The sequence below is a fragment of the Biomphalaria glabrata genome, chromosome 2 (genome assembly GCF_947242115.1).
Source record: "Biomphalaria glabrata chromosome 2, xgBioGlab47.1, whole genome shotgun sequence".
NCBI classification, from domain to species: Eukaryota; Metazoa; Mollusca; class Gastropoda; family Planorbidae; genus Biomphalaria; species Biomphalaria glabrata.
In genome coordinates this window covers 42,023,341-42,293,940 of record NC_074712.1, presented here as the reverse complement: position 1 = coordinate 42,293,940, position 270,600 = coordinate 42,023,341, and the positions used below count along the sequence as shown (strand labels likewise).

The 270,600-nt window shown below is 36.1% G+C and overlaps 10 protein-coding genes and 1 long non-coding RNA gene across 31 annotated transcripts; 6 read left to right on the top strand and 5 right to left on the bottom strand.

Moving 5' to 3' along the window:
* The first annotated feature begins 13,104 nt into the window (after nt 1-13,104).
* LOC129924611 (uncharacterized) lies at nt 13,105-16,913 on the top strand. 4 transcript variants are annotated; one of them, XR_008776614.1, is made up of 5 exons: nt 13,105-13,236; nt 13,594-13,838; nt 15,055-15,161; nt 15,510-15,574; nt 15,937-16,913. It is a non-coding gene; the product is annotated as an uncharacterized LOC129924611 (long non-coding RNA). The 4 variants fall into 4 exon arrangements; XR_008776615.1 differs by lacking the exon at nt 13,594-13,838 and having other exon boundaries at nt 13,123-13,236; XR_008776613.1 differs by lacking the exon at nt 13,105-13,236 and having other exon boundaries at nt 13,411-13,838.
* A 40,852-nt stretch (nt 16,914-57,765) lies between these two features.
* Nucleotides 57,766-96,751, top strand: LOC129924610 (uncharacterized). Its single transcript, XM_056020658.1, has 2 exons — nt 57,766-60,077; nt 96,621-96,751. The coding sequence occupies exon 1, from the start codon at nt 57,886-57,888 to the stop codon at nt 58,681-58,683; it is 798 nt and encodes a 265-aa protein (XP_055876633.1). The 5' UTR covers nt 57,766-57,885; the 3' UTR covers nt 58,684-60,077; nt 96,621-96,751.
* LOC106050862 (equilibrative nucleobase transporter 1-like) lies at nt 76,371-108,851 on the bottom strand. 5 transcript variants are annotated; one of them, XM_013205910.2, is made up of 10 exons: nt 108,451-108,851; nt 97,627-97,770; nt 97,434-97,480; nt 96,665-96,834; nt 95,269-95,440; nt 91,242-91,289; nt 86,764-86,865; nt 85,552-85,741; nt 83,468-83,582; nt 76,371-76,510 (listed from the first exon to the last, which is right to left on the bottom strand). In XM_013205910.2, exons 1-10 carry the CDS (start codon nt 108,624-108,626, stop codon nt 76,406-76,408), a joined length of 1,269 nt encoding a protein of 422 aa, XP_013061364.2. In that variant the 5' UTR covers nt 108,627-108,851; the 3' UTR covers nt 76,371-76,405. The 5 variants fall into 5 exon arrangements, with proteins under 5 accessions (XP_013061364.2, XP_013061363.2, XP_055876627.1 ...); XM_013205909.2 differs by having other exon boundaries at nt 91,242-91,448; nt 108,451-108,848; XM_056020652.1 differs by lacking the exon at nt 108,451-108,851 and adding an exon at nt 102,827-102,961 and having other exon boundaries at nt 91,242-91,448.
* Nucleotides 108,852-116,901: 8,050 nt separating this feature from the next.
* On the top strand, nt 116,902-119,525 carry LOC106078707 (serine/threonine-protein phosphatase alpha-3 isoform-like). Of its 2 annotated transcripts, none has more exons than XM_013239702.2 (2): nt 116,902-117,049; nt 117,498-119,525. In XM_013239702.2, exons 1-2 carry the CDS (start codon nt 116,995-116,997, stop codon nt 118,529-118,531), a joined length of 1,089 nt encoding a protein of 362 aa, XP_013095156.2. In that variant the 5' UTR covers nt 116,902-116,994; the 3' UTR covers nt 118,532-119,525. The 2 variants fall into 2 exon arrangements, with proteins under 2 accessions (XP_013095156.2, XP_013095158.2); XM_013239704.2 differs by lacking the exon at nt 116,902-117,049 and adding an exon at nt 117,112-117,391.
* Nucleotides 119,526-120,413: 888 nt separating this feature from the next.
* LOC106078706 (uncharacterized) lies at nt 120,414-141,290 on the top strand. 3 transcript variants are annotated; one of them, XM_056020656.1, is made up of 3 exons: nt 120,414-120,647; nt 134,797-135,005; nt 137,997-141,290. In XM_056020656.1, exons 2-3 carry the CDS (start codon nt 134,808-134,810, stop codon nt 138,690-138,692), a joined length of 894 nt encoding a protein of 297 aa, XP_055876631.1. In that variant the 5' UTR covers nt 120,414-120,647; nt 134,797-134,807; the 3' UTR covers nt 138,693-141,290. The 3 variants fall into 3 exon arrangements, with proteins under 3 accessions (XP_055876631.1, XP_055876629.1, XP_055876630.1); XM_056020654.1 differs by lacking the exon at nt 120,414-120,647 and adding an exon at nt 131,638-132,085 and having other exon boundaries at nt 137,997-141,289; XM_056020655.1 differs by lacking the exon at nt 120,414-120,647 and adding an exon at nt 133,686-133,989 and having other exon boundaries at nt 137,997-141,289.
* A 1,308-nt stretch (nt 141,291-142,598) lies between these two features.
* Nucleotides 142,599-149,194, bottom strand: LOC106076766 (3-mercaptopyruvate sulfurtransferase-like). The gene is made up of 4 exons (XM_056020649.1): nt 149,041-149,194; nt 145,687-146,303; nt 143,431-143,589; nt 142,599-142,818 (listed from the first exon to the last, which is right to left on the bottom strand). The coding sequence occupies exons 2-4, from the start codon at nt 146,276-146,278 to the stop codon at nt 142,688-142,690; spliced, it is 882 nt and encodes a 293-aa protein (XP_055876624.1). The 5' UTR covers nt 146,279-146,303; nt 149,041-149,194; the 3' UTR covers nt 142,599-142,687.
* Nucleotides 149,195-157,034: 7,840 nt separating this feature from the next.
* On the bottom strand, nt 157,035-169,151 carry LOC106058733 (serine/threonine-protein phosphatase 2A catalytic subunit beta isoform). Of its 2 annotated transcripts, none has more exons than XM_056020644.1 (8): nt 169,004-169,151; nt 164,201-164,312; nt 163,586-163,795; nt 162,587-162,760; nt 162,379-162,468; nt 162,056-162,217; nt 159,292-159,410; nt 157,035-158,391 (listed from the first exon to the last, which is right to left on the bottom strand). In XM_056020644.1, the coding sequence occupies exons 2-8, from the start codon at nt 164,309-164,311 to the stop codon at nt 158,319-158,321; spliced, it is 939 nt and encodes a 312-aa protein (XP_055876619.1). In that variant the 5' UTR covers nt 164,312; nt 169,004-169,151; the 3' UTR covers nt 157,035-158,318. The 2 variants fall into 2 exon arrangements, with proteins under 2 accessions (XP_055876619.1, XP_055876621.1); XM_056020646.1 differs by lacking the exon at nt 169,004-169,151 and adding an exon at nt 168,824-168,847.
* A 4,045-nt stretch (nt 169,152-173,196) lies between these two features.
* On the top strand, nt 173,197-179,302 carry LOC106058723 (receptor of activated protein C kinase 1-like). The gene is made up of 7 exons (XM_013216217.2): nt 173,197-173,409; nt 173,926-174,097; nt 174,282-174,429; nt 174,851-174,946; nt 177,516-177,626; nt 177,928-178,068; nt 179,052-179,302. Exons 1-7 carry the CDS (start codon nt 173,298-173,300, stop codon nt 179,226-179,228), a joined length of 957 nt encoding a protein of 318 aa, XP_013071671.1. The 5' UTR covers nt 173,197-173,297; the 3' UTR covers nt 179,229-179,302.
* Nucleotides 179,303-181,841: 2,539 nt separating this feature from the next.
* LOC106058698 (WW domain binding protein 1-like) lies at nt 181,842-194,864 on the bottom strand. Of its 5 annotated transcripts, none has more exons than XM_056020647.1 (7): nt 194,690-194,864; nt 193,741-193,900; nt 192,927-193,081; nt 189,339-189,399; nt 186,964-187,038; nt 185,056-185,297; nt 181,842-184,830 (listed from the first exon to the last, which is right to left on the bottom strand). In XM_056020647.1, exons 3-7 carry the CDS (start codon nt 193,026-193,028, stop codon nt 184,804-184,806), a joined length of 507 nt encoding a protein of 168 aa, XP_055876622.1. In that variant the 5' UTR covers nt 193,029-193,081; nt 193,741-193,900; nt 194,690-194,864; the 3' UTR covers nt 181,842-184,803. The 5 variants fall into 5 exon arrangements, with proteins under 5 accessions (XP_055876622.1, XP_013071644.1, XP_055876623.1 ...); XM_013216190.2 differs by having other exon boundaries at nt 193,741-193,860; XM_056020648.1 differs by having other exon boundaries at nt 193,741-193,860; nt 194,695-194,864.
* Nucleotides 194,865-208,529: 13,665 nt separating this feature from the next.
* Nucleotides 208,530-243,294, top strand: LOC106056045 (calcyphosin-like protein). 6 transcript variants are annotated; one of them, XM_056020639.1, is made up of 5 exons: nt 208,530-208,968; nt 213,456-213,642; nt 214,864-215,021; nt 239,533-239,663; nt 243,081-243,294. In XM_056020639.1, exons 1-5 carry the CDS (start codon nt 208,758-208,760, stop codon nt 243,213-243,215), a joined length of 822 nt encoding a protein of 273 aa, XP_055876614.1. In that variant the 5' UTR covers nt 208,530-208,757; the 3' UTR covers nt 243,216-243,294. The 6 variants fall into 6 exon arrangements, with proteins under 6 accessions (XP_055876614.1, XP_055876613.1, XP_055876618.1 ...); XM_056020638.1 differs by having other exon boundaries at nt 208,532-208,968; nt 213,453-213,642; XM_056020642.1 differs by lacking the exons at nt 208,530-208,968; nt 213,456-213,642; nt 214,864-215,021 and adding exons at nt 225,525-225,701; nt 228,760-228,809; nt 230,135-230,685.
* A 6,625-nt stretch (nt 243,295-249,919) lies between these two features.
* Nucleotides 249,920-270,249, bottom strand: LOC106079023 (uncharacterized). The gene is made up of 13 exons (XM_056020637.1): nt 270,119-270,249; nt 267,541-268,216; nt 266,407-266,539; nt 261,864-262,139; nt 261,261-261,476; nt 259,948-260,136; nt 256,801-256,895; nt 256,095-256,228; nt 255,506-255,611; nt 254,820-254,930; nt 254,331-254,400; nt 253,251-253,381; nt 249,920-252,314 (listed from the first exon to the last, which is right to left on the bottom strand). Exons 2-13 carry the CDS (start codon nt 268,201-268,203, stop codon nt 252,159-252,161), a joined length of 2,280 nt encoding a protein of 759 aa, XP_055876612.1. The 5' UTR covers nt 268,204-268,216; nt 270,119-270,249; the 3' UTR covers nt 249,920-252,158.
* Between the last annotated feature and the right edge of the window lie 351 nt (nt 270,250-270,600).

Genomic DNA, 270,600 nt, shown 5'->3' with positions numbered 1-270,600 from the left:
AAATAATTATGGTTTCTAAATTGAGCTGCAACACTAACGGATTCGTTAAAGTTGACACATTTTTACAAAGCTTATATTAACACACTCCGTCTGTCTGTCTGGGTTGATTCTTTTACCCTTTTTTCCCCACTTGCCATTCTATGATCAAGCTTCAATTGTACACAATTATTTACTGACAATAGCAACACATGAATCAATAAAAAAAACTTGAAGTAAATCAATTAGTGGTAATTAATTTTGTAATATATTTAAAAGGGGAGATAAAACTTGCACTTAGATAAATATGGTAGAAATTAAACAGTGCGCTCCCTTTTATCAATATCAAATATCAATATCAGTTTTTTTCTAATTTGATTGTTTTTCTTTTTTTTTCGGCCTACTTGTTAAATCCCACACTCTTGACAAAATGCGTAGTCGATCGAAACACTATCCAGTTAAAAAAGAAACCAGCTCGAGAATGACGATTGTTTAAATAATGAGGTGCGATGTGTTTCGCTCCTCACATTGATAACAAATAACAAAAGACAGCGATCTGATTGGCTTTCCATGGCATCATATCCAGGCTCTATCACGTCCGCACCAGTTCAGCAAAGCTCTTCTGATGGTTTTACCTCTCACAGATCTGAAAAGTGTCAATCTTTGTACAAGATCATGAAATATAGACCTTCACTATCTATCAGATCATGAAATATAGACCTTCACTATCTATCAGATCATGAAATATAGACCTTCACTATCTATCAGATCATGAAATATAGACCTTCACTATCTATCAGATCATGAAATATAGACCTTCACTATCTATCAGATCATGAAATATAGACCTTCACTATCTATCAGATCATGAAATATAGACCTTCACTATCTATCAGATCATGAAATATAGACCTTCACTATCTATCAGATCATGAAATATAGACCTTCACTATCTATCAGATCATGAAATATAGACCTTCACTATCTATCAGATCATGAAATATAGACCTTCACTATCTATCAGTTAATGTTTTACGACATTTATGTAACAACAACGATTATTTTTTTTTACCAAGCTTATATCAACTCTGTCTGGTCAAAAGTTTGTACAGGTTACTTCCCACACACCCATTTTCGAATCAGGTTGAAATTTTACACAAGTATTTATTGTACCTGACAAAACATGAATCAATTTTTAAAAAAAAGAAAAATCAGTCAATTAATTAGTGGTAATTTTTTTTTTTTTTTTTTGTATTTGATATCGTAAAAGGGAAATAATTCATATATTAATGGGAGATATGATTATAAAGTTATTCCACTTACATAAGCTTAGACATATTTTTCAATGGTGAAATTTGTATAATAATAATAATAATAATAATAATAATCTTTATTATCCGTAAGGAAACTTGTCTTACTATTTGTGCATTACACCAAACAAAAAACATTATAACTATAAGAAACCAAAGTGTATATTCACACCAGACTCACTCATAATTTACATGTGACAAAGTTTATACCAGATTGCTCACATGTAATGATTTGATTGCCAGAGGAACAAAAGAGTGTTTGTGTCTGTTTGTCTTTGCTATCGGTGTCTTGTATCTCTTTGGTGATTGTATTTCAGACAAAAAAAATGAATTACATTCAAGCATTGTTCAACTTGATAAATTAACTAATGTTTTCCATGATCATCACAGCGAAACGTTAATCATTTTTTTAAAATTAACTAATTAATTAATTTATTAGCGACAATTTATTAATTCCAATTAGTATTTATTAAGGGAAATAAATCTTACAGAATTAAAAGATATGGCTATAAATGTACAGTTATCTCTCTTGATAAATAGTTAAATCCTTTCTTTAGGGGAGAGAGAGAAAGAGAAAAAGAGAGAGCAATGTGCAATAAGAGCAGGATCTCCCGACGAGGTTCCTGACGTCCTATTGGCCAAGACTAAACTCGGACTTGAGAGTGGCTTGCCAGCGATCCAACCCCTAGACCGGCACTACCACCCAAGGCAATCGCTATATAGTGGCTGTTTGTGGCGATGGTCTCCCTTAACTCAAAATAAGCTTTTTTTTTTTTAAAGGTATATTTTAAAATATTTTGCTTGTTCTGTAAATTGCTTTTATATAGAGCATCTTTCATGTTTGTGGCATGCTCAGGGCGCTATGGTACATTCTCTTTTAGGGACCAGTGGGGAAGGGGGTATCAGGGAGAAGGTTTCTGCGCTCAGCAAACACAACTCGACTCGAGTCATGATTCGAACTCAAGCCCCCTTGTTAGGTGGCCAAGCCGCAGCCAAGACTATTTCGCCTCTCAGCTACACATACATAAATCGATCGATAATTGGCCAGTATCGTTGTTGTTTCAATTAATAAAACTACTATTTTAATTTATTTGTTTTTATTAAATAGGGCTACATGTTTTACTTCTGGAAATGTGTTCTCTCCCTTTCTCCCTGTTGAACGAATTCAAATCAAGTCGACATCTTGCCGTGCTCAAATTAATGTCTCAGTGCAATCTAAAACTTGAGTTGTAAGATAATAATCACCTCCGAGACACTGGCAGTAATAGAGCAGTCAGCTTTGGTTCACCCACTCAATTCACCAGACCATGACTAAGATTTTTTTTTGTTCCTTCAACGAAACTGGGTTGTTGTTTTTCATGACCAGGTGCTCCCAATGCACCTGCATTCCTAGGGCGGTAGGTTGATGTTTTCTTTATTATTGCTAGTATTGGTAGGTTGAACCAGTTATCAAATTATTTAAAGTTATGTTAGTGCTATGATGGATAAGATAATTGAGTCTTTAAAAAAATGTGCACATTTCCATTAGTAGCAATAATATTAAAAATAAAAAAGACATTCTTAATAGAATTAAAGATTACAAATTAAAGATTAAAATATTAAAGTGCGATCATCGTTGTCCTAATAACTAATAAATGCTAGATTTAAAAAAAAAACTGAACATTTTTACCCCATCCTACACCCCTCCCCCCTTTCCTCCCGAGAAAGAATCCTGGTTAAGCGATTATACTAACTAGACTTTATAATATTCAGATAATATGCCTATAGATCTAGCGTAGCGGTTCTCAATCTTTTTAGCTCGGCGACCACCTATGGCACCTAATACTATTCACCAAGAGGCAGCGACCCTCCTATCGTAAAATTTATTTCGTTAATAGGCCTAGTAAGGTGTAGACCTTAGATGTGATTTTGCTAATGTAATAAAACCATAATCAAACTTTACATGTATGATGTATTCACAGAGCTGTCTAGAATGGTCTGCAACGTTTAGTTTCAAATGACAATTATATTTTTAAAGAAAAAAAAAAAACAAGAAGTAAGTAACAATGGACAAACAAATGTCAACCTGCAAGCAATGATGTTCTAGTCACCAAAAGATCGTTCTCTATCTTCTGGTACTAGCTTCGTGTTCTTAAATATCTCTTCCATCCCTTCCCCCCCCCCCCTTTTTATTTCATTTTATTGACTATACACAATCATTTTAGGATTTATTTTGTAACGTTTTAATCTGAGTAACATTCTTTGACTCCCTACATTCGAGTGTCATTGTCTTCCATCATTCTGCTAAACCATGGACTTGTTACAACACGTAAGAAATAACCAAAATATAATTTACAACGAAGAGTATGAGACACAGGGTAGTCTCCAATAAACTTAGGCGACCCCCTGGTTTAGCGTATAAGACGATGAGCAAATTCTCCAATAGCGGAAATACGATTGGTGTATCCGGTCAGCGGAATCAAGATAGTGTGGATAACCATTGTTGTTTTTTTAGTATATAATTATTTTGTACTTGTTTAGTCGGCAAGTTCGATTGAAAGGTTAGTTTAAGGTAAAAATCCTCAATACAGGTAAAGTTCGTGGTTGTACTTTTTAAAAAAAAAATGAGGATCAATGAAATGAAATCAATGTAACAGAACAGATAAAATAGAACGAAATTGCCCGTTCAATACGCCCTTAGACCTTGCATTTCATTTCAAAAGATGCAGTCTTGTGTTTCATCCAATAAACTTAAAAATACATTTTCTTGTTGAACATTTGTTTATTTCTTTCATTGTATTCTCCCTTGCCATTGTTTGTTGTTTTTTTTTAACCATCCTGAATGCTCCACTGCAGTTGAACGTAAAATGGGGAAAGAACTCGTGTAATTAGTTGTAAACCTCTCGTTCCTTGTCTGTGCTTGTTTGTCCAAGGCTATTGAAAACATGTTAAAGGGACTGAAGTATACAATAATTTGATTCCGTAAAAAATGATGGACAATTAAATGCCTTTTACGAGTGAGTGCCCCTGGTTATGAAGAAGTAACCTCATAACAGGAGCAAATGCAATGTAAAAAACAACTTAAAGCAAAAAAAAAATTGAATGAAGTAGAAATCGATTAGAAATTTGTGGTTTTTGAAAAGAAAAGCATGACGTCGCCTCTTATTAGCTTGCAATTTCTAGGGTGTAGCCTGTGTGCCAGTGTGTGGAAACCAGACACTGATCATAATAACGCGTCCTACGATTTTCCATTTGATAGTTTATGTATATCTTTGTGAAAACATTTACTAGCTAATTTGCCACACAGTGAGAACTCTAGTTTGAAAGTTATAATTTTTCAAAATATAATCATCTTTAAATTTAATCTGGTCTACCTTGAACACTCGTCAGTGGGAATTCTCCCATGTATTCAGTCAAGAATTAATAAACAAATAGAAGTCAAGAATTAATAAACAAATAGAAGTCAAGAATTAATAAACAAATAGAAGTCAAGAATTAATAAACAAATAGAGAAGTCAAGAATTAATAAACAAATAGAGAAGTCAAGAATTAATAAACAAATAGAAGTCAAGAATTAATAAACAAATAGAGAAGTCAAGAATTAATAAACAAATAGAGAAGTCAAGAATTAATAAACAAATAGAGAAGTCAAGAATTAATAAACAAATAGAAGTCAAGAATTAATAAACAAATAGAGAAGTCAAGAATTAATAAACAAATAGAAGTCAAGAATTAATAAACAAATAGAAGTTCAGGAACAATTTGCGCACCGTCTTATGTAGAAATCATGAGCTGGTCAGCTAGAATTAATCATGATCATGCTATTAAACCACACATACATCCCCCCCCCCCCCCACCTAATGGTATTGCTGTCATATGACGTCGTTTTAGTTTTTTTGTTTTTTTGTGGCAGTCGGAACAATCGGGGGAAAAAACAACGAGATAACCAAAAAAAAAAGTGATAATTTATGACTTGTCGACAGTAGTCGACACCCTTCGGAAAAGAAATATATGAAAGATTTAGTACCCAGCACGCGTGGTACTTTTGAGTGTCACTACGCCGGGTTAGCAAGAAAGAGGTGTGGGGGGGGGGAGTATGGTCGACGAACGGTAAGAGATGCGATAGTGCCAGCTCAAACTACTTCCATTCAGTTTTTAATCAAATCTCTCCCAGTGGTTGGCAGTGTAATGAAATAAGTATCATGTTTTCTTCCCTCTCTTATCTTTTGATCGAGGCGTTGTAGACGCTAAGTCAAATCTTTTGTTTTGTTTAGAAATTGTTGGACAGCATTTATTTTTCTTTATCCGTATTGAAATATATATATATAGATTTGATGATTATCATTCACGGAGGCATTTCCAGACACAGCAACCTTTTTGTGTATCGGGTGGACCGAAGTAGTAATGATCGTAGTATTAACAAAAACCAACATGCTAGAATTTATGTTTGCACTTTTCGGCACTATAACATCATATTTCTAAGCTCTTTCGCTTTAGGTATCATTATATCGACACCACATTTCTTCAGATCACTTTCATTTCCCGTATTGTTGAATCCTAATAACTGGATATTAAAACTCAGGATTAATGTTATGGATTGTTAGTGTAACAATCCCTCTCAGGATGACATTTTACTTTGTTAATTTGCCCTATTTGACCCTAAATGGTATAAATGTAGATATGAGATATATCTTTCAACTGTGGAATGAGACATTGAGATTGAGTAAAATTAGAAATGTCATGTATCTTGCTGTCCTACACTCACTAGCGGTATGAGCGTAAATCATGTGTGCTCCAGGAGATGACAGATCATATCGCTATGATGAACTTTACAAACGCCAACAACATAAAAACTGTTACCCTTAACATATGTAGATAGTTACCAATTGTTGTTAACAGTTGTTAACTTTTAGCACCAAACTGCTGGTACACAGCTAAACAATCGTAGGCGTATTATATCTTAAGTAATAGAACTTGAAATAGCTTTAACAAATTCTTTGAGAAGAAAACTAAATATCACTTTTATTACAAAATAGACGAAGTCAACTCGAGTTAAAATTAATTAAATGTAATAGACTGTATTAATAATATAAAATTCTTTTTCTAACAAAATCTAACTCACTACAAAACACGTCTTTTAACTCTGGCATCCTGGACTCGTCTGGTATACATAAGACACTGTCAATAGCGCAATAAGGTTTCACTGTACCCGGGTTCAAGAATTTGATGATGGGCCCTCTCCCAAAGCAACAACAAAGTTGAGGGTGACAAAATACAGTCTTCATGTATATGGATCTGGACTTTCCATATTATTTTTCAGTAACTGCTATTTTCTCTTCCCTTGTTATACCTATATTGTTATACCTATATTGTTATACCTATATTGTTATACCTATATTGTTAGACCTATATTGTTATACCTATATTGTTAGACCTATATTGTTAGACCTATATTGTTAATCCTATATTGTTATACCTATATTGTTATACCTATATTGTTATACCTATATTGCTACACCTATATTGTTATACCTATATTGTTATACCTATATTGTTATACATATATTGTTATACCTATATTGTTATACCTATATTGTTATACCTATATTGTTATACCTAAATTGTTATACCTATATTGTTATACCTATATTGTTATACCTATATTGCTACACCTATATTGTTATACCTATATTGCTACACCTATATTGTTATACCTATATTGTTATACCTATATTGTTATACATATATTGTTATACATATATTGTTATACCTATATTGTTATACATATATTGTTATACCTATATTGTTATACCTATATTGTTATACCTATATTGTTATACTTATATTGTTAGACCTATATTGTTAGACCTATACTGATTTTGAACAGAGACAATCGAAAGTGAAGAAACTTAAAACGTTGTTTCTCGATATATTTAGGTGCTGAAGAATTTCCCGAATATGTCTCTAGCATGGAGGCCGTTTGCGGCGTCGTTGCCGATTGGTGAGCGTCTGGCTTCCGAACCGGGTGGGCCCGGGTTTGAATCCAGGTGAAGACTGGAATTTTTTATTTCGGGATCTTAAGGGCGCCTCTGAGTCCACCAAAGTATAATGGATACCTGACATTGGGGTTGGCCGTTGTACTGTCCACATGACATCCTCGTTAACGTTAGTCATAGAAACAAATGGCCAATACATAATCTGCCCCATAGATGGCAAGGTCTTAAAGGGGAACTTTACTTTTTTATTGGGGCCTGTTTTGGGAATTTCCAATATAAATAGAATATCTTTTTTTTTTGTGACAATATCAAATCCAACAACATAGATCTGGTAAGAGAATAAATATAGCTTCTTTTGACTATCTAACATTTGATATTCACCGAGCCCCTGTGTCTCATTACTTCAACAAACTGGCAGCATTCAATGCTCTCCCTTAAACCAATGCACTCTTTTTGTCAAATGTTTGACAGGTTTCGGATGTTCCTTCAGAGTTATAGATAATGTAGTTCCTAATCCAAACCTCCCGCAGGACGACTTGGGATGGCAGCGGGCAGGGTATGAACCCGGGACCATTGACAAGTCCGAACTAAAGTCCTGCACGCATACCGCACGAGAAGGCAGCCAACTCTTGTCTCACTTTTAAGTTAAATCTCTGTGTGTTTCCATTATTGCAACTATTGCCAAAGCTAAGAAACTATGTTACATCAGTTTGCTACTAAAACGCTATTGAAAGCTGTGACCTAGAAGGTAGTAGCCTCAACTTGTACGTTGTAAACAATTACAATAGAATACATTACTAAAGAATAAGACAAAATTATTTTGTTTGTCTCCCTTTGATGTATTTTCTCCATGGTAAAACCAGCTTCAGAAGTTAAAGGGTTCTTTCCACGATAACATGAGAAGTTGAATACAGTTTAACAAAGGTGTGCTCACAAAGGTTGAACCCACATAGGGGAGTGAAGCAAGGGTGCATCTGGTATCCGAAATTGCCACTTGCTTATCGTTCATAAGTTTAAAATATATTTTAATATTATTATATCTTAGTATTGATGGTGTGTTGCTCAACACCTCGCGTTTAGAGATGAAATCGAAAAGGAAACCAATAACGAATCTCCTTGATACTTGCCTACTATAGATGAAAACTCGCGGTCACACACACACCCAAGTAGGTACCCAGTCGCTAATACCCCCATACTTTACAAACAAGGATTATAGGCTATTATCCAACCTGATTAGAGTAACGCCATTAGTAAAATCACTTAGAGACACTATAGGACAGAGGAACAACGTTTAAAAAGTAAAGTAGCATACATAAAACACTAAACCATAATTTACAAATTAAAAAAAAACCTAATGAAATACTTTGAAAGATTCAAAGATAGGGGCACATTTCTCATTCAATACGCTAGAACAAATTTGTACAAGTGCTCCTTCTTCCCTTGTGCCATTAGCATGGAATGGATTGCCTGAATCAGCCAGGAAAACCAACGATTTAGCAAAGTTTAAGTGATTGATTAAAATGCATGACTAGATTGACACATAAAATGCGTAGGACTTAATTATCTTTTTTTTTAAAGTAACGTCTGTAATATATAAAATTAGATAAGATATTTGCTTAATTCGTCAACATCTCCACCGCTGGATTTTAGGCCTATATATGCATGAATGTTTTGAAATTCCTTGTTTTTATGTTTTACATCTCTATAATTGATCGGGGTAAAAATCGTGCTATAAATCGGGGTATAAATCATTATTGCTATGTTGCCATGTATAATATAAACCACATATCACATATGCTAAAACTAGCTATATTCCGCTTTTTAATTGTTATTTCTTATTTATTGTCTTTTGAGATTACGAGTTGCTGTTTTTTTTTTAAATATTTCGTTTCAGTAAGGCCTCTCTTCATATCCGTGCAAGTTGTCAGAGATCAGCTAAACAGTTGTCAGAGATCAGCTAAACAGTTGTCGGACCTGACACAAATCTGTTAACACAAAGACATCCTTTGTTTGGGCTGTCAATCAACGGATTTGCTGTGACATTGGTGCACTCAGGAGTGAGTCGATACATGCATGCAAGTTTTTTATTTCTATGCGAGCACCGCCCACTGCACTCTAGGAACCGCCTCGATTTGTTTTCTAATCAGAGCATGAAAGGAAGGTTCCAGGGAGCCAACCAATGGTTTGGGTTTTTTTTTATTTTTCATTTGGTCAACAATTCCCCCCTCCCCAACAGATCAAATCTTGACAGAAAGACACGTTAATACCAGTGGCTCATTAGTTTTTATAGATGAAACATCTGAGTCCATAAAATAGCAAGATGTTGATACACACGTACTAACTTTGTAAGGTTTTCTATTAATAACGTGTCTTTGATTTTTGCTGCATTTTTTAAACTGTGTGTGTGTGTATAAAGGGGGGGGGGACTCAGGGCAACTGGGGTGTGAAGGCGCTCTTTTTTTTAAGGGAAAAAAATCTGTTGTATTTCTATTGTATTTCTCTATATTCTATTCGTATAATACCAGGGTTGGGGGTATTGGCTGAATATCTTTAAGCGAGACCAATCGATCTGTGAAGAAATAAACATAAATGACAAAATTGAACGAAATAAAGTTACGCACCAAAAAAAAAGTGTGAATAAGTGCTTAATTGTAAGTAATTATTGTTTTGTACTTTAGACATAAAAATGTCGGCTGTCAAATACATAGTAGGTAGAAATCGGGAATAAAAAATAATTTTCTTAAATTTAAGCACTGCTGTTTCTATCTTGAAAATGGCTTAGTTGTCCTAGGCTTTAGTTCAGGAAGAAGAGGTTAAATTTTCGTATTTTGTCATCCACAGTAATTGGGAGAATTAGTGGTTATTTGAAGTGAGTAGCCAGGAAAAAATAATTTTATATAGTAGATATTTGTCAATGTCAATGCACAAAAGAACTATAGGCCAGTAGAAAGCAAAGAATTTTATATAGTAGATATTTGTCAATGTCAATGCACAAAAGAACTATAGGCCAGTACAAAGCAAAGAATTTTATATAGTAGATATTTGTCAATGTTAATTCACAAAAGAACTATAGGCCAGTACAAAGCAAAGAATTTTATTTAATGGATATTTGTCAATGTTAATTCACAAAAGAACTTTAGGCCAGTACAAAGCAAAGAATTTTATATAGTAGATATTTGTCAATGTTAATTCACAAAAGAACTTTAGGCCAGTACAAAGCAAAGAATTTTATTTAATGGATATTTGTCAATGTTAATTCACAAAAGAACTTTAGGCCAGTACAAAGCAAAGAATTTTATATAGTAGATATTTGTCAATGTCAATGCACAAAAGAACTATAGGCCAGTACAAAGCAAAGAATTTTATATAGTAGATACTTGTCAATGTTAATGCACAAAAGAACTATAGGCCAGTACAAAACGATCAAGCCATATTTCGCGAGGTATTAGTGTAAAGTATTGAGCTACTCTAATCATGGAACTATACTAATGGAACACCAGCTTCGAGATTTTATGATCAGAGTGCCGTCGCGCATCTTTTTTCGCGCACCATACCAATTTGAAAAATCGATGAGGATGCCAAAGAAGAAATTTACTCCGAGAGCCACTTGGATTGACCTTCATTGAGAGTAAAACTTCCCCACACTATATTTTATTAGATCTGTAAAAACTTTATCCATTTTCTGACTATCTGATAAAATAGATACAATTTCCCTGAATAATGGATCGTCACAAAAGATTTTTTTTTAAGGCCACTTCGTTAAAATAGGTGTTTCCAGTACTTCCTCATTTGGGTATTTTACACAAAATCTGGACTTTTTTTTTATGTACATGTCATTATTATCATCTGTCCCGCGCAACCAAACCATCCACTTTTCCCGGTCACCAATGTTCTTAACAAGATATCAAGAGAGAGAGGCTGGTCCATTATTTGCGTAGTCCAGCCAGCTTTTTTTTTTTTTTTTTGACAACCTTTTTTCTTTCTCTCTCATGAAGGATATGTTTTGAAAATTAGTCTTACAAAATACAATTCCAAACCAACTCATGCAGTTATCGTCTTTTCACAGTATTGAGGAGTCATCCTTTTTGCTAGCCAGAGTGTTAATTGGCAAAAGTGAAAAATTCATTTGTTTAATTTTTTAAATTAAATATTCATAACTATATCTTTTATATAATAATATATTTTTAAAATAATAATCTTTTATATAGACATGCTTTAATAGATCTAATAAATGATTAACTCGGACCTACCAATATGGGTATATAAATACTTAAATCTGGGTATTTAAAATTTCGAATGCGAATTTTTAAAAAACCGAACTTATATATAGATCTAGATCTCTTGTATAATATCTAGAATAATATAGATCTACAACACCTAGACTAAAGTTAAAGACTAAGGTCTAGATTTATTTAACGTTTTAAAAAAATCAATAGATCTAATATAGACAGTCATGAGATCCACTCTATTTTATTTAGATCTAGACCATACATGAGATCAATATGAACATTTATAGATCTAGTCTAGATTCTAGATCTAGATCTATCGATCATCTAGTGACTAGTCTGTCTATAGCTATTAACTTATTAGACTTATACACTTTTACAGTATATGAGTATACTCATACGAGTCATACTGGCTATACTATAGTATAGACACTATAGTTAGTATAGTTAATACTTTTTAATAGTAGATCTATAATCTATCAATTCTATCTAAATCTAGACTTCACTTTCACATCACATTCACACGATTATTGATGCAGACAATGAATGAAACGAATGCAGTGGTTATACTTATTATACTTATAGTGACGATACCACTTATAGATCTACCAGTTGATAAACATCATCATCATAGATAATAATCTACATCTATAATCATAGTGCCCTTTATTTAGTCAATATAGTCAAGTCAAGATAGTGGCTAGATTTAGATCTACTGGTCTAGACATCTAGATCTAACTAGAAAACTGAATTAGAGAAGTAGCTTTCTGGATCTAGAACTTGAATCTATATATTACTAATATTAGATCTAGTTGCGTCATGGAACTATACTAATGGAACACCAGCTTCGAGATTTTATGATCAGAGTGCCGTCGCGCATCATTTTCGCGCACCATACCAATTTGAAAAATCGATGAGGATGCCAAAGAAGAAATTTACTCCGAGAGCCACTTGGATTGACCTTCATTGAGAGTAAAACTTCCCCACACTATATTTTATTAGATCTGTAAAAACTTTATCCATTTTCTGACTATCTGATAAAATAGATACAATTTCCCTGAATAATGGATCGTCACAAAAGATTTTTTTTTAAGGCCACTTCGTTAAAATAGGTGTTTCCAGTACTTCCTCATTTGGGTATTTTACACAAAATCTGGACTTTTTTTTTATGTACATGTCATTTTTATCATCTGTCCCGCGCAACAAAACCATCCACTTTTCCCGGTCACCAATGTTCTTAACAAGATATCAAGAGAGAGAGGCTGGTCCATTATTTGCGTAGTCCAGCCAGCTTTTTTTTTTTTTTGACAACCTTTTTTTCGTTCTCTCTCATGAAGGATATGTTTTGAAAATTAGTCTTACAAAATACAATTCCAAACCAACCCATGCAGTTATCGTCTTTTCACAGTTTTGAGGAGTCATCCTTTTTGCTAGCCAGAGTGTTAATTGGCAAAAGTGAAAAAATTCATTTTGTTTAATTTTTTAAAGTAAATATTCATAACTATATCTTTTATATAATAATATATTTTTAAAATAATAATCTTTTATATAGACATGCTTTAATAGATCTAATAAATGATTAACTCTGACCTACCAATATGGGTATATAAATACTTAAATCTGGGTATTTAAAATTTTGAATGCGAATTTTTAAAAAACCGAACTTATATTGATCTAGATTCTAGATCTCTTGTATAATATCTAGAATAATATAGATCTACAACACCTAGACTAAAGTTAAAGACTAAGGTCTAGATTTATTTAACGTTTAAAAAAAAATAATCAATAGATCTAATATAGACAGTCATGAGATCCACTCTATTTTATCTAGATGTAGACCATACATGAGATTAATAATTGTCAATATGAATATTTATAGATCTAGTCTAGAGTCTAGATCTATCGATCATCTAGACCTAGAATCTAGTCTGTCTATAGCTATAGTAGGCTATACTTATACTTACTATTATACACTTTTACAGTATATGAGTATACTCATACGAGTCATACTGGCTATACTATAGTATAGACACTATAGTTAGTATTAAGTATAGTTAATACTTTTTAATAGTAGATCTATAATCTATCAATTCTATCTAAATCTAGACTTCACTTTCACATCACATTCACACGATTATTGATACAGACAGTGAATGAAACGAATGCAGTGGTTATACTGATTATACTTAAAGTGACGATACTACTTACAGAATTAATAATACAGATCTACCAGTTGATAAACATCATCATCATAGATAATAATCTACATCTATAATCATAGTGCCCTTTATTTAGTCAATATAGTCAAGTCAAGATAGTGGAACGTAAACTCCAAGGTTTAATACAATAAAGTATGAGTCTATGAGTTAGTATAAGATCTAATTATTTTGTTACTTTGTATGTGACAGTAATTAAAATAATTAATATCATCAGCCATATCATTTTAAATATTTAAAAAGTAGACATAGATTTTTATTATATTATAAATAGATAGATTAGATCTACATATAATTTTACAAACTTTAGAAATGATTGATTTTATTTTTTATTGATAAGCCTTCTAGACTAGATTGTCTAGATCTAGCATCTCTAGTTAGACTCTAACATGTAGATTGTAGATCTTTGAATTGGATTGATATTCACCTTCAAGTCCTAAATTGTCTCTAAAGTCTGTAGCTGATTTGAGAGGCCCAACGAGGCAAGACGAGTCTATTAGTACTATGTCTCTTGATCTATCTAGTAGGCCTACTAAGCTAGTGCATTAGCCATAGTGTAGTCAAATCTTTACAACTAGTCTTCTATATCTAAGCTTCTCGATTAATTAGATCTAGATCCAGTTTAGATTTAGAATATATAAAAGTTTTTACTACCTAAAATACTAAATCTACTGATCTAAATTCTAGATATATAGATCCAGTTCAGATTAGGATATAAAAATATTCCACTATAGCTAAAATTCTAAATCTACTGATCTATACTTAATATGTTAGATATTATATGACATCTACAAAAATTATTATTAAGATATAATTATAGATTCTAGACTAGTTATATATGTACATAAAATATATAAATAAAAGATACAATTTATGCAGGCCTAGATCCCATAAATTTATAATTGATCCAGATCTATCAGTAAAAGTTACCTTCGATTGGCAGTTTTACCCAATCTAATCTATACAAGACAATTTATAATCCATGCCTTGCCTACACCCCATATATATTAAATAATAGTTTCCATTCCATGCCATACCCAGACCCATGAGTTCATGAAATAATAAATGATGTGGTGTCAAGTTGGATCTATCCCCTGAAATTCAGTGCTTTAATTTAAAACTCACATATCTAGTTAATTATTTGCTATGACACTCTGATAAACTTGGACTTGTGTGATACATATATGTTTCTTATCAGATTTAATTAATGAAGTTTTGGTGCATTTTAACCAGTAATAAGGCTACAAAAGTAGCATCAGGTGTATTCTAACCATTGGTATTTTTCCTGGCAACATTTCTATTCTAGTCTGTGATAAATTATAAATAAAAAAAAATGTTTGTAATGTTTCAGTTATTAACAAGTAGAACCATGGCAACCAGTTCTGATGATGTCCCAGAATGGCTCAAGGATCATACTTATACTATTTCTACTCTCTGGGCATCCATTCAATATTTAATGTAAGTACTACTATACAATTTTTATTTTAGTTATCTAATATAGATGTTTTATGAATTGTGTGATTTTCATGGTCAAGCAACATCCAATTATCTGGGATGGAATTTAACATTTTTCTCTAGTTTTTTTTTTTATTTATAACACTCTTAAGCACATTCATCTTTCATGAATGCCTAATATAACCTTGGCTGCAGGCCATTCCTTTACAATAAACTGTTAGATGAAATTAGGCAAAATTGTCTGATAATTTGTATGTTTGATACAACAATGTTTTCAATTTAATAATATTATTTTTTAATTTTAATGTTTTCAAAAGAAATTAACCAATATGCCTAATTGTATAATTACAGTTATGTTTGGAAATGCAAGAAAAAGGCATGCATTCCTGAAAAGTCAATGATTGCACCTCTTAAAGGTAAGGTACTGCAATTTTTCCCATGTACTTTTCTCATAAGCTGAAGTACTTGTATTTTTGAAAAACTAGTTTTCCATGAAAATGTAAATCATAATATATGTTATAGTTGCTTTTAGATTAGTTCAATGTGCATCAAATTAACTGAACATCTGCCTTCACCTATAGTAATAATTCATAACTATTAAGGTCAGGGCCATGTCCACACATTAACGCAGTAGCTCCTTTTAGGTACAGACTATTTTTAGAATGGCAAAATTATATAACTATAATTAATAACATATATACGTTTAGCATGGTCAACACATATGTCACACATATTTTTTAATTTTTTTAAAAATCCTTTTATTTATTTTTATAACTAGATAACTTTCTGTTATGAGAAAAGATGAGATTCTTGGACTCCTGCATAGCACCACCAGAAAGGAAAATCCCATCATGTTGCAAAATAAAAGTCTTGGACCAATTTTAATTTAAGATATATATATTATACTGTAAGCTGTATACATATTTATGTATATCCTGTCATTCAGCCAACAGGTTTGGATTTAGTATTTCTTTAAATCTGTTTGATATTGTACTTGAAAACTATTAATCTGAGCCGCATTAAAACAAGAGGGAGTGCAGTGGATGAGTGGTAAGGGAAATTTTACTTTTTTAAAATTAAAATAAGAATCTAACAAAAGTAAACATATAAAATATGGTGCATTCTCCTTAAAACTAAAACCTGGTGCAAAGGTTTAAAATGTTGGCAAAAAAAAAAGCAACATCAATTAAATATTTTTAATTCCCTTTGCAAAACTTACTGAGAAGAACATGCATGTTGTTCCCTCATAAGTTTCTTGACAGAGGAAATCTTTTTTATATTAGATTTGAATTAAGCAAATTAAGAAAAAAATTATAATCATTATTTCAAATGGTTGTATCTAAACCTTATGAATTATTTTTCAGTTATAAGTATATTGAAATGAATGGATAATCATGAAATTGTTAAATAATTGCTGCTATCATTCCATTGACTAAAGAACCATAATTTTTTTTTTAATTAATTTCAAAATTAATTAATTAATTTTCAAGCAGAGTTCACATAGATCTTGAGTGAAATTTTTCTTTTTTTGACTAATGCTTCAATTTTATTGTATCATTAGTTTTTTATTTTTATTACCCAGAATATTTTAAAAATGAGTACACTATTTTCATGTAATAATGTAACTTGGTATTCACACATCAAAATACGCTATAATCTTTAGGCCATATAGATTTGTATAAATATAAATTAACTTGCTTAAATACATTGTAAATGTATATTGTTTGGATAAGAATAAAGTTTTTCTGTAGACAATTATTGTTCAAGATTTGTTGATGCTCCTGCTTAATAAATTATATACACAGGTCATTAGTTTTAACACACTACTGACACAAGAAAAACTGGTCGCCCCCACTTCCATTACATAGATGTAATAAAACGTGACCTCAAATCAGTGAACATCAATACTGACAATTGGGAAGACATAGCTTTAGACCGCAACAGATGGAGAGACAGTGACCAAGAAAGCTATGGACAGTGAAAGTACATAGGTCTCAGCTCAGGAAGAAAAACGTACAATCCGAAAAACTGCCAGCTCCTTCCTACCACCGAAGCAAAAGCCACCTTAACCTGCGCTATCTGTGGACAGGAGTGTCTCTCCGAAATAGGGCTCCCCAACCACACGAGGAAGTGTGCTCTGAGATGAAACCTTAGTCTTTCTATTTCTACGACTGAAGGAGGCCAATGATGATGATACAGGTCATTAGTTTTAACACGTCTGATAATAAATGACAGTACAAGTTATTGAATGAAAATTTGTCATTATTTCAGGTGCTTTAGGCCTACATCAATGTGAGGTACCAGTACTTTGATTGTGTCATATAACAATTTAAAGCAACATTTTGAAATGAATAGTGTGTAGAATTGACAGTAAATACATTTAAGTGATGGGCTATGATCTGCATGAATTGAATTTGTGTTTTTGATCTTTACTTCAAGTAAATGTTAATGAACAATTAATTTTTAATGAATAAATAATTTAAAAATAAATACAAAGAAACCATAAACATCTACTTTATTTTAATAATTTTTTTTTCATCAGAACAGAATTTCCAACTTTGCATTCTTAAAATAAAATATAATTTATTTAGAGTAGAGTCAGAACACAAAATCATAGTTTTGAAATTAAGTAAATTAAGCTAAGCTGTCATCTCTTATAAACATTTGTATATAGACTACACACAATTTAATTATTATTTTTCATCAAATTGCAGGAACTAGTACATGTACTTATGCATATTTGACAATAAAAAACCTTAGTCAATGAAATAGTAATACTAGTAAATGAGATAAAAGTAAACTAAATATCATCAATGCTATTGAAGCCACACTTGTTTCTTTTTATCTTGTTTGGTGGACTGCAATTAAAGTTGCTATTAATTTTACTGATTGTCTTAGCTGAAATGCCAGTGTCGTCTCTTTGAATCCTAAGCTTATTTTCTTGGTTACTGGAAGTCCAGATGTTTGGAGTTTCATTTTAAACACCTATATATTCCGAAACCTATTTGCCTAACATGTCATATGCACATAAAGAGGTACCACAGAAATGCTTTAAAGACAAGCTTAGGCGCCAACTTGCTTTAACTGATATAGAATAAGAGAGCACTTGGTTGCATACAGCTTCAGAGCGAGACAGCTGGAGGTCACTTACAAAGGTGTGGTATACACCAATGAAAATTAATTGCCGAGGGTAGACGGCAAAAAGAAAAAAAAAAACTGATTCTACCACAGGTGGACAATGGTTATGCCTGTGCTCAGTGTGGCATAATATGTAGGTCACAGCTGGGGCTGAGTAGCCACTGGAAACATTACATAGCATTCCTCATAAGTCTTCGGAATCAAAGACAAGCCTATCATTTTTGTAGACTAGTTTGTAGCTTCTGTAAATGCATGAAATGCCGTCACAAATGACACAAGTCCTCCGTGAGTTTGATCATAGTTTGATGGATTATAAACATCTTACTTCTTTGCCTTATATTAAATGGTCCTTCTGTCTGTTCCACTAGGTTTATCTAAATATCATTGATGTATCGTAACATGTCATCAAAATAAAAACTAGAATCTCTGCAACTGGTTTACAAGTCAGAAGTCATCAATAACATTTGCCATTTAAAAAAAAAAAAACAATTTAGATTACTGATTAGTCAAATTAGTGACTGATTATTCGATTCATTTTAGGCCTATAATTTTTTTTATGTGAATATATAATGATCCTTTACACTTTGTGACTTTACTAGTAGATCTATACTTTGGAGTAGACTTTGTTGAGCTAAAGTCGGAAGTACACATTGAATTTTACTGTGATCTAGTAATCATCTAGTCAAATGTAGTGATCTACTTGTACTAGATCTAGATCTAGAGTCTAGTAGTAGAGAGAGTAGGCCTATCTGTCATATCGTGATCAGTAGGTGGCTGAAGTTTTATAAATCTATTCCATGACAAAAACCCTGGCTAGATTTAGATCTAGTGGTCTAGACATCTAGATCTAACTAGAATTAAACTAGAAAACTGAATTAGAGAAGTAGCTTTCTGGATCTAGAAGTAGAATCTATATATTACTAATATTAGATCTAGTTGCGTCAAACGCTTAATTTTTGGTTGTTGTTTTTAATAAATGCACATAAAATACATTGTATTTTGGCAATAAAAATACCCAGTTGGTAGTCAAGTAATTCTAATAATTAATTAATGAATGACTCTATCAGTATTTGTTTTAGATCTATCAGATTCATATGACTTATTATTTATACTTATTTTATATCATTCGTCCAAGAAAATCTAGCTCTAGATCTATTTCATTTTAGATTAGGCTATAGTTGTTTTGTTTTTTGTTTTTTTTTGTCATTTTATTTAGGCTACAATATTATCAAGATTAACTTTTTCTTTGTTTCCCACGAGACGTGTATGCCTATAGCCTAGTCCTTTCGATAATAAAAAAAAAAAACGATTAGAAATGCGTAGCTTGGAGTGTCAAAACTGTATTAGGCCTCCTATTTTTATTTCGTGCAATTTAGTATATCGTAACAAATACGCATTTAGCGGAACGGTAGACAGGTCTTCATCCAGATTTAGTGTAAATAAACCAAACACAAAAACACTGAAAGATTGTATTTTCGGAATTTAGATTCTAATTTTTGGAAAATAAGTGGCATTTTATAGGGTGATCGAAAAAAATAACTTTTGTGACGATCTCTTATTCAGGGAAATTGTATCTATTTTATCAGATAGTCAGAAAATGGATAAAGTTTTTACAGATCTAATAAAATATAGTGTGGGGGAAGTTTTACTCTCAATGAAGGTCAATCCAAGTGGCTCTCGGAGTAAATTTCTTCTTTGGCATTCTCATCGATTTTTCAAATTGGTATGGTGCGCGAAAAAAGATGCGCGACGGCACTTCGACTCTCTTTGTCTTTGTAAAAAACTCGAAGCTGGTGTTCCATTAGTATAGTTCCATGGTTGCGTCAAACGCTTAATTTTTTTGTTGTTGTTTTTAATAAATGCACATAAAATACATTGTATTTTGGCAATAAAAATACCCAGTTGGTAGTCAAGTAATTCTAATAATTAATTAATGAATGACTCTATCAGTATTTGTTTTAGATCTATCAGATTTATATGACTTATTATTTATACTTATTTTATATCATTCGTCCAAGAAAATCTAGCTCTAGATCTATTTCATTTTAGATTAGGCTATAGTTTGTTTTTGTTTTTTTGTCATTTTATTATATTATTATTATAATATTATTATATTGTCAATATTATCAAGATGAACTTTTTCTTTGTTTCCCACGAGACGTGTATGCCTATAGCCTAGTCCTTTCGATAATAAAAAAAAAAACGATTAGAAATGCGTAGCTTGGAGTGTCAAAACTGTATTAGGCCTCCTATTTTTATTTCGTGCAATTTAGTATATCGTAACAAATACGCATTTAGCGGAACGGTAGACATGTCTTCATCCAGATTTAGTGTAAATAAACCAAACACAGAAACACTGAAAGATTGTATTTTCGGAATTTAGATTCTATTTTTTGGAAAATAAGTGGCATTTTATAGGGTGATCGAAAAAAATAACTTTTGTGACGATCTCTTATTCAGGGAAATTGTATCTATTTTATCAGATAGTCAGAAAATGGATAAAGTTTTTACAGATCTAATAAAATATAGTGTGGGGAAATTTTACTCTCAATGAAGGTCAATCCAAGTGGCTCTCGGAGTAAATTTCTTCTTTGGCATCCTCATCGATTTTTCAAAATGGTATGGTGCGCGAAAAAAGATGCGCGACGGCACTTCGACTCTCTTTGTCTTTGTAAAAAACTCGAAGCTGGTGTTCCATTAGTATAGTTCCATGCTCTAATATTAACAATGTTATCTCTGCAAGTATCTTAGGTTACTGTAACCATTCATTCTTAGTGCTATGTAAGTCTTACAGATTAAATCTTTCTCCTAAATTTTCTGCCTTCATTCAGATAATATGACAGTTTGTGTAGCCTATGATAGCAGCGCTCAACCTATGGCCATGTCCAAGCTGCATAGCTTTTGGATTAACAGTGGTGAGTTAATAGACCTTCTCAATCTCCAACGCACTGAGGTGCATTGCACATGAGGGCATCACGGAAGCAATGTCTCGCATCTCCCGCGGGGAAGTAGAGTGCGGTTGACAGGAGTCGAACCAGGGCCTCCGTGTCACCCAATCGAAGCCACACGACCATACTGAGTTTGGCCAGCTGAAGTTGTAACATCTGGTCTACATATAGGAAGTGTATCTAAGCGTCTTTTTGCCTGCTGTTAGCTGGACGCACGCACAGAGAAGTAGATACATGCTTACCCAGAAGCAGAGATTCTTATCATTGGAATACACAGAGTTACTCAATCCCATGTCGTGATTCCCAATTAAATTTTCTAATAAGCCAATGCTGTCGGTGTGCTGTGAAACAAAAACAAATATACATTTCATAACTTGATCATGCTCTTGTTTCGGGATTAATCATATTTGATTAATCATACGTATCCCATTATTTGAAAGGGAAAAAAAAAGAGGGGAATTAAGGACAGCTAAACAAAATGATGTACAAATATTTTCAATAATATGACTGAAATAAACTTCAAGTAAAAAAAAAAAAACAAGGTTACAAAGACAGTTTGTGTGGAAACACAAACTTAAAATCGGCCCCCGAAGTGGTCCACCCAGGCAGGCTTCAATATTTTCAGAAAGAACATCCAAATCAAATTATATCAAAGACATATGAGAGATAAGAATGGAGAAAGAAGGTTGACAGATCTTGTGTGGTGCCCCAATGGTGCTGTAGATCAAAGGATAGGTGCAAGTGAATGCAAGGTTAGATGTGAGGCTGGCCTAACTAGTTCCCCTTTCAGACCTTGTGGTCTATAGTCTATAGGGCAGATGATGTAGGGTTCATCTGTTTTTGTGGCCTACGGTTAACGAGGGTGTCAAGTAGCCTGCACAACGACCAACCGCCTTTACTTTTCCCCAACTAATGTCAGGTACCCATTAGAGCTGGGTAGACTCAGAGGCGCCCAAGGATTCCGAAGTTAAATCCCAGTCTTCACCAGGATTCAAACCCGGCACCCTCGGTTCGGAAGCTAAGCGCTTTACCGAACCTCTTCTGGCCTTTATATAATGTAATTGTTTTGAAAAGGCTTCATTTGGTTATTTGGATTTTCAAAGTTAGTGCACACATAAAATGTTCACGAAAATGAAATTTATAAGATTACTATTCGTTTTAAATTAGGTCTAATTTATAATGCATACTAATTAGCTTTTTTTCTTTAAAAAAACTGTTTGCATAACTGATTTTAAAAATTAGATTTTTCGCTTTCAGGAAAAAAAAAAAAGTAGCCGTTGCATCAGAACTTTGAATGGTCTAAAATATTGTGATGTCGGATTTTCAATATCTTTTCTAGTTTACGAGATCTAAACAGGACGGACGGAGAGACGGACAGACGGACAGACATTTCGCACAAAACTAATAGCGTCTTTTCCCCTTTCGGGGGCCGCTAAAAACCAAAACGCAAGACTGATACATGGGTAAATATAGTCATTAACAAGAAAAATATTTTAAAATACTTTTTAAAAACGACAATACCTCCTTTATACAACTGATAGGCATAGAACAATTGTTTTTCTTAATAACTCATGAATGTTAGATTAAAAAACAATAGAACATTTTTACCCGTCCCCTATTATCCCCCTTGCCTCTTCCTCCCTCGAGAGAGAGAGAGAGCCCTGGTTAAGCGAATGTATAGATCTACTACACTTTATACTATTCCAATGATAGGCATTTAGATCTAGACTTAGAAGATGATGTACAGAATTCGGACATTCCCGAAAGCGATAGTCCTTGTGAAAACGCGATAGTCCTATCAAAACCAATGTTGGATTTAAATCTAGGTCTAGTTCTCCAGCCAAATTTAAATGTATTTAATTTTTACTTTAAAAAATTATAACGATCAAACTAGAGTTTTTCCATGTGGCATACGAGTTACTAGTTATTTTCTCAGCTCCATAGGCCTACATCAACTGCTACATTTCTAGGAAAATCGTTAGAGCCGTTTTTTTTTTAGATCAGCTTCCGTGTTCCACCATCCAGCTTCCAGGTTCCATGAAGTTCTAACTTGAATAGAGGTATTGTAAAAAAAGAAAAAAAAAAAAAAAAGAATTGATAGTAAAGTAGAAGTAAGTAGATAACAGATACACAAGAGTAGCGAGACTCGCGATACAAGAAGCAGAACTTTCGAGGAAAGGGGGAAGGAACTCATTTAAATCTTAAAAAAAAAAAAAAAAAAAAACTCAAAATAACAAAAAAAATTGTATGGAAGTTCAAATCATAATTAAAGTCTGTTTATGGTACTGCTATAGACCTGACACATTATCCAAACAAATTCCTGAGTGGACTGTGTTTTGTTTGGACTGCAATGGATTTCGTTTCTCTTCTTTAAATCTCAATCCCAGAAGAGAAACAGAATTATTATCATTATTTTGATATTATATATTTTTTCATGTTGTAATAATGAATCTCGGTCCGAGCAGCGACAGAAAATTTGAAACACATTTTAAACTGTAATCATTGTGTTTCATGTATATAGCACTGTTAAAAAAACAACATTATAATAATATAGAATTGAGGCGCAATGAGAACATAAATGAGAAACAAAAAAAAACAACACAGTTAAATGGCTAACTAATCTAATTACGCTTTAAACTGATATGTCGTTATCGTAGACTTATATATAATATATAAGTTCTTCTTTAACATGCGGCTTGTCTTTCCCCAGTGTGAAATTAGCGACGGAGTGATCAGTTCATTAATATTGAGAGTATTTAACTGGTACAGATGTACTAGTGACCAAGTGTGCAATCGACTCTTGCACTCACGGAAGGCAATAAAGTGTGCAGTATGCAGTGGAGAAAATTTGAGAGTCAAATTTGTACCAAATTTAAAGGAATCAACAGGAGAGGGACACCTTATTTCTTTTGTGAATTTAAATACCAACCTTTCTTTTTGTAATTAACTGTGCTTTGAAAATAACATTTAAGTTTCTTTCTCCCTCCTCCTCTAAAAATTCTTTCCTACTCTCATATTCTCTCTCTCTCCTCCTCTCATATTCTCTCTTCCTTTCATATTCTCTCTCTCCTCATCTCTTCTATAAACAAATATACTTGTACAGTACCACCCTTTTTCTCTACTTTATTTCTGGAGCAAGGTTTGAGAACCTTTACAACGTAAAGGTAACTAAGACAATCTCTATGTACCTTGCTTTGTAATGCATTCTGGTTGTAGATGATTGTAATTACTTAAACAAATTCACTAGAGTGAGTGGGGGTTAACTCTTAAGCTCTGACCACTTCCACATTTTTTTTTCCTCGGCGTTGTTTTCTTCCAGTCCTTTCTTAGCCCCACGCGCAACTTCTGATTGTATCATGGGAGGTAATCTACTTGTAGACTTAGTCAATAAAAGTGTCACTCAGGAACACTTAAAGTTTAAAACAATCGCCCAAAGGCTTTTCTTTTGGAGGGTGTGGGGGGGGGGGGGTTGAGCGTCAGCGAGTGAAGGGAGGAAGTTGCAAGCTGTGCTGGGGAGAGAAACCTCCTTAAACGCGTACATTTCATTTGTATATATGCAGGACTCACTGGACCGTAAAACCCGATCGAATCGATGTGTGTGTGTCAATTTCGTATTACCTTCTTAAGTAGCAGTTTGAATGACCTGAATAACTACAGAGTTAAAGAAGTGGTTTATTAAAGTAGACTTTAAAAGAACAAAATGTGAAAGAATACCCCCCCCCCTTTTTTTTTTCGTAATCTTTCACGTCAGAATGAAATCGTATTGTTTTTCTTTCTTTTTCAGCCGGCGTCTCGTTCTGTTTTAGTTGGTATGCATGAGTAGAGTCTAAATTACTTCGGCTGCCGCAACCACTCGCTAACATACCCGCAGTGGATGGCTTGTTCGGCTCGTCCCTGCACTAACCACGTGCAGCGATTGACCCTGCTGTTTGATTGGAGTGCATGGATCGTCATGTGGCAAGTGTGAGCCCATGACACGCGGGCCTAATCCTGCCGCCCGCTCGGCGAACAGTTCCAAGAGAAGTGAAGCACGGTGTACAATAAACGCTGCACATGGAGGACAATTATAGAACGCGAAAGGAGACATTTTTTTTTTAGTCGTTTCCTTTTTTTTTTTAGTTGTTGTATTTTTTTTTTAGTTGTTGTCGTATTTTTTTTTAGTTGTTGTATTTTTTTTTTAGTTGTTGTATTTTTTTTTTAGTTGTTGTATTTTTTTTTTAGTTGTTGTCGTATTTTTTTTTAGTTGTTGTATTTTTTTTTTAGTTGTTGTATTTTTTTTTTAGTTGTTGTATTTTTTTTTTAGTTGTTGTATTTTTTTTTTAGTTGTTGTCGTATTTTTTTTTAGTTGTTGTATTTTTTTTTAGTTGTTGTATTTTTTTTTTAGTTGTTGTATTTTTTTTTTAGTTGTTGTCGTATTTTTTTTTAGTTGTTGTATTTTTTTTTAGTTGTTGTATTTTTTTTTAGTTGTTGTATTTTTTTTTTAGTTGTTGTATTTTTTTTTAGTTGTTGTATTTTTTTTTAGTTGTTGTATTTTTTTTTAGTTGTCGTATTATTTTTTAGTTGTTGTATTTTTTTTTAGTTGTCGTATTTTTTTTTAGTTGTTGTATTTTTTTTTTAGTTGTTGTATTTTTTTTTTAGTTGTTGTCGTATTTTTTTTTAGTTGTTGTATTTTTTTTTAGTTGTCGTATTTTTTTTTAGTTGTTGTATTTTTTTTTAGTTGTTGTATTTTTTTTTAGTTGTTGTATTTTTTTTTTAGTTGTTGTATTTTTTTTTAGTTGTTGTCGTATTTTTTTTTAGTTGTTGTATTTTTTTTTAGTTGTTGTATTTTTTTTTAGTTGTTGTATTTTTTTTTTAGTTGTTGTATTTTTTTTTTAGTTGTTGTATTTTTTTTTTAGTTGTTGTATTTTTTTTTTAGTTGTTGTATTTTTTTTTTAGTTGTTGTATTTTTTTTTTAGTTGTTGTATTTTTTTTTTAGTTGTTGTCGTATTTTTTTTTTAGTTGTTGTATTTTTTTTTAGTTGTTGTATTTTTTTTTTAGTTGTTGTATTTTTTTTTTAGTTGTTGTATTTTTTTTTAGTTGTTGTATTTTTTTTTTAGTTGTTGTATTTTTTTTTAGTTGTTGTATTTTTTTTTTAGTTGTTGTATTTTTTTTTAGTTGTTGTATTTTTTTTTTAGTTGTTGTATTTTTTTTTTAGTTGTTGTATTTTTTTTTTAGTTGTTGTATTTTTTTTTAGTTGTTGTATTTTTTTTTAGTTGTTGTATTTTTTTTTTAGTTGTTGTCGTTTTTTTTTTTTTAGCTCCTCACCTTTTAATCCCCCCCACACTACTTATTAAAGTTATTATACATCTCCAACTCTCTTCCTCTTTTTCATATTTCTTATTTCCTCAATCTCTTACTCACCTTCTTCTTTCTTGATATAACCTCTCTCTCTCTCTCTCTCTCTCTCTCTCTCTCTCTCTCTCTCTCTCTCTCTCTCTCTCTTGATTATTCTGTCCGTCCCTCCTTTAGTCAAAGTTTTTCATTCCCTTCCTCTTTCAACTAACCAACTTCTCAATATGTATCACTCTCTTCCGCCCTCTCTCTCTGTTTTCCCTCCTCTCTCCTTTTACTCATTCTATCTGCCTCTTTCCCTCTCTTTTCTCTAGCTCTCTCTCTCTGCCTTTTCACCTTCTCTTCCTTCCTCTCTCCTCTTCCTCCCTCTCTCCTCTTCCTCCCTTCTCTGCTTTCTCCCTCTCACCTCTTTCTCCCTCTCTCCTCTTTCTCCCTCTCTCCTCTTCTTCCCTCTATCTGCCTCTTCCCCCTCTCTCCTCTTCCTCCCTCTCTCTGTCTCTTCCTCCTCTCTCCTCTTCCTCTTTCTCTCCTTTTCCTCTGTCCCTCTTGTTCTGTCTATCTCTTTCATCGTCTCTATTCCTCCATCTCTTCCCCTATCTCCACCATCTCTTTGCCCCTCTTCCCCCCCCCTCTCTCTCATCACTTCACGCACTTGGTTTAGTTTTCTTACTTTTTACTTTTCACACTCTCTCCTCTTCTCTCACATTGCATTTCTTCTCCGATACTTATCTCTCTCATCATCGGATATTCTCTTATTATGGTATCTCTCTCTTCCCTCCCCCCTTCCACTCTTTCTCCTTCTCTCTCTCCGTTCCTTTCTTTTTTAGCGGCCCCCAAAAGGGAAAATGACGCTATAAGTTTTGTGTGACCTGTCTGTCCATCCGTCCCGTTTAAATCTCAGAAACTGGAAGAGAATATGAAAATTGGACATCATGATATTTTACATCATTCAAAGTTCTGATGCAACGGCTACTTTTTTCTTTTCCAAAAGTGTACCATCTAATTTTAAAAATTATCTATGCAAGCAGATTTTCATTTAAAATACACCACTTTTACAACTATTCACTATTAATAGTAACAAACACGGGAGACTAGTTAGTAATGTGAACAGTTACGTATAACATTTCCACATTTATGCAAACGGTTTTAGATTTTTGTCAAATAAATAATATTTGTACATTTGTAATGCTAAGTTAAGTAGTTCTGTCGTACTAACTACTAGATTTACACAAAAAAATGTTAACTATTTTTTTAAGTTAAAAAAACTATTTAGCATGCATATAAGTTGATTTGAATTTAAAACAACATTTTCATATTATCGCGTGAACCGCAGTGTTGCACTGTAGATACGGTGAACACAACCAAGGGTGAAAAATTTCTTTTTTTTTAAGGAAATGTTTTTTTCTTGAGGATTTGAATAAAAGATTGACCCTTTACAAAACAATTAGATCAATTAGATATTCATTATAAGACATCAGCTAGGCCAGGTTCACATCTAGCTTCACATTCCCTTTCACCTATCCCTTGGTCTGCTGAACAGCTGGGGCACCACACAAGATCTGTCAACCCTTTTTCTCCATTTTTCTCTGTTATTTGTCTTTGATAGAATTTTATTCTGATGCCTGCCTTTTTACCTGCCTGGGTGGACCACTTCGGGGACAGATTTTGAGCTTGTGTTTCCACACAAACTGTCTTTGTAACCTTGTCTCTCTCTCTCTCTCTCTCTCTCTCTTTGATCATTTCTTTATGTGATTAGGACGTGGACACGTTTGCAACTTCCTGTTTCTCATTTTACAGGAAGTGAAAACAGCAGACGACGCTCCAACAACGCGACACTAAACTGTAACAATAAACTATTGCTGCGGGGGAAAAGTTCAATAATTAAAATGCCTTTTGGTTTTCTTGCCATTTTTTTAAAACTTGTTTTTCTTCTTTTTATAAAAAGCATTTTTATTTTCTACGCCGTTGCCATCTTCCTCATGCTGTGAGTGTGCCAGTGACTGTGCGTGTGTGTGTGTGTGTGTGTGCTCAAATGTTGTTGTTGTCATTCTATCGTAAGAGGATGCTGACTGCCAGTCAGTGTCAGATCATATCAAACAGGAGTTCATGTTCGCGCCAGCTTGGAGTTCACAATGTCATACACTGACGCGGTTCTGAACGCTTGCTGCGAGGCCAGAAAACATTCTTTTTACTATCTCTACAACTGGACGACGTTTCGTAAAAATAAAATATCTGCGTGTTTGTGAACATTTGGGGGGAGGGGGCTGCCGTAAGGGTGCAACAGAACTTTTTGTGTGTGTCTGGATTAATGAATGTCAAGTCGCAATGCCAAGCAGTTTTTAAAAAATCACTATTCATTGATTTGTTTAGCTTTTGTAAACTGAATTCAGTCTAAATTAAGATACTGAATGATTGCTGTAGCTTTTAGAATGTGAAGTTTAAATTTATAAAGTTGTTTTACGTTGACATGGTTTTAGCTCTACGTTAATTTGACTTTAGCTCTACGTTATTTTGACTTTAGCTCTACGTTAATTTGACTTTAGCTCTACGTTGATTTGACTTTAATCCTCGTTGGCTTTACTCTAGATCCGCGTGAGCTTGACTTTCACTCCAAGATGACTTGACTTTAATTTAACATTGAATTGACTTTATCCCCACTTTGACTTGACTTTAGTTTTCATGTTCACATGACATTAACTGAATGATAATAATAATCTTTATTATCCCTGGGGAAATTAGTTTTACAACTTCCCATTGCAAATAACAAATACACAACAAGAGCAAACAGATTGTCCTGCGAGAGGTTTGGAAAATCGAACAGTTCGTTACATATTATTTATTTGTCCCTGGAAATGACATTTGGAGAAGTCCGTAGCATATAAATGTTTAATTATATACATCAAATTTTGAATCTCCCTCTTGAAATACTTTTAAAAGCTCTGTGTATTTACATTTTTTTTCTACCAGCCATGAGAGGGAGCTGAATCTTGTTTTAATTTCACAGTTTTTGTTTAACATGACATGGGGTGCGCTTGATATGTCATTGGATGCCTTTACTTTAGTCTTTAATGCTGCTTATACTGCCCTGGTGATCCCATGCGCTGATTGCACCACATCTTGCTATTATATCTTTTATCTAAGTATCCCCCACACTAATTTAGGTGGACAGATAAGGCAACATGATCCCCATATTTCCAAATCTGATGCTAAAACTTTCAAAGTCCTTCAATGTAACGTCCGAGGACTTATTCCAAAGACACTTGAAATAACTAACCTTCTCCACAAAGAGCGTGGATGTTGCCTTACTACAAGAATGTCTGATAGGTGAAAAAAGAAGTGTCTCAATACCCGGGTACTCTGTTTTCCGCTGCTCCTGTGGGGATTGCCGAGGCCTGGTTACATTGGTGGCTAATGCTCTGGTCGCCAAGAAAGTGTCCACAGACTTGAGTCAGGGGAGGACAGACACTTTGGTATTAGAAATTTGGAAAAATAATAGACGCTTCAAGTGCATCAATGTTTATAATCCACCAAAACAAGAACTGGCTTTAGATGTCAGAGAGACAATATCTGTAGACACTATCATAGCTGGAGATCTAAATGCCCATTCACCTTCCTGGGGCTATGATGACACTGATCAGTCTGGTAAAAAAATTCATGACCTATGCAATTCTACTAACCTTTTTCTTTTGCAAAATAAACACTCTCCTCCTACTCTTCTGCATGCTAGCAATGGTTCGCTATCACGACTAGATCTTTCTTTAGTCTCTGCTAACTTGGAATCTGTCTTAACTTATCAAGTATTAGGCGATATTGGTAGTGACCACCTTCCAATATTACTGACTGCCACTCTTTCTAAAATGAACACCAAGACCACTAAAGAACCACGAAAGTGGTGCTATAGTAAGGCTAATTGGAAAGGATACGAGACAGATATCGACAATGCCCTTGAAAAAATCCATGTAGTGTCTAGCTCAGTCGACCTTGTGTACCGTCAAATAACAACAGCTATCCAGGGCATGGCTAAAAAGTTTATTCATCGAACTTACCCTTGTAAAAAATTCAAAAACTTTTGGACGGCTGAAATCAACAAACTTGTTAAGGCTCGGAGAAGGGCATACAAAAAGGTCCAAAAGAATCCAAACAATCCAACACTCATGCAGAAATACAACAGACTCAGCCTACTAGTCAAAACGTCTGTGAACTGGGAAAAACGAGAACGTTGGACCAACACCTGTGCAAAGTTAAACCTAAGGGATAGCTCTAAGGCTTGGAGTCTTCTGAGAAATCTCGAAAATGCTGGGCGTACGAAAACAGCAACCCCATTATCTTCACCCAGTGGGGTAACCATTTCATCAAAGAAGAAAATTGCCACCTTGTTGAACAAATATTTTGCTAAAATCAACAAGGCTGCCAAGAAGTCCCCAATGTCCAAAGCCATTGATAAAGCTCGCAAAGCTGATGAAAAAAAAGACCGAAAGGAACCACAGACCGAAAGTGCTGAGGGAACGATGAACTCCCCCTTCTCGATAGGCGAGCTTATTGCTGCCATAAGAAATTGCCAGCTTAAAATGGCTCCCGGGCCGGATGGTATCACCCCCGAAATGCTTAAGCATGTAGGGGGGAAAGGAAGGGCCGTGCTCTTGGCATTCGTAAATAGAACCTGGGCAGATGGTCATCTGCCCAGGGCCTGGAAACGTGCCAGTATTATTCCTATACCAAAAAAGGGAAAAGATGCTTCCACTGCTGAGGGCTACAGGCCCATCTCACTCACATCTTGTATGGGAAAGATGGCTGAAAAAATAAAATGGTAAATGAGCGTCTGGTTTGATACCTTGAGAGTGCCCGTCTTATAGCTCCAGAACAGGCTGGTTTCAGGGCTGGAATGTCCGCTATAGACCAAGTCAACATCTTTGTGCAGAGCGTAGCAGATGGATTCCAAAGGACCGAAAGCACATACGCAGTCTTCATTGACTTAAAACAGGCATATGATAAAGTATGGCGGCCTGGTTTGCTTCATAAGATAAGAGCCGTGGGGGTGCGGGAACGGATATATTACTGGATTAGAGACTTCCTACAAGAGCGTACATTAAGAACAAGGATGTACGGAGAAGTCTCAGGGGAAATGACCCTCGAGCAGGGCCTCCCCCAGGGCTCCGTCCTGTCATGCGCCCTTTTCACGGCCTTCATAAATGACCTACCGGCTCAGCTAAAATGCCAAAAGCTGCTATATGCTGATGATATTGTCCTTTGGAAATCCGGAAGGAGCGCAACCTCTATACAAAAAGTGTTACAAGAAGATCTCCATACGCTCTGCTCATACACACAAAAATGGAGGCTAGAAATAAACACCTCCAAGACGGTCTATTCTCTGTTCACGCTCGGGACTGGCATTCTCAGGCAACCTTTCCAGCTCTCCCTCAACGGAGTGGCTCTCAGCATGGAAAAGCTACCCAAGTACCTTGGTGTAACTTTAGATCGCAAACTAAAAATGTGTGAGCACATCCAGGATGTTGTAAGAAAGGCCTCAGGGAAACTTTGCATTGTGCGGAAGCTGGCATCCACGAAGTGGGGAGCCCGAGCAGACATGCTCCGATCCCTGTATTAAGAAGCAGTCCAATCACAGATAGACTACAGCCTACCTGTGCAAATTTATGGCTCTAGGACTGCTCTTGAACAACTTGATAAAATACAGTCCCAAGCACTAAGATTTGTCTGTGGAACCTTTAGGACAAGTCCAGTAAATGCGGCTGAAATAATGGCTAATATAGGTCCACTAAACCTTAGGAGGGAAAGGTCAGTACTGACCTGCTATGAGCGGTATAAAAGGCTGGATGAATATCTCCCAGCTAGAAAACTAGTGGATGGTCGGAGATGCAGAAGACGTATCCAGATGCAGTCTTTTATGCATCATGCCACTAGACTATCTGATGAAGCTGGCCTCTCCACCAACCGACAAAACAGTCAACGCTTTCATCCCCTTCCCCCTTGGTGTCGCCCAACGACCCCAGACATACGTTTGAAATTAGTAGACCCTAATGCCACTAAGCAAAGCCGTTCATCTAACGACCTTCAAATCCTAGCTCTGGAGACCATTAATACCTTCAAGCCCAGTGCTATTTTTGCATACACTGATGGGTCGGCATCAATAGATTCTGAAAGAGCAGGCTATGGAGCCTACATCGACTTTCTTGGCTCTTACACAGTCAAAATCTTTGGACCAAGTGGTAGTGTTTGCAGTTTTGATGCGGAGACCATGGCAGTCCGTGAAGCCTTAAAAGTCATTGACTCTGAACTCGGCGAGGGACATTTGAGGGCAACACAGATTGTTGTGGTCACTGACTCACTGACTCTGTACTACAGGCTTTGCAAAGCCCCGGACCATGGCCCCCCAATATCAACACTGTCATCATGGCTTCACATAACATTAAACAACGCTATGGCACCCCTGTAATTATGCAGTGGGTACCGAGTCACATAGGTGTGACTGGCAACACAATTGCAGATTCTTTGGCCCACCAGGGAGGGTAAATTCCACCCACTGATCAGGCTGTAAGCTTTCATCAAGCCCTGGCTATAATACAAAAAACAGAAATGGAAAAGTGGTTTGAGTGCTGGGACAAGTCCCAAAAAGCCCGTGGAGTCTGGGAGCGCATGAGGCGCCCTGACCGCACTTCCCCGTGGTGGAGGCTGTCCAGGCCTGAGCAAGCTATTATAGCACAGTGCAGGACAGGCCACTGTCCTGTTGGCTCATATTTCTCGCGGCTGTGGCCAAATTTTGATTCACGGTGCCCCCGATGCGGGGAAGAAGAGGAAACCGTGCCTCATATTCTGTTTGACAGCCCCAGACTTGCTGATCTCCGTCTCGACAGGTCTGGGAAACCCAAAATTCTCGACCTGTATGGCGACATTTATGCACTACGCAAGACAGCAGGGTTTCTGTCCAGGGCTTTTGCAAGAGAGGATTTGAGCCTCTCAAGCCCTCACTCTAATGGAGTTTGATGATGATGATGATGATTATATCTTTTAACTTTTTCTACACTGCAATTTTGGTGTGGTCTTTTTTGTAAATTGTTAGTCCATCGGGTGGAGTCCAGATTGTTTTGTGGATTATAAAGTATAACACCAATGACAAGGTTATTATTGGCCATAAAGTCCAAAAAGAGATCTCTAGAGATGCAAATGAGAAGAACAACAGAAATGATAGCAACACAGGCTGGAACTGGAGCCCACACAGGGAAGACAAAGGCTCGGAGACCAAAGCAAGTATGATGGAGATCAGTAGACCAAGAAGCAAAGATGGTAGGATGGACCCAGCTGATGGGAACTTCTCAGAACAGTCCAATGGCGAAGTACTGTTAGGGCTATATGCTATACCGAGAGTCCAAAAGGATTACGTTAAATCCTGAAGAAACATAACATGTAACCTAATTAGAGTCAAAGGTTTTATTGCTTGGAAAGTTCCAGCAGTGAGCCACAAGTTTTGTTTGTGACCCGCGTGCCGCATCTCTAACATGTTTTAAATTGTAATTGAGAGAGAGAAAGAGAGAGAGAGGGGGGGGAGAGAGAGAGAGAGAGACTTAAAAACAAATCTATTTCAATGCTAGTGTTGTTATGTCTGACGTTTAAATCTTTGGTAGCTATGACAAATGTATGGCTTACAGTTGGTGGTAGGGGGCGCGGTAGTCGAATGGTTAAGAGCTTGGCTTTCGAACCTGAGGTCATGGGTTTGATTCCCGGTGAAAACTGGGATTTTGAATTTCGGGATTCTTAAGGCGCCCCTGAGTCCAGCCAACTCTAATGGGTGCCTGACTTAGGTTGGGGAAAGTAAAGGCGGTTGGTCGTTGTGCTGGCCACATAACACGCTGCTCGTTAACCGTTGGCCAAAGAAACAGATGACCTTAACATCATGTGCCCCATTGATCGCAAGGTCTGAAAGGGGAAACTTTTTTTGTACAGTTGGTAGTGAAAAATCCAGTCATTAATATAATGTCCACTAAGCTTGTCTAGCGTAAATAAACCCAATCAACTTTATTTTTCTAAAGCCGTCAAGTTCATATTATTGTGCTCAGTAGGCAAAGACGTCTGGCCAGCTAGCACTAGTAGAAACATGTCAATTATAAATGAGCTCGGCTTTTCATCATTGACACTAAAAAGTCAAATTTGTCTGCCCTCAGAAAGAAAAAAAATTACAATATCCCTCTTTTTTCTAAAACGATTGTGTGTGTGTGTGTGATTAGGCGTGTGGGGAAACTGAGAACATAATTAAAAGAAAAGGGGACGGCCCTTCTTTGCAAAGAATGTGGCCGGTCAGTTAATTACTTAAGTTTCCTATTTTTACACTCAGCACCTTCTCTTCCGGTCATTACACCGCCCCATAGCCCCTGTTGTCGTGACTTCGCTTGTGCCTGATTTTGTTTTCTTTATTGCACCGTTAGTCACGCTCCGCTGACCACATACTAACTGCGTCTTTTCACATTTCATTACACCCGACCCGCCATACGCCTCTCCAGAAACTGTGCGAGCAAAGGGGGCAGAAGCATCGCCAATACCTAGAAGAAAAGCGTTTGCGTCCCCCCCCCCCTCTTTCTCTATGTGTGCCACTTCAGTTCTTGCTAGTACTTCGTTCTCTGCTGACTATTCTTCCTAACCCGCTCGACTTATTTCAACACACAATACAGATGTCTAGACTGGTATAATTCACGTCGCTTTAATAAACGAAATAGTATTAGATCTAATAAGAGAACGAAGAAGATCGAATAAGTATACACTGAACCAAGCTAGACATTTAAAAATGTTATCATGTTGAATGAAGTCAACACTATTTCTTAGCAGTTTAAAATTGAATTACTTTTAATCAACGGAATTCATTTCAAAACATTGGCACATAAAGAGCAAGATAAAATGCACAGAAAGAAAGTGTCCATGTAGCAATTTATAACAAAACATAGTAGAGTCTGAATCCAAACTCTAGGTTTCGAGTCTTCATGACGTGGAGTTTATTTGCTAGCCACTGAGTACTAGTACTTATACAAATTGAAGGTTTTATGGTTATCTTTTGTTAGTCAAACTTTTAGCCCACGAACTAATTCTACACAAGGCGTATCTCCCCTTAGCTATACCTGTCTCTATATCATACTATATGAAACAAAAGTAACTAATTACGTACATTACGACTAATTGCTAAAATAATTGGACAAAGAATAAGTGTGCAAAGTTTCACCATGATCCGAGACTGGAAATAACGTGTACAAGATTTGTGTCAGACAAAAGAGTGAGTTGATAGAAGCTTTGTACAAATGTATAAGCTCTTGACGGTCACGAAAACAAATATTTATAGCAGCATCTCTATAAAGAGTAGTTGCAGGTTTAAGTTACAGAAAAATCTATTATTGAGAAAAGATGGGTATTCAAAGGGCAAAAGCTAGACAGGAATCTATTGTTGAGAAAAGATTGCATTTGAAGTATTTTTTCATATTTTTTTTTGATGTTGTTATAAGTAGTCATTACAAACATATATTAATATATATAGAGAGAGAGTAATATAATTTTCAAAAATCTTTTCCTACTTTATATTGAAATTTATTATTTTTCTTCTTAACTCCAATGCCTTACTTATGACACAATGATGAAGTTCAATTAATACTAGATTTATAACAAATTCATATCAGATACTATCCATTTTCATGTAATTTATACTTCAGTTTCCAGATACATATTAATATTTTAAAAAGTATTGTCTTACCTTTGCATAGGGGGGTGGATAAATGCAAAAGGGTTATTACTAATACTTGTTATTAAGAAAAAATTAATATTATTGTTAGTTCCCTTGCAACCGTAGATGTAACACTGGCTTTAACGGTAACTATTTTTATCCTATTCAGTAATTACTGAAGTGATCCTTCTGAAATGTTGATACAATAAGTTGTCACGTGACACGAGTTTATGGCGAAATTTCGTCTCGAAAGGATAATGAAAAGCTTTCAAAATAAATTATTCAAATTTTATGTATAACGAAAGTTGAGTTTAAATTTAGAAAAAAAAAAAGCATCCTACAATGTTAAAGCAATCATGGCATCCTATTGTGATGTATTTCCCAATGACTTATCAAGATGAGCGTAGGAAGCAAATGACTGCGCTCGACTTCCTTAATGTGTGGGCCCATGTTACGTCGTCTTTAGTTAATGTGAACCATTTCACCGAGTGGCAGTTCACTATGAATCACTGGTGAAGCACAATGATCTAGTGAATGTTCAGGTAAGCCAAAAGAAGTGGATTAACTTGAATACGAGGTGCGTTAGGTGAGACATCTTGAAACGTGCTGTTGAGGACATACAAGACTTCCCAAGCTGCTACACTCGCTCGTGCTACATGCCTCATGTAGCCAATCGGAATGGAAAGCTAGAAGACTCCATCATGAAATTAGCATTCAATCTTTTTGTTCAGTACCGTTGAAGCATGAAGGAGAGTCGTTAATGTATATTATATTAATTATGACATATTGGCCTTTTTTTTTACTCACTAAAAATAATTTTTCGCAATTCCTTTTTTATTATTATAGTTTGTTTTTTTTTAATGTGGGTCGCGAAACTTAAACTGTCATTCAGATTTTTAGTTCTTCCCGTGGCGACGTCTGGTGAAGTTTGATTACTTATAAGTCAACATTTTTACTGGTTAGAGTTTGTGTTCTCTATTTTATTGACCAACTAGCAGAACATACCCGTCATTTCCTTTGTTGATTTTACTATTAAAACATAGCTAATAGAACTGAAGTAAAAACTTAGAAAAAAAAATGTTTTAATATTTTCTACCGCCTTCGCCGTTCAGTAACGTTTGTCAATCGGTGTTTTATTTCTATAAATAAGATGAACACATGCAGACACCTTAACGTAGGCTCATTTATTAGACACTTACTTTCTTGTAAAAGTAAATTCAGTTGGGCATCAGATGCTGGACTAATGTATTAGTATCTTTTTACCGTGTTCTTTTTTCCATGCGAACCCGCCATTAGGTAAATACTTTTTAAAAAAATATTCACAATAATACATTTTGATTTATTCAGCCGTACACCAGAGTGTGGACTAATTTATTAATAAATTAGTAAAAAGCAAAGTTAAGTTCCCCTTTTAGACCTTGTGATCTATATGGCAGATCATTTGTTTCAGTGGCCTACGGTTAACGAGACCAGCCCAACGACCAACCGCCTTTGCTTTTCCCCAACGAATGTCAGTAAACCATTAGAGCTGGGTGGACTCAGTCGCGGCCAAGGATCCCGAAATTGAAAATCCCAGTCTTCAATAGGATTCGAATCCGGAACAGCCAATACGGAAAACATGTGTTTTGCCACTCAGCCGCCATAGATTGCGTGCTACAATATATTTTTCGTACACTTTTGCCCTTTTCACATGACTGCATGCAACATGTTTAGTCTGCCAATTCAGTGCCAATACTGTTGACGTGTGTAACGTGGCGAGTCCAGGTAAAATGTTTCCTAGTACAAGGTGGGAGAGAGGGGGAGGGGGACTACGATTATATGATATTGATAAAAATCATGTGTTCAGCGAAATGGACAGCACCTCAGCGAAATGGACAGCACCTGAGCGAAATGGACAGCACCTCAGCGAAATGGACAGCACCTCAGCGAAACTTGAACCTTGAGTAGTGTTTGTAAAATTTTGTAGTTGGATATACAATAAAGGGTAATTAAAACTTACTTTTTCATATGCGAGGCAGGCTCAAATTTTGGGATTTCGGAATCTTGGGGACATGGGGCTATTCGAGACTTAGCAAAGGGTTTCCTCTATTTGAGCTGGTGGAAATATATTATAGAGGCAGAAGAACAGTGTTGAGTAAGTTTAGTAACATTACTTCAAACTGTACAAGATGGGTGTAATTATCAACATAAGGAGGGGGGTGAGATTCATGATTGGTTTTATACGTGTAGTGTGAGACGAGGTCAGCGGGGATCTGTGGGTGAAAAGATGCGTGCCACCTCTTTTCTTCTTTTCTTCAAGACGTCACGATGATAGTCCACGTTATGAAATCTCACTTATATTTATTTATGTATTGTTTTAAATTTGGTGTATTTTTAGGAAACAAAACTGCCAGCATAATTATTTAAAAAAAAAAACACAACAAAGCGGTTTCCATTCAGAAGATATAACGTAGTGATCGCATCTGACCTTTGCACAATTTTAAATATCATGATCTCAGATTTTCAAATATATTTTCTATTTTTTTTGCGATATACAAACGTGAAATAATGGACGGACAGACCACACAAATGTAATAACGTCTGGCCGTTAAAAAACCAAAAGATCGCTACCCTACAGGGATCTGATACTAAAGACTACGAGTTCGGCTTTCAACTGTTTATGTTTGGTTTCACACACTTCTTACAAGTGAACATTTGCACACAAAGCTCCCATTAATTTTACATAGCCTGTATTTTTTTTTAGAGCAAATAGTTTGACGTATGAATTATCAGCGAGGTGGGGGGATTTTTTTTTTCTGGAGGTGAAAATATAAATTGTAAAAGACAATGTCGAAGAAGAAAAACTTTTCAATAAAAAAGTATCACAAAGTTCGATACTGGTAGCCTATTAAAGGCTTCCATTAAAATAGTGACTGACTGGTTCAGAGTCCATAAGTACTGTAGGACAGATTTTTTGTCATCACTAGAAAGAAGGAGTCGCAGAATTCATTTGACAAACCCAAAGCAACTTTACCACTTTGTGTGTGGTAACAGAGTGGTGAAGAGTTTGGCTTCCTGGTCAAGACTGGGTTTTTAAACTTCCTAATGTTTACGTCCAACCCATGTTAATTAGGCAGGTGACTTCATATGGAAAATGTACGAGAAATCACTTTTTATACCCTTGTTAACCGTTGGCCATTGTACCAGATGAACTTTACATAAAGCATCCAACGGACATATAAAGTGATGCTTGGGATTCTTTTTTTTTGAAGTTGCAAATGTCTGAAAGAGAGATTTGCATATTGAATTTAATTCCTACTATTAAATTCCAATTTGTTCATATTCAAAACAACAAACCAAAAACTCAAAACTACAAGTTTAAAAAATTGTTAACATTTGATTAAATTGTTAAAACATTATCCTAATAACGTGAAAGTCGACTAATTTTTAGCGGTTCCCAAAAGGGAAATAGACGCTATTCGTTTTGTAAGGTCTGTCCGTCCGTCCGTCCCGTTTAGATCTCGTAAACTGGAAAAGATATTGAAAATACGACATCATGATATTTTAGACCATTCAAAGTTCTGATGTAACGGCTACTTTTTTTCTTTTCTGAAAGTGAAAAATGTAATTTTTAAAATAAACTATGCAAGCAGTTTTTTTTTTCTATTCACAATTAATAGTAAAAAAAACATGAGAGGCCAATTAGTAAGGTAGACGACTCTTTACCATATTTTTAACACACTTATGTAAACGATTTTAAATTTTTTGTTAAAAAAATATTTTTTTTACAAAGGTATTGCTAAGTTAAGTGAGTTCTGTCATATACCTACTATATTTACACAAAAAAAAATTCACTTTTTTTAAAGAAAAAAAAAACTATTTAATATGAATATAAGTAGAACTTAATTTAAAACAACAATTAATAAGCAATTTTCCATATTATGAAATGCATATCTAGCTATTACCACTCATAGAATACTAAACTAAATGATTATTTTTTTTTTACGAAATGATTTTTTTTCTTCTTGAGGCTTTCAATAAAAGATTTACCCTTTGCAAAACAATTAGATCAATTAAATAATCATTATATGATATCAGGATGGCTGCCTGGTCGTGCGGTTTGCGCTCTGGACTGTCGTTCAGATTTATCGATGGTCCAGGGTTCAAACCCTGCCCGCTCCCATCTCCCGCCGTCCTGCGCGAGGTTTGGACTAGGAAGTAATTATCTTCAACTCTGAAGGAACATCCGAAACATGTAAAACATTTTACAAACAAGTTAGGCCAGGTTCACATCTAACTTCAACTTCACTTTTACCTATCCCCTGTTCTGCTGGACCGTTGGGGCACCACATAAGATCGGTTGACCTTCTCTTTCCATTCTTCTCTGTCATTTGCCTTTGAATGAATTTCATTCTGATATTCTATCTGAAAATATTGAAACCAGCCTTTTTACTTGCCTGGATGGACCACTTCGTAGGCCAATTTTGATTTTTCCCAAAGACCTTTTACCTTTACCTTTACCTATCCCTTAGTCTGTTGGACCGTTGGGGCACCAAGCAAGACTTGTCAACCGTCTTTCTCCATTCCTCCCTGTCAATTGCCCTGTTCCCTAAGACATACAATTTAAAATGTTTACACTTTTATTTGAACATAAATAAAGAGGGATTTTTTTTGTAATGAAGTAATATAATATATATACATATATATATATATATATATATATATATATATATATATATATATAATACACTCAATTCAGACTGATTTTAAATATTTGGATGGACTTGACCTATTTTAAAATGTTCATACTTTAGCTTTGAAATTGTCTTGATCAAAAGACATAACCGAGGAAAGAGCTATTGCTTCTCATTTGCATTTGTATTCATTTTTAGCGGCCCCCGAAAGGGGAAAAGACGCTATTAGTTTTGTGCGAAATGTCTGTCCGTCTGTCTGTCATTCTGACCGTCTGTCCGTCTGTCCGTCCGTCCCGTTTAGATCTCGTAAACTAGAAAAGATATTGAAAATCCGACATCACAATATTTTAGACCATTCAAAGTTCTGATGCAACGGCTACTTTTTTTTTTCTGAAAGCGAAAAATCTAATTTTTAAAATCAGTTATGCAAGCAGTTTTTTAAAGAGAAAAAGCTAATTAGTATGCATTATAAGTTAGACCTTATTTAAAATAAATAGTAATCTTATAAACATCATTTTTCAAAACAATTAGATCCATAGGCGGGTATCGGCTAGGCTAGGGGAGGCGTGTGACTGAGCGGTAAAGCGCTTGGCTTCCGATCCGGGGGGCCCGGGTTCAAATCCTGGTGAAGACTGGGATTTTTAACTTTGGAATCTTGTGGCCCCTCTGAGTCCATTCAGCTCTAATGGGTACCTGACATTAGTTGGGGAAAAGTAAAGGCGGTTGGTCGTTGTGCTGGCTACATGACACCCTCGTTAACCGTAGGCCACAAAAACAGATGAACTTTACATCATCTGCCCTATAGACCACAAGGTCTGAAAGGGGAATAGTTAGGCCAGGTTCACATCTAACTTTACATTCACTTTCACCTATCCTTTGATCTGCGGGACCGTTGGGGCACTACACAAGATGTTAACCTTCTTTCTCCATTCTTATCTCTCATTTGTCTTTGATATAATTTCATTCGGATGTTCTTTCTGAAAATATTGAAGCCTGCCTGGGTGGACCACTTTGGGGGCCGATTTTGAGTTTGTGTTTCTACACAAACTGTCTTTTGTAACCTTGTTTAAATTGATTTTTGTATAGCACATATTTCATGCTATATCTCTTCTGTAGACATGTAAGAGGAATGACTGTCTAGACTCTAGGAGAAGGTTTCTGTGCCGCCTTTAGGCGCTCAGCGAACACAGCTTAGCTCGAATTGGGGTTCAAACTCGAGGCCCCTTAATGGCCAAACAGTTTAAGACACCCAGCCCTACATCTCAATAATTTGCAATGTCATTCAAAACAAAGCATTTATTTTATTTTTATTACAAAGCTTATATCAACTCATTCTGTCTGTCTGTCTGGTAAAACATTTGTACATGTTATTTCACCAACACTCAATGTCGGATCAAGCTGAAAATTTGCACAATTATTTCTTTTACCTGACAACACAAGAATCAATTTAAAAAATTAAGCAATTATTTAATTAGCTATTGGTACTTAATTATTTTGTTGTTTTTTTAATCTCAAACAAGGGAAAGAAAGTACTTTACTGAAGTAGTGATATAACTTGAATTAATTCCTTTCATAGGTCGTAGTCGGAGTCTTAGTGAACACAAACATGAAATGCGACGAGACTATACAAACAATACATAACTTTACAATCTTTAATCTTCACAAAACTGGCAGAGTGGTTACAAGGTCGGCTTGGGGAAGCTGGAGCCATGAGTTCAAATTCAGGTCTTTCCCAACTTTTTTTAAAAAATGCTTTCTTATTATTAGTCATGAGTGATCCAAACTAATTGCTCCTTATTCCCTAGTGCTATTAGACCTTGGAATTGGTTGCCTAAGCCAGCCAGGAAAACCAATGACTTGGCAGAATGTCATTGGTTAACATTCATGACTAGATGCAAGACGCGTATGACGTAATCATCTTCTTTTTTGAAGTAACGTCTGTATTTTATAAGATAATATAAGCTTTGTTGTTGTTTTTTTTAAGTATTTTTTTATTTTCTTGTTTCGCTTTCATTGTATTCTTGCGTTCTTGTATTCTTGTTTGAAACTACAAATCCCTCATTGAATCTCTAATGTAAACAGAAATGCACAAGGCAGATGGAAGATAGGAGCGGAACTGTATTCCACATGTCCTAGTCCTACGCTCTTTAGGACAGATGTCAACCACAAGTAAACAACCTACGCATGTTTCAAACTAAATCCTTGGGTGCACTGATCACCTTCTAATCGGCATCTGTATCCCAGAACTTCCATGTGGCCCAGGACAAACTTCCGTTGAATGCAGTCCACCAGCAACCGTTTTAAAATACAATTAACGAGGAAAACAAAAGAAACGCTTTTAAAGGATGCAAATTGCCAGCTTTGAAAACGTTTCGCATTTTTCAGAACGGTATAAAAATAGAAGATTTAAGGAAAATATAATTTACTTTTGTTCTGTTTTTTTAGGACCTGTGTCTTTTAGAATCAGCTGTCTAGCCCTCCAGAAATTCTTTTTTTTTTCTATGCTTGATCTGCTTCATTTATTTGAGTGTGTGTGTGTGTCAATACATTATGTTTTATTGAAGGTCAAACTCATTTTTACCCTAAACAGGGGCAATGGCGATTAAAGAAAACAATAAAAACATAAATCATATACACACAAAAAACCCAACGGGTTTCAGGTCATGATAAAGAGATTGTGGAGCTGGTAGACGTCGTCCAACCCATTCAGCACTGCGTCCAGAGCTGCAGATGCAGGCCCCTGAAACTCTTTGCCATTTAGTCGTTCCTTCGTCTTCTTCTGTTCTTCTACTCTTTTGTACAGGACGTCGCTTGTCATGAGCACTGCATTCATTTTTAGTGATAACAACCCTATCTATAACCACTTCAAATTCAGCGCTGAACCTCTGGAGCATGAGACACATGGTCAACTGTACAAAGTCTCAGAACCGAATGTGGCTGTTCATTTTAGGGGGGGAAAAAGTTAATAACGTGAATTTAAAAAGATATGTAACAATGGTAATTTTTTTTTAAAGGGAGGGGGGGGGTTTGGGAACACGTGGCAAGCAAGCTTAATTTTCAAAGATTCAGTCGAGCCCCCCAAAAAATAAATAAATAAGAACAGAAATGCATGACATTTTACCGAGATGCTGCTGACGCGTTGTCTTGGTGTGTTTTTCTTTGGCACCAGCGTTCATGGCGATGTTTCACAATATATTTAGCGCCTTTCTCCTTGTCTGTCGTGTGCCCAATATCTGAGACCTTTTAGAACTTTTGGGCAGATGTTTACTGACATGGTGTCCTTGGAAAAGTCATAAGCATCCTCACCAACCCACATGCTGATTTGGTTACACACAAACACACGCACACACAAATTGAAAAGAAAAAGATAATGATCCTCCTGGAAATGAATAAAGATTTGAATGCATTACACCAGCTTAACGAAGACACTCGGGACCCCCACAAGGTCACCAGCTTAACGAAGACACTCGGACCCCCACAAGGTCTCAGATTTGCATCGTTTATATTCAAAACTAAAGTTTCTTTTGGGCGTCCTGTGAACATCTGATGTATCAGTAACGAGACAGATTTCTTGGAGACATATTCGATTCAGTTCTATGACGTTTTCTTTTTATTGTCTACTGCAATTGTAAGATATTTGTAATAGGTTTGTAAATACAGTTGAACTGATGTACTCACAGAGCTCTCTCTACCTGTGGGGTATGTGTGCGTGAAAAAAAAAGAGAGCAGGGCTCCCAGGGGAGGCAATAGGAAATATTGAGCATGGCCCTGTGTGAGCTCACTTTGTTGGAAGTTTTGAACGGAATTTATACTAGCTTACACAAGGAATTAATGGAAAAGTCTTTTTTTTAAGGTAGAGGGTGTTGAAAGGGCAATCTTTCTACGTTTTTACCCTTTCTCCTCCCAACCCTCTCCGTCCCCTATAAACAGAGAGAGAGAGAGTTATGAAAAAATAGTAGTGGATACACATGAATAGACATTTTTAGGAACCCTTAAAATATTATTTAAATGTTATTGAATTATGGTCTAGATCTAAATTATTTATAATGTGTACAAAGCGTATATGAAGTCACTCTGTCTTGTACGAATGCTGTACACGATATTGCTCAGACTACCCGTTCTCGGATCAAGCTGAAACGTTGCACTATTGTCAAGGATAATACAAATGATAAAAAAAAAAGTCAAGTTATTAGTCAATTAATTAGTGGTACTTTATTGATTTTATTTATGTAGAACAAAGTTAGATAAATCTTGCAATATTGATACAGTGGCAATAATTGTGCAGTTCTTTCCATTGCATGAGCTTCTCCTTTTTTTAAGTACTTTTTATTTGGCTTGTTTTTATCTGATGGTAAACGTAAGGACGAGAGATAGACATGGCTTTATGAGGTTTGTTGGGAAGAAAGTCACATTTCACGTTGTTCTGTTTGGTATCTAGTTAACAATAATTAAAATGAAAGATGTTAAGTTTTCAACCTTTTTTAAAAAATTCTGCTTTCACATTGTTTATATCATCATTATCTTTCATTTGCATTTCTTGTGGAACATAGAGCCTCATGAAAACACGCCACTCTGCACGGTCTCTAGTTAGTTTTGTAATGGCCTTGAAGCTCTTTCCTGTCCTCTCAGCTTCATCTAATACACTGCGTCGCCACGTTCTTTTTGGTCTTCCTCTACGTCTTGTTCCCTGGGGGTTCCACTCTAAGACCTGTCTAGCTCTGTTGTTGGTATCTTTTCTAAGGGTGTGACCATTCCATTTCTTCTCTAAGATCTGCTTCTCTATATTTTTCTGTCCACTCATCTCCCACAGTTAAAAGGTGCATCACCCTCCCCGGGACATAAGGGTTTTCCATGGAAAAAAATGCTGTTATAGAAACTTTAGCAAAGACACATACACACATTGTTTATATAATATTGTCCAAATACAAATATTTGAATCGTGCATATCTCTACGAATGTGTAAAGGATGGAAGAGGTCATGTTTAAAGTAGGAACTCAATATTCTCAAATGAAATAAAAAGATTTGCATAAATTATTTGTTTCACATGACAGGAAACACATTTCATTACACGTCAATGTAATTACATTGCGGCAACATTTCTCTGGTATATACTTTTTATTAATTTGCTTTCGCCGTAATTTCACTAAGAATGCCTTTTTTAAATCACTCAGTGAATCAGGTAAACATCAATACTGTTTCTTAACATTAAATGGTTATTATGAGTCTTGAGTGGTGTGGTTTCTTTTTCACCGGTACTTCTGTGACGTCTTATGTCAGAATTTCAGCCTTGGGGAATCTTATTGTAAGATTGAGCTCTTGATATGCAATTGCTAAAGCATTTACCTCCCTTTGTAATCCTTGCGAGTGGGAGGGCCGCATCTTTAGCGACAACAGTTTTCGTTTTGGTTTGAAGTCAATCAGGTTAAAAAGGCTTCCATCGAATCTGCGCATCTGCTGTGGATATGTACTTCATAATCCAGGGATTTAAAGGCGCTGGCGATTTAAACCGAAAAGAAGCTGCAAATAGTGTTGTTGCCAGACCACATCCTTGTTTTATCCCTCACTGGCTTAGAGTCACACTGGTCAAACTGTACAGTGCCCCGCATGTTTTCATGAGAAGTTGAAATTAGTTTCCCTAGGTTTTTTGAACAGCCATTTTCTCCATCACAGCAAACAGACCACTTTTGTGAACTTTGTTATATGTCGAGAAAAACTTTTATAAAGGAACTTATTTTTTCTTCTCATCTCTTCTTCTGTAGCTACAGCAAGGAAAAAAATCAAATCTGTTGTAGACTACAGGCCCTCGATCTGATAAGGTCTAAAGGCCTTAACCTCATTCTGATAAGATCTACAGGCTTTAATCTCGTTCTGATAAGGTCTGCAGCCGTTTTAGTAGTACTCTTTTCTTTCCAACAACGCTCAGGACTGAGATACTTCTGTAATTTTTTTTTTTTTAGAAAGTGTAACAATGTTTGCATCTTTTAAATCCAGGTAGACCCAACATAGTTTTAGTGGCTTCGGTGAGTCACGCTTTCCAGTCTGAATGGTTTCTGCAGGAACTCCATCTCTTCCGGCTGTTTTCCAACATGTAGGCTAAGCTTGTCAATTACTTTTCTCTCATTTCCTTTTATATATGGGACGTTTAATCTAATTCATTCAAAACAGCAAGTGTTGAGAGGTTAGACAAAGAGGTTAGTGAGATAGCATTTACGATTTGGTAGACTTTGTTAAATGCTGTCCCCGTTGCTTCATTCGCAGTGCACTATAAGTGATGGTCATGCTGTCTTTTGACTTGAGTGGTACACACTTGCTAGTCTGAGGTCCAATGGCTTTTTTTTTCATTACTCTGATGTTGCTACAGTAAGGAAAAGATTTGCAAAACGCTTTATTAAACATGTCTGGGAAAAGGCTAAACTGACCATGGCAAACAAAATGCTAATCTACAACGCCTGTATAGTGAACTTTCTTCTTTATGATAGAGTGAGCTAGTCAGTATACATGCACCAAGAGCATTAATAAATCAGTTTTTACTAGTTCTGCCAGTGGCTTATGATGTGTTTCTCCTGGAGGGATCTTGATTCTAATAAGAACATTTAAAAACTAGTCATGCACACGACATCTATGATCTTTTGACACAGAGAAGACTACGTTGGCTCGGAAATGTCACCCTCATGCCAGACAAAAGAATTTCATAGGACATCCTCAGAGCTGCGGGAGTTAGACCCAAGATATTCTCAACAATACCTACTGTTGAAAGGATAATGGTAGATTTTCTCGAGAGCTATTAAGATACTGTAAGCATTGGAGGAAGAAGAATTATTGGTGTAGCAGGGACAGAAGAAGAATAAGCTGACTTGGCGCTGCGCATAGACAAGACTTCCACTGAATATGATATTCAAATAAATTAAAAAAAAACAACAAAATAAACTCAAATTATGACCAATAACAAACTAGGCTTTAAAATGGACATCAGTATTGGAGATGAAAAGCTTACAGGTGTCTGCAGTTTTAAATACCTCGGCGCTATTGTCTCAGATGAAGGAACTAAACCTGAACTACTGGCCAAAATTTGTACAGTCCACAGCAGCACTTTAATTTTTTTTAAATTGCATATTGAATAAAATAGGACAATTATATCAAACTTACAAGTATTCAATTTCTTTCTTTTTAGACTCTTGGCTTACTATTTAATATCATTATGATTATTAATAAGTGTTAAAAATTGGATTTTTTGTTCAAGCTTTCGAAAAAGTGTAGTGGCCTCCACACAAAGTCTGCCCCATGGCCTCCACACAAAGTCTGCCCCATGGCCTCCACACAAAGTCTGCCCCATGGCCTCCACACAAAGTCTGCCCCATGGCCTCCACATACTTCAATCCGGCCCTGGCTGGAAAAGGACATTGATCTTTAAATAGTTTGTTTCAAAAGGACATTGATCTTTAAATAGTTTGTTTCAAAAGGACATTGATCTTTAAATAGTTTGTTTCAAAGAGAGCTTTTGTTTTTATCATCTTGTTTGAAAGTAGACTTTCTGTCGCCTCCCCGCCTCCCTGACATGTTTGTAGTCTGAGAACCCAAGAAACAACAGCCATTAAAAATTCATGATTTGCCCAAAATATAATTCTTCTTTCAATAGAAATTAAACATCATGGTCCTTTTTGTCAACATATAAAATTGCGTTCATCTTGGTGTCACTAGAAACTGAGATTGTACTCTAAAGAGAAGATCACAATAAATTGAATTGGCTGAAACAAAGTGGTTTATCCCTAGGAGTAAGAGGCTAGCTTCAAACATTGATACAGAAGAAGTTGCTTCTCCTTTCGTTTTCGTCATTGTCCTAAGAGTTGAGTCTAAGACTCTTGGAACTCTAGGCCTATGGAAGCTTGTCTCCATCTGAATGTCTTAACAAACTTCTGTCTAGGAAAGATCCAAGCAGGTGTACATTTTTACATCCCTATTCCCCTTGGGTTGGAAGCGAAACCAAAGGCTAGAACACTGGGGAAGCTCATCCATACTCCTTCTCTATACCATATCAGGTCTCCGCCACAAAAACGACCCTTTGAATAACGGTTTGTGAGTACTGGCATGCTTTTTGGGTCTCTCTTCCACCCCTGCCAGTGCAATGGTCTCGGTCCTTAGGGAGGCTTAGGTTCCCCAGCGGGGGTTCTGATTTACTTCCCTATTGACCTAATCGTCTCCTCTAACAACCATTTCCACCCGAGCTCCAGATTGAAGGCCGCCAAGCTCGAGCTGCTCCTTTCAACGTCCTCATGAAGGTCCTAAATGCTGCATTCTTTCTATAGTCGATATAATAATTGTAAGTTTTTTTTTCTTAAATGCTTACCCTCGCTATAAACAATTGTTTACAATAGAAAATACAACAAAATGAGAAAGAAAAAGTTCTCTACATAAATAATCTTTAAAAAAGATGCTTCTGAAAATAACCTAACTACTTTATATGTACGTTAAACTTTTTTTTCTCCAGAAACCATAAAAAAAAGAGTTATAGAATCAAAAGCACTTGGCTTTTAAAACATTTTCTCTACATGTAGGTTAATTTATTTGTGTGTGACCTCCTTGCTTTTTCGCATGTGAAAGAGAAAAATATCTAAGAATTATGTAAGACATTTTGTTCTTTTTAGACCTTTGCTGTTGTCGAATGCTTGATATTATTTTCAACTTATTGTCTTAGATTTTAACATTTGTTGTTGTTGTTTTTTTACTGGCTTTTTTTTTTAATAGAAAAGAAATAGAAGTATTTCAAGTCAGAAAAATGTGCAGGACTTTTTTTTAAAATCTGTAATGTCAACAAAAAAAATGTCGATGCTTCGCATAACACGCCTCATTGGACTTTTGTTGGCCAGGCGCATTTTGGTTCCCTTAATGTCATCTAATACTCACGAGTACTTACGAGCCTTTTTAAATGTCCTTGTTATCTCCCATTTGCTATGAGTTTAACAAACAACAATTGGTAAAATATTTCTTATCGCACAGATTTATCATGTCTAGGTCAGTGGCAAGTATAATGACATGACTGATCCAAACTGATACATTCCCACTTAATATAACCTTTGTGTTTTTTTTTTATTATTATTTCTTTTTTTCTTGTTTTAATACATCGTCCTTGTCTTTTTACATTTTCACAAATCACCATGTAATTTTTTGCCTTAGTTTTCCTTCAAGTTTCTTCCTATTTCCTTCAAGTTTCTTCCTATTTCCTTCAGGTTTCTTCCTATTTCCTTCAAGTTTCTTCCTATTTCCTTCAAGTTTCTTCCTATTTCCTTCAGGTTTCTTCCTATTTCCTTCAAGTTTCTTCCTATTTCCTTCAAGTTTCTTCCTATTTCCTTCAAGTTTCTTCCTATTTCCTTCAAGTTTCTTCCTATTTCCTTCAAGTTTCTTCCTATTTCCTTCAAGTTTCTTCCTATTTCCTTCAAGTTTTTTCCTATTTCCTTCAAGTTTCTTCCTATTTCCTTCAAGTTTCTTCCTATTTCCTTCACTTTTCACTACATCGCTTTCTCTTCTTTTATTACATTTTTTTTTCGTGAAGTTGAAATTTTATTTGGTCATTTCATTGTCTCACTGTTAAAATAAGATCAAGAAAAAATCTTTTTAAAAATACTTTTTTCTCTCAATTAGACACGCTCTACTTCACGCAACGTATGCTTATAGAGCGATTGTTTGTCTCTTAATAACCAATGAATGTTAGATTAAAAAAGCAATAGAACCTGTTTGTAGAGAAGTAATAAATGTTTCCTTGTCTCCCCTGAAAGATAAATCACACTCTACCTTTGCAAGTATGACTTCCTCAATTCGTTTTATAACGTTCTTCCAGTACTGGCATTTATTATTGATCTGTTCTTCATTACTTCCAATTCTATTGCTCCAATCACTGATTGTTGTGTCTTACAAGAAACACGTTTAAAAGTACATTTTAAAAAATATCTCCATTATACAACTTACAACAAAATAAAATATTTAAAAAAAGAAACTAATAATTTTTTTTTTGCTTAAGTTGGTATCGTACCCTTACCTGATTGATGTATCAACGGAGCTAACAATTGGGCCAGAGCTACTTTGTAAAAATGTATAATTATTTATTGGTGCTTTCATTATATAGACATCTAGAACTAAATCTAGATCTAGAATTCTGATTTAGAACTCCTAAGATCTAGTCAAGATCTTGATCTACCTCTAGATCTAGAATCTAGATGTAATCATATTAGATTTTCGTAGAAAATACAAGAAAAGCTTAGATAATCTATTAATAAAATGAAAGCAACTTAAATTTAATTAACATCTCAGTTATTGGTACAATATGGCTGACTACGCCACGTTTTTTATTTTAAGCCAAAGTTAAATGTATTTCTTTTTTTTTTACTATGAAAAATGGTAACGTTAAAAATACATTTTTCCTCGTGTGGCCAACGAGCTAGTAATTCTTTTCTCAGCGATATACATCAACTGTTAAATGTCTAGGAAAATCGTTAGAGCCGTATTTGAGATCCATGTCAACGTTCCACCCTCCGTCCACCCCCCCCCCCCCCCCAGTGAAGTTGTGACTTGAATTGTCCAAAAGTATTGCAATTACATTACGTTTTGTTTGTTTAAATAGATTGAAGTTGAGGTGATATAAGAAACAGAGAAACAATGTTTCAAATTTACAAATGGTTCGATCCCATGTAGACTCTTGTAGCAGTATTTGTAGCATATACTTGTAACTTTAGTTTGTCAACATAACAAATTGTAACCTTGTTTTTTGTTAAGTTACCTCGAATCTACTTCAACGAATGAAGCAAAACAGCGCAGAAGATTCAGAATATAACAAAAATTGGGATGTTGGGCTATGGATTTAGTAAAGCTGAGATATTATACTTGGAAGAAAAAGATCCGTCTGTACCCAACTGGCTCATCTGAAAAAAAAAGACAGATACTTCTCAAAAATCTTGTTCTACCAGAAATGGTTTAATGATAAAAAAAAAATATTGCTGAGAGTGGAGAGTTTATTAGCCAGCAACTGATCGTGTTTCATTTGTTAACTCTTTTTAAATTCTATTTGAACTCACTTCTATTCAAGTCACAACTTCATGGAACCTACAAGATGGAGGGGAGGGTGGAACATTGACACGGATCTCGAAAATGGCTCTGACGATTTTCCTAGAGATCCGCTCCTACTGTATATTTCAAATGGGAACTTTACTTTTTTTTCTTTTTTTTTTACTGTATAGGTTTTTTTTTTTGCTTCAGTTTCCGAATAGCTCCATTATATCAATAAATACAAAACATGTTTTATTGAATTCATAAAGATATATCAGGTTTATTTATTGACTTTTATATGTTATCACATTTTTCTAGTAAGTTTTTTTTTTCTTATTTTCATTTTTCTTAAACCCATGCATTTCAAAAAAATTTTTTGCAGCAGAAGCGGCACCGAAGAGTGGGAACGGGCGACGGTCCGAAAGTTACGGAATTTCGTGTTGGCCCACCAAACAATGTTGTAAAAGAAGTGTCTCTATGGATGGGTGGGGGTAGACATAGCTGGGCTTGGACTAATTACACAAAAAGGAAGGAATAGGAAACTACATGATCCAAAATATTCCTCCACAACCTTTACTGGTACGGTCACTTTTGTTTGTTATCTTATTAAAGTAAAGTCTTGTCCTCACTGGAAATAGAAAGTTTTTTAAAGTATCTGTAAAAAAATAAAAAGCATAATTATCATGCTACAGTAATACCATATTTACAAATAGAATTCATTTCTACAATGCCTATATTCAGGTCGCATATTCATAGGTGGACACGGTTCTTGAAAACGGCTCTCACGATTCTCCTAGGAATCTGACAATGGATGTATGTCGTTGGGGAAAGAATGACTATTTGACCGGGGGGGGGGCGGTGTAAAAATGTTCAATATTTTTTTTTAATCAAACATTCATTAGTTATTAAAAGCAACAAAAAACAAGGTTACAAAAGACAGTTTGTGTGGAAACACAAACTCAAAATCGGCCCCCGAAGAGGTCCACCCACGCAGGCCTCAATATTTTGAGAAAGAACATCCAAATGAAATTATATCAAAGACAAATGAGAGATAAGAATGGAGAAAGAAGGTTAACAGATCTTGTGTAGTGCCCCAACGGTCACACAGATCAAAGGATAGGTGTAAGTGAATGTAAAGTTAGATGTGAACCTGGCCTAACTAGTTCCCCTTTTAGACCTTGTGGTCTATAGGGCAGATGATGTAAAGTTCATCTGTTTTGTGGCCTACCGTTAGCGAGGGTGTCATGTAGCCAGCACAACGACCAACCGCCTATACTTTTCCCAACTAATGTCAGGTACCCATTAGAGCTGAGTGGACTCAGAGGCGCCCAAAGATTCCAAAGTTGAAAATCCCAGTCTTCACCAGGATTCCAACCCAGGACACCGGTTCGAAAACCAAGCGCTTTACCGCTCAGCCACCGCGCCTCCCCTGGCCTAACTGATGTCTTATAATTGATCTAATTGTTTTTAAAAGGCTCAATCTCTTATTCGAATCCTAAAAAAAATTTCCGCAATAAAAAAATGTTCAGAAAAATGAAGTTTATAAGATTACTAGTCATTTTAAATTAGGTTTAACTTATAATGCATACTAATTAGCTTTTCTCTTTAAAAAACTGCTTGCATAACTGATTTTAAACATTAGATTTTTCGCTTTCAGAAAAAAAAGTAGCCGTTGCATCAGAACTTTGAATGGTCTAAAATATTGTGATGTCGGATTTTCAATATCTTTTCTAGTTTACGAGATCTAAACGGGACAGACGGACAGACGGACAGACATTTCGCACAAAACTAATAGCGTCTTTTCCCCTTTCGGGGACCGCTAAAAATGGCTCTATAAAGAAGATATGGTCTCTTTTTTTTACCTCAATTGAAGTCAGTACTTCATGGAGGAACCTAAGAACCTGGCTGGGTGGAGCCTGGGTGGATGAGGATATCAAAAAAGGTTATAACAATTTTCCATAGTTGGGAAAACATATTCCAGCTCTTTTGGCCATAAAGGGAAAACATTATTTTGACTTTTATAATTTTTCAAAGTTTAGGCAACACATAAATAAATTTCAATTTCGTCTTTTGAACGAGGTCTAGATCCAGATCCAACATCGGTTTTGAACGGAATTTCCAGATGTTAGTCTTATCAAGAATCAACAGTTTAATAAATTAAATAATAATATTACGTAGGCTACTTTCTACTAATGAACATCACTTTTTGATGACGCAATAAACTTCTTTTCCAAAGTAATCTACATCTATGTAAACATATCAACAGGTGTTTTTAAGATTTTTTTTTTTGAGTTACATTTATTACTACAAATAAGGTAAACTTCAAAAGTGTAAGAAATCTTGACTAATTCTTGTCTATATTAATGGATGGTGGTAGACATATTAATAGCTGGGGTTGGACTAATTAAACAAAAATAAAATTGACCTAGACATCATAGAGAATGCGGACAGGTGCTATCTGAAGGCCTATAATTGGAATATTTTATAGTGTACTTAAGTGTAGTAGATCTTTACATTCTCGGGGGGGGGGGGGAAGGAAGGGGAATACGGTGTGGGAAAGATGTTCCATTATTTTGAAATCCAACATTCATTAGTTATTAAGTGAAAAACAATCGCTTTATAAGTTGTATAAAGGAGGTATTGTCTCTTTTAATATTTTATTTACAATACATTCATGGAAGCTGGGTGGAGGGTGGAACCTTGACACGTTTCTCAAAACGGCTATAATTTTCCTAGAAATTTAAAAGTTGATTTATATAGTAGAGAAAAGAATTGCTAGCTCGTTGAACACACGGGGAAAACTCTAGTTTGACCGTTACAATTTTTCAAAGTAAAAATAGAAATAAATTTAAATTTGGCTATCAAAAATAAAACATGGCGTAATTAGCAGTCCAACTTTCTTTAGCAATACTCTAAGTTTATTTTTTTTTTTTAAATATTTGATTTGTGTAATCAAAAGTTTGTTATAATAACCAAATGTCGATTTATTTTGACAACCTACCCATAAATTAAGCAGGATGGCAATAGGATTAATTGTGCTAAAAACAAAAATATTTATGAACTTTATTTTGTGTTAAACTTGCCAGCTGTTACATACCTTGACAAAGTAAATTTTAAAACTTTGATTAAAAATTGCAAAACGCTTGCTATACTCCCTACAGACCCCCCCCCCCTGATTTGTCAAACTGACCTTGCGACGACTTACAAGACGCGTTACAGGTGACAAGCGGACCTCCCCCCCTTCCCCCTTCCCCACGACACCGGGTCTGCCTACTTGTCTTCATCTTTTGACAACTAATAGAGTTACAACTTCTCTCTATTTTTTTCCCGTTAGTTTCCCTCCAACCTGGCGTTTTAATAAAGTATCAACCCTCGCCTTCCTTTTTCCATTCCCCCCCCCCTAACGCCCTCCCGCTTACTCCCCGTCACCCGATGCCACGGCGCTTGTCGTTTCATCAGAAACCATCAACTCACCTGAAGTTCTGGGTCACGTGCCTCCACGCGGGGGGACAAAAAAAATCATTTTTTTTTAAAGTGGCCTCAATGTAAGTGGCCGGCGTCCTGTCATTCGGCAGTCGCTGTTGCCAAAAGTGGCCTGAATGCTTGATTGAACTTTCGAAACTTACTCCTGCTCATTCACCTTCTCCCCACCCCCACCCCTCCCCTCCTCGACATCTCCTTCCCCCTCACACCCAGATAGATTTCTCTTTACCTGACGTATATACAAACTCACCCAAACACACACACACACACCAACAATGACCGCCGCTATAAATTAAGAGTATTCTTCTAAAGAGGACTAGTGAGTAGACTCAACGGTGTTGGTCGTATTTCCTCTGTTCCATGGGATTGAGATCTAGTGGCATTTAGCTAGCATTCTCAGGATTCATTATATTATTTTATCGACATTGATTCGATCTTCTAAAAATATTTAATGCCTGAAATTTGATCAAGCGACTTGGTCCAAAACATTGTTTTCATATTGGACCAACAAGCGTTGTTGTTGTTTGTTGTTTTGTTCAATACAAAGGTAAATATTGTTCAACTGAAGAAATGCAAACCTTTGTTGAAGTCTAGATTAACATCAATACAAACAAATATGAACACAAGACATAGCATTAGAATATGGTTGTGTCTCATTTTGATTTTATTCTTATTTGTAATGTATTTATTTATTTTGAAAAGCACCTGGGGAGGATGACAGAGAAGCTCCGCTGAACCGTCCCATCCGACACATCGTTACTCAACGCGGACACTGTGGTGATAGCTATCTCGCGGTTGGTGGCGTTACAGAGTACAAATACGTAGGTATTACCTTTCAATGGCTATTGTTGATTTTTTAGCGGCCAACGAAAGTGGAGAAGCTGCTATTAGTTTTGTGTTGTCTGTCCGTTTGTGTATCCGTCCGTTCCATTTAGTGCGCAAAAACCGGACAAGATATTGAAAATCCGATATAATATTTTAGCTTTTTCAAAGTTCTGTCTCAGCGGCTACTATTTTGTTCTCTGAAAGTGAATCATTTAATTTTTTAAATTAACTATTCAAGACAGTTTTTTATATAAAATTACACCATTTTATAACCATTCTCTAATGATAGCAAAAAACAAAACAAAACAGGGGAGACTGTATTAATAAGTGAAGTAACTTTTCTATATATTTTTTTTTCTAAAATAATGTTATAAAAATAGTTGTATTAAATTGAATGTTTTCTGTTATGGTAGCTTCATATATTAGTAATAAAGTATTTACATTTGTTTTAAAAGAGAAAGAATACATTTAGTATTAGTATTTATATAAGTCGAATGTAATTTAAAACAACACAAGCAGCGTTTCATATTATGTAATAAAAGTAAAATATACTGCATATGTTTTGTATATACCTATATATATATATATATCAAGATATACTTCAAAACAGTGATGCTCAGAATAATTCGACCTGCGGGCCATTTTTATTTCCGACACTCGTGTCGCAGGCCACATGACCGAAAATGTACATAAAACGAAATGAAATTGACCTAAAAGAATTTTATTTGAAACTAGTGGATCTAATACTTGCATTAATTTATAGGATATTAACTGGCTTCATTTCTCTCTTAAAATGTGAGCAACATTTTAGCTAGCTTTACCAACTCTTTTTGGTAAATATTCCCATCGATCCTCCAATTTCTAGGCTTAGTTTAACAACCTTTTATTCGAGGCTCAAACCAAGAATGCCGTCATATGTTTTATAAAGCCGTATATATTTTGTTGTTTTTAAAACAGTTACAATTTACAAAACAAATAATTTATTATCATGTTCCAAAAAAATAAGTAATTAAAGATCCGTTCAATTTTCCTCGTATGATTCTATATTCAGAGACAACTTGTAGTTTCTTCGGCTCTCTCATTTCATAAACCTACACATTTTAAAATAGCATGGTACCAATTCATCAGAGAAAAAGTCAGGACCCTAAAGTGGGTAAAGATAATTTTTTCAACCTATTCTACACTTTGTGCAGACGTTTTGGCGGGCCTGATAAAACCACATCGCGGGCCGGATCTGGCCCGCGGGCCGTATTTTGGGCATCCCTGCTTTAAAGAGTTTTATTTTGTGCTTTGTGAACCATCAAGACTATTTGGATTTATTGTAACTGTAGCACTCTGTTTTAAACTTAGTCTCCAATTCTTTTAAAGCTTGTCCTGTGCTACCTGAGTTCGAATCCCCATGTAGATTATAAATTTATTTTAATTTGAGTTGGGTTGCGTTTGCAATATTCCCACACAGGTCCCACAAAAAAGAAATGACGCCAGAGCATGACACACACTTAATAGCATTCATCTTCTTAATTTGTTTCTTATTTCACCTATATACATTTTTTACAGGTATAAAGAACACCGTCATTACAGGATGAATGGTCTACCAATGTTTCCCAATGTTAAATATGACATCATTCATTCTTACCACTACAATAGCGTCCAGAGCAATGGACTATTAAGTCAGAAGTTTCCTCATTTCCTTGATGGCCAGTTTACCGATGATCTCGTCAAGTCCTGTTCACCTACTCCGAGTGTTTGTTCCCTGGGAGATGCAACACTTCACGCTCCTATTTTGTTTCGCTCATATCAAGACTGTCAGACTCACCGTCTCTGCGGTGCAGCCTCACCCAACACTGCACACTGCCTTGTCACAGCTAAAAATGCTGTCAACTCCCACAAATCCAAAGTCCAATGCTGTAAATGGATGAAAGGTATACGTCGCCGCAAACAAATACGCGCGGAAAATGGTGTAATCGTCTACCCTTCAGCTAATTCAAGGACCCTCTCTGAGCTTTGTTTGTCTTCGAGTTACCCTTCAGTTAAAAATGTTGATATTTTCAAAGCTGAAAACGAGACAGTTAAGGATTATTCCGAGAAAGGTAAAAATAAACAATGCCTGGGCAACTCCAAAACAACAAAGTTGGCGTCAGGGGAAGTATATCGGAGAAGACGATTGGCTGCTAATGCTAGGGAAAGGAATAGGATGAAAAGTCTCAACACCGCTTTCGACCGTCTGAGGCAAGTGATTCCAAACATGGGCGATGATCAGGTGTTCTCGAAATACGACACACTCAAAATGGCCAAAACATATATTCAAGAACTGAAAAAAATACTTGACAACAGGTCCGAAGATGATGACTGTTTGCCCGTGAAAATGTCCGAAGTTTAAACCATTATTTTCTAATAGCTTAGTATTCTGTAGTCAGACAGTAACAAAATTAATCTATTAAAAAAAAACAAAGAACTTTTCAGTGAATGATGTGCGAAGCTGCTGATTTCATTCGTTCTGCATGCTGTGAATCACCTTCACCTTCGATGGCCTTAGTCTGTTATGCCATTGGAGTAGCAGACATTATCGGTCACCCGCCCCTCTCATTTTCTCTCAACGAATACGGTAATTGACGTCTTTATGAATGAGTGACAGAATAAACGTGTACAGAATATCATTTATAATGATTGTCTTCAAGTACAATGGACAATAGAAAAGTGTGTCGCCCATTAAAATGGACAATAGAAAAGTGTGTCGCCCATTGAAATGGACAATAGAAAAGTGTGACGCCCATTGAAATGGACAATAGAAAAGTGTGACGCCCATTGAAATGGACAATAGAAAAGTGTGACGCCCATTTAAAATGGACAATAGAAAAGTGTGACGCCCATTGAAATGGACAATAGAAAAGTGTGACGCCTATTGAAATGGACAATAGAAAAGTGTGACGCCCATTTAAAATGGACAATAGAAAAGTGTGTCGCCCATTAAAATGGACAATAGAAAAGTGTGACGCCCATTTAAAATGGACAATAGAAAAGTGTGACGCCCATTTAAAATGGACATTAAAATATTGTAACTAGAATGTTATCATGAATTCCACGCTACTAGTCTGTATATGGATACCGAGAATATCCATGCAAACCTTGATTTAAAAAAAAAATAAATAAAGATTATTTTTGTTTACCATGTTTCAGTTTAAATATTCGTGTAATTTCTTGATCTAATAACTGTGTAAACTGTGTATGTAGAATAGTTATAACTTCTAGGATACAGATTCTATAAATTAATTTTAAATTCTGTTCAGGTGATAATATTTTGAAATGCCGGTTGATAGATAATAAATGACTGAAGTTTGTACACTTTCTTTGTTGTACATCCTTTGCAACGTGATGTACACTCGTAGATTGTCATCACACTGACTGGGATAAAAGATTGTTTTTAAAAAGGAGTTAATCCTTCAAACGACTCCCTACTGCTGGAGTTATCTCCCGTCACCCACTAAAACAAAACACAAGAAGCTATCGAGTGACGTGATTATCACGTTGTCCTATCCCAGTAGCCTGCCGACCTCTGGACGCGCTGTCTTCTCCCGTGTTGTTGTTGTTGTTTTTAAATTATTCACACCTGACATTGATCTATGTAAATATTCATACGTATTACTGACAGTGTTGCAAGTAAAGTAACCAAGCAATCAAAGATGTACGTACTAATAGTGTTATATTATACGAAGTCAATGCTAAACATCTGATGTCGAAATGTGACTCAATGGGAAAGGACTTAAGACAAATACAGTAAGGACATTTTGTTGTTGTTTTTAACGAGTCTCTCTATATTTAAACACATAGTGAAAAGAATTCCAGTAAGATGACATTTTTTGTGCTAATATTTAAAGATAAAAATATTTAAAATAAATAAATGAATAAATATAGGGACACAATACAAGGTAATTGGTCACGCTATTTAAAAACTCTGATTTGACGTTATAATTTTTCAAAATATAATCTTGAAATAAAATTTGGGTTAGATGTCTAGAAATCAATATCTTGAACACAAATACGTCACAGCGGGTATTCCCGGATGTATTCATCAAAGAGTTAATTAAATTCTTCTTCTTCTTCTTGAAACTGTCAGGTAGAGTTGAGCCTTCGGCTCTTGGAACTCTAGCCAGGAAAAGTGAACAAGAGCTCCCTCTCACTGGCCTGAAAGAGAACAGTGTACACTGCTCTGTCTGGTGGGTGGGTCAGACTCACGGCAAGAGGCCGCGTACACTAAGACCCCCGCCATTTTCCTTTTCTATACCAGGCTAACCGTGCGGGACACGCCATTTATGTAACGGCCCCTTGAGGAACAGCGCCTGGATTGTGACACGATTGTGGGAGCTTTTTTACAACTCCGCGCAGTGCAATGAGGATGCTCTCGCACTCCCTTAGGCACCCCCACGAGAGTCTTGTTTTGCTACCCTTTAGCCTAATCGTTTCCTCCTACGATCGTTTCCACCCGGGCGCCACTATGAGGCAGGGCAGCATGCCCAGGTAATTAAATAGACGTCCAGGAACATTTTGAGCCCCGTATACTGGTTCTATCGGCCTATCACCAAACTAGCATCTCCATCTATCTAGATACAGTACTCTAGTCTAGACTACTGTATACATACTGTATACTAATTCTGGTTCTATAGGCCTATCACCAAACTAGCATCTCCATCTATCTAGATAGAATACTCTAGTCTAGACTACTGTATACATACTGTATACTAATTCTGGTTCTATAGGCCTATCACCAAACTAGCATCTCCATCTATCTAGATACAGTACTCTAGTCTAGACTACTGTATACATACTGTATACTAATTCTGGTTCTATAGGCCTATCACCAAACTAGCATCTCCATCTATCTAGATAGAGTACTCTAGTCTAGACTACTGTATACATACTGTATACTAATTCTGGTTCTATAGGCCTATCACCAAACTAGCATCTCCATCTATCTAGATACAGTACTCTAGTCTAGACTACTGTATACATACTGTATACTAATTCTGGTTCTATAGGCCTATTACCAAACTAGAATTTCCATCTATCTAGATAGAGTACTGTCTTTTAATTTAGCTATGTCTGGATCGGAATGAACAAACTAGTATTTTATATACTCTGAGTAGATTTATACATGTGCTTGACCAAGATTTTTTTTCGGGGCTTGGGAGGAGGAGGAGGGGTGGGATTGAGGAGATGGTAAAAATGTTCTTTTTTTCTTTATCTACCATCCATTAGTCATAATAATAATAAAGGGACTGCGATGAATTTGGTTTCTCTGTAACAATACATAATCCTGGCTGCGCCAGAGATTGAATACTCGTTCTTTTCTAACATAATAAAAATAATGGCAATGTCAGATTCAATTTTATGTTATTTGTTTATTATTGCTTTATTATGTTGATGTTTCAAATTAATTAGAATTTTAACAAATTACATTATAGGCCTACATCTTATAGAGCGATTCTTTTCTTTTTAACAACTATTGAATGTTAGATTTAAAACAAAAAGAACATTTTTTACCCCCCCCCCCCTCGGGGGGAAAAACCTGGTAAAAAGATAATAAAAAGAATTCTTTAAAAAAAAAATCTTGTATTGAGTGAAATTGCTTCAATTATTTAAAATCAATTATGTAATTAGCTTTTTGAATTTTTGATGATCCGGAATCTAGACTATCTTCTATATTATAAAGTAGAGAGTAAGGCGTATGTATGTAAATGAATGTATGTATGTATTGTAATAACTAAAGTGAGGCAACTCAACGAGGACATTGACGTTTATTTACACGGAGACATGACAAACACAAAGGACATCTGCCTTGGCTCCTTTTTGGCTCTAGACTTGGGCGGAAATCGTTAGTCTCTTATGTCAACATCCGACTTGTCTGGTCACTGATAGTGCGCACCTTCCTTCTGCACTATCTTGGATGGCGGTGCGCATGGCAAAGTCATAACAGTATGTATGTATGTATGTATGTATGTATGTATGTATGTATGTATGTATGTATGTATGTATGTATGTATGTATGTAAGTATGTATGTATGTATGTATGTATGTATGTATGTATGTATGTATGTATGTATGTATGTATGTATGTATGTATGTAAGTATGTATGTATGTATGTATGTGCAGAATAGAAATCAATACGTATGACCAATCTTGATAAAACTTGGCATAAATGTTCCTTGGGTACTAACTTAGACCGTAGTGTATGTATTGTAGCCCTAAAACAAACTTATGACCCTAAAAAAAACGTTTTCCAACTCTATGAAAGCATTATAACTTCATCGATCTAGGCTATGTTTACAATATTTACATGAAAAGATCGAAAGGATCTAGATCTAGATCTAATTTTAGAAACTACACTTTGCGAAGATAATTTTTTTACTTTGACACATGAAAATACAAAATATAGTCTATTGATTTTATTATTTAATAAAATTAATCTTCAAATTTGTGTTTCAAATGCATTTTTACATAAATTCGTTCCTTATATCTGCGAATTTAGAATTCCTGACGAACATTCTTTCATTAGACATTACGCGAAGTGTTAGATATCTCTCTATTTCTAGGTCTAAAACTCTATTTCAAACTCTAAGAGGATAGAACTTCTCTTCGCAAAGATAGTTTTATAATTAAACACATGAACATATTAATTGTAGTCCATTTATTTCATATTTCTATCAAATTAACATTCAAATTAGTTTTTCTAAAGCATTTTTACATAGTTCTACATTCTTTCGCCAATGTTTTCATAAAAAATTGAACTCAGGTCAATTAGCTATTTTTAGCTCCATTCATAATATTTTTTATTCATGAATTCGTGCATTCGCTTTACTTATAAGATTATTATTTTCTTTAATAGTTTCTAATGTTAATGTTGATGTTCTATTGACTATATCAGTAATACGCGGGCAGCGGGTAATATCTTTCTAGTCAATAATAAATTTGTGCGGTTTGAAATATTTTTGTTTTTTTTCAATAGTTCCACTTTCATGCTGTAGCACTTTTGTGAGACAGTTGGGTGGGGAGGGGATGGAGTATCTATGAGCCAGTTGGGTGGGGAGGGGATGGAATATCTGGGAGCCAGTTGGGTGGGGAGGTGATGGAGTATCTGGGAGAAGGTTTTCGTGCTGTCTTTTCACTAGCAATGAAAACAAAAACATTTCATCGAGTCAAGCAGTGGCGTAAATAGGGCTTTGGGGGGCCCATGGGGTTGGGAGCTCTTTAGGGGTCCCGTCATTTTGACATTCGACATCATGAGATAATGTGCTTAATAAATACATGATTTTATAATATATAACAGAGATTACTCCCTGAGAGTAACCCCGCACGGAAAGAATCTGAACAAAATACATATAAGGCTAGACTTCTACTCCGAAGATTAATTAGGAATCCAGTATGCCCCTCGACTACGCAGCCCCAGCTGTGACCTACATATTTTGCCACCTCCAGCGCAGGTATAACCATTGTCCGCCGGTGGTCGATTTAGAAGAGAGCACCTTGTTGCATGCAGCTTCAGAACGAGACAGCTGGAGGTCACTTACAAAGGCCACGGGGATACACATTTGAAACCAAAAGAAAATCCGCTGCCGAGGACAGGCGTAGTCGTCGAAAAGTAATACATGAAACATTGTGTCACGAACTTATATACAAACATGAAGGCTAAGTGTCAGTGGATTCATATTTAATATTTAATGCAAAAAAAATAATAATTTCGGACACTCGTTTGTGCCCCCCTATAGTGGAGACCCGAGGGGCCTTTCGAATTTTGACACCCCCTCCCCTTTTGCTACTCTACTGATTGTATGCGGATGTGTTTGCCACTAAGCTATTCAAGTCCTTAAAAAATAGTTTTTTTTTAGTGTATTGTTAATTTAAAATTTTAGCAAACGACCTAATTCTCTACACAAGACTTATCTCCCTTTAGCTTATCATATTTTATATATAAAACAACATTAATTAATTACGACTAATTGATGAACTAATTTTTTTTATTAATTCGTGTGTTGTCGTTGACAATGAATAATTGTTCAAAGTTTCAACTTGTTCCGAGAATGGAAAGTGGGAGACATAACGTGTAACGTGCTGACTACACTCGGACAGACAGACAGACAGACAGACAGAGTGAGTTCATCACTTAATATAAGCTTTGAAAACAACACATGCTTCAGTGTCATGTTTTACCCTTTAGGGGCTACCCACTGTTGCCAAAATTAATCAACTATGACAATGAACACACACACAAAAGCGTAAAGTGGCAGTCAGTCAAAATATTTATATTTTTTTACATACTAAATGGATACGTTTCTGTTGCTTAAAGAATAAAAAACAAATAAATACCAAATAACACTAAACATTTTTTGTTTAATAAAAGAGGAAAAAAATTAACACAGACTACTTTACACCCAAAATAAAAATTTAAAAAGATTCCAGTATTCACTTTTAATATTAAATTTATATAAAAAAATATGTTCTAGAGGATAAATTCCCCGTGCTGAGCTAGGAAATGTAGCACAAACATTGAAGCATAGGTAAGGGCCCGTAAGTCTCAAGTAATTAATATATGATTTCATTTTGGGTATCCTCCTTAGCTGACAAGTCTGAAGAGCTGTTCATTTAGTAGACATTCATCTATAATCTCAGATTTAACTCTCTCTCTCTCTCTCTCTCTCTCTCTCTCTCTCTGATCTGTCCCTTGACTTTCGCCGTAGGGGGTGCTGTGACAGTACGTCACCTAAGCCCTCCACTTTTCCCGGTCAGCAGCTGTTCTTTGCAGACTGAGAAGAGAGACGCCGGTCCATTCTTTGACGTTGTCCAGCCAGCTTTTCTTTGGACGACCCTTTCTTCGTGCTTCCTTGGTGGATGGCATTGGGCCAAGTCTTATAATATGACCGAACCTGCTCAGCTTTCGTCTCTTCACAGTATTGAATGATACATACGTATTATACATGGTCAAGAAGCTTTGTAAACAGAACGAAAACCTATATAGAAAATTTAAAGAAACTAATGCAGAAAGAGTTTACAAAAAGTATATAAAAATTAAACACTTAACCCAAAAAGTAAGCAGACAGCTGCAGAGTGAATACATAAACAATGTAATATCTAAAGATAACAACAAAAACCTATGGTCATACATTAAGTCTAAGAAAATGGAAACAACAGGCATAGCGCCATTAAAAGATGAACATAACATAATACATAATGATAATGAAACTAAAGCAAACATCCTAAACAAATACTTTGCATCAGCATTCTCAGCTCCAGGAGAAAAAGACATATTACTGAATTTGAACCAAGTGGACAACATAGAAGATATAGTAGTACAAGAAAATGGAATTCAAAAACTATTAGCCAACACCAAACCAAATAAAGCGTCTGGACCTGATGGTATTCCAGCTATATTACTCAAAAAACTAAGCAATGAGCTAGCCCCAGTGTTCAAAATACTCTTTCAGGCTTCAGTTAACCAGGGCAGAGTACCAAAGGACTGGAAAGAAGCTAATGTCACCCCCTATTTAAAAAAGGAGAAAAATCTGACCCAGGAAACTACAGACCTGTATCACTTACCAGCATCACATGTAAAATCCTAGAACACATAATATGTAGCAACATCATAAACCACTTAGACAAACATAATGTCCTCACACCATACCGACATGGCTTTAGGAAATATAGATCATGTGAAACACAACTAATAGGACTAATTGATGATTTTTCAAAAGGTTTAGATAATAGTGAACAAATAGATGCTATCTTACTAGATTTTTCTAAGGCTTTTGACAAAGTTCACCACCATAGTTTGCTTAAAAAATTAAAATATTTTGGCATTAATGGTCCACTGCATCAGTGGATTAAAGATTTTCTGATAGGGAGAGAACAAACTGTAATAATAAATGGCTCTAAATCAACACCGATAACAGTAAACTCAGGTGTACCTCAAGGAACAGTCTTGGGTCCACTACTATTTTTAATTTACATAAATGATTTACCAAATTGCATTACTTCAGGAACAAAAGTCAGATTATTTGCAGACGATTGCATAATATATAGAACAATAAAAACAACACAAGAGACAGATATTTTACAAAGAGAATTAGATGAATTACAGAAATGGGAATCAAATTGGAGCATGTCTTTCCACCCAAAAAATGTCAGTTGTTAAGAGTAACAAAAAAACTAAAACAAATTAATTCCACTTATCTTATTCATGGCAAACCAGTAACACAGACTAAAAACGCAAAATACCTAGGTGTTATAATAAATGAAAAACTATCATGGAATCCACATATTGATGAAACTACAAAAAAATCAAACAAAGCATTAGGATTTATTAAAAGAAATTTCTATAAATCAAATAAGAACATAAAACTAAAATGTTATTTAACCTTGGTTAGGCCAATAATAGAATATGCATCCTCCGTTTGGGTCCCCTCAACTCAAGAAAACATTAAGAAACTCGAACAGACACAAAATAGAGCAGTGAGATTCATAACAAACGAATATTCACATTTGACTAGAGTAACACCTTTAATGAAATCACTAAATTTAGAAAGCCTTCAGGACAGAAGGCTCAAAAGTAAAGTAGCAATCATACATAAAACACTGAACCATAATCTTCAAATACAAAAACAAAATTTAATAAAATACTCTGAAAGACACAAAGATAAAGGCACATTCCTCGTCCCATATGCTAGGACAAATTTGTACAAATACTCCTTCTTCCCTAGTGCTATTAGAGCATGGAATGGGTTGCCTGAGCTAGCCAGGAAAACCAGTGACTTGGCAGAATTTAAGTCATTGGTTAATATGCATGACTAAATGCATGACGCGTAGGACGTAATCATCTTCTTTTTTGAAGTAACGTCTGTATTATATAAGATAAGATAAGATAAACATATAATGGCAACACAATGGACCTCATTTATTAATGAGAAAATAAATAGTGAATTAAATGTTACAAAAATAAGTGACTTCACCTAACGAGGCACGAACCAGAGACCAGGAAAACGGCAACTCAGCCTCGCAGCTATGCAGTACCAGTAAGAAAGAAACTATATTAAACTTTGGTTCCTTTTTATTTCACCTTCACAGATCCCTTAATCTGTTGGGCACCACACAAGGTTTGTAGACCGTCTTTCTTTTTTCCTCTATCTTTTGCCTTTATCGAACCTCTTCAGTGCCAGGCCCGTTCATTCTTTTGTGTTGTTCTCCCATCGCTTTCTCTGTCTGCCTCTTCTTCTTTTTCCTGGTACTGTTCCCTGAAGGAATATGGCCATAGAGTTTGAGTTTGCATTTTTTTTTTTACAATAGTTAGCAGATCATCGTGAGGTCCAATCGCTGTTCTAACCCTGTCTCTAATCTCTTCGTTTGTGATGCGGTCTCTAAATGTGATACCTAAGATCCTTCTGTAGCATCTCAATTCCATTGCTAGGATCCTCCTCACTAGCTCTGCAGTCACCTTCCGAGGTTCGTAAGCATATAAGAATGTAGCCACTTTTATTTAGGCCTACAATAATTTAAAGTAGTTTGAAATATCTCTACATATTGTTGTTTAATGTCAAACCATTGTCACGGGGTTACATTGAAATTTTAAAACCGTGTAAAGGCTCTAAATCCATGACAACTACAGAGCGTCTCTAAAGCAAAGACTTACACTTGTTATTTTCTCTTGATCTTTGAGCTCATGTTGTAAGCTGACTTTAGTCATACTAGTAAAGTTGTTCAGTTGTAGGCATGTGGAATGCAAGCAATTTGACGTCAAAATAAATTACTCTTACAGTTCAAGAGCTCATGGCTTTTTGTCCCTCTTTATATTAAGTACAAAACATTGGGCAATTTAAGTTTCAACCACTTTGTACTGGCTGTGCTTTGGCAGTAAAGTGGGTCATACAATTCACAGTTCATTGGTTTCAGAAAGTTCGATACGAGTACATTTCAAAAGTGTGTGTGTGTATGGGGGTGGGGCATTCTCAGTATGAAAGTTACAATCAATCAAAGATTAAAAATAATTAATTCTTACTGTATAAAGTTGATAACGAAGATCTTGTATAGGCCTAATGTTTACAAGTTAAACTTGACCATGTTTTTAATCTATAAGTAAGCATACATAGTTTTTTACAAAACTTTTATCAACTTATTTTATCTGTCTGTCTGTCTGTCTGGTACAAATTTTGTACGCGATTTTTTTTTTCACTTCCCATTCCATGATGAAGTTGAAAATTTAAAAAAAAATTTAACCGATTATTTAATCAATTAGTGGAAATTAATTATTTTTGTTTTATATAGAAAACGGGAGTTAGGTCTTCCAGTATTGAGAAATATGGCAGTGATTTTGCGGTTTTTCGCATTAAATAAGCTTAGTGTTCTTAAAAAAAGATTTTTATAGTTTGTTTTATTGCTAGGCTTCTATTGTCGTGAGTCTGACTAGAAAACCAGCTAACATTGATCAAGTCAAGTTAGTCGGAGTACAAAATTAAGTACGACCTTTTTGTTTTGAATAAATTATTTGACGTAGCATGATACAACTCGACTAACAACAGTACATGGTGTGAATCACATCATACATTTTTTATGTGTCGTTCTAATGGTCTGCACGTGCCAGTAGTGCGGTTAATTAATGTCAAGTGCCTGGCCACCGGAAGAGACTTTGGTTTCAACTGTTCAACCAAGTTAATAAATTATTTCTTCCCTGATTTTTTTTACCTGACAGATCCCCACCCCCGGTCTTTATGGGTAAACACGTGCACTCTCTCTTTCTTTCTCTCTCTCTCTCTGTCATTCTCTCTCTCTCTCTCTCTCTCTCTGTTTTTCTTCCCTCCACTCGTGTCAAAGCAATGTTCTGCCTGACTACTAAACAAGTCTCAGCCAGTGTGTCTATTCACCATGTCTACACGTTAAGCATTGCTAATCTCTCTCGCCTCCATAACTTGATGATGCAATCTAAAACCGGCATCTTAACCCTCTCATCCCCGGCCCTTCAGGCTCCATGTTTAACCCTTCTCCCCATCTTGTATAGAGCTCACCGAATCAGTTTTGTTAGTCGTGACCCAAAGTGATTAGGGTTCGTATTTCAAGGGAGAGAAAAACTGGTGTCACTCTGTTTGTTACAAAAGCCAGCAACAATCTTCCCCAATCAAAGCACGTTTTATCTGTTGCAGCAGAAGACTAAGAAAGATGGTAACTAGGTCAACGGAAGAGGAAATGTTTCTAAGCAAGAAAAACAACTCCCGAATATAGCACGTGGAACTAGCTTTAAAATATTGATTGAATAGGAGACGAAATTTTAATTATTTCAATCTGGACATTAAAAAAAAAATACACTCGTTTTTTTATCTCCCCATTCTTTAGTTTATTAATCTTATTAGAGTTCAGTAAATATATTACACTTACAAAGTGTATTAATCTTATTAGAGTTCAGTACATATATTACAATTACAAAACTGCGCGAGGGTTACGTCCCCCCCCCCCTTTTTTTGTTTTGTTTACGGAAGTAAACGATTGTATCAGTCGCTGCAGCCTAGACACGACGCACGGCTCTCGAAAACTGGAGCGCGGTGGCGTTCGGGAGTAGGGTTTTACGAGTTGATCGTCGTCGAGACGCATCGGTAGGAGGGGGGTCGGTTAGGCCTCAAGGGGTGTCAGTTTGTTCGAAGTGCTGGATGCACACACACGCTTCCCTTCATAACAGAAAAACTTGCTTTAAGACATACGCCAAGGAAATAGCGTGAAGAACGGGGGGAGGGGGTCTTTAGATCTAAATAGTACAACCAGTACAGCTGGTGCGAGAGGGGGAGGTCTTAATTCAGGATGCAGACCACGTTGCACCGGTTGAAAGCGCAACTCATTTCTCTCTCTCTCTCTCTCTCTTTCTTTACAACACTAAAAATGGTTCTTCCCCTTTTTATGACAGCGTGAAAAATGCCCCTCACTCCCTAGTCCATTTTTTTAAAGGTAGTTGACATAATGCATCGATTAATCCGATAACTAACAAGTGCCCCGTTAGTTGTAATAGATTTGGTTTTCCTATGCTTATTTGCCCGGCCCTTGTAATAGACTCTTCAGCGTCACTTGCGCAACTTCCGCTGTAAAACAAAAGTCACGTGATGTACAGTTTTCGTTTTCAAGCCTTTAATTTATGACAAATCAAGTCTTAGTGGTGGCACAGGAGTTGCGCGTGGCCAGCACCACGCTCCCCTAGTTCCCCTTCATCACTGCTGTATACTTCATTAATGCTATTATAACAATAAATGAGCACATGTTTGTTACAGTGCATAAGCAATATCAGCCAACCCAAAGGGAGTTGGCTAATCCTCTATCTAACATAATCAGTTGTAATATTGTAAATAATAGTGGACTTAGTTATTTGGCTGGCAACAGCGATGACATATTCAAATTGCCTTCAGTACCGGATTAACGAAAATTGAAACAATTATAACATATCTTCCTACGCATATCTCCGAAGAGTGATTACTTTGCTCTTGATAATAAGTGAATGATAGATAAATTTCTTCACCCTCTTCTGACTCCCATCTAAAGACAATAGTCTAAACTAAACTACTGGCTGTACATGTCTAGTTTGGTGCTAGGCCTATAAGACTCAGACTAGACGGGGCTCGAAATGTTCCTGAGCGTCTATCGATTTATTTCCCTCTTTAATGAATAGGGTCGACATGAGGGAATACCCGCTGTGACGTAGGTTTGTCCAAGAGATAGATTGTCTAGGCCTCCAGACCAAATTTAATTTGAAGATGATTATATTTTGAAAAAATTATAACGTTCAAACCAGAGTTTTCACTGTGTGGTCAGTTAGATAGTATTCTTTTCCCAAAGATATACGCAAACTGTCCGAATTTTAAGGGAAATCTTTAGAGACTTTTCAGGATCCGTGTCCAGGTTTTATTGTCATCTTTTTGTTTGTGTTTGTTGCTATCAAAATTAGCAAGCTGATAAGAGGCATTGTAAAGAAAAACTTCTTATATGCACATTTCCAGGTGTGCACTTGTGTGTGTGCGTAACTGTATGTGTAAATGTGCGTTTGTGTGTGTGTGTGTATTTCCATTTCTTTTTTTGTCATTCTGAAAGGAACTACTCTCAATGAACCAAATTTTGGTCTATCTTAAAGCATTGTCCCAATGTTTGTCCGCTTTCCAGTGCAGCGGTGCATGTCCTTATACAAATTCTTGCGCTATGTCAATACAATCATAAGCAGTGCACGGGGGTCTGTGCACACAACACTGCGCCCAACTGCGAAACGAGTGTTAACTCTCGAGCCGACTATTTATTGACACTCTGTCAACATGCTGCACCGCCCCGCTGGGGCTCAATAGTGCAACTTCGATAGGACGATAGAATACGGACAACTTCCTAAACATTTGCCGAACCTCAACTGCAGGTGTAACTAATGAATAAAGTGACAAGGGGGGTGGGATCTGAAAGTGATGACCTGACTGCACGATACGCTGATTTCGAAGATTAAAAATTATAGTGGAGGGTCAACTGAGAACCAGTTTTAACTCTTGGACGAATAGTTTAGTAACTCAAGCATTATGCTTTTAAATACATATTTACTTTTATCTATATGCTTTTTCTTATATGCTTATAACTATATGATTTTACCTTTATTCTTCTACCTGTGTGCTTCTAACTATATACTTGTACCTTTATTCTTCTACCTATGTCTTCTACCTGTGTGCTTCTAACTATATACTTGTACCTTTATTCTTCTACCTATGTGCTTCTAACTATATACTTGTACCTTTATTCTTCTACCTATGTGCTTCTAACTATATACTTGTACCTTTATTCTTCTACCTATGTGCTTCTAACTATATACTTGTACCTTTATTCTTCTACCTATGTGCTTCTAACTATATACTTGTACCTTTATTCTTCTACCTATGTGCTAACTATATACTTGTACCTTTATTCTTCTACCTATGTCTTCTACCTGTGTGCTTCTAACTATATACATATGTTTCTATACTTACTTACTAGATGTTTCTAGCTAAATGTTTCTACCTATAATGTCTCTATGAATATACTTCTACTGGCAGCTTCTCTACTGATACGTTTCTACCAATATACTTCAACTTATATGCTTCTATTTATATGTCTTAACTCCAAGATGCTGCACAATAAATTAATTTTCTCTTTAAATTGTACACGTCTATCTCTATTAATTGTTAAATTCTACTAACCATCCGACTTTATAATTGACTTCACTGATTGCTGGGACAGGTTATTTTAGCGACTTTATAATTGACTTCACTGATTGCTGGGACAGGTTATTTTAGCGACTTTATAATTGACTTCACTGATTGCTGGGACAGGTTATTTTAGCGACTTTATAATTGACTTCACTGATTGCTGGGACAGGTTATTTTAGCGACTTTATAATTGACTTCACTGATTGCTGGGACAGGTTATTTTAGCGACTTTATAATTGACTTCACTGATTGCTGGGACAGGTTATTTTAGCGACTTTATAATTGACTTCACTGATTGCTGGGACAGGTTATTTTAGCGACTTTATAATTGACTTCACTGATTGCTGGGACAGGTTATTTTAGCGACTTTATAATTGACTTCACTGATTGCTGGGACAGGTTATTTTAGCTGTTCAATACTACAAAGTGACGTCTCCCCCTGATGACCTATTCTGCGTTCTAAATTGATGAAGATGTACGTACATTACTAATCAACTCCACTTCTACTTGTAAGATGCCGGTCAATAAAACTTTTTTATAGCCAAATCTTCACACACAGACACACACATCACACACAGACACACAACGAGTTTCTAAGCATTTCATAAACATAGTTAACTTTTTCAAAGGCAGAGTGACTACATATCTATTAATAATTAATTATATTTAATTATATTCTCGAGACATTTAAAAAAAAATGAATGAACTATTTGTTGATTTCATCCACAGAAGTTTCCAGCACAGTACAGAACTGTTGTTCTAATCTTTCGTTATCTTGAACCGTTTGAAAGCTACAGTTTTGTTCTAAACTGACTGAGCTTTAAAAATTTATGTTTTCAATTATTCTCTTACATTTAACCCTTGCATTGACAAAGAGAGCTGCAAGAATAAAGAGAAAGCTAGCCTGGCTTGGAGGATTCTGATCAGTTCGGGCTTGTGGGTGGATTCATTAAGGAGCGGGCGGGGGGCCTCGTGACGAGTTGGTCTGACGATGAAAGTTAATATTTTTTTTAGCAGAAGTGTGTATATCATTCTGTATCACGTGACTTTGTTTATAAGTATTAAACGTGCAGGCAAGAAGGTAACAAAGACTCAGCGGACGCTTTTAGTGTTTGGCGTGAGGTCTAAAGTGTCGCTCGAGGAGGCAAAGGGGGGGGGGTAGACAAAACATGAGACTATAATCCCACACCTTATCCGCCTAGCTGTATCCCATTAACCTATTTCTTAAGACTTGTGATTGGTTGCGCTCTGATAAACCTCTGATATTGGAGAGAGAGAGACAGAGAGAGAGAGAGAGAGAGAGAGAGATGGGGATAAATAGAGCGCAGCGGTAAGATGTAGTGGCGGTTGGTTGAGATAGATGCGTAATGACTAGTTTAATGTATCAGGGGTGTCATATTTTCGAGCTACTAAAGAAAACAAAACAGCTGCCTTTGATGACTAATGTGTGCGCGTTGAATTCAATGTATGACTTGGGTCGATGGCATTAGTGGCATCAAAGCGAGAGAGTTGGCAGCACATGAAGTGCTAGTACTAAACGAAGAGACGGAAGCAATGTGAAGACAAGACATAGTTTTGTTAATCTAGACACACACACATACATCACAGACACACAATCACACATCACAGAAACACACTCACACATCACAGACACTCACTCACACATCACAGACACTCACTCACACATCACAGACACTCACTCACACATCACAGACACTCACTCACACATCACAGACGCACACTCACACATCACAGAAACTCACTCACACATCACAGACACTCACTCACACATCAGAGACACTCACTCACACATCACAGACACTCACTCACACATCACAGACACTCACTCACACATCACAGACACTCACTCACACATCACAGACACTCACTCACACATCACAGACGCTTGGTCTTTAATCTCTCTTTCAGTCGTGAAGAAAGAGATGAGTGACATAGGGAGAAACACAAAGAGAAGAGAGGGATGGAGAGAAGAGAAAGAGATTGAAGAGAAGAGAGAGATGAGGCAGCTAGGAGAAAAGAGAAAGGTAAGAGTGGCCATGGTGGAAGTGGGCTAGACAGAAGATTGGAAAGAGACAAAAGAGTCGTAGAAGAGAAAGAGGGAAGAGAAAACAAAAGAGATAGAAAAGAAATGGGGAGATGAAAGGGAGATGGGGTTGACATCGCTATTTTTCTTTTTAGTAATTGAGACTCTCTGTTACGGTACTTAGAGACAAACATCAAATGTTTACTTTTTAAGTCTCTCCTAAACATTGCCTCAAACCACTCAATGGGTCACCAGATTGTAAGACATTGTGTAGTTTCAAGAAGTTTGAAATGGGAGATCACCTTAATAGCTTTCTCAACCATCATTGCATCTTCCTCTCGTGTCGAATTCAAAGTTCATGATTATGAATATTGGAAGAAATATAAATAAACATTAATTTGTTTTGCTTGTAAACGTTGTGTATTAAATTCTAGACCAAACATGCGGCAGGACGGCGAGGAATGGCAGCGGACAAGGTTTGAACCCAAGACTATCACATAGTGACCATCGAACGACTATCTCGTGGAGCGCTTATCACATGACCAGGCAGTCTACAGGAGGAAATTCAAAACTCAATAATTACAAGCCATATCTATCCCACAGGAGGCGCGGTTTCTGAACCGGGGTATGGGGTTCGAACCCTGGTGAAGACTGGGATTTTTAATTCCGGGATATTCGGGAGCCTCAGAGTCTACCCAGCTCTAATGGGTACCTGACATTAGTTGGGGAAAAGTAAAAGCGGTTGGTCGTTGTGCTGGCCACATGACACCCTCGTTAACCGTAGGCCACAGAAACAGATGACCTTTAGACTATCTGCCCTGTAGACTGCAAGGTCTGAAAGGTCAACTTTACTTTTACTTTTTGTTATCTGTCCCACGGCTAGTGTATAGAATCTATCAACCGAGTGGTAGCTAGGAAAGTGGAATATTTGAGAGTCAGATGAGATCATGAATGCGTGCTCACTCTTTCTGCATGTGGACCTTGTCATTACAGAATTGACCACGTGACATAAACTTTATGGATGATTTGAAAATGTGCTTCGGAAGAGCTGAGAACGAGATCTCACAAGCTACTCTGCAAAACGTTACACGAGATTGGACTTCTAGGTTAAGACGCTGCTCTGAAGTGCACGAGAGACATTTTGAGAATCTATGAGAGTAATATAACATATGCTTTGAAAAAAACTTTGTAAAAGTTATTCTTTGTATACATAAATAGCTGTGTGACAAATTTTCCAAGCAACCATCCTGTAGATTACTTAGAGATATAAATTTGAATGTTATTATCATAAGTGTTTGAGTCAATTACCTTCAGTGTTCTCTCATAAACGTGACATGAATGCAATATGCAGAAAGTAGATGATACAATTAGATATATATAGCATTAAGAGCGCTATGGTCCAATCTCCTTTGTGATGAGACCAGTGGGGGAGGGGGTATCTGGGAGAAGGTTTTTCCGAGCTGCCTTTAGGCGCTCAGTAAACATATATAAAGTATTATATTAAAAAAAAATTAAATTAACTAGCTCTATGCTAATTTTTATAAGGACAGGAAGACAGAAAACATTACGAAAATTAAACAAATCCACCTCACATTTCCACCTCACATTTGGCGTTAATAAAGAAAAACGTTTCCCCAAAATATTTCGACCTATTGAACAGCCAATAGTATGAACAGATCGCTTGAACATTGACTCTAACAGTAGAGCGAACCAACATTTTTACTTCTGTCTTTGTTACTGTATAGTATAATGTGTTTGTGTGTATGTGTTCGTGTGTATACAAAATACTCAAACAAGAATTATTGTACTTGTTTTATTTTTCGCTGTGCCACCATTATTCTTTTGTGGACTCTCTCTGCTCCGCTCTTCTACAAGCAATCCATTGCCAGAATGGATGAATACAGGATATACCGATTAGGACAATCAAGAAGATATTCACCTGTAAGAGGCAAAAGTAAAAAAAAAATAATCTTTTCATATGAAATTCTAACAACGGATGACTTCGTGTAGTTAATCATATCTAATGTATTTATCTGCATTTTATTGAAATGTTTATGTCTTACTCTGCAGGTTTAAAAGACCAGACAAATGGGCTAACACAATTCTGATCTTGTAAATATTGTAATCATGTCAAGTTGTATAAGTTATTATAACAATTTAAAATTGTATAAAACATTTGGGAGGAAAAGTGCCGAGATTTAGAAAATAAACAAAATTATTTCATAGGTGGAAAATAAAAACAGCAAATTTCCTGAAGGCCAGTTATCTTATCTCAAGATCCATTATATTCACCTATCCCTTACGGACACCACACAAGATCTGTTGACCGTCTTTCTCCATTTCTCTCTGTCTTTTGCCATGGAGAGAATCTCTTTCAATGACAGGCCTGTCCATTCTTTTATGTTTTCTTATGTCTCTTCGTCTTTTTTCCTGGTACTGTTCCCTGAAGGAAGATCTTTTTGAACCCTGAGGAACTTATGATATGACCATAGAGTTTTTGTTGGCGTTTTTTTGACAGTAGTTAGCAGGTCGTCGTAGGATTGTACTGATCCTGTCTCTAATCTCTTGGTTTGTGATGCAGTCTTTGTATGTGATACTTAGGATATTTCTATAGCATCTCAATTCCATTGCTAGGATCCTCCTCTCTAATTCTGCAATCTGCGTTCAAGATTCGCAAACATTGAAGAATGGGGCTCACGATTATCAAATAGAAAATAAAAAAGTTGTAAAAAAAAATCGAAATACGGATTTTGAAAAAAAATATCGTCCAATGGAAACAAAATACATACTTCTTAAAACTTAATAGATCTGATAGTTAATGATTCTGCGGCATTAGTTCCGGCTTCAGAGGCTCAGCCTGGCATCCAACTGCTATCTGATTGATTACTTCTCCCTCAGAAATGAGAACAAATCGGTCATTTCACAGAATCGTTTATTAAATAGCCTTTGATGAGCATTGAAGCGGGGTACTTTTGTACTGCTGAAACATAAACACCTAGTCAGCCTGGCATTTTCAAAACTAAAAGACAAGGGAGACTACTCAGCGTGGTTACACGGGAACAATGTAGCTACAGATGATCCTAAACCTTTTTGATTGTGTTAATACATATTGTTACAAATGAACAGTGATAGGTAGAGGTCAACGTATGACCCCGGCGAGATGACACAGCAGCGAGTGTCCTCTGGAATCTACATGTACAAACAAAGACAGGATGTGACGTGCCCTCACGTGTTGTTCCAGGGGACGAACAGATCTAAGTAGGGGGACAGTTACTAATGAACAGTGACAGATAGAGGTCACTACGTGTGACCCCAACTTGATGACACTGCAGCCGATGTTTTCTGGAATCTACATGTATAAACAAAGACAGGATGTGACGTTTCCTCACGTGTTATTTCAGAGGATACTAGCCGTGTTTGTGCAACTTTGGACTAGCGATTAGGGACTCTATATAAGCCAGAGAGTTAATGTTAAAGTCAGTCGTATGGAGTCGTGAGTGAGCCGTTACAGTCGATACAGACTATGTAAGACGTGTGCGGCTCTGTGGAAGATAAATGTGTACGACTCGATGCAAGTTAACTAGTGTAGAGTTAACTGGAGTGGACTACTGTCGTTAAAGTCTATACAGCGAACTACAGTGGACTTGAGCCGTTACAGTCGATACAGTCGATGTAAGACGTGTGCGGCTCTGATTCGGTAGACTTGAGTGCGACTTGGTTCAGCTTTAGGAGACCTGGAGCGACACTGGGAAGTGTGTCGTTGGTCTGTTCTGTGGAATACGGCTCGATGCAAGTTGACAAGAGATGAATTGCAACGAAGTGAAGAGATGAATTGCAAAGAAGTATAGCTAACTGTAAACTGACAGATATTGTACAGTCTTCTACGCTACATGTTACATTGACGAATTGTTAGGGTTAATAGTCATTAAAGTTACATGAAACTGAAAGTTTAGTCGTCAAGTTCTTTGCTGTGTTTTTATTTGTGTGCCAACTAATACATCTAGCCAGAAGATTCAGAAATACGTAACAATATTTAAAGATCAGAAGTAGATCAAGGAAGACATGAAGGCGTACAAAACTAAACCGAATAGAATTAATGAGAGCAGTGCCCTTGTGCATTAATGCCCTAACCAATAGCAGGGCCTGCTTTAGATAATTCGAGGCTCAAGGCAAAGTGGATTTGGTGGCCCCTGATGAAATAGACAAAAATAAAAGCGAAAAAAAAACGCAATTTATTTAAATCCTAGTGTACTCCAACAATAGCATTGGAAACAAGTTTCACCTCTGCCTAAGGCCGGCCCTGCCAATAGGGCGCTTACTGTCCATATGGAGAAATGTACATTCATATATACTGTAATGGTGCTGTACGCTGTGCTTATTATATAAAAAGACTATCAGGCACACGAAACTTTCTCGTGATTTTATCTTTAAAAGTTGATTATTGAGATTTATAAAAGAGTATAATCAAGGTCAAGCTATGATTTTAAAACACTAACGCTGTTTTAAAACAGTCACACATTTTTAAAAAATGCATTATCAAATAAATTGCAAAAATATTTGAAAGGTTGCTTCCCTTGCATAGTCTTCGTTTTTATGTTGTTTTTTTTAATCGGAGTGAACCAAACTAAGCATTAGAAAATGAGTTTTTTTCTTGCTTTGGGTCCCGTTTTCTAAAATACAAAAAAAAAAAAAAAGAACAAACAAAATATATTTTAAAAAATATATATTTATAAAAAAATAGATTTTATTGAGTGAAGCGAGAGCACCCTTGAATCGCAGTCTTATCTCTTAATATACTAGTTTTATTTCCCCTTTTTCTCTATACAACATAATTATTAATTACCACTAATCGATTAACTAATTGCTTATTGTTTTTAATTGATTCATGTGCTGCCATCGACTTTTAATAATTGTGCAAATTTTCAACTTCATCCGAGGATGGGAAGTGCGAACAAAAGGGTAAAAGAATACACCCAGACAGACGGAATGAGTTAATATAGCATAAGCCAGCGGCGTAGCTAGAGTATATGATGCCCAGTGCGGCAGCTCCTTGTGATGCCCCCCTCCCTTCTAAATAAAATACGAAATAAAACAGCGAAATGACTTTTTTTTCGACCAGCGCTTTTAACCAAGCGCTTAAGGCGAGTTTCAGTTATTTTGTTGAGGACATCCTAGCGGTGTTCTGAAGTCAATAAAAAGGTGTGTCAATGGTCCACTGTACCGAAAAATGTTATTGAAAAAATTTCAGCTTCAGCCCAGTGTGACAGGTGGGGAAATGTGATGTGTGTTTGGCGAGTTTTATGTCTAGGGGATGATTATTTTTAAAGCTATCACACACCAACCTATCAGCATATGAATCGGGAGCAGACACGCAACGAGGCATGCAATGAAAGATAGATACAAAAGTTAAAATAAAAGAATATTTATTTACATAAATATACATATGAGAATAAAAAGGGGGAGGGTTTGCATCTATCTCTAGATAATAATGGATTTAATCATCACTCTTGCACCTAATAAGAGAGTATGTCACTTTGTCCTCTGACTTAGCTGGTATTCCTGTTGATGTCGCAGCTGGTTGTGTCCTGGCTTGAGGTTCTGCAGCTGGAGGTGGCGCTCTAGCGGATAGAGGGACGCCGGTGATATAGCTCTTGTGGAGTCTCAATCCCCAAAATCTAATATCTGTAGTGGGCACAGTAGGGCGGGTGGCCGGCTACCGTGGGCACAAGGTTACTGCGGGCAGAGCTGATCTGCCGTGGGCAGCGTAGTTGACAGGATATGTCCAGTGAGTTGCAGAGGGTTGGCGTAGCTATGACGTCTCACACAGATCTGAATCTATAGGGACGTCGCACCTAATAGCTTGACAGGTGGGCTGTCGAATAGGCGGGCAATGCCGATAGCGCCAAGTGGTAGAGTTGAGTAGATCTCAGTAGGCAAGTGCAGTGCTGAATAGCACTAAGCACAGATGCAAGTGAATAGATCATTGATCCAATAATTAAGTGATTCTCGATAGCAAGTAAATAGGCAATAGGCAGACACCTGAGGGAGGCTGCGGATAAATAAAGACAAGTTAGGACATGTCTCTCATGCATCTTATCGATGCCCTCGACTGAGGTGCATTCGTCAGATTGGTAAAATTGCTTTAGAGCACAATAGGGAGATGATGACAAATGGGATTTGGAATAATAGATGGCAGATAGTAGCAATATAAAAAGGTACATAAAAGGTAAAGTAATAATATAAAATGTACATAGAAGGGGAAATAATAATCTCAAATAAACAACACAGGTGAATAGAGAAAGAGAGGGGGGGGGGTGAATAGGGCGGTGGTCAGCGACCCAGATGGTTTGTTTACATATGACCGTGGGTCGAGAACAATGGAGCGTGCTTGAATGGAGAGGGTGTCCCTTCAAGCGGCGCAACTCTCATTAGAGTAAAATGAGTAAAGGGGAGATAATTCAATACAGGGGAGATAACTCATAACTCTTTTCTAGACGCAGTATTAGTGCGCTAGTAAAATTATCAAGGCGATCAACCGAGATAAAGGAAATAAAATAAGGTGTACAAATATATACATGGTTGCATCAATGATCAATTGAGCAACGTAGCAATAATAGATTAATGCAATACATAAAATATACATTAGCCATGTTCATGTTTTCTACTTACGACAGTGAGAAATACACAATGCACTAATTAAATATAAATGAAATAATAAACTACACATGATAAAATCCAATGGAAATATACACAGAGTAATCAAGATGGAACTTGTGATTAAGTTCGGCTTACCACCAGGTATTCCTCTAGGAAAAAGAATAAATGAAGCAGTCCAGACTCGATAGCTCAGCTCGAATGAGAATGAAAGAGAGTCTGATTTGAGTTGGTTTACTTTATATAAGCCTGGAAAGTGCGGGCGGGCACAGGAAATGTCCTAGGCTAAGATTTATCTTACACGTGGGTGGATTTGACTCGAGGTGGGAGTCGCACCTTGGAATATCACGCGGTGTGTTGACCAGGGTAATCTCTTAGATCAAAGAGAGACGTGAGAGAAGGGGGGGGGATTAGCTTGCATTCAAACCAAGGTGGTGTAAACCGCGACCGTCCTTCAGACATCCGGCGGGTAAGACAAAAGAGATTGCGTGTTTACCTTTCCCCGATCAAGGGCAGATAAATGAAAGGACGCGCCTTAGCTATCTCCAATGTGGTCAACTAAGTCTAGCCTGGAGGGGAAAAGGTGGTGCGGGTGGAGAATTCAGGGGTAGGATGGGGAAATAATTAAAATAAAATAAATAAATAAGGAAAAATAATAATTAATGCTGTGATAAATTTGAGTGACTCTGACAGCGAGTTTTTGACTTGTCACACCCAGTCAAACTCAGAGAATGGTTCGAGCAGATAATGAATTAAGATGATGTCAATGAAAGACTACAGAACTACCGTCATATTGACAACGTATCCTTAACATTTGAAGAAAACAAAAAGATCCAGTTTAGTAATGTCAGGTAAACTGTTAAAAAATCGAAAAATATTGTTTTCATTATCATCCAATATAAGTTTGTTTTGTATTTGTAGAGATATGTAAATATTTGGCCTGGAACTAGGCTTGGTTCGGAGCACATGTTCTCACGCGAGTGGATGGAACTTGGGTAGTAATTTCACAAACCAATAGAAATGACCTAGATTTAGTCTTTGTCATTGTTCTTCAACTTGTTCGCGATGCTCATTATGTGCCAGATTCTGCTTTATAAGAGTCTAAGATATTTATTTCAGCGTACTCAACTTTGGAAACAAAATGTGCCCCAAAAGAAAGTGGGCGTGTAAAAGTGCGATGCCCTGATTCCACCTGGTTAACAGTTTACGTTTAATGTGAGAAAGAACATAGGAGATTAGCAGAATTAGCAAAGTAAATTATTTTTTAGTAAACATTTCAAATTCAGTAGTTTATCTTTGTTCATATATGTACAATGCTGGCACCACTCGCACATAGCTTGCTACGCCACTGGCCTAAGCTCTGCAAAAAGAAAAGATACATATGTATAAAAGATCCTCTGTCTTCTACTCTATCATTTGTTAAAAGTCTATGAAAAAAAAACTCCATAACGTTCTTGGAATTCGCATCGATAAAATTATGAAGCAGATATCGTTTATATTTAAAAAAAAAACTTTATATAATAATTTAGTTAAATAATTTTGCTCTATGTTGCATGACTCTCAATACCATTTCTTGTATTTATATAGGATAACTTTCTGTCCAATATATAACTCGCCCATGGCTTTCCTCACTTGTTAAATGTATCCGTCACGCATAATGTGACATCACTTAACGTACTTACATGTGACCTGTAATGTGACATCACTTAACGTACTTACACGTGACCTGTAATGTGACATCACTTAACGTACTTACACGTGACCTGTAACGTGACATCACTTAACGTACTTACACGTGACCTGTAACGTGACATCACTTAACGTACTTACACGTGACCTGTAACGTGACATCACTTAACGTACTTACACGTGACCTGTAACGTGACATCACTTAACGTACTTACACGTGACCTGTAACGTGACATCACTTAACGTACTTACACGTGGCCTGTAACGTGACATCACTTAACGTACTTACACGTGACCTGTAACGTGACATCACTTAACGTACTTACACGTGACCTGTAACGTGACATCACTTAACGTACTTACACGTGACCTGTAACGTGATATCACTTAATGTACTTACACGTGACCTGTAACGTGACATCACTTAACGTACTTACACGTGACCTGTAACGTGATATCACTTAACGTACTTACACGTGACCTGTAACGTGATATCACTTAATGTACTTACACGTGACCTGTACTGTATCGTAACTTAGCTTCTTTCATTTACCTCTTTGGCGTTCCGTCTGGCCGACCATTCGAACAGAGCATGTTGCAGTAAACAAAACACGCCTGACGTTATGGTTGTAATGCCGATTAAACTTCCAATGAAGGCGCTTGGAAAACTGAAAACAATAGGTTTGTATACAAATAATTAAACATTTCTTCTAAGGTCACTGTTTTTGCTTACTCTGTAAGTCATTGTAAACTATGGGCAATAATCACACTCTATGTAACTATCATAGAGTCATTGTAAACTATGAACAATAATCACACTCTATGTAACTATCATAGAGTCATTGTAAACTATGAACAATAATCACACTCTATGTAACTATCATAGAGTCATTGTAAACTATGGGCAATAATCACATTGCATGTAACTATCACTCTGTATTCATCCTCAGGTGACTTACAAAACTTTTATTTCCATTGAGAAACATGGACATAATTTTTCTATCATACTTTCTATTAGGGTCAAATTCAGGTTTGTGCAAAGTGTGCTCAGGCCTCAAGCGAAACCAATCGTTATCGAAGACCTGAATAAAAACGTTACAATCTATGGGCAGTTTAGACCAATAGTACGTTGCCATATCACAGGTCTGTCACAGGTTGTGACGTTGCAGGCTAGTGGTGAGGCCTTCTATAAGGCATGGTCTCGCCTCAAGTCACGCGATTATGTTTCACCATCATGTTTTCATCTTCCATAATCTCAAATAGCTTGGTATACCAACTGGTTGCTGGTTGACCCCCCCCCCCACACACACACACCCACACACACGCATATAAGAGGCGGCTACGCTGTCATTGCCTTTAAATCCGGAACTGCATAGACCAGTCTTTTAAAAGATTTTGAACGTTTCTATTTCAGCTTAATCTAAGACACTAATTCTTTGTACTTTCATTTATTTTGTAAATATGGCTAGGATGAGAATCATGTAACAAGTTCCTTTTGGCAATAAATAAAAGGTTTGACCAAAGTCTTCTCACTTGCTCAGCGAAATGGAAAGGAGAATCGAGTGTTTTCTTTAAGGTCATGTAAATAAAGACTAGTGAGGGAGTCCAACAACAACTAAACGTAAAGAGCTCTAAAGGCAAATTCTGATCTCAACAGTAATCCACGGAAGGTCAAAATGAACTGGCAACCAAGTCAGTGCAATAGCTCTCACCTAGATATAAAGTACGAGACTTTTAGTGTATTTATCAAACTGTAATACATAATCTGTTCAAAGGGTTAAAGTCAGATACAGACAGCAACGTCATGGCTAGATAACAAGCGAATTAGAAACAGGTTATTAAATATGTCAAGGGTGCTGATATCTATGTCCAAGGATTTCGCTCAACTTCGCTAACAAAAAAAAATATATTTATATTATAAACATATATAGTGAACACTAGTGGGTTATAGTACAATCGTTTTATCTATAGTCTTTTCATTTGAAGACTTGTACGACTAAATGGAGAACATAGCAGATAAGTGAGACACCACACCCAGTTCACGTAGATCTTCTCCCTTTAAGTGCATTACTTATGTAGGTTAAATGTGATAGTGTCAACTAAATATATTTATTTTTCAAATCTGCAATATGTCAAACTCTGTGATGACCTTGACATCGTATTTCACAACCAGTGTGTGAACTATTCTAGTAGCTTTAACTCACTGGCTACAACTGATATTTTAATCCACTGTTTCCCACACTTTTTCTTTAACGGAACATTCCGCGCATTTTGAGTATTTAGCGGAACACATTGCTATTTTTTTTAGGAAGATTAATTCACGTGGTGGCCTACGGAACTCAATTTGCGTAACGTTGTTTTAAATTGTAGTATCAATAGTAGGATGAGATACAGAGGAATTGAAGAATTAAAATCTAAATACGTTCTGTGGTTTGGTGATTAAGTGCTGAAATAGTTAAGGGGAAATAAGAAAGACCATTGTTAATTTTTTTCTATTACTTCCCATTTTTCAAAGCCTTCTCTCCCTTGCTTCAATGTCACTAACCCTAACCCTAACCCTAACCCTAACTACCAATTTTCATACATTTTATTTGGCTATACTTTTTAGTTTCGTAAATCTAGATCTTAACAACTTACGCGAGGACAATGTAGGCGTTGACCATGGTGTAAAATATAGATCGGTATAACACCAGGAACACGAATATATAATACAGATGTGACGGGTCCTCTAGAAGCAGCAGGACCGACAGCACCACGCCCAGTGCACTTGTCAGTGTCAGTGACATGATGTTTGGTTTGACAGATCTACTGAACGATGACTTGCTGTCTGCAATGACAATGACAATGACAATACAAACAAATATCAGAGAGGTGTGTCTTTGTTAGTAAGAGTAAGCAACGTGAAATACTCCTCATTAATCTTCGGACTCGAAGATAAGCCTTATTATTAATAATATTATTAACAGAGGCGTAGTGAGGGGGCAAGGGAGGTGCGATGTCCCGGGCGTTACCATCAGGGGGGTGCCACACGAAGAAAGGCGCCTAAATTTGTTGAATGTAAATGGGGGGACTGACGACAATAAAATACTTTGCCCCGGGCGCACGTTTTGCTCACTACGCCTCTGCATGTATATGTCCTGTGTAACCCATTACCTTCTGTAATTGGTGTAGAACTACAAGCTTGTGTAGAACTACAAGCTTGTGGATAAATGTAGTGGTGTATTAGGTAATACTGGGTTTATATGTGTTTACAGTTCTAGTTGAATTCAGTATAACGATGGAAGGTGATCAAGATTAAACATTTTGTTGTAACAAGCAAAGAGTGTTGTTAAGTTTAGAATTGAACTTTGACTATTGTATGTATGAAGTGTTTTAATATATATATATATATTTAGTCTAATATACCTGCAATTGATAAATCTTTAAGTGATGTGATGACTATAAACAACATAGATGCTTGTCCCCCTTTTTTTGAAATTTATTTGAAATGATTAATGTCGATTTCAATTTTGTCAACACACTAGCTATTTGTAATAATTTGTTCCATCACCACATAGCATTGTACAAATGCTCCTTCTTCCCTAGCGCTATTAGAGCATGGAATGGGTTGCTTGAGTCAGCCAAGAAAACCATTGACATTGGCAGAATTTAGGTCATTGGTTAATGTGCATGACAAAATGCATGACGTGTAGGATGTAATCATCTTCTTTTTTTGAAGTAACGTCTGTATTATATAAGATAAGATAAGATAGAGACGTTTACCAATGAACAGACACACATTCTCCAAGTAAAACATTTTAGACATGTTTCAAGAATGCTGAGAAGTGTATGAAAACATAAAAGGCTTACTTTTAAATAAACTTATGTTCAATTCTAGAAATGCGCCAGCCAGGGGCGAAGCCACGATACCTCCCATAAGTACATAGAGCATAACATTGGTGTAATCACTAACTGAAAACAGAAAAGAACAAGCAATAGAAAAAAACAAACTTTTAAAATACAAAGTTTATCTAAGGGAAGGAACCGCTAAGTAATGCCATTGATCTGAAAATTATGGGATTTATCTCCCTTTCTGCTATCTAAAACAAAATTAATTAATTAATACTAAATGATCAACTAATTGGTTAATTTTTTTTATTGATTCATGTATGGTTATCGCCTATGAATAAGTATGCAAAATTACAACTTGATTTGACAATAGGAAGTGGGTGTAAAAAGTGTGAAGTGTTAAAAGGTTATAAGGGAACTAATATATATATATATATATATATATATATATATATATTAAGTATTAAGTAACATTTATATCCCTTATTTCGAAAATCAAACAAAATAATTTAATCCCCAACGATTAATTAACTAATTGTTTAATTTTTTTATTGTCAGGTTTAATGACTAAGTTGGCAAATCCGAGAATGGTAAATGGGAGAAAAAGCGTGTTCAAACTTTTTACCAAGCAGACAAACACACAAACAGACATACAGACAGACATACAGAGTGAACTGATATTAGCTTAATTTAAAAACGTGATTACTGACAGTCAAAATGTTAATAGACCCATGTGTAAATACAATCTGGATAAAGAGTGGGAATTATTGTCGACGGTGGGTTGAATAAGTCTACTTTGTGTTCCAGATGTATTACTATCTCTATTTGTATGTGTGCATCGAATAAACAAAGTCGAAGACCTTCTCGCACAGTAGGCAAACATTATTCCATATGCTGAGGTTACAAAAGATTAAAGAATTACTAGAAATGAATCGAATTTCCTAAGAACATGTTTCCAAAACCGCTCCGCACACAGCCTTAAATAACAAGCACTGTAACTTTCCTTAAAATCAATTCCCTTTTGATATTGAAATAATTTAGTAAAATAAACATTGCTATTGTATTTGTCATTAAAAAATAAACAGAAAAAGATTGATGATAATGGGGATCAAACACGCGTTATTGAAGCGAAGCTCTATCGACTTAGCTGAGAAATTGTAGCTGGAAATAAATGATTCATTTCCCCCCATGTTTTGGCCACTTTCTACCCATAAACAAGGTTACAAAGACAGTTTGTGTGGAAACACAAACTCAAAATCGGCCCCCGAAGTGGTCCACCCAGGCAGGTAAAAAGGCAGGTTTCAATATTTTCAGAAAGTACATCAGAATTAAATTCTATCAAAGACAAATGACAGAAAAGAATGGATAGGGAAGCTTGACAGATCTTGTGTGGTGCCCCAGCGGTCCAGCAGACTAAAGGATAGGTGAAAGTAAATGCAAAGTTAGATGTGAACCTGGCCTAACTGATGTCTTATAATGAATATCTAATTAATGTAATTTTTTTGTAGTCAATTTCTTATTTAAATCCTCAAGAAAATAACATTTCAGTAAAAAAAAAAACTGTCCATTAGTTATATGTTTTGTGGTTGTGGTGTGCCGCAATACTATGGAAAAACTTCTTATTAATTGTTGTTTTAAATTATGTCCAACTTATATGCATGGTAAATAGATTTTTTTTCTTTAAAAAAAACAAAACATTTTTTGTGAGTAAATGTTGTAGTTAGTATGACAGAACTTAATTTAGCAATACAAATTTAAAAGAATAAAAATATTTTTGATAAAAAATCTAAAACCATTTGTATTTCAGTGTTACAAATATAATGTATAGTCATCTCTAAAGAGCCTCCCGTGTTAGTTACTATTTAATGGTAAAGTAAAGTTCCCCTTTCAGACCTTGTGGTCTATGAGGTAGATGATGTAAAGGTCATCTGTTTCTGTGGCTCACGGTTAACGAGGGTGTCTTGTGGCCAGCACAACGACCAACCGCCTTTACTTTTACCCAACTAATGTTAGGTACCCATTAGAGCTGGGTGGCCGCAGAGGTGCCCTAAAGATCCCGAAATTAAAAATGCCAGTGTTCACCAGGATTCGAACCCGGGACCCCCGGTTCGGAAGACAAGCGCTTTACCGCTCAGCCACCGAGCCTCCACTATTAATAGTGAATAGGTGAAAGAATGGTGTATTTTTATGAAAAAAAAATCCTTGCATAGGTGATTTTAAAAAATTAGATTTTTCGCTTTCAGAAAAGAAAAAAGTAGCCGTTGCATCAGAACTTTGAATGGTCTAAAATATTATGATGTCGGATTTTCACTATCTTTTCTAGTTTACGAAATCTAAACGGGACGGACGGACGTGCGGATGGACGGACAGACATTCTTCACAAAACTAATAGCGTTTTTTTCCGTTTTCGGGGACCGCTAAAAAAGAGATTTGAAACGATTGCTCCAACTCACAAGAATTGTAATCCTAACCGCTCTTTTAGCAATTCGATCAATTCAATATTGGTTGAAAATACTTAGAAGTCAAGTACTTTAATGCCCCTGTCCTAAATATATGTCCCCCCTCCCCCCGAAATGAATTCCTCCCCCCTTCAGTAATTGATTTTTTGCTTTGATTTTGTTTATTTTGGGTGACATTTTAATACTATACCATCACTTGCCGCAGCGCAGCCAAGGGGTTTTGAGTTTAAAACCCCCTACCAGGGGGGTTTGAGTTTAAAATCCCTATCAGGGGGTTTTGAGTCTAAAACCCCTACATGGGGTTTTGAGTTTAAAACCCCTATCAGGGGGTTTTGAGTTTGAACCTCCCTACCAGCGGGTTTGAGTTTAAAACCCCCTACCAGGGTTTTTAGTAGTTAAATCCCTCTCTTCTAAAACAAAACAAAACAAAAAAAAGCAAACGACTTTCCCCAAATTCCAAGAGCAGGTCAAGGAAGATTTTGATTTTATAACCCCCTATTCAATATAAAAAAAAAGCAAATTACACACTCAAAATTCTATGAGGGTTTTGAAGTTTAACCCCCCCCCCTTCTTTAGTAGGGTTTGAAGCTAAAAAATACCTCTTCAATTTAAAAAAAATCAAATTACGCACTCAATATGTTATGAGCGTAGGTAAATGGGTTTCGACTCAGTTTTGAGTTTAAACCCCTATTCAGCGGGGTTTGAAGCTAAAAATGCTTCTTCAATATGAAAATAAAAAGTACATTATGCACTTAAAATGTTATGAGCGTCTAAACCCCTTTCAGCGGGGTTTGAAGGTAAAAAATACCTCTTTAATATTAAAAACAAAGCAAATTATACACTCAAAATTCTATGAGTGTAGTCAAAGGGTTTTGAGTTTAAACTTCCTCCATTGGAGTTTGAAGCTAAAAAAATAACTCTTCAATATAAAACAAAAGCAATTTAAGCACTCAAAATGCTATAAGAGTTGCCTAAAGGGGTTTTGAGTTTAAACCCTTTTTCAGCTGGGTTTGATGCTAAAAAAAATACCTCTTTAATATAAAAAAAAGCAAATTAAACACTAAAATTATGTGAGCGTAGCCAAGCGAATTGGGGGTTTTGAGTTTAAACCCCTTTCCAACAGATGGCTTTTCTTAAAAGTTTAAAACCCCTCCAGATGGTTTTTGAGTTTAAAATCCCACTACAGAGAGTTTTTAGGTGGAAAACCTCTATCTTCAATATTATTGTAAAGCAAACTACAGTTACCAAATTCTATGACCGTAGCTAAATGGGGTTTTGAATAAAAAAAAAACAACTCAAGAGATTTTTTAGTTTGACATAGAGAGGTTACACATTTCTACCAGTGGCGGGGCTCCATTAATAAAGTGCATTGAATAGTCGTCTTCCGAAATTGAAAAACACTAAATATGGCTCAACAAAGAAGGCTAAGACAGATTTTAGGAGTCAGTTATAGAGATCGGGTCTAAATCAAGGAAATCCTATGCTGAATCGGGAGTCGACCCCTTAGTAAGGTTGTGACAAAGCGTCGCATGAGGTTTGCGGAACATGTTTTCCGACAAAATGAATTACGCATACTAAGGGTTGCGATGACATCCTAGTACAACTTGGCGCCAGTAAGAATAGCATTTTAGGTTTTTGAAATAAAACTTTTTAATAGCAGGAAAATTTACTGTAGATACCTCAGAATATTCATTTTGTTGGCTTTCAATACCAGAAATAGTGCTTGGAGGCGGGGCTTCGCCCTTTCTTCACACAGTCAATGAATCCAAAGACAACATTCATTTCTTCACACAGTCAATGAATCAAAAGGATGCGGAAGAAACGTTTTTTTTTTTTTAAATATTTAATTATTGTTTTGGGGGGGGGGGGGGGGACCCAAGTTAGATCACAAAACGATATTCCAGATTTCAATTCCTAATATTGATTTTAAGGCAGTGGCTATTTTCGCTTCAATCAATTTACCGTGTGTTAGACTTTCAACTTTTACTTTTTCTTCTTGCTTACAATAAATTCATTATGCGTTAAATTCGCAACTTTTACCTTCCTTCTTGTTTTCAAGTTCTTTTTCCAAGATTCTATTGATTGATCCTAGAATGTAGAACAAACGTAACTGTAAGAGACACACCCACATCACGTGAAGTAAATATGTTGGTGTCCTAATAAGTCTCATCAGACTGGACAGATTGACCTCATTGTCACTTGTGGTCTTGGAGGTTACTTTCTTCTCTGTTTTACCACTGTCCAGCCCTAGCAAACAATTAATACAAGCTTATAGGTCTACAAATATGTGGGGAGCGTGGTCGAGAGGCCAAGTGCGCTTGAACTTAGCTTGGCTTGGCTACCTAGAAGGGGGCTCGAGGTTCGACACCCCACTCGGGCTGAGTTGTGTTTACTGAGCGCCTAAAGGCAGCACGGAAAACCAACTCCTAGATACCCCCCCCCCCCCCACTGATCCACAAATGAGATTGGACCAAAAGCGCTCTGAGCATGCTATAAGAATGAAAGTAGCGCTATATAAAAGCTATAATCATATAATAATAATAATGCTGTAATGCTATTCTAGTATGAATACATACATTGCAAATAAAACCGATTTTTTCCTTGAAAAGATAAGATAACCCACATATTTAGATTTTGGATTTGAGGATCGACGCCGAAAAAATAATTATTCGATAAATAATCTATATTATAAAGTAGAATGTGAGGGGTATGTATGTATGTATGTTACTTATAGACATCAAAACCGCTTGACCAATCTTGATAAAACTAGGCAGGAATGTTCCTTGGGTACCAACTTAGACCGTAGTGTATGTATTGTAGCCCTAAAACAAATGTAAGACCCTCAAAAAAAAATAAAGTGGTCCGACTCTATTACAGCTATAGTATTTTATGGATCTAGGCCATGTCTACAATGTTGACATAAGAAAAGATAGAAAGGATTTAGACCTAGATCTAATTTTAAGAAATACACTTTGCGCAGATAGTTTTTTACTTTGACACGTGAAAATACAAAAGAAGATCCATTGATTTCATTATATAATAAAATTAACCTTCAATTTTGTGTTTCAAAAGCATTTTTTACATTAATTAGATCCTTATATCTGTGATTACAGATTTCCTGACGAACATTCTTTCATTAGACAATACCGTAATGAATCGCGTACTAAATATTAATTCGTTTAATTGTTTACTTTATAATCCCATCCCTAGATCTAAAACTCTAATTCAACTCTAAGATGATAAAACTTCTCTTCGCACAGATAGTTTTATACTTTAACACATAAACATATTAATTAAAGTCCATTCATTTCATATTTTGATCAAATAAACATTCAAATTTGGTTTTCTAAAGCTACATTCGTTTACGAAAGCTGCGAAGCCGAGTTGAGATAGGCCTAGATCTATATTCATTCATGAATCGCGTACTAAACATTATTTCGTTTAATTGTTCACTTTATAATCCCATTCATTTAACAAAGCTATCGCTCTTTTCGTTTTTAATAGATAAGAATGTATCGACTTCGGGTAAACCATTTTCTCAAAACTAATTTTATTTTCGTAGCGAAAGAGAAATAACGTGAAAGGATCATTAGCTACGTTTAACAGACATCTAAATCCAATCCACTAGATTATCCAAAAGCATTTTTTACATAAATTAGTTACTGATATCTGTGACTACAGATTTCCTGGCGAACATTATTTCATTAGACATTACCTAATGGTTACACATTAACACATCTCTCTACCGAGTCTATTCCTAGGCCTAGGTCTAAAACTCTTATTTAATGCGCAAATAAAGACCCGCGGGTCGCGGGTAACATATGTCTAGTATTCAATAAAATTAAAGTATAAATTGTGAGTTATAGTCCCAAATTTATTTAACTAACAAAATATCAGATTGAGTAAAGGTTGGGAAAAGGGACTATAAAAAGGTTATTTGGGTTTAGAACTCATCTCAATCGTGACTCTTATACTGAAAAAATTCTTTTGAATTCTAATTTTCTTAAAATAATTATTATAAATACATGTGAAATTACATAAACTCTGTCTGGAAATGGGAGGGGCGGTAGAGTTAAAACGAATAAGCCTCAATCCTTTAATAATTTCTGCTAAAGATTGCATTTGGCATTAAAGAATAGGGGTGGGGCGACTCAACTAATTTTGTTCACAAACTATGATTCTCCATAAAAATAGGACCGCCCCCCCCCCAGAGGGCTAGAGTGGGGAGGGAAGTACATGCAACCCCAACCCCACCGAATCGGCCAACATACCAGAAAGGGATTGACATAATATAAAATGTATATATTAATTGAATTAATTTTGTTCACAAACTATGATTTCTCCATAAAAGTAGGACCGCCCCCCCCCCCACACACTCAAAGGGCTTAGGTGGGAAGGGCAGTAGAGGTATTCGCCCCCCCCCCCCCAATCGGCTAACAGGGAACGACATAATATAAAGATCGGTTAAAATATCAATAAAAAGTTTTAATCCTATAGATATTTAATTGATACTGTTAGCAAGCTGTGATTTCTAGAAATAAATTGGACCGCCCCCATACACTCGAAAGTGTATGAGGGGGGTGGGGTGGGATTGATACCATCGCCCCCTCCCGACCCCACCAAATCGGCCAACATACTAGAGGGGGGGGCGAAATAATATAAAAATAGGTTGAAATATAAATAATTAGTATATATTATTAACATAAGTAATACATTCGTATACAAATTGTGTAAATTCTATACTAAAATTCGTCCGCCCCCCTCCCCCCCCGGATCCGCCAGTGGCCGTAAGTGGTAATAAGTGTGACGATCACACTTGCCGGGGATTATATTATCAATACTTGACAATTCAATGAAATGAAGAAAGAAACATCTCTCTGTATTTTCTTCAAACTTCTTTAATAATACTTCTTCAACTTTCACATCAAATTAATTTCTTAATTCAATAACAACTTGACACTTCATAAATAAAACTTAAAGATACATAAAACTTCACTTAGTATAACTTCAACTTCAACTACTAAAACTTTACTTAATGGACCCGCTAATATCACAAAACTTGTTACTAATCGAGGACTGAGCGAGGACCATCGCTCTACAAGAACTACTACTATGCGAGGACCGAGCGAGGACCCCGTCTAACTGACTTTCCCCTTATTTATACTTTCTTTGATCGTACGTTCCAGAATCATGGAACCTTCTCAGATAATTATTTTAGCAACTTTGACCTTCTAGAAGCTGACGTGTGCTATTTTTTTCCTTAACCCCTTTCTTTGATTGGATACCTAAAATTAACTTGTTTACGCTGGACACTTGCACTGGTTTGAACTCGAGCTTCTAGAAACTGGTCGAAATAGGTCACAGACTCGACTCGTGACAGTAAGTTCAAGCACTCCACTACCTATAAAACGCATCACACGGCAAGCGCCTCTGATAAAAGTCTAACCCCTGGCGTTCACGTGAGGCGGAACTGTTCTCACTATCAGGAGATGGGGGCAAAGGTGAGTAAGTGGCGCCTAAACCAGTAAACTTCGGGCAGGAGGGCTCGTTAGAATAGGCTTGCCACCCAACAAGGAGAAAAACTCTGATCTCAAACCTCTGCTGCCTTGCAGCCATACCCAAACATTGGAAAGGCTTGGGGAGTCAACCCTGAGGAAAGATCTGCAGCTGGCGAGCTTATGGAGTTCGTAGCACACAGTGCTACACAGGCATAGCATACAGTGACGAGTCCAAACTATATAGGCACTTGCCGTTCCTATAGGAAGATTAGCTGCTTGTAAGGGGAACTGATGTGTGGGCAATATCGTTCCGACCTATATTCAATATTCAATTTAGACTAACTGTGTTAACAAACAAAAAATATTTACCTCTGGGGACGCCCTGGGGGTGGGAGGTATAAGTAAATATTGTACTGCATAGAATTTCTGGATGCATCTTTCTGTATAGATGTAACAAGTTCCCAGTGTTATGATTCATTTCCTATAACGCGTAAGTTATCACACAAAAACTGACTCGTGATACGACAGTAGAACTAAAGAATTCTTCTTACGTGACGTAGTCTACTGACCAGGTTTCTCTGGAATTTCCAGTTCTATCTCTTGGGTGACCACGTATTCTTCCTGCACAGGGTGGACATAGTCTTTAGGTAGAAACAGGAAGGTAGAGACGAAGGTCAGGACGTGAGTACTTGCTAGTATCAAGTAGGAAGTCTTCCTTGAGATACCTTGCTCATAGCCGAGCTAAATACAGAGTACGGACAGATACAATAATTTATTAATTTATAAAATGAGGAAAAAGATATGGACAGTCACTAAAACTTGATACAAAATTTTGGTGCTTTTCATAATAGAAAAATCTTTGACTTGTTCCTTTCACATTCGTACGTCTAAAGCCGCTTCATTCCTTTTGCTCTCGGCTAGATTTGTACCAGCCTCCATGCTGTTTGATCTTGTGCGATTTCCTCCAACATTATTCGATTGATGCCTGTAGTCCCCTCAGATCTCGTTTGAAGACATCTCTGTATGTCAGTCTTGGGCGTGCCTTGTCTTGGGTCTGAGGACATCTCTGTATGTCAGTCTTGGGCGTGCCTTGTCTTGGGTCTGAGGACATCTCTGTATGTCAGTCTTGGGCGTGCCTTGTCTTGGGTCTGAGGACATCTCTGTATGTCAGTCTTGGGCGTGCCTTGTCTTGGGTCTGAGGACATCTCTGTATGTCAGTCTTGGGCGTGCCTTGTCTTGGGTCTGACTCCCTCCTCAAGCTCGGCTCTGAGGATGTCATAAGGAATTCTTCCTTCTGGCATGTGGGTGAGCAAATGTAGTGTTCTCTTTGTCAAAAGAGCAAAGACCCTGTTTGTATTTTACAAATATCAGAACTTCCTTTTACGACCCACAAGGAGATGCACACTATACGTTGCAGGCAGCCCAGGGGATAATTGTTTAATTTATACTTTTCATGCATGTATATTGACCAGCTCTCACTATCTTAAAGAAAAGTAATCATAATGCTAATATTGTACACTAGCAATTTTGTTGCATCAGTTGATTTGTTTCACAGAAACGATTAGATTGCCATTGATGCAAAAGTTTGTCACAATTCTTTTTGTCACATCAATGTCTAAATTTAGATTGTACATGCATAATGGGACAAGGTAGGTAGGCACCTCCATAAAGTTGTAATTTCCGATACTTATCATTGGTATTTTTTAATTTCAGTCTCGGTAGGACGTTATGTAGTGTACTTACTGCAGTGGTATTTATTGTTAACTGGATTTGAATTGATGTTGTTTTTTTTCAGAGACAGGTGCTAGTCGGTGTGTGGTGTTATTTATATCTTTTATGCCTGACACCAATTTCCATATCACAGAAGGTAAGAAGAAATCAGAATTAATAATACGGTTCAATTTTTTTTTTTAATTTGTAGCCATTCCCAAGTGGGTGCCAGTTTCACACAGGCGCACTTCTTACCTTGACCATTAACTGAATCCCAGAAGAACTGTCGAAAGCTCCGCTGATGATGCCCACCACTGCACCGCCACCCACCGGGAACATATTTGAAAGCTGGACATTGGTCATTATCAGTGAGATGCCACCAAAAGCAACAAGAGCCATGCCAGGAAATATAAGCCAGGGTAAATCTGAGGAGTATTTGCTAGATATACAATGTACACTAAGACAGGGGACATAGGGACAATGCCCTATAATTAACTTAAGATGCTTATAATGTCTAACAGTCATACAATGTGATTGTTAATGCTCTATAATCGTAGTTCTACTGTAGGACTATGTTTTCTTATAATGTTTTTCATTTTATTTTACTGAAAAAAAAAAATTTTAGATTTGTGTCAGTTTTATTCTAAATATAGATTTTAGTGTCAATTATATCATAAAAAAAGATTTTAGTGTAATTATATTCTAAATATAGATTTTAGTGTCAATTATATTCTAAATATAGATTTTAGTGTCTATTTTATTCTAAATATAGATTTTAGTGTCAATTATATTGAAGTTGCTAGGTGAAAACAATAAGTTGAATTTAAAATCTCCCTGTTTAAGACAAAAACACTAAACGTCGAAATTACTGATAGTCTCAATCCCAAACCTTTTCCCAGAACCCTAGCCCGAGAACTACTATTCTGTAAAGAAAGCTGGTAGAATGGAATAGATCTAACGGATATTTCAGTGTTTCCAAACTATGGCCTTGCTGCTAACTAGGTTGAAAAAAAAAAAAGCTTACCGTTGGTGGTAAATGCAATTATGTATGCACCACACATAAAACATAACCTACGTGGGAAGAATAAAAGAATTCATTTTACAAAATAATAGATCAACTTACACCCTTTTTAAAATATCTAAAATATATGTTAATAACTTTTTTTGTTTTGCCTACAAATCATTTCATAGTATTTGCAAAGTGTGTGTTCACCTACGAGGCAACAATCCTTGCAACTCTCATACCAAAATAGAAACTGATTTGCCCTAGAACAAAACTCCCAATTCCAGCGCACGTTGAGCCTATGGTGAACACTAGCTCTAGTCTGGAATCTCTGTCTGGACAATCTTCGTTCAGGCTTCTGGAGAGAGATTAAGAGGTACCATAAGTACACAAGCAAAATATTTGTTAACTAAAACGTTTTGAGCACTTTGGTCACTGTGGTAGGCCTATTTGTCAGGTCACTGTGGTAGGCCTATTTGTCAGGTCACGGTGGTAGACCTATTTGTCAGGTCACTGTGGTAGGCCTATTTGTCAGGTCACGGTGGTAGGCCTATTTGTCAGGTCACTGTGGTAGGTCTATTTGTCAGGTCACGGTGGTAGGCCTATTTGTCAGGTCACTGTGGAAGGTCTATTTGTCAGGTCACTGTGGTAGGCCTATTTGTCAGGTCACTGTGGTAGGTCTATTTGTCAGGTCACTGTGGTAGGCCTATTTGTCAGGTCACTGTGGTAGGTCTATTTGTCAGGTCACTGTGGTAGGCCTATTTGTCAGGTCACTGTGGTAGGCCTATTTGTCAGGTCACTGTGGTAGGCCTATTTGTCAGGTCACGGTGGTAGGCCTATTTGTCAGGTCACTGTGGTAGGCCTATTTGTCAAGTCACTGTGGTAGGCCTATTTGTCAGGTCACTGTGGTAGGCCTATTTGTCAGGTCACTGTGGTAGGCCTATTTGTCAGGTCACTGTGGTAGGTCTATTTGTCAGGTCACTGTGGTAGGTCTATTTGTCAGGTCAGTTCTAGCGCTATCATCCAGTATTGCTTTCCCTTTTTATTCCATCACTAGCATAACCCACTGCTTCGTCCGTTGATTCGTTCCCATGCTAAATATTGTTTCGTTTGCCATGGACAATGTCCACTTCTTTCTTACTTATACTTTTGACCAGCCCGTACATTCGAGTATCCCTTTCCAACCCCTCACCCTATCAAGTAGTGCTACCCCTCACCCTATCAAGTAGTGCTACCCCTCACCCTATCAAGTAGTGCTACCCCTCATCCTATCAAGTAGTGCTACCCCTCACCCTATCAAGTAGTGCTACCCCTCACCCTATCAAGTAGTGCTACCCCTCATCCTATCAAGTAGTGCTACCCCTCACCCTATCAAGTAGTGCTACCCCTCACCCTATCAAGTAGTGCTACCCCTCACCCTATCAAGTAGTGCTACCCCTCACCCTATCAAGTAGTGCTACCCCTCACCCTATCAAGTAGTGCTACCCCTCACCCTATCAAGTAGTGCTACCCCTCACCCTATCAAGTAGTGCTACCCCTCACCCTATCAAGTAGTGCTACCCCTCACCCTATCAAGTAGTGCTACCCCTCACCCTATCAAGTAGTGCTACCCCTCACCCTATCAAGTAGTGCTACCCCTCACCCTATCAAGTAGTGCTACCCCTCATCCTATCAAGTAGTGCTACCCCTCACCCTATCAAGTAGTGCTACCCCTCACCCTATCAAGTAGTGCTACCCCTCACCCTATCAAGTAGTGCTACCCCTCACCCTATCAAGTAGTGCTACCCCTCACCCTATCAAGTAGTGCTACCCCTCACCCTATCAAGTAGTGCTACCCCTCACCCTATCAAGTAGTGCTACCCCTCACCCTATCAAGTAGTGCTACTCCTCACCCTATCAAGTAGTGCTACCCCTCACCCTATCAAGTAGTGCTACCCCTCACCCTATCAAGTAGTGCTACCCCTCACCCTATCAAGTAGTGCTACCCCTCACCCTATCAAGTAGTGCTACCCCTCACCCTATCAAGTAGTGCTACCCCTCACCCTATCAAGTAGTGCTACCCCTCATCCTATCAAGTAGTGCTACCCCTCACCCTATCAAGTAGTGCTACCCCTCATCCTATCAAGTAGTGCTACCCCTCACCCTATCAAGTAGTGCTACCCCTCACCCTATCAAGTAGTGCTACCCCTCACCCTATCAAGTAGTGCTACCCCTAACCCTATCAAGTAGTGCTACCCCTCACCCTATCAAGTAGTGCTACTCCTCACCCTATCACGAAGTGCTACTCCTCACCCTATCAAGTAGTGCTACCCCTCACCCTATCACGAAGTGCTACTCCTCACCCTATCAAGTAGTGCTACCCCTCACCCTATCACGAAGTGCTACTCCTCACCCTATCACGAAGTGCTATTTACACAATCTAGATGATTCTTGTCCTCTACTTTTCACTTCTTATTTGAAAATAGTTGATGACCTTTAACCTTTGTGCTATTTTTTTCTCCTGAGCCTTTTTTTTAATTTTTACATACATAATACTGTTTTACACTTTCAATAAAAGTGCCCGCATTTCATCAGTCCCCTGTATGGCCAGTAGGGCTTATAATCTTGCATATGATACGTTTACTTGGAACTTAAAACGTCTGCCCAAACACACCTTCTCTCGCCAGTTTGTCATCACGTTTCTCTCCCCTACTCTTTTCATTCCACCTCTGCCCTTAACTCCTTGTCTCCGTAATTATTTTCCACGTTCTGACAGGATTTTTCATTTTTCACATTGTTATCATTAAACGTCAATGACATTTTTGTTTGTAATTAGAAAATGTTACTTTTGGTACACAATTTTTGGAGAATGCATGCCCTTTTTATATAAAAGAAATTAAAGTTTATAAAAACGAAAATTTATTTAGTTTAATGGGATCAAATCAACGCTGGTATCGTTACTTAGGAGAGAAAGAGTTAAAAACTTGAGTTTTATAATCTGTTACATCTTATTGGCACGGCCCGTTTTATAACGCTACCCCTCCTAACCATATACTTTTTATCCGGTAGAATTTATCCCCCCCCCTTTGTACGACATACAATCTCTGAATATTCATCGTTTTTTTTTTCTTTATCGTTCAGCCGCCGCGCCTCCGTAATAACATCATTTGTGCACTTTATTTATACGTTGAATTACTACGGCTCGCTTATATCGACCACCCACATACCTGGACTATAAATCAAATAAGAACATAAAATTAAAATGTTATTTAACCTTGGTTAGGCCAATAATAGAATATGCTTTCTCCGTTTGGGACCCCTCAACTCAAGAAAACATTAAGAAACTGGAAACTGGAGCTTTAAAATATTATTATTCTAATTTTTTTTTGTCGGCGATCTTCAAAGCCTAAATCTAAATACGTGGGGTATCTTCAAATCGTTTTATTTGCAATGTAGTAAGGGCCTTTCTAATTCATATTAGAATATTTTTTCAAGTAAAACATTATTGAAAAAGGTAATTTTTTAATAGGATGAACTGTAGATGTCAGGAGAATGCATTTCAGCAGTGAAAAATGCAAGAAAACGCTTTTGGCGTCGGGGCCCTGCCCCGAACCCCACTGATAAATAATGAGCTGTAAATGTCAGGAGTGAAGTGAAGAATGAAAAAAAAAACGATTTTGGCGTCGGGGCTTCGGCCCAAACCCCACTAACGAACCTTACAGCGCTCCCCCAGACCCCCAAACTATCAAGAGAAAGGGCTCAACATGTCTGGGTTTTTTTCATCGCAGAAAGTTGAGAAACACTGCTTTTTTTTTCATTTCCCATAAATATATATATATATATATATGCTGTACACGCGTTTATGCATAGGGTTAGGGTTTACTGGGCGTTAGGGTTAGGGTTTGGAAAAAAATCGCCCCCCCCCTCCAAAATTCTGGATCCGCTAGTGCCTGGATGCCCCAGCTACTACACAACGAAGTCAACGACTACAACACGTGAGTGTCCGATTGTAAAAAAACAGCGCGTGAAAGAATGGAAAGTGTGTTAAAAGAGAGTGTGAAATCTCAAGAAGAATACGAGAGAAAAAAAAAATGATTTCTGTCAATGTAAAGAAAGTGTAAGAAGTATGAATGTTTCTTCATTTTGGAATGTTATTAGTCGAGAGGAGTGTATCATTTTTGTAAATTGTCAAGGTTTGGGACTCGAGTTGAGATAATATATTCTATTGTTCTTGGAATATCTCTTGATGTTAAAGTTTTCTTTAAACAAACAGAAATATTTTGTTTAGATGATAAGCAACTACCTAAAAACATCTCCTATATTTATGAAATAACAAATTTGTTAGAACTCATCGAACAATATTCTACCACAAACTACAATACTAACACTTTAACTATTATTAAAGAAACACTAAGTAAACTCATCAAAAATGACCATGAAAATAAGCTTATTTATTCTTTCATCTTGTCCCAAATGGAACTGATAGAAACTAAAAAAATAAGTATAAATATAATTGTGACATTGTTTTTATTTTCTTCATTATTGTTTTTAATATCCCCACAAGCTTATAAATATGTAAGAAACTCTGGCCAACCACCATTAAAAGAACTTTTCTTCTTTTAAGATTGGTCCTGAATTAGAGCAGATAGAGGACAATTTTTTATACTACATGAAACAACGTGTTAGTAGTTTAAAAGAGCATGAAAAAAACAGTCATTTTAATGTTAGATGAAATACATCTCAAACAATTCATGGACTATAAGGGTGGCAATATAGTGGGCACTGATCATTGTTCAATTAATTTGGCATCAACAGCTCATGTTTTTATGATACAGAGTCTTTTGTCAACTTATAAAGATGTTATTCATATTTTACCAGTAAGTTCAATATCTGCTGAAGAATTGCACAATATAACAAAAAAAAATTATTGTTGGCTTAGACAAAATAGGACTAAATGTTATGCGTGTAGTCACAGATAATAATGCCATCAATAGAAAGACCATGTCCCTTTTTATGAGCCCTTCTAAATTAAGCATTGTCTACCCACATCCTGTTGATAAGTCACGTCCTTTGTTCTTTGTTATTGACCCTGTATATATTTTTTAATGTGTAAGAAACAATTGGATAAATCAGAAAGATGAAAATATTTCCTTTGACTTTCCAGATTTTACTGATTCAGCAAAACATTGTAAAGCTTCTTTTCTCACACTTCGAAAATTGTATGAACTTGAAAGTGGTAAACTTTTAAAATATGGGCATGGTTTGTCAGTAAAGGCTTTATGGCCCAGTAGTATAGAAAAACAAAATGTTAAGCTAGTTCTGCAAGTTTTTTCAGAATACATTATAGAGGCATTAAATAGGGGTCACGGAGGTCACGACTAAACCCAACTTGCCCATAAGATCTACAAGTCAATCAAGGTATTTATAAGACATACCAATTCAAGCTGTAATAAAGTAAGCTATAAAACATCTGTCTGAAAGCCAGTTCTACGAATACAACTAGATCCATTAAAACTAAACGGCTGATTTTCTGTGTCAAGATGCATGACGCCACAGAACACACTTGTCTGCCCGCCATCGTCTAGACAAGATTCCAACACGTTGAAATTCAGGTCATCTCTAACTAGGTCATAAACCCGATCGAAAACTAGTTATATATTTACACCAGTTACGGCAGTACATGCAGACTGAGCCATTCAAGTAACGTAAATAGCTTTGCCAAAGCTATCCTACATCTGCAGGCTGAGATTCAACTACAACATCAACCATGTGTGAAACCGAAAGCAGAAGTCAACCCTGTTTCTAGAGCTACCTGTGTGAACGAAAGAGCTACACCACTCAAGACATCGTTTGATGACAGATACACCGCTTCATCATCGAGTGCTCGCCACCATTCATCATTGGCACACTCAGACTCTGACATGGTCATTACCATTCAAGTCTTGTAGAAAGATTGCTCTCAGTTGAGACATTCTTCTACTTATGGGCAATTTTTTTTTCAGCATACTGATGGGTATCCAGTTATGATGTTATTGATTGGGCTACTGAGGAATTATATAGATAGCCTAATATACAATTAACTGTACAACTATCTCTAATTTTGTTACCAAGAAGTGGATTATATCAATTTAAATTAATTGAAGCCCCTAGCATATCAATCTACGCAGACTACCTGGATTATTTTGTGGATTATCTTGGATTACCTATTTGTGAATTTCCTAACCACTGTGGATTATAAATTTGGATTACTCAGTAGAACTTTAGCTAATTGTAAATTGGAGCATTTGAGCCATCTTATGGCATATAACTGGATTATTTTGTTACTACTTGGATGCTCATATTAACGTGTATTTTCAATTGGATTACTTAAAGTTACCTAATTCATGGATTATTATTGAACTACTCAAGCTGTATTTATATTGGACAAGCTACAAGAGAGAAGAGGATTAATCTACACTAGTCTACAAGAAAAGAGTCTGTAAGTTATAATTAACAAGTTGAAAATATACATATGATTATGATTGATTATTAACTAGAGTTAGTGATTGGTAACTCTTGGCAGTCTTGGAGCCATATTTTTCATTTTTCTTAGTGTTTCCAAGGGCAGTTGGATTGGGACTATCATAACTTCATCTGATAGGAATCTGTAGGGATTTTTCTTTTGCTCTCCTAGTCATAATAAGGTCCGAGTAGACCATCCGTGTTGGTAGGGACTACTAGATCATTTAGATTTTTTTTTGTTTAACTGTAGGCCTATAGTTCTGTTTGTATAATCGTAAGTGTAATTTCTATTCGTATTCTTATTGTGTTTTGTGTAAAGTCCTGCATTCCCATATTTGTGATTCTCCTGTCCTATTTCTTCTTTTTATTGATTTATTTTAAAGCAGACTGTGTCGTTATATATATATATTAGAAAAAGATAGACTAGAAAAGGAATTAGAAAAGGCAGAAAAGAAAGAAAAAGAAATTAGAGATAGGGAAGAAAGAGCTGCTGATAGAGCTCACTTAAAATAAATCAAAGAATTAGAAACCAAACAAAGTCAGGACAAAGTAGAATTAGCCAAATTAGAGGCAGCCAAAATGAATCCCAACATTTCGACTCAGCAAACAACTGGCAAGCCATTCATGTCAACATTTCATAAGTTTAACATTAAAGATGAGACATTGGGAAACTAGCTAGTTCCATTGGAACACATAGCATCTACCTACAATTTAAATAACGAAGATATGGCCAAACACCTCTTAGCCAATCTATCTGGTGAACCACTAAACATCATTAGCACTCTGACAGTAGACCAAAAGAAAGACTATGCTTCTGTCAAAAATAGACTTTTAGAACACTTCGGGAAGAGTGAGGATCATTATAGGAAGCTTTTCAAAAGCATTAAATTAAACAAAGATGAAGACTTTAACAGAATAATCTTTGACATGAAAGCCAACATGTTAAAATGGTTAGAATTAGCCAAATGCGACCTAAAAGGTCCTATTCAAATTTTAGATATGATATTGATAGACAATGTCCTTAGTAACGCAACAGACCTAGTATTCACTTTCTTAAAAGAATAAAAATTAAGTCAGAAACTGAGCTCATCACTAACCTAAATCTTTTTAAGGATAGCCATCCAGGACATACTATTGATAAGAGAGATCAATTAATAGTCACTGCAATAACCCAAAACAATAATAGTGACAAATTCAGATTCTCAAACACCAAAACCTGCTTTAATTGTGGTAAGATAGGGCATGTCAAAAGCCAATGCAGAACACCCAGAACTAACAACAACTTCAGGTACAGAAAGTACACAAATTATCACAACACTAGTAACTACAATCATTACAGCAATAACAACAATAGCAGATATAGATCAAACCAAAGTGCAAGCCATAGAGAAAGAAGAAGCCTTAGAAACAACAACTTTCAATATAACCATAGTAACAACAGACAGTCAAGAAGAGATACATTTATCTACCATACAAATAGCAACTCAAATAGTTACAACAGAAACAGAAATAATAGGCTAAATAATGGCAACAACACCAATGCCCATAGAGAAGAAAATGTGACATACTTACAGCCCAACAAGTCAAAGTTAAACCTGTATCCCTCATATGTAAATGGAATTAGAGTAGAAGCCCTCAGAGATACAGGAAGCAGTGCCATATTAATACATTCAAAACTAGTAAAACCAAATCAAAAACTGCCAGAAAAGATCAAACTTGTATATGCTAATCAAAAGAAATTTGACATTTGTGATACAGCCAGAGTACACCTAGATACACCATGGATAACTGGTGAAGTAGATGTTATTGTTTTAGATACACCAGCCAAAGATCTAATAATTGGTAATGTTGATGGCGTAAATGATATAAGTAAAAAAGAAATTATGGAATGGGCAGCAGAAAAGGGTGAAACATGTGAACTATCTGTTGCACAAGATACAAGTCCCACTACAAACCTTTTAACTAATGCTGACAACATTATTAGAGTAGAAAATTTATCAGGATACACTAGATGGCAAACTATCATGAGAGAATTCAACAATGTAGCACATGTTAACACAGTAGAAGATTGTTATAGAATTATTAAAGCATTCAATAACAAGTTATTTAGAGGAAGATATATCACTGTAAGCTATGAAAATGTTTAATACTAATTTTATCAGTAGTAAAACTAAAGAACTTGAAAAGAAATGATTTAAAAAAAAAATAGAATTAATAGATGGTCACTTATTTTGTCAGATTATAAATTTGAATTGCAGAGCATTCCAGGACATGAAAATGTATTAGCTGATTTTCTTTCAAGATATGTAGTGCATGAAAATGAAACAAGTGAGAATAATGACATTAAACATATCAGTCAGGAAATATTAACAGAATAGACAATTTCACAAAACTCAGAAACATTTAGTTTTATTTAGCTAGGTCAATTTGACTTTTTTTTCCTATCATGTAACAAGGTCATGACATTTTTTGTCACACTTATTTTGCTAGTACCATTTAATTGGGTCACCATGACATTTCTTCTTACACTTTATATTTATGTTGTCAATAAGAGTCATATGTCACTATAATCTTCCATGATGCTGACAAAACTAAACACTATTGAGAAAATATTTGAGTAAATTCACTCAGTGAATTAAAGGATACACATTGGAAATAAGATGTTATGTTCTATATATATAATCACTTTATGCATTGTTAACTTTTTCAATTTTTTTATTTAATTAACATGAAAATTTTTTATCTCTAGTACCATTGTAAATAAAGGATTAAATCTTCAAAATGTATTGATTTTACTGGATGAAATCACACTTGTACAATGAGTGAAATCTAGATAATGTTTATTTTGCAAACATTTTGACATTTAGCACAATTTATTTGTTCTCAGCCAAACATTTTGAAACCATTGATATTTTGAATGAATGTAACTCAGATTATATTAGTACTCAGTTAGGATTGAACTATTAGTATTGGTGTGACATGATTAAGACATAAGACGATATGAGTAACTAAAATGAACTTAACACTCGTCATCATAAACAATCTAACTATTGTAGCCTATATAAAGGTACACTGATGATAGTGATGATACTGTCATATAATATGTAATTTTGTCGGGGGAAAGGGTGTGTGTCACACACTAGTTTTAGAATCACTGTGACACAAAGTGAATTAGTAGTGATTTAGTAATCATGTAACTACTTCGTGCAAATGCACGAGGAAACATTGGGTCGGAAATTGACCACGGGGTGATTTCAGTTAGTTGATCTTGGACTCTTGTAGAGAGAGGAGTAGTATGGATGTCCTCTTCCGTGTAGTGATGTATAAGTATAAGTTATTATAATTGATTTGTATTCATGATATATTTCATTGGATTATAATTTGTATTGGCTGGAGTAGCGATTATCTTTTGTGAATTATCTCATATATTTTATGTCAATAAAAACCATGTCTGATGACCTTGCGTCTATTAATGATTCTAAGTGTTGTGGTCGGAGAGTTCAGTCAGAAAGTATCTCATTAAGAAGACAAAGAGCATTATAGTAGTACCAGAAGAGGTACCTACAACACACAGAGGCAGACCAATTCAAGACCGTCCAGGCCTACACAAATATCTAAGCCGTGACACTTATGAACAAAAATATGGATCAATAATTGAATATTGTCTTGACGACAATCGTTTGTTTGTTTGTTTCTTTGTTGTGTTCTTATCTTATCATATCTTTGATAAAACAGACGCTACTTTAAAAAACAAGATGATTACCTCCTACGCGTCATGCATCTAGTCATGCATGTGACCAATGACTTAAATTCTGCCAAGTCACTGGATTTCCTGGCTGGTTCAGGGAACCCATTCCATGCTCTAACAGCACTTGAAGGAGCATTTGTATAAGTTTGTCCTAGCATATGGAACAAGGAATGTGCCTTTATCTTTGTGTCTTTCTGGGTATTTTATTAGATTTTGTTTTTGCATTTGCAGATTAGGGTTCAGTGTTTTATGTATAATTTCTTCTTTACTTTTGAGTCTTCTATGTTGAAGGCTTTCTAAATTTAGTGGGTGTGTGTGAATTTGTTTGTAATGAAATCATTCCTGGACCAAAAATCTATATTGCATGTTTTGGACTTCATCAATTACGGAGAATATCTAAAAACATTAGACTTAGAGCCTTTTTTTTCGAAAGTAATGTAGGCTACCTAAAAATCTCATAATAACTAGTGGAAATGACAAATGACACAAGTATGTGTCTATTTGGAGGCTGAGTAGCTCCAAACCGGGGTCCCGAGTTCGAATCCTGGTGAAGACTGGGATTTTTTATTTCGAGATCTTTGGGCTGTAGGCCAAAGAAACAGATGACCTTTACATCATCAGCCCTATAGACCACAAGGTCTGAAAGGGGAACATTACTTTTTTAAGTGTCTTCCTATCTGTTGGTCATTTTGACTTTTATAAACTGGCATGAAACTTTTCGCGTTTGAAAAAATAGTTTTTGATATGAAACACTGAGAATAAAATAAGTTTAACAATGAACGACCATAGCAGAAAAAACAACAACTTTACCCATTGTGAGTAGAATTCGATGTGCCATTGTTACACAATTCCGCGTAGAGTCCTTCATCTTTGAGAACGTAAACAAAAGATCCCCATCCGAAAACCAAACCTCCAAATCCAAAGCTCTCACAGAAAGCCCAAGCGACGTACAGAAATCTGAGTTTCCTTTGTTTCGAGGCTCCCATAGTGCAAAAGTCTCAATCACCTATCACTGGCACATACAACTCATTTATTGGACATCAAGAAAACTGTTTCCAAATTAACACTCTCGCGTCCAGTAACAGTCTCACTACGAACTGATAGCAGTTGGAGAAAGTGTTATACACTAAACAGGGTGCCGAGATTATAAATGTGTATGAGTTTTATCAGAGATAGTCAAGTGTTGATAACGCTTCAAGTCTATATACAGATTTGAAAAAAGAAAAGAGCTTCACCGTGACAATTGGTTTTTTTTCAATGTCTCATGATACACTACGTTTATAACGGTGTGCAATGATGTCAATATTCCTATCTCAAGTTCTTAGTCACTAATTAATTCCTTCTGCTGGAAAAGAATAAGTGGGCATCTATATGTGTAGATATGAACGTGATGTAGTGATGTGATTATGATATGTTGGTGTGAATGTGATGTAGTGATGTGATTATGATGTGTTGGTGTGAATGTGATGTGTTGGTGTGAATGTGATGTAGTGATGTGATTATGATGTGTTGTTGTGGACGTGATGTAGTGATGTGATTATGATGTGTTGGTGTGGACGTGATGTAGTGATGTGATTATGATGTGTTGGTGTGGACGTGATGTAGTGATGTGATTATGATGTGTTGGTGTGAACGTGATGTAGTGATGTGATTATGATGTGTTGGTGTGAACGTGATGTAGTGATGTGATTGTGAGGTGTTGGTGTGAACGTGATGTGTTGGTGTGGACGTGATGTTTTGGTGTACTGTTTTTGATCTAAATGTGATGAGATATTTTGATGTGAACGAGTTCTGTTGATGTAAATTGCATGTGATGTGTTGATTTACATGCAATATGTTTATGTGATGTAATTTTGTTATGATGTGAACTGAATGATGTGTTGATATGAATGTGTTGCATTGATTTAAATGGGAACCACAGTCTCTGGTGCTTTTGAATGCACATATTACGACTTAGGCGTCAACTTTCCTTGGCAGACATAGAAGAAAGCACCTGGTTGCATGCGGCCTCAGAACGAGACAGCTGGAGGCCGCTCACGAAGGCCGCGGGATACATATTTGAGATTAAAAGAAAATCAGCTGCCGATGACAAACGCAGACGGCGAAAAGAAAATCTAAATCGACCACCTGCGGACAAAGGTTATGCTTGCCCTGGATGTAGCAAAATATGTAGGTCACAGCTGGGCTGCGCAGCCACGGGAAATACTGCATTCCTCACTAATCTTCGGACTCGAAGACAAGCCTTTAATTAATTACGACTATAAATGTTTGTCTTCGTATTTGTCTTTATGAACATGAGATTTTGGAAGTGGAAACTGTTGTCTCCCCGCTCTCCCGACACATAAAAGACAAAGATGTGAATGTGTTGTTGGATATAAATATACTGATATGATTGAGCTATGAAGGACCTTCACACTCATTTTTAGACACTCAGATTTAGCTTACTGGTTACTGTGTCTCGGCCTTGATGGAAGAATCATGTTTAGGTTATCTAAACACTTTCGTAGTTTCGCAGTATTGAAGAGCTCCTCATGTTTACTTTGCACTTTCCTAAATCATTGACTTGAAGAGTGACACACAGATATGATTTTTTTACTAATCGTCTAGAGTCTAGATAACTGACTTCTCTAACATTTAGTCGCAGTTGACTGTATTTACATGCGCCTGGGTATGCCATGTGACCGCTATCAGTAAAAGTATTGTCTAATGTTGCTTTTAAAATTAATTATATATTTGTTCTTCATTAAATTAAGACTAAAGTCAGGAGAACAATTAATTAAAGCCAAGAATATAGCAACTCTATTATTACAAGTTGTGTTAATAAAGATCATAAAATCTAATTACATTTATTAGTAGATACTTCTTTAGAAATTAATAGAAATTTTACTTATATGCAATAACATGTATTTAAATAATGTCTAAAATATTTAAAATACTCTATGCAATTTCTTCTTTCAAAAGATTTTTTTTAACTTGGAATATAATGGATGATATAAGTTACGTCTATGGGTGAGTCAGTCTAAATAAAATATCAATCGTGTATAAGTATCAATAGTTTTAGTCAATTAGAGTTTTTTTTGCGATTATGTGCATTTGTATCTATATTAGTCTACAAATGCGAATTTTTAATTTCGGGATCTTTGGGACGCCTATGAGTCCACCCAGTGCTAATGGATACCTGACATTAGTTGGGTAAAAGTAAAGGCGGTTGGTCGTTGTGCTGGCTACATGACACCCTCGTTAACCGTGGGCCACAGAAACAGATGCAATTTACATCATCTGTCCTATAGACCACAAGGTCTGAAAGGGAAACTTTACTTTTTTATGCTGATGATAGATACAAAATGGCAAACAGCATTTACACAATCTACTGTTTTAAATAAAAATCATTCTCAGTTCAGGTCTAAGGTTTAATTTTAGATATTAAATAGAAAATGTTCAGTTAAAATTACAATATATCGAAAGTCAAGGGGAAATAAGGAGGATTAGCCAAAGGCATGTTATATTGCATGAGCTGTTTCCCTTGAATTTATTCAATTAGAACGCCCATGTCTGGTAGATATCATTGTTGCATATCTCCAGCTGCTTCTGTCAAGTAATACAATTACAATCAATAACATAAATCTTGTAATAATTTCAATTTAATAACGTATAATTTCATAAGTAAAGAAAACGAAATGATTACATCCAACACATTATATGTATTTCATGGGTCATGGATTGGAAGAGTCATTGTTTAGTTTTAAAGTTGCAATTTGAATTGCAGTTGAACAAAATGAATCTACTCAATAGTATACATGGGGGACAGTGCCCGCCGACCTCCTCGTGGTGTTCCCTGGTAACTGGAGTGAGTCCACCCTTTGCTCTCAGGGTGGTCTGAAAAAGGCTAGCGTTGCGGGAGCCCCAACTTTCCTAGCAGGCTCTCATGCTCTCCTGGTGCAGAGTTCTGCTGGTGAGGTCTGGGTAATGCTAAGCTCTGATCGACATAACCCCTGCACGCTCGTCTGGTGTAGGGATTTGTGTCTGTTGGGGCTTTAGCTAATGCTGAACTGATCAGCCGTCGCCCTGGAGACTAGTGGAGGGTCAAGCCATCAAAATTTGCGGGCCCTAAACTGGTGGCTTTAAAAAAAAAGGTCTCCTGCCTCACTCCACTTTCGTGGATTAAACCCTGCCCATACGAGCGAGTGGTTGAATTAACTGATCTTTCGATCGATTCATAGTTCAATGTTCATGTCTGGACTGTTTTTCACTGTTTGCTCTAAGGGACAACCCAAATCTCCTCCCCCTGGAGGAACCCATACCAATGTCGAGTAAAATTACAAAGAAAAGCGGGTCTTAGCAGACCCTAACAGGCTCCGCTGGCCAGGTAAAGGGCATTATGCCTGGCATCGAAAAATGTGCTACTAATCGCCTCGCAACGTTGGTACATAGGGAGAACGGGCCACGTTGTGAAAAAAGAGCTACCGTTCTTCCCAACACACAAACCCTGATAACATCCTTTTTCCCCCAAACAAACACTACAATTAAAAAACCAAAAGTCTCAGAAAAAATTAACCCAACACCAACACCTCATACTGGGAAGGTAAGTACCCCCCACACTAATTTAGGTGGAAAGATAAAGCAACATGATCCCCAAATTTCCAAATCTGATGCTAAAACTTTCAAAGTCCTTCAATGTAACGTCCGAGGACTTATTCCAAAGACAATTGAAATAACTAACCTGCTCCACAAAGAGTGTGTGGATGTTGCCTTACTACAAGAATGTCTGATAGGTGAAAAAAGAAGTGTCTCAATACCCGGGTACTCTGTTTTCCGCTGCTCCTGTGAGGATTGCCGAGGCCTGGTTACATTGGTGGCTAATGCTCTGGTCGCCATGAAAGTGTCCACAGACTTGAGTCAGGGGAGGACAGACACTTTGGTATTAGAAATTAGGAAATGCCAGCTTAAAAAGGCTCCCGGGCCGGATGGTATCACCCCCCGAAATGCTTAAGCATGTAGGGGGAAAGGAAGGGCCGTGCTCTTGGCATTCGTAAATAGAACCTGGGCAGATGGTCATCTGCCCAGGGCCTGGAAATGTGCCACCAAAAGATGCTTCCACTGCTGAGGGCTACAGGCCCATCTCACTCACATCTTGTGTGGGAAAGATGGCTGAAAAAATGGTAAATGAGCGTCTGGTTTGGTACCTTGAGAGTGCCCGTCTTATAGCTCCAGAACAGGCTGGTTTCAGGGCTGGAATGTCCATTATAGACCAAGTCAACATCTTTGTGCAGAGCGTAGCAGATGGATTCCAAAGGACCGAAAGCACATACGCAGTCTTCATTGACTTAAAACAGGCATATGATAAAGTATGGCGGCCTGGTTTGCTTCATAAGATAAGAGCCGTGGGGGTGTGGGGACGGATATATTACTGGATTAGAGACTTCCTACAAGAGCGTACAATAAGAACAAGGATGTACGGAGAAGTTTCAGGGGAAATGACCCTCGAGCACGGCCTCCCCAGGGCTCCGTCCTGTCATGTGCCCTTTTCACGGCCTTCATAAATGACCTACCGGCTCAGCTAAAATGCCAAAAGCTGCTATATGCTGATGATATTGTCCTTTGGAAATCCGGAAGGAGCGCAACCTCTATACAAAAAGTGTTACAAGAAGATCTCCATACGCTCTGCTCATACACACAAAAATGGAGGCTAGAAATAAACACCTCCAAAACGGTCTATTCTCTGTTCACGCTCGGGACTGGCATTCTCCAGCCTACCTGTGCAAATGTATGGCTCTAGGACTGCTCTTGAACAACTTGATAAAATACAGTCCCAAGCACTAAGTTTTGTCTATGGCACCTTTAGGACAAGTCCAGTAAATGCGGCTGAAATAATGGCTAATATAGGTCCACTAAACCTTAGGAGGGAAAGGTCAGTACTGACCTGCTATGAGCGGTATAAAAGGCTGGATGAATATCTCCCAGCTAGAAAACTAGTAGATGGTCGGAGATGCAGAAGACGTATCCAGATGCAGTCTTTTATGCATCATGCCACTAGAATATCTGATGAAGCTGGCCTGTCCACCAACCGACAAACATTCAACGCTTTCATCCCCTTCCCCCTTGGTGTCGCCCAACGACCCCAGACATACGCTTGAAATTAGTAAACCCTAATGCAACTAAGCAAAGCCGTTCATCTAACGACCTTCAAATCCTAGCTCTGGAGACCATAAATACCTTCAATCCCAGTGCTATTTTTGCATACACTGATGGGTCGGCATCAATAGATTCTGGAAGAGCAGGCTATGGAGCCTACATCGACTTTCTTGGCTCTTACACAGTCAAAATCTTTGGACCATGTGGTAGTGTTTGCAGTTTTGATGCGGAGACCATGGCAGTCTGTGAAGCCTGTAATAGATCTTTCTAGATCCAAATAGTAATCGCGCATTGGCTTGTTTGGGTGGGTATCCAACTACAGTCAATCAGATTTTTTAAAGTTGTGTCCACTTTAGCGAAAGTGCAATATTTTCTACTTGGCTACCACTTCCTTATGGGTGTCGGTCTGTGCTACCGCACCCCACACACTCTAGTGACATCATTGGTAAAAGTTGTAAGTCTGTAAACTACCTAAACTAAGCGCCACGCTAATAACACGAATGTCGTGGGTTCGATCCTCATTTTGGCCAAGGAATAATCAGCATGTCGTCGAAAGAGTCAAGACAAAGTTTTGTTTTCGCAACTTTAGAGTTGATTATTCTGATAATTCTATGCTGATTATTCTTTCTGGTGTAGCATTTCTTTTCTTGTCCATTGATTTTCACTTCCTTGCTTCTCTATCACTCTTCTATCTTAAGAGGTATACAAACACGCGAAATTTTAAAAAGCTAATCTAAGGGGGAGAACCAAAAAATAAATGTATACTGCAGGAATAAATTCCCTTTTTTCTGTGTAAAACTAAATTAATAAATTACCACTTATTGATTAACTGTTGTTTTGTTATTTTTTTAGTGATTTTTTAGTTGTCATCGGCTATGAATAATCATGCACATTTTCAGCTTAATCCGAAAATGAGAAGAGGGGAAAAACGTGTACAAAAACTTTTTAAGGGAAATAAATCCACATATACAGATACATTTCTCTCAATATTATGTTTCCGATTCCAAATAAATAATATACCAATAATAAATTAACTGAATGTTATTTTTTATTGGTTCATGTTTTGCCAGCTACAACCAACAATTGTGTCAAGTTTCAGCTTGATCTGATCATGGGTGTGGGAGAGATAACGTGCACAAAATTGTACCAGACGAACAAATTGAGTGAATATAAGCTTTGTAAAAATTGGCGTTGAGTATAAACTGTTGTTTTAATGTTTGTTACCGTTTTGTAATCACTGTCGATTAAACCTGTCACAATATGCGTAATAGTGTGTACGGTGGTAATCCTAACAGAGTAAAGATGATAAGCTTGTGTTCAGTTAAAACAAGAAAAACATTGTTTTTAAATCCATTTTTTTTTAAGATAATACCTACATTATACAACTTGAAATAAAATAAAATATTTTTTAAAAAATTAAAAAGAAAAGAACTCTTTATTTTCACACTGCCAGCTTCTAAAACGAACGATTCTACCTATTAGGCCATTATTTATTTCTACATTCATTCAGTGGCGTAGTTAGGGTGTGGGGAGAAGGGGGAGAATTTGAGAATTCCCACTAGAGGGGGTCCCCCAAATGAGTGTTTTTTTACATTAAAAATTAAATATTACGCAAAATGCGGGGATCCGAAAGAGGTCAAGCCCCCCGGGACCACCAAACGATGGAAAATTACTAGCTACGCCCCTGCATTCATTACACGTATCTGATTTAGAACTCTTAAGATCTAGCCTAGATCTACTTCTAATATATACATTTGATTGGAGCAATAAGAATTATCTTATCTTACCTAGAATCAAGACATAATCTATATTAGATTTACGTAAAAATATAAGCAAAGCCATGGCAAAGCTTACAAAATCTATCAATAAACTTTCAGCAACTTTAAATTGAATAACTCAGTTATCGGTACACTACGGCTTACTACGCCAGTTTTTCTTATTTTTTATTCCAGTTTATAGCCAAATTCATGTTTTATTTCTTGTGTACTTTCAAAAATTATAACGGTCAGGCTAGAGTTTTCCCCCCTGTGGCTAGTAATTCTTTCTCATCGATATACATCAAAAATTGCATTTCTAGGAAAATCATTAGAGCCGTTTTTGATATCAACTTCCAGGCAGGTTCCAGGTTCCATGAAGTTCTAACTTGAATAGAAGTATTGTCAAAAATGTTTCCTGTGAATTTAATATGTAGTCTAAATATAGATCTTTGATTGCTGTTTTTATTGCTATTCAATCATCTCTCACACACACACACCCGGTGCCATCATTTGTATGTATTAATTATGTAATCTTGTGTGGTGTACCAACGGGTCAACAGATACTGGTATAGTATAGGTGAAGGTCAGAAGGTGAATTATACAATTGTCTACCTCTCCCTCCATGTGTATCTCTCTCTCTCTCTCTTTCTCTCTCTCTCCCTCTCTCTCTTTCTATCTCTTAATCTTTTGTCTTTTTCAATGAGTCTCTCTTTCTGCGTTCTACTTCCACCCCCCCTTTCTCTGTGACGTAATGCATGTTTCACAGACGTTGATACAAATGTTTATGCTCTACTGATCATGAAACCATAGTGTCAACAAAAAGTCTACTCTTAAGCAGGCCTAGGTGAACAGCGTTAGGAATGGGGGGGGGGGGTCTATTTTTAGCAACACACTCATCACTGAACTGATTGATTGTGTACTCGTGATGATAAATACATGACCGACTTTCAGAGACAACATGACATCTTGCCAGTTTGCCTTTCAAAAGTTCTCCAATAAAACTTATTAAAATGTCTCTTTCATTAATGAACCAAAATGTATGTAAGCTTCAATAAACGACTCTTGTGAAAAAAAAAATTATTACTATCATTTCGTCATTGGAAGAATTTAATTGTTGTTGTTTTTTTTCATTTGTAATTGAACAATTTGATGAGATTTAATATTTTAAAAATAACAATATTTTATATATAAATAATTATTATTTATATTTGTATACTATTTAAATATAGATTTCGATTTTTATCTGGTTTTAAAACTATATTTTGTTTTATCTGGCTTACTGATAACATTTGGTCCGTTCTTCCTCTGCTTACTCATGTCTGATGAAACAGTAGGCCTGCTAATGCCTGCTATATAAATAGGTGAACTAGACCGTTGAACGCATTCGTTGGAAATAATTTTGCTAAACAGGACACTTCCCTGACTTAAATCTAAAAAGTTTGATTTTTGAAGTTTAAAAAACAAAATGTCAGACACTGCCGAGCTGGATGTGGATAAATTAATAGCACACCTTCTGTCTGGTACGATGGTCAAAACATAAGCGAGCCGCCCCAAGCCCTAGATAGTTTGTGACATTGCACTAGTATTACTAACTGAGATCACACTTGTACATCTATTCAGTTACATACACACACTATACACGTACACACACTTCTTTAAATATCAACATCTCCAATTGGCGGCTATAACCAAAAGATAATAAAAAGAAACTAGAAGGCAGAGGGTTTCATATTGACACAGGAATAACACTTACACATAGGCCTATTATTATACTATCTGTGACTTTTCTAGTTCAGTAAACAATATACAATACTCTTAAAACATACAACCAAATAGGCTAAATAGGGTTTTATTCAAATTAAGTATGTCGGGATTATATATTGCTATTCATTCATAAAATAATTTTGAATCTAATATATACAGTACAAATGTATTATGTTTAATTGTTTCCAATGTTCTATTTTGCAGTGAAGAAAGATCGACCTGGTAAAGAAGTCAAGCTCGTGCAAGCAGACGTGACGAAATTATTGGATGCTGTGCGGCCCATCCTGTTAGCTCAACCGGTCCTTCTGGATTTGCAGGCTCCAGTGACCATCTGTGGGGACATACACGGCCAGTACTACGACCTCCTGCAGCTGTTCTACATAGGCGGTTTTCCTCCAGAAACGAATTATCTTTTCCTAGGCGACTACGTTGACAGGGGGAGGAACTCTCTTGAAGTTATTTGTCTCTTGTTCGCCTATAAAGTGAAGTACGCTGAGAATTTTTTCTTGTTGCGAGGCAACCACGAGTCCGCTTCAGTCAACCAGTATTACGGATTTCTGCAGGAGTGCAAAAGACGGCTCAGTCTTTCCTTGTTCAAGAAGTTTAACGAGGTGTTTAACTGTCTTCCTCTTGCGGCCGTCGTCGAAGAAAAGATCTTCTGCTGCCATGGAGGTCTTAGTCCTGAATTAAGAACTTTGTCGCAGATCAGGAAAATCCACAGGCCATTGGATGTCCCCGACGAAGGTCTTGTGCAGGATTTACTTTGGGCGGATCCCCACCCTGATCCCGCGGCGAAAGGATGGCATTTCAACGACATGAGATGTACCTCTTTTATGTTTGGCGTGGACACTGTGGAGGAGTTTCTCAACGCCAATGATCTGCAGCTGATATGCCGGGCTCACGATGTGCGCCAGGAAGGATACGACTTTTTCGGCAGGCGTCAGTTGGTGACTATTTTCTCCGCCCCGAACTATTCCTATCAAGACAACTGCGGGGCGATCATGACAGTCAGTGAGGATCTAGAGTGCGCTTTCAAAATTCTCAAACCGATAAGTAGGAAGCCGAAGTATCGATACGAAGGTGGCTTGAGATCAAAGTCACAGACAAACGAAGTGTCTCCAGAGGAACACACTTCCACATCAGAAAGGCGCGGATCTTTAGATCTGACGGACTTATCATTTTGGGAAAAACATTTGAGACCAGTGTCACGTGAACGTTCGCATAGTACTTCGTTTTAAATGGACATACTAAGCGCGCAGGAAGTTGGATAGATCTCGATTTTAAATGGACATACTAAGCGCGCAGGAAGTTGGATAGATCTCGATTTTAAATGGACATACTAAGCGCGCATGAAGTTGGATAGATCTCGATTTTAAATGGACATACTAAGCGCGCATGAAGTTGGATAGATCTCGATTTTAAAAGGGTTAAATTCTCTCTTGGAAGACTCATTGTGAATTAACATGTGTAATATGATGTGCGTGTTTCTTGTGACTATATTTAAAATGTATTTCAGTTCCACATTAACAGTTTTTATTTGCCTCATCAGCTTTTTATAATTATAAGAATGTTTTTTTTCTAAACAGTTTATTGTGAAGCAATATTCTTTTTGTATATTTAAACTATGACTATGCTGTAGGCCTATTTTATTACCTTGCGATTTTCCTCTTTAGAAATCTATTTTATATTTCAAACTAGTTAAAATTATAATTTTTGTAATCAGTATTTCACGTTATCGTTGTTTGTTCTCAACTAGTGGAGTTGTTTTATCACAGAGACTGAAGAGCCTCAGTCAACTATTGGAGTTGTTTTATCACAGAGACTGAAGAGCCACAGTCATCTCTAAAAAAAATTCAGTGTGATTTTGAACTCCGCGAGCAACTAGAAGAGGGGTGGGGGACAGTACGGTGTATATATATTGACGATATATTTAGCCTTTGGTATTGTCCTAGCTGATATAGACAAGTATTTGTTTAACTATTATGTGATCAAATTGATTACTGTATCCTTTGAGTCATCTACGTAGATCTCTTAATTGCTATGCAGAAAATAAAGGCTGGTTGATCAACCAGTTTGTGTTTCAATTTGTGTCGACACGATGTTTCGGGATTCGAGTCCCGCTAACAGTATTCCATCCACGTAATGTTTTAAAATGTTCTTATCATATGGTGACTTTGTGTAAAAATAGCAACAAAACGTCGTTTTAAAATAAAGTTGTTTTTTTTTATATTATTTGTTGTTCCATATTATTTTTTAACCCTAAATTATTGAAAGGGGCGCTGTGGCTGAGAGGTTAGACACTTGGCTTCCGAACCTGGTGTCCTCGGTTCGAAACTTGGTGAAGACTGGGATTTTGAATTTCGGGATTTTTACGCCGCCCCAGAGTCCACCCAACTCTAATGGGTACCGGACTTTAGTTGGGAAAAGTAAAGGCGGTTGGTCGTTAGGCTGGCCACACGACACCCTGCTCGTTAACCGTTGGCCAAAGAAACAAATGACCTTAACATCATCAGTTCTATAGATCCCAAGGTCTGAAAGGAGAACTGTACTTTTTTTTACTTAAGTATTGAAACTAATATGGTGCAAATTTTGTTATTTATTATTATTGTTTAATTACATGTGTATCCAGCGCGCATTTAATACATCTAACAAAATAATTGAACAATACAACACACTCAATAACTAAATTGTACAACCCTTTCGGCGCACTATTTAAAAGGAAACATTCAAATAATCCCATCTCTGTCTCTTATTATTACGAAGCTGGTAAACAAAAATTCTAATGACAACAATAAAAATAGACTTCAAAACATAACACACATACACTGATACACGCTAAAATATTAGGGTAAAAAACTTTCTCAACTCAGATCTATAAATCTACATTTTCAGCGAACCTTAGAATCCTTTAGTTTGTCTTTTCAATAGCCACAGCGAACTCTGAGCGAACTGACTCCTGTAGGTTCATCCAATGAAATCAAAATGTAATTTGAATTTCAACACACTTTTTTTTTTTTGGGGGGGGGGGGGGGGGGAATCAGACTTTGAGGATGACTAAAAAAAATAAAGGGGGGGGGGGAGAGTTCCTTACAAAGACAGTGTGTTAGTTTTGTGAACCTGTAGAGACCGAGGGATGTTTGCACTCCAAATTTAAACCAGTGAGTTCATTGTACAGGTAAAAAAAATGTTCTCGACATTACAAATTTCATCTCTATGCATTATCTCTGAATGTTTTTGAACTTTTGACATTGGAGAGTGTATATTTGTGTGTTCTAGTTTAATTTTCATAGTGAACCTTGATTGCTTTTAAACAGCAGCTGTTTTTTAAGGTGCATATTTTGATTAATTAAATAGGTAAATATGAACCTCCTTTAAAATAAAAACTACAATTTTCTACACGACATATAAATACAACGTATAAATTCAACTAGAAATACCTGGCATAGATACAACCTACAAATGCAACGTTTATAAATACAACATGTAAATACAACCTACAAATTCAACGTTTATAAATACAACATATAAATACAACGTATAAATATCACGTATAAATACCACGTATAATTACTACCTAAAAAGGTAACTAAAAATTTACACATTCTTAATTTACAACTTAAATGTTCGTGGCCCATTGTACATTATAGAACTACAGGTATCTTATAAATCGTAGGTCCGTATAATACAGATGCATCTTCAAAGATCCAGACAAGCCACAAATTAGACAATTTGAAGTGTTAACAGTATAATAGTATAGATAAGTCCGCATGTCAAACAAGAAATACTATAGATTCCAATACTCTTTTTAAATTTACCTCCTGTGCAACTATGTGCACCTCTGTGCACTTCTGTGCATCTATTTTTATTGTTGTGCACGTGTGTGTACCTGTGTGTACATTTGTTTTAAATCTCTGCACCTATTAGTATCAATGTGCACCCATGTGTAACTGGACAACTGGTTGTACTTCTTGTGACAAGTCGGATTAAAGATTTGGCCGTTTTGGGTGTCTAGGGGATTTTATAGTTTGAGAATCCTTACTTGCACATATAAACTACAAGCACAGCGTTATAATGCAGGCAACAAATACTATATTTAGATGTAAAATTATGTACAGTTTATTATACAAAGGATAGTTAAAAGGTAAAATGCTGTACAGATGCTAGAATGGGATCTAGCGTATTTACATTAGGAGACTATCATCATCAGATATTAGAACCAAATGGTCTGAGTGTCATTAGGCTGGTTGCTTAGCTTTTGGTCCTGTGCTGCACTGGTGAGACGGGTGTGGCTGGTACTGATGCTGTCTGCTGGTGGGCTGGCGTAGTGGATCCAGGCTCCGTGTGCAGTCCAACTTGTATGGTTGCAGAGCTAAGCTGCGTCTACCAATCAGTTAAGCCAGTGACGAGTCTGTGGCTAGCGTTGTTACTTGGACTCTTGAAGGATGAGTAGGTCTGATGTCTACAGATCTGGTGCCAACAAATCTGCTATCAGCTTTAGGTTGCTAAGATTTCAGGCGGATGTAGCCTATAGATAAAAGCTGCAACGATATGATGTATGCGTCGGTTTAGCCATAATGATAACACTGGGAGGTAGATGCCTTTCCGTGAAGGACATCTTCAGACTGATGTATAGAAACCATAAGCTAGTTTCATATTTATCAAAGGGACCTAACAAATTAATATAGTGTCCCATCAAGGGAGATAACAATAATAATGGGGACTCCCATAAAGGGAAATAACAAACAGTAATAAGTGATATATGATAAGTAATACAAGTGTCGTTCACCGATCACGGTGAGTAGCAAGTACCTACATCGCTTAGATAAATGAGATGAAAGGGGAAGGGGAGATCAACGTCTGATACTCGCCCATGCTCTCACATAAGTAAACATAGAGCATAAGTAAATACATACTCAGTAATAAGACATGTTTACATAAATGTTTGGATAATTCCCTGCCAAGGAATTAATCAATGATACTACGTTGAAGGCTCGTGCTGAGCGCTAATATTTCAGAGTTAAATTAATGATAGCTAAAGAGCTAAATACATCTGGTAAGAATTGGTAATAAATTCTAGTCCAAATGGCTTGAACATTTAGCCACAAAAGTCATGATATAAAATATAAGTATACAGTAATCTACTTACATTATCAATGATAAGAATGCACAAATAGGTACACAAATAATGTAGTAATAAATGCACAAATATATATATACATTACTAAGTAAAATGGTTCTCAAGCACTTTACAAAGTTACATACCACCAATCCAAAGTGAAATAAGGGAATGAAAATAGTCTAGAGCTCAAGCAAGAGTTAGATGTGCTCCCTGTGGGCTCTCCAGCGTGAATGAGATCGGACGATGAAGTTTGTCCATATACACGTGGATAGAAAGGGGGGGGGGGGGTGAGTGGCGGGAGATAGGTGCGAAGGTGGTCTAGACTATCTGACGTCTTTGACAATGGGGGTCCACGCTTGACCGTGACGAGAGTTTCCGGGAGATAGACATGGCGCGAAGGCGCGAGTTGAAAGTCCAGGAAATCAGCCCAGGTGGCCAGGTGGATTATGAAGGGGAGATTAACAGAGCTGGGTACATCAATGGAGATTATACCTTGATAAAGGCTAGTGCCAGACGAACAGCGTTGCCCGAGGCGTTGAGTTGAATGGGCACTTTGAAGTGACCCGCCGCTCCCAACAAGGGGGGGGGGGGTCAACGGATGTTTGCCAAGATAGGAAAAGGGGAGCGTACTCTTGTCAAGAGTCTAGTGTGGCACGTGTCAAGGTGGGGATAGTAAAATGTGACATCGCTGCCAAAGGGGGTGGGGTTGGATTGGAGGGGTGGTGGCTGTGTTTTTAGCGCTTGATTGGCTAAATTAATAAAATTGATGATTAATAGCGGGTAAATAAATTAATTAAATGCTTAGACCTGAGTGATATCTTGAGTGAGCTAAAACGGTTCGTCACAACCCTCCCTGCGTAAGATAGGTCTTTGTTAAAAGATCTATGAAGTGCTAACGTTGATATCACTCAAGTTTCGTCTACTGTCGGTCTTAGCATTTAAGAAAATTCTCTTAGTAGTTAAGAGGTTGCCAAGGTCCAGAGGGGTGTCCGTCCTAAGGGTCCGCTGTCGCCTATGCTCTGTCCGCAGGCGGATTGCCACGTGGAAGGGGCAATTCTGGAAACCTGGGGAAATAGGCCGGGTGGATAGGATTGGGTACATCTCCTTCTTGGGGCAGACCAGTAAGTGGGATGGACGTCATGGCGGAGGGCCCAATGCGCGTATGTTGGACGGGGCTTATCTCTAAAGCCATAGTGAGGCGTTTCTTCGTGAGTGCGATTGATCGGCTTACCTTTAATTTTCCAGACACGGTCAATGTCAGGGAAGAGTGGCCTTAAGGTGTGGGTGGAGCCGTGATGAGGCCCACTTTCACGAGAGTGAAAGTTCACTTTCCTCTGTGACTTCCTGGCAGGATCAGTGCCAGGGATGAGTGGTTTGATAGCTGAAGAGCGGGAGTTACAAGGACTCTCACGAGTGTAGGTATTTCGCTTACCTCGTGACTTCCTAGCAGTGCCAGTGCCAGGGATGAGCGGTTTGATTGCTGAGGAGCAGGAGTTAAACGGGCCTTCACGATTGTAGTTATTACGCTTACCTCGTGATTTCCCGGCAGTGTCAGTGCCAGGGTGGCGCGGCTTGAGCTTGGCTGAGGAGCCAGTAAAGGATTTGTTAGAGTGGCGACCAGGGCTTCCAACCGGCTGGTTGCTGCCACCTTTCTGCTTTGTCGTTCTACCGACAGGTAGAGAGAAGTATGGTTTATTGACAACTCCTAGAGGTATGTATCTGGAGCCTAGAACAAAGTCGTATACTGGCGAGTCCATGACTACTGCATCAATGGTGCCATGTACATACTTGCATTCTACGTGGACCCGAGCGATAGGATACACCTTCGGAGGAATGCCACGGTCTAGAGATTGAACCGTCACTGATCCACCAGTGAGATCCGATGGGTCGACCAGTGCTTTGCTGATGACAGAGCTCACCTCACATCCGGAATCGAATAGTGCCTGGACAGGAGATCCGTTAATCAGAATAATCTCTACCCCAGGGGGTGATACGATGGGGTGGGGCGGTATCGGTTGGGTAAGGCCACAAGCAGTGGGTTCAGGGGCCACGGTCAGCGCTGATATGACGTAATAGTCCTCCTCTTCCTCATCAAGAGGCGATGGCTGATTATGCAAAGAGGGTTCAGGGAGCTCAGTCATGGCTGACACAGTACGTGGGGCCTGATGCTGTCGATTGGGCCTGTGATCACTCGTGCTGTTCCGGTCACGGTGATGGTTATTGGTCTGGCCATGTCGAGGCGGGTGGCTTCGTCTGTCGTAGCTAGTAGGCGTGGCTGGTCGTTGGATTGGTGCTTTTTGGTGCTGAGGTTTAGCAAAAGGAGAGGGTTGGCTAGAAGGAGCGTGTTTGTTGGAAGAAGTGGGCTGGTCCTCTGGTTTGTCCGAGGCTGAAGTCTTGCTTTTGATGTCCTTAACGTCTTTGCGGGCAGTCGCGTACCGGTCTGCAGCTGAAGCTATGTCGGCTGGTGTAGCGGCTTGCTGCTCCCTTACAAAGATTTTGACATCGTTAGGCATGCACTCCAGCAACTGCTCTGCGAGTATGAGGCTCACTAGGCCGTCCAAAGTCTCTGGCAGTTCGCTAAGAGTGTGCCACCTCTTCAGGTATTTGTCCAACCTGTCGCAGAGATTACCGTAGGTCTCTCGGCGCTCTAGGCGGGATGTCCTGAATTTCTTTTGGTACGACTCGGCAGTCAGCTCGAATTGGACGAGTAGCGCCTGTTTGAGGGCTGTGTAGTCTTCTCGCTGGCCGGAGGGAAGTTTAGAGTAAACTTCGTAGGCTTTGCCTCGGAGGCATTGGGATAGCCGGAAGCACCATTTCTCCTCTGGCAGACCGTAGTAGCTCGCAACTTCTTCGAAACGGACAAGATAAACTTCGATGTTCTCTGTCTTGTCGTCGAAGTGCTCCATTGGCATGTGGGGTAGGCCGTTTGAGGAACTTTGCTGGGAGGCAGGGCTAGCCGGGCGAGATCCGGAAGAAGCTTGACTGGCGGTTCCGTTCTCTTTCTCCGCGGTTATCCTTTCTCTCTCAGTTATTTGTTTTTCTTTTTCCCTTTCTCGCTCCGTGATTTCCTTTTCTTTAGCTATAGCTATTTCAGCTTCCTTTTTTTCCTTCTCTTTGGCTATGGCTACTTCAGCTTCCCTTTTCTCTCTCTCCATAGCTATTTCATGTTCCCTTTCCTTCTCCTTTCTACTTTCTTCCCTCTCCTTCTCAAATTCTGCCCTCACATATTCTTTCTGCTTTGCCTCATCGTCATACAGGACGGCCGCGAGTTCTCTGAGTTCAGCTATTTTTTGTTTCATGTCAGAGTCCGCTTTGGAGCGTGTGCCACTGGCCATGGTGGTGAGGGGTGCTAGGATGGTGAGGGTGGGTGATGAAGGGGAAAGGCGGAAGGTAGAGTAAGAGGTGGAGACGATGATGGAGCTGCTGAAAGCAATTACTTAAGAGTTACCGGAAAGGTGGTATTAACCTTTGTTTGGTGCTTAAGAACCTGTAAAAGAAGTACAATTACAGCAATACAAATTTAGAAAAATAAAATAGCTCTGAATGACACTCTATAGTCTTGTGCTCTAACGATGATGATAGTTAAAATACTGGGGAGTTGCCTGCTGTGCTTGCAGTATTAGTTGGGTAAATCCCGGACGAGGCTCGCCATTGTGACAAGTCGGATTAAAGATTTGGCCGTTTTGGGTGTCTAGGGGATTTTATAGTTTGAGAATCCTTACTTGCACATATAAGCTACAAGCACAGCGTTATAATGCAGGCAACAAATACTATATTTAGATGTAAAATTATGTACAGTTTATTATACAAAGGATAGTTAAAAGGTAAAATGCTGTACAGATGCTAGAATGGGATCTAGCGTATTTACATTAGGAGACTATCATCATCAGATATTAGAACCAAATGGTCTGAGTGTCATTAGGCTGGTTGCTTAGCTTTTGGTCCTGTGCTGCACTGGTGAGACGGGTGTGGCTGATACTGATGCTGTCTGCTGGTGGGCTGGCGTAGTGGATCCAGGCTCCGTGTGCAGTCCAACTTGTATGGTTGCAGAGCTAAGCTGCGTCTACCAATCAGTTAAGCCAGTGACGAGTCTGTGGCTAGCGTTGTTACTTGGACTCTTGAAGGATGAGTAGGTCTGATGTCTACAGATCTGGTGCCAACAAATCTGCTATCAGCTTTAGGTTGCTAAGATTTCAGGCGGATGTAGCCTATAGATAAAAGCTGCAACGATATGATGTATGCGTCGGTTTAGCCATAATGATAACACTGGGAGGTAGATGCCTTTCCGTGAAGGACATCTTCAGACTGATGTATAGAAACCATAAGCTAGTTTCATATTTATCAAAGGGACCTAACAAATTAATATAGTGTCCCATCAAGGGAGATAACAATAATAATGGGGACTCCCATAAAGGGAAATAACAAACAGTAATAAGTGATATATGATAAGTAATACAAGTGTCGTTCACCGATCACGGTGAGTAGCAAGTACCTACATCGCTTAGATAAATGAGATGAAAGGGGAAGGGGAGATCAACGTCTGATACTCGCCCATGCTCTCACATAAGTAAACATAGAGCATAAGTAAATACATACTCAGTAATAAGACATGTTTACATAAATGTTTGGATAATTCCCTGCCAAGGAATTAATCAATGATACTACGTTGAAGGCTCGTGCTGAGCGCTAATATTTCAGAGTTAAATTAATGATAGCTAAAGAGCTAAATACATCTGGTAAGAATTGGTAATAAATTCTAGTCCAAATGGCTTGAACATTTAGCCACAAAAGTCATGATATAAAATATAAGTATACAGTAATCTACTTACATTATCCATGATAAGAATGCACAAATAGGTACACAAATAATGTAGTAATAAATGCACAAATATATATATACATTACTAAGTAAAATGGTTCTCAAGCACTTTACAAAGTTACATACCACCAATCCAAAGTGAAATAAGGGAATGAAAATAGTCTAGAGCTCAAGCAAGAGTTAGATGTGCTCCCTGTGGGCTCTCCAGCGTGAATGAGATCGGACGATGAAGTTTGTCCATATACACGTGGATAGAAAGGGGGGGGGTGAGTGGCGGGAGATAGGTGCGAAGGTGGTCTAGACTATCTGACGTCTTTGACAATGGGGGTCCACGCTTGACCGTGACGAGAGTTTCCGGGAGATAGACATGGCGCGAAGGCGCGAGTTGAAAGTCCAGGAAATCAGCCCAGGTGGCCAGGTGGATTATGAAGGGGAGATTAACAGAGCTGGGTACATCAATGGAGATTATACCTTGATAAAGGCTAGTGCCAGACGAACAGCGTTGCCCGAGGCGTTGAGTTGAATGGGCACTTTGAAGTGACCCGCCGCTCCCAACAAGGGGGGGGGGGTCAACGGATGTTTGCCAAGATAGGAAAAGGGGAGCGTACTCTTGTCAAGAGTCTAGTGTGGCACGTGTCAAGGTGGGGATAGTAAAATGTGACATCGCTGCCAAAGGGGGTGGGGTTGGATTGGAGGGGTGGTGGCTGTGTTTTTAGCGCTTGATTGGCTAAATTAATAAAATTGATGATTAATAGCGGGTAAATAAATTAATTAAATGCTTAGACCTGAGTGATATCTTGAGTGAGCTAAAACGGTTCGTCACACTTCTGTCCACCTCTGTCTAATATCTGGTTCACGGCGGTGGCGGTGGGTGGTCAAGAGGGATCGATAAAACTGGTCAACTCCTCCCTTTCCGTTTTATATTTAGGGCACTACGACGACAAAAAGGGCTCTTAAAAATAGGCCCGGGTCAGCAGGGAGGAGGGGGTGGGACAATAACACGAGAAGATAAAAGATTATAGAGTGTAGCCTGCTTAGACTGGTCTTTAACCTTAATACCAAGTGTCCACATGCTCCAAGTGCCTTTTACCAGAGTTTTAATCTCCTCAATCCCGTAAGGCCCTTATGCCTGATGTTAGCGATTCTGTTTCGTCTTTGTAGCGTTTGATAATACAACATATGCACTGACCCTTATTTGTCTGGTCGTGTTGTTAGGTTTAAGAATGTGTAGGAGACGTAGCCTTCAAGCAGGCGAGGTGACAAATAATGGGACATTTTATAATTATACTTGTATATGTAGAGCAATACTTTGCATTGGCTAGGTCTCACTGTTAGATGTGTCTGGTGATGTGTCACAAATTGTGAGGCCTGATATAGCCATAGCGTTTGATATATTTACCGGATTTTTGTTTCAAGTCTTTATTTATTTATTAACAGTGTATAACTTTAATAGAAAAAAAGAGTAACAAAGGTTGAAAGAAACACACACAAATATACACACGAAAGCGTGTCAACACATTCAGTCGCAGGCACACAAGAGAGGAAGAACAACCTGATGTGGTATTTTAACTTTTAGAAACAATTATTTGTTCTCAGACTTTGTAAACACGTGAAATACCAGAGTGCCCTCCCACACAAGAGTTGGCTCCCTCAACTAGCATTGGTTCTTGTTGACATGCCAGGTTTCTCTGGGAGTTTGGGCTTCAAAAATTTTTATTTCAGACCAACAAATAAATCTTCTTTTTATAATCGTCTCTCTTATTATTATTTTTTTTAATTGTCTACTGTGGACTGTGACCCTTAGATTCAAATTAGATCAGACGAATTCGTGTCAAGAACAGACTTTTAGTCGCCCTTGGCTTAGATTAGTAACAAAAAAGACTAAAAAGTTGCAATTAAAAAGTAAACTTTTTTTTTTTAAATTGTATGTATTTCGTTTTGTTTTTTAAATTTGAATTCTAAAACGTGAACATTTAGTTACTGATTTATGGCAAGCATTTACTTTCCCTTTGAATTGAATAGAAAGTTTGAATTGTTTCTTCTTTATCCTGAACCAAACAGAAAGTTTGAATAGTTTCTTCTTTATCCTAAACCAAACAGAAAGTTTGAATTGCTTTAGGACGTGGTGGATAAATGTTAAAGGGTTTGTCTTCCAAATCGAGGGGTCTCGAGTTCCAACCGCGATGAAGGCTGGGATTTTGAACTTGAGGATTTTGAGGACCGTTGTTAACCGTCGGCCACAGAATTGGATAACCTTTACATTATCTGCCCTATAGATCGCAATACTACACTGTTTCTTTTATTGGCCTCTCTCTTCATATCCTGCTAAGAACAGCTGCTTACCGGGAAAAGAGATTTGGTTCCGCTGTCACAGGACCCACTACGACGAAAGTCAAGAGACAGATGAGATGATGATGATGATTCGGAATTAATGCTGAATTACTTGAATTGAAAGTAGAAGTAGTAATTTTTTGTAAGAAAAATGAACCATACTCTTCAAAATTATTGTTGATATTTTAGTCTTACCAATATGTGTCACAATCACAGACATATATATATTATATCTAAACTGGACATGGAGATCTTTTCACACTACAAAAAATGTCGTGAAAATTTTTTTTTAATTGAAACAAGGTGTTAATTTGTAAAGTAGTTCTAAAAAATTTTTTCAACCCTAACCTATGTAACATATAATTTAATATTTAGATATAGATCTAGTAATTAAAACATAAAAAATAGAACTCTTGTCTCATAATTATTATTTTGCAATTTTAAGAGATATAATCTAAAAAGATCTAGGTAATCAATCTATTTAAATGTACATAAGATGATTAAAATCAATACACGTGAATCATTTCGATCTAAGATTTTTGAAACATTATCTTAATGGAAACTAACAGGAATTGGCTTTATTTCCTGAATTTGCGTGAATATATGGTTCTGTGATTAATACATAACAATCTCTATATATAGGTCTGTGAGTTGATCAATCGAGGATATGAATTTGTTTCCGTTTTCCAATCTAGATATAATATATATAGGTCTGTGGTCACGATGTAAAACCAGTACGGGACATACGCAGGCCTTTTTGGAGCGAGAAGTTATGACGATGATTTATAACACATTATAAGCTCTGTATATGTATATATATATAGATAGAGATATACATGTCCCTTTCCGGTAAAAAAAAAGGTTTAATAATTTCGACTTTTGAATTTCATGAATGCATATCACGGCATATGAAAGGCTTCCTAGTCGTATGGTGTGTGATCTGCACTGTAGTATCAATGGCCGTGTTCGAACCCTGCCCGCCGCGATTTTCCGCCTTCTGTTCTGAGGTTTGGGCTAGGATGTAATAATAATTTTTAATAATTTTAAATTCTGAAGGAACATTCGAAACACGTCAAACATCGCATATCGCACAAAATAACATTCATCAATGTTCTCTTTTTACAAAGCTAATATTAACTCACTCTGGTTCTATCTGGTTCAGTTTTTGAACACGTCATTTCTCTCTCACATTCTCTCGGGACCAAATTGAAATTTTACAAATTTTTTTTTTTTGTACATAACAAAACATGAATCAATAAAAAAAATTAACAAGTTATTTAATTAATTATTGGTAATTAATTATTTTGTTTGGTATCAAAAAGGGAAATAAATGCTACTTTTTAGAGATATGGCTGTAACATCAGGAGTTATTTAACTTATTAAGTTCTGTACACGTTTTTCTCCCACTTCCTATTCTCGGATAAGTTGAAATTTTACATAATTATTCCTAGTCGAATACAATACTAACCAATAAAACATTTACCAATTAGTTCATCAATAAGTGTTTTATTCATTTATTTTAAAATATTGAAAAACGGAACTTATTCCTGCAGTATAGATATATATGGCAGTGATTCAGTGATGGCAGTCTTAGATAAACCTTGTTTTTTTAATTTATTTTTTTATTACTAATATCAGCTTACACTTTCTTCGTGGGATGAAATAGAAACAACAACAAAATCTGAATGTGGAAGGTGGAAGTAAAAAAACAATGTCAAGCTTAAATCTTCCACATAGAAGTAGTTCTCGTTAGCACAGCGTTAATGTCGTGGACTGGACTCCATCGCCATACTCATCTTTGTTTTTTGTTTGGCTTCTATATCTCAATGATAATTAAAATATGAGGGATGAGTTTACAGTTTACTATTGGAACATAGAAGTTCAATAGGTTTTTATTTATGTGTAGATCAGTATATGTTATGAGCATACATTTTTGTTCTCAATTTACTTATTTACTAAAATATCAAAAGATAGATTATGAAACACTTTCCTGTTAATATATTTTGTTTAACTTTTATTTTTTTTATTTTTTTTGACATAGTGTGTTTCAGTATAGACAACTCGTGTCATGTTATTTGTTCTCACCTGGTCGTCACTAATCACCTCCCTTTGTCAGTTATCATTTCTTGTTTGTCTTCGGTCATCGGGCGACCGACAACATTCCTCACGGTCATCAAATATACTCACCACAAGCGGCTACAGCAAAGGACAGGGCCGAATTTTTAAACCGTCCACCTCTCACACAATGCCAAGTGGTAGAAAGAGTGAGGGGAGGGAGTTGAGCAAATGTGGTCAATGGTAAGAGGAGGGGGAGGGGATTGTCAGGATTTGCATGTGCGACATCCTTCAGGCGACATCGGGGCCATTGTTGTCATGGGCGTTCTCTCGTCCCACCAGATGACCAACACAACTTTGCCTCAGACCTTGCTCTGATTGTGACTACTTTGAATATCAGCTGTCTCTGTTGAATGAATTCTATTATTCGGACTTATATGAGTTGAAGAGCTATATTTCTCTAGTCTGGTTAGTAAATGTGTAACTATTGTATACATTGTTTGTTGTTTTATACACACTTTCTTGCCAGATAAATTTATCCGTAATATCTGTATAGAAAATAATGTTACATTGTAAAATTATTAAGAATATTTTGTTTTCATTTAACGAAATCCAATGTACACAAAAGTCAAATATTTAAAGTACAAAAGATATTTATTGCTTTGAGAAATTTAAAATGTATTCTACTTGTAAGTTCGATCAATTTTTTTGTTTGTTATTTTTCTGTGTGTTTGTGTCTGTAAAATGTTGAGTAGATCTATTCGCTTTACAGAACACTGAATACATGTAAAATTATTCAAATAAAAAGTACAGGAAAAAAATGATTTTTTAAAAACTTAACACTGGTTTCTTATGCTGAAAAGAATCCTCGATAAGCGAATGTATAGATCGACTAGACTTTATAATATTTAAATAATAGACCTTTAGATCTAAACCAATACGATCCGCACAATTTTCTTGAACATTAATTTATTTATCTTAAATCAACAATGCCTTACATTCGGAAATTCCAGAACGCGATAGTCCTTTCAAGAGCTCGATGGTCCTTTGAATCCCTTGTTGGATCTAGATCTGGACCTAGTTCTCTAGCCAAATTTAAAATTTAATTTTATTTTTTTTTACTTTGAAAATATTTGGTATATTTTACCTTTTTTTAACATACACAAAATTTGAACACATTTTTTTTTAAATTTCTGTTTGTATCTTCTATAAAGTTATTTACTATTTTTAAAGTTTAAAAGATAATGCTGTGTTTGTAGTGTTCATTCATGGCTGATTGATTATGACGTCATACTTTGTTTCACTGCTCTACCTTACTGCAAGTGGTAGCTCTGATATTTTGGTTATAAATAGACATCAATAATATGTCATGAGTCATTTGTGTTGTAAACTTGAACTAGGATACAATGGGATAGTCCACTGTCCAATTGAAGTAATCCTCACCCAGCAATGTTTGGTTCTGAGGAATGTTCTATAGGAGTGTTTCCATATTTTTTTCGGTTTACTACTCACACACACTCACACACACACACAGTCACGCACACACAAAATGTTTGACAAGATTAGCAATTTTATATCAAAGGTTAACTAACGCCGTACTAAATACTATGTCTATGCCATAACACAGCCAGGCGTGCATTGGTCTAAGATTTGCATTTGTAGTGCCCTAGAATCTAGAATGCAACGACCTAAGAAGAATGTAATACAAAGCCCAGAACGTAAGGATACTTTGGTACCATCCCTAACTTGATTCCTATGCATACAATTAGAATCATCCAAGAACCAATTAAGTAAAGAGATCTTTCAGTTGCTCATTTAGTGTCTTTGTTTGTCTGGTGTTCATGAACAAAGAACGCCCCCAACAATTCAACAAACAAGAGTTCCAATCCCTACATTTTATTTTTACTTTCACTGGTCGAGACATCAATGGTCCACAGTTCAATGACAAGTTTCAGGTATGAACTGACGAATCAGTTTGGGACATTCCCCCCCCCCCCAACCTCCTGATCAAACACTTCATGAAAACAACTGGATGCTAGTGTTACGGTGACATTCTGCTCGACACAGCTAAGCATGTGTTTCTTGTGTTGGCAATTATTGGCCTGGTGCTGTGATATTTTTGTTAGCCTTAAATTTTATTTCAGTAACATCTATAGCAAATAGAGCGCGCTGGAGAGCACGGTCATTTGCATGCTCCTATGTTATATTGAATACAAAGCAAATAGATTTATTCAATGTGGCTTGAAACATATAATTTAAATATATAATTTAATGTGACATAGTGACTTTCTATAGGAGCTTGGTTTTCTTATCGTCAAGAACCTGTGGTATTCGGACACAATCTTTTAAGCTGTAATGATTGACAGATTGAGGTAAAATATTACCAGAACAAATACGCTTTCGTTCTCTGAATATGGAAATAGATTTGTTATTTTGTGTTTGAATAAACAATTACAGTAACAAGTGTATGATATTAACCGATCCTGCCTTAAGCTCTGTTGCACTGATGCTGTAATTAATTACTTTATGTTTATGCCAAATTATATAGTTACAGCTTCTGATTTGATTCTTATTATATAAAATCGACTTCATTTAGCTTTTGAAAAAACAAAATTCCAGCTCTTTTCTATTTTTATCAAGTAAACTCATGGTGTTAGAGCACTGTAGCTAACAACTGTTTATACAACATCAGTTCATGAACCTAATAATTTAAGACAACGCGCTGGGATGTCTGCCAAAATTATCATTGAAGGCTTAAAATCAACTATTGGTGGAATCACATCAAATGTTACCAACTTGATCTAGATTTTTTTTCTTCAGCTACATTTATATAGAGACAGACAAACAGACAAACAGATAGATAGATAGATAGATAGATAGATAGATAGATAGATAGATAGATAGATAGATAGATAGATAGATAGATAGATAGATAGATAGATAGATAGATAGATAGATAGATAGATAGATAGATAGATAGATAAAGATACAGAGAGGAGTGTTTCAATCAATGGCTGGGTGGGTGACGGATGATGGAATGTTGAACGGGTCAATCAATTTTCGGAGTCCTTTGTTCCGAGCTCTTGATACACAGCCTTTGTTTGCCGATTGGAACAAGAAATATAAATGATACATTTTCACTGTTGATAGGAAACTTCTTCATTTTCTTTTCTTTATAGGTGAAACAGCTATGTGCCACACTGACCACACCAAAAGCTTCAACCTGGTCACAATTGTAGTATTGGCTGCTGGCGTTTGGAGACCACACTTTGTCGTGGAAGGCCACGGGAGGCTCCTAGAGCCTCCCTCCAGGGCCACCATGTGGAGACAGGGTTACCCCACACCTGAAAACTATGACGACAACCAGTTGTTTTGTGGCGGTGTAGGGGTAAGAGAACATATTTAGGGAACTACTAGGACAATTGGTATGTGGCGGTGTAGGGGTAAGAGAACATATTTAGGGAACTACTAGGACAATTGGTTTGTGGCGGTGTAGGGGTAAGAGAACATATTTAGGGAACTACTAGGACAATTGGTTTGTGGCGGTGTAGGGGTAAGAGAACATCTTTAGGGAACTACTGGGACAATTGGTTTGTGGCGGTGTAGGGGTAAGAGAATATATTTAAGGAACTACTGGGACAATTGGTTTGTGGCGGTGTAATGGTAAGAGAACATATTTAGGGAACTACTAGAACAATTGGTTTGTGGCGGTGTAGGGGTAAGAGAACATATTTAGGGAACTACTAGAACAATTGGTATGTGGCGGTGTAGGGGTAAGAGAACATATTTAGGGAACTACTAGGACAATTGGTATGTGGCGGTGTAGGGGTAAGAGAACATATTTAGGGAACTACTGGGACAATTGGTTTGTGGCGGTGTAGGGGTAAGAGAACATATTTAGGGAACTACTGGGACAATTGGTTTGTGGCGGTGTAGGGGTAAGAGAACATATTTAGGGAACTACTAGGACAATTGGTATGTGGCGGTGTAGGGGTAAGAGAACATATTTAGGGAACTACTGGGACAATTGGTATGTGGCGGTGTAGGGGTAAGAGAACATATTTAGGAACTACTGGGACAATTGGTATGTAGCGGTGTAGGGGTAAGAGAACATATTTAGGGAACTACTGGGACAATTGGTTTGTGGCGGTGTAGGGGTAAGAGAACATATTTAGGGAACTACTAGGACAATTGGTTTGTGGCGGTGTAGGGGTAAGAGAACATATTTAGGGAACTACTGGGACAATTGGTTTGTGGCGGTGTAGGGATAAGAGAACATATTTAGGGAACTACTAGGACAATTTGTTTCCCTTTAATGAATGTTTGATCTTGGCAGTACTAGACTACTACTTGTACTTTGCTAGACTACTTATACTTTGTAGTGCTAGACAACTTCTTGTACTTTGCGTTAAATAAGAATAAAATGACTACGTTCTTTATGCCCAAGGAAATTTATTTTGTGCATTTCACATCTACTGGAAATCTCATTTTCAAGTGGATAAATTAAGACTATTTAAAAAAAAAACCACTTTTGTACAATTTAATGAACTTGGGGGGAAATGCTGGAGAAATCAGCTAGAAATCTAGGATATTAAAAAAGAGACCCATCCATGCGTTTAAATAAAAATACCAAGCATCAACTCCTTTGAGTGGCGCTTAAACTTTGTTAGTTTCATGAAGCCTTATCTAAATTACTTTAATTAAATCGGCTGCCCAAATAAGTTAAGAAAACTAGTGTCAGCTTTTCACAAAAATATGCAGGGCACTGTTCAGTTTGAAAGTTCTTCCTTCAGGCCATTCTCTATCAAGAGCGGTGTAAAACAAGGATGTGTACTGGCCCCTACACTATTTGGCATCTTCTTCTCAGTCGTACTAACCAGTGCCTTTAAATCCCTGGAAGACGGAACATATATCCATAGCAGATCCGATGGAAGGCTCTTTAACCTGGCACGTCTTAAAGCCTAAACGAAAAGGCGTCGTATCTTGATAAATGGCACTCGTATCTCACTCACAAGGAGGTCTACAGAAGCTAGTGAACGCCTTTGCAGCTTCTTGTCAAGAGTTTAACCTTACTATAAGTCTCTCCAAGACCGAAATCCTGGCACAAGACGTCGCAGAAATACCTATAATACATATTGGGACCACACCCTTTCAGTGGTGCAGGAATTTACCTACTTGGGTTCAACAATTGTCAGTAACCTAGACTTAGACATCGAGCTGACAAAAAGGATAGGAAAAGCTACCACAGCATTGGCAAAACTCTCCAAGCGCGTCTGGGAAAATGGTAAATTGACAGCAGCGACCAAAATCCTCGTCTACAACACCTGTGTTGTGAGCACTCTCCTTTACGGCAGTGAAAGCTGGTCAACATACATGTACCAAGAGCACAGATTGAATAGTTTCCACTTGCGCTGCCTGAGACGCATAATGGGCATCTCTTGGAGGGACCATGTCTCCAATCAAGAAGTTTTGAGATTGGCCAATATGAACAGCATGTATGCTCTCCTGACACAAAGAAGATTACGCTGGCTCGGACATGTCACCCGCATGCCAGATGGTAGAATCCCGAAAGATATCTTATATGCTGAGCTTGTGGAAGGAGTCAGACCCAAGGGCCGCCCAAGACTAACATATAGAGACATGAGAGCCACAGGCATCAGCGAAAGTATGTGGGAAAACATAGCCAAAGACCGGAGTGCAATGAGACAGACTGTGCGTGCTGGGACAACCCTTGCTGAGAACAAAAGAATTGAAGCGGCCTTAATCAAGAGGGAAAAAAAGAAAGCTGCCCTGTCCGCTAGCCCTGAATCAGAGGCATACACATGTACAAATTGTGGCAAAGTCTGCCGTTCTAGAATTGGCTTGATTAGCCACACCAGATTCTGCCCCGTCTCAAGATTAAGCCAAAACCAGTGACTCATTTGGGCGCATCCATTGTCTTTCAAGACAAAAGGAGCCATATATCTAAATTAATGCTGACCCTATCTCAGTTTCAAAAGAATTATAAAACATTCGCGCCCCTCCCCTTAACCATGTAAGAGAGTTTACTCACGTAATGTCGCATACAATGGTGAACAAGGGGGGGGGAACGTATTTTCAAATTAATTTTTTATGTTGAATGCCATGTCAGGTTCCTTCAAGGCTTCAACCAACCTCCAGTGTCATAGTTCTCAAGTATGGGGAAACCTTCCTACGTCGATGAAAGCTACATAGGGCTTCTTGATTCTAACCCCAGTCTTATCCAACACATGTGCTAAAATTAGTACATGTATAAGATTATCGTGAATAGAATTAGCTTTAGCTAATATTTTCTTGTACAATTTTACTATTGGTGCATCATGTTAGTAATTTTCTAACTTTTTCTTGTATTCATGTATAGGTTCAGTACGGTGAAAATAAAGGAAAATGCGGTGACCCGTGGAATGGTCCACGTGAACATGAAGCTGGCGGGAAATACGCCAACGGTATTATCGTCAGGAGCTACCAAGTCGGTCAAGTGATTGATGTCTCCGTGGAGCTGACAGCCAACCACAAAGGCTACTTCGAATTCCGGCTGTGCCCGACCGATAACCCTTTTGAGAGGGTGACGCACTCCTGTCTGGCCAAGTACCCGCTCAAAGTATTGCCCGAACGCGACGTCAGGTACTACGTCCAGGGCGGCGAGGGTTACTATGGCGCCAGTCAAAAGATCCACCTGAAAGTTCAACTCCCAAGAAACGTGAAATGCAGGGCCTGCTTGTTGCAGTGGAAGTACAACGCTGGGAACAGCTGGGGCGTAGACCCAGACGGCACGGGGTGCATCGGGTGTGGCAATCAAGAGCAATTCTACGGCTGCTCAGACATTGCCATTGGCCACAGTGACGTAGTCCTGGGCAAACCGGCCGTGAAGCACCCCTGGCTCTTCCAAGAAGAAACAGACGTGGAGTGGCATTTCGGCATTGTCAAATACAATAATAAAACTACTGAGGAGCCGCCGCCCTCTAGCTCTCCCATATTCTACACCTCCAACTGTTGTGTTGCTGTCATGGTATTTCACTTGATGGCACTTTTTCTGTCACTGCCTGCGATGTTCTAAACTACAGACTTGGTTTCTTGTGTGTGCAATGGTCACTGGTGCTTAACAGCATGTATTATAAGACTATTGTTAAATAGTATTAACAGCAATGTATGAAATGGAGTTTTTTTATTCTGTGTATGTTGCTCACCTTTCTCATCTCGCGTAGTGTAAATACAACCCAAAACTAGTAGGCAACAGATTCTCTCTTTCCCCTTTTTTCAAGTAGTCATTGAATAGACTTTGAACTTTCTCTATCCCATATTTTTACTAACCTATTTCTATTCTTCTGTAGAGGAGATCTCCGCGTTATTTTAATTTTCATCATCCCAGGATCACTCGTAGCCTAAGTTGAGAATCGCTGTAATAGTTTATATGCTTGCAAATCTTGAGCGCTAACTGCAGAACTAAAGAGAATGATCCTAACAATGGAATTGAGATGTTTAGGTAGACCACATCACAAACGAAGAGATTAGAAACATGATCACAACAGACAATAGGGCCCCGCGATGACTTGCTAACCACTGTCAAATATCGCAAACTAAAACTTTATGACCATACCTCAAGACCCTCATTGATTACAAATACCATTCCGCATTGAACCTGGAGAAAGAAGAAGATGCAGACAGAAAGCGATGGGAAACAATAGATTTAACGGGCCTGTCGTTGAAAGCGATTCTATCCAAGGCCAAAGACAGAGAGGGTGTAGAGAGACGTTCAACAGATCATGCTTGATGTTTTTTGGATTTCGTCTCCAGTTTCTAGTACTTTGTCCCTAATTCTGATTGTAACATTTCAACAGATCTTTCACTTCCTGGACAACGCCATCTTCACAGAAAACATTATTGGAAAATCAATATCCAAAGTGTAATTAGCTGTTATCAGAATCCAAAGTGCTGGAGCCACAGAAATGATGAAGCAGACTTCAATGTTGAATAAAATAGCCTAATAAAGAGACATGTGTAAACTCTATTCATCACTGGGAAACCTGTACAGATCGGTTGAATGTTGTTAAAATCTTATCAGTGAATATTTTTAGTGAATACAAATTTATTTTCAACCACATTTTGAAACATTACAATGACAAGCAATAATATTTTCAACGTTAAATTTAGAAACACCAGTGATCTATATTAGACTCTAAACAAAAAATTTAAGTTTCTAGAATAGCAGTCATAAAATTTAAGTCTTTAAAATCTTTAGGGGCCTCTGCATTTTGCGTAATATTTAATTTTTATTCTGAAAAACACTCACTTGGGGCCCCCTCAAGTGGGGGCTTGGGTGATTTTCAAATTCTCCCCCTCCCCCCCCCCCCCACCCTAGCTACGCCACTGCCCAGTACTGCATGTGGTTCTTTAGTCTAGTATCTGTTTTAGTTTACGTTTTTGTCCAACTTTTCTCAGGAATCTCGTTCAACTTTTAACCTTTACAGAATCTCGTTCAACTTTTAACCTTTGCAGAATCTCGTTCAACTTTTAACCTTTGCAGAATCTCGTTCAACTTTTAACCTTTGCAGAATCTCGTTCAACTTTTAACCTTTGCAGAATCTCGTTCAACTTTTACCCTTTGCAGAATCTCGTTCAACTTTTACCCTTTGCAGAATCTCGTTCAACTTTTAACCTTTGCAGAATCTCGTTCAACTTTTAACCTTTGCAGAATCTCGTTCAACTTTTAACCTTTGCAGAATTTCGTTCAACTTTTAACCTTTGCAGAATCTCGTTCAACTTTTAACCTTTGCAGAATCTCGTTCAACTTTTACCCTTTGCAGAATCACGTTCAACTTTTAACCTTTGCAGAATCTCGTTCAACTGTTAACCTTTGCAGAATCTCGTTCAACTTTTAACCTTTGCAGAATGTCGTTTTATTGTATATTTCTAAAAGTGTCTATTAATGATGTGACCTAAAATAGTAAGTAACAGTTTGAAACAAAGTAAAATAGAAACATATGATTTCTACTATAGGTTGAAGAAAATCAAATGCAGCTAAGTGCATGATCAAATTGTTAAATCGAAGAGCTTATAATTAATTATAGACTTCTCTTGAAAAAAAAAATCGTAGTTTCTGGCCTCCGAGACGATATACAAATTAAACTAAGCTGTCCTCACCTACCAATCAGACATGTCCGTATTAAGTAACTTGCGTTTTCATTATTGGTGTAGATAAATATTTGCCATATATGTTTTTAAAAAAAGTAAAAGAAGTGCCATAACCATCCCTGCATATTGTGTGTAAATCTGACACTTTTCACGTCATTTCCTATCATTTAGTGGCACGTCTGCAAGAAATGTTGTCATTGCATCCGCGTCCTCAGCGTTGCCACCTTATATTTTATTATAAACATCCGTTGCAGAGATTAGTTCAGAATTGTGTGTGCTTTAGCTTTCAGAAACGCAACGTTTTGAAACGTTTCAATGTTAATTTTTGTTTTGAAACTTTGGTGGACTTAATTCAATAATTAATTATGCAAAATTAAAAAAAAACAATAGTCTGTAAATATTTTATCTCTAGTATTTTTTTTCTTTTTTAGGCTTCATTACGCTTATTAAATATATATATATTTGCCTTTGTAAATATATATATATATTTGCCTTTGTAAAAAGTAAAAAGGGATTATGTCTTTAAATATTTTGATGCAAAAAAAATAAATAAAAATATTTTGTTATTAAATAGCTTTGACTTTATTTTATAAAATAAAACCCGGAGTCTAGCATGTGGCCTTTAGAATTAGATCAACTTTAATAGAACTGGAGCAGCAAACTTTGTATTCACTCCACAACAGAGGGGCCTCCACAAAATAGGTGAAATACATCTCCGAATTTGACGGGTCAGAAACATTTACATATTCTGATTCATATGTTTTTCATTTTAGTAACAATTTTTTTAATTTTATAGTTGGCAACACTGTAGTGGTTAAGAAGTGTCCGCGTGTAGTGTTCTCGTAATATATCAATGCAGCTCCGGATTTACGGCAGTTCGTCTTTCCAGGTCCTTACCCTCCACACAGTCAAAAATATACATTTTTTAAACTAAAATAGGCATATTAAATATTTTTTTATTTTTTTTTAAGATTGAAAATGTGTTTCAATATTTACAAGTACTATATCTTTCATCTAAAATATGGTAGTATTAGTATTATTAATAAGTGGATTTTTATTTAACGTTTTGAAAAAGTGTAGGGGCACCACAAAAGTTCTGCCCCGGGGCCACCGCATACTTAAATCCAGGCCTGTTGAAACTTTGCACAATTATTCATTTGCGAAGATGATACATTATTATTATAGCTTGTCTATAGCGCGACTTTCATGCTTATAGCATGCTCAGAGCGCTTTTGGTCCAATCTCTTTTGCGGACCAGTGGGGGGGGGGGTATCTAGGAGTTGGTTTTCCATGCTGCCTTTAGGCGCTCAGTAAACACAACTCTGCACGAGTCGGGTGTCGAACCTCGAGCCCCCTTCTAGGTAGCCAAGCCAAGCCAAGTTCAAGCGCACTTGGCCTCTCGACCATTAATTAATAAAAAAAAATTAACCAATTAGTCAATTAATTACTGGTAATTATTTAGTTAGATACCAACAAGGGAAATTAATCCTTCAGTATTCAGAAGATTCTTGTTGCGTGTCAGATGGTAGTACTGCTGCAGACCTGCCAGATCACCAGAAAATTTCTCAGTAGACACTGTTAGAGGGACTTCAATGAGTTTTGTTTCTCTCTGGCTAACCTTGACTCTGGTAGTGCCAAAGAATGAATATTTGTTCCTTTCTAACATAATAATAATAGAATATGATTGAGATTTGCAAGGTTTCTTATAAATATGTATTTATTTATTTATTTTAGATATAGTTTATATCTACGTGTGCAGTGACGTTTTATATATATATATATATATATATTATTTATTACGGTTCTTGCAATTTTTTTTCCCAAAAACGTCTTTTCGGTTGTGAAACTTTTTATTTACAAATATTACATTTGTTACATTTAAAACTGTTATATTTAAACAATATCTATGTGGCAGTTCTATCATTGAGGGACATTCAGCTTCAACTCTGGTGGAGCGTCACGGTACCACTCTGTCCAGGAACCATCGTAGATCGAAAAATTTTCTTTACCCAGTAGGTAGGAAGCCAAGGCAAGGACACATGCTGTGGTACCTATGAAAGGGAAGTAAAAGAAATAACTTTTTCAGCATAAAATCAAATCAAATGAAAATATCAATTTCAATAAGCATTGAGCTTTCATGGAGGCGGGGTGACTGAGTGGTACAGCGCTTTGTTCTATTTCTTGTGAAGACTGGGATTTTCAGTTTCGGGATCTTTAGGGCGCCTCTTAGTCCGCCCATCTCTAATGGGTACCTGACATTAGTTTGGAAAACGTAAAGGCGGCATGGCGGTGTGCTGGTCACGTGACACCCTCCACAACCTTCGACCACAGAAACAGATGACCTTTACGTCAACTGCCCTATAGGTTGAAAAATCTGAAAGGGGACCTTTACTCTACTTTAATGTAGAGTTGGGTTTTATAATGTAGAGTTGGGTTTTATAATGTAGACTTGGGTTTTATAACATTGACGTTAGATTTTCAATCAACCTACATTTTAAATAATTTTTTTTTCTAACATCCCAAGAATGTTTGCATGTGTACCGTAAATTTTAAGAATGAACATTTTGAAAAAAATATTTTAATGTGTTAGAACTTAAGAAACAATGTAATAAGTGCGCGTTTTAATAATGTGAACGTTGAATAGGACGATAGAGTAAACTTACCTGAGCCACAACTAAAGACAACAGGTTTGTTTAAATCAACTCCTGCTGACTCAAATACTTTCTTCAATTCCTCAGGACTTTTCATGGTTCGTTCCTTCACATTCATTGTGTTCATAAATGGAAGGTTGATTGTTTGAGGAATGCAGCCTGGTTTGGTATCTGTAAAGTACAGTTGAAAACCCCATGAAAATGACAAACTCTTTGCTATTACATCGCAAAATAACAAGAACAAAAGTATATACATATACAAAATAACAACAAAAAAAAACTATAAAAAAAGCACACAAAAATATTTTTTTTTATTTTTTAGAGATTATAGTTTTAGCTATTTTACAACTAAAAATATCTTAGATTGAAATTGTTTATAATTCAAGATTAATAATGGACCTCATACACCAATCGTAAACAAACAACATTGAGTCACGTGCTTCTCTATCTCATCTATTCAAATTACGATCTAATTTAAATCAACAATGGTTATCACGTGACATTTTTTCACGTTGTTTTATCAATATTATCACGTGACCGTTCGTTTCGTGATCCATTGGTGAAGTATTCACCAATTCCATTTCCGAAACGTTTCATGCCAGTGCGATATTGTGATGGAATTTAATTTTTACAATAATGTGGGTCGGAGTTTGAATGAATAGAAATAACATTGGCTGATATGAAGTTGGCTAGACCATTTCGGTATTTTTAGTTCATTGACTGTCGGTGGTGTAGCCTCTAGTAAATATGCTTAGATTACAAGTGTTATTTGAAGTAATTTATGAATTTCGCAACAAGATGCGCACCTTGATTCAGCGCGGTAAGTATGACAATTGGGAAGTCACCAGAATTGTGACCACTATGGGAGAGCCAACAGGACGTTGTACGAAAAGGGTTTTTTTCTCAATCTTTGGTGGTGAATAGGATAAACTAATAGAACCACATCATCAAAATAGATGGTTGTACAAAGATACAAGTCGGTACAAGATGTAAGGATGGGTCTGAGGAAAAAACTCTCGTTTAGCTAAACAAAGAAGAGTTCTGGGACGGTCGAAAGCACAGTGTGAAGCCCATACTTCAAGACCAGGCAGCCCAGAAATGTGTCACTAGTGTTTCTCTAAGAGAGAGGTAGAAACTGAAGTAGTATAGGAGAGGGGGGGGGACCAAACATACAACATTTGTGACTTGAATAAAGAATTCACTAAATCCGTGTGAAAATAACTGCTTTTTTTTTTCAAAATAATTGTATAATTAAATGGGGGAAGGAACAGCCTTGACCAGTCGTCTGCCTATGATTGTGTGATTGTATGATTGTGTGCTAATAGATGAAACCTGTTTGACTCGTGCAATGCCGAGTTCGTATCATCATGCTCATTTTTTCCACTTATTTTAAACTTTTTACATTTGTTAACTAGTTTACAAAATTCCTCCTTCAAACTGGGTGACACCTGGAAACTGGACGGGTATTTCAAAAACAAATTTAACGATTTCCTAATAATTTGATATTGGTGTAGATCTTTGGGTATAGCTAATTTACTGTGTAGATCTTTGGGTATAGCTAATTTACTGTGTAGATCTTTGGGTATAGCTAATTTACTGTGTAGATCTTTGGGTATAGCTAATTTAACGCAAAGTAAAACGTCTGGTTTGACTTTTTTTTTTCAAAATATAATCCTCTTAAAATTACATTTAGTTATTTTGACCTGCTGACTACTGGCAAAAAAAAAGTAAACTTAAAATGTATGGTCATATTACGAGGTCCTAAGAGCTCATAAAGAGCTTTCTGCAGAAACAGTACAAGGAATAGAAGGCAAGGCAGATAGAGACAGGAAGACATCAAATACTGATCTGTTATTGAAACTCTAGTCAAGGGGAAAGACAGAGTGGAATGGAGAAAGACTGTCAACAGATCATGTTGGTACCCCAACGGTCTAAGAGACTATGAGATTTATGAAGTATTTTGAACGCACTTTCAGCGGGTATTCCCGCACACGATCCAAATGTTTCTTTGTATTCAGTAAAGGGTTGAAAAGCTTTTGCGCTGATACGCAACGTCTTATCCAAAAATTAGTAAGACTAATAAAAGAAATTGGAAAGCCCACTGGAAAGACCTCTTGCATTTTATGAAGCATTACAAGAAATAAAAAGAATAAGAAATTATAGACCCCCGTCAGCTTCATAATTGAGAAATAAACAAAAATATTATTCTGGGTTGTTGTTGTTTTTTTTATTCAAGAAATTGTGTTTAACTGTTAAATGTACACCTACCGTCTCTGGGTTCAGGGGCCACTCCTTTAAATCGACCTTCTGGGCGAGCGTCAACGACCTGAAACTCCGCACTTTTCAAATTGTTCATAATGTCAGCCATTTGTTTGATCATTTTGCTATTGAATTTGCCTTTGTATTGCCCTTTTGGAACAACTTCTATTTTATCAGTGACTGGGCCATTCTCTGCAATCCATTTGGGTAAACCTCCCTCTAGGATGGACACCTTCTCGTGACCCAACACACGGAAAGTCATCCAAACCCGCTGAGCAGAGAACAGAGGAAACTGGGCGTTGTTATCGTAAACGATGACATGTGTATCATTGTTGATGCCCAAGTTGCTGACATACTCCTCAAAGACTTTGACAGAGGGCATCATGTGAGGCAGGTTTCTAGACTTGTCGGCACATTCATCAATATCAAAGAAAAGAGCTCCAGGAATGTGTCCTTCTTGAAATTCTTTTATCGCATCTCTCTTGGCTTGTGGCACGTGCCAAGAACCATCTAGAATTCTATATGCTGACTTTCCTCCCTTTGAAACAAGTTCTTTTAACCAATTCACAGTCACGAGTGTTGGAAAATAGGATTTCTCCATCTCTGTTTTCAATATGGCTGAAAACCTTTTTTAAAGAAAATACAAGAGCAATTTTGTTAATTAATAATACATTTTTATGCTTAGTTAAACTTATGACTAATATATAGTATGATGTCAAACATTTTAAATATCTTTAATAAGTAGGACTTTTAAGAAGGCTTTACAAAATGTATCTTGTGATCATAAAGAACTAGGTAAAGTTGTTTGAGCAGCATACAGAGCTTTGCAACTTGCTAATAAATGCTAAAAGCTTTGTAGTTCTATGAGGTAAGTATATAATTGCATGCATTTCGTGTCATAAGCTAAGTCAAAAAAATGCTAAAAAGGAAAATAAATGTCCAGGTTTTAAACATGATGCTAGATTCAAAAAGCAATAACCAATAGTCATGTGCGGACTAGCTAAATGGGCGATCGGGTAAATGCCCCACCGGTACCTTATGGGCCCATGGGGCCGTCGAATATAAGTAAATCAAAAATTATTAAATAAATTAAAAATGTACAATTATTAATTGGAGAAACCTTGAGTTGAACATATTTTTTTATTATAAATTTTTTAAGAGCTCCTTAAGGAAAAGGCTTTAAATTATACTAGTGTTTCTCAGCTGCTTCCGAAAAGGCAACTCAAGCACTAAACAGGTTTACGTCCTGCGAAACATCGTCGAACAAAGCCTGGAATACCAACAAAGGATGTTGATCACATGCTCAGTTTTGTAGATTTAAAAAAAAATGTTTGATTGCTTCCTTCGGAATCACTTTAGAAAATAGCAAGAGAATTAAGCATCTCGCTACAATTTGTCCAGATTCAGCGACATGTCTAAAGCTAATCAATCGGTTGTGTCACAACAGACTGTAGAATTCTTCAACATCGACACGGATATGAGATTAGGGTTTCTCTTATCTCTCTCTTGTAGCCATCGACAATGTCATAAAAATAGATTAAACAAGCTGCATTCAGGTACTTCTGGTGCAAACCAAACCGAGATGGATTTCGCAGACGACATAGCATTACTTTGGAATACAATTCAATGTATACACGGGATGACGGATAAAGACGACCTCAAAGTTACGCTTATTGGGTGGAGGTGACCCAGTACCCCCATCAACATTGGTCCTACAGATCTTGAACAAATAGAAAAGTTCACCTATTTAGGCAGTGTTATTTCAAGCAATGGAGGTGCATATCACGGTGTTGCGTGTCGGGTTGGAAAGAAGAAGCTGTCTTTCAAAAAGTACGGCCTATATGAACAAACAAATCCGTTAGCCTGGAGATCAAAATCCCCCTATTCAATGCAATCATTGTCCCAACGACCACCTACGCCTCGAGATGTGGAAGGTTGAAAAGAGGATGAGCATTGATGGCTGAGAAGGATTCTAGGAATAATGTAATCAATAGTTAATCTTTTCACGCACAGGCATTCACCGTCTAAGGGAAGTGGCGACTAAACGTCAATTGACATTTGTAAGACATATCATTAGACAAGACGAAACACGTTTACCAAAGTCAGCCTTAACACGAAAGCCGAAAAGAGGAACGCAAAAACATGTCCCTCCATGTCTAAGTGTGTGTGCTTCTCAACATTTAAAACAAATGTTATGTTCGCCACTCAAATGTCAGAATAGATGTTTGGAAGAGCGCCTTAAGCTCATTCATAGTTGTCCGGGGCGAAGCTCCTGTCGCAGAGCGTTTTTTTTTTTCTTTCTACATTTCTGAGCTTCAAAAACTCTTTCTCCTGGCGTCTACAACGCAATATTTTCCTCAGAATAAGAAGATTACAAGTCAACTAAATTAAATAAAGAAAGTTTGGGATATATTGATACTTAACTATGACAGACATTCGATGTATTAATTTTTATTTTTAGAAGTTGAAATTTGGAAAGGTTCATTTTTCCCATTTGGGTGTCACCTCCTTGTGGGTGTCACCCGGTGCGGCCCGCACGCCCCGAGTTTGAATCCTGCCCGCCGCCATTCCATTACGTGCAGCTGGAGGTTTGAGTTAGGATGTTTAATTATCTCCAACTCTGATCCCAAGCATCCCAAGCATAGTAGAATAAACATCATTTGTTTTTCGAATGAATATAATAGCCAGTCAAGCTTGTACCGGTTTGCTGTGCTTCTGTTAAGCAATATACAATGAGAGATCAACAAAAACATACGGCTTACATTTCCATGTAGACATAGACTTCTCATTAGTGTGAATATAGGCCCACTATTATATATCATAAAAGGACGAACAAATTTTCGATACATTAGCAAATTTTAGTTAATGATTTCAGCGACAGGTACTATTGGATGCTCGGCATATGTGGGCCGGATTGTATGATAATGCCACAGCTGATATGACACCCAGTCCGTCTTTGTCCATAGCCCCTAATGTGTAGGTAATATATTCTCGCAAGTTGAAATTTTGCTTTATTCAAATTATCTGAGAAAAAAAAAGCCACAGTTGACAACACGCACTTTTATTTTAATTTTTTTTTTTTCAAAGGCCTTAAAATTGCCAACCTTGCCAATGTGTGTCTCACCTGTCAGTAGGCCTACAGAATACATTATTGTAAAAGTATAAGCCTTAACAATTATTTCTATATCTTACTAAGTCATTATAAATAATATTTAACCATGTAGATCTAACCAGACTATTACAATAATCGCTGATGTGATTAGATCTAGGTCTAGCCTATTTAGCCTCTTTTCTTTTGAAACTAAATGCAGGCCTACTAAATCAGAAAATGAGACTAAATTAATTAATTAAAAAGAATGTTACCTGGACGGGTTATAGGGGTTGAAACGTCTGTTGGAGACGAGAATGATCTGTTTTATCTGATCATAAACTGACGTAGGGACTACTAGACGTGATAATTCATACTACGATAGTCACGTATTTTTGCTCTATACAACAGTGGTTCTCAAAATCACGGTCTAGATGTTATTGCATTAATAGGCTATAAGGCTAAAACTGAAACTCAAGAAACAATAAAAATTAAGTGCTTCGACATGCATGTTAGAATTTCCTCAATCATACCCTGAAATTGTACATTTTACTTTGTTCATTTGTTTTGTAAACTCTGTCCTAGGAGAAATTAATTTTTTTTAAAATTAGTATTATACTATGGAGAAGTTTGGTGTCACGAGCCAGACAGTATATTGTAGGCCTATATCAACTGTTTTAAATTCTCGCCCCCTCCCCAACCAAAAAAAAAGTTATAAAACATTTCATCAACATAAACCTCTAGGCCTAGCTGGCCGCTACATCCTCATTTCCAGCTTCCTTACACAATAACAACATTTGCAAAGAAACAGCATTTATATACAGACATATATAGTATTTATTTTAAATTATTTAAAAATAAATTGTCATGCTGAATTTAGTCCAAAGATAAAATGTTCAAATAAAAAAAAAGTCAAATCTGTTGATGTGGAAAAAAAATGTCAAGTAAAAACTGTAAGAGAAATAAGCAAAGAGGAAAAAAAACATAGGGCCTAATTATTATATTTGTAAACCATTTAACTACTCGACACTTTATCTTTTTAAAAAATCTAATTGTATATAACATAGATCTGGACTAGATTAAGATCTATAATAGTCTGCTCGGTCATTTGTCTCCTAAACTGAGAGTCGCCGAATTCGACGTTAACTGAGCCATGACCTACTACGGGGTCATGGCCGAGCGCTAAGGGACGTGATCGAGTTAGAAATGTTTGTCTGGAGTAGTCTAAATGTATTTTTATTTTCTTTCATTCATCGCGGTGTTATGGACACGGTGATTGCATTCTGCTGCTAATATTTTATTTTATAACAGTTGTTATTACATCCAGCCTTTTAAATATAGCCATTTCTATTTCATTATTTCCTCTGTATTCAGCCCACAGTATTTATGGGCTTTAAACTGTATCTAGCCAGTCTACTTATATTCATAAGCAGTGCTTTAAAAAAATAGGTGCCGGTACTCAATGCTGGACTATCACACTTTCAACTACAACTAAATTAATGATAAAATACGTTCATAAGTACGACTACGAGTAATAGACCTGGTTCACAATTAGTGATCTACAGGAGAGTTTAATAATGATATAACAATCTGGCTGGAAATAATAACAATGTCAAAGGATAACAAATTTAACAGCCTTGGCAAGCCGAGTTATTTTCAATAATTAATTTAATTGAAAAGATTCATACAATTTTATTATTTTTTTTACCTACAGAAGTAAGAAAAAGAACATTTTAAATTTTTACGGAAAACCCCCCACTAAATTTTGTGTTAAAAATAAATGAAAAATAAATAGTTCTATTTCAAGCTTGGAGAATTTCAGCTTCTCCTAAAACACCTGGTAGTGGTAGACTTGGAATTTAAATTTAGAAAATAAAAGTAACACAAAGCATACAGACAAGGATGCACTCTTTGGTTTGCTCAGACCTTTTCAAATTTCTAATCTAAACGATCGTCTAAATCAGTGGTTCCCAAACTTTTTTGTCTCGTAGACCCCTTCCCATGTTTTCTGCTTTTCGGTAGACCCCCTGCTTAATAACTTATATTGCTTTTTTTGCAATTTATTTTAAAACTACTTTCTAATTTTAGTGAGTTGAAGAGTGAAAATGCAATTTAAAACTACATATTAAGTATTAAATAATAACTAATTTTTATTGTTAAAATTCAAATTTAACCAATTAAATTAACAATTAATATTTATTGCTGGAATCATCAAACACACTGGAAATGTTTTGTTTTTTTTTTACCTAGGCTTATCATCTGTTCCTACGTATGTTATGTTTCATATATTCTACTAGCCTGGCATTACCCGCGGCCTGCGGGTCTAAGTTTGTGTTTACTAATCTAGTGGATTGGATTTAGATGTATGTTAAACTTAGCTAATGATCCTTTCACGTTATTTCTCTTTCGCTACGAAAATAAAATTAGTTTTGCGAAAATGGGTTTACCCGAGGCCGATACATTCATATCTATTAAAAACGAAAAGAGCGATAGCTTTGTTAAATGAATGGATTATAAAGTGAACAATTAAACGAAATAATTTTTAGTACGCGATTCATGTATGAATATAGATCTAGGCCTATCTCAACTCGGCTTCGCAGCTTTCGTAAACGAATGTAGTCTCTTAAAAATAATTTAGAAAACCAAATTTGAATGTTTATTTGATCAAAATATGAAATGAATGGACTATAATTAGTATGTTCATGTGTTAAAGTATAAAACTATCTGTGCGAAGAGAAGTTTTATCATCTTAGAGTTGAATTAGAGTTTTAGATCTAGGGATGGGATTATAAAGTAAACAATTAAACGAATTAATTTTTCGTACGCGATTCATTACGGTATTGTCTAATGAAAGTATGTTCGTCAAGAAATCTGTAGTTACATATAAGGAACTAATTAATGTAAAAAATGCTTTTGAAACACAAAATTGAAGGTTAATTTTATTATCTAATGAAATTTCATGTGTCAAAGTAAAAAACTATCAGCGCCAAGTGTATTTCTTAAAATTAGATCTAGGTCTAAATCCTTTCGATCTTTTCTCATGTAAACATTGTAGACATGGCCTAGATCCATAAAATACTATAGTTTTAATAGAGTCGGACAACTTTATTTTTTTTTTAGGGTCTTAAGTTTGTTTTAGGGCTACAATACATACACTAAGGTCTAAGTTGGTACCCAAGAAACATTCCTGCCAAGTTTTATCAAGATTGGTCAAGCGGTTTTAATGTCTATAAGTCACATACATACACCTCACATTCTACTTTATAGTATAGACTAGACACATGTTACCCGCGACCCGCGGGTCTTTATTTGCGCATTACTGTCGATATAGTCACTGGGAGTGTTTTGTAAACTATTAAACGAAATAATAGTGTAATAAGTAAAGCGAATGTGTCAATGTAAAAATAGTGTGAATGAAGCTATCAAATCAAAATAGCTAATAGGCTTAAATCCATTTTTTCAAATTAAAACATTTGCTTGTAGGCCTACATATATTTGATTAAAATTTGAGATAAATAGACTTAATTTAGTATGTTCATGTGTTAAAGTATAAAGTAGATCTTGAGGTAGACATAGATCTAAATCTACACTAATCTAAATTGGCTTTTATAGAGTTCATTCTGTGTTGCGCATGCGTGACCTTTTTTCATGAATGAATATATGGCATGTCTCAACAGGGCTACGCAGCTTTAGCGAACAGCTAACGAATGTATTTAAAATGCTTTAGAAAAACAAATTTGAATGTTAATTTGATTAAAATATGAAATGAATGGACAATAATTAGTATGTTTATGTGTTAAAGCATAAAACTATCTTTGCGAAAAGAAATTTTATCATCTTCAATGAGGGTTTTAGACCTAGGCCTAGGAATAGACTCAGTAGAGAGATGTGTTAATGTGTAACCAATTGGTATTGTTACAAATGAACAGTGATAGGTAGAGATCAACGTATGACCCCGGCGAGATGACACAGCAGCGAGTGTTCTCTGAAATCTACATGTATAAACAAAGACAGGATGTGACGTGCCCTCACGTGTTGTTCCAGAGGACGTACTGATCTACGAAGGGGGGCAGTGTTACTAATGAACAGTGACAGATAGAGGTCACTACGTGTGACCTCGGCGAGATGACACTGCAGAAGGTGTTCTCTGTAATCGACATGTATAAACAACGACAGGATGTGATGTTTCCTCCCGTGTTGTTCCAGAGGATACTAGCAGTGTTTTTGCAACTATGGACAAGCGATTAGGGACTCTACATAAGCCAGAGAGTTAATGTGAAAGTCAGTCGTATGGAGTCGTGAGTGAGTCGTCGGTACTGTTGTCTACTGTGCGAGACAGTAGAAGAGAGATGTGTACGACTCGATGCAAGTTAACTAGGGTAGAGTTAACTGGAGTGGACTAGTGTCGTTAAGTCTATACAGCGAACTACAGTGGACTTGAGCCGTTACAGTCGATACAGTCGATGTAAGACGTGTACGGCTCTGATTCGGTAGACTTGAGTACGACTTGGTTCAGCTTAGGGAGACCTGGAGCGACACTGGGAAGTGTGTCGTTAGTCTGTTCTGTGGAATACGGCTCGATGCAAGTTGAGAAGAGATGAATTGCAACGAAGTGAAGAGATGAATTGCAACGAAGTATAGCTAACTGTAAACTGACAGATATTGTACATTCTTCTACGCTACATGTTACATTGACGAATTGTTAGAGTTAATAGTCATTGAAGTTATATGAAACTGAAAGTTTAGTCGTCAAGTTCTTTACAGTGTTTTTATTTGTGTGCCTACTAATACTTCTAGCCAGAAGATTCAGAAATACGTAACAGTATTGTCTAATGAAAGAATGTTCGCCAGGAAATCTGTAGTCACAGATATCAGGAACTAATTTATGCAAAAAATGCTTTTGAAAAACAAAATTGAAAGTTAATTTTATTATATAATGAAATCAATGGATCTTCTTTTGTATTTTCATGTGTCAAAGTAAAAAACTATCTGCGCAAAGTGTATTTCTTAAAATTAGATCTAGGTCTAAATCTTTTCGATTTTTTCTCATGTCAACATTTAGACATGGCCTAGATCCATAAAATACTATAGCTGTAATAGAGTCGGACAACTTTATTTTTTTATTAGGTTCTTAAGTTTGTTTTAGGGCTACAATACATACACTAAGGTCTAAGTTGGTACCCATGAAACATTCCTGCCAAGTTTTATCAAGATTGGTCAAGCGGTTTTGATGTCTAAGTCACATACATACACCTCACATTCTACTTTATAGTATAGATAATGAAGACATTCAAACATTAAATATTAATTAATTAATTTGTTTTAAGTATCATTGTAAAAGTGTTCGCAAAGAGTTTCTCGTGTATTCCTGGATCTTTCACGTGTCCGCCGAACTGTTTTCACTAAAGGAGAAGGGGCGAAGGCGAGTAACTGGCGCCTTAGCCAGTAGGTTTCAAGCAGGAAGGGCTCATTAGCCACATAGCAGAAGGAAAACTGAATTCAAAACTCTGCTGCCTTGCAACTATTCCCAAACATGGTAAAACTGTAGTGGGTCAACCCTGGGGAAAAATAAGGAGCTGGTGACCCTTAGGCAGTTTGCAGCACACAGCACTACACCTTGTAAGAGTCTGTGACGCCACTAATCCCAAACTGTATGTAGGCTACTTCTTGTGCAAAGAATCCCATAAGAAGCTTTTAATTTAATAGCTTATGCCACCGATGTGCCCTTGAACTGTATTGTTGCTTACAGAAATTCTTTTAATAATATCAGATGTAGGTGTGTGTAAAACAGTTTTCACAACTACAACGGCTGGTAAAATCAATGTTTTACCAATAGTGTTTTCCGTATTTTGCTATAAGTTAAGAGATATTGTAAGACATTCATAAACCAACATCTTCTTTATACAATGTTGAAGAGAGATTGTGTGGGTCTATTCAGAACTTTTATCTTTTTGTCAGGGTGACATTGTCTCAGATGATCCTCTAGCGTAATTGGTTTCGTATCATTTAAAAAAAAAAAGGCACTTAGGCAACCGCTTGTTTGACAAGGAAGGAAGGAATCCCAGTTCTAAATAATCAACGCTCTGACAGTGTACATTTCTTTTTGTTAAACATTTGTTACATGTAGACAAAATGAAGCTTTTTAAATAAGTATTGAACCTAAATACCACAATTTTTTGGTTTGATTAGCAGGATAAATATTTAAAGGATTTACCAAGGTACAAATCATATTATTAGTGTATAAAATAATTACATTAAATAAATGTAAAAATTAAAGTCACGATCTGCTTAAATGAAATCTATTATCGTAGACCCCCGTGGACATCTCATGGACCCCCAATTTATTTTTTCACTCTCGTAGACCCCCTGGAAGTCTTCGTAGACCCCTGGGGGTCTATATAGACCACTTTAGGAATCACTGGTCTAAATGGTGGTTGTTGTTTTTTTAAATTCTATTTCAACTTTGAAGATCTCTTTTTCCCACCCGATTCAAATTATTATGATTAAGTTTTTTCAATTAGGTCCATTATCGCTAGTCGACCCTTTGACATATTTCACTTTCAAATGTTTCATTTCTACTGTAATATGAATGCAAATCATGATGCAAATCAAATTGTTTAATATGTAACCTATTTGATCGAATGATATTAGATATTATCTAATCGCTGATTAAAATTCTCCATTAAAGAGCTCATTATTTCATGGATTCTTTTAAAAACATATTGAGCGCAGATACATGCGTATCAAACAGCGGGAACTGTGGTTCAAGTTGAACACCACTGGTGTTGACTGTGTTGAATGGGCTACAGTTCCAGATCTAGATAATTGGCTAAGTATTGCGAGTAGATATCAACAAAATGTGTTTATGTCATCTGTTACTTAAAACTTTCACAAATTACCAGTACCGAATTCCTATCTGAGCTACTTATTGGAATGTTTACGAAGTAGTAGACACAAGTACATCCAGGAACGAATACAAACTATTGTATTTGAAAAGTAAACTAAAATGTGTATATTTTGCTACTTTGTTAATCTCATTATTGTTGCTAGCTGGTAGACCAGCTCAATTCACATTTAGGCTACCCAATGTCTTTCAATCTGTCAAGTCAACGCACTCTCTAGCGTTCACTTTCTTCTAAATCACATGGTACACATGATTTCATTATTGCATACACTGTGGGGGACCAGGTGATAATGTTACAGTTGTTTTATTTCAATGTTCAATTCACTGGTTTTATCTAGATTTAGATGTTTTGAATATACATTCAGACTCCAGATCTAGATAATTGGCGGTACTTATTTTCATTTCTCCGTATTTCTTTTTAGATTTGGTCATTTTGGAAATTATTCACTGCTTCTTGTTGATTGTTAAGTCATAAAGTCAATATTGTTACATTCAGTCTACATCTATTTTTGGCGTCTTTAATTTTTACTACTAATTATGTAATTGTAATACTGACATGTAAACAAGACCATTCTCTGAATTTGGGCTACTGAAACTCAAGTAAAAAGAGTACATTTTTTGGTACAATGGACCGTTCACACAACTTTTTATTCATAGAGAAGTCCGGCAGGACGTCTTCAACAAAATAGACGGAACTTGGTTAAAACCCGCTTGAGAACAACGAAACTGTCAAGATGTCTTACTAGGGGTTTCGCTGAATTTAGTTAGACCTTTGTTCAGATCTGGGGATTAGTGTAAAGACGTATTGGCCACAAGAAAAAGATGCCGACTTTGTGTTAACTGACATGAAAGAGCTACGAAAGGAAATTTATTCTTTCATGGATTGTTCAAGAAAAAGTCATGATGTGCCAGATGCACTTGAATTTTTGTTGCATTCCCAAATATTGGATCCTTAGATCAAAATCAAAGCTTGATTAACTATTGACAAAAGCGAATTACGTTTTTCTTCTGAACCATAGATCTGTTGAGTCTCATGTAGTCAGCATAACGTCCAGCTTTTCCCAAACTTATGTCATATCCCCAAAAAGTGCTGGGTGGATTCATTAAAAATCCAGAAACCTAAAATTGCAGTTTTCACCAGGATTGTAACCTGGGAACCTTTGGTTTAGAAGTCAAGCGCTTTACCACTGACAAACTCTTTCATGTGGACTGCTGACTAACATCTTTTTTAGCTTCTCCTAAGCCTCAGCCCACCGATCCTACCACCAGTATGAGCTCCAACAATAAATCCATTAACAGTGATCCTTTCATCCACTATGGAGTCAACACATTTTCTTTCACTGCTGGAAACACTAACAATACATGGTATTGACAATGACTTTATTATACTTTCTATAATAAACACTTGAATAACACAAATCACTCAAAGTTTGTGTCCACATCTTTTTTTTTTTAATTGTACAATGTTTACATTTCCTTGGTTTGTCTTTTGACATTACTAGAATGAAATCATGCAGGGCATTCTTCACACTATGGGAGCAAGAAACAAAGTGACACAGAAAACATGAGAGACGATACACTAAGAGTTCCTTCTCAAGCAGGGACAAGGTAGAGTTAGTTTTGTGCTAGTCAGAGAAAGTGTCCAATGGACAGGAGGAACAGAGAGGACTTCAGTAATAGCAGCAATACTTCAAAGTTTAGTTTGGTTGTGTATGTCAAGGAGGGTTAGAAAATAGTGACATTTTGCTGTATCAATAAATAGAAACAATTCAAAATTGCAACAAGAACAGCAAGAGAAAGAAATGGGAACAGCTAACTAAACATTCAGTTTTCTAATAATTGTGATATTTAAAAAAAAAATGATTTGACAGAAAACACAAATTTATACAGATTTAAAAAAATAATTATAAAGGACATAACACTCCCAATCAAGTTCATATCTTTCTTCAATGACAAACAACTAAATGAGAACTAATGCAGGTCTCACTGATCATCCAAGTGTCAAAGTTCTAGATTGAAGTGAAAGCACAATATCAGCCCATTTTTTTTTAATAATAAAAGAAAAATATTTTTAAAAATAATAATATAAATCTTACCTATATCATGAAATTAACGTGTGATTTTGTTTATAAAAACAATGGCTTTGAAAATAAAACTATTTAGGTTGTACATATACACAAGGTAAACCATTAAGCTTCTTTGTTCTTGTGCTAAATAGAACACAGCAACAGTCATGAGGTCATTAACTCATCCATACCACATTTACATTACTCATTTTGAAATTTGTCTTACATTATAAAAACAAAACTAAAAAAAATGTGTATTGTCACACAACCTGGATATGTTTAACCAACACTTTCAGGCCTGGTGGAATAAATCAGCTTGTATAAACAAATACAAATGTCTTACAAAAGGGAACAATTACATCTCAATTGTTAATTCTGAGAGAGAATTCACTTTGCATGATATCGCATGACAAGACTTGAAACAACAACACTAGTTGAAAAATAAAATAAATAACCACTATAAGCTGCTAGTATTTAAAGACAAATTTCACAAACCAATAACCACTGGTTTTGGTTGTGTTGAGTGAATACAGCAGCCCCAGTCTTGAAGCAACACTTGTCCTCCCCATCAATCCATTGAATTTTACAGGAAATAATCTGGAGTTCGCCTAGTCACATGTGGTTCTCCTCTTCTTGGAGCAGGATCAAATTGTAAACTATAAGATTTAAAAAAAATAATAATTTCTTGGCGATGTTATCAAAAGGAAATAAAAATTCAAGTTGTTGGGTTTTTTTATAACTATAAAAATATAACAAGAAATAGAATGAATATTGAATAAAAAATTTTAACAAAATATGTGTTGTGCAATCTCTTGCTGAGGGGGCTCGGTGGTTAAGCGCCTGGCTTTCAAACCATGGGTTCTGGGTTCAAATCTTGGTGAAGACTGGGAATTTGATTTTTGGGATTTTATGGCAGCAGAGTCCATCCAACTCTAATGGATACCTGACATTAGTTGGGGAAAGTAAAGGCAGTTGGTCGTTGTGCTGGCCACATGACACCCTGCATGTTAACTGTTGGCCAAAAAAACAGATGAGCTGAACATCATCTGCCCTATAGATCACAAGGTCTGAAAGATTTTTTTTGAACAGAAGTTATCGGTATCTTATTTTCTTCTCGTTATAAATATTGAGTTTAATAAATATTAGAACATAAATTCTAAAATATATTTGATAGAGGTCCATAAATATCAATTACTGTTATATAATTGTTAATAAGCCTAAACCGAAATTGCAATATTACAATGTTATATATTTTAAAATCATTATCATTACTAAAATAAATCTTTGTGAATTTTAGAAACAATCTTACTAGTTTCAATTTTGCTAAGGGGAAAATATGATTATTATGATCACATTGAAGTATAAATTTCACTTACTTAAATAGCATAATAACAAATAAGTATAGTCTCACTCTAAGCCATAACCAGTACAAAATAAAAATATGTTCTATAATTTCACATTTTCCATAGGTGTTTTTAAATTACTTTTTTTAACACAAAGATTACCAGTTGTTAAAGTGAGCTATCCATAATACTTGAACAAAATTAATAACTTACAAGGAGTACTTTAGGGCATCATCCAATTCCATAATGGCAGCTTGATTACCACAACGATAACAATAGTTGGGTGCACTAAATATAGTTACAACATTTCTATCATGACACCAGTTGTAACCCTGAAAGTGAGCAAATGTATATAAATAAATAAATTTCTGACAACTTATTTTTTAAATTCCTTTCCCAATGCTTGGCATTCCTTTTCATTTTTAATTTATAACTAACCATTTCACAATTAGAGACACAGGGAGTCGCCTCTACTGGTAAACCACTAGAGTTGCTGGCAATCACAGATTTTGAGTTGTTTTATTTACGCATGCACTGCTGGTTTTTAAATAACTATTTATACCTTTACAAACTCTGATCTAAGAGAGCGATAGTGGCGCTATTTTTAGGTGTTCATTTGGTATCTGCAGCATGCTGGGATGGATTTTTTAAAAAATTACATTGTTTTTTGTTGTTTTTTTGCTAGCCTACAAAAAAAAACAGAACATATTTAGGCTAATGTGTAAGCTTTAATTGAATAAGATTTTAATGGGAATATTAATGTTTTAGCTGTAGAATAAGGAAATAATGATTGAGGTAATGATTATGACCAATAGTAGTAAAAAAAAAATAATTGATGCTAGATCTGTTTGTATCTAGTCAAATAAGAGATCAGAAGACAACTATATCTGACATGATACTGTAATGTTTTTAAGCTCTGTAGGCCAATTTATGAATTGAAACATGATGCTGATACCTAGGTCTATTTTTCTTTATTATAAAAAGATTTTGGTTTGGTTTTATTTTTTTTTCTGTGAATTTAGTCAAAAAATATTTCTGACAACTGTTTAGTGGTTAAATAGTTAATCAATTGAATATCCAGATCAATTAATCAATAAAAAAAATCATTTTAACCCATTAAACCCATTCTGCAGTTTAAAATGTTAACCTGTTTTAGTCCTAAACCATTGTAGAACGTTTCTAAAACCTATATTCAATATACTTGCTTTAAACTATTTATAAAGAAGATTTCTTCTAGTCTTGTTGCAAGTGTGATTACAAATCATTTTGGAGATTACAGATTCTATTTTTAATAAAATCAGGAAGATTTTTATTGCTGAAATAATTTTGAAAAAAAAAAAAACAGTCCCATAGCCCCAGGTGTATAAGCCCCATGTGGGTAAATAAGTATTTTAAAATCTTTTTTATATTCTAATGGTATTAAAAGTATATATTTGTTGAAACCAGACATATCATTCTATTTTTTAAAGTTGTTTATTTTGTTTATATTTATTAGATCTTTAATTTCATTATTTTTTCAAAATAAATATTTTTTAGGATTTTTCAAATTTGGAGTTATCCCTCTTTGCTTAGGGCTGGGCAGGTTTTTTTTTTTAACCGGAAAATAGGAGCAATTGGGTTAATACCCATTTAGGTTACTATTGCTCATATCATTACTTATTGAGAAAACTAATGTATTTTATTTATTCTTTCAACAGTATGTAAATAGTATGCAAACAAAAAATAATGGCTAACACCCAAATTTTGACTAGTCTGACTCCAAACAAAATTGTACTCAGTAGGCCTGTTACAAACTACAATATTATGACGACTTAATCCACAAACTCTTGACTAAACTCAATTCTGAGCAGCTTTCTTCATCTGCTCCCATGTCATTCTACTTCCCAGATAGGTAAAATGGACAGTATTGAGAATGTTCTCTCCCTGTCTCCCGCCTGTCTCAATCAACCACCAAGAAAAATATTAAGGACAAAAGTGCACACCTTTATCTTACTCCTGTTTTTACTTGAAATGGGTTGGTCAGATTACTACTGTGTATTACTTGGCATGATGAGCCATAGTACGACTGTTTAATGATATGGGTGAACTTTATTGGCACTTCGTAATCATTCATCAGCATACAAATTATTTCTTATTACATTTAATATGATATTCCATTAAAAATGATACATAGTATACTTGATATAGATTGTATGTACGAGTAAATTATTAATTTCTTCTTCATCGTTCTCATTGTTATGTTGGAGTGTTCATATGACTAGACCAATACATGAGATGAACTGCGCAGTGGTTTCCAAATCAGGGAGCTCTCCATATAGTTTTCTTTCTATTGGGGTGATTTGGGGCCTATGTCTTATACCTCTTGGTAGGGAGAGAGAGCAGTTTTGGAGGACGTGGTCGGCATTTTCTGGTGATACTATGGGCAGATTTCACTGGTTCCAATTTTGAGCTTCCGGAACATATGTTGTCGCATTCTGTTGTGTCCGGTCCTGAGTCGAAAGATTAGGCGTTGGTCTTGTCGGGATAGCTTATAGTAAGCATCATCTTTCTTGTGATTTGGATGGGAGCTCATCCATTTCTCATTTATTTTATCTACAATTAATTTCTTCATTTCTTCTGGATAGAGTGCAGAGTTTACTTGTGAGTTTGTTCTCCCACTCTTGGCGAGTGTGTCAGCCTTCTCATTTCCTGCTAGTTGTATGTGAGCTGGTATCCATTGAATAACAGTTTTTTTGCTGTTGTTGTTGAGCTTTGTAAGTGTTGTTCTGAGGTTTTTAATATAAGGGGAATCAGAGTTTTGCAAGCTTTGGAGGGTTGTTTTCGTGTCTGTTAGAAAGACAATCTGACTGTGAGGGGAACTTGGATGATTTGCTAGCATGGTAGCAGCTAGTGCTTCCCTTTCTGCTCTGTGACTGTCAGAGAGCTCTCCAGTTGCAATGGATAAATTATTAATGAATAATGATTAATTATCACTTACTTCCATAACAAGCTGGTGAGCCCTAGAGACTAGAGTTAAACCATTACTGTGATTAAAGGTCTCTGAAATGTCCTGACCAAATGTGTACCCAGCACCACGAGGTGAGATTCCCCAGCCTCCCCTGTCATCAGGATCAGACCAAAGTAGATCACACATAGGTCCCTGCACAAGAAAACATTTTACAATTATTAATATAATTAAGCATTAATATATAATTAATAATAATAAAAGGATCACATTTACAGTTTTAAAAAATCTATATTTTTTTTTATAATTCACTTTTAAATGCAAAACTTCTTGTATCAGATAATCACAAGTCTCACCTCATGTGGAACTTCTTGAATTCTATCTAAAGCCCTAATATGATCTAAGGTATCTATAGATGGTGACAAACCTCCATGCAAACAGAAGATCTATTTGGAAAAAAGAAATTATCACAAAGATTTTAGAAAAAAAAAAGAAAAGGCAAAACCTGTAATTAAGGACTTTGTATATTAATGAGAAAAAAAAAAAGGATTATACATATCCTACCTGACCATCAACAAGAGCAGTCAGAGGTAAGTAGTCAAACAAATCTGTAAAATATTTCCATACATTTGCATTGCCATATTTACGAAGACATTCATCATAGAACCCATACACTTGTGTAATTTGACGACTTTCATGGTTACCTCTCAAAATTGTGATTCTGTCCTTAAAACGAACCTGTTTGAGTAAGAAATTGTAAAAGTTACATAAGAAGTCATTTTGGCTTTTATCTCTTCAAAGGGCATGTTTTTTGTACTAGTATGAAAAATACAGAATGACCATCATTTATTAAAGCAGTTTAAAATTGCAACAAGAACACAAAAGATAAAGAACATGGGAATAGCTAACATTTAATCTAGCACCATTCTAATATTTTTAAACAACACTGACTTTTAAGAAAACACTAATTTAAATTTAAAAAAAAAAATGAAAATCAATGATGAACTTAACACTCTCAATTAATTTCTCATTTATATTCTCTTCCAACCTGGGGGCTCGGAGGCTGAGTGGTAAAGCGATTGGCTTCCAAACCTGGGGTCCTGGGTTCGAATCTCTGCAAGACTGGGATTTTGCATATCTGGATTTTTAGGGCACCCCCTAAGTCCACCAAACTCTAATGGATACCTGAATTTAGTTAGGGGAAAGCAAAGGCAGTTGATAGATGTGCTGGCCTCATAACACCCTGCTCATTAACTGTTGACCAAACAAACATGTTTTACAGATTGCTAGGTCTGAAAGGGGAACTTTAACATCAGAGCAATAAATACAATGCAATTGTTTTTTTTTTATTTTATGAAATAATTGAAGTTTGAAAATCAATTCTATGTAAATTCTCACAAGTTATAAAAATACACTTGATAATTAATTTACAGGGGAAAGTGTGTAAAGACTGTAATACTATCACATAAAGTTAGGGTTAGTGATAAAGGGAAGTGGAGGTCTGAATTTGAAAAATGTATGTATATTTAATAAAAAGTACAAGACCATATTAAAAGTACTAACCTTAAGAGTAACTAATAAAGAAACAGTTTCAACTGAATAATAGCCCCTATCCACGTAATCTCCCATAAACAAATAATTTGTGTCTGGAGATTTGCCTCCAATTCGAAACAGTTCCATGAGATCATGAAACTGGCCATGAACATCCCCACAAACTGTTACTGGACATTTTACTTCTTGAACATTTGATTCCTTTGATAAAATCTCCTTAGCCTGCAAACATAAATTAAACTTTTTTTAATAAGGCAGAACATGGAGTATATTTTAATAAATAATCTATTTTATTATTTTGTGAGTTGCAGTTTAAGTATAAGTTACGGTTAAACAGTACTACCAAAGAACATGTTAAAAAAAAAAATTAATTGGAAATAATAAAACTGGTCATTGTAAAGATCCTGCTTTATCTCTTTAAAAATAATTATCTATAATTAGTTCGAAATAAGCAAAACATTTGTACCAGAGATTAAAAACAAACATTAAGCATTATGATAAATGTATTTTAGCTAATATGCAAATTAGTGTTTTTAAGTGTATGTTAACATAATAATATGTTCAGAAATGATTTTATGAAGTATATATTAGTAACAACATTACAATCTGAAGAAAATGAAAAACTACCTTTTCACACAAAGTTTTGACTTGATTTTCTGACAACTGTTTACAGTCATTAAGCTGTTCTATCCACTGATCCAGCTCCTTGGCAGACGCCCTATCTTCAATAAAACTCATTCTAAAAAGAAAGATTGAAAGAAAGACAGTCTAGTTTTATTTTCTAGTTGTTTTTTTTTATACATATTTTTATAGTATTAAGTACATTTTAGTAGTTTGTTCTTGGAATTGTGTGGCTTTCATTATTGAAGTGATTGTAAATTTAGATTAAATGACGAACACTAGTGTGTTGCAGGTTTGAATAACATAACATATAGAAATTAAAGAAACTAAAGAAATGATCATTGATTTTAGGGAACATAAAGGCCAGCTTGCAGAAATTCAGATAAAAAACCAAACTGTAGAACAAGTGCAATAATATAAATAACATAGGTACAACCATCAACAACAAACTGAAATGGAGTGAACAATGTCAAAACCAAAATTCACCAACGACTCTTTATAAAGCTAAGGAATTATACAGCAACCATCAGCAGTCTAATTAACTTTGCCATCACCTGCTGGTATGGTAATACTTCACTAACACAAAGACTTAAGACTAAATAGACTAATTAAAAAAGCATGGTATATCACTTGAACACAGCTACCATCTCTTGAAGAGCTTTTTCATGAAAGATGCCTTTCCAAAACATGATTCTTAAAGACAACCTGCACCCATTAAACCACTGTTACTTAAGATCTGAACAAAGTGGTCGTCTCCTTTCCATTAAAAACTCCTTTATTCCACTTTCGGTCAGAGTGTTACGAGATCATCTGTCGTCATCGAGAATTACATAGAAGTCTAATTCATAAAGCGCTGGTTGTATGTGTTTCGCGTGTGAATGTTGTTCGTATTTTTCATCTATATTGTTATTGTACAGTAGTTACGCAGAGGTTGTCAAATGTAGTCAAACAGAATTTCCATTTGATTGGATCAATAAAAATTATCTTATCTATAGAGAACTGTTTGATTTGATTTGTTGATTTGAGGCACATCGGCACAATTTAGGCCATGTCGTGCCTGCAGTCCCTTAAGGACTACTCTCTCTCTAAACAACATCTATAGAGAACACAAATTCATTAATTTAAACTGAAATACTTTAATTGCAAAAACCTAATAAGTAGAAATCAAGAAAAAAAGCACAATAATTTTGTAATTTGAGATTTTATATAATATTGTTACGAATCTCACTATCCAGGCTCTCTGCAAACTGCACCATACACCACCAACTTAAAGAACTTGACAACTCTGGGCCTCAAAGTAACGTAATAGTTTAATAGTTGAAGAAATAACAGCCAATACTGTACAATTGGCAGCACATAGAACAGTACAAATAGCTCTGCGATAACAAATATCTCTCCGCCGTATCAAGTCTTGCACTGGCCTCTCCGTCTCGTTCCGGGCTTGCACTGGGTTCAAACAGTTCGGGACTGACTTCACACACTTGGGCTCGTTGTGTCGGACTCGATCACAGACCAAGATCAAGACGCAGTTCGTCTCAACTGTACTTGACAGTACTCCGCACTGAACCGTCGTAATGCTCCGTACAGAACCACACCGTTGAACTGTGCTGTAGTCGACCGTGTTCTGAACTCCTGTCGTGAACCCGCTTTCTGAACCTTGCTGTATTGAGCCCCTTTTCTCCACCGTCTCGACTGCGACACCTCCGCTCTTATATAGGGTCCCTACTGGCCTTCTCGAACCGGACAGAACGCCCCTCGACGTTTCTAGGTGGTCAGATGACCATAACTCTCGTGACGCTCCTGAGCTCTGTTCACGTCGGCGATCCTTCCCGAACTGTCCTGTTGACCCTCGACTCTGCTGACAGTCGTAACTCGTCACGCTTGACCGCTCGTCTAGCGCTGGCCTGGGGCAATTTGCGTCGGCTGACTACACACACACACACCACTACCCCCATCTGTGCTACCACCAGGTTTATAACAATATATATAAATATATATTTATAAATATTGAATATATACAACCACACTAATAATACTCTCTAAAATGCAAATGCACTATCATTTGTCCAAACTATCTCATCTAAGATGTTTTTCTTTCTTACAATATAATAATTATTTTACAAAACATTACAAGACACTTTAATTTTATAGCCAAGCACAAATATGCATCTCTAGAGATCTATTTAAACTATAAGATCTTCAACAAATGCAAAGTGGAAAGGATTCTCAATTATCTATGATGTATGGGATTAATAAAATGATATTTCCACATGTGCTAGTGTTGTCTAGACTCTACCTCTTCTGAACTTGAAGTCTTCTAATCTAGAATCTAAAAAAAAATACTCATACTGACCATGTACAGTGTATCCTGTACGTACTGACATTGTATCTGTGTGTCTAGATCTGGAGTCTGAGTAACAGACTATTATATGATCTAATTATTAAAAATTACTCCACTTTCATCAGGGGTGGGGGGACTTCATTCTATTTCATATCTGAAGTACATTACAAGAGAACTCAAGCGATAAAGAGTATAACTAGAGTTAGATTAGATCCTGATCTAGTTCTAGATTTAGAATCTAGAGACTAACCTGACTAATACTTAGTAATACTAAATCTAAATCTAGTGACTAGTCTTAGTTATAAATAGTCTAGAAAATCCATCCAGTGCTACAGCCCATGTAGGGCCCTGGCCTGCTTTAGCCAATCTCTCCATTCTGATCTATCCTATGTTTAATGTCTCCATGCCCAGACTTTTAGCTGTTGTAGATCTGCCTCTATGGTGTCATCAAAGCACTGCACACGTCACCTGCCTTTTGGTTTTTGACGGTGAACCTTTAATCCTCTGCTCTCTGGCATTCTTCACAGGTGATCTGCCCAACAAAGTGAGTGAGTTTATCGCACCTGCTCTAAATAAGCTTTCCACGCTCCATGTTGCAAAAAAATTGTCATGTCCATTTCCAGGCATAATTCGTTTTCCATTGTGATCAGTCCGGTTTCCATATGTACATATGTGTTTTAACTTTCGTAACAATTTTTTTTTTATATGACTGGGTTGTTAGTCATACACTATAACCATCTGGGGGGCTGCCCCTTTCAGCTCTCTGGATAGGTGCCTTTATTCAGGTAAAGTGCCCTAAGGTAGCCTTGCTCTTTGTGAGGATCCTTCCACTTCCTGCAAGGCAGCAGGTTTGATTTTGGTCCACCCTGCTGGCTGGGTATTATAATAAATAAATTATATTTCCCCTGTACCCACCATTTGGCACCATATCTGGAGGGAATTCCTCTATCCACCACCTGGACCTGGGGTAGCACTCGATGGGAGATAAAAAAAAAAACAACTCAATACAGTCTAGAAAATGATTTAGATCAGCAGAGTTTTAAAGAGTTCAGTTACACTTAGTCTTAGACTTAGTATCACTTACAGTTACAGTGTAGTACTAGCTTACACTAGTTTTTTAGTTACACTACCTACAGTACAGTAGAACTAGAAATTACTATCTCTAGAATAGATTCTAGACTAGATCTAGAACTACTAACTAATAAACTACATTTTTATTTACTAGATGTAGTAGGTCTAGGTGACATAATCTAGATCTACATATGATATAGTTTAGATCTAGAGTAAAGTGCGCAGTTCGAGCAGTCCCAATTTGACAAGAGGTTCCAAACAGTTCACTTTTTATTGCTATAACTTTTTTATTTGAATGTTTACCAAATTACTACTATATTACTACTGCGCATGCACCTTTTTTCTTTACTTCCGACACATACTATTTCCTTTTCCTTGTAAAGGCTAAGTTCATGGTGAGGTCAAACTCAGGAGGTGTGGAATTATTCTTTTTTACTACCCGGTAGTGAAGGAAATGGGTAATGGGATTAAGGCTATTTTTAAGTCTGATTGCTCATCAGCTTAAAGAGACTATTTGAAGTTGTGGAGGGTGGGAAATGGTGCAATGGATGGTGTTCTTGCGCTGGAGTAAAAAGAAAATGACTTTATAGTAAAAATTAAATATTAAAACATGTTTTTAGATATATTTTATTTGATCTGCTCGAACCTTCCATCAACCCGATCGAGCTTACTAACTGGGGAAAAATCTGCTCGAGGAAAAGTACGCTTGGCGAAACTTACCCTACACCTCTTTGACTTCGTATTTAATTTTAACTAAGCCTAGTGATAGATTAAATCCAATCTATTTTTATAGAAAAAAGGACGAGGAATTCAGAGATACCATCAGTTTTTTCATAGGTCAGACCGTTACGGTGCTATAAAAATCCAAACTTGAAAATTGCTGCCAGCGGGCTTAATGCGCTCGAACTTCGCACTTTACTATAGATATAGATCTAAGTATCTCTAAAATTAGTAAAATACAATTGTCTAAATCTCTAGTTTATCTAGTTTAGACACATTTAGAGTTTAGAGTCTAGATCTATATCTAGAATAAATCTAGATTACTCTATCTATACCAGATCTAGTGTCTAGATTATAGATCTAGATAATAATATAGATATATAGATCTATATAAACTTGATCTAAATCTAGATTTATAGATTCGATTAAAAGTAAAACTTGAAAGTTTAACTATCTAGTTTAAGTTAAGCAAAATGAAAATCATTCAAAATGGCTACCTGGACAACTGAGCCTTCGATGCTTATTTAAACACGTTCAAGTTTTAGGTATTTAACTGTCCTTTAAATTAAGCAATCAACACGCATATCTGCTTTTTGTACATTTAATGCATGCAAGAAAGTAAATCCTTTAACAATTAGTCTTGCTAATTTTATTTACAAAACAATAGAAATCCTTACCTCAAATGCCTACAAGTTTAGAAATACAAAAAGGGCGACATCTGTTGGTGGTAAATGACGTCATTGAGAAAGAATTTCAAAAGTTGGAATACATTTTTAACGGTCAAGATCTTTTTAGACCTACTAGTCGACCGACGGCGTAGCATACGCCGCTATTTTGCATGGCCGGTCTTGGGCCACTGCAACCTATGCGACCGCAGTGGGCCCCCACTTTCAAAGGATTCGCACTTTTATAGGACCCGCGCTAATTCAAGGTGCATAAATTATTAAATAAAACCATTTTATAACTTAAAACAGATTTCCCGCGCCCTCCTGTCGATTTACCAGGACCTCCTGGAAATCTCCCGAAATCGCAAAATATACGAAAAAGTCCTTAAAATACACGGAAATAAATTCACTAAAATTGTCATTTTGGGGTGTCATTCAATATGGAAAACGCCAATCTTACGCGCGACATTATGCATAATTGTGTAATCTGGTGAAAGACGCTTCTCGCGCCTCAAACTTTTTCTCTTTCCAAGACTTCTTGGTCACAATGGATAAGCCCGGCGCTGCTATTTAGTGTTTGTAAAGTGTTTGTTTGTAAAATGTTTTACATGTTTCGGATGTTCCTTTAGAGTTAAAGATAGTTTACTTCTTAGTCCAAACCTCCAGCAAGACGAAGGGGGGTGGGAGCGGGCAGATTTTGACAGTCCAGCGCGCAGTCATCCGTAGACACGTGTTAATACCACTTGTTCTCTCCCCCCCCCTTTTTCCCATTTGTTTTTTCTTGGGGTGACTATCCGCAGAAATAAGAGAGTGATCTTTCCTTTACTTCTTGCACGTCCAAACTGTTGAGTGTAAGAAGAGAATTATATATATAGATTTAGAAAATTACTTAAATATTTTATATAAATTCTATTTATTCCATTATCCTTTGAAAATAAAATCAATATTCCTACATAAGAAATTATTTCTGAAACTAGAACAAAAAAATGAAGCAGCGTTCGAGGGATTCCCACTGTTTTTTTCCATAGGCGCCTACTCATTTCTAGCCTTGAATTTCCGCGGGTTGTTTGTAATATTTGTTTTGAGTTGTAATTAGATCTATTACCAGTAATTAAAAACTAAATTTAAATAACATTTTCACTGGGAGGGGGGCGCTAGTTTCTCTCATGTGGAGGAAGGAGGGAGCAACGTCATGACAAAAAGGGGTGTTATGGAGTGTGTGTGTTTCCTAGGCGGCGGTAAGAAGAGGTTAAGCTATTGATTGGTGGTTATGCAGTAACGATGATGAAATTAGCGTACCTATTGCAAACAAATGTTTCAGACCACTTGCCGACTTGAGAGGAAACCTGCTGTATCTTTAATTCTAACTCCAGGAAGAACTTTTTTTTTTTTTAAAGGAAACCTCAGAATTTGCGCTATTCAGTTTTAGCTTTATCATCATAGGAATCCTTGGGCCTTAGGCCTCTTTTCTTGGCTTTATGTGCCTCTTTTATGGGCGCACCTTTTTACAACGCTCATAGTTCCTTTTCCTTTGCTTACGCTATGTCACCCCCAAAAAAAAAAACACACGTTTTAGTGAAAATTTCATGACGTTAATTTGGTTTCTATACACAGTGTTAAATTAATATAGGCAAAATGAAAAAAAAAAAACACCTAAAAATTGTGACTAAGTTTCTTTTCTTTTTTTTTATTACATTCTAAAAAAAAAAGAACCTCACTGTGGGAGCCTACATAGCTCCTCTGGTCTCCAGCTTCTAAGGGAGCTCCAACGAAAATATTGTTATCTAAAGAGTCGCCACCCGGGAATTTGAGAAACACTGCCTTACTATGTTTTAATTCAATTCATTGTTTAAGTGACTTGTACTTTGGATTATTTACTTTGTATTAAACTCAAGAAATATATTCAGCGCTGAGTTGCTTCATTTGTTGGATAAATTTGTAGGCACCTCTGATGATTGTGGATACAATGCACATTTCTCTAAAATACAATCGTGATAATTATTATGAAAGTTTACGGAACGTTGAAAAAGTTCCACTGTCAATGGCTTTTGTATTTCGAGTCTTTTTTAAAAATTGGATTGTGCTTTAACTTACAATAACAAACTAGTATTCACGTTCAGACCATGTAACACTGTTGAGCAAAGCTATCGAGAAATTGTATATACATCATGATCATTTACGCTATTCATTGTAATATACCCACCGAAGCTCATCAATTATAATCGTCGCCAAATACAGGAGCATAAGAGAGTAGTCAGAACGAGATCAGTTTTTAATGTTCATCACAAAAAACAACAACAACAACAACAAAAAAAAAAAAAACAACAAACAATTAAGAAGTCAGATTTCTGTAGGCACGTATCTATATATATAATTCTCTTCTTCCCTCAACAGTTTAAACGAGTAGTAAGGAGTAAAGGAAAGATCACTCTGCGGATAGTCCACGAGAAAACAAGAGGGGGGGGGGGAGAACAAGTGGGTATTCACACGTCGATTTGGATGGCTGCGCGCTGGACTGTCAAACACTACCCGCTCCCATCCCCCTTCGTCCTGAGGGAGGTTTGGACTAGGAACTAAACTATCGTCAACTCTGAAGGAACATCCGAAACATGTAAAACATTCTATTTCCTCAATAGCAAGAATTACCAAATGTTTCAATCTATCTTTGAGAATTGTTGACCTCAAGTAATTCTTCATTAGTTTGAGGTGCGAGAAGTTTCTTTCACCAGATTACACAATTAAGGCTAATGCATAATGCCGTTTTTATTTATCGTGAGTAGGATTGGCGTTTTCCAAAATGGCTACCCCAAAATGACAATTTTTGTCTATATATTTCCTTATATTTTAAGGACTATTTCGTATATTTAGCAATTTCGGGAGATTTCCATGAGCTCCTGGTAAATCGACAGGAGGGTGCGGTAAATCTGTTTTAAGTTATAAAATGGTTTAATTCAATAATGTATACACCTTGAATTAGCGCGGGTCCTATGAAAGTGCGGGGCCCACTGCGGTCGCATAGATTGCAGTGGCAATCCGTATGCTACGCCGTGGGTTGACTATATTATAAAATTCTCTTCATGGTTCAACAGTTTGGACAAAAAGAAGTAAAGGGAAGATCACTCTTTTATTTCTGCATGACGGACTAGAGTTTCCAACTTTAGCCATCAATAAATAGCAGTGCCGGACGTAACCATTTTGATCTAGAAATCATGGAAAGATCACTCTTTTATTTCTGCAAGTCGGACTAGAGTTACTCCACGTATTTTTAGCGGCGAAAAAAAAGAGGGGAGGGGAGAACAAGTAATCTACGCTTCTTTCACCAGATTCCACGATTACGGGTATTGCATAATGTCGTTTTTTTTTTTGCATCGCGCGTAAGATTGGCGACAATTTTTTGTCTATATATTTCAGGATTTTATATTTTTTTTTTTTTGAGTTTTCAAAAGATTTTAAATAATTTTCGGAGATTTCCATGACTTTTTCGTATATTTTGCAATTTCAGGAGATTTCCAGGAGCTCCTGGTAAATCGACTGAATGCTGCGGGAGTTATAAAATGGTTTAATTTAATAATTTAATACTAGAATTAGAGAATTAGAGCGGGTCCTTTGAAGGTGCGGGGCCCACTGCGGTTGCATAGGTTGCATTGGTCTAAGGTCGGCCCTGCAAAATATTGGCGTATGCTACGCCATAGGTCGACTAGTTTAAGTAATTTTTTAAAAGTAACCTTGGAATAAAGATTTGGCCTCTCCCTAAAGTAGGCCGCCTGAGTGCAACGCATTCATTGCATAATAGGTAGTGGCGGCCCTGCGTACGCCCTTCGCTTAATTATGTTTTAATCTAGTAGTGCATATTAAATTCATTCAATTTATACCATAACTAAGTCATTGGTAGTCCTTGCTGATACAGACAATCGGTTCTATGATCCAATTTAGGCAATTCTAATTAGTTAAGAAATGTCTTTCTTATTAATTTATGATTTTTATACTTATAATATATATCTCAATGTTTTATATATTATTATTTAGTATGATTCTTGTCTTTTTAGTAAATGAGGACATAGATTATAATACAAGTACTTTCTTAAACATGGAACTATACTAAACCAAACCATGACCAAACCATTACATTGATAGTGTAACGTAAATAATAGTTTTGTTTCGTATCTAAAGAGGTGTTTCTTTTAAATTAGCATTAAAAAAATGTAATGCATCCTTTTCCGGTTTAGAAAGCCGTGTAATGGATTGGTCTTAGTTAGACCTCCAGATAAAATCACATTTAATCGTGGTAAAATAAACAATATCCAAAATGTCGCAAGAACAGATGACTTTGAGGGGAACTTTGCAGGGCCACGGTGGATGGGTAACTCAAATTGCAACCAATCCACAGTATCCTGATACAATTTTGTCTGCATCAAGAGGTACGTTTTAGTTTGTTTACGTGTTTTTTTTTTTTTTAAATTTAAAGCTTGTAGGATAGATCTATATATTTTAGATCTAGATTTTCCTGATCTAGATATTTATTTCTATGCATGAAGAAGTAAGCGTATAAAAATTTAAGACTGTAAGACATTTAGATCTAATTAAATTAACCTTTTTGATTTTGTGACAGTGACTGACATAATAATAATATACCAATAAGTTGAAACTTGAATAACTCATCTCATGATACTGTTACTGTAACTGAGTCTTGTGGACTTGTGACTAAAGATTACTGAAGAATGAGTGTGATTGTGACTAGTGTGACCATCACATAGACATTCTAGATCTACTAGACAAGATTTACTTGATTTAGTTGAAAATTATTTTAGTTCCAGATCTAAATTCTAAATCTAATCTCCATGCCATAGGCATAGTCATACATAGGATGATAGGTCTAGTTTACAATTGCTAATGTCATGTAGATCATGTTTATAATTTTATTTACTAACTTTCAGATAAAAGTCTCATTTTGTGGAAGTTGACTAGGGATGAGACTAATTATGGTGTGCCATACAAGTCTCTCCATGGCCATGGACATTTTGTTAGTGATGTAGTTTTATCTTCAGATGGTCAGTTCGCACTATCCTCCTCCTGGGATAAAACTCTTCGCTTGTGGGATCTTGTAGAGTAAGTTACTAAGTATTATTTAATTTAATGTTCCCATTTTATTACATTAGAATTTAGATGTGATATTTTATTGTAAGCATGTGATATGATAGATATTAGATTTACAAATTCGAAATATTAGAAAAATGACAAAAATATTAGATTTGTAATGGTCTACATTTTTAAGTTTTAACATATTTTTTAGAGGCAAAACAACTAGACGCTTTGTTGGACATGAGAAAGATGTTTTGAGTGTGGCTTTCTCAGCTGACAATAGGCAGATTGTCTCTGCATCTCGTGACAAGAGCATCAAACTGTGGAATACCCTTGGAGTTTGCAAGTACACAGTACAGGTAGATCTTTTTTTTTTTTCCATATTACAAGCTCTTAATCAGCTGCTATATGATTACAAACAGGTCATAAAAAACATAACTTGATGATAGTTGTTCTGCAATACTGATAGCAGCAATGTTTTACTTAACTAATTATCATATTGATTCTAGAGTACTCGAGGTAGTTGTGCAATTTACTTTTTTTTTTCCCATCATGATATTTATCTTGATTGTTACAAGAAGAGGGATTTGAATCAACTTATTTCTGTTCAGATTAGTCATAATGGTTTAGATAATTTAAAGTATTTTTAACAAAACTGTCACACTTTTTTTGTTAGCCATTTGGTAAATAGAATTTTTTTTTTATCATGCCAAGAATTTTACTTATTTGGTTTAAAAAGTAATGACTAGACGTTTAAATGAGCTGGGTATTTATCCACAGGAAGACACACACAAAGACTGGGTTTCATGTGTGCGTTTCTCACCCAATGCTTCTAACCCAATTATTGTATCATGTGGCTGGGATAAAGTTGTAAAGGTAATGTGCCATTATATTTTTGATTAGTTAAAACTTTTTGTAATTTTGGCTAATGTGCCTAATGATTACGATCTGGACATAATTATAATGATGAAAGATGTTCTGCAATTATGAAGGCACTTATTACAACTACTTTTTACTTAGATCTATTATGTCTGTATCTTCAGTGTTTCTGCTTTTGTAATGAAGCATAGAAATCTTTGAAACTAATAATATAATTCAGAGCTAAGATTTATAAAAAAAAATGTGAAATTTCTTTTAAACAGGGTTCGTAGCGCTCCTAAAAACTCCTAAAATCTCCTAAAAAATGAAAAGTCTCCTAAAATCCTAAAATTCTCCTAAAAATTGCCGAAAATCTCCTAAAATTTTGTCCACTCTCCTAAAATTTTTAATTTTGCTTATTTCTTGCTAAAAATGTGGGGGAAAAAAAGCAGCCTAACCAGGCATTCTGATCGCATAACCTTACGGGCTGGCTGTGTTAATGAGCTGACCAGTGACGCTTCTACACCGCCTTTCACCCACTTGGGAAGCGCGACCTCGTGATTGAGGATGGCCTTGGCTCAAGCAAGCATTTCACCTGGCAGTATTTTTCTGAAGTCAGCGTAGAAATGTTTGTTTCCATTTATTGTTACCACTAAAGACGCGCTAGATCTAGTCTGTAGTGACTATTGTCTATAATTAGTGCAATTACCAGACAAATTTGTAGGCTACACCCCTCCGGGCCCTCCCTCACCTAAAATCTTCTTGTTGTGAGTGTAAGAGTGACTTCGCGTGGAAAGTCCGTAAATCTTCTAGATCTAGCTAGTATCTAGTAATAGTATCTAGATCTAATTTAGATCTAAGTTAGATCTAGTGAAGATAATTCGCACCTAACCTGAAAACTCAGTGAATTTTAGTCAATTTAATGATCTCGATACATCTAATGTCTAGATTACTCTAGAAATACGCTAGATTCTAGATTTACGCTAAATCAATTAGAGTCTAGTGAAGATAATTAGCACAAAGAAGAGAAAAGCCGGCAAATTTAGTGACTTAGATCTAGACTAGATCTACGGTATATTCAGTGAAGATAATTCGCACACTGCCGCGAAAAGTCCGCAAATTTTAGTGACTTAGATCTAGACTCTAGATCTACGGTATATTCAGTGAATATAATTCACACGCAGCCGCGAAAAGTCCGCGAATTTTAGTGACTTATATCTAGACTCTAGATTTACTCGAAATCACTAGAATCTAGTGAAGATAATTCTCACACAGCCGTGAAAAGTCCGCAAAATTTAGTGACTTAGAGTTAAAGTCCGCGAATTTTAGCGAATTAGTCTAGATCTTCTGTAAATTTAGTGAAGATAATATTCACACAGCAGTGAAAAGTCCGCGAATTTTTGTGACTTTGATCTAGGCTCTAGATCTACTGTAAATTCAGTGAAGATAATTCTCTCACAGCCGTGAAAAGTCCGCGCATTTTAGTGACTTAGATCAAGAGTCTAGATCTACTGTGGATTTAACGAAAATATTTCGCATACAGCTGTGAAAAGTCCGCAAAAATTATTTCACTCGTAAAAGCCAGGGAAACTATAGGCCTATGGTTGAAAAAGATTCTGCTAGGAAAAAAAAACGTGAATAGGTCTAATCCCCCCCCCCACCCCCACCCCCAAATCCAAAAGCCATTTTTAGTAAGCAATTGTCAACTAAACATTCAAATAGGCCTATATTGCCCTTTATATTACACTTTTTACAGGCTCTGTTTATGAGAAGGATTTAAGTTAGCTAATAAAAGAATAAAACATTACCTCAAATGCACACCATGACTCTAGTATCTATAAGATACATATAGGAACTAATAATGTACATTTCCATCACAGAGAATACACATTATGAAGGCATCTCTAAGAATGTTTCGTATTTAAAAAAATGGAAAAGCAACCATTTGTAATGTTTTTAAATAAATCTTTGAAAAAAAAAATGGTTGTTTGAGGTTTTGGATGACAGTCAAGTTGTTACTTGATTAAAAGATAACTTTCATTACATTTTCTGTGGACATACCACAGTTGATAACATTGTTTCTGTGGCATATTGGCAAGATATTTATTATTTTTAAAATCAAATAACAATAATTGATTTGATAAATGCTTAGTTTTGTGTATGTTTTACTATGTATCACACAAACGGATAGAAAACACTCACACATATCATACATTTCATACTTTAAAAAAACCTCCTAAAATCTCCTAAAATTTTGTCATGGAAAAGTGCTACTAACCCTGTTTAAAAAATCATGAAAGGGAAATGTTAGAAAACTAAAACTACAAATGTAAAGCTGATGCTTTTAGGGTTATATAAAACAAGGTGTTGGTGGAACTGTTATCTAAGCTAAAGATGTGTTAGACTGCCATGTGACTATAGGTAAACGATATAAGTGGTTTTAAATTTACTAAAGGAAAGCTTTTACTAAAATTAAGGTGAATGTTTCAGTTCGAAGTTATTCATAATTTAGTACAAGTCTAAACACAAAATTGTTCCTTAGTACAAAAGACAATGTATCATCTTAAGGATTTTTTATTTTCATAAGGTATGGAACTTGACCAACTGCAAACTTAAGACCAATCACTTTGGTCACACTCAGTTCTTGAACTGTGTTACAGTGTCACCTGATGGATCACTCTGTGCTTCTGGTGGCAAGGTAAGTTTGATCATCTACATTGATTTTAAGTTTAGTGGTGAAAACACAAACACCTGCATGAAGCTTGACCACCAAATACTAGATGAAGCTCGGATTTGAATGGAAAAAAATAAAAGCTATTAGCAATACAAGTAACGGAGGTCATTACTTACTGGGAAAACTATTGTCAGACTTGAACAGAGCTATAGGAAATTAAGAAGCTAAAACCAGGGATGTTTTTGTTTTTTTTGTATCGTGCATCTTCATGCTATTGCATGCTCATGTTTAAAAAGTATTTTTAATGTTTCTCGTTTTTTTGTAGGATGGCCAAGCCATGCTGTGGGATTTAAATGAAGGCAAGCACTTGTACACCTTAGATGGTGGAGACTGCATAAATGCTATGTGCTTTTCACCCAACCGTTATTGGCTGTGTGCTGCTACTGGCCCAAGCATTAAGATTTGGGTATGTATACACTTTTAATAAAATAATGTTGCTGAGCTAATAAATTCATATATCTATTTATTTTCAAATGGAAACATTTACCCTTTGATGCAATAGACATATCTTTGACATTTTTTTTTGTATTTATCATACACTGTAATTTATTTTTTTTTTACATTTTTTTTCAAACAAGTTTTAGTTATATGAATTGGTTTCCAGTTTTAAATTACTTTTTCTCCCCGCAGTTATTTTTGATGTTCTGACTGAGAATTTATTTGCTTGGCCAATTTATGCTCTTCTATGTTCGGATTAATTTAGATCTAGGAAGTACTTTGATATAGATTGAATGCAAATTATTTTTATGGTGTTTTATGAATACAAATTATTTTTATGGTGTTATTCTATGTTCTTCCATAAACTTTGAAAAATATATCTAAAATGGTGGTCTTGAATTTATTATTTAATGTTACACACAAATAAAAAGTAATCTCCCCCCTTTAGACACATTGTGTCAAAAGGAAAAGAAGCCTTCATGTTTAACACTTCAGGATCAAGCTTTAAGAAAGTCAAGAGAATCACACAAAAAAAAAAAAATCAACTATGGAGATATCCTGTGATCAACTCTGGCTTAGGAAAAAAATAATTTTTTTAATAAGTATTGTACTGTTATTGTTTGATTTTAGGGGGAAAGGTTATGTTTTAAAAATTCACTCAGTTCTGTTATACTTTTGCTAGACAAATTAAGAACATAACGAAGTTGTTAGACATCTTTGCATTTAAATTTGGTTGTATTTATCTTGTATACAAATATTAGTTTTATTGAAGCACCTTTCTGCAGTGTCCATATTTTATGAGCACACTTTCACAAAGGTGCTATAGCAAAATATTATTTTTTTCTTGTTAGTCACTTTTTTCCTTGAAGTGCCTCCTTGAAATAATGCTTACATTTGAATATTTTTTTGCAGTACATGTCTAACCATTTATTTAAAATGAATTTTAAATAGGATCTTGAAGGAAAAGTAATTGTGGATGAGCTGAAGCCTGATGTTATGGCAGCTGGTGCTGGCCGTGAACCTCCCCAGTGTTTATCCTTGGCTTGGTCATCTGATGGACAAACTCTCTTTGCAGGTTACAGTGATAAACTTATTCGTGTTTGGCAAGTGTCCATGGCTGCACGATAAACTTCGTTGCATTAATGGGGTTTTATTCAGTCATTTTATCACAAGCGTTGGAATAAAAATCTTCAAACAATAAATATATTGTTTTTTGTTGTTGTTGCTATTCAATTATTTTACTTGTGATGTGATATGGCCACTTGGCTCAATTTTTAACAGCAATTAACTAATAAAGACATTGCACTTAATAGTGCTATAGCAATACAAAATTTCAAGAAACATTCATGGGTGCCTGTATTAAAAAAGTTTTATTCAATATTTAGACTGGTGAATTAAAATTGTTTTACCAAAATGTGTAAGCATATTAAAGTAACTGAAATAACTTTTCAATACCAGTATTAGTTTTTGAAATTTGTGCAGCAGCACCCTACTAATCTTATTTCTAGAATTATTTCAAATTTTTTAAATGCTCTGAATAGTATGTCTAATAAAGTGTAACTTTCCTTCAGCTACATGTAGTAGTGCCTACACCGGTTGCTGCTCTGGCCCAATGATTTAATTCCTTACTTTCAACTGTTTCCAAATAAATTTTTGAAACCGTTCTTTACAATTCAACCAGCAAGTGAAATGTAGCTGTTCATGATAAATTTATGAAAATATTTTACAGAAATTTAATGTATAGGTATTCTCGTGAAGAGAAACCATGATATAAGCACTTTTTATGATTTGCAATAAGGTCTGACAATCAGTAGAATGACCCAAACCATGGACCCAATCACTTTTCTCTCTTCCCAAGTAAGGCAATTTACAACTCGTGTCAAAACTACCACACCATCAGCCTCATTAGCCATCCCAGCAAAGTACTGTTACAAATTATATTAAATCGGTTAAAACTGATAACAGACAAAATCATATCAGACCAGAAGAACCAGAGAGTTTTAGACAAGGTCGCAGCACAACAGAACAAATCTATAACCTCAGAATACTCTGTAAAAAAATACCTCCTACACCAAGAGAATCTTTTCCATGTCTTTATTGATTTCTAGAAAGCTTTCAAGTGAGTATGGCCAGGGGCTCTCTGGGCGACAATGGAAAAGTACGTCATAAATAAAAACATACCGGTAATTAAAGTTATCCAGAATCTCTACAATGAGGCCACCAGTGTGGTGTACTTCAACAATAATATTGGGGACTGGTTAACAGGTAAAACGAGGCTATTTTCATCAACATTTTTCAATATCTTCATTTAATAGACGATGCTCTCGAGGGCTATGAAGGTGCTGTAAGAATTGGAGGAAGACATAAATGGCCTAGCATGGACAGATTAACTTGATGCACATAGACAAGACTTTAAAAGGAAAGGGGCATCAGTATTGGAGGTGAAAAGCTGACTATAGTGTCAGTAGTTTCAAATACCTCAGAGCTATTGTCTCAGATGAGGGAACGAAACCTGAACTACTGGCCTGAATAGTAAAGACCACAGCCACAGCACTTTCGTAACTCAAAATAATATGGAAAGTCAAAGGCATAACCCTGGGCACCAAAATCAGATTGATGCGCTCCCTGGTCATGGTCATATTATATGCTTGCAAGTTTTAGACCCTGACTGCAGAGCTAAAGAGGAGGATCCTAGCAATGGAATTGAGATGTTACAGAAGGATCCTAAGTATCACATACAAAGTCCACATCACAAACCAAGAGATTAGAGACATGGTTACTGCAGCGATTTGACCCCACGATGACCTGCTAACTATAGTAAAATCGCAAGCTAAAAATCTATGGCCATATTACCAGGTCTCTGGGGCTCGCAAAGACCTTCCTTCAGGGAACAGTACCAAGAAAAAGAAGAAGAGGTAGACAGAGAAAGCGATGGGGAGACAACATAAAAGAATGGACTGGCCTGCCATTGAAAGAGGTTCTATCTAAGGCAAAAGACTAAGAGGAATGGGGAAAGACACATTCAGAAATTCATCCTCCTTAAAAAATTAAGGCACTTTTCTATTACTTTTTAATTATAATTAGAAGAGCTCATGATTTAAAAAGTACTATTTAAAATGGCACATGCCGAATTAAGTCTAAGAAAGAAGAAGGCAGCACTGGCAACTACTATAATGCAAGTGGAATTTGAGGTGAATATAGCGCATGTACAAGAGTTTTCCTGCATTCTGATCTTCAGAAGAGCTATAATTAAAAAGGATATATTGAAGTCTTTTTGGGATGTGCCAATATGTTTTCTTGTAATAGAGCACAAAGCTCTTTCTAGTTTAAAAAAAAAAAAAAAAAAAAGACCCAGATTAAATCATTCACTGACATTTCATTCACCGACCAATCTTTAACGACTTTTCGAAAATGGCATACATTTTTAAAGGTCTTTCAAAATATTTCAATCTGTTAAACATTGGTAATAATGTAATTTTATTTGGTTGAATGTCAAATAGAGATTTTAAAATGAACAATTTAAAATTACACCAGAATTATTGCATTGCTAGAAAATAATAAAAAGCAAAACAAACATTAATGCTCCTACATCGATAATATTTTGTTAGGGGTAAGCCAGAGCACATGCATATGTTATAAATATACTAGTAGTTAAATTTTAATACCGGTATTATAAAATATGTTCATTTTTGTTTTTAACATGCATAATAAACAAAGATTAAGTTGTAAAAACAAAAAAAATTCAAGGTACAAAAGTTTCTTTATTTTATTACTTATTGAATTGTGAGATAGTGTTAACAATAAACAATAATTTGTAGAGCTTTTAACAAATTTAAACCAAAGTTTTAAATAGCTTTTATTCTCTATTCTCCTTACCCATTTGAATGTCCAATAATGGTTAAAAAAAATCTGACTAAAAATGAAAGTATAGGTCACTATAAAAAGTTTATAAGGTAAGATGGCACAGGTGAAATGAATAACAGTACAGGTCATAGTTTCATACAACAATAAGGTAGGCACAAAAATGAGAAAAACTATTTAAAGTAACACTAGCTCAATACAAGAATACCGGTACACAATAAAAAATACAATGTCAAACTTTGATTTGAATGGCTATCTAAAGACAGAATCTTTTTAAATAAACTAGATTTTTAGTTTTGTTTGCTTCTTAATGTCCAACACTTTTAACTTTCAGTGTTGAAATAAAAATAAAAGATATATGTGTAATGAAAATACAATCCTATACCGGTACCTTGTTATTTCACAACATGAGTACAAAGTTTTGACTCTACTAACGGCACCCTGTTTACATTTCTACATGTAATGTGACAATAACTGCCAGCCTGTTCTATTCAAACATTTGTATAGAGTTATATTGTACATATAATGATTAGATAAAAACTACTGGACCGTCTTTTGTAAATGTTGGCCTTTCAAGATTTTATGGACCCTTGATACATGGACATGGATAAAACATGTAACCATGCCATTGATTAATTAGAAATTGGGTTTTAAATGTTACACAAAATGGCATGTGGAATGCATTTCCCCAGCTAAAAAACATTACAATTCAAACATTTAAATTTGACAAAATTACTTTTGAATTGAAAATATTATACATGTATATTTATTACAATACTAAAAACAGTAGGACATTAGAAATTATTCATTAAATCAAAAGCCTTGCAACCTTTCATTTCCTTTATCATAAAAAAATTGCTAGTCAAAATAATACACAGATAAAATTTACATGCAACAGACTGGGCCACAACAAATGGTTAGACAAACCCTGACACTAAAAACTATTTTTAGCTAACTGAAAAACATGACACACAGAATGCAATTTATCTCTGTGTTATGATCATTTTCAAGATGTTCATAGAGCTGATTTTGAGACTATTGAACATCTAGCATCAAGAATAAACAAATATATAGATAATAGATGGCCCTTTACAGCATACTATCAGTAGTCTTATTTTACATACATCTGTGACCAATCACTGCAATGGTTGGTAGTCTCATTTTACATAGTTCTGTGTCCAATGGTTAGTGAAACTGTCTTGTAGCTGTATAATGATAAACTTCGTTTAATTTTTAAATAAATTTCAATAATCCCTAAGAACTGGGTGGCCTTGAAACCATAACAAAAAAACACACATGGTCTCTTTATATTGTTTTTGTAGTACATGCATATTATTATTACACTATAAGACTTAATAGCCCCAGATTTCTAATAATTAGTCTAAGTAGCTCAAGGTGTCTAAAAAATTGATTGTCTACGTAGCTTATAAAAGAGCATGACAGTTTTTCTCTTGACTTCTGTTGTAACACAGGAGAAAGTACAAAGTAAAGAATTAAAAGCAATCATAATAAACAAAATGAAAGAAAAAACAACAACAACACTGCATTTAATTTGTTAAAAACAAAAATTCATTATACTGATACTGAAATAGTTCATGCCTGTCAAGTACCAATTGGGTAAGTACCGCTTTATGCAGAGGCGGCCTTAGTGGGCTGACAATCCCCCCCCTCCCCCAAGGGCAGGGCCCTGCAATTTTTTTTCTTTTTGTCACAGTCAGCCAATTAATTCATGTTCCTGACACGACACTCACCAAAGGAGCAGCACACTGCTAAGGCTGCCTCTGCTTTATGCTCATCAAAACATGTCATCAATAAGAATTAACATAATTTGTTAAAACTTACCATCAATAAAACAGTAGAAAAATAAGCATTAATTTATCACAACATACCATCTATTGAACCTTGAGAGAATTAACATTGAGTTTTTGAACATACATCTTTACAATTGTAGGAGAGATAACATATCAGTTTATAAGAAAACAAAAAAAAACACACATTTTCTCTCAAAATGATATCTTCATTTTATAAAAAAAATTTCATGACTTCAAAAATTATTTCTCAGAAATATCCAGGGTAAAGAATAAAATATTTGTAAATTATTTACAATCTTATCTATAAATAATTGTTTAGTTGTTTTTTTTCTACTCTAAGCTGCTATAATTGAAACATAGTTTTTTTTTATAAAATGAAGATATCATTTTATGTTTTGTATTTTGTAGATTATTATTATTATTTTTGTTGAGTAAACTATTTTGAAAGCCTGAAACATACTGAATCTTAGTGTATTAATGTACCAGTATCTAATTATAAACACAGTGGATCCATAAGAAACACTTCTGAGTCTGGAACAGCCTTTGTAATGCAGAATGTTTTTAAAACATTTTATAATAAGGTTTATAATGAGCCTTCTTGAATGGATTACTTACCTTTACACACAAACAATGAAAGTTGTACTTAACAGTTTTTATTGTCGATTAATTATGGAAATTAAAATAAAAAGTTTCTTAATACCAATTGAAAAATTTCAAATTAAACCTAATATGAAGTAACTGTTAGGTGATGTTTTTATTAGTTTCAACTATTGTCCAGGATAGTTATATGGAACTGTGTTTTATAAAGCATTCATATTCACTCAATGTTTTACAGGGTATAGGATACATCACATTTAAGCATTATAACCAACTAAGATCACAGGTTTAAGAAACATACCGGGTACAAAATACAGATGGTTTTAAATTCATCAATAGTCATCACCTGAACAGTTACAGTTAGTAAATTTAAATTTACAACAGGCTGTCTGTTCTGTCTAGATATTGAAACTTCTCTGTAAGGTCATAACTGTTTAAGCAGTTGGGTATGGTGGGGGTTTCTGAAAAATTACATATTAAAAACATAAAGTCTATTTAGTCTTAAAACGTGAGCAAAATAGTTATTTATAAAGGAAGAAAACATTTTTAATGTAAGAGAGATTTTTTTTAAATATGCGAAAACCAATAGCATTTCATTTTTTTAAAAGAAATAATGCCACAATGACATACTAAACAGTAAAATGGGTGCAAATATATTAGTAAAATAATATTAATTAAAATAATACCTGAGGTTGGGCATAATAATCAGGTGGTGGAGCAGCAGTGTAGTTGCCTCCATATAAAGGAGCGGTTGGGTTGTTGTAGCCAGATGTTGTGTTGGTGCTGGAAGTATGTACCACTGTTCCATATGTAGGGTATTGGGAATTAGCCATGACAGTGTAGCGAATCTGTGCTCTCCGTCTTCTCCAGCAAGCCAGCCCACACACAAATGCCATGAGAAGAATGAATACCCAGATCAGCCAAAACCCTAAGAAAGAAAAATACAAAACTCAAATTTATTCTAGTTAAATAACAGATCAAAATAAAAAATGATAATATAGAATTTAAAAAAATAGATACAGCTGCTTTTTTTAAATTATATTTACTTATCAACATGAAGACAAGGATATGTTTACAATTGAGATGTTACGAATAAAAATTAGCCAAAAATGTTTTTTTTTTAAATGTAATGTGATGTACTTGTTCAGGCTGTCTTGAAGTCAACTATAGATGACTGTTTGAATTTCAATCAATTACTCTGCAAGCGTTTGAGTTTTATTGTTCGGGTGTATTCAATGTAGTTGATCAACAATACAGAATAAACAAGACGATCGATTTAACGAGTAAAGAGATGTGGTCAACACTGATGAATAATTCATAATATATTTATTCCAAGAAAAGGCCACAGTAAAAGTCTCTGTCAAATAAACACGTCTTTACCCTAGAGAATTCTATCGCTAACTCTAACCCAAAATATCCCAAACGTCACTAGTCCCGTTCAATATACGTCTTCTATGGTGCGTCGCTAAATAACTAATACTATAAACAAGGTGTCTAACAGTAGCTCAAAATTTATTATTATCTTAGATGAATATGTTATAGAACTAGAACACTATAACAAGAAAAAATATGATTCAAGTCATGTGGTCTGCCAGAGTATAATTATGTATAAACATGTAATAAATAAATATATATATTTCTGTGGTATTACTGACTATTTTGTATAGAATGTGCATTTTAAAAAATTTAAAGCGAGAACATAAAGTGCACTGAGTTTTAATTCTAAGTTTTCACCTGATGGAAACGATCTGAATCACTGAAAAGAAAAGGGCTGGGAGTAAAAGGTCTGAAACTTAAAATCTCTCTAATTGTAGCACCACAGTTGAATATATATTTTAGATGTGTCTTTTGATTTAAATATGATTGGTCTTGAATTACAAAGCTTTCTTTTATGCTTCTTCTAAATCTTATGCTATGAAAGAATGTGATTTCAATGTCTGTCCATGTCACAAGGCTAAATAAAGACATTAAAAGTAGTACAAAAATATGGCAGACTCTTTATTGTTACTGTAAATTAGAAAAAGTACATGAAGAGTGCACTGTTTTGCATCCTATGACCAGAAGGACAGAATGTATGAAAGACAAGTTTGAGGAAGTCAAAATGAATAACTTGTACCGGTAGTTTATGATATCTGAAGCAGTAATTATAGATTACTCCAGGATAACTTACTTTACTGCTGAATTATATTTTTTTATATGGATATTAACATAATTTTTTATACTGGTGGGAACTAACATTATTTTACTGTCAAGAGACCATAAAAGTACATATATTTTTTTTTAGAACAATGCAATAATGATAAATGGAAAATACAGTGTCTCTCATTAATAGCATGATAGTTCTTTAAACTGCCAACTACAATACATATATTGAAAAGAACAAGTGTCTGAATGCTAAATGGTTCACACTTGCTAGTGACATTTCGCATAAGTCATAATCCTTGTTTTGTTTAGTGTATTGTTTGATAAAGAGCTGTCTATTTCTATCCTGAACTATACTTACTATTTTACTTATTTTAAAGTTGGTAGCCTAATCGGACATTCTAATATTATCAATTCCTCATAGCAAGTAGTTGATAAATCACTTTACTTACACCACATTTCATAAACAAATGTATAGCAACATTTAGGATGAAAATCTGAGTCTTGGCAACAATAAGCACCCACACCTGAAAGATAAAACATTTATCAAACTCTTTAAAAAAATAAGCAAATGAAAAAAATTTTGATCATGTATAAACAAATAATCCAAATTATAATAATTTTTTTTGGCCTGAATTGGCTTGTCACTAAAGTTGTCTTGGATGAAACCGCTATTTGTTACTCATTCTTTAATGTTAATATCTGAATTGGTTGATCTTAAGAATTGTAAAGTGTTAGCTCAAAAGATATTTATAGATATATATATATATAAATAGGTATAAATAGGTTTGCCGTCATCTATCCCAATATGTGAATTTCCTGATTCCTTCAATAGATTCTTCATTGGGAAGAATGAGCAGATCAGAAATGACATGCCATCCCTCTCATCACAGATTGACCACTCTCCAATCTTTCAAAATTCTCCTTTTTGCGAGTTTCAGCTTGTATCTGAAGATTATGTCAAAAGTACTATTTTAAAGATGCCAAATAAGTCATGTGACCTTGATCCCATTCCAACAATGTTTAGATGAGCTTGTACCCACAATTACTAACATTGTGAACTCTTCACTGACTTCAGGCATTGTACCACAGCAATTTAAGCATGCACTTGTCAGGCCCTTATTAAAAAAATCCAGTCTTGACCCGGAATGTCTAAAAAAATATCGCCCACTATCAAATCTTCCCTTCCTGTCAAAGCTTCTGGAGCGCATCGTGTTAGCGCAAATTCTTTCTCATCTTGAACAGTACTGTCTCTTGGAAGAATTTCAATCTGCATATAGGAAGTGCCGAAGCACAGAGACAGCAGTGGTCAGAGTACTTAACGACTTACTTCACAATTCTGACATAGGCCACATCTCAATTCTTTCAATGCTGGACTTGTCCGCAGCCTTTGATATGCTAGACCACGAAATTATGATGGCCAGGTTCTCTGCAACTTTTGGTTTAACAGGAATCGTCCTAAAATGGCTTGGATCCTGCCTGACTGAATGCACCCAAAGTGTCATTGTTAACAGAACAGAATCAACAAGCTTACTCTTGAAGTACGGAGTACCCCAGGGATCAGTTCTAGGCCCAGTACTGTTCACTATGTATACATATCCACTCAGCGGTGTCATACAGCCAACCGGTATCCTATACCATTTCTTTGCAGATGACTCACAGTTATACGATTCCTCAGTACCATCAGAGGTGTCGCATCTGGCAGAGAAAATCAGTAGTACCATTGCAAGGGTGAGCAATTGGATGGTTGAAAATAAGCTCAAGATGAACGAAGATAAGACAGAAATAATTAAGATTGGCACTCGGAACAACGTCTCGAAAGTTAAAAGCACAGATTCTCTTTTTATTACGAACTGCCAGCTTCCTTATGTCCATGTAGTGCAGAATCTTGGAGTTTTCTTCGACTCAACACTATCTTTCGACCCACACATAAGTCAGCTCTGCAAGGGTCTTTATCTACAGCTGCGTAGATTAGGCCAGATCGGACCATATTTAACAATGGAGTCAACAAAAACGCTAGCTGTGGCATTCATACTCTCCTGCCTTGACTACTGTAACGCCGTGCTAGCAAGTATACCTGATGACAAAAAAGCCAAACTGCAACGTATACAGAACAACGCCGCACGAATAGTACTTAGAAAAACAAGACAAGATTCTGCTACTATGCTCTTGCGCATGCTCCATTGGCTTCCCGTGAAAGCGAGAATCGATTACAAGGTCGCCACACTTTGTCATCAGTGTATATATAACAATGAGATGCCCCTGTACCTTAGAGAACTGATTACTCCATATGTCCCCCAGAGAGCCCTACGCTCAATGCACTGCAGTCTGCGGGCTTTTTCAGTGCACGGACCAAAGGTTTGGAACTCACTCCCCATTGATCTCAGACAGACAACATGCTATACCACTTTTAAGAAGAACATTAAGACCTACTTGTTTAAAACTTTTTTAGATTAGTTTTTTATTTCAATTGTCGTGTTTGTGTTTGTAATGCTATTACAGCGCCTTGAGCCTACATTTTGTTTGTTAACAGCGCTTTATAAATAAAATTATTATTATTATTATTATAGGTGCAAGTACTTGGTGATGGATTGCCTAACTGTTAACAACTAATAAGTTAATAATAAGTTAATAATAGAGGTTAAAATACAAGATAAGTAATAATTTTTTCCCACATTGAGAAAGGTTTAGTACACCATAGCGGTGCGCACCGCCACAAAAAAAAAAAAAAAAAAAGGAACTGTAAATATATATGTATAAAAAGGCAGTATAAGAAAACAAAATTATACATAAAATGGATAACAAATTTATTCAGTACCATACATACCATAACAAGTTACAGTTATAGTTTGGGGGAAGTCAGTTCCGATACAAGTAACATCAGCACTCTTAGGATTAACAAAATAAAAAATAAAGAACAATGCATTTGCACAACAAGAGAATGATTTATGGAGAATAATTAAAGAACAATTTTACAAAAACAACTGGATTAGTTTACTCTAGATGTCAAGATGGGTTTTACTAAGGGAGGATGTAATTTGACCAGGTCGCCCATTCGACAGACTAATGCAGTAATGAATTACTGCTACAGAAAGTATATTTTAAGTAAGCACAAATTTTAAATGAATAGTTAATGCATGTTGTACCAACAAACATTTAAAATAACAATACAGAGATAAATGGATAAGTAGTATTATGACATAAGGCATATTGATTGGTGGAGACAAAGCTCTGTACTGGCCAAGGCCAGATTCACTCAGCAACCATCTGGTTTACTCACAGCCTGAATCATCAATACCAAAAACCAAACACTGGCACCGTACCCACAACAACGGGAAACAGTAGACACAGTGGCACAGAGAGAACCATTAGCCTAAACATCTTTAAAGGAAGTACAAACATTCATGCAAACGCAAAACTAGACACAAAATGTACTTGTTTAAACTCTTTATCTCCGTAATTATTTTCCACGTTCTGAAATATTTTTTTCATTTTTTACATTTTGTACATTCTACCCTGTTATGATTAGCTTCAATAACATTTTTGTTGGTAATCAGAAAACGTTACTTTTGGTATAGAATTATAGGAGAATACATGCTCTTTTTATGTAACACAAATTCATTTTATAAAGCCAAAAATTAATTTAACGTGGTCTAATCAACGATGGTATTGTTAATTAGGAGAGAAAGACTTAATCCCCCCACCCCCCCCAAAAAAAACAACAACAACAAACCAACATGATAACAACTCAATTAATGACAACAGAGTAACAAAATCCTTTATTTAACAACTCACTGGGTGACAATACTGCTGCCACCCTGACAAGAATATTGATAAAATAAACTATTATTTTCCTGAATGAATCAGACAGTATTGCCCTGAATTGTATTCACTTAGCTTAGAACCCTAAGAGGAGTCAATTAAATAGTTTGAACTTAGATATAAATATCAAAACTCCCATTTCTCTAGATAAAGTCAAAACTTATATATATATCCTTTTATGAGAACTTGAATATAACTTATTTGTATTTTAAGGAATATAATATACTAGTCGACCGGCGGCGTAGCATACGCCCCTATTTTGCACGACCGGTCTTAGGCCATTGCAACCTATGCAACCGAAAAATCCGCACTTTCATGGGACACGAGCTAATTCAAGGTGTATAAATTATTGAATTAAACCATTTTAAAACTTAAAGCAGATTTCCAGCGCCCTCCTGTCAATTTACCAGGAGCTCGTGGAAATCTCCAGAAATTGCAAAATATATGAAAAAGTCCTTAAAATATACGGAAATATATAGAAAAAAATTGTCCTTTTGAGGTGTCATTCAATATGGAAAATGCCAATCCTACGCGTGATAAATAAAAACGGCATTATGCATAAGCCATAATTGTGTAATGAGGTGAAAGAAGCTTCTCGCGCCTCAAACTAACTTGAGGAGATTGAAACATTTGGTAATTCTTGCTATTGAGAGGGATCTATGTAGGAAACAGAATTATTATGATATACTGTATGACTTTGCTACACGCAAGGCTCGTAAAGTAATTCTGTAAGTAGTAAAGAATGAATAAAATGCATAGATGAATTTATTTTCTAATACAAACTCTTAAATTTGACTTATTGTCCGCTTCCCTACCCAAACTTGGCCCCGCCGTTTCGCATATGGCCCCACAATGCTTATATCCAGGCCTGCTATTTAGTGTTTGTAAAATGTTTGTTTTTAAAATGTTTTACATGTTTCGGATGTTCCTTCAGAGTTGAAGAAAGTTTACTTTTTAGTCCAAACTTCCCGCAAGACGAAGGGGGATGGGAGCGGGCAGGGTATGACAGTCCAGCACACAGCCATCCGTAGCGACGTGTGAATACCCACGTGTTCTCCCCCCCTCTTGTTTTCTCGTGGACTATCCTTGGAAATAAGAGAGAGTGATCTTTCCTTTACTTCTTCTTCTCGTTTAAACTGTTGAGGGAAGAAGAGAATTATATATATATACATTAATCCTTTATATTTTTCAAAACGCCAATGGGATATTATATATAACTAAACAAATATGGAAAAGCTCCAGACCTTTGTTAACAGATGCCTACGCCGGATATTAGGAATTAGGTGGCCAGAAAAGATAACTACTATCGATTTGTGGGAGAGAACTAGACAAAAGCCCATAGCCCAAGACATCACAAAACGAAAAAGGAGCTGGATAGGACACACCCTGCGAAAACCAGCTACCAATATTGCAAGGCAGGCACTTGACTGGAACCCACAAGGAAAGAGGAAAGTGGGCAGACCCAAGTAAACCTGGAAGAGGTCAGTCATCAGTGAAGCTGAGGGTACTGAAATGACATGGGAGCAAATGAAGAAAGCTGCTCAGAACCGAGTTCGGTGGAGAGGTGTGGTTGCGGCCCTATGCTCCTCTGGGAGTGCACAGGATTAAGTAAGTAAACAAATACATTTATTAAAATGTACATCATTTTTGATGGGGATATATGGGCTAATAATTTTATCATTCCAACAGTCTTTACAACAAACATAATAGAACCACCCACCAAACTTTTCAAACAAAATGAACTTATTAATTAGATGTTTCATTTTTAAAACATAATTAAATTAATTTCAAGATAAATTAGATGGTAGGATCAAATTACAAAATGTAATACTAAAAATACAAGCACTCAGATTAAAGCTTGTTGAACAGGTTAGCTAAGGCTCCAGTTTCCATTATCAATTTTCTTATCTGGAACTAGATAAGGAAGATTACTCCCCAGACTGAATACTGTGAAACATATACACACTCATTTTATACATCTGTTTCAAGATGCCATTTTAGATTATAATGAACAATTATCAACATATTTTTGCTCTTCGTAATTATTATTAAGTTCAGAGGTTTCAGATAATCATGAGATGAACTGCTTAGTGGTTTCCAAATCAGGCAGTTCTCCTTACAGTCTGTCTTTGAAAGGGAAGTTCTGGATACACTATATTATTGTCTTGATAAAGTATAGCAAACAACAAACTCAAGGAATTGAAAGAGAACCATGGTTACAGGATGAAATAGGGGAGAAAATATAGTTCTAGAAGGACACAGTAAACACACCACGTCAGTTAATAGTAAAAAACACTGTTATAAGTCTTTTAAATGAGAACAGTTGATGTGAGTTTCTAAATTACCTATTAAAACTATTGTTAATTTTAATCTCATTAATTTATAATGATAAAGACATATTCTTTGAAACACTAGAATACAAATTGTTCGCAATAATGAAAGTTCTGACCTGCTAGCTATACAGATTATTTGTTTAATGTTTAATTTAGTGAATAGTCAACATTTAGTAATAATGAATTATATGACTTTTAAGAGTATAATGAGCTCTAATAGATATGTTTGCATTAAGTTTGACTTCATTAATCTTACTTACCACATGAGATGGCAGTAAACAGAAGGCAAAAATTAATAGTCCGAAGGTAAAGAAATTGTTTACATTAAATCTAGATCTAGTTGTAATGACAGAGAAATTCATCTTCTGTTTATTAGTCTAGTTACAATCTGAAGATTTAGAAGATTTCAACTCTTCTGAAAAACAAATGAAAAGCAAAACAAGCAATTGAAACTTTACATAGGTCTACTGATACTGTAATCTAAATTTATTTTAATTTTATAATAAACTATCTGTGTCTCAATAAAATAATGCATGTGCCAATGTTCTTTCACAGAAATTATTATTTTATCTGTTTGTCAGGTTCAATGTCATCTTTTTATACTGAGCAGATAAAATTGGCAACATGTAAATATTATTTTTGTACAATTTTTCTTGCCAGTATGAAGTTTCATTTTGAAGGATCGATTTTTTTGGAAACTCAAGACGTTACATTAGACCCTTGCATTGAAGTTTTTCATTGCTTTGTGTAATTCTTGTAGGAGTGTCTTCATTACTAATATTCGTAGATGAATCATACTAATCATAGGATAAGTTTTGTTGAATTTTGGTGACTCATTCTGAACCAATCATTGATATTCGGACCAAAATATTAGCTTATTGGAGCACCATATGTGCACTGACGACAACTGAAAACCTACTAAATACTTGGGAAAGAAAAATTCTTAGGAAAATGTATGGTGCTATACAAGATGAAACGGGGTGGAGGACCAGCACTAACCACGAGACATATCAATTGTATGAAGACTAACCGATGGTAATAGAAAAAAAAAAAAAAGACTGTTGAGCAGTTCACCTTGAATGGTATACTGGAAAAACAAAAACAATGCAGACTTCAAATGTGATGGATTGTTGATGTGGAGGCAGGTCTACAACAGCTTGGGGTTGGGGAATGGGGATGAAGGCTGAGGAGAGGCTGAATAGAGGGATGTGGTGAGGAGGCTAGAGCACTGATTCTGATTTAGATAATAGAACAAGTCTAGATCTAATTATATCTATTAGTTTTATCTAGAATCTAGTAAATAATATAGAGTATAGACTGTCTAGTCAAGTCTAGTCATCATAATATAGTTAAGAATAATAAGATTTAAGTTACTAACATAACTGTCAAGTGTCATAACTAGATCTAGAATCTATTACTATTAGTATACTATTGGAATTAATTGGAATTAGTGCTATAGTAGATCTATATTACTAATTATTACTATATTATAAATTATTTATTACTAATATTGGATTTAGATTTAATTATTTTATATATATTTATATTAGTTATATTTACAGAATATAGATCTAGTATTAAGTATAGTATAGATAGATCTACATCATCATCATATAGAATTATAGATTAATGATAATCTTATGACTTATTTAACTTATTAGACTAGATCTCTCCATATTAACTTACTTACTTACTTAGATCTATATTTATAATATTTATATTATTATTAGACTAGACTAGTATTAGTTGTTTTTTTTTAATAAGTTATATTTATAACTTTTTTATTTAGACTTTACTACTTTAGAGTCATTTTAGACTAATGATAATGAGTTAAATGACTCAATGATTATGACTAATGAAGTATTAGTAATCAAACTAATCTAGATCTATATCTTAATTACCTAAATTCTAATTATAAATTATAAATAATTGAATTATAAAATAATAAAAATAAAATCTAGTAGATCTAGCAAGAGACGAAGAGTTGGACTAAACTCTACTAAACTTAAAACTAAATACACACGGAACTTGGCTTTGGTTACTGAAAGTTGATAGATTAATTATGTCTCGAAATCCTGTATTGGAGCTAAAATCTAGAATCTAGTCTTGTTAAATCTAGTCTAGATCTAGTTCTAGAGTATAGATTTCTTTGCTGTTACAAAATAAACAATGCATAATTTCAAAACGGATGTAGATTACTAAAATCCCCAGAGTCACGTGGAAGTTATTAATAGAATGTGGTTGTTCCGGATTTCTTCCGAGTCACGTGGTTGTTGTGTTTATATCGCGCGCCGTGTTTAGTTTCAGTTAGTTTATAGTGGGAATCATAAACGTTTTATGTCAATATTTAAATGGTTTCAATTTAGTCATTAGCGCCAAACTATAATTTGTTAATAACAGGAGAATCTAGAGACTCATTTTTTAAAATAGTTTCAACTAAAACAGATTGTTAAACCTTTGATAGAAGGTACCGAAGCGTTGGCATATAGTTTGACATACCGTACTGAGATCCTAGATTTCTTGATCTACACCAGTGGTTCCCAAAATTTTGTCTCGTAGACCCCTTTCCATGCTTTCTGTTTTTTCGTAGACCCCCTGCGTAAGTTATATTGAATTTTTGAAAAATTCTGCAATTTCAAATTACACTTTTGTTTAAAATAATTTCTAACCAGTGACACGAGGAGTGAAAATGTAATTTAAAACTACGTTTTAAGTTGAATCTATTTTTTAAATAAATTTATTTTCAAAATTCAAATTTAAACCTATTATATAACAGTTAATACGTATAGCATACAATCACTAAACACATTGGAAACTTTTTGTTTTAATTTGCAAGCTCACCATCCGTTGCTACGGAGATTATTTTTCATATAGGGATTTGTTGTTTTATGAAGTAATTCTTCAAAACATTAAATATTAATGTGCCTATTTAAGCATCATAGTAAAAATTTTCACAAAGAGCAGTTTTTCGTGGATTTCTTGAGCCACAATAATTTGAATTAAAAAAATACATCATTACCAGACAAGGTTGACTCAGCCAGCTGTATTGAGAAATACATAAGAAGAAAGAAAAATTTGACTACATTCCAACAGAGCTTCAGAGTTTGCATGGATGGTTCTCAGAAAGCCACCACATAGCTGGAATACCAATTGAATGGCCTAATGGAGAAAAAATAATTAAAAAATTAAGTTCATTGTAACTAATGAGCTCTATGACAACTGTCAGGAAGAGGTATGGCGAGAATGAATGTTAGTTTGATATGATTGTTATATCCCCTTGTTATGAATGCGAAGTGTTGCACGTGTTGTGAACTGAGTGATTAAGTCTATGTTGAATGTGCGAGAGAATGTGTTAGTCAGTAAGGTCTTGCTCCCGGTCCAGGAAGGTTGGACGTTTACTTCCTGGACTGGTATTTATGTATTTATAAGTTTATGGACTGGTGTTTTGTTTATTAATATTTACTTGAGCAATATTGGATATTAAAATATTGATATATTCTTGGAGATTTGGAGTTGGAGTTGATGTGTAGGCTATCTAGTGGTAACTGTTCTTATTTGAGTAATTAAACAAGTATTGTTAATTGTTATTGAGGATTCATACCCCCTAACGAGCCAAGTCAAGAAACACACCAACCAAGAGAGACAAGCAGCAAGCAGCAGTACATATATATATATATATATATATAATAAGAACCTCTGACACAACCACAGAGAAGAAATAGGAGCACTGGAGCTAACAGCTACCTTGCTAGCGAATCAGTCAAGTTCACCAAACAATTTTTGTTTTCGTAGCCATTATAAAAATATTCCTTCAAAGATTGACAAACTCTGATGCCTCCTAAATAAAATAACTAATGATGCCTGGACTGACGTTCGGTGGTCACCTTGCCTGCTCGTATCTCCCGTCGGGAGGTTTGGGCTAGTATGTAATTATCCACATAATCTGAAGGAATGTCCAAAAGATTTTGTACAAAACATAATTGTGTGACCTTGTGAAGCTCAACAACAGCAAGAACACTGTTCTCCAACGTTGAAATAGAAGGCTGACACACTTGCCAAATTTGAGAAAACAAATACACACTTCAACATCGCACTCTATCCGGATGAAATGAAGAAACTAATAGTGACTTGTAAAAACGAGAAATGAACAAGCTCTCATTCGATTTACAAGAAAGATGACACCTGCTATAAACTGTCCCGATAGGACAACTTCTAATTTTTCACATCAGAACCTTACACATCATAATGAGAAAACATATGTTCCGGAAGCTCAACATTGGGACCATTGAAATTTGCCCTTTCGGAGTGCCACCTGAGAATGCCGACAATTTCTTCAAAATTGTATTCTTCATCTAGAGACCCAAAACAAGACACCGGCCACAAAACCCAGACATGAAATTCTTTTAATGAAATAAATTTATGTGAAAGATTTTCTTACAATTTTTTCAACAGCTGGTAAAATCAATAATTTTTCTATCGTGTGAGGTTTTCAGAATTTTACTATAAGTAAAGAGATATAGTAAAACGCTCACTAATCATCTTCTCTTCAATATCAGATCAAAGAGAGATTTTGTGGGTGTATACTGAACTTTACCTTTGAGTGTTTGAAAGTTTTGCAAACCTTTATTTTTTTATCAGATTGGCATCATCTCAAATGATCGACCTGCTTAATTGGTTTCATAGTATCATAAAACAGGGCACATTAACACTCGCTTGTTTGACAAGGAAGTATTGAAGTGGAATTTCAATTACTTAACGCTGCACAGTCTACATTTCTTTTGTTAAAGTTATTTCTAGACAAAACTACACTTTTTAAATATAGTTATTAAATTAAATATAAAAAATGTCATTCAATCAGCAGGGTAAAAATTTTAAAGATTTTCTAAGGTACAAATCATAAATGTTTGTATGAAAAAATGTTAATTGTCAAAATTAAAGTCACGACATGCTGAATTGAGATTAACTATCGTAGACCCCCGTGCACATCTCAAAGATCCCCAATTGCTTTTTTAACTTTCGTAGACCCCTTGGAAGTCTTCGTAGACCCCTGGGGGTCTATATGGACCACTTTGGGAATCACTGATCTACACTGACTACACTTACAATATAAGTTCTTAGCATTCGGGTAACCAACCCTAGAAAAAAAAAGTAACACTTTCATCCACACCCTCCCTCTCCGCCCATAAGTAAACAAGCTAGAACCTTAAGTAGAACACTAAAAGTTGGACAGCAGACCAGTGTGTATTGAATTGGTCAGATAGCTCTATGGCTTGTCTAGTGTGTAGTCGATATGTCGACTAGTTGCTATAAAAGATGAAAGGACTGATTAGGACTGCCATGTGTTTTTCTTTGTGCGTAATATGCTTGTTGTCAAGCGAACAAATAGGTCTAACACATCTGAAAGTCAAGAATAAATCTAGATCTATTTCGTCTACGCATTTTTGAAACTTGACTGTAACTAGTGTATAAAGTAACTCATTGAATTTCTTAAAAATGCAAGAACTTTAAGAACGTAATAAAACATCATGTATCCAAAAACACATTTGAATAATTCTTAATGTCATTGATGTGCATAATGTATCAGGAACTATCGGTAAGTCCGGTATATGAAATACACAACTTTAAAAAATAGTTAAAGTTTATGAAAATACTCGTATAACTATGTTTCAACTAATATGCAAAAGATTACCCCCCCCCATATGATATATATATCATGGGCGTAGCCAGGATTTTTTTTCGGGGGGGTTGTATGGATGGATGTGTGTGCGTGTGTATAATTTATCTCTATTACATTCAGACCCTTCATTCTTTTGGAAGACGTTTATTGTGCCCTAGAATAGGTTCTTCCTGGAGTTAGTGAAAAAAATTATAGACTCCTCGCCCTTGCCAGAAAAGTCTGGGGGAACGTTTAGAACTTTTAGAGCTTCCCCATCGTCGTGCGGAGCCCCGCCGCCAAGCACTATTTCTTGTATTGAAAGCCAACTAAATGCATATTCTGAGGTACCTACAGTGCATTATTTTGCTATTAAAAAGTTTTATTTCAAAAACCTAATGTGCTATTCTTACAGACTTAGACCCTCCCGTGCCGTTCGGCGCATTTGCTGACAATCTGTTTCCACAAAAATCTGTCACTGGCAATATGTGAAGCTTCTTTCCACCTGCTCAGAGGACCTCCATGAAAGTGTGGCGCCAGGTTGTACTAGGATGTCATCGCAACTCTTATTATGCGTAATTCATTTTGTCGTATAAAGACGATTTAGAGCCTGGTTCAATTTGTATCCTTGATAGACTGACACAAACAAGATTACAAAAAGACCAATCTAAGTAGCTGTTTTACTATAGCATTAGTCAAGATCAAAATTTCAGAGGTACATTCTCAGACATTGAAAGTACAGTAAGAATGTGCTTGGTTTTAAAAGTCTCGAATTTCACCGGAAATCACGAGATGAAATTTATGAAGACTATATAGGTTCCGAACAACGATGGGACAAAACTGGCTATCGAAGCTGACAGTAACCCTACTTAGTATTAATAGGGATTTACTCTGGGAGCTTTCTTTGGTGGCCCCAAATGAAATAGACAAATAAATAATACATCGATGAAAACCCCAGTGTACTCTAACAATAACAATGAGAACAGGTTTCACTATTTCGTCTCTAAAAGGTGAGCTTTAGAGCCCCCACCAATAGAAGGCCCTAAGCATCTTCCTAGTTTGCTTATGCCTAAGGCCGGCACTGTTGTACGAGAGAGCAAAGCGCCGTTTGTTAAATATGCTGCCATCAGTTCGGATCTTGATGTAGATGCCCTCATGCAGGCGTCGCCTCATTTTACTTGGCATTGCTTCAAAGAATATTGCAAGTTTGGGCAAACATACAACCCTGCTTCACACATTTCTCTTTAGAGAAGTGAGCTGATAGGTCATCATTGTATTTTATTTGACATTTTTGACCCTAATGCAATTGCTTCAGAATAGCGATGAATCTTGGAGGGCATCCTAGCCGATATAGAATCCTGCACAAACCACCGCGACTCACTGTGTGAAATGCTTTGGTGAGATCGATGAATTCAGTGTACAAGTCCAGCTTCTGCATTTTCCTGCACTTGACGCAAGACAAAAAAAATCATGTCCGATGTGCCTCTACCAGCCCGGAAACCACACTGACTTACGGAAAGCACATTGCCTCCTATGTTCACCTGTTAAGGAGTATTCTGGCAATGATATTCCCAGCTACTGACAATAAAGTTATGCGCGGCTATTCCAGCAATCTGATTTGTTGCCAGGAGGGATGGCGGCATCGCGGAGGTAGGCGGGATAGTACATTTGTCCCAGTTCAAAGTAGTTGGCAGCAGATCGCGTCTGAAAGAGACAGTTGGAGAGATCTCACAAAGGCCGCTGGACAATCATATAAGACCCACAGAAAAGCGCTTATTAAAGACAGGCGCAGATGACGTACAGAAAACTTGAATACAACACCGGCGGACAATAGCTTTGTCTGCACGAGATGCACAAAACTATGCATGTCTGAATCAATTGGCCAAGTCATGTGAAACACTGCACTGATTCTGAATCAATTGGCCAAGTCATGTGAAACACTGCACTGATTCTGAATCAATTGGCCAAGTCATGTGAAACACTGCACTGATTCTGAATCAATTGGCCAAGTCATGTGAAACACTGCACTGATTCTGAATCAATTGGCCAAGTCATGTGAAACACTGCACTGATTCTGAATCAATTGGCCAAGTCATGTGAAACACTGCACTGATTCTGAATCAATTGGCCAAGTCACGTGTGAAACACTGCACTGATTCTGAATCAATTGGCCAAGTCACGTGTGAAACACTGCACTGATTCTGAATCGAGGACATTGCCATTAGTATTGGTTTTATTATTATTATGTCAGAAACGAACAGTATTCATTCTCTGGCGCCGTCAGGGTCGAGTCTCGTTAAAGAGAATCAAAATTCATTGTAGTCCCTTTAACAGTTTCCACTGAGGAATTTTCTGGTGATGTGGCAGCTCTGCAGTAGTACCGCTCTCTGACAGGCCAAGAGAATGAAAAACTGTCATGGAATCCACATATTGATGAAACTACAAAAAAATCCAACAAAGCATTAGGATTTATTAAAAGAAATTTCTATAAATCAATTAAGAACATAAAACTAAAATGTTATTTAACCTTGGTTAGGCCAATAATAGAATATGCATCCTCTGTTTGGGACCCCTCAACTCAAGAAAATATTAAGAAACTGGAACAGACACAAAATAGAGCAGTGAGATTCATAACAAACGAATATTCACATTTGACTAGAGTAACACCTTTAGTAAAATCACTAAATTTAGAAAGCCTTCAGGACAGAAGACTCAAAAGTAAAGTAGCAATTATACATAACACACTGAACCATAATTTTTAAATACTAAAAAAAAAAATAATAATAAAATACTCTGAAAGACACAAAGATAAATGCACATTCCTCGTCCCATATGCTAGGACAAATTTGTACAAATACTCCTTCTTCCCTAGTGCTATTAGAGCACGGAATGGGTTGCCTGAGCTAGCCAGAAAAACCATTGACTTGGCAGAATTTAAGTCATTGGTTAGTATGCATGACTAAATGCATGACGTGTAGGACGTAATCATCTTCTTTTTTGAAGTAACGTCTGTATTATATAAGATAAGAAAGTTAAGGGCCTTAAGGTATCTGTGAGGTCAGTTGTCATCATCCCCTCGGTTGATATAGTAATGGGGAATATTGTTATTTTAGATAACTTCCATAAACGCTTAATCTTCAAGCCTAGTGTAATATACTAAGTCAATTCATAACCTTAGAAACAAGGCTTTATTTCAATAAAACACGAATGATACACACAATAACACAGTACAGACTGGTCACGATTCACAGACTACGATAATGCGAACACGATTACAAATACTAGCACGATTACAAGCACGGGTAACACACAAGTTCATTTAACGATCACTCCATTCACCCCTCCTTTATTTCTTTCTGGGTCTTAGGTTATAACCATGCGCATGAAGGGAAGGATCCGGAGGTATCTCTGGCGTAGACTTTTCTCCTTGCAAGTCGTAACTGTCCTGTACGGGACTCGAGTCAATATTGGCCTCTGGCATTGGGTGGCTCCCCTGTGAGTCACTGATGACTTCTGGCTGGTTGTACATCATTGGGGTGGGACTCTGTGAATTACTGATAGTTTCAGGCCCGTAGCGACTCCCTGGTGAGAGATCCAAAGAGTCACCGACCTCTTGAGGCAGAATACCGTTCTCTGGTTCGAAATAGTCGTTCGTGGAACTTTCCTTTGGCGCCAGGTGCCTAAGCGACACTGTCTCCTCCCGGCCGTTTGGAAATCGTATATGGGCGTACTGTGGGTTGCAGCTAATAAGTTCAACCTCTTGTACCAATGGGTCAAATTTTGAAGATCTTACAGGGGATTTTAGTAATACTTTGCCTGGGTTCTGTAGCCAAGTAGGCAAGGATGTTCCCGTTGGCGATCTTCTGTTGAATTTGAAGATCCGTTCGTGTGGAGTTTCATTAGTAGAAGTACACAGTAATGATCGAATTGAGTGAAGTGCCTGGGGCAACACAGATTCCCACTGTGATAGTTCCAACTTCCCTGAGTCCAATGCTAATAAAATAGCCTGCCACAATGTTTTATTCAGCTTTTCTATTTGCCCATTTCCTTTGGCATTATAGGGCGTTGTCCTGCTAGTGGCTATGCCCTTAGAATGTAGATATTCTGTAGTTTCTGTGGACATAAATGATGTGCCACGATCAGAGTGGATGTAACTGGGTGTTCCAAAGAGGAAAAATAACTGGTCGAAGCACTTTATTACTGTCTTAGATGTCATATCAGGACAGGGAAAAGCGAATGGAAACCGCGAATATTCGTCAATCATTGTTAACAAATACTTGTTGCGAGTAGCTGATGGCAAAGGACCTTTAAAGTCAACACTTATTCTTTCAAACGGCTGTGTGGCCTTGATGAGCGTACCTGCAAATTCCTTATAGAATTGCGGTTTAATTCTATTGCAGGTTCTGCATTGTTGAATGGTCTGTCTGACCTCTTCAACCGAGAAGGGTAAGTTCTTTGACCTGACATAATGTAGAAGTCTAGTGACACCTGGATGACACAGGTAGTCATGGTACGTCTTCAGGCTACTTTGTTTCGTCATGGTTGCACAGTGCCCTCTAGACAAGGTGTCTGCTGCTGTGTTGGCGTTCCCAGGTCTATACTGTATATCAAACTTGAAGCTTGCTAGTTCCAATTTCCACCTTTGTGTCTTATCGTTTTTAATTTTCTTGTCATGAGTGTCTTTAAATATGTATGAAATAGACCGCTGGTCCGTAATAAGGGTAAAATGATTGCCACACAAATAATGCTTCCATTTGCGTATGGCTTCAATTATTGCAGTGGCTTCTTTCTCTATGGCAGATTGATGCCTTTCAGTAGGTGAAAGAGTTCTAGAGAAGAATGCAATAGGTCTTCCCTCCTGATTTAAAGTGGCAGCTACTGCGATGTCAGAAGCGTCAGTTTCCACAATTAGAGGATGGTCATACTTTATGGTGAAAATTGCTGCTTTCTGCAATTCTTCTTTCAAGTCTTCCAACGCTGTTTTTACTTCTGTGGGTACAGGAAAAATTTGATTTTTCATTATAGGATACATTTTGTTGGAGAAATTTGGTATCCAGTGAGCATAATATGCCAAAAGTCCTACAATCCTTTTCTGAGACTTCAGATCTTTTGGAGGTGGCAAATCTCGCAGAGCTTGAAATCTATCAGGGTCCGGCTTCAAATGCCCTTTGGATATTTCATATCCAAGCAGCTTTACTTTCTTAGTAGCAAATACACTTTTACTTTCGTTGAAAGTTATTCCGTATTCCAGAGCTACCTTCTGAAAATGCAACAGATTTTTGTTATGGGAGTCTACATCTGTACCACATATTGTTACATTGTCGACATAGGCAAACGTGTCAGACAACTTTTCTTTTTCTATAATAGTGTCTATGGTTTTCTGGAAGCAAGCTACACCGTTAGTGACCCCAAAGGGTATTCTGCAAAACTGGTAGAGTTTACCACAAGCTTCGAAGGCTGTGTATTTCTTTTCGCTCTGTTGGATAGGTATTTGGTGATAAGCACTCTCCAGATCCAATGTGCTAAAGATTTCATACCTGGAAATTTTCTCCACCATTTCATCCACTCTAGGCATGGGGTAAGCGTCCAGGTAAGTAAATCTATTTATAGTTTGGCTATAATCAACGACCATTCGCTTTTTGTGCCGCTCATTGGTCGTGACAAGGACTTGAGCTCTCCAAGGTGATTTGGAAGGTTCAATGATACCGTTTCGTATCAATTTCTCAACTTCAGCTTTAATAAATTGTGTGTTTTGGAAGGAGTAACGACGAGATTTAGTAGCAATAGGTCTGCAATCAGGGGATAAATTTGCAAACAATTGTGGTGCCTCTACCTTAACAGCATTGAGCGAGCAGACATGAAATGCAGGTCGACCACCGTTGAATGGAATTATCAGTTCTTTGTGTAATGCGAGGAAATCTAACCCAAGCACTACATCAGTGCAAAGTTCATCTAGTAACGAAAGTTTGAATTGATTGTAAACTTCCCCTTTGTATTTTAGCGATGCAAACGTGTGGCCTCTTGTGACGCTTGACAGTTGAGATGACGCCATAGAAATTTTGTGCTTTGAACGTGTCACTGACCAATCGTACTCTCTTGGTATGTTTGAAGAAATGTAGCTTTCCCCGCTACCTGTATCAATTAGGGCTTTTAGGTTCACGCCATTTACAGAGATGTGTACTGTTGATTTAGTTAAACCAGGTACAGACGAAGTAGCAATTAGTGATGTTAGATGTGTAGAGTCCTTAATGCAGCTGCAATCTTTACAAGATTGTCTTTTAATCTCGTGGCTAGGAGATGTTTTGACTTTTGTTTTGGTTATAGGAGTGTTGCGAGACCTGCAAACCTTCGAAAAATGTCCATTTTTCCCGCACGAATGACACATGCAGTCTTTGGCAGGGCATTTCGCTCTGAGATGCCGACTACCTCCGCAAAAGAAACATTTAGTATTCACTGTTGCGATTGTTTCTGAGTCCACCATTTCTTCGGTTGAGATTGCCGATGACGAAAGAGATGACTCTACCAATTGAGACGGAGTACTAAACGAACTGGATTCTTTTTGGGCCATGTCGAGAGTCTTGGCAATATCTAAAGCCGTTTTCAAGTCAAGGGATCTTTTCTCAAGTAGCCTCTGTCTAATTACACTCGAACGCATGCCGCTAACAAAGGCATCGCGAATGGCGTCCTCTTCATTTTTGTCAGCACTGACAGCTTGGAACTGACAATCTCTGGCCATCACTCTCAGCTTGTGTACAAATTGATCAAGACTTTGATCGACTTCTTGTTTGCAAGTTGCAAGCAAATGTCTGGCCAATGTTTCATTAGGGGCCTTCACAAATAAATTCTCAAGAATAGATTTTGCTTCTGAGTATTTAGAACAGGTAGAAATATACTGATATAAGGATGGAGACACAAAGTTGCATAGCAGGTCAAACTGTTCGCTTTCACTAGCCCCTACCTTCGTTGCGAATCTGTCAAAACAAGAAATCCAATGTTTCCATGTAACTGAAGCATTAGTTGAACTAGGATCAGCATCCAGTCTATTGGGACGCAAAAACTTGTCCATTTAAGAATGGTTTTATTGAAATAAATTGTAATATACTAAGTCAATTCATAACCTTAGAAACAAGGCTTTATTTCAATAAAACACGACTGATACACACAATAACACAGTACAGACTGGTCACGATTCACAGACTACGATAATGCGAACACGATTACAAATACTAGCACGATTACAAGCACGGGTAACACACAAGTTCATTTAACGATCACTCCACCTAGGTTTCCATATTTTCTTTGTTTTCCCATTTCAGTTTTTCTTAAATTATTATGGTGACGTCAAATAATGGTAGCGGTTTTTCTTTTTCTGTTTATAATCTAAATGGTATATTTATGAATTATAAATGAAGATAAAAATCTAATACTCAGAAAAAAAAAAAGAAACAAACTGATCTTTTTAGGACAGCCATTGCCAAATATAGGAGTGCGGCAAGGATGCATTCTCTCTCCAGTTCTTTTATAAAATGTAGGGATCGTGCAAAATTTCAACTTGATCCAAAATTGGGTGTGGGAGAAATAACGCTCACAAACTTTTTACTGGACTGACAGACAGACAAAGTGAGTTGATAAAAACTTTTGTAAAAATATGCCCTCTTATTACAAATACTCGCCTCAGGAGGTTCTCGAATCAACTTACTTCTACAATAATGTTATAGACCTATTTTGACTGACAAGTGGGTGGATTTTAAACGACCAGATTTAGACAAAAAGGAAAAATCTTCAATGGTCATCAGCATCGCAACACCACTAGCCCATAATAGAGAAAAACTGAAAGAGAAAAAAATAACAAAATACGAAAATCCAAGAGATGAAGCGACTATGTAATGGAAGTTTTCTAAAATAACAATATACCCTGTTGGGGATAGCGACGACTGACCTCGAAGACACATTCGAAGCCCTAAGCGTTCATTAGAAGATCCTCGTGACTTGTCAGGACAGAAAATGAAAATTCATTTCTACAATAATAATAATAATAATATCTTTATTATCCTTGGGGGAATTCGTCTTATGATTTGTGCATTGCATGTAACAAAACATAACTAAAATGTAGGTTTATATCAGCTTCATTCAAATAAGGTTTAGGCTACTTGTGAAGTTTACATTAGAAAGTTGGATCGAATTTTATTATTTGATTACCAGCGGAACAAAAAAGTTCTTGTGTCGTTAGTTTCTGTGATCGGTGTATTGTATCTTTTCTGTGATGGTAAAATTATGTAAAGAACATCTATTTTTATGACCGACGGTTAACGAGAGGGTCATTTGGCCAGCACAACGACCAACCGCCTTTACTTTATCCAACTAAAGTCAGGTACCCATTAGAGTTGGTTAGAGCGTCCTAAATATCCCGAAATTCTAAATACAAAACGAAGAAGAAGAAGAAAAATCTCAGTTTTATTGAGATTTGAGCCCGGTACCTCTAGCTTCGGAATCTACGCGCTTCACCACTCACTCACATCGCCGTCTCAAATCTTTGAAACTTTATCGAATGATTGTCCAAGCGCCGAATGATTGTCCAAGCGCCGAATGATTGTCCAAGCGCCGAATGATTGTCCAAGCGCGGTTCGTTCGTTACTAATCACGTTACTAGCAGAATTGTATGGGGTTGATTTTTTGATGTACATAACAGGCAATGATATTGAAACTTAAAGCACCAGAATCCCAGGCTCATATTAAAGTTCAGTTTAAAAAGTTAACCAACTATCTATGCAGTTATATTTTTATCAGTTATATTGTTGATTGCATATCCGTCTGTCGCGTCCAGATCTTTAACTCTTTCTCTCCGTTATTATTTAACACGTTCTGATGGAATCAACGTTGGTATCCTCAGTTAGGAGAGAAAGAGTTAAAACTAGAAAAAAATGTAGTTTTTGCATATTTTGTGGTTTGCAAAGTTTAGTTAGGAACAATGCATAATTGTGTAAAACTTCAATTTGACTCGAGAATGGGAAGTGGGAGAAATAACTTGTTTAAAATTTGTAAAAGGCAGACAGAGTGAGCTGATATTAGCTTTGTAAAAAAAAGGCAATCCTAACATGAGATTCTCAACATGGCAATTCTGTTTTTCGTACATCGAACATTGTTACAGAAAAAAAAAAACCAACAACCTCCAAACCTATTAAAACAAGACTCGTGCATGTCAAGATTCTTTACCTGCTCACACGTCTCACGGCTTTTGTTTTTTATTCATGGACCTGCAACATTTTACACTGTGAATGCAATAGCTTGGAAAGAAACTTTTTTTTTAAGGGTTCGGTTTTAAACAAATGTTTTTAGTCTGAAAATACAGCTAAAGAGAGAATCAGAAAAACGTGTGGAATAAATGACGCTGGTTTGTTTTTATACCCACATCCATTCTGTTTTTTTCCAATTATGTTGAGACCTCCCTCCCCATGTTTTTTTTCAAAGTTTAAAAAAATCCAACTTGTTTGTTAGTTTTGAAAGGGCTAGACCTTTCGTAAGAAATACAAATTATTACGTTTAAGTCCGAATCTACTTCAGGACGTCAGGGGAGATAAATAGACAAGGTTCAAACTTAAAACCTTGACCACGGCAGTCCACGTATCTCACCACCAGGTCGGACCAGACAGCCATGATTTGCTGAGTTCAAGGCAAAGGTAAATGATGTGAAGATCAGAGATTGTTTTAACTCCAGCTTGAATTTCTTGATAAAAACTCAACTCTTTGGTAGTAGACACAAAAGTTCTGTATCCAGGATCTCACAGAACTTCACATGTTGTTTTCCTTGTTGAAAATCTGAATTTGTTTAATAAAACAAGTTGGAGTTACACTTGCACTACAAGACAAGAATAAACAGTCCTTAAATATTTGTTTCTTTGTTTTCTTTTGTCCTCCTTTTTTATTCACTCACATTGTTCTTCTCTTCTCTATCTCTTCTGTCACTCTCTTTTTCTCACTCTCTCATTCCTCATCTTCTCTCTCTCTCTCTCTCTTTCTCACACACACACAAACACTTTTGCAGGCTTACTGAAATCCAATAAAACATCTCCTGTGATTAAATTCTGATATGCTATGGTGGTTGCTAAGACATCGGAGGCTTGTTGATAAACATTAGTCCAGTGAGTTCAACCCAGCTTTCATTTACCTTGAAAGGCAGCAGTTCTCTAATCGCAGTCTTCGATAATCGATACAAGGATAAAAATAGACTTGCAACACATTCTTAACACAACGCGATCGCGATGCAGAGATGACATCTAGAGTGCTGCGATGTTCCTTGTTAACAGTGGTGTCATTTCTAATTTCTTTTACAGAAGGTTCTCATTTATCACTTATATATATATAACTGAAACCAATAGAACTGTGATGATACTTTCGTTGTAGTATTTCTATTGGTCGATCGAATCGGTCATATTTTGAAATGTCAGTTAACAGCCATACTCGCGCTAGCCAAAAAAGATCCTTTGCGACCAAATCGTACGAAAGACATCTCCGTGCTTCATCGGCGTCCTCAGAGACTTCGTTAGATTTGGAGGACAGTGTCGGATCCTTGAATGGGCTGACTATCACAGGTAGTCACGAGAAACAGATCTTAAAAGATGTTGAGATTGCACAGGCACATAATGACCGCGGTAAGTACTACGCTTTAATATATACATCGAACATAGGTACATTTAACTAAATTGTATCGAACTATCGATTATATTGATTTTCTTCTTAGCCTTGACCGAATTCCTCAGTAATCAGTAGAGCTAGACAATTATGTTTTGGGTCATATGCTGAACATTATTTATATCGAAACACCCCCAGTAAAAAGGAATTGAAATAGTTTGTAATTAGATTTATGATTAGTAGATGTTAACCCTGTAAAAACAGATAACCCATGCCATGTTTCAATGGCCTGTAGAAAAGACAGTGAAACACACGAGTGAGACACACGAGTGAGACAGTGAAACACACGAGTGAGTCAGTGAAACACACGAGTGAGACAGTGAAACACACGAGTGAGACAATGAAACACACGAGTGAGACAGTGAAACACACGAGTGAGACAGTGAAACACACGAGTGAGACAATGAAACACACGAGTGAGACAGTGAAACACACGAGTGAGACAGTGAAACACACGAGTGAGACAGTGAAACACACGAGTGAGACAATGAAACACACGAGTGAGACAATGAAACACACGAGTGAGACAATGAAACACACGAGTGAGACAATGAAACACACGAGTGAGACAATGAAACACACGAGTGAGACAATGAAACACACGAGTGAGACAGTGAAACACACGAGTGAGTCAGTGAAACACACGAGTGAGTCAGTGAAACACACGAGTGAGACAATGAAACACACGAGTGAGACAATGAAACACACGAGTGAGACAGTGAAACACACGAGTGAGACAGTGAAACACACGAGTGAGTCAGTGAAACACACGAGTGAGACAGTGAAACACACGAGTGAGTCAGTGAAACACACGAGTGAGACAATGAAACACACGAGTGAGTCAGTGAAACACACGAGTGAGACAATGAAACACACGAGGGAGTCAGTGAAACACACGAGTGAGACAATGAAACACACGAGTGAGACAATGAAACACACGAGTGAGACAGTGAAACACACGAGTGAGACAATGAAACACACGAGTGAGACAATGAAACACACGAGTGAGACAGTGAAACACACGAGTGAGACAATGAAACACACGAGTGAGTCAGTGAAACACACGAGTGAGACAATGAAACACACGAGTGAGACACACGAGTGAGACAGTGAAACACACGAGTGAGACACACGAGTGAGACAGTGAAACACACGAGTGAGACACACGAGTGAGACAGTGAAACACACGAGTGAGACACACGAGTGAGACAGTGAAACACACGAGTGAGACACACGAGTGAGACAGTGAAACACACGAGTGAGACAATGAAACACACGAGTGAGACAATGAAACACACGAGTGAGACAATGAAACACACGAGTGAGACAATGAAACACGAGTGAGACAGTGAACCACACGTGTGAAACAGTGAACCACACGAGTGAGACAGTGAGACACACGAGTGAGTCAGTGAAACACATCAGTGAGACAGCGAAACAAATGAGTGAATCAGTTAAACACACGAGTGAGACACACGAGTGAGACAATGAAACACGAGTGAGATAGTGAAACACACGAGTGAGACAGTGAAACACACGAGTGAGACAGTGAAACACACGAGTGAGACAGTGAAACACACGAGTGAGACAGTGAAACACACGAGCGAGTCAGTGAAACACATCAGTGAGACACACGAGTGAGACAGTGAAACACACGAGCGAGTCAGTGAAACACACGAGTGAGATTGAAGAGAAAAAAGGTAAACAGGAATCGAGAATACAAAGAAGACTTTAAAAACGTAAAAACAACTAATCCTGAATTAATTAACTTGTGTCAGAACCAGACGTTCCATCAGAAGTAAAGATCATTAAGCCACAGTCCAAACCTCCAATAGAACCGCTAGGGTCGGGAATGTCAGAGAGCAGGGGTTCGAACCCTGGACCAGAGTGACAACACGCAGCTAATCATTATAGACGTTTCTGTTGTACGTCAGAATCAGACATTCGAGTATTTCAACCTAACTGCTGGACAGGAAAAGGACTGGAAGGTATTGATTACGATCGAGAGGCGACACATTTTTGAATAATTATTTACAGGGTGACACAAAAGTAGGTTTACAGTTATCGCGTAGACCAGTGATGCCCAAAGTACGGCCCGCGGGCCAGAACCGGCCCGCGATGTGGTTCTATTCGGCCCGCCGAAACGTCGGCACAAAAAGTAGATAATCTTCCCCCCTTAAAATAGTTGTATATGTATTTTTACCTTCGTTAGGGCCCTCACTTTTCTGTGATGGATTAATACATGACCTTTAACGAGTGTGCGATTATGAGTTTATGAAATGGAATTCTGAATGTAGAATCTACCAGGAAAAGGGAATGGATCTTTTTTTTGTGTAACATGATAATAAGCCAACATATTTGTTTTGTAAAGAAATCTCGTCGGAGTCGCCCGTTGTGAAGAAACAAGTCCTTTTTAAGTATAAACTGTCTTTTATTGTGCAGCATTCAAACCTAACAGATTTACAAAGCTAACATTATCTACAGATAACCAACTCCACTAGATGACTTCCTTCTGAATATTTTCAACACACTCGTCACTACCCGCAAGTCCCCTAACTCTCCGATACCCAACACTTGACCGTGTGTCACGGTTGACCACACATAGTAACCGTGTCACAACAGTATGGCTGTTTTAAACAAAAAAAACAACAACAACATATACAGCAGCATTATAAAACAAATATGAAGGCCTTCTTGGTTTGAGCTGCGTCTTAAAGATTGGTTCAACTACGCCTAGAGATTGGAGGACCGATGAGAATATTTGCCGAAAAGAGACAAGAAAATAAGTTGGTGGTAAAGGTAGTTAAAATGTTGCTCATTTTTATGTAGAGAAATGAAACCATTTTAAGACGCTTAAACAATTATAGACTTTAACTATCCCATTAATAAATGTAAATACCAGACATAATAATTTCAAATAGTTTCAGGTGAATTTTGATTTCATTTTTCGTACTTTTTTGTTGATGTGGCCCGCGACACGCGTTTCGAAAGTTAAAATGGCCCGCAGGTCGAATTAGGTTGAATCACTGGCGTAGACTATTTATTTGAAAATTCGACACCTGATATAGTTTTTGTGTTACTTGGTAATGCTTAAGTATTTTTAATGACGAAATACCCACTTCTATACCATCATGCCCTAATTCTACTGTTCACTCTTTTTCTCTCCCTCTGTCTCTTCATGTTGACATTGCTTTATGTGTTACTACCACTGGTGTAGCAGCACTTCGGTTACCGTTCAAGAAATCGATGTTAAGAGATCCATTAATAATGAAAGTCTAATAGGGATCATTATATATTAATAAGCCGCATTAAACAGTGATTAACAATCCAAATAGGGTAAGCTTAGTTGTTTTTTTAAATGAAATAATTGGCCTGATTTCTAACATGAAACATTCACTTTAAGTCTAATTTAGAAAAATATTTAAGCGCTACTCTTGACAGGGTTTATATGTAAAGAGTAACTTTCATTACATTTTCTTCAACAAATAAAATTAAAAAAAAACAACTATTTTTATTCGGCATGTACACCCTGATTGACCTTTCACCTATACCTTAGTCTTACTACACATGATCTGTTGAACGTCATTATCTATTCCTTTCTGTCTTTTTCATTGGATAAAATATCTGTCATTAACTTCCCATCGCTTTCTTTGTCTTCCTCTTCTCTTTATTCCAGTTACTGTTCCCTGCAGGAAGGTCTTTGCGAGCCCTAAGGATCATGTGATATGGCAATAATGTTTAAAAAAGAGTTAAAAGAAAATAAATAAATAAAAATACTATTATATTACAAAGCTGCTGGTAGATCCAAATTAGTGATGTCTAACCTATAGCCCGGGAGTCAAATCCGGCCCATTTAAACGTCTGCTCACAGTATATAATAAAACTGCAGAGGCTCGGTTCTATTGGACTTGATTTTAGTTTTAGAGTAATGTGGCCTATGACATGCATGTCAGAAACTTAGCTGGCTTCCATGCCAAAATAGGTTGAGCACCCCTGGTGTAAGTAGTCGTCTTTGAGTAGATCTATCAACATGTATTGTAGGACAACATTATATCAGGTAATAAACTGGTCTTCCCCACGCCTCTGTTTACATGATTATGTCAATGATTTCACCTGACAAGGTTTACATTGAGTGTGGAAGATGTAAATTTCGTTGACAACCTGGAATAAACAATTTATGGCATCTCGCATCGAATGTACACATATGTACACATATAATATTAAGTGGTTTTAAATGGAGCATTGGATTAGCTTAAGTTTAAAGTCCAAATGTTAATGTCGGTTAAAACTACATGTCCTTAAATTTTTTTCTAGACAACCATCAACGAGTTTGTATTTAAATGTATTTATATATATATATATATATGTTTTAATATTTATCATTTTCATTAACAGTCATCGATTTGATTTCTGAGAAAAAACTAAGACATATTTCTCTATACAGTAGCTGTGCTTATCCAGAGAGTCAGACAGACATGTCTGTCAAAAGGTAGCCATGGCATTCAGGACCTGGGCATCATGTTCCGACATTTGGATATTGATTACAATAAGAGAATCACTTTCCAGGAGTTGAAAGACAAATTAAAGGATTATGGAATGAGCTGTTCTGACATTGATCTAAACATTTTGTTTTGGTGAGCTTTTAGAAAGAGAGTAGTTTGAGTAGAAATATTTGCCTGGACGTGTGCTTTTGTGTATATATGCGTTTGTTGGCTAGGTGTGTATGTATGTGTGTGTGCTTCAAAAAAAGGAAATGTGTGTCGTAGGTAAATAGCAATACGTAGATGTCCTAACCAACAATTTGTGTGTGTAACGAATATCTCGACTTGATGAGAGGAGGAAGTAATGGATAAACAAAACTTGCGTTCTTTTCTTTCACTTTCACAATGTTTATCTTGTGAACTACAGACATTCTGTTAGTGAATGAAGTGTGTCTGGTGAGTGGAGTGTGTCTGGTGAGTGGAGTGTGTCTGGTGAGTGGAGTGTGTCAGTTAGTGGACTGTGTCTGGTGAGTGGAGTGTGTCTGGTGAGTGGAGTGTGTCAGTTAGTGAACTGTGTCTGGTGAGTGGAGTGTGTCAGTTAGTGGACTGTGTCTGGTGAGTGGAGTGTGTCAGTTAGTGGACTGTGTCTGGTGAGTGGAGTGTGTCTGGTGAGTGGAGTGTGTCAGTTAGTGGACTGTGTCTGGTGAGTGGAGTGTGTCTGGTGAGTGGACTGTGTCTGGTGAGTGGACTGTGTCAGTTAGTGGACTGTGTCTGGTGAGTGGAGTGTGTCTGGTAATGGAGTGTATATGTTAATGGACTGTGTCTGTTAGTGGAGTGTGTCTATAAGTGGAGTGTTTCTCTTAGTGGATTGTGTCTGATGAGTGGAGTGTGTAAGTTAGTGGACTGTGTCTGGTGAGTGGATTGTTTCTGTTAGTGGACTGTTACTGATGACTGGAGTGTTTAAGTTAGTGGACTTTGGTGAGTGGAGTGTGTCTATTATTGTGGAGTGTTTCTGTTAGTGGACTGTGTCTGGTGAGTGGAGTGTGTCTGTTAGTGGAATGTGCATGTAAGTGAACTGTGTCTGGTGAGTGGACTGTGTGACTGTGTCTGTGAGTGTAATGTTTCTGTAAATGGAGTATGTGTCTGTGAAAAGAATGTGTATATGAGTGTATGTATGTACAGATAAAGAAAACATAAAAATAATATTTTGGTAAAAATCAAATTATAAAATGTGAAAGTTGATTTTAACTGACACAAATTATTATCAGCATTTCAAAGTGTAAAGGCATATACCAGAAACCTGCTTGCACTATTTAGCTAATTATCTATTTAATAACACAAAACAAAAAAGAAATTCATATCAATACATTCCAGCCATCTTGACAAAGACGGCAGCGGCGGCATTGACTTCGTAGAACTGATGGAGGCCCTGAGGCCACCTATGAAGCAGTGCAGAATTGATGTCATCAACGAAGCTTTTGATATAGTGGACAGTGGCGAAAACGGGACAATAGATATGGATGAGATCCGAGGTAATTGATTTTCTTTTTGTCTGTTCTGATATAATAAATCATTGTTGTTTTTGTTATTAAATTACGGACCTGTTCTCTTTACAAAGCCAAAGAGAAGACTACTTGAACGAAATGTGGAGAGAAAAAAAATCATTTTATGTATTGTCTTGTGGCACTAGAAGACTTCTTTACAATATTCATAAAAATGGGAAAAATCCAATAGTCTTTAGATTAGTCCGACCTTGTTTCTCGCTGTTGTTTTAATTTATTCTAGCGTTTCTTATCAGTATCACTGCAAGTTAAAATTTACCAACTAAAAGCATTATATTTTTTGTAGGTTTATTTCACTCAAACACTCACATATCTCCGATCTACGAATGACATCGTGGCACGTGCACAAATCTTTGTATTCATTTTTGAAGATATTATCTGTTATCTCCCCTATGCAGACTTATCCTTGGGTTCTCTAGCTTTGAGTTTTAGTTTAGGCTTACATAAACTATAGGCTCTACTAGTATTTGTATTTCCTGTATAAAAGATGTTCAATATAGACGTGTACCTAACTTTATATCCAGTACGTTAAGTAGAGACTTGAAATAGGCCTACGTCTCCAGGGGCGTAGCTAGGGATTTGGGGGCCCGGGGGGGTCTTCAAATTCTCCCCCCTCCTCCCCCACCCTAGCTACGCCACTGTACGTCACATAGCACTTTAAGTGTTGTTACATACTTATTAGAGAGCTGGTCATCAAGCGCCATGACTTTTAGGATATTAGCATGTTTTAACATCAATAAGCTATAAAAACAGATCCAGATATGTATATTATATCGATATAATATATATATATATATAGGTCTGTGGCTATAAGTCATCGATTGCGATAAAGGGAAGTGATATTCCATTATGTAACTAGAATAAGGTTGCTATCAAAGACTTGACGTATAATAGTACAACTTAAATTCTACGATAATTTAAAACTGTATTTCTGATTTCAAAATATTTAGAAGGGCTTTTAAAGTTTTAGTTTCTTTACATTGGAGTAAAAGAATGGCAGGGTTTGGTGGGCACATCATGGTTTAAATTTTTAATAGAAACGACTTAGCCTAAACTGACACATCATGGTTTAAATTGACACATCATGGTCTAAATTATCTAAATTGACACCTCGTGGCCTTAAAGGCACAACCTAGTCTAAATAGTCTGTCCTTTGTCTTTCTAAATGCAAAGAATATTACAAGGACATTTCTTTTGTTTAGCTCCAAACATTCATTCCTTTTTAAAAATATTATCACGTGGTGTACGCGTCAAGGTTGCAGAGAAATATAAACAACATGTTGCTTTAAAAACACACACACACACACACACAAACCCAACATATTGGCCTCTGGCTACTTTGCGTTTCTTCCCAGAAGGGTAAATAATGTAGGGAAGATAATTCAAAATGTAAATAGTCTATAATTGTCCATTACAGAAACATTCAGCAACTTTTGATTTTGTGAAAGCTATAAATAGAAGAAATGGAGCTTGTTTCAGTAGTCTAATTAGTTCATTTCGTCAGTAAGTTTTAAGCTTCATGTTAAGTCTACTTCTTGCATTTGAATTATATTGTGTGTTATTACATGATGTACAGTGAGTGTTTGGTCTCTCGTTTTATGATTTCAAGTCTCAATAATTGAATTTTCTATTTCGAAAAGAGGAGAGTTCTGTTTGTTCTTGAAAAATACTAGAATTCCGACAAAAACGGATATTAGGCCATCTTTTTTAACATATATAAATTTCCAAGATGTATTTTATTAATATTTGGATGCTATAGCTAATTATTTTCTTCATCATTATACTCCGGTATATGAAGGTAAATATGGTTTTCAAAATACCTGTTCATCATGCGTGGGAAAGCTTCATTATAGAAGGCCTGAACACTGACCCACAACGTCACAACCTGTGGGCAGTTTAGACCAATAGCTCGTTGCCACGTCATACAGACCTATAATGAGTAGTCTGGAGTGAAATGACGAATAAATACGCTAGATAGTTTTACAATGAATAAATACGCTAGATAGTTTTACAATGAATAAATACGCTAGATAGTTTTACAATGAATAAATACGCTAGATAACTTTACAATGAATAAGTTCGCTAGATAGCTTTACAATGACATTGTAAACAAACGTAAGTGAATGCTTCATAGCAACTGTCTTCATTTATTATTTGTCTGTCTTATACAAACATGACAAAGCAACAAACTTCGCTTGTATTTTCCTAAACCTCGGGCTTGAATCAATAGCGTAAGAACATCAATCATTGAACTTGACAGCTAATACTCTATTGATGAGAAGTTGGGATTATTGATATATACTAATATATAGATATATAGTTTCAAGATATATAATTTCTAGAGATTGTAAGTTACTTCTATATTCTCCTATTAGTTTTCCCGCTCTAACCCCGCAGAATGGTTGTGAAAAGATTGGTGTAGCATTTTACATTTATTTTACATTTGTCAATGGATTCTTCAGAGAAAAGTGGCCAGGCAAAAGTGGCCAGACAAACGTGGCGAAGCGTGACTTCAAAAACAATACCAAAAATAACATGAGGAAATTTGTCTTTCAATTGTACATTACACGTAACAAAAAAAAAAAAAGTTTTTTCCTACAGTTTTTCCACACAACGTGCGAAGTCTGCATCAGAATTTTGGCTTTTATTCAATAGTTTTATTGCCAAGAGAACTAAAGCATTCTGTGTCTGTTGAATTTGTGTAATCGGTGGCTTGGATCTTCATTGTGACTTGTATCTTTGGCACAATTATTCTTTGGCGAAGACAATATTTGAACCAATACAAAATTAACCAATTAGTCAATTAATTACTATTAATTAATCATTTTGTTTGATACCAACAAGGCAAAGTAGTCCTTCAGTATTCATAGATATGGATAATATGTAGGGTTTTGTCTTCTTTCTTACAACTATCAATAATGTAGAAGTTATTTCCCTTTTTCAATATCAAACAAAATAATTAATAACCAATAAATAATTAAATAATTGTTTATTTTTTTAAAATTGATTCTTGATCAGAAATTACAAAAAAAAAAAAAATTAAAAATTGTGTGGGATAAAAAACGTGTACAAAATATGTACTAAACAGACGGACAGACAGACAGACAGAGTGAATTGAAATAAGCTTTGTAAAAATATCTCTTGTGAAGGTACGATAATATATGATCCAGTCGATTAGACCACAGTGATTACGGCATTAAAGAGTAGGGGGTGGGGCGACTCGACATAATAATTTAATTTAGAGCATATATAAACTATATTAGTGACATATTTTAAATTTTTTTTTGTAATTTCTGAACTAAAAACTATTGGTTTCTCCAATGGGCGGATGGCGATTGCATGTATCGCCCCTCCCACCTGGTACAACCCTTTTTCATTTTAAATTTACTAACGATAAAATTTGAGCTCAGAGTCTGTATGCGACATAATATACAAATGGGTTAAAACATCAATATGTACCATGGGTGTAGCCAGGATTTTTTTTCGGGGGGGGGGGGGGGGGGTTGGGGGGTGTCCCCCCGACGCCCCCCCCCCCGCGAATTTTTTTTTAATATGTATTTATGTGTGTGTGTGTGTACATAATCTTTATTGCATTCTGACCCTTCATTCTTTCGTAAGACGTTTATTGTGCCCTAGAATAGGTTCTTCCATGAGTTAGTGGAAAAATTGTAGATTCCCCGCCAATACTAGCAAGGGGGTCTGGGGGAGCGCTAGGAGCTCCACCCAGCGCGGGGCGAAGCCCCGCCGCCAAGCACTATTTCTGCTATTGAAAGCCAACAAAATGCATATTCTGAGGTATCTACAGTGCATTTTCCTGCTATTAAAAATTTTTATTTCAAAAACCTAATGTGCTATTCTTACTGACTTAGACCCTACCGCGCCGTTCGGAGCATTTGACGTCAAGCTGTTTCCATAAAAATCAGTCACTGGTAATGTCTGGAGCCTCTTCCCACCTGCCATGAGGACCGCAATGAATGAGTGGCGTCAAGTTGTACTAGGATATCATTGCAACTCTTCTTATGCGTAATTCTTTTTGTCGGAGAACATGTCCCGCAAACCTCATGCGTCGCTCTCTCACAATCTTACTAAAGGGTCGACTCCCAGTTCGGCATAGGATTTCCTTGATTTAAACCCGATCTCTATAATTGACTCCTAAAATCTGTCTTAGCCATCTTTGTTGAGCCACATTTAGTGATTTTCAATTTCGGCAGATGACTATTCACTGCAGTTTATTAAGGGAGCCCTGCCACTGGTAAAAATGTGTAACCACTCTTGAATACGCTCTTGGAATTAAGAGACTGTAGTTTGCTTTAGATTTTATATCGAAAAGAGAAGTTTTATCGTCAAAATCATCTGTTGGGGGTTTTCCACCTCAAAATCCTCTGTAGGGGGATCTTAAACTCAAAACCAGCTGGAGGGGTTTTAAACTTTAAACAAACACCATCTGCAGAAGAGGGGTTTAAACTCAAAACCCCCGATTGGATTGGCTACGCTCAAATAATTTTAGTGTAATTTGCTTTTTTTTTATATTGAAGAGGTATTTTTAGCATTAAACCCCTCTGAATGGGGGTTTAAACTCAAAAGCCCTTTGGCTGCGTTCATAGATTTTAGTGTGAGTAATTTGCTTTTATTTATATTGAAGAGGTACTTTTTAGCTTCAAACTCCACTGGAGGGGAGTTTAAACTCAAAACCCCTTTGACTACACTCAAAACATTTTGAATGTATAATTTGCTTTGTTTTTATTATTAAAGAGATATTTTTTACCTTCAAACCCCGCTGAAGTGGGGTTTAAACTAAAAACTAAGTCAAAACCCATTTAGCTACGCTCATAACATTTTGAGTGCGTAATTAACTTTTTTTTATATTGAAGAGGGGGTTTATCGTAAATTTTGGAGGGGGTTTTAAAATCAAAATCTCCCTTAAGTGTGCTCTTGGAATTAGGGGATTTTCGTTTGCATTTTTGTTTTGTTTTGTTTTATAGAAAAGGGGGGGGGTTAACTGCAAAAACCCCAAGTAGGGGGTTTAAAACTCAAAACCCCTGGTAGGGGTTTTTAAACTCAAACCCCCCTGGTAAGGGGTTTTAAACTCAAAACCCCATTGGTTGTTGAAGGTTTAGTATTAAAATCTCACCTAAAATAAACAAAATCAAAGCAAAAAATCATTCACTAAATTCCGATCCCCCCCCCCCCCTTGGGGGGGGGATTTCATTTGGGGGGGGGGGTTGAACCCCAACCCCCTCCCGGCTACGCCCATGATATGTACCTTATATTATATAGATATTCAACTAAATTTGTTTACAAACTATGATTTCTCCATAAAAATAGGACAGCCCTCCCCACTCAGAGGGCTAGAGTGGGGAGGGCAGTAGAAGTAATCGCCTCTCACCTCACCGAATCGGCTAAGATACCAGAAGAGTAACGATATTATATAAATAATATATAGTAATTCAACTAATTGTGTTCACAAACTATGATTTCTAAATAAAATTAGGACCGCCCCCCCCCCCCACTCAAAGGTTTTAGGTGGGATGGGCAGTAGAGGTATTCGTTCCCCTCCCACGCCACCCAATCAGCTAACAGGGGAACGACATAATATAAATATCGGTTAAAATATCAATAACAAGTTTTAATTATATAGATATTTTATTGATTCTGTTGACAAGCTGTGATTTCTACAAATAAAGTGGACCGCCTCTCCACTCAAATGTTTATGGGGTGGGGGCGGGATCGACGCCATCACCACCTACTCATCCCACCAAATCGGCCAACATACTAGAGGGTGGGGGGCGAAATAATCTAAAAATAGGTTGATATATAAATAATTAGTATATATTATTAATATAACTTACACAAACTGTGTGATTTCTTTACTTAAATTCGTCCTCCTCCACCCGAAAGGGGGATCGGCCGAAGGGAGGGGGCGATCACCCCTACCCCATCCCCCCCCCCCCGGATCCGCCAGTGTAGGCCTATATAGGACAGAAATTGATGGTGCTTTAGTGTCAGATTACAACACTGTGTAGTTTGTCTGTGCAGTATGTCTGTGTAGTATGTTTGTGTAGTATGTCTGTGTAGTATGTTTGTGTAGTATGTTTGTATGTCTGTGTAGTATGTTTCTGTAGTATATTTGTGTAGTATGTGCAGTATGTCTGTGTATTATGTTTGTATGTCTGTGTAGTATGTTTATGTAGTATATTTGTGTAGTATGTATGTGAAGCATGTATGTGTAGCATATTTGTGTAGTATGTTTGTGTAGTATATTTGTGTAGTATGTTTGTGTAGTATGTTTATGCAGTATGTATGTGTAGCATGTTTGTGTAGTATGTTTGTGTAGTATGTTTGTGTAGTATGTATGTGTAGTATGTTTGTGTGGTATGTTTGTGTAGCATGTATGTGTAGCATGTTTGTGTAGTATGTTTGTGTAGTATGTTAGGGTAGTATGTATGTGTAGTATGTATGTGTAGTATGTTTGTGTAGCATGTTTGTGTAGTATGTATGTGTAGTATATTTGGTTAGGGTTAGGGTGTGTAGTTTGTTTGTGTAATATATTTGTGTAGTATATTTTTGTAGTATGTTTGTGTGGTATGTTTGTGTAGTATGTTTGTGTAGTATGTTTGTGTAGTATGTATGTGTAGCATGTTTGTGTAGTATGTATGTGTAGCATGTTTGTTTTGTATGTATGTGTAGCATGTTTGTGTAGTATATTTGTGTAGTATGTTTTGTGTAGTATATTTGTGTAGTATGTTTGTGTAGTATGTATGTGTAATATATTTGTGTAGTTTGTTTGTATAGTATGTTTGTGTAGTATGTTTGTGTAGTATGTTTGTGTAGTATGTATGTGTAGCATGTTTTGTGTAGTATGTTTGTGTAGTATGTATGTGTAGCATGTTTGTGTAGTATGTATGTGTAGCATGTTTGTGTAATATATCTGTGTAGTACGTATATGTAGCATGTTTGTGTAGTATATTTGTGTAGTATGTTTGTGTAGTATGTATGTGTAGCATGTTTGTGTAGTATGTTTGTGTAATATGTATGTGTAGTATGTTTGTGTAGTATGTTTGGGTAGTATGTATGTGTAGCATGTTTGTGTAGTATGTATGTGTAGCATGTTTGTGTAGTATGTTTGTGTAGTATGTATGTGTAGCATGTTTGTGTAGTATGTTTGTGTAGTATGTATGTGTAGCATGTTTGTGTAGTATGTTTGTGTAGTATGTTTGTGTAGCATGTATGTGTAGCATGTTTGTGTAGTATGTTTGTGTAGTATGTTTGTGTAATATGTATGTGTAGCATGTTTGTGTATTATGTTTGTGTAGTATGTATGTGTAGCATGTTTGTGTAGTATATTTGTGTAGTATGTATGCGTAGCATGTTTGTGTAGTATGTATGTGTAGTATGTTTGTGTAGTATGTTTGTGTAGTATGTATGTGTAGCATGTTTGTGTATTATGTTTGTGTAGTATGTATGTGTAGCATGTTTGTGTAGTATATTTGTGTAGTTTGTTTGTGTATTATGTTTGTGTAGTATATCTGTATAGCATGTTTGTGATTAGAAATTTAAACATTAACATTAGTTGACATTGTTGTGATAAATTTGAATTACCCGTACTATTTCCACTCCTTAATATATACACATATGCACATACTCACAAACACACATAGATACAAACACACGTACATAAGTTAGATCAGTCAACATGAAGTCACTTTCCTAATGAGTGAGATAAGCCTTTTGCAGGTTGAAGTTATCCAGTGCAACGTAGATCTGTCAGTTAAGGTTAATTATCTCACGGATACAAGGCTTCATTACTGTCCATACATATGTTGGTGAATGATATGAGTGAAGTTTGTTTATTTGACATTTGACCCACACGAGGCAGCTAATGTTGTAAAAAAGATGATTTCCGTTTTGTAACAAGATTCGCTTCAAATCGAAAAGAGAAAAAAAAAAAAAAAAGAAAAGAAATAAATAATTTTTCTTCGTGTTACCCCCAACCTTAGTTCAGGAGTTCATCTTTTGCTTGTTTCATTCAGCTACAAGACCAACAGATATTCAGTTCTAGCAGGTTTTTGAACGTCTCAGAGTTTGATTCTTAGCAAATACGTATGGCTTGAATTGAATTAGGGCTTTCAGAAATGGCTACCTGGTAAGCGCGCTGGATTGTCTTGATGGTCCCGGGTTCATACTCTGCCCGCTGCCGTTCTCGTCGTCCTGCGAGAAGTTTGGGCTAGCATGTAGATTATCTGCAACTCTGAAGGAACTTCTGAAACATCTCTCTGTCTCTCCTTTTACTCTTTCTCTCTCTTCCTCCATTCCCCTCCTCTCTTTCTTTCTTTTTTCACACACACACAACTTGTTTCAATGTACTGCGTATTTTCTTAAATCTCTATATGTCTCTAAAGTAACTTTTTTATCAAGTATACGTCATACATAGAAAGCATTCTCATATCACTATCTTTTAAAGTACTATACATGGGCAGAATGTATCCTAATGAAGAGCTGTTTAGACAATAGTCACAGTTAATTATTGAACTCGTTTATTCCCTCGCAAAACATCATCCAGAATTCTAGGCTTCTGATCGAAAGGATTCTAGGGCCTTGGATGAGTACCAAAGGTTCTTTAAAAGTCTATTGTTTCAAAACCTAAGGTAATGAACTGAGACCCACCGAAATAAGGACAACCTGACATGCCAATAGTTGTCATTGCGTTTAGCGAGGCGTTGTTATTATGGTGCTAATATAAAATGATTATGTAACAGGAAATATCCGCCCGCACACACTCAACACATAAACACGTACACAGTTTCAACTCCATATAACTCATATAGGCTAATGTCGACCAGGAATGACATATGACATTTGTCCTAGTAGGATTGGTGATCTCAGCTGATTTAAAGATCAGGTGTGAGTGTTAATCACTCCAACAAACTGATTCCCAAATCTTGGGACCTAACCCAGCACTGGATCGCAGAGGCCAAAAGGCCGATTTTAAAAAGGCCAATTAATAGGAGTAAATAACAGTAAACCATAAAATAGATAATAATTGCAAATAATAATATAATAATAATATTTATATCTTTATTGAAACTTAAAATACTACAGATGTTAGCATAGTAAAACTTCACCTGTACATAATAAAATTGACAATGAGTAAATATGAAATCCATAACAATGACTAATTAACAAAGAAATACAGATAACAATAAATACATCAATAGATAAACGTATTTCATTAATATATGGGAATCATTGCACTGAATAGTTACTGGAGTCTTAACTCTAGAGGCTGGGCTCTCAACAAAACAAAACAGTCGTGTGACTAACAGGGTCTGGAACCAAACTTGTTACCTGTAATAGGATTATGTGATTTGTCTCCCCTTCTCCACGTCATAAGTTCATCTTAATCTCAACCCCCCCTTCCCCCCCCCCTCCCCCCCCAGTCTGGTCAACACTAAGTCACGCTACCCAATACCACGAAGTTTACTTTTGTAGTAGCGGTAGTTTTAGGGATAAATAAAGCGATTTGAGATATGCCAAGACTGTTGGATTCATAGAAGATGACATTAAAATATTCTATCTATCTATCTATCTTAATATCTTAATATCTGTCTTTCTTTCTTTCTATCACTCCCTCTCCCCCCTTCCTCTCTGTCTCTATTTCTTTATGCTTATCCTGATATATTCACTTATTTATAAGTACATTTAGATAATGTTTCGATTAGTTCTTATGCAGTTGATGGTTCTGTTTTGCATAATTATCGCATAGAGTACCGAGTCACACCGAGTGACTGTTGTATTGTTGGAAAAAATCCACATTTATTTTTACCTAAATATCCTGCAGCATTAAATGTTTATTTTATTAGAAAAAATGTTTAAAAACCTTCCAAATCTAGGCAGCTACCGTTTTGTATTTAAATTTTATATACCAATGAGAAAATCTTGCAATTAATTTTTTAAATAAAATTATTTTCTTTTTCGAATGCTTAGAGTTATGTGTATATTATAAAAATATACCAAAGATCAATTCATTAATACTAATTTTGGTTCATTCTATGATAAAGAACTTTGATGTAAACATCTGTTCCATTGAATAAGTGACCAGCTTAAAGATTCTAATGTAACAGTAAGCAATATGAAACAGGTAAAAACATTTCAACAACTTTTTTTTTTTTTTGGGAAGGGGGGGGGGTTAAAAGATGTAACTATTTCATAATGCACAGGACAGACGTGTGAAGTCAAGCTTTGTAGATCATTAGCTCATTGTGAAGTCGTCTCGAAAACGCTGGCGAGATGAAGAGGGGTGGGGAGTACTCACCTGGACTGAAACGGACGTGTTCTCCCCCCTTCCCTACCTACATTCCAGAAAAAAAAAGATTTGTGACTTCCACCCAAAGTTGTTTACACCCCCCTCCCTCCCCGAGACCAGCATATGCCAGGAAGTCATGCCTTTTGAGTGAGATATTTAAACCTCACTAGGATAGAACCAGTGGCCAGATATTTTGTGAGACTCGCGTGAGAATTCTTTCTTTGTTATGGATTAAGAGCCTCTGTGGCAGGAAGTTGTGCAGTTTAAGTTTGTAAAAAGGAAATATTCTTTACAGTTCTAGACGAACACATGTGTGAATAGCCACTCGATCTAGATGGAACACAAATGTTGAGTTCTCTAGTTTGTTTTATGGTGACCATTGTAACGGTTTGAGGTCGATGTGAAGAGCTATTTGTTTTGTTCGAGCAGCCTAGTTTACTCTTGCATCGTTCAAAGCTAATAACAATTTCGATTTATATTTTTAAAAAAGGTCTTAGAGACTATTTATCATAATCTTGCCTAACAATTTAGAAGGAAAGAGTAATAAAATAAAGTTAAAAATGTAGTGTTTTTTACATTTGATTGAAGAGATGTTTTAAGTATTAAAAATAATTTCAATTAGAGACATTCAAAAATAGATTATCAATCAATAAAAAAAAAAACACATCCGATAAAGACGGTTGGTCTATATTATGTTTACAGTGGACTTCCTTTTTTTTTTGGGGGTGGGGGGTGGGGTGGGGAGGGGGGGAGTTAATTTAGAAACAATATTCATTATGAACAAAAAATATTTGAAAGAAGGTGGACATCTCGCCTCATTGCATTTTTTTTTTTTTTTTTAAAGGGAACCTCAGAATTTGCGCTATTCAGTTTTAGCTTTATCATCATAGGAATCCTTGGGCCTTATGCCTCTTTTCTTTGCCTTTTTTTTGGGCTTTATATGCCTCTTTTATGGACCATCTTGCCTCTTTTGTGGGCTTTTTTTTTTTTTTTTAAATATGTTTTTATTTGTAAGTTATCATAATTCACAAGTATTAAATCATAAACAATTGAAAAGTGATTAACCTAAATATATAATAACAGTAATAGAAATATTATTTAATATCAAAGACATACTACCTAACCAATGAACCCCCTAAAGACAGAAAAATGATACAAGTATACTCTACTCCAGAACAATCAACACTATATCAGATATCCCTGACCCCCAACACCCTATTTCTGAAAAACTACATGAGCATTATACAGGTATATGAAAATCAAACTAGATAATTCTCTACCCTAAATTCCATTATTTTTCTAAATGTTAATTCCAAGTGATTAGGATCAAACACCTTATTATTATGTAGACATTTGAGCCAGCTAGCCCAAACAAGATTCCTGTATTCGGAAACAATAATCAAGTTAAAGTTATGTATCATTTTATTTTTTAGTTTTGGCAGCTTGTTTAAAATAATAGACAAGTTAACATTTACATAATTGCCACAGTTTGCTTCCAATAGGTCCATTACAGTACTTCTAACTTGAAGGAATAATGGACATTCCAAATACATGTGTTTCTCGTTATCAGCATTTTCAAGGTGGCATAATATACATTCACGGTCATTTGCCCGTCTTCTAACCATAGGGGTCATCCCAAAGATAAGTCTATAACTAATCTCTCTAGCTTTTGGTGGGATATGTTTACTGTGTAGGTTTATGAATGTGTCCTTGAATTCTGTCACCCCAAGAACTCTCCCCCACTTAATCCTATTCACTAGGCTTTCCTGTAACAGCTTTTTAAGTGTTGTGTATGATTCTTTGGTTTTGTTGTGTATTAAATGTTCATTACCAGGTAAAATTCTTGAAATAGATCTGTAAAATGGATGAAAAAATACAAACTCAAAAGTGAGAACAGAGAACGAACCAGAGCTACTCATAAAGGGAGGGTCTGTTCAGAGGTTTCTACCCCGCCTTCCAACCTCTGCAGTATTTATAGCAGTGTGTGGTAGAATACTGTAAACACTAGGACCCTACATCGTGCTACTAGATTTCTATTATCTATTAAGAGCACCAGCAATGATTCTCAAAACATTAATGATGCTATACCAATTAAGCCTCTCTTTGTAGAAATCGCCCAATACTTACTTTTTGCTCAACCATCATGCGACAGGTCAGGTTAAGATCACTTCGACTATAACTCTAGCCTAGACGTTTTCAAAGATTGAATGCAATATTTTATTGATCTAAACAGAAATCCGAGGTGTCTAAATCCACTTCAATATAGACTAAAGTTTTTAAAAAATTTTTAATAGCTCCTGTCCTGGTAATCCGATTTAGACTGTCATAAAACTTATTTAATGAGGGAACGGTGGCTCTCAGCTTGACCAGATGACTCGGAGAGAACACATCAGCAAATAAGTCATAAGATTTATTTAATGAGGGAACGATGGCTCTCATGGCTATGAAAACAAAAACGAAACCAAAGATTTGCATTGGATCAAATGTGATGCAATCTAAAATTGTTTTATAGACAGTTTCCATCACCTCAGGATAATATCGTGTTAGCTGTGGGGCCAGTCTTATAATGGTAGAGTACTCGAGCAATACATTCAAAAAAAAAAAAAAATACGATTGTTAATTTGATCGAGTAAATTTTTCGTTTTAGCGTGTATCAACACAGCGATCCAGGGGCGTAGCTAATAATTTGCTATCATTTGGGGGCCGGGGGGGGGGGGCTTGACCTCTTTGGGGTCCCCTGCATTTTGCGTAATATTTAATATTTAAAGAAAAATTCATTCATTTGGGACCCCCCCTCAAGTTTATATAAATCTCCATTTTCTTATCACTAACTAAACATTCACTTGAAAGTTAAAAAAAAAGTTACGTAAAAGAGTAATGTAGGACCCTTTTCTGATCTTGCGATTTATAAGGCAGACAATGTTTTTCTCTGGCCGACGGTTAACGAGGGTGTTATCTGGCTCGCTCAACGACCAACCGCTTTATTTTCCCCAATTAATATAAGGATACCAGTAGAGTCGGATGAACTCTGGGGATTTTTTAAAATCCCCAAATTATAAATCCCATTCTTCACAAGATTCGTACCCGGGACCCTCGGTACGTAAGCCTAGTAAATAAGTAAATAAAGGTATTGATAGATGAATGTCTCATAGCCTAAAAACTCTTTGTCATTGCATAATAATTAGTTTTGAAACCCAAAATAAAACAGAAAAAAATCTTTAAAAAAAAACACCAACAACAACAAAAAAAGATTATACACAGTGTAATTGCATCAATTAGTTTGGATCAGTCATGTAATTAAATTTGTAATAGATCTAGACCAACAAAATAAATCTGTGCGATTAATAATATTTTTATCAATTGTTTTTGTTTAGCGCTATTTCATGCTTTTAGCTTTCTCAACAGGCTATGATCCTATCACTTATCTAGACCAGACAGACAGGCAGACAGACAGAGTGAGTTGATATAAGCTTTGTATAAAAAAATAATTAATTTGTACCCGTTTCAGTCTTCTGTTTTGTGATTTATGATGAAATAGTTAGCATTATATATTCAATGATATCCACGTTGAGACCTTTCCATTCCCAGAGGTTCTGATTCGTCCAAATTATCTCGCACAAACTTTTCCAAGTCTATTAGTTCACTTATAGTCATTAAAACACCAGCAATGTATGTTAAGGCTCTATGTTAGTTTAGTTACATTTAGGGCGGACGTAATTAACAACTGCATTATTAAGCTAAGATTTTCCACTCGTCATTTCCTAGAGTTGAGACATTCTTTTCATTAGATATGCAGTAAAGCACACATTCGAACAGACGCATTTAGCACACGACCATTCAAAAAATTCATCTCCCCCCCCCCCCCCCCAGCATAATAAACCCTAAATTGGAATCACTTACTAAAGAATTACAATGAAGATATTTCCCAAGCTTTTATTGCACCATTAGGTTTTAGTAGGTTAATTCGAAATCTTCTCCATAAACATTGCCAGGTAAATACAAAATTGAGCTGAAATTCTAAATGTTATATTGTTATTGAACATAACAGCCTATAGTTTTGAAATTCTTAATTATATCAGCGTGTTGCCCATTTTAAAATTAGATTGAGTAGTACCACTGTCATAGAGTGCATGTCTAAATTCTTCCCACATATTGACATTATTTTTTACTACAAACTAAAAGACCTGGAAATTTTGATTCTGCAAAAAGCAAAAACGAAACACAAAAATAATCCTAGACCTTTTGAAGCTTATTAAAACACTTCCTTGATTCTGTACACACACACGCACACAAAGCTAGCTACTTATACATACACACAAAGCTAGCTACTTATACACGCACACAAAGCTAGCTACTTATACACGCACACAAAGATAGCTACTTATACACACATACAAAGCTAGCTACTTATACACGCACACAAAGCTAGCTACTTATACACACACACAAAGCTAGCTACTTATACACGCACACACAAAGCTAGCTACTTATACACGCACACAAAGCTAGCTACTTATACACGCACACAAAGCTAGCTACTTATACACGCACACAAAGCTAGCTACTTATACACGCACTTAAAGCTAGCTACTTATACACGCACACAAAGCTAGCTACTTATACACGCACACAAAGCTAGCTACTTATATTGTTTTTCGTCATGTATGAGAATTTGTAATTGAAATACCTACATGCATATAAGTATGAATTTATACACAGATTAGTTTGAGGACCGGCAGTCTAGTAAATCTCTTAGGATTCCTCCACTTTATTTTTCCAGGCTAGTTGCGTGGTTCTTAACCCTTCTTCATGATAGACTAGTGCTACGCCCATAACACGTTCTCAGTAAGGGAAGTACCACGTGAAGACGCTGCTGCATGACAGCTCGATCGCGTGCATGGGACGGCACGTTTAGAATCACAAGACTGGGCTTTACACGCCGAACGATAGAGATGAACAACGGGGCCTCGGTGGACACGAGGACCAAACAGCTGGTTGCTGCGTTGCAGTCGCAGTGCCTGCGTAAAGGCTGTGGCGCCCTAAAGCAGCTTTCATGTGTCTTCAGGCGTATGGACATAGATTACTCCAAAAGGATTTGTTTCGAAGAACTGGATATAGGATGCAGAAGTTACAACCTGAACTTTTCCGAGAAGGACTTGAAAATTTTGTTCTCCGCATTGGATAAGGATAAAAATGGCCAGATCGATTTTAAAGAGTTTATGGACCTGTTGACCCCGCCCATGTCAGATGTTAGGGTCAGGGTCATCAACGAGGCTTTTGAAAAGTTAGATGTCAATGGAGATGGGGTGATCCAGGTCGAGGACTTACAAGGTTTGTCTAATTTTAAGTTTCTTTAAAGTCATTCTCCAGAGTTATTATTTGTGTCCGAATGAAGAAATCTGATCCTGTCTGCTTCCTCTCTCACCACGCATGGATATTCCCTCTTTTTTTTTTAAAAAAAAGAAAGTTTCAACTTGCATTATGTCAGTTTTATTCTAATGATTATTAACACCTAATAATCAATACAATACATAGTATTTCTTTTATTGTTAACTCCACTTCAAAATGTCCCCTTGAGCAAAAGCAAGTACGTCTTGTACCAGTAGTTCTCAAAAGAAGTGATTATTGTGACCCAATATAGAAACCAATGCTAATGCATGAGGTGACCAGTAACATTAATTTTGATATAGAATCTTGATCCGTAGGCAACACGCGGCCTACAAGAAATGCAAATACTCTTCTCCTTATTATTATTGCTTGTTCAGTATAGTTGAATGCAGTATTTCCCAAACCTTTTTCTTTAACGGAACACTTCGCACGTTCTGAGTATTTAACGGAACACTTCGCACATTCTGAGTATTTAACGGAACACTTCGCACATTCTGAGTATTTAACGGAACACTTCGCACATTCTGAGTATTTAACGGAACACTTCGCACATTCTGAGTATTTAACGGAACACTTCGCACATTCTGAGTATTTAACGGAACACTTCGCACATTCTGAGTATTTAACGGAACACTTCGCACATTCTGAGTATTTAACGGAACACTTCGCACATTCTGAGTATTTAACGGAACACTTCGCACATTCTGAGTATTTAACGGAACACGTTGCTTACTATTTAGAGAGATTGAATCACGTGGTGGTCTGCCAGTTCATTATTCCAGTGTGTCATGGAACCCCTATTTAGGCCCCGCGGAATACTAGGGTTCCGTGAAACACAGTTTGGGAAACACTGGTTAAATGCATCCATCTGTTTAAAATAAAAATATAAAAACCAATTTTCCATTAATAATAATATAAAATAATTATAATGATACTATCTTAATTATACATGAGAAAATGTGTCTTACAATTTGTGCACTACACATAACAAAACATAAGAACTATAGCAATTAAAATAGATACGTTCTTACCAGTTCCATTCCACCATTCAAAGTGAAATGTTTCAATCAGATAATTGGATTTCAATGAATTGATTGCCAGGGTAACAACGTTCTTGTTTTGCATTTGATCTTTGATGGTAAAATGTTAAAATAGTGACTAATAGGTTGCTTTTTTTTCTTTAATTATTTTTAGCATTGTTATGAATGTTTTTGTCGAGAAATCAACGCAGAACAATGTCACACATAAGCGCTGAGTCTTGGAACAATGTCACATAAGCGCTGAGTCTTGGAACAATGTCACATAAGCGCTGAGTCTTGGAACAATGTCACACATAAGCGCTGAGTCTTGGAACAATGTCACATAAGCGCTGAGTCTTGGAACAATGTCACACATAAGCGCTGAGTCTTGGAACAATGTCACATAAGCGCTGAGTCTTGGAACAATGTCACACATAAGCGCTGAGTCTTGGAACAATGTCACACATAAGCGCTGAGTCTTGGAACAATGTCACACATAAGCGCTGAGTCTTGGAACAATGTCACACATAAGCGCTGAGTCTTGGAACAATGTCACATAAGCGCTGAGTCTTGGAACAATGTCACATAAGCGCTGAGTCTTGGAACAATGTCACACATAAGCGCTGAGTCTTGGAACAATGTCACACATAAGCGCTGAGTCTTGGAACAATGTCACATAAGCGCTGAGTCTTGGAACAATGTCACATAAGCGCTGAGTCTTGGAACAATGTCACATAAGCGCTGAGTCTTGGAACAATGTCACATAAGCGCTGAGTCTTGGAACAATGTCACATAAGCGCTGAGTCTTGGAACAATGTCACATAAGCGCTGAAAGAGTCTTGGAACAATTTAAAATATATAAGAAGACATACCCCTTTACCCCTCTGCTAAGCAAATTGTAACGGCTCCAACTTTGTACAAAGATCATTCATTAGGAACATTTTAACAAGTTTCTGTAAGACACAATGGAAGGAACTAATTCATTAATTTCCATTGGTTTGACTACCTTTGGTACAGGTATAAAAATAAGCAGGGACAACTTCCACACAGATAGTATTTCGTGGTTGATTAATGTAGTGGAGAAAATCTCTCTACAAAAGGTCCAACACACTCTTCTAGTATTCGTCCGTTTATTCTATCGGGCCCACAATAAATATATAATAAAACTTATTAAAAAATAAAAAAAAAGAAATAAGGCACTTTACAATATATTGACCATAACCTCTGATATCCTTGGTTAAACCAAAGGCTTATTCAGCTTTATTTAACATTGTGTAGATCAAATTATCGAAAATTGAAACTTATTATTGAAGACACTGACCACCAAGTAATTAATATATGTTTGCATCCTCGTGCAGATAATAGCAAGAATTTCGTAATGCTAAATATCTTTGTTAATTATTTTGTGTAGCGCGTCTTCAAAGCTCCTATAGTATGCGCTCTGAACATGTGGGAATAGAAAATGACCCTGTGTTGCCTTTAAGTGGTCAGTAAAAAAAAATTTGAATTAAAATTTCTTGACTTCATCGCGATACGAATTCGAGCCGCCATAATACTGCAATAGCCGCCAAAGAAATAAAGGCCAACCGAAATAGCTACCATACAAATATAGGCCAAGTGCAATATGTGCCATGAAAATGTAAGCCAACTGAAGTAGCCACCAAACAAATAAAGGCCAACTGAAGTAGCCACCAAACAAATAAAGGCCAACTGAAGTAGCCACCAAACAAATAAAGGCCAACTGAAGTAGCCACCAAACAAATAAAGGCCAACTGAAGTAGCCACCAAACAAATAAAGGCCAACTGAAGTAGACACCAAACTAATAAAGGCCAACTGAAGTAGCCACCAAACTAATAAAGGCCAACTGAAATAGCTACCATACAAATATAGGCCAAGTGCAATATGAGCCATACAAGTATAGGCCAAGTGAAAAGGTGCCATGCAAGTATAGGCCAAGTGCAATAGGTGCCATACAAGTATAGGCCAACTGAAGTAGCCACCAAACTAATAAAGGCCAACTGAAATAGCCACCAAACTAATAAAGGCCAACTGAAGTAGCCACCAAACTAATAAAGGCCAACTGAAATAGCCACCAAACTAATAAAGGTCAACTGAAATAGCCACCAAACAAATATAGGCCAACTGAAGTAGCCACCAAACTAATAAAGGCCAACTGAAATAGCCACCAAACAAATATAGGCCAACTGAAGTAGCCACCAAACTAATAAAGGTCAACTGAAGTAGCCACCAAACTAATAAAGGCCAACTGAAATAGCCACCAAACTAATAAAGGCCAACTGAAGTAGCCACCATACAAATTTAGGTCAAGTGCAATAGGTGCCATGCAAATATAGGCCACGTGCAATAGGTTCCATGCAAATATAGGCCAAGTGCAATAGGTGCCATGCAAATATAGGCCAAATGCAATAGTTGCCATGCAAATATAGGCCAAGTGCAATAGGTGCCATGCAAATATAGGCCAAGTGCAATAGGTGCCATGCGAATATAGGCCAAGTGCAACAGTTGTCATGCAAATATAGGCCAAGTGCAATAGGTTCCATGCAAATATAGGCCAAGTGCAATAGGTTCCATGCAAATATAGGCCAAGTGCAATAAGTGCCATGCAAATATAGGCCAAGTGGAATAAGTGCCATGCAAATATAGGCCAAGTGCAATAGGTGCCATGCAAATATAGGCCAAGTGCAATAAGTGCCATGCAAATATAGGCCAAGTGCAATAAGTGTCATGCAAATATAGGCCAAGTGGAATAAGTGCCATGCAAATATAGGACAAGTGCAATAAGTGCCATGCAAATATAGGCCAAGTGGAATAAGTGCCATGCAAATATAGGCCAAGTGCAATAGGTGCCATGCAAATATAGGCCAAGTGCAATAAGTGCCATGCAAATATAGGCCAAGTGCAATAAGTGTCATGCAAATATAGGCCAAGTGGAATAAGTGCCATGCAAATATAGGCCAAGTGCAATAAGTGCCATGCAAATATAGGCCAAGTGGAATAAGTGCCATGCAAATATAGGCCAAGTGCAATAAGTGCCGTGCAAATATAGGCCAAGTGCAATAAATGCCATGCAAATATAGGCCAAGTGCAATAAGTGCCATGCAAATATAGGCCAAGTGGAATAAGTGCCATGCAAATATAGGCCAAGTGCAATAAGTGCCGTGCAAATATAGGCCAAGTGCATAAATGCCATGCAAATATAGGCCAAGTGCAATAAGTGCCATGCAAATATAGGCCTAGTGGAATAAGTGCCATGCAAATATAGGCCAAGTGCAATAAGTGCCATGCAAATATAGACCAAGTGCAATAGGTGCCATGCAAATATAGGCCAAGTGGAATAAGTGCCATGCAAATATAGGCCAAGTGCAATAAGTGCCATGCAAATATAGGCCAAGTGCAATAAGTGCCATGCAAATATAGGCCAAGTGCAATAGGTGCCACCAAGACGAAGTACTGAGACCAATATTCTTCAGTGGCTCACAGGAAAAAAAAAATTAGAGGAAGTTTGTTTGACCAATTAATTAATTAAAAAAAGAAACAAACATACACACTGACATTGGCCTATTCAGAAGCAAAACATTGACTTTTTTCAGGCTGGATGTAAGTGCCAACTTTGTATTCTAGGTTTGAGAATGTCGCACTTATAAGTCACTTGAGAGTTGCGAATAGCGGTTAACCTCTTTCTAAATATTGATTTTTGAATATTTTAAGACTTAAAAATTAACAAAACCACTTAAACTTTGTTAGGTAAAAAAATTATTTAAAAAAAAACCCAACAACTTAAATTTATTAGTTATATTTAAACTTGCAACAATAAGTCAGCCGTAAAGAATGTCATTTTCTATTTGAATGGGTTTTCTTGTTCAGTAAATGTCTCTTGAATTATTTCTTACACTATTTTGTTCAGCAGAGAAGCTGATCTTATAATATTGAGTCTTGGAAATACATAGACAATCTAATCAGCTAGATATTTATGTACATAGACAATATAATCAGCTAGATGTTTGTGTACAGAGACAATCTAATCAGCTAGATGTTTGTGTACAGAGACAATCTAATCAGCTAGATGTTTGTGTACAGAGACAATCTAATCAGCTAGATGTTTGTGTACAGAGACAATCTAATCAGCTAGATGTTTGTGTACAGAGACAATCTAATCAGCTAGATGTTTGTGTACAGAGACAATCTAACCACGTTTTGTCATTGACTACGACTAACTGTTCAAAATTTCAACTTGATCCGAGTACGGGAAGTGAGAGAAAGCAAGTGTAAAAGAATCCTCCCAGACAGACAGACAGATGAAATGAGTTACTATAAGCTTTGTAATGACCTAATAAAATAAGTAACTAAGGCTAGATGTACTTCCTTGAATTCTAAACATTGTGTGCAGACTGAAGTTCCTGACTGGCCTTTAGTTTGTGTTTGTCACTTTAAGTAGAGTCTGAACAGCTAAGAGGCACACGTGTAGGAGAACCTTTTGGACATGTCAAACTTGTCCTACAAACACATCGCTAATTGTATACATGAATCTTTTTTTTTCCTTGCTTAACATAATACACGATCAATATTAACATGATATTACATTAGCCCATTAGTTTATTGATTAGATAGGACACATTCGTTTCCACTGAAGGGTGAGTAGCTATAATGTGTACTGGCTGTGTCAGAATCTATATGAGTAACAAAAAAAACGTTTACGACTTTTTTTTTTTTAAATGTTTTTTTTTTAAATTATGTAGGCCCTGTAAGTGGTTACAAAGTTTGCAGTGAGACAGATCTAGTCTCAAAGCGATGACACAATGTTATGAAGTGTGTGTGTTTCTATGGTGACGGTGGGAAGAGGTTAGCGATTGGTTGTGCAGGATTCAAGAGAATCGGCTTTGTCGTCAGTGGTCTTAGTTACGGCAGACGACTCCAGATTGTCAGAGAGAACAGACGTGTTTTTGTAGCGAGTTAGGTTTTGTTTAGAATACCATTTTATATCATTACTAAAGTCATTTAAACTATCTCGTCTAGAGTGTAATAAAAGTTATTTATAGTATTGTTCACGGACAAGTTATTCAAGTTATTTTATGTTTTATAAGCTAAGATATAATACGCATACAGTGGTTTAGTTGTCTACCAGCAGTTTGATGCTACAAGTCAATGACCGTCCACAAAACTGAAATTAAAGTTTAGGAGACTCTGATGCACACAGGTTTACGTTCACAATGCAGATCTCTAGGCACAACGGATTTTAGTATTTAAATAATGGCTTTAGTAACTAATAATTATATTTGAGAAAAAATCCGAGCAAAGTGACTACAGTATCTTTAACAGTATACTTCTAGGCCCATATAGACTATAGACCTACTATAAAATATTTAAAAAATTGTAAATGAAATTAAAACTCTTAACACCCAGTCTCTAAATACAACATGGATAATGCTGTGATTAACCGAATTTAATCCTAATTGTATAAGAGGGTGGATATGTTTCGGTACTGGAGAATTTGTTCCCAATAAGCAGCTGGTTCGATTAATCGGTGTTCTAATTAACCGGATTCGTTTGTAATTCATGACACTACAAATTCCTCACAATACAAAAAGCCTCCCATAATATTTACCTACCACATTTTTTATTTTCTATTTTTTAGAAACACGCTTCTATTGAATAGACTAATTTAGAAACACGCTTCTATTGAATAGACTAATTTAGAAACACGCTTCTATTGAATAGACTAATGTAGAAACACGCTACTATTGAATAGACTAATTTAGAAACACGCTTCTATTGAATAGACTAATTTAGAAACACGCTTCTATTGAATAGACTAATGTAGAAACACTCTTCTATTGAATAGACTAATTTGGAAACACGCTTCTATTGAATAGACTAATGTAGAAACACGCTACTATTGAATAGACTAATTTAGAAACACGCTTCTATTGAATAGACTAATGTAGAAACACGCTTCTATTGAATAGACTAATGTAGAAACACGCTTATATTGAATAGACTAATTTAGAAACACGCTTCTATTGAATAGACTAATTTAGAAACACGCTTATATTGAATAGACTAATGTAGAAACACGCTACTATTGAATAGACTAATTTAGAAACACGCTTCTATTGAATAGACTAATTTAGAAACACGCTTATATTGAATAGACTAATTTAGAAACACGCTTCTATTGAATATACTAATGTAGAAACACGCTTCTATTGAATAGACTAATGTAGAAACACGCTTCTATTGAATAGACTAATTTAGAAACACGCTTCTATTGAATAGACTAATTTAGAAACACGCTTCTATTGAATAGACTAATTTAGAAACACGCTTCTATTGAATAGACTAATTTAGAAACACGCTTCTATTGAATAGACTAATTTAGAAACACGCTTATATTGAATAGACTAATGTAGAAACACGCTTCTATTGAATAGACTAATTTAGAAACACGCTTATATTGAATAGACTCATGTAGAAACGGCTAGGGAGGAGGAGATCAACTTACAGAATGTATAAAAAAAAAAAGACGCCTACGCACATACATCAAATTACTTAGAAGTTTAGTAATAACGATTTTTTTAATAATTGTTTTTGTCAAGGATTTATTATAAACTGTTTAAAATTTCAAAGTCAAATCCCTTGATATTGCAGTGTTTTATTCGGGTCACGAGAAGATTTCGAAGGTTATATGAAGTTAGACTTCTTAAGACTTCCAAATAATCCATGTTGGACAATGTGCTTTTTACAAAGTTTGTATCAACTCTGTCTGTCTGGTACAAAGTTTATATCAACTCTGTCTGTCTGGTACAAAGCTTATATCAACTCTGTCTGTCTGGTACAAAGCTTATATCAACTCTGTCTGTCTGGTACAAAGCTTATATCAACTCTGTCTGTCTGGTACAAAGCTTATATTAACTCTGTCTGTCTGGTACAAAGTTTCTACACGTTATTTCTCCCACACCCATTCTCGAATCAAGATAAAACTTTGCACAATTATTCTTTGGCAGAGACAAGACATGAATACATAAATAAAAATTTACAATTAAAGTAATTAATTACTGGTAATAAATTATTTTCATTAATACCAACAAGGAAAATTAATCCTTCAGTATTCACAGGTACAGCTAAATATGTAGGGTTTCGCCCTCTTAGTTTATTGAACACGTTATTTCTCTCATATCCATTCTCGGATCAAGTTGAAACTTTAAAAAATATTTATTGTACCTTACAAAACTTGAATCAATTTTTTAATATCCAATTAGTCTATTGATTATTGGTAAATATTTTTTGCTTGATATCGAATAAGGGAAATAACCTCTACATTATTGAAAGATATAGTTGTAAGTTATTTTCCCTTAGATAAACTTTGTTTTTAAAAAACGATTCCTTTATTCTGGTTGTTGTTGACTTGATGACTGATACTCTGACATATAGTATGTTATATAGTTCAATAAAGTGTTTCTTTACTAGACATCTGAGTTTTGTCTCTTTGGAGAGTGTTATTGCTTCACTGTTAGTCCTGTCGACTAAAGACTGAACTAAGGTTCACTGACCTTCATAACCACCCAGGCAACCTCTCTACATAGGCGTGTTGTGACATTCTTTGATCGTAATATATACAAAGAAAATGTAAGTTTCCCTTTCAGACTTTTTCTATCTCTAGGACGCCCCCTAATATATTAACACACACAGAGAAATAAGCACATTTTTTTGTTTTGCTAATTTTGCGCATTTTTCGTTGCGTTCTTCTTGTAGTCGTGTACGCTGCCAATGCCAGAAGACATCCCAAATTTATTTCCGGTGAGTGGACAGAGGAACAGACCTTGCGTCACTTTTTGGATAGCTTGGATACTCCTGGGAGCCCTGATGGTAAAGTAACACGCCAGGTAAGCACACTCCTAATTAGAAGATGGTAAAGTAACACGCCAGGTAAGCACACTCCTAATTAGAAGATGGTAAAGTAACACGCCAGGTAAGCACACTCCTAACTAGAAGATGGTAAAGTAACACGCCAGGTAAGTACATTCCTAATTATAAGATGGTAAAGTAATACGCCAGGTAAGCACACTTTTGATTAGAAGATGGTAAAGTAACATGCACGTAAGTACACTCCTAACTAGAAGATGGTAAAGTAACACGCCAGGTAAGCACACTCCTAATTAGAAGATGGTAAAGTAACACGCCAGGTAAGTACACTCCTAACTAGAAGATGGTAAAGTAACTTGCACGTAAGTACACTTCTAACTAGAAGATGGTAAAGTAACACGCACGTAAGTACACTCCTAACTAGAAGATGGTAAAGTAACACGCCAGGTAAGTACACTCCTAACTAGAAGATGGTAAAGTAACTTGCACGTAAGTACACTCCTAACTAGAAGATGGTAAAGTAACACGCACGTAAGTACACTCCTAACTAGAAGATGGTAAAGTAACTTGCACGTAAGTACACTTCTAACTAGAAGATGGTAAAGTAACATGCACGTAAGTTCACTCCTAACTAGAAGATGGTAAAGTAACTTGCACATAAGTACACTTCTAATTAGAAGATGGTAAAGTAACATGCACGTAAGTACACTCCTAACTAGAAGATGGTAAAGTAACTTGCACATAAGTACACTTCTAACTAGAAGATGGTAAAGTAAATGTACGTAAGTACACTCCTAACTAGAAGATGGTAAAGTAACACGCCAGGTAAGTACACTCCTAACTAGAAGATGGTAAAGTAACACGCCAGGTAAGTACACTCCTAACTAGAAGATGGTAAAGTAACATGCACGTAAGTACACTCCTAACTAGAAGATGGTAAAGTAACACGCCAGGTAAGTACACTCCTAACTAGAAGATGGTAAAGTAACATGCACGTAAGTACACTCCTAATTAGAAGATGGTAAAGTAACACGCACGTAAGTACACTCCTAACTAGAAGATGGTAAAGTAACACGCCAGGTAAGTACACTCCTAACTAGAAGATGGTAAAGTAACACGCCAGGTAAGTACACTCCTAATTAGAAGATGGTAAAGTAACACGCACGTAAGTACACTCCTAATTAGAAGATGGTAAAGTAACATGCACGTAAGTACACTCCTAATTAGAAGATGGTAAAGTAACATGCACGTAAGTACACTCCTAACTAGAAGATGGTAAAGTAACACGCCAGGTAAGTACACTCCTAACTAGAAGATGGTAAAGTAACACGCCAGGTAAGTACACTCCTAACTAGAAGATGGTAAAGTAACTTGCACGTAAGTACACTCCTAACTAGAAGATGGTAAAGTAACACGCACGTAAGTACACTCCTAACTAGAAGATGGTAAAGTAACTTGCACGTAAGTACACTTCTAACTAGAAGATGGTAAAGTAACATGCACGTAAGTTCACTCCTAACTAGAAGATGGTAAAGTAACTTGCACATAAGTACACTTCTAATTAGAAGATGGTAAAGTAACATGCACGTAAGTACACTCCTAACTAGAAGATGGTAAAGTAACACGCCAGGTAAGTACACTCCTAACTAGAAGATGGTAAAGTAACACGCCAGGTAAGTACACTCCTAACTAGAAGATGGTAAAGTAACTTGCACGTAAGTACACTCCTAACTAGAAGATGGTAAAGTAACACGCACGTAAGTACACTCCTAACTAGAAGATGGTAAAGTAACTTGCACGTAAGTACACTTCTAACTAGAAGATGGTAAAGTAACACGCCAGGTAAGTACACTCCTAACTAGAAGATGGTAAAGTAACACGCCAGGTAAGTACACTCCTAACTAGAAGATGGTAAAGTAACATGCACGTAAGTACACTCCTAACTAGAAGATGGTAAAGTAACACGCCAGGTAAGTACACTCCTAACTAGAAGATGGTAAAGTAACATGCACGTAAGTACACTCCTAATTAGAAGATGGTAAAGTAACACGCACGTAAGTACACTCCTAACTAGAAGATGGTAAAGTAACACGCCAGGTAAGTACACTCCTAACTAGAAGATGGTAAAGTAACACGCCAGGTAAGTACACTCCTAATTAGAAGATGGTAAAGTAACACGCACGTAAGTACACTCCTAATTAGAAGATGGTAAAGTAACATGCACGTAAGTACACTCCTAACTAGAAGATGGTAAAGTAACACGCCAGGTAAGTACACTCCTAACTAGAAGATGGTAAAGTAACACGCCAGGTAAGTACACTCCTAACTAGAAGATGGTAAAGTAATACGCCAGGTAGGTAGCCTACACTCCTAATTAGAAGATGTTAAAGTAACAGGTCAGGTAAGTACACTCCTAATTTGAAGTCAAAAACTAAAGCTGGAACTGTTACGAAGTTTAATTATATTTTCTTGTAAAGAAAAGGCTAAAACTTGTAGTTCTGACGCTCGAAGTCGTTATCAGTCGGCGTAGATGTTTCTAATTCTTTACATTGTGTCATGTTTCTTTAGTTTTGTTCTTTATTTCAATTTCTCCCTATCGAAAAGATAATCTAGATCACAGACCTATATAGATTATATACTCTTTGTAAAGCTGTGATCTATATTTAGTTATAAAATCATTTTCACACTCTACTTCTATTTTCGTGGCAAAACTAAAAAAAAATAATGTGATACTAACCAGTTGTCTTGTTATGGAGTGTGTGTATGTGTGTGTGTGGGATTTGGCTGATGCAATATTTAGACTGGTTAACCAATGTGCAGTATAGCATAACTATAGGAGACGGAACTAGCCTACGTCTGAATATTGTCAAGCAAGAACAAAATGTTGTTCGTGAGTGAACAAATATTTGGTATCATTTTACTACATCTTGTCATTCATTTTTTGGTTTCGTTGACTTTCACACTGAGATCGAAATTTTGTAGATATTGTTAATACAAATCAACAGGGGCGTAGCTAGGAATTTTCCATCATTTGGGGGCCCGGGAAAGGTTGGCCCATCTCAAGTGGGGGTCCGGGTGATTTTCGAATTCTCCCCCTCCTCCCCCCACCCTAGCTACGCCACTGCAAATCAAGTTCATTTTTTTAATAATAAACTTGATTGCGATCTTTATTCAAATTTGTTTGAAAAGTTCAGCGCCATATGATTCTTACAAGCCTGCCAAGATAATTTGGACGAGATGTTAGCAGCTACAACAGACACATCTATCAAAAATTGTAAATGTTTTCGAAGTTCGTCTGCTGTTCAGCTCATCCTTGCTTTATCCTTTACAAACTCATTTAAATCTTAAAGAATCTCAAAGGAGATCACTGACAACGTCTGTAAATCACCATTTTGAAATTCCTTGTCATCATTTTCTGTTACTTTTCTTTCCTTTAGGAGTTTATGAACTATTACGCTGGAGTTAGTGTTACTGTAGATGACGACTGCTACTTCGACATGATGATGAGGTCAGTCTACGGTCTACCAGCTGTTTCCAGTAGAACCAAAAATGCTGCAAAAACAGCCAAATGAAGCTGGATATGATAGTGAAGTGTTGCGTAATTGTTCCTTTAAAAAACTTAATACATTGAAATAAATGTATTCAACATCATTTTGAAAAAAAGTATTTTTTTGTAAAGATTGTATTATTAGAAAATATTAAATGTTATGACAAAGAACAACAACATCGAAACGCAATACTACAAATAGAACTGAATAATGATAGAGTGTTTCTAATCGTAAATAATAATCATTTAATATGGTGATAATGTTTTTATACATTAACTTGTAATTGAATGGGATCTGTCTCAAAAGAAATACTAGTAGTTGCTTTCAATAACGACTCCTTGCATTAATTCCTCGAATGCTAATGGTCCTATACACAAGCACATCCACAGCACAAGACTATGGATAGTTTTAACTGATGTTTGTTTGGCGTGTGCACTGTGCATGTTTGTTTGGCGTGTGCACTGTGCATGTTTGTTTGGCGTGTGCACTGTGCATGTTTGTTTGGCGTGTGCACTGTGCAGTTCGATCTTGGTTCTAAAAGAAGAACGCAATGACGACATAAAGTCTTCAGTCTCAAGCTGGCTCTTTGAGAGTTTTCACGCCAACAAATGATTCAATGTCATCTCTCTTTCTCTCTCTCTCTCTCTCTCTCTCTGTGTCTATCTAACAATTAATGATTTCTATATAATTAATAGAATCAAAGACGAAAGTGACAACTTTAAACATCGATTTCTTTGCTTGAGATTCGTTAAACTCTGCGTTGATGTAAATTTCACTGTTGAAATCAACACAGACAAACAGCTAAAGGAAAAGAAACAAGGAAAAAAAAAACATTTAAAAATACTTAAAACTACAACAAAGCTTATACGAATATCAATTAGTTAGGATCAATCATGTAATTAAATGTGTAATAGCTCTAGACCAAAAACAATAAATCTGTGCGATTAGAAATATTTTTTATCATTTGGTTTTGTTTAGCACCATTTGATGGAAAGTTGGAAAGGGGTATGGCGGAGAACGATTGGGATATCTGGGTGATCGCTTTTTAAAATGTATTTATAATTAAAACAAGATTACAAAGAGGCGACCCCCATCACATTCACCAATGGACGAGAAATATATTCAAGCCATACTATTGTTTTGATCGTTTAAAGTTTAAAGAAAGTTAAAAAATTTGGCGTTATTTTTTCACATAAAAGCAAACCGTACAAAACGTCGTCTCTGATAAGACTCTTCTAACTCTTCTGGAATAAGTAGAGTAGCGTTAAGTGATCACCTAAGATCAGCATGGAAACCTCCCGAGACAGTGTCGGTGGCACCGAGTGCGGTAGCTCAGGGTGTCACCCCTCCCAATAAACTTTCTTGAAATATGTTACAATGAACACTATTGCTAGTTGTTTTTTTTTTTTTGGTTGAACCAATACAGTGAGCCGATTACCTACTTTTATTGATTTTTATTCAAATGTACAATCACAATGTTTATTACATTTATTCAAATGTTATTGCAAATTTTACAATAATATTTAATTAAAATCATAAGCAGATTTAACATCATATGAACAGGTTTCTTTTGGTATAACGTGGTGCTGTATCATTTACACTTGAACTACCATCTAGATGTGTCTAGGCATATTTGGGCATATATCTAGAGATTTTATTATTATCTTTTTCCGATGTGTCTGCTTTTGCCAAGTTATAATTTTTCCAACTTGGTTGTAACCACTGGCGGATCCAGGGGGGGGGGGGGTAGGGGCGATCGCCCCCCCCCCCCCCACTCGGCCGACCCCAGGGTGGGGGGGGGGTGGCGGACGAATTTTAGATTAGAATTCACACAATTTGTATACGAATTTATTACTGTCACAACGTGCGTTGTGGTGCCGGGGATTTCACTTGAATTAAAATAGTTGAATGAATGACGATCTAGGATTCACAATAAAAGATTCTTTGTTAAAACACAACTCTGGAACTTTATTTTAAATATAAAACGTAAGTACAGCTTATGTACAAGTTATAGATCAACAAGCACAAATAATATTACAAAGGCTTTAAATTAGAGCTCTTAGAAAACGTGACTGTCTACTAGGACATTCTTTCATCGACTGGCGTTCTTTCTACTCTCGTCAATTCTCTGGCGCTAACTCTTTTAAAAAATGTCTTTTTTTATTTTCAAATCAACCAATAGATTTGCAACATCGTAATTACGTCTCGGGTAAAACCTGAGGCGCTGTCAAGGATCTAGATTTGTGGGGTAATTCCTGAGGCTCAGTCAAGGGTTTATATTTCTATTTACACATAAGCTTTTAAATGTGAAATATACAAATAAATCTATAATGGCATCTGTGACATGACTTTTTTTTTCTTTTTCGCCGAAGGTTGAGAAACACTGTTTTTTTTTTAATTCTTATATATATGCTGTACGCACGTTTATGCATAAGGTTAGGGTTAGGGTTTGAAAAAAAAAATCGCCCCCGCCACTTCAAAGTTCTGGATACGCTATTGGTTGTAACCCCCAAAAATGGTGTCGACCGGTGCGGACCACACCTAAACCTAGAAATCTAGGAAATAAAATCTAGATCTACTAGAGCTAGATCTAGGTTAATATTATGATCAGGATTAGTAGGCCTATTACTGGGTTAGTTATTGTATACTTATGCTGTTAGTATCAGATTCACTTCTTGATGTGATACTACTGCTTATATAATAAATAAATCTGCACCATTAGCTTAGAAGATAAACTTTTTCTTAATGGATTTTAATTGTAAATTTTGTTCAAATTGTTTAATACAATGAAATCTAAATCTATGTCTGGCCTCTATTTATTGTAATTTAGATTGTTGTTAAGTGTATAGCCTAATGAGGATATGTAAAAACTGCGCGCTATAAAAGTGATTAAATTTTTTTAAATTTACAATTGAAACGAAGTTCGTATTAAAATTCTTTTTAAAAACAACATTTGAATCAGTTTTCTATTCCAGGAGATAGTTAATAAATGGAAAATCTATTTTATAATGATCCATTGATAATTTTTCCATTGTGACCTTAGATGCAAATTTGTTTGTAGCAATGCGCGAATCTATGAATGAAGCTTGATTTATTAATGAAGAAGAATGTGGCCTTTTTAGAAGAGTTACCTCTCCTGAAGTTTTGCATTTAAAAGTGGTGTAATTTTTTGAAAAATCTGCTTATATCTGACAGACGGACAGACAGGCCAAACAAAACAAATAGCGTCTTTTCCCCCTTCGGGTACCGCTAAAAATGAGGGACCTGAATTCGACCTCGAGGGCTAGGGCCTCCTCAAGCCAAATCTGGCAATCACTGTGCCAGGGAGCTGCTTATGAAACTAGGTTTTAAGGTTATGTACAAACTTGTCATTTTACAAACAAATGTAACTAATGTAACTTATAAAACTTTATCAGTCAAGTCAATGTTTTTTTCCCTTGTTCAAGATACCAAACAAACAAATTAATTACTAATAGTTAATTAACTAATTGGTTAATTTGTTAACATTGATGCTTGTGTTGGCATGTAAAAGAAATAATTGTGCGAAATTTCAGATTGATCCGAGATTGGATGTCAGAAAAATAACGTTACAAACTTTTTATCAGACGGAGAGACAGAGTTAATATAATAAAAACAGTAAAGTTCCCCTTTCAGAACTTGTGGTCTATAGGGCAGATGATGTAAAGGTCATCTAATTCTGTGGCCTACGGTTAACGAGGGTGTCATGTGGCCAGCACAACGACCAACCGCCTTTACTTTTCACTAACTAATGTCAGTTAGAGCTGGGTGGACTCAGAGGTGCCCGAAAATTCCGAAATTAAAGATCCCAGTCTTTAACAGAATTCGAGCCCCGGATTTCGGTTCGGAAGCCAAGCGCTTTACCGCTCAGCCACCGCTCCTCCTGAGTTAATATAAACTTTGTAATAAACAAAAAACTAGTCGAAAAAGAAACTGAGATGTTTATTGAAACAAAAAATGCAGCAGTTCGATTTGATGTAGGAAATGTTTTCAGCCTCGTCCAAGTTTTATGTTGAACAAGTTTAAACACTTGTTGCAATGATATTTTACTTCTACCTGGGAGAAACATATCAATATATAGAGCAGGACATCAATCTATCCCTTCACTATAAACTATTTGACTGGCTAATTCATTTAGAAATGTTTTACGTAACATTTGAAGTGATGCGTTTACAAGATAAACAGACCAATGCAACCCTTTTTCCTCTGTCGAATTGTTGTCACCAAAAGAAGTAACCCTAGGCCTAACCTATATATTTGTATATATTTCATTTGTTGGTGTTACTAACATTTGAACTCTAAGTTATTGTTACATTATGAAATTCGTTCCACATAACGGAGTGAAATGTTATGAGTCATTTTGACTGAGTAGCACAGTGACTAAAAAGGTCAACGGTTCAAATTCTGTTTAAAAAAATATGTTTTCAACTTTTTCTGCTCTAATTGGTTTCTTGTATCTTCGTTTCATGTCAGTATCACCCAGTACTGTATCCATCAATGGAATTATTTAAACTGACTGTATTTCTGTTTGTTTTACTAGGATTAAGAGTGTCCAGTGGACGCAAGATAATGTAGGTCACATGGCTACGGTGGTCACAAACGTAATTTTTTTGTCCGGGGAGGGGTAGGGTGTAACAAGTAATTGTTTGAGAAACACTGGCATGGAACTTCAAAAACTATCTACTACAAATTTTTATGTTTATTTTTTTCCTCTGGGGCAATTCAGATGTGGAGTGTTGATGACTATCTTAAGACTGTGCGTAAGTAACTACAGCGATATCGGGCTATGGTGCTAAAAATTTAACTTTACTTATAGAAATGTTTTTAAGCAGCTAATGCTGAGCCAATTAATTAAAGAACAAACATACATGAAAGAAAATAGATACTTTGCTGTTTGTTTACCTCAGGTCACCATTAGCAGCACACTGTAAAAACCAGTATGAAGTCACAAGTTTGAGCTCATTTCTGCACATTATTGACTGGAAAACGCCGACAGTAACAGCAGCTACATCTGGAAGTTTGTGTTTGTCCCTAGCTGTTAAACTGCGAATAAATCGTTCGTTTTGCAGACAACAATGATGTTTATGTAAATAGTTGCATACATCCGGTGTCACTATTTGTATCTCACTTATCTTGCAGCTCTTCCGTTAACTTATATTATTTATATTTAAACAGATCTAATAGATTTTAGTTTCGAGCACTCCACTTTTTTTTTTCTGAGAGAGAGGGTAACTTTGGTTTGGTCTTTAAAAAAAAAAAGTGGAGTGTTTCCACTTCTAGCCACTAATTAACAATATAACACAAATCAATTTCCTTTCGTCTTAAAGAGGTGTACTCCAACTGAGCCAGGAACTTCTCCGGTAGTGCTCTGGCAAGAAACTGGGCTGAACACCTTAGTGCCTCATTGCCCCAAACAATTTTAGTGAACTTCCAGAAATACCCCCCCCCATCTCATGGAGCGGAGGGGCACGATATATTCGTTTTATAAAAACAGCCCGCCCCATGCCTAAATATTTTTTTTATTGGACCGCCTCCCCTTCGGAGTAGGCGACCGACAGATTGAGAACCATTGCGTGCCCTAGTTTAGACATATCTACCCGTGTATTTTCATTTTGACTTCCCAGCTTAAAGATAAGTCATACAGCTCAATTATCTTCCACTTATTTCCCGTTTTTCTGTCTGTAAAATAACCCCAAAAGTGTTGCACTTAAAAAGGCTTGAACCAGGCTCTCAAAGGAATGTGTTTCAATATGTAGGGTAATTTGCTTCTTTCTCACGAAAAGAAAGCTATAAAAAAGCTATAGGAAAGCTATAAGAAAGCTATAGGAAAGCTATAAGAAAGCTATAGGAAAGCTATAAGAAATCTATAGGAAAGCTTTAAGAAAGCTATAAGAAAGCGTGGCAGAGGCCCCACATATTTCTATGATAGGCCGATGGTGACTCAAAAAAAAATCTCCAAATATGCGTTATCAGACAGTTGATTATGAGGGAACAAAACCCGAATTATTGGCCCGAATAGCACAGTCCACAGCAGCCCTTTCAAAACTTAAAATAATATGGAAAGATAAGGGCTTAGCCCTCGGCACCAAAATCAGACTGATGCGCTCTCTGGTCATGGCCACATTTTTATATGCTTGTGAGTCGTGGACGTTGAATGCAGAGCTTGAGAGGAGGATCCTAGCAATGGAATTGAGATGCTACAGAAGGATCCTAGGCATCACATTCAAAGACCGCATCACCAACCAAGAAATCAGAGACAGGGTTACTGTAGCGATCGCAGCTCATGACGACCTGCTTACTATTGTGAAAAAACGAAAGCTTAAAACCTTTGGCCACATTACGAAATCTACGGGGCTCGCAAAGACCTTTCTTCAGGGAACAGTGCCAGGGAAAAGAAGAAGAGGCAGACAGAAAAAGCGATGGGAGGACAACATTAAAGAATGGACAGGCCTGCCATTGAGAGAGGTTCTGAACAAGGCAAAAAAAAGGGAGGAATGGAGAAAGACGGTCGACAAATCTTGCCTGGTGCCCCAACGGTCCAACAGACTAAGGGATAGGTAAAGGGTAAGGTAAGGTAAAAAGACAGTTGATAGTCTTATCATCATTTGCAGAAGTTCATAATATTAATAGTTACTTTTGCTCTGTGTTTATAAAAAAAAAGGTTTTAATCATTAGCTATAATCATAAGCAACTAAAAAACAAACTAAAAATAACTTTCATTTTTTATTATGTACATTGTTTATGTCATCATTCAAAAGTCACAGTTAAAACATTGCATAGATCTGCATATATCATCAAACAAACATATCATCCATAGAGAGAGTGTATAATGTCCTGCAAGCTAATGTGTCTTGATTAGTCTATATATTTATCCATACCCTACATTTATATTTATGCATAGAGAGATTGTATAATGTCCTTATGTCCTGCAGCTAATGTGTCTTGCTTAGTCTACATATTGTTCTATGTCACTGAGCAATACTAAACCTAAAGAGGAGAAGCATATCTAAGGCTGTATGATCTAATTACTGAATTGTTGGCGATATATAGCCTGAGTTCTAATGCTGGTGAGATGCAGATAAATAAAGGTCAAAACATAATCTTTCAAACTCACACTTCTATCTGTGTTGCAGGGAAGTGAATACATTCTAATAATCTTCTTCTTTTTTTTTGAAGTTATATCCCTTTGTTTGTGATTTTCAATGAGCATGACATTTTTTTTCAAATAATTCTAGTTGTTTGAAATAAATTACTTTTTGAAAAGTTATTTGCATGCAGACAAACATCATTAAAACATTTTAAAATCAATAGTAATATCAAAACTCCTTATCCTAGAATAACACAGTCTTAACAATACAAATCATTTTTAAGAATATAGTGTATAATAAAAAGGCATTTTTAATGCTTTATAAAAACATTGCAGATAGTTTGACAAGTTGTAGGTATTTACATTGTATGTAAAAAAAGAATATTTACAGTAAAAATGTAACATAATTAGCAAGTTATATTTGTATATACACATGTACAATTATGTATCAACTTACCTTGGAAAGAATAAAAAAGTAATGTTTAATAATTTATTTATAACACAACCCTATGCAGACATATTTATAATGATGCATACATCAGATATTAAATATTAGAACAAAAGAACAAAATATCATTTGTGAAACATTCTAAGCACCATTTCTTTGAATAATCATTACATTTCAATATGAAATGATAATGAAAGCAACAAACAACAATGAAATGACACTTAGCTTACCATGAGACTCTCTATGATAATTTCTAGTAACATAAAATGCTTCTGTAACCTTTAGCTCTCATAAAGATATTAGTTTTTATGTGATAGTAAAATTGTTTGTGCAATCAGAAATTTTAATAGATAATAAAAAAAAATAATTTTTGTTTGTTTCTTCTATGACATAGTTCACTCTGGAAGCAAACAGAATATTATGTGCTTGAATTTAAATTCAAATAACACAAGAGAAATATGTTGGCATGCATCACAAATATACATATTATGGTTTTAATCAATAAATAATATCTAGATATTTAGCACTACAATACTGATAAAGTTGAAAAAAAAAAGATTCTGTGTTGCAAATTTAATCAACACTTGCACTTTGCAAAAGGCACTTCTTAAAAACAATTTCCTCCTCAAAAGTCTAAATATTTCAAGATATTTCTTTGTATACAGATAATAATTTTAAATAATTAATTTCAAACTTAAACATCACATTTTCCGAACATAACATTTATCTCTTCAACTGTATTGCCTAAGAAAACTACACCAGCTGAACTGGACATATAGACATCAGAATATAATACACTGAAGATAAGGTAGTAGGAATTCAGAAGAAAATTATGCCAAATTAAAAAGACCAAAGACTAAGAAGATTGGACACAATTAAATGACAACTTGTCAACTTCCCAAACAAATATTCTACATGGAGATATGCAATGGAAGGTGTTGAAAAAGGGGGATAACACAAAAATTAAATCTAAAAGACACACATACAGTTTTCCACTAAAATGTTGACTCAACAACACAAAACATAAAAATCTCAAATCAATCCTCTTTAGGGAGCATAGGTGTTGGAATTACTCGCTTGAAAGCAAAGAGATTAATCAATAGAAAAAAAAAAGCACAATTATTCAAACCTGCTCGCTAACCATTGGCCAAAGAAACAGATAACCCTAACATCATCTGCCCCTATAGATCGCAAGGTCTGAAATGTGAACATTTCTTTTTACCAACTCATGACCTCAATGCCATTTGTTTTTTATATGACAATTGAACTCTATAATAGATATTTTTGCATAAAAAAAAATGTTCATCTTTTAGCAGGAGTTTCACAAAAGTTCTTATAAAAAAAGTGATTTTATGTTTAAGCCATGCTGAATATTGAGCTGTAGTTTATAAAAGTTGATGTGTGTATTGAACAATTAAAAATTTTCTGGGTTTTCTAGGCCTATATCTATAAAACTTTTGAATGTACTTTTTGAATTAATAGCCGATCTCCTTTCAGGTCTTGGCAAAGTTGGTACATTATCTACCTTCTCATTCAGTGCTGTCTGTGCTCGCTTGGATAATGTCCTCATCTGCAAATGAATTAATGAATGTCAACTCATTATTTGTTTGACGTTCTGAGAATTTAAAATACTTTTAAAAAATCATTTTTATTTATATCCCTTATTAAAGAAAAAAGTGATTTACATAACTTTGTTTTTTTAACACATTTACATTTGTTATGCAAAAAACAAATCAAATGATAACATTGAAAAGCTACTATAACAACAGCTCAGTGTTGAGGTATTTGATCAAGACTATTGTCTCTCAATAAACCAGATTGAAGCCCCCAACCTTCTGCTCCTATCTGTAGGATGTTTGGGCTATGACAAAATAATCTTCATTTCTGAAGGAATATCTAAGACTTAGAAGTCAAGTCAACAAATAAATGGAACAATAAAGAAAAAAAAAAACTTTTTTAAAGAAACAAAGTTTATATTAAGTGTGATTGTATCAATTGGTTTGAATCAGTTTTGACTTCGGCATAATAAACCTGTTCGATTAGAAATATTTTAACCATTAGCTTTTAGCTTTCTCAATGCGCTATGATCCTATCACTTGTCTGGACCAGTAAGAAAGGGGGGGGGGAGAGAGAGAGAAGGATTGTTTGTTTGTTGATTGTTTTCAAAATACATAAAAAGAAAGGGTTCAAGAGTCCTCAAGGGGACAAATTCAGCTTATACCACCACATCAGTCAAGTACGATTTCTTTCCCTTAATTGAGATACCAAACAAAATAATTTTTACCAATAGCTAAAACTGATTGTTTATTTTTTTTTTTTATTGATTCTTGTGTTGTCAGGTAAAAGAAATAATTGTGCTAAATTTCAGCTTAATCATAGGCTGGGTGTTGGAAAAATAAACATTTTTCCAGCCAGACAGACAGAATGAGTTGATATAAGCTTTGTAAAAATCAAGTAAAACAAGTAGATCTATATGCAGTAGATAGAAAAAACAACAACACATTACCATGGGTTTTTCTCTTTCCTTGAAAGTTTTTGGTTTACTGTTTTTCTTGCCTTGAACTGGGGTTGATTTCTCTTCATCACTGAAACTTCCACTATCTCTTTCCTGGGAATCATCACTCACAAACTTTTTCTCTTTAAAAAAACAAGATAGATTATTATTAAAATAAAAGTAATGTTCACACTTTCAGACCTTGCAATCTATAAGGCAGATGAAGTAAAGGTTGTTTCTGTGGTCCACAGTTAACAAGGGTGTCATGTGGCCAGCAAAATGACCAACAACTGCCTTTACTTTTCCCCAAATTATGCTGGGTACAGAGCTGTTTGACTTAAGGTGCCTAGAAATCCCATATTATAAATCCTAGTCTTCACCAGGATTCAAACCCCGGACCCCTCGGTTCAGAAGCCAAGCATTTTACTGCTTAGCCACCATGCCTCCAAACATTATTAAAGAAATCATTTTTTCCTTAATTTAATAAATTCTTTAAAAAAACAACATATTAATTATGCTATTTTATTTAAAGATTACACTTTGACTTAAGAACAAAAATTCTTGAAAGATACAAGATTTACAGTTCACTGGGTCAGAGTAACAGTCCATCCATCAGAGCATTGTTTAATTGGCAGTCTGAATGAGTGTATGAATGATAAGAAGTGCAAATGATTGTTTTTGATGTAAACATGAGAAAAAGTGAGTGGATTGATTGGTTGTGTAGGCTGAATAGATTCTGATGAAATCACAATGTCATAGTTCAAGTAAATAAATACTGGTGCAAAAGTAACAAAGGGAAGAACAAGCCAGAGATGGCAGACAGAAGGCAGGGTCAGTCTTAGGCAGATTTGACTGATAGCTCCAAATTGGGCTTCAATTAGTAGAAATAATATTTTTTATTATCACACAAAACGTATTGATCTTAATAACATTGAAGATTATTTGTGTAAAGTATTGAAAACATTTCCCCATTATTCTTATAAATGTCTTAGAAAAAAATTAATACTAAAAAATAATGATCTCTCCATCAAAAAGGAAACACATGAACTTAACCAAAACCCAAAATAAAATAAAAAGAGTTAAATAAATTACTTTTATTGCTTCTCTGGGACTCAGCACCAACACTTTTGGAGCTTTTGTTACTTCTGTTGCTGTAGGATTTCTGTTGAAAAGTCATTAGTATATCATAAGTATTTAAACTTTTTTGTTTAAAAAAATGATTAGGATTCTAAACTAAATTTCTTTGTTTTTGTTTTAATTGTGCAAAAAGTTAATCAAAACTTTTCAAAACTAAACATATTTTTGTTCAGACTTACACTTAAACCTAAACATATTTTTGTTCAGACTTACACTTAAACCTAAACATATTTTGTTCAGACTTACACTTAAACCTGAACATATTTTGTTCAGACTTACACTTAAACCTAAACATATTTTGTTCAGACTTACACTTAAACCTAAACATATTTTGTTCAGACTTACACTTAAACCTAAACATATTTTGTTCAGACTTACACTTTAACCTAAACATATTTTGTTCAGACTTACACTTAAACCTAAACATATTTTGTTCAGACTTACACTTAAACCATGCCTTGTGCCATCCTCTTCACTAACAGATTTTTTACTGCCAGTGATTTTATTGAAAAATGATTTGATCTTATTGGTTCGATGTTTCTCAGAAGTAGCCACCTGTATTGGAAATATAAGCATAAAAAAATGTACTTATTTATACTAAGAAATTTTAGTTTACACAAATGTTTTTTTAAAATAATATTCTTTAAAAAAACTAAATGGACAACAAAAAAAGAAACAGATAAAAATAAATTAGAAGCTTTAAGACGGTTATCTTCATAAGATTCAACAATATTCTAAAACATAAAATTTCAATAAAATTTAAGTTCCATAAAAGTAGTTAAGTACTTTGAGACCTTGTGATCTATAGGTCAGATGATGTAAAGGTCATCTGTTTCTATGGCCAATGGTTAATGAAGGTGAGCATAATCACCAGCTGCCTTTTTACTTCTGACAGATAATGTCAGGTGGCCATTAGAGTTGGGTGGACTCAGGATTGTCCTAAAAATCTCAAAATTAAATATCCCAGTTTTCATCAAGATTTGAACTCGATATCCCTCATTTTGGAAGCCAAGCACTTAACCATTCTGACACCCTTAACTCTAAGCTCCATAAGTATAACCTAATGGATGGTAAAATTACTGAAAGTTAAAACATCACTCTTTTATTATGTTTAAATCAATAAATCTTACATCTTGGGGATTATACGAGGATACACTTTCACAATTACTGCTGACTGAAAATCTTTTTGGTGTTCCAGTAAATTTCATTGGATCATACCCAGGAGTGGACATTGAACTGAAATAAAAAGAAACATACTAGAAAATTTTAGTACTAGATGTAATAGGAAAACATTTTTAGAATAAAAACCAAACAAGAATAATAAAGATTATTAATACTTTTTATTATTAGAATAGGAAAAAAACAACAGCTTACAGATTGATAGTAATTGATGTAAAATATAGCAACCTTAATCATTATTATTTATCTTAATTTTTAAGCTAAATAATAAATAAAAATATAGATAACATATGCATGTTGAAGATATCAGAAGAGAAAAAAAAAAGCAGTCAGGTTCACTTAACAAAAAAAAGCTCCACTAGTTACAGAAACAAAATATTTTTCAGTTCACTGTTGATGGTTACTGCTATTACTTACCATGGATTAGCTGTAAAATTTAAGCTAGTACTACTTATTTCTGATTAGCTGTAACAGTGGAAATATGTTAGTACTATTAACTAATGATTAACGTAACAGTTGGTATAAGTCAGTATTACTTACTACTGATTAGCTGTAACAGTAGGTGAAGACGCGCTGTGGTAGATCTCTGTTTGACCAACACCTAAAACCTTACAAGCTTTTGTTAGACTAGATCCAGATTCAAATGATAAGCTGTCTGTGATGGAACCTTTTCTCTGAAAGTTAATGCAACAGATTTAAAAGTCATAGAAGACTAAAACAATAGGTCTAGAATGTATTTAAACCCAATCACAAAACATTCACAGTTTTGTATAATGTGTATATTAGTACTTAAACACATGCTCTCATTTTAAATGTTTATTGACTTTAACTCTTTCTCTCCGTAATTATTTACCACATGCTGCTGGAATCAATGTTGGTATCGTCAGTTAGGAGAGAAAGAGTTAAGTCTATCTGTTTAGATATTGTAAGATTTTTAAATATTGTTTGTTTGTTTTACATGCTTTGAATGTTCCTTCAGTATTGAAGATTATTACACCCAGCCCAGACCTCCCACAAGACAGCAGGAGATGGGAGTCAGCAGTGTTCAAACCCTGAACCAAACTGATGATAGTCAAGTGTGCATACCACACGACAAGGCAGACATGCATGATACCAAACCATAAAGCCATTGTCTGTGGCATTTTGAAGGAGTGGTGAAGAATTTCATGATAAAAAAACAAAACAAAACTTGTATAACCTGCAAAGTTACATTGGGACAATGTATCAAAATGAACAAGATTTTTACCTGATCTGATGATTTGTCAGAAAAGCTATCAAACACATTATCACTGAAATCTGAACTAGGGGACATAAGTTCAGGGTCTGATTTGGTTTGCTGATCTGTAAAAATTAAGAAAAAAAACACACTTTATTTTCATTTCAGAAAAAAGACATTTCTTTAACACAGATCAACTTTTTCTTAGTGGAATGAATGCCTGAACATTACAATTGAAAGTTTGTTATAAAATGATTAAAACTTGAGCTTATGACATGATCGAGAAAAATGAGTGTACTAATAGTACTGCTACATAAAAACTGACCATATCATATTGAAATTAGTTCAGTAAAAATAATATGTACATCTGGTCTGTGGTTTCATTATGCATTTTGTGAACAATTAAGCATAAAACATTTTATCCTTTCAAAATTAATACAGATCAAATTTTACACCATAAAATAAAAATGCATGAAAATGTGTATATTACAAATGTTCATGTTATCTAAGACATGCATGAATAACAGGGTGTATATTTAAAAAGATTGAAGGCCATGTGTGTTGTTAAATAAAGCCTTAACTAAAGGTACCATTCTATCACCGTTCAGCTATCTTTTTAACTTAGGACTACACTAAACACCAAATCTAATAGTTCATTGAAACCTTTTAAATATGCAGAAACTTGGTGGTTATAAAAGGTATATAAATAAATAAAAGCTGAAGAGAAGATATATTGTTATGTTAAATTCATTATAGACAAATTTTAGCCAGTGATTCCGTCCAAACAAAGTTTTTCTCAGAAGCTTAAAAATGAAGAGACTTATCAAAGTAAATAATTTATTATCTTGAGTGTATTCAATCATTAAAATATTTCTCTTCCTTACAAAGTGGCCTATAAAGGATGCTTTGGTAACTCAACAAACTTTAATAAAAAAAAGCCCATATAACATATATGAACATAAATAGTTATTTTGGTGCACAGTGCACAAAATAGGAAACATTTAGACGTAGATTTAATAACAATATAATTAAAAAACAGAACAATACAAACAAAAAAAAAAACTAACAAAAAAAACACCCACTTCAATCAATTGAATTCTGATAATTGTAATAGCAATGAATTATTACAAAATATTAGTACATTTTATAATAACAATGTGTGAGATTTATAGACATAAACTAATATACATGTAGGCCCTACTCAAGGTAATAAAAAAGAAATAAAACCCAGACTCAGTGTAAAAGAAGAAATAAAACCCAGACTCCATGTAAGAAACAAGCAGTCCACATTTTGAAGTTAAAATATAGTTCCAACAGACCTAGAGCTGACCGAACCCCAAAATAAACTCACTCTTTAAATTTGAAGCTAATATCTTGCGAGCCAGAGAAGCGACAGCTGAAGCTCGTGGCTTACGAAGTAACCGTTCTGAATAAAACAAAAAATGGGCAAAGAAATGCAGACTTTTTTTAAGGGGGAAGGGGGAACGGGAAATACACTTGAATGAAAATGACAAACAATGTCTTATAATAATGGACAGCTCCCTAAATTAATGTTAGAATTACATTTAAAGCTGTTAGTTGCATTGGCTTGCTATGAAAGAAAAAGCATTAAGAAATAACTAGATTTATCTAGTATTTTTATTATATAGATCTAGGTCTAAATGTAAAGCAATGGCTGGACAACATTAAGGCTATTAGCAAAATATTTTATATAATAATTATGTGAAATAATAACATTTGTATTGCACGAGTCTTAATAATTATAGAGAATAAGCTCATATACAACTAGAAGGAAATGAGAAGGCTGACACACTCGCCAAGAGTGGGAGAACTAACTCACAAATAAACTCTGCACTCTATCCAGAAGAAATGAAGAAATTAATTGTAGATAAAATAAATGAGAAATGGACGAGCTCCCATCCAAATCACAAGAAAGATGACGCTTACTATAAGCTATCCCGACAAGACCAACGTCTAATCTTTCGACTCAGGACCGGACACAACAGAATGCGACAACACATGTACCGGAAACTCAAAATTGGAACCAGTAAAATCTGCCCATGTGGAGTATCACCAGAGAATGCCGACCACGTCCTCCAAAACTGCTCTCTTTACCCACAGGCCCGTATAAGACATTGGCCCCAAATCACCCCAATAAAAAGAAAACTAGATCTATATGGAGAGCTCCCTGATTTGGAAACCACTGCACAGTTCATCTCATGTATTGGTCAAGTCATATGAACACTCCAACATAACAATGAGAACGATGAAGAAGAAGAAATAGAGAATAAGCATCATAAAGCCTTCATGATAGGTCTATGAATAGATCTAGTTAATTTATGAATATTTTTGTTATTTTTTTTAAATGTCAGAGCTTTGTCCATGCTAGATAAACATTATAAAGATGAACAAAATTTTGATTATCAATGTGAATACGCTTCCTGCCAGACAATTGACATTAGACACTCAACAAAGCTTTGCCTTGTTCTCGTACAGGAAATGAGGTGATATTGCTACAAAGAGTGATTGAGAAAAGATGTAATGAAATCGCTCAATGTTGCGAAACAGCTTAAAATATATTCACTTATCTACTGATGTTCTAATACGATAACTTTTGCAGTCATTGGATGGCTGCTTGGTACTGTGATATGCGTTCTATCTTGGAAGGTCCAGGGTTCAAATCTTATCTCCCCCCCCCCCTTCTTGCACGAGGTTTGGGCTTGAAGTAATAATCTTCAATTCTGAAGGAACAACCGAAACATATCAAACATTAAACACTTTTTATCTTAGAAATAGAATTTTACTTTGTCATGCGCCGGACATGAAATATCGTACTTTAAATTGACCGTTTCTTGAAAAAATCAATCATAATGAAGAACATATAGTCCAGGGTTTTCTCAGTTAAAAGCATGCCATTATGGAGATGACTTTATACTAAAATTTCTGATACATTCTCAATGTTGATATTATTGAGTACATTCATAGGTAGGCTTAATTCTTATTCTTAAGCAAAAATAATATCCATGAGTAGGATGAACACAGAATGAGAAATATTGTTCTAGCCTAACAACCATTAAAACTCGTGCAAACAAATCAGCTAATAAGCCTACAGGTTTGCTAAGCAGAGGCTATAAGTGGGGTGGTATGGCAGGAGTAAGGAAGGATCTAAACACAAACCTAGAAACGATTGCTTGGCTAGCAGAACTCCAGCCATATCAATATAGTCGGAACTTGTCAGACTCGAGATGTGGTCATTCACATAGCCTGGAGATTTTCTAGTGTGGGTTGTGGGAGGTGGAGGTCTTGGGGAAAGGGCCGGACTGGACGACTGAGTGGACGGAGAGGACATAGAGTCATCACAGAAACCTTGAGATGAGATAAGTATATTGTTTACTCCTTTTTTTGTTTACAGACCACTAATAAAGACACAAAACTGTAAATTTAGACACTTGGCTTTAAAAGATGTAATAGATTCTTTAAACAAAATATTTCAAAAATGTAGTTTTCATGTTAACAGTGAAATGAAATGTTTTCAATGAGTAAGGGGCTAACTAGAGACATATAAGCCTGAAAGCCTCCTATGTGTTCTTGTGTGTAGCCTGATTGTGTATGTGTGTGTTATAGCAGTAAGTAAGCTATATATTGTTAATGGGTTGATTGTAAAAAAATATTAAATTAGCAACATTGAAAAATACTAAATACATATTTAAAGGATTAGCTTGAAAACTAAAATGTTACAAGAGCGGCTTGAAAAAGAAGAATCAAGGGCACTAATAAATAGATGATGCTCGTTGCATCATAAATAACAATTTCTGGGCTTGGGCTAAATTTATTTCATGACTTCAGCTCAGTCATAACCATTGATATTAGCAGATAACTAAAATCTAGATGCTTAGTTTTATTTCTGTTGTTGTATGTTGTTTTAAAAATGTAATTTAATTTCCATAATAATAGAAAGATTTATCTAAACATTTCTGTTGACTAAATGCTCTGTTTTATAGCAGATATTTTCACAATAAATGCAAACATTAAAATTATTAAATATAACGAACATTTTAGAAAAAAACCTTGCTTGTATTGAGTGAAATTGCATCAACTATTTTGAGCCAATCATAACTGTACACAATAGCCTAGGTTACTCTCTTGCTGGTCTTGCAAATTGTAGGCGTCTGTTATCTTGCATATTGACAAGAGCCCCATTTGCGGTTTGAATGGAGAATATCATTAAATCGCTGCCATGCCTCTAATTATTACAAGGTTTATCTCCTGTTAGCTTATTGCATTTTCCATTTAAAAAAATAAATAACGACTAATTGATTAAATAATTGGTTATTTTTTTTTATTGATTCGTGTGTTGGGAAATGGAAGAAATAACGTGTACAAGATTTTCACCGACAGACAGAAAGACTGAGCGACTTGATATAAAGGAGGTAAAACGTACAGCAAAAAAGAATCTCAAACAAATCATTTGCAGCAAGATTTAGATCTACCTTTTATTTCTTCCACAAACTGGATGAGATCTCTCTCAAGCTGGGTGAAACCTTTTCGGGCTGCGATCTGACAAGGGAATTCCCCATCAGCGTTTTCTGTACATGCAGCCCCCAGCATTCCGGGGTAATGTAGTAACTCCGAGCAGAACAGCCGCAAGTTGAGGTCAGCAGCAAAATGAAGCAGGCTGGGATACTTCAACTTACACGGTTCTTCTGCTGTGAAACAACAAAACATTAAATACATAAATTTCTAAATATACATGATGATCTGCTCTTCAGAATTTTACAACTATTTCAAACCATAACAGCTGACATTCTCTCACTTAACATCAAAATTTTGCACAAAGTTATTAGTATTTATGAAAACTCTATAATAAATTCTAAATTATTGTGGCTTTTATATATATGTTGTTTGTAAATTACTCTTTCTATAGCCTATAGCCACGATTCTTTGCAATCAAACAATGTATTCACTCCCTTGATCCTGATTATCACAGAAAAAAAATTACTAATTCTTCCAAAGGCAATGCATTTGAATCACAATGTTACAGAATTTCAGATGTGTCTAAATAAGGTGCTTTTAATCCTCACTGTAGGCATTACCTGAACCAGAAGTGTTGAGTGCATCTTCACAAGGAAACATGGTTGCAAAAGTTTTTGATGACGCTAAATGCTGTAGACGAAAAGCGAGAGTAGTATCCAGACCTCCAAGATCATTCTGTCTGATGTTCAAGGCTGAAAGTAGCAGAGAAGCAGGATCCACCAAGTCTTTGAGTATTACATTCAACTGCTGTAGTCTGTCGCACGCAACAACCGACGATGAGCCAATGCAATGTGTCTGACTTTCAATTTTAAACTTGATTTCACCTTGAAGTTCATCTGAATGAAAAGGAAATAATAATTATTAGTAGAAAAGAGCTTAAGACAAGATAAAATAAATACTCTTTGAGCAATGATGAAACAGAACATATTTCATAGATTCATAGCATACATAGTTATTGACATATTATTTTAATGTAACTGAAGTAATTTATGAATTTACTATAATAATAGCTGATAATAATATCTTTATTATTAGATTCACCAGACTATGTACACTGTATACATATTCTCTATGGCAATAAATGTGTAAAGTTTGAATTTGATCAGAGAATGGGTGTGGGAGAAATACCAGACAACCAGAGTGATTTGATATAAGCTTTAAAAAAAAAAATGCTTGTGAAGGTATTTAGTTAGGTATCTATTTGAAATTAACAAAATATTATCTTGGTTGAGTTGGTTCAAATTTTTATTGAACTTAATTTAATAGGAAGTAAAACAACAAATACAATTATTAGTAAGTCTCAAGGAAGTAAATTGTTTCCCTTGTTTGATAAATGTATGGTAGTGTATGACGTTACATAAAATAAGCAGAACAACTGATACCAAAAGATACAAAAGTGCGACCTACAATGCGGATGATAAACAACCTACCAAGGAAATGCTTCCTGACTAATTTTTAAATTAACACCCACCTCCCTTTTTTTCCCAAATAGAATGCTTGAACTTCTCTAAAAGTAATACTTAATTGTTAAAAAAATTTTTTTTTAACATTCGGGAAACATTCATAATAAACAAAATATAAATCTAACATTTAGACTATGTCACATTTGTACGACTTAGGGAATGTGACTAGATCTAATACTGGAGGTACTGTCGACGCTAAAGTTAAATACTTCAGTAGGTGGTAATTAAATTATTAGGATAAAAAAATAGAGATGTCTTTGTTAATACAAGATAAGTCTGTATTTTAGTCATCACTGTTTTATTTGGCTACACCCCCACAATGAACGTTGAAGTATTGCCACAGAACTGATATTATTACTGTCTGTCTCGTAGAGCAGTGACAAAATGTATTAAGGATAGTCATCAAATTTTCTATGTCCTGAACTAGTGAAACCGTGTCACGTGGCATGATAATTAGATAAACAATAGCTGCTGTTTATATTCACACACACAAAGAAGATTCAAATTTAAACATAACATCTCCCAGAGAGCTGTTTGGAAACGTTTCTACCTAGCGACTCTCCCCCCCCCCGCTCTCCTCTCATTTCCCCCTCTTCCCACTTCTTTTTCTCACTATGTTTATCTACGTCATCTGTACATTCTCACTATCTACCTTCTCTTTTTTTATGTTGAATTTCGATTCATAAATTCACTTTATTTTGTCATATTTTTTTGTTATGCAGTAAATCTGTAGGTTTCTATCTGTATTTCTTTATATCCTTATCTGTTTCTTTCATTTCGCATAGTGCAAATTTGTTGCGAATTATGTTACTGTCACTTATTCTGTATATCACAGTAACGAAATAACTCTCGAGTCTATGAATATAAAACCGTTTTAGTGTTAACTGAATTCTGTTAAATGTTAAAAAAATACTCTTTCTGCCTTATTTGACAGAAATTTTAGATTTTAAAATTCTGTCCATTCAATTTTTTTTTTACTTTCTTAAACTGTATTAGCTCCAAAATCAAAATTTTGTTCATTCTAGAAGAAAAATTTAAAGTTGTTGATTTTTGATAAGTTTGAATAAACTTATGGGGCACAGAAATATAAATATGGAATCCAAAGGATTGAAACAATTCCTTTCATTTAGGAAGTTGAGTATGGACAGTTAAGTTATGAAATGTACATTTAGTGACTGGTCACTTGGGTTACATCAGAGAACTTGACACTGATGGAGCACTTAACCTTGTGACATTTGACCAACTTGTCACAGTTGCTTGAGTGATGCTTCAGGCCGGTCAGTGAAATTTTTGTAACGTACTATCGTAGCTTAAAGGACGTGCGCAGTGGCCCTAAACTCCTAAGCCTGGTTTTTGTTAACTGCGTCATCAGACGACCTTGCACAGGTAAGCTACTACATATACCGATGATAAACAACAAACAAGTAGACATACTGATGTTTACATTAAAAATGTACAACCATTCCTTCCCACTCCAGAATATCTACACAATTATCGTGACTTTCACGCTTCAACACACAACTGTTGTGGACGTAAAACAAGTAGTTGGGACAGACAGAGAGAGACAGAGAGAGAGAGACAGAGAGAGAGAGAGAGAGTGAAGTACGAAAACCGATAAAAATAATGTGCAAATGGTTAAATACAGCTTCCTTTATGAATATTACGAGAGAACATTAATTATTTCACGATAACACAGTCTCGTACACTTTATAATTTGTAGCTGTCTTACGAATAACGGTGCATGGACTTTCCCAGCACTTTGGTTATGAGAAGTATGCTACTAATCGCCTGTCAATCATGACACCAGAGATAAATACTATCATATGAGACACTTTCTAACTTTACAAAAGGAGCAGTACAATGACCTCAACACATTCGCTTATTCCTCTAAGCCTTATCTCTCCTTATAACTAAACCAACTCTAAAGGAAACATTCAATCCCATGCGTACCTGGTAAAAATCTAAAATTGCTAAATTAAGTAAATTAACGTAGGCTATGCTTTCCTGGACAATGCTACCGAATGGATGTACGTAAAAGTCCTCTGACAAAGCTGAAGTCATTTGTAGGTAATTACATTTAAAATACTGATTAACAGTCACTGATACTCTTACTACTTATTACTATATCATTTCTCATCAGCTGGTCAAAAGGAAAAACAGTCGTTAGTACTGTCATTGCCGGATTTAAGTAAATGAAATCTCTAAGAAGTAGTTTGGTGGAGACCCTCCTATCTTAGAAGAGTTTACAGAAAATGAGCTTAATTAAGGCTACGGTAATGACTCATTAGAATTACATCCTATTTCCCATCTTTTGTTTATATTTAGCAAGCATGCTTTTTTTAAAGTAGGCCCCCTTTGAAAGTGAGGTCCAGGGACTGGACGGCTGCTTTGTCTTGAACTGTCGTAAATCCGGCTTTGAGAAATGTTCTAAAGACTGCAGTCTTTCATGCTTGTCTGTTCTTTCTTTCCCTCCAAGTATTTTCCACTGACGATACTATTAGAGTGTTTCCTCCATGGTGGATAAGTCTAAATATCTATTCGGTGTACAGAAAATAGGAAGTGTCGATGCGGTGTACGATAGCTTGTGTGCACTCTTTAGCACAGTCTAATCCAATTCTCAATCTCTGTCGCTTGTAGCACAAATAATTATTGTTATTTAGTTGGCAGCAGTGATCTGTACAGCGTCCTTGACATTGTTTAGAATCGAAAGTGTATCGTGAAAATCTCCGATTGTCCAAATAAATATTAAACCAAGGTTAGGAGGTTAAGAGACATCTACTGAAACAGGTTGAAGAGTCATCTACTGAAACAGGTTTAAGAGATATGTATTGAAGCAGGTTTAAGAGACATCTACTGAAACAGGTTTAAGAGATATGTATTGAAGCAGGTTTAAGAGACATCTACTGAAACAGGTTTAAGAGATAAGTATTGAAACAGGTTTAAGAGACATCTACTGAAACAGGTCAAGAAACACGAATCCATGATTTCTGCTGAACAAGATATTGTTACGAATCTCGCTATCCAGGCTCTCTGCAAACTGCACCAGACACCACCAACTTAAAGAACTTGACAACTCTGGGCTTCAAAATAACGTAATAGTTTAATGTCAGTAAATAACAGCCAATACTGTACAATTGGCAGCACGTAACACAAGACTGTACAAATATCTCTCCGCCGTATCAACTCTCTGCACTGGTCTCTCTCTCTGTCTCGCCTCTGACTTGTACTGAGCCGTTGTAACGAACTGTAGATCGGGAAGTTGTGACTGACTCGTCTCTGATACCTTCGCTCTTTATATAGGGTCCCTGCTGGCCTTCTCGAACCGGACAGAACGTCGCTCGACCATTCTGGGTGGTCAGATGACTACATCCCTCGTGACACTCTTGAGCTCTGTTCACGACATCGATCCTTCCCGAACCATCATGTTGATACTCGTCTCGGCCGATCTTCGTAACTCGTCACGGTTGACCGTTCGTCTAGCGCTGGCCTGGGGCGATTTGCGTCGGCAGACTACACACACACACCACTACCCCCATCTGTGCCGCCACCAGGTTTATAACACTATAATAAATATACAGTACATACGCAAATGCTATATGTTATGTATAAATAACAACTTAGACGGATCAACGGTCCTTACCTGGCATTGTAAACATATACAACTGACCACAGACACAGGTCAGCTCGACCTCTTGAGTCATGTCTACGTCCAAGACCGCTATGACGTCATCCTCAGCTGGACGCTGCAGGAGAACGTAAACATCGCGTTCCTCCTGGAATGACCAAAAAAAAAAATATTCTGTTCGTTGAGGTGAAAAAAAATTTGCATGAATAAAAAAAAATAACTATATAAAATTTGTAGGCTACATTGTTATTATGATTTAGTTTCTAATCTTTATTTGTCTCTGTAAAACTAAAATGATTTAACTCAATGTGATCAATAATCTATCTACATTTTATTTGTATTTTACTGGGGCGTAGCTAGGCAGTTTCCATCATTTGGAGGCCCTGGAGGCTTGACCTCTTTGGGGACCCCTGCATTTTGCATAATAATTAATATTTAATGTAAAAAAACACTCATTTGGGGGCTCCCCTAAAGTGGGGGCCCAGGGGGATTTTCAAATTCTCCCCCCTCCTCCCCCTACCATTGCTACGCCACTAGTACTTCAATCTGAAATGGTTGAGAAGTTTTGAAAGATTTGGGACACAATACCTGGCCTAATATTTCTTATATGTTCTTTAAGTAAAAAGTACCACACCATATATATCTATCTCTCTCTCTCTCTCTCTCTCTCTCTCTCTCTCTCTATATATATATATATATATATATATATATATATATATATATATATATATATGTAAATATTCTCATAAACTCTGAGGTTAGAATATATATTTCTACAGATGCATGGCACATTTAAAACTAAAAAAAACAACAATAATAATAATAATAATGGCCATGTATCGGTGCATAGGACTGAAGACGAGTGCAGTGTTTCACATGACAATGCAAACCCAGTTACATATTTTGTCATATCTAATGCAGACAAAGCCGTTGTCCGCGGGGGTCTAAAGGCTATAAACTCATGCGCCATTTCTTCTCCAGTTGCATAGAGGATAGTAGCAGGCATCAATGAACTTCAGAAAGAGATAGTTGTAGATCTCTTCCGAAGGCCGCAGTGACACACATTTGGGGGCACACAAAGAAAACAGACGCAGAAGTCGAAAAGACTACTCGGTTTAAAATGAATGACAGTAAACTAGCAACATGTACCTCTGTCAGCTGTTTCGGAAAGACTTTGACGATAGTGTTTCTCTGGACAGGGAAGGGGGGAATTTCGTAAATTTTTTCATCTTCGTCACAGTTACTTGGGTTCTCATAGGCCTGAATGATATTGTACATGGCGGCGCAGATGCTTTTCTCCGATCCTTCTATTTCACAGATGAAGCTCTTCGACACGTGCTCCGCCTTCTCAGCGAAGTACGCCATAGTCTCATCCCTTTCAACGCCCAGGAGTAAGTAGACGGTGCTGCTGGGATTGAGTGTAGTCACGTCCGTATCAAAGGGAACCTCTAGGTCCAGAATGTCCGGGGAAATGAACACCACGCATGCCTTACAGCTGTTGATACAGTCTGAGACGCTGGAAGATTCAGTGATGGCGTTTCGGCTGCACCTGCCGCTGTCGCGGAAAGTGCTTGAGTCTTTGGAGCTGTCCAGCTGAGCGTTGCCAGCGTCCTTCTCCACGGTGGAGGAAGAAGAGGCGTCTTCGTCTACGACGGAACTGCTGGGGAAGGCCTGGGACTGTTTTGTCATGACATCTTTGGATATGCTGGTGATGTTGTACTGTGGGCCGGCCAGGCGATTGGAAATAAAATGAGCCCAAGGGACAGCATCCGTGGCGTGAAGCAGGAGAATAAAATCATCCATGGCTGCCATGGATAAAGTAAACCTGACAACAGAATAAAACAAGAAAAAGATTTAAAAATGAAAAAAAAAAGCGTATACGAAGTGTAGTTGTATCAATTAGTTTGGATCAGTCATGCAATTAAGTTTGTAATAGATCTAGACCAACAGCAATAAATCTGTGCTAATTTTTACCAATTGTTTTTGTTTAGCGCTATATCATGCTTTTAACAGTCTCAATACGCTATGATCCTATCACTTAACTGGACCACTTGGAAAAATGGGGTGGGTTTTTTGGCGAATTTTTATCGTAATAATTTTTCAATAGCATTTAAAAAAAGGGAGAACGACCTAAATTGGAACTAATGACTCAAGTCTCCAGAAGCAGACATTCTCACCACTCTGCTAGTGAGGTTTGCATGAAAGATTGTATAGTTATCTATTGTTTACTACTTACTCTAAAGCGGAGACCTATAAAGGAGACTAATTTGTTTATACTTCCATCTCAGTCAAGTACTATTTCTTTCCCTGGTTCGAGATACCAAACAAAATAATTAGTTACCAACTAACAAAGAACTGGGTACCGTATATAAAACCAACGAATAAAGTACCGGTTATATAATACCAACTAGCAAAGTACCGGGTATAGAAAACCTACTAGCAAAGTACCGGGTATAGAAAACCTACTAGCAAAGTACCGGGTATAGAAAACCTACTAGCAAAGTACCGGGTATAGAAAACCTACTAGCAAAGTACCGGGTATAGAAAACCTACTAGCAAAGTACCGGGTATAGAAAACCTACTAACGGAGTAAATATAACTAGGACACTGAGCTGGAAATGTTTTAAATAGATCCTAAAGTCTTAAAGCATTTTAAAGATTTGTTTTTTTTTATTTACTATTAGCCAGTAAGTGGATATATTATTTGAAAAGACAATTTAAATCTTTCAAATTGTATAACACATGTGTGTGTCCTATGACATTCACACCTCTGACACCACCTGTTGACCTGACATCATGACAAAGATATATGTCTGCTACACACACACACACTCTGGAGGAAGATCTACATTCATTAACGTTGACCAAGGGCATGAACTTTTTTTTTTTTACAACGCTGTCATCTGCCCCGCCGCCCCTTCTCTCTCTTTAGTTTTTTTAATGACAGCTTCATGAGCTGTTTCCCCACACCTTTCTGTTGGTCCTTAATGAGGCAGTGACCCCGGTCAGATATGTCATAATTAGACGCAGTGTGTGTTATTTTTACCATTACACCCGTCAGTCTTTCTGTGCTAACTCAGATTAAAGCTTACATCTCTATATACTAGAGACTAAACTTACATCTCTATATACTAGAGACTAAACTTACATCTCTATATACTAGAGACTAAACTTACATCTCTATATACTAGGGACTAAAACACGTAAAAAAATGTAATGAAACACTTTCGGACCTGGCGGTCTATGGGGCAGAGGATGTAAAGATCATCTGTTTCTGTGGCCCACGGTTTAAGAGTGTGTCATGTGGCCAGCACGACGACAAACCGCCATTACTTTTCCCCAACTAGTGTCAGGTACCCATCAGAGCTGGGTGAATTTAGAGGCGCCCTTAAGATCTCGAATTAAAAAAATTACAGTATTGGCCGGGAGTCCTAGGTTAGGAAGGCCAATCGCCTTACCACTCAGCCACCGCTCCTCCACTTGAGAATACATTTGAATATTTGATACTTAATGAATAAAGCTAATGTTTAAAAAAATGCTTTACTAATACACTCGAAATCTTGATTTTTCCAAAGTCCTAGTTAAATCATTCAAAGATCCAGAAAATGTATTGTTTACACGAGGTGCTAACTGCTTCTGTACTTTGAAGCTGGTACTTGGTTAGACAATGCTGACTGGAAATGACATAAATATATTCTCGGCCAAAACCTAAATTAAAACTACTCACTCTTCTTGGTCCGATCTTTGAAACAAGTCATGCGTCACGGCGGAATATTTTAAATAGCACTGTATTTGATGACGCCCACAGATGTCCCGCCTTAACGTGAGTGCCCACAGATGTCCAGCTTTAACGTGAGTGCCCACAGATGTCCAGCTTTAACGTGAGTGCCCACAGATGTCCAGCTTTAACGTGAGTGCCCACAGATGTCCAGCTTTAACGTGAGTGCCCACAGATGTCCAGCTTTAACGTGAGTGCCCACAGATGTCCAGCTTTAACGTGAGTGCACACAGATGTCCCGCTTTAACGTGAGTGCCCACAGATGTCCAGCTTTAACGTGAGTGCCCACAGATGTCCAGCTTTAACGTGAGTGCCCACAGATGTCCAGCTTTAACGTGAGTGCCCACAGATGTCCCGCCTTAACGTGAGTGCCCACAGATGTCCAGCTTTAACGTGAGTGCCCACAGATGTCCCGCCTTAACGTGAGTGCC

What these genes read in the sequence shown, in the direction of transcription:
- LOC129924610 (XM_056020658.1), top strand. Translation starts at nt 57,886, where the DNA reads ATGAATGGTCTACCAATGTTTCCCAATGTTAAATATGACATCATTCAT.
- LOC106050862 (XM_013205909.2), bottom strand. Translation starts at nt 108,626, where the DNA reads ATGGGAGCCTCGAAACAAAGGAAACTCAGATTTCTGTACGTCGCTTGG. An exon ending in TCGAATTCTACTCACAATGG is followed by an intron (nt 97,771 to 108,450) that starts GTAAAGTTGTTG and finishes ATCTCTCTCCAG; the next exon opens with AAGCCTGAACGAAGATTGTC. An exon ending in ACTTGAAAACAAGAAGGAAG is followed by an intron (nt 86,866 to 91,241) that starts GTAAAAGTTGCG and finishes TTCTGTTTTCAG; the next exon opens with TTAGTGATTACACCAATGTT.
- LOC106078707 (XM_013239702.2), top strand. Translation starts at nt 116,995, where the DNA reads ATGTCAGACACTGCCGAGCTGGATGTGGATAAATTAATAGCACACCTT. An exon ending in AATAGCACACCTTCTGTCTG is followed by an intron (nt 117,050 to 117,497) that starts GTACGATGGTCA and finishes TCTATTTTGCAG; the next exon opens with TGAAGAAAGATCGACCTGGT.
- LOC106078706 (XM_056020656.1), top strand. Translation starts at nt 134,808, where the DNA reads ATGTGCCACACTGACCACACCAAAAGCTTCAACCTGGTCACAATTGTA. An exon ending in TGTTTTGTGGCGGTGTAGGG is followed by an intron (nt 135,006 to 137,996) that starts GTAAGAGAACAT and finishes ATTCATGTATAG; the next exon opens with GTTCAGTACGGTGAAAATAA.
- LOC106076766 (XM_056020649.1), bottom strand. Translation starts at nt 146,278, where the DNA reads ATGGAGAAATCCTATTTTCCAACACTCGTGACTGTGAATTGGTTAAAA. An exon ending in GGCCCCTGAACCCAGAGACG is followed by an intron (nt 143,590 to 145,686) that starts GTAGGTGTACAT and finishes TGTACTTTACAG; the next exon opens with ATACCAAACCAGGCTGCATT. An exon ending in TGTCTTTAGTTGTGGCTCAG is followed by an intron (nt 142,819 to 143,430) that starts GTAAGTTTACTC and finishes TCCCTTTCATAG; the next exon opens with GTACCACAGCATGTGTCCTT.
- LOC106058733 (XM_056020644.1), bottom strand. Translation starts at nt 164,311, where the DNA reads ATGAGTTTTATTGAAGATAGGGCGTCTGCCAAGGAGCTGGATCAGTGG. An exon ending in TTCAAGAAGTTCCACATGAG is followed by an intron (nt 162,218 to 162,378) that starts GTGAGACTTGTG and finishes TTTCTTGTGCAG; the next exon opens with GGACCTATGTGTGATCTACT. An exon ending in CTCACCAGCTTGTTATGGAA is followed by an intron (nt 159,411 to 162,055) that starts GTAAGTGATAAT and finishes GCTCACTTTCAG; the next exon opens with GGTTACAACTGGTGTCATGA.
- LOC106058723 (XM_013216217.2), top strand. Translation starts at nt 173,298, where the DNA reads ATGTCGCAAGAACAGATGACTTTGAGGGGAACTTTGCAGGGCCACGGT. An exon ending in AATTTTGTCTGCATCAAGAG is followed by an intron (nt 173,410 to 173,925) that starts GTACGTTTTAGT and finishes ACTAACTTTCAG; the next exon opens with ATAAAAGTCTCATTTTGTGG. An exon ending in TTTGCAAGTACACAGTACAG is followed by an intron (nt 174,430 to 174,850) that starts GTAGATCTTTTT and finishes ATTTATCCACAG; the next exon opens with GAAGACACACACAAAGACTG.
- LOC106058698 (XM_056020647.1), bottom strand. Translation starts at nt 193,028, where the DNA reads ATGAATTTCTCTGTCATTACAACTAGATCTAGATTTAATGTAAACAAT. An exon ending in TATAACTGTAACTTGTTATG is followed by an intron (nt 187,039 to 189,338) that starts GTATGTATGGTA and finishes TTTATCTTTCAG; the next exon opens with GTGTGGGTGCTTATTGTTGC. An exon ending in ATTATTATGCCCAACCTCAG is followed by an intron (nt 184,831 to 185,055) that starts GTATTATTTTAA and finishes GTAATTTTTCAG; the next exon opens with AAACCCCCACCATACCCAAC.
- LOC106056045 (XM_056020638.1), top strand. Translation starts at nt 208,758, where the DNA reads ATGTCAGTTAACAGCCATACTCGCGCTAGCCAAAAAAGATCCTTTGCG. An exon ending in AGATATGGATGAGATCCGAG is followed by an intron (nt 215,022 to 239,532) that starts GTAATTGATTTT and finishes TTCTTCTTGTAG; the next exon opens with TCGTGTACGCTGCCAATGCC. An exon ending in ATGGTAAAGTAACACGCCAG is followed by an intron (nt 239,664 to 243,080) that starts GTAAGCACACTC and finishes TCTTTCCTTTAG; the next exon opens with GAGTTTATGAACTATTACGC.
- LOC106079023 (XM_056020637.1), bottom strand. Translation starts at nt 268,203, where the DNA reads ATGGCAGCCATGGATGATTTTATTCTCCTGCTTCACGCCACGGATGCT. An exon ending in TTCCGAAACAGCTGACAGAG is followed by an intron (nt 266,540 to 267,540) that starts GTACATGTTGCT and finishes TGGTCATTCCAG; the next exon opens with GAGGAACGCGATGTTTACGT. An exon ending in GTATATGTTTACAATGCCAG is followed by an intron (nt 262,140 to 266,406) that starts GTAAGGACCGTT and finishes CTTTTCATTCAG; the next exon opens with ATGAACTTCAAGGTGAAATC.